Consider the following 240,929-nt stretch of genomic DNA (forward strand, 5'->3'; position numbering starts at 1 on the left):
AATAATAATGATAATAATAATAAGAATAATAATAAGATCCAACATGACTTAAGCAACTATGCTATTTGGCTAACGATATCCAACAACAAAAAGTGGTATATATATATATTTTTTTTAGATGCAAGTTATAATATTAAGAGAATTAAATGGTAAAGTTTTTTTGGGCAAAAAAAATCTGTATATTATTTAGATATATGTTGGAATACTACAAGAATAAGGCCATATATTTTTGAGGGAAAAAAAAAAAGTTGTATATATACAGTTGACACCTCAATCAAATCAAACATTTTAAAATACTTAAAAAAATAAATAAAAATCCAAACCGTCATTAGGTTATCCACGAGGTTGCCTGTATTTCTAAGATTAAAATCGTAATCGGAAGACTGAAGTCCTAATATCATGAAAATAGGATGAATATTTGAGGGGAAAAAAAAAAAAAAAAAAAAAAAAAAAAAAAAAAAGTCACATTTTCAATATAAAAACTTATATGTTTCTGAGATTAAAATTGTGATACTACAATAATAAGGTTATATACATTTTTTTTTAGATTAAAGGCGCAGTATAATGATATTACGGTTGTACATAAAAAATATTTTCAAGAAAAAATGTTCAAGCTTGAAGTTGTGATTACAAGATCAAAGTGGTATCCAGATGTATATTTTTGAGATTAAAAATTGTAATATTTTGAGACTAAAGCCCTATATATTTCTAGACAAAATATTACAATAACAGTGTGTTGCATAACTGCAAAACATCATATCTTCGAAATAAAAAGTTGCATATTTCTGACATTAAAATACTTATTGGCGTCAGGCCAAAACCTTGTACCTCCAAAATCGTCACGTTTTAGGAAACATGTTTAACACTTTAGATTGCTCAACAATTTGTAAAAATGACACCCAAACATGTGGACTGACCAAAAGTACAGATTTTGGAAAAAATATGGAATTTGCCAAATTGTGACTTACAAGATTTTGCTCCGATGCCAGTAATATTTTGAAAATGAAAGTTGCGCTGCCTAATAGGCTAACAAATTTCACATTTAAAAAGGGCTTATTTTGAAACTTTGACGAATAAAAAATGTTTATTTGAAATTAAAAAAAAAAAGAAAAAGAAAAAAAAATGTGTATTTTGAGAACCTGCATATTTTCCAGATTATTATCTCATGACATGATGACTTTATTCTTACAATTTAGTAGCTTTTTGGATTTCCCCAAATAATATATATTTTTTGATGATATTAAACATCTGCTCTTAACATAAATCCATCCATCCATTTTCTTAACCGCTTATTCCTCACAAGGGGGGTGCTGGAGCCTATCCCGGCCAGCTTCGGGTACACCCTCAACTGGTTGCCAATATTATAACCTTTTTTCCATAATATTCAAACTTAATTTTCATACCATAATGGAATTATTCTAACTATGACTTTATTCTTAGAACTCGACATTTTTTGATTATGTTGCATATGTCATCTTAACATCTTAAAATTATCCAGTAATATTAAGACAGCTATAAAAAAAAAAAAAAAAATGAGACCCCTCTTTCAGTGTAGCTCTAATATTCCTTTGTACTCACTGGCGGTGCGGAGCATCAAAATAAAGGCACCTCCCTGTTAAGACAAAAAAAACAAAACAAAACATTTTGACTTAACTTTTGTCTGACATTACTGATGTGTACTTATCGATATGACTGTCTGCTTCTTACGTTTCTTCTCTGTGAGTTTTGATGTGGTGAGGAGACAATAAGGCTGGAGAGGAGATGTCAGATAAGGATCAACCATCTAAACTCTCCCAAGTGCATAATAATAATAATAATAATAATAATAATAATAATAATAGTTCACATGAGCCACACTGCCAATTATAACGACGACGACAAGAAAACGAAATTAGCTTTGACCAAAAGGCCCGAGTGGAGGAGCGCTCCTGGTGGACTGAAGCCAAGTGGACCAAGCCGCAGACCAGCGTCAGTCTTTGGAATCAAACAAAACATTCAGACTAACAAAATCATATTTAAAAAAACAACAACAAAAAAACAACAGAAACAAAATTTTACAAAGGCAGCGGCGTACAAAACATAGAGAGCGCTTTAGTGTTTGTAAACCTCTATTTCCTACAAAAAATGGCATTAAAATAAATATGACTTTTTAAAAAAATATAAATACCATCATTAAGTGCTATTCACTAGTGAGTGCTTTTTAAGTCTTTTTTTGTTGTAGAAAAATATACATTATTTACATTTTTTAAATTGTGACATTTGCCTTTTCTAATTAAAAAAAAAAGAAAAAAAAAGAGAGAGACAAGACTTTAAAAGACTCAATACACGCAACATTTCCATAATAATAATGGTTAGCAACAGGCGGTGCGAAAATATCAATTCAAGGGCGCCATATTTTATTTTATTTTTTTGGTTCTTTTTGCTGTTATCATTTGAACAATGAGTCTAAGCAGAATCATCGTAAACAAGAGACGAGTAAGAACGACGGCGCACTTTCCAGAAAATCCGCTGGTCTCCACGGATCGCATCAACAAAATAAGACCTCCACCTCCCAAAAAGATAAATAAGTCTACTAAAGCACGTCAGTAGAGTCTCGGGGCCCGCGGCTGTCAGTCCACCAGAATCTCAAGCTGCCTTTTTTTTTCTCCTCTTTTTCTCTCTCAAGAGGCTCCAGCCAGTCAAGAACACGTTTCCATGGTCAAATCAAACGCACGGATGTGACAAATATATATTTTTTCCTCATGTGTGTCGCTCTCAGGTCAGCAGGTTTGTCTACTTTAACGAGGTCAAGTCACCATGGCTCTGAAGGCATCCGGGCACATTCGCACAAGCCAAATGTGCAGAAGAACAGCTGATCATGATCACACAGGAGAAAATACCGACTAATTCAAAACTGTTTTTTTTGTTCCTTCGACAAATTGCACTTTGGTGTGATTTTTTTTTTCTTTCTTTCTTTTAAACACCTTGTAAATCTTTAAACTGATTGAGGATGGGCCAAAATATTTTTGGGGAGTTTGTCCAAATATCAAATGAATGGAAATGTCAATCAGCTAAAGATGAAGCTTGGCGAGCCACATGACGCAAAAGGAGGCACGACATATTTCACTTTCTATTCACGGCCCCATCCTGCTCCGCATATTCAGAATTGGGGTTCAAACGTTGGCACCAACTTGTCAATTGAGGAACTTGCGGCACTTCTTGGCGCCGCAGTTGCAGGGCAGCTTGTTGCCGGCGTCCTCCACGGGGAACTTGTAGTCGTACGTGAGCTCCTCGCCGCGGTGGATGCGGCGGGCGGCCAGGATGATGATGTGCTTCAGGCCGTCCGCCGTGACGACCCGCGAGTAGCAGTTGGGCTCGCACGAGTGGTTGATGAAGCGCGCCGCGTTGCCGTGCACGGTGGCGTCCACCACCTCGTAGTCGTCGATGCGGAACATGTAACAGCCGATCCCCTTGGGAGAGAGCCGGAGAGAAGTTCAGTGCTAAAGCGGTGACCTCCTAACTTGTTTGTCTTTGCGTGATGTCACATGAGGTTGTGCTAGCATGTTAATTTAAGCTAGTATGCTAACTACTGCCACTGGTGAGCTACTATGAAGGGAGTTTGTGTGCGGTGAATAATGTACAAGACAAGTAATAACTAAATACAGTCATTTATCTAATGGTTCATGATTGTGTACAAAAATGTGGCGTTTTATTATCATCCCCATTTTGAATGTTTTGCTGCCATCATGTGGTGAACATTGCAATTACAAACCCTTTTTCAATTGGCGGATTTTCATTTCTCATATCACTGTCATTTTTCTGACATCTTTGGCAATTTTATGCACATATGGTCATTTTCTGCCTCTCCCTTTTTTGGACATTTTATGGCTTTTTTTAAATTATTTTTTTTCCTGTCTTTTTTGCCAGCAATTTTCTGACATTTTTGGAAAATTGGTGGTAATTTTTTGGGATTTATTCTTTTGTTTTTGGAAATATTATAGTTACTTTTTAAACCGCTTCTTTTCTGCTTTCTTTAAAAATACATTTTCTGACTTTTTATGGCAATTTTGTGTACACTTTAGGGTATTTTTTTTATTTATTTCTTCTTTTGTTTTTGGACATTTTATAGTTACTTGGAACATTTTATTTTTATTCTTTTTTAATTTTTTTTTTTTTTTATACATTTTCTAACTTTTTCTTTTTTTTTGGTAATTCCAAAAATATTTTATTGTAATTTTCTACCTTTCTTTTGGACAGTTTAAGTTACTTTTTGAACATTTCCATTTTGGCTTTTTTATTCAATTCAACATCTTTGGCAAATTCATCAATATTTTATGGTAAGTTTCTGGTTTTCCTTTGTATATTTTATGGTCACTTTTTGGACAGTTTTGGGTAATTTTTAAAAAGCTTTTTAATCTTTTTCTGGCAACTTAAACATTTGGACTGATAATTTCTGAAATATTGAATTATTATTTTCTTATATAAATCAATAATTCATTTGAAGAATATTTAAGCTTAAAAAAAAAAAAAAAAGAAAAAAAAAGAAAAAAAAAAGAAAAATAAATAAATAAATAAATGTGCTCCAGAGCCACAAGTTGCAGACCCCTGCCCTACACTTATAGTGGTATTTGTACATTCCTTCCAGAGAGAAAGGGTTCCTAACAGCTTAAGACAAGTCAGAAACTTTCTTTACAATCGGTTTACAATATCTATGTACTGCCACTAGTCAAAATGCAGCATTCTGATGAATATTGCGATATTAGCATATCTTCACTCTTGACTAATGGATTGACTTTAGCATGTTAAATACATCAAAAGTGAAAGATGTCAACGTGGTGCTTGGAAGAAACAGTTTAGAAAAACTGCGTTAAAGTGATTCTGCCATCTTAGCCCCGCACAGGCTTCTTGTATTCACCTTCCCGTCGTAGTATTTCTCCCGCTTGTCCGTGAGCACGGAGCGGATCACATTGCCGGAATATTCAATGACCATCTCCCCTGCATCAATGGTTTTCTTGCAGAACAGACCTCGGCCGTGAATGGGTGATCTGTAAAACCATAACAAAAACACATTTCAGCCTGAGTATAGTCTTATGTATTGTTTTGCTATACCTTTTTGACACTGTCATAAATCAAACAACAAAGCTTTGGTATACTTGCACCCCAAACTTTTAAAGCCTGTGTTGATGTACAATTAGTTGGATCTCGAGAGTGCTTTAGCACAAATCATGGTAACATTAAACAACCTTGTCAAATCTTGTTATCACCCTCTATCTGAAATTGGGGCGATGACGTCTAAAATCAAATTTTTTTTTTTTTTTTTATAACTGATTTCTTACCTGTAAACTCCAATCGTTTCCTTGGAGGTGGCCTTGAGGTGTTTGAATCTCACAGAAAGTGGCAGTTCCATCGATGCGCGTCTGTAGTCATGGCAAGGAGAAAACAATTGAACAAATTGAATAAATTCTCTCAACATCAGTTACACATTTTGTATGCTGTCTGACTGACCTGGCAGTCCTGAGCTGTCCTTCCTCCTCATCCTCTCCTTGTGGCCTGTACTCGGGAGGCTGGCGGTGTTTTGAGGCCAAGAAATTGAACATGTCAAAAACAGACCTCCTGCGGGAAAAAAAAAGATAAACATAAGGAACCATTTATACATGCTGTTTGTTTGTAGTACTACCTGTGAAATGCAAGTACTGTTATTGCATGTGTGGGTCGCATCCGAACCTGTGGTGGACCTCTGCACGAGCTGAGCCGTGGGGGTTGATATGGAGCTCTTCGGTTTCCTTGGGTTTGTGGAAACGGAAACGGTAGCTCCGACAGTGTCTGGCGCCGTACAGCTGCTCTAACAGGAACACCACAGCCTCGTGGACCACTCCCAGCATCCTCAGTCCGTTCACCCCTGTGAGAAGGAAAACCAACAAGAAAATTGTACTTTAGCTAAATGAATTTATATATTTGGAAGAAGAAAATTTTGAGGAGTGCTGAATTGATTATTTGGAGTAAACTACACACTAAAAGAGCAGTAAGAACACATCTACTCATTTTTTTTTTTTTAAATTGATATGCGTGTAACCGACTTTAAACAAAGTTGTGTGTTACCTTCAAAAGACACCTTTTGTAGTTTGGCATTAGAGCGAGCTTCCTGCACTTTATCAGTCAGGGACTTCCAGGCATCTGTGAAACAGACAATTAAGACATAATGTTCAAAACATTTGGACATATCTTCCCAGACCCACTAACTGGTGAAAATCTGCATTATAGGGAGACCATACAATACATTTTGCCATATGATTTTCTTACACACATTTAAACACATTTTTTTTTAACAAAAAAAAAAAAAGTTTTTTTTGCAAGTATAAAATATATATATAAAATGCTGTCAACAAAGTGTCTGTTTTCAGGTCCTGCTTGAGTGAAACCTATATATCGGAAAAAGCTTTTTTCCTTAAAACTGCATAAAATTAATGGAAATTTTCTATTACTGGTATGTTTTTTTGCTCATAAAATAGATATTTTATAAAGAACACACAATATAATGGATTGTAATAAATTAAATGAAAAAAATAAAAATAATGAAATGAAACTAATAATTCAGTGGTCAGAAAGTCCCACTTTGCTTTTTAGACACTTTTACAAAAAGAAAGCTTCACAGAAAAACATTAGAACTTGGGAACAATGAAACAGTTTTTGATCTCAAAGGTCTTCTGTAAAAGTATAAAAAAAAAAAAAAAGTTTCCAATCTTATACAACAGTCAGGAAAGTTGACCGAAGACGTTTCCATTCACCTTCAATACTTTCACAGCGGATGTGGAATCCGTCTTCACTGTGAATCTCAAAGATGATGCCCTTCTTGGGTTTGCTGTCCAACCACGTGTCTTTGCTGCTGCCATCTTGGTTGGGTGGTAAAGCAACTGCGACACGACCTGGTCCGGTGACCGTAGAACCTTTGTCTTTGACCGCAACCACCTTTCCAGGGAAAGCGGGATCTTCTGAAATTTTCTTTTTGCCAGGGACACTGCAAATGATTGAAATAAGCATTGACACAGCTCAATGGAAACAGGAAAAAGATGGATTGCGGTGTCTCCATACCTCTTGTTAGTTGCCTTGTTTGGGGGTTCGTCCGTGTCCATGGGCTCAGGATAGCTTGCTTCTTGAGAGGTGCTTTAAGAAAAAAAAAAAAAAAGTGGGGGACAATTGTCATTTTAAATTCAATTGGAGATTTTGGAAGGTGCCAGCTGTCAAATTAACTCACCTCGACTTTGAGGGTTTTTGTCCTGCAGGGATATTGTGATGCCCCTCAGCCTGTGAGACCTTGACCTTTTTGCCATTGCTCATGTCTGTGCTCTTCCTGCTCCGTTTGGCTTTGGGTTTGCCCTTTTCTGCCCTTGAAATGGTAATTGTTGCGGATGCCACACCAGTTGAGTTTTGCAGGCTTTGATTGGAGGTTCGGTGTATGGGGGTGGTTCTGCTGCTCTGTGAGTGCAAGGGACCCGGTTTCTGGGTAAACACTCCGACGACACGCCCTCTTGCCGGGCTCAAAGGGGTGGCTGGCGCAATTGTAACCGTGGTGCTCGCGCTGGACTCGGCAGTGCGAACTCTGGAAAAAGCTTGCTGCAGGTGCACGGTGTTGCCTTCCGTATCTCCTTGCTGAGTGACAGCCACACTGAAAGACTGCTGTGAAGGCAGGACACAGATACTGTTGGCGATGGATGTCACAGGGGAGCCCAGTTGGGATACCAGAGGGGCCGCTCCCGTCGACTGAAGGACCACTGGCTGATCGGACAGGCTCAACCCGTGTGGGCTGGCTTTAAACAGCAGGTTGCTTATGGGCCCCGTGATTTCAGTCGAGCTGAGAACAGGCGTGGAGAGGGACACTGACCCGGATGTCAGGAGGCCGGCAGCACCACTCGAGGGCACAGGAACCACATTTAAAACGGACTGACTGGGATTGAGCCCAGATGGTAAAATGTGAGTGGAGGAATCCAACACGCCAGCCTGGGCAGTGCCCGGAATCCTCGGCTGAATGAGTGCAGTGGGATCCAAGTACATGACGTTACCGGATTTTGGTCTTTTGATAATATTGGGGACCGTACGCTGAGAGCCGGTTAGGGCGCTTAACTCAACTACGCCACCAGGCTGGCCGGGGATGCTTGCGGCGATTTGAGGGGACGATAGGTTGATGAGGGTCATGTTGGGAGGGCCCACATCCGGCGCCAAGGTGGGCTGACTCCGCGAGCGAGCCAATTTCTTGTTTTTTTTCGGCAGAAGGCGAGAGATGGGCCTCTTCTTACCGTGAGCGGAGGAGAGCACGGTGGGGACGGCGGTCAGAGAAGACGCGCTGGAAACGATGGCAACACTGGGACCCAACTCGTGTGGCCGACCCGCCTCGGAGACCAGAATCTGGGGCTGCTCGTGAGCTTGAGAGGACAACCCAATGAGAAGCCCTGAAGTGGTGCTTGGAATTCCCGTCTGGAAGCCAGCCTGCGTCGCTCCTCGGAACGCGTGAATCTGTGGGGAGTGCGACATCGTACCCAAGACTTTGCCGGCAGCAGGAAATATAGGCTGGGATGCCGACAGCCCGGTATTCAAGCCCGCGGCGAGCGTCATGGAGCTCAGCACTGCTTGAGAGCTCGTGTCCATCACTCCTGTGGCTGTTATTTTTTGGGTGACTCCATTTGGGACAGTCTGGAGGACATAGAGAGGTTGAAACTGCTGGTTCACGACGATGAGTTTATCAGGGCTGGGTTTGATGACGGCCGGGGCAGAAACATGAACATGGGACGGTCCTGGACCAGGCGCAGGGCTGGGGCTGCCTGCAGCCGTAGCTGAGGTAGGGATGAACTTCTGACCCTGGAGAGGAAGTGATGGAGAAGTTGGCAAACCTGGAGTGGCGGGATTCCTTGAAGTTTCCTGGTTAACTGGCGTTTCAACCACCTGACCAATAGCGGGGCTAGGGATAAACGGCTCGGGTGTCATGTGACCTTCGGCGACTTGTGTATCCCTTTTCCCCAAACTTGCAGCATCACGTTGATTCTCAGAGGGTGACGCGCCTCTTTTCTTGTCCCCACTCTTCTCTCTGCCAACTGCATCTGGGTCAGATGTCAATCCCATCATGTTGCGCTCTGAGGTATCTGAGATGAGGTTGCCAGCAGTGTGATTCGGAGTGGAATTCACAGTCGGACTGCGTGTGGTTAGCACAGAAAGATCGGAGGGCAGCTCAAGTGGAAGATAAGGCTCCTCTACAGATATGGAGCTGCTCACGCTACTTTCCCCGACACCTCCTGTCTCAGCGCTGGGCAGAGGCTCTGAGAAGTCATCAAACAGAATATCTTTGCGCCGGTTGACGTCCACTCCGACGTAGCCCTCATCTAGCAGCAGCTCGGAGGAGGAAGACTCAGGCTGCTGACCGAGAGCCTGCATTGACATGGAAGGTGTGTTGAGAACAAACTCCATGATGTCTGACGGCAGAATGTTACCGCAGTCGTCACTGTTGTTGTTGTCGGAGTCTGATTTAAGGAGATCTGCGTTGAGGGATAGTTGAGCTTCGAGAGGATCCTGGCTCTGACTTTGTGGCTGCGACTTGGCCACGCCACCTAAAGCGAGGCAGTTCTCTTTCTGTCCTTTTCGGCCTTCTCGCGTGTTTACGCTCAGTGTGCCGGTCGCTCCGCCACTGGTGTGCGTGTCCTTGGAAGACTCATGAGAGCCCAGTTTCTCCTGGTGCCTGTCTCGGCCCCTTCTTCTCGGAGTGCTCTTGTGCGGCACGGAAGCCGAGGTGGCCGTGGTAGTCGTGGTGCTGGTGGTGCAGATGCTCGTGTCGCTTTCTGAGCCGTCATCAATGCCGTCGAGCTGACCGATGTGCTGCTTATTACCCAAAGTCCTGTGAAACACAGCAGACAAGTGTCAGACGGTTTGTGGAGGAAGCACAATGTTGTCTGATGAAAACCAGCTTTTGAACTTTCAGCAGCACTTTATTTAAATTAGACCAAATTATTGATTCAAAACTCCGAAGATTATGCATAAGGTTTAAAAAAACTAAGGGTGACAGGCTCTTGTCTTGACTGATTTGTTTGACACTTCTGTGATAAACATTTTTAGAGACAGTCCTCCAATTAATACAACCACAATTGTCGTTTTGAAATGTGTCAAATTATGATCAAGTGTTACGTATTGTAATTTAGCGACCTCTATCGGCCATTTAAACAGCAAAAAAAAAACTGGTACTGGCACTTGAACCCGGGTGCTGTAGTCAGAATACGAGTGTCTGACTGAGCGAACAGGCCAGTGATTATTTATGTGTTGACTATGTGTTTTGTAACTCAGCCATTAGTGTACCATGTAAAGACGTAACGTGTACAACCTCACTAAAAGCCTAATATTAACACCAACCATTAGTCCCAGTGAGGATGAATTGATATGCATGTGAACACTAAAAAAAACACACAAACAATTACTAGCCTTTTAACTCACAGTAAAATGGACGTTCGTCTTCCAAACAGAGTCCCATTATCTCCACTAACAGCTCACTTTACTATTTTTTCGCTATTTACATGTCCAATAGAGGTCACTAAACTGAGCTGATACATGGCAATGTATTAAGGAGAAAAGTGCATACATTTTTTATTTTTTTTACTTGACCAAAACTATCCCAACATAACACTTTTTATTTTTGGCTAGAGTAACAGTGTAAAACACTGAAATTCATCTTTTTTTTTTTTTTTTTTTTGTTGGTTGGTGTATTAAATTAATTGTGTTAAACGCAGCTCTATTTTTGTCCGCCACATGAATTGCTCAATTTGCACATATTGCAAGTTGCCATTGCACTGTGATGCTAGCTTCCTGCGACAACTACCAAAACGTTCCCCCACTGGCTGTTTACTTCTGCTGTTTCCAGATGTGTTGCGATGTTGTGCATTATAAAACGTTTTAGGCCAGGGGTGTCAAACATACGGCCCGCGGGCCAGAACCGGCCCATCATTGGGTCCAATCCTGCCCGTGATAACAGAACACAAACTGCAGTTTTTCACAAAAAATAACTGTTGTTGCTAATTTTGTTCACAAGACAGCGCACTGACGGCCACTTAAATTACATTCTGATATTTTGCTATTACTCAGGATGTGATGCAAAAAAAATTCACTCATTTTTCAATACATTTCAGATTACTCTGCAATAAGATAATTAATGAATTATAGTTATCTGCATTAAAAAAAAAAAGAAATATTTTTGCCTGTCGTTACATAATTAGGCCACGGACATAATGGCACACTTAAGATCCAATTAAGGTGATGGTGGCCCCTGAATAACAATGAATTTAACATCCCTGGTTTAGGCTTTCCTCCGCCCCCTTCTGGCAATATCTGTGTACCTCTAAATTATTTTGTTGCTTTGAGCCCTTAAAGATAATAAAATTAAAAATATATATATTATTCTATAAAAACCTGGTCTTTTTTGCCCAATTCCAAAGTGAAAATCATGTGACTGAGCCTGATTTACGGTGAAGTGATCAGGATCGAGACATCCCTAGTGATAAAAGTGTAATATAACAAATCCTGCAGATGATTAATTATGTTGTGAATGAGGTCAAAACTTCAATTAATTAGAGATCCATTGTCATTTGAAATAACGTGAATATTGTCATAAATCTAAGATAATAATGATGTGTACAAAATATTCATATGAACTTACAGTGCATTGAGCATGTCGTCTTCAGTTTGTTCGTGTGCCCTCTGCTGCTGTTCTTCATCTTTTAGAAAGCGCTGGAGCTGGGAGCCTCGACCGAGACACTGATCGAGTCCTTCAATTGAAGGCAGTCCTTCACCTGGGTTGATTATTGTCCGTGTGAAGTTGTAGTAATAAGGGTCCTTGACTCGCTGGTTCATGCCACTGTCGTCTTCATCTCCACTGTCCCCTGACGAAGAGGAGGTGCTCATATCATCTGCCCCGTCCACCTGCCCCTCGGCTGACTTCCTGCGACCAGTCCTCCTCTTAACCATGGGCCCGGTTGCATCCCCGCTACCGTAGAACGGAAGGTCCTCTTCCCCGTAAGAGCGAACCCCGTAAAAGGGTGTAAGCCCAAAGAACATATTAGAGCGAGCACGGGCGCTACGACGAGGGTAGCGCCGCTTGGCCGACCCGGACCCGTCGCTGTCATCCTCGTGATGTGTATCGTCCGTACCTCTGTCATGATAATCATCGGGGCCTTCATCCTCCGTTCCTTGAGTGAGCAGGTTGCGGTGGTCTCGGAGCTCAGTGCATGGGAGGTCTTTGTGTGAGTCCTCCTCCTCTGTTTGGGTCTGGGTGTCAGATTCTGAGCTGTCAGTGCTACTGGCGGATGGCGAGGAGAAGAGAGTGGGGCGGGCACAGTGACGGATACCCTGGCCAGCAGGAGAAATGGAAGAGGTAGTGGTCGTGGGACAGGAGGAGGAAATAACATCAACGTTGCTGGTGCCATTCGGGTCGGTCTTAATGTCGGGTTTCGGTGGTATTACAACAGGTTTCTTCACAGGTTTCTTTTTGTCTCTTGAAGACAACACTAACTGCTTCATCGTTGGTTTGATGTGCGACTGAAAGGACGCCTTCATCCCTTGGATATTGTCCACACTGCAGCTGAAATTTTCTCTTCCCCTGGAAGAAGACTTGTCGCTTCCTGGGTTCTCCGGCTTCTCCCCTTGAACCTTGCCATGAGATTTGGTGCTGCTTCCAAGCAGCTGAACTTTACTATTGCTGTTGTGAGAGGAGGGATTTGCAACATGTGTGCTGGAGCTGCCAGTGGCTTTCGTGTTATTGTTTAAGAGAGGGGACTTGCTGTCGTTTTTGCTGTTTTGGAGACGCTTTTCTCTGTCCCGGTCTTTGGACGACTCTCTGTTGCCTGCCACCTTGACTTTGGAGTGTTTGTCTTTGGCGACTGAGGCTGCAGCTGGGGATGCCGTGTGTATGGAGCTTCGTTTGACGAGGTCGTCATCTGTCGGTGCCCTTGATGGCCAAACGGGTTTCATGGCCGCCCCAAGAGACGGACCTGACGAGTAATCATTTGATTTCCGTGCAATAGTTGGCGAGCTCGATTTACCAACAACCGTGTCGTTAAAGAGGGACGATGGCGTTAAACTTCCAGTGCTACCACAGCTGTCTTTCTCCGAGCTGGGCTTGTCCTTGGACTGGATGAGGTGAGAAGCAGACTTGTGATGAGACAAAGAAACATTTTGGTCTTTGCTTCCATGTTTCGCATGCTTGTGAGCGTGTTTGGTGCTGCCCCCTCTCTGCTGATGGCTGGAGAGTACAGCAGTGCCCACAGGAGGAGAGGACTGGCCCGATCCGCCAGGTGCCAGCCTGGGGTTCTTACTTTCACCTCCACCCTGTTTGGATTGGTTGCCAGGATCACTCTCTTTCCCTGAGTCTTTGTTTCTCTCTGTGCTTCTATAACTGGAGTCCCTTGAGGGAGGTCGACCCTTTTCAGAGTCTCTGCTGGATGGTCTGTCTTTTCCTGCTTCCTTGCTAAACTGTCGATGCTTTTCAGAGTCCCTTGGCACTGAATCCCTGCTGATGGTTCTTGCTTTTTCAATAACCTTTGAGCTGGAGTCTTTAAAGGATGATTTGCTCTTTTCGACATCTCTGTTGTTTGTCTCTCTGTTGATATGTTTTCCTTTGTCAGAGTCTCTGTTTACTTGTCGCCTTTTCTCTGACTCTTTCAACGAGTCTTTTCCGAGAATTCTTGCCCTGTCCAATTCTTTCATAGCTGGCTTCCTTTTTTCTTGCTCTTTGGCTATTGATTCAGCAGTGTCAGAGTCCTTTTGCCTGAGGTCACTTGATGATCGGTTCCTGTCAGGATCCTTGGAGGCTTGACCTCGACTTGACCCCCTAATCTTGTCTGCGTTTTGTACTCCCTGATGCATGGAAGGCTGCGGTCTATTCTTGCCTGACATAAACAGTCTTGCCCTTTCCTTGTCCCTCTGGACTGAGTCCTTGCTGAGGCGTTTGGTCTTTTCGGGGTCTCTAGCGGGTGATGAGATGAGTGGAGGGGGTGAGGTAAGGGGCCGTGGCAAAATATGTGTCAGTGATTTCACCACTCTTTCTTTATGCAGGTTGTGGGGAGGAGGGGCAAGAGAAGGAGAGCTGTGGCGTCGGGCGTCAATAGTCCGTGTTGCAGGGTTCATCGCAGACTCACCAATTTGACTCTGTGGTTGAGAGGAACCTCCTACAAAAAACAACAACATAAAACATTTATCGTGCAATTTACCTTTGAGAGAGCTGATGATGTCTGAATGACTCTCTGACGGTTTCAATTAAAACAGCAAATTATTTTAGTTTTGGTTTATATTATACTGCACTGCTATACTTAATGGAGTTTCCAGTGAGTGTAAATAAACACAAGAATGCAATTTTCTACCTGGAGAAGGCAACGGGCCTTGCAATCGCTGGGTGGCAGGTGGGTAGCTGGGTTGCCGGTTTCTGGTGTAGACTCTGAGTTTGGGGGTCTTTGCAGGGGAGTGCGTCTCTGCGCGTCTTGGAGACTCAAATGGATCGGGAAAATCTTAATAATATGGGAGAAAAAGTAAAATTAACAACACACTGGTTAATCATGCTTCCAAAACCGGTAAACTAAAGCTGGCGGTTCCAGACTCAGAGTGAGTAAGATATTGTACCTTGCATGGGAGGAGGACCATGCACAATCGTGAAATTCTCCTCAGGAGCCACCATGCTTTTAAATTCAGACTCTCCCACAGGAGGGTGACAAACCAGGATCCTACAGGTGTACACGCAGCGCTTTCGTGCATCCAAAGTACTCCAGTACACCCGGGAACACCTGGAAGAAGGCAGAGGATGTCACTTCACCTTCTTTAAGACATTATAGACTTCTTTTTAAGCTTTTAAGATTAGGTCAATATAACCTGAAAACCACCATAATTATGAGCTAGGAAAATATTCTTCCCTAGCTAACTTCAACTGGATTTACATCCATTTCATAAACAGCATTTTAGGCCACTGAAGTTATGTTAGTTATATAGTGATGAAAAATGTCTCATTGTATTTATATATATATATATATATATATATATATATATATATATATATATATATATATATATATATATATAATATCAAGTAGGATTCAGAACTAATTTCATTTCATTATCAGTTGGAAAGTTACGTTGTGTGCCTCCTTTATAGCCATAGCTGCTATTGCAGCATTTGCAGAAAGGTCTTCTTTCAGATCTTATGTTTATGGCTTATTGCACCACTTGTTATTTTAGCATGTGCTACACAGCCTGAAAATGCATGTAGGCAGTACATTAATATACCTTTTTTTTATTATACTGGAGTGGGGGGAATTTTGTTTGTGTACCCATGCCTCATAGCATGCTGTAGAAAAATGTGATTTCTTTGAGGCAATCAGTTAAAAAGAAAAAAAAAATGGGAAGGACAACAATGGAAATTGTACAATTTGAATACATGAGTACAGTATACTGTAAATTAAAAGTACATATATATATATATATATATATATATATATATATATACATATATATATATATATATATATATATGTATATAAAATCAGGTTTAAAAATATATTACAATACAAGTGAAGAGCTAAATTGAAATCAGTTTAATTAATTTAAACAAGCAAATAAATAAATAAATATATAACGGTAAACAAACAAACAAAACTTACTGGTATCCGATGGGAAAGAGTTTGCGTTCAGAGTCTGAGAGTTCAGTCAGAATGCCCAAACAGTCAACGGTCATGGAGCCTACAGGAATGGTGAAAAAGTTGCAATCAGACATGAAGCAATGATTCACTAAAAGGCTTCGAGAAAGATTCCCTGGCACTGCTTCACACCTATCATCATGTGGACATTTTCAGGCTCCAGTCCTGCCAACCATTTCCTCTTTACACTGATTCCCTCCAGATCAACTAGGACCCTGCGGGTCACCTCAAAGCCAGACACCACCTGGGGGTGAGGAACAATTTAAAAATAACATTGCAGTGCTTTACAGCATAATTGACTCAGAAGTCCTCATTGAATGCATAGAATGTGCAGCATATACTTTTGTATTATGCTGTATGGAATTATCTGCGGTATAATGAGTCATTGAGAGCTTCTTACTTCTCCCTTAATTAGGTCCTTGTGCTTAGAACAATAGACTTTCTTGTCTTCCAGAAAGACGCAGTGGCCCTGGCGGGCGCACATGAAGTGATAGTTACTGGTGCACGAGGTGAAGCAGCAACCGACTGTGGCTCCTGGCTTCTGACACATCTCGCACCACTGTGAAAAAGGACATGAGGGGAAATTAACATTACATAAATGCTTTGAGAGAGACGCCATAGTTATATATTAGCAGGTCATTTAATAAGCTACACCTGCATTATTTAATGAGATCCAATAGAAAAGCGTAAAATGTTGCACAGTATAAACTAGAAGATAAAAAAAAAACGTAGTAAAATGATTCAATTAAAATGTACTGCACATACAGTTTAAATACTAATATAAAGAACAAAAAGTTAAATTCAACTGAACAAAATGTCAGCATGTTATGGTTCAGTTCCACACCACTGCATACTACAAGCATATTATTGAACATTATCTAACTTGGGGGCAGAGACTGCCTTGTTGTGTCTTACCAGCCGTTTTCCCCTGAGAACAGCCGTGTGTACATTTTTCAGGGAGCCGTCATCGTCCTCAAAGACCTCCACTGACCACAGTGCACAGTTGACATGTGTCCACTCGTTCTGCCCGATGTACAGCAACCTGCCACCCTCCTGGATTATACATACGTGTCACATATGGCACTGTCTTAGCATTATGTATGTTCCGAATGTGGATGAAATCAACAAATTACTCACGTTTGTGTTCTCGTCTCCGTATTTTAAACATAGTGCACATTGCCTGTTATCGCTAACACCTGGTGGAGGAGGACACTCTGGGCTGTCTTCACAATCTGGAGAAAAAACAAGTAGCATCGAGGTCACGGCAATTAAAGAAGAATCAGAACAACCGTTTTCTCGAGCTTTTTCCCCTTTGGCCTAAACAGAGATGAGTCATATTTGCGATTTTTCCCGATCCCAGAAGCACCACTTTCTTGTCTATTCTTAGTTTATATTTAACTCATCAAATTTGTGTTTACAGTTTATGAATTTTCAACAGTAAGGCTGGCAGTTTTTGTTTTCTGTCATATTTGCATGTAGTCTGCCCTCCGCGAATGTGAAGTGTTTAATTCAGCAGAGAGCTCACAGTAGTCCAAATGAGAGGAAAAGTGTTTTTTTTTTTTGCTTCAGGACGTTAATTTGTCATTCATATTTAGTTCAAGCACATTCAACACAGAATCACTGCCATTATCATTAGCCTAACAGTCTGGAATCTTAATGCTAGCATACAAAGGAAACACCATAAATAAGCCAATTAAAAAATTAGCATCAAACAACTGTTACTATAGCATAAACTCAGCAGCAACACATACAAACGGAACATTTGATAATACTCACAGGCATACAGTATATTATCTTCTCTGTGCAATCAATTTTAACTGCTGGAGTTTAGCATTAGCTTAAGTTTAGTTACCAGACTGTCACAGACATCAGTCAAACAACTTTGTAACAACACTACTGATGCCATAAGGCTAAGACAAAATGTTGAGATTTTTTTTTTTTTTTTTTTTTGATGTGAGAGGTTTATAGTTGTGTAAGTGTGTGTTACTACCTGGTATAAGTGGAGGTAGTGGCGGCAGAGATGGAGGTCGTGGTGGAGGGGTTGCTCGAGTGTCTGCTTCAGTGAGGATCTTTGGACAGGGGGCTGGAATGATGTTTTTGATGAGGTGGGGTTGCTCAGAGCGAGACAGCTCCAGTCTCTCCTGCCATTGGGCATAGTTGTGGTCCAGGGAAGGGGGCAAAACAGCATTGGGAAGGAGACCACTGCTGAGGACAACAGACACAAGAGTCAAAACATAAATCCAACTTTACTGCCTTTAAATAGGAAGTAAAAAATAATAATTGTGACAGAATTTTTGTAGTATTTCAGTAACAGTACCAACTGCATTTAACATTTGTAGCTCAATGTTTTCATTTAAACATTCAATTTTGATCATAAAGTACAGCATACATTTATAAATTTGCATTTTATAGATCTTATTCTGAACACACCGCTGCTATGAACATATACCGGTAATTACCTTTAAAACCATTACCGTACTATATTAAAATTAGATTTAAATTCAAATATACATGATTGCAAAGCAAGAAATTGACAACTGGTAAAGAAAACATCTTTCAACAGTAACAAAAGATTTATTTTTATTAGCTTTTGTTTCCTTCTTTAGAAAATAAGTTGCTTTTCGATACCACTACTTTACAAAATTAATGTGTTCATTTTCTGCACTTTCAATTTGAAATAAGGTACAAAATAATATACTTTTTGTTAAATAGCTTTCAAATGATCACGGTATATTATAAACAGCTGTTACTTTGGACCACATTTTGTATTTCATGTTTAGTGTAACTAAATATAGAAAGAAAAAAAAAATCAAACACCAGTTGTCAATTTCTTGTTTTAAGACATTCTATTGTGCAATTACCAAATAAGAAAGTATCCCCGCCTGCACCAATGTGGAACAGAAAAAAAAAAATGTTTAAAGTTGATATCCAAAATATTACAATAAAACTCACTCGATAAATTGAAATTCTAAATTAGCTTGATCTTTTCAGGCTACTCTCTTGTGCAATTATTGTTTGTTGAACATGATCAAATTGAAGTGTGTAAAACTGGCACATAAATACATCAATTTTATCAGAATAATTTGTTTTGGAAAAAAGCTCTGTGTACTGTAACCCAAATCCTGTAAGAATCTTTGGATTTCCTCACAGAGCAATATAAAGTTTCCTGAATAGAAAGTGAGCAATGACACCATCAATGAAACACATGCAGTCTGGATTCCATTTAAAAGCCAACCAAGGCATTACAGTGAGCTACTGGATCCACGTGATGGACCATTTGTTTCTTGGTACACAGCTTGACAAAGTGAACCACAAGAAGACCACAAATATGAGTCTTAAAAGTGCCACGTGACACTGCTACAGTTTGTTTCTCAATAAAGCCTCCAAACCAGGCAAAGCATATAATAAATAATAAATGGTCTGGGAAAGCTGATAGCTCCAAGGAGAGCACTGCTGAGTGCTGGTGATTAAGCGAGAATGTGTGAATGAGTGTGTGTAGCAAGTACAACTCCAGCGCTCGCTGGCATCGTATGGCTTCACGTGGCATGAATATTCATTCCAGAAACCTATCGTCTCTACAAAGAGCATCATTAATTCAATACAACCATTTCATTCGGAATTCTCAGAGTGAGAGTCATCTTCAGCAGCTGCTCTACTCCATCAATACATTCAAGTTTAAACGGCCTATAATCTCATCAAAAAAAAAAAAAAAAAAAAAATCTGACTCGTTCAGTAGTAGGCATAATGGGGATTTATTCTATTGATCCTCCAGTGTACATTTATTCACTCAGTCAATAAAGAACTTCAACATAAATTCAGAGGGCAAACAACTTCAACATAAATTCAGAGGGCAATCACCCATTCATTAACTCGACTAAATCTCTTTTGGCAGGAGGCGGGATATGTGTTTAACAGATTACCCGTCAATCAAACCACTCAAATTAACATCTACATCACCAACTGCAGATGGCCACAATGCAGAGAAGAAATAAAAAGTCTACACACCGCTGCTAAAATGTTAGCATATTAGATATTTAAAGGTCAAATCCTTTCAAAACTTGTTCCACCTATAACTAGTACAACTCATTTGAAATTTGTTTTGATTATTTTGTGACAGAAATAAAAATAAACTGATAAAATGTGGTTGCAATGTACAAGTGTGCACACACACTCTGATAATTGAGATTTTTTGTTTTTTGTCACCATCTTTTGCAAGGAGTTCCCCCCCCCGCCCCCCCCCCCCCCATTTACCCCAAGTTTGTTATGGGAAAGCATATAGTGAATGTTTATAAATATTTTTTGAAGATTTTTTGGGGGGGGTTGTAAACAAATAAAAATAAATAAATAACAATATATATATATTTTAAATAACCACTTTTTTTAAAAAATCTCTTTTTTTTTTTATATTAAGGGATCACGTAAAAGTGTCATTCTGGTCTATAAAACGCACCCTGCGATTGGGTGGTAACCAGTCGAGGCCTCTTGCTCAAAGTCAGCATGGATAGACTACAACTCACTAATGAGGACAAGCAATAAAGAGGATGGATGGATATGCTAATCATGAGGACATGTTTGGTTGTTAAAATGCCAAGTACAAACATTTTGAACCAGCTAAAAATAAAACTGTGACCTGCCTTCTTTGAACAATAAAAGGAATGCAGTGGGATACATTTATACCTATTTGAGCACAGCAACACATGTACACAAAATACACATTAAGGCTAGAAAGTGTCAATGACTGTATCACTTAATGCTAATCTTTTCAGTCTAATTCAAACATATGATGACACCAATGATAGTTCCTCTAAGGGGTTTGGGCCAAACTTCCTCATCTTCCCCTTGATTCCAATTACCTGTGAGCAATTTCCGTCTTACCATCAAGCTGACCAGCGGGCGCCTTAAATCAGTTTCACAGCGGAATCTATTTCATTACTGTGACTCGGAGCCTTGACAGAGGTTTTAATCGCAGCGGTAGTCCAGTGAGATCTCCGCGATTGTCCTATGCAACTCATTTCGTCGATTTAGCTTTGACTAAAACTAAAGGGCTAAAGTAGCTGAAATCCTCATCTTTCCACTCAGCCTTTGTATTTATTTCAGAGGAGGTTGGCGCACTCAAACCAACACCGTGTATAAATATTAGCTTGCCGCTTTCTGGCTGCATCCCGCCGCCACACACATGATGGTATAGCATCTCTTTCTCTACACTTCTACTACACTGTAAGTACAGACCTCCCCGACAGAGAAGAGTTTAAAGGCTGTGCTCATATTACATGACTATTAGAATCTAAATTCCCACATTGAAACTGGAAAACACACAGCACAGCCATTCTAAGGAAATTATTTGAAAGCCATCGTAAATTACTTCATTATTTGACTGTACAAACAGCCAAAAATGGTTATGATACTGAAGCATTGCAACTTGTAGCTGATACTCACTTGGCGCAGACTTTGGGTCTTTCCCAGAAGCGGGAATCTTTCGCTTTGAACCAGGGAAAGTTTCGGTCCATTTGCTGAAACAGAACATTCAACAGTGAGGATTCCTTGACCTAATAATTGGCACTTTACATCGAATATAAATGAATAAATGTCACATTTTGTTGTGATTCATTTAAATTTACAATATATCATGCATCACAAGAAAGTCTTGTTTGAACTGTGCAGTAGTACTTACTCGGATGAAGTAAGACTTGACCATGCTGTTGGCCTTCCTGCTCTCAGGATGACCACCGTCACTGTTGATTGCAGTCTGAATGATTCGTGCGACGTCATCACTGAATGCCAGCTGAGAGAAAGGATGGACACCGCGGGAGTTGAATTCATTGTATAACAATGCTCAAAACCCAAAACACTCTTGGCTCAAATCATCTTTCCCCATTGAAATAAATGGAAGATTTCGTGTTTAAAAAAAAAAAAAAAGAGCTACGTAGCTTCTTACGGTCGGTGCACCTTGGCCACCAGGGGGTAGTATAATGCACGCATACATATATACACAAAGAAGACACTCACAACCGCTCAGTAAACTAGAGTACAATATAGTAGTTTTTCCACAGATGATAAAGAATATATGCCTGAGAATATTGTTCTATTGTCCTTCTAGAAGTTTTGGTGCACCAATTGTGCTCCATTAATTAAAACGGGTATATTTTAGCAAATTTTGTTGTTACGTTTGCTGCCGCCACGTAATGCTTGTAAATCAAATGTTTGCTTGTAACTCAAAAGAGAAAATCAGCTAAGCGACGAACGATGCTGTCTTTATTATATTTCTTAATTTCTTCCATTCGCTGTTTACAAATAGAGAAATTACTGAATCTTTTTGTGCTTCACAAAGAGTGAAGTGGCCAGGATGCATTAAGAGTGCTTTCAAATAAATGTATGTTATACAGAACCTTGTGTGGCCTCTAATAATGTTTACAAAAACACACAAGCCTTCATTTGCACCTTTAAAACACACAAAAAAATGAACATGCATACCACAGATGTATAGCAGCCTTTATCCATCTTCTTCTCCACAGATTCCAAGTCTGCAGGGAAATCGCTAGGTGCTCCAGGTGAGGCTTCAGTCAGGACTGGAGGGTCCGGGCCTTCGGGGGAGCGACGAGATGGAAGGCTCTCTTCAGTCTCGGGGTTCAGCTCTGGAGGTTTCACCGCCTACCCCAAAGAGAGGAGAAAAAACAAATCTTGCTTGGATGGCACCCACTTTGTAATGTGTTCTACTGCCACCTACAGGACTGGAGTGGAACCATAGCACTCTGAAACTAATAAAAGTCTTTGTTGTTGTTGATCGACAAATGCACAATTTGCATTCCTAACCTGTCTGTAACGGAGCAGGTGAGCGGAGGTGCGCGAGTTGAGCAGTGCAGTGAGGATGTGGCGAATGCGGCCTTGGAGCTCCCCTTCCAGCGCCGCCCGCCATTCAGCCGGCTGGCGGTCTGTACATTTGGTACACGTGTAGGCAACACTCTCTGGCAGCTTTGACAGCAGCTCATACATTTCATCTGAGGCAGAACGGGAGAAGATGGGTCAATATCCTGCTCATTATTGGCCTCATCGTCTTTAAACAGCTCATCAATATGACAACCGTTACGGTGCAGCCTGTCAGCATATTTGTGCAAGCGCTGACAAGTGACAGCGCAAAGGGAAGTGTGACAAGCGTGTGAATCTACAATAACCAACGTACAAACTTCCAACTGGGCTTTTTGGGTCCGATACCAACCTGTCAGGCTCTCACACTTGGCATGAACCCAACGGTTGCAGCGTCCACACTGCATCGTCTTGCTCTCCTGGTCCTCATCATTGTAGCACTTATTGCAAAGTGGGCAAGGGTTCCCTATGATAAGGGATAAAAAGTGAGACTATTTGTCATCAAATGTCAGCCTTTTCTAGCCTTCCTTTACAAGCGACTGTCAATTCTGTCAATGGAGAAAGACTGATTATTTTGCTGTACTACATTTTGTTTTTGGGTCATACACTGATGTTTTTGATGAATCCAACATGTTCTACTGATTCCGAAAGAGATAAAGCTAGAAACACACATTTTTCTGGTGAAAGAAGAGCGTCTCCTCTTTCATTCGGTAGGTTTATAGTCACAGAATACAATATTATGTGGTTTCGAATTAACAGTAAAATGCTCTAAAACAGCTGGCAAAATGGAGAACGGCTGGCAGTAAATGATTTTATAAGGCTTGTTATTGCGTTTATATTTACTGTTATATGTACATGAATCGTTTTTTTTTTTAGATATATATATTTATTGCTCTTATCAGTTTTATGGTAAGCTGATTCAACAGCCGAATTTCACTTCTCTGGTTTAAGAAAGGTTTATCAAATGATGTCAGTTATGACTCAAAGATGTGATTGCCTCGATGCCATGTGGTTCTTTCTTTTGCCAAAGGACAAGAGCTACTGTGTACTGGCCACTCACCTTTAGCAAAGAGTTTGGCACAGTCGTGACACATGGAAAAGTCATGCGACCACTGGGCATCCGAGGACTTCCCGGGTTTGGTGGCTCCGCAACGTTTACAGTACACACACTTGGTACAAATCTGGAAACGCAAATAAACAAGTTGGGAATGGGAACTATATTGCTCAAACTAGCAGGCGGTTGTGTAAAGAACATTCAAGGTGTTAAAGTGACACTGTGGCAAAAGTGTCATGTTTTCATAGTTACTATGTGGGAGAAAGAAGAAGATGGATGGATTTGACACAAGTGTGCCAAAGCTGAAAACATAATGTGTGAACAAAAGGTTGGGAAAAGGACTTGCTGGGAGAGGTTTGGTGCAAGAGTACACACGTAAAGATGAGAAGGTGTGTCTGTAGGAAGGTGTCGTCACCATACCCAGACTTTCTTCTTTTTGGTGGGTCTTGCAGGGTGGTTAGAACCCAGGCACTCCGGGTGATAGCTGTTATGGCACTTATCACACTCCAGCAGCTGCGGCTAAAAGTCCAGAATAAGATAAGATCATGTAAATATCAAGTGGTGTCATTGCACAATGATAATCTTTTGGTGACTCCAAGAGCTAAAATAAAATAAGTAGATTCTACACCAGGGATGGTTGGGTAGCTTAAATAATGGAGGGGGCCACAATTTTTTGGGCTGTATCCAGATGCATGACAAAAATGTCATCTTAAAAATCGACAAAATATTTGCTTTAAATATATTTAATTCGTCATCATACAATTCTCAATGCATGAATACAAAAAAATCCAGCCTTCAACAACAGAGTTGAACAATCAAAACATATATTTTTCCCAAAAATCAACTCATTCAGTTTGAATATGATCACATCATATAATTAAAAAATAGATACTATTGATTGAATATTCATTCAAACTTCTATGTGTCTCCTGCATATCATTCCAAATCAAAAAATAATTAGGCCTACTGATGTAAGACCCAGTTCAAGGGCAAGTAAACCATGTCTGCCATCTAGTGTTGAATGGTGATATTACAACTTAGAACTATACAGTGGAACCCAGCTATTCATGTGGGATAGGGACCAGACTGACCAGCAAATCGCAAAAATCTGCAGATAATAGATGCCCACTGAAATGCATTGGGGATTGTTTTTTTTTTAGTAAACAAAAAAAACCAAACAAAAAATATTATCAAAACAAAAACAACATCTACTCCAGGGGGTTATATTGATTTTAGTAAAGAGTCGGTCTGTGAAGCCCTTTGAGATGCTATTTTGATTAAGGGCTACACAAATAAACTTGACTTAATCGACTAACTGATTGTTAAGATTTTTGACTATTGTAAGCGAACTGGATCTTGTATTTTGTTTTTTGTCTGGCCACAAAGAATTGATTGTTTCAATAATAATTTACATTTTTGACTGACACAATAAGATAAGTATTTAAGTAACAATACATTTGTTACTGATTGAAGTTCACAGTGGTGCACAATTCTGAGAGCTTCCTAATACGGTAGTTTGTAACCTCAGGCATCAATATCCGAGTTGCAATACTACAAAAACTAGACTACTACTTTTAGAGAAAGAGAAAATCATTGGCAATTTCTTTGAGAGATGTCTAGCTCAGAAACACGTGTGTTCAGAAGTGTATTAGGCAGGATTTTTATTACCATGGAGCTCCCATTTTCAGGGAGTTGATTTATCTCCAGCGGTTTGATACGCCAGGAGCTTTCAAGCCACACTTTGCTCTCTACTCGTGTAGATGAGCCAGAAATGGAAGCCAATCAAAGTAATAAATAACTTAACGCCCTGTAGGCGGAGATTTGTTCCAAACAACTCGGAGCGTTAAAAAAATCTATTTGCCAGGCGGACCTCCAATGAGCAGATCAATCATATCCGTGTTGCTTATCAACTTGTACTAACAGGCCAAAACAATGCAACAAATGTTTGACTTCTTTGTGTAAATCAAATGTGTATAGATCCACATTATGTAAAAACTAAATTATAACGACAATGTGTGGTTAACGCCATGTGAAGCCTGTACAGGATTTGAATTAAATAATAAAAATCAGGGCACAAATCCATAAAGCTGATGAATGGTAGTCTGCGTGCAACGCCAGGAAGTGTCTCTCTCGGGAAGATTCTGTAGCCTTTTGACACGCTGTCATCCTAGATTGAGCTTCTTTTGTGCTCAGCCCCAAAAATTATCCATACTGTACTGAATGGCTCACTTTAGTTTTCTGGTGCTGGCGCCCGCAGGCCTGGCAGAAGCGACATCGGCGACAACACCAGTTTTCAAACTGCTCTTGTAGAGGACGCTCAGACTCCCCCAGGCAAAAGAGATGGAACGGTTCACAGCATACCTGGCAGAAAACAAACTAGAGAGACAGAAGAGAAGCAGCAAGCACATTTAGTTTTAATGCACCAACAACATTGTTGGGAGAGTCCCACCACCAATTTGACAGGCAAATGGAAAGTTAAATGGGAGTTTTTATGACATGTAGCTGGTAGGAAATGTACTTTTTTTTTTTTCTCTCTCTCTTTTTTTTTTTTAAAGGGGACGTCAACACCCCCCAAAATTTGTTGACAATATGTTCTATGCTATAGAGGAAAAAAACTGGCAAAATTAAAAATAAATAAATGGATAAATATAAATAAATAAATAAGAAAATATAAATGGAAATAAAAACAATATATATATATATATATATATATATATATATATATATATATATATATATATATATATATATATATATATATATATATATATATTAGGGGTGTGAATTGCCGAGTACCTGACGATTCGATTCGTATCACGATTCACAGGTCACGATTCGATTCGATACAGATTAATCCCGATACGAATTTATAAGTCGATTGTTGCGATTTTTTCCATTCAAATTTAGAAAATACTAATCAGTAAACTTGTAGAGTGTAAGATTTGTATGAAAATGTATTATTTATTTATCTGAAACTTCAGTCTTATACAGGTGGTAATCTGTTTCATGCTTGACGGCATTAAAATAAAATATTAAGGCTTAATGTTCCGTTCGTATAACATTCTTCTATGCTTAAGGTGTGAACCCTAACCCGAAGTAAGACGTTTTGAATATTTTTCCATTAAAAATGGAAGTTTAAAAATCGATTCAGCCGCCTATTGAATCGATTCGAGAATTGTGCGATGTAGTATCGCGATATATTGCCGAATCGATTTTTTTTAACACCCCTAATATATATATATATATATATATATATGTATATATATATATATATATATATATATATATATATATATATATATATATATATGTACACACACACATACATAAACAAAAGTAAAAAATACAAAAATAAAACAAGATTAAAAAAATAAATGCTGAAATAAATATAAAAACAAATATTTAAATAGAATTAAATATCAATAAATAAATAAACACGCTCTGCTCTAACATTTATTCATTTCATGCTGCACACTCTCTGTCAGTTCGAAATGTTATTTAAATGAGGGGGCGGTCCTACACGTGTGTTGGGTTGGACTCTGCCGTTAAAAACTACCTTTCAATGGGGAGTGAGCAGGTTGCTGAATAAGGAAGTCTCGCCGGCTTGCATGAAGAGCTCCATGGAGCAAGGGATGACTATCTTGTCTACTGTCACACGACTTGTTGTGAATCAATTCAAGTCGCAAGCTGTGGTGAAAGTGGACAAGATGGTCGTCCATTGCTGGAGCTCTCCATGCAAGCCGGCGAGACTTCCTTGTTCGCCGACCCATTTACTCGACCATTGAAAGGCAGTTCCTTATGAGTTTGCAACGGTGGCATCCAACCCATTTGAATAGCATTTCGACCTGACAGAGGGTGTGCAGAATGAAATAAATAAATGTGAGAGCAGAGCATTTTTATTTATTGATTTGTATTTATATTTATTTATTGTATTTAATTTTTGAATGACGTTTTACATATGTTTTTAGTTTCACTTTTATTTATTTATTTAGTCATTTATTTATTTTTAATTTTGGCAGTTTTGGTCCTCCATACTATGCACCCCCACTAGTCTAATACAGTACTCTGGTTAATATTGCATTAGTGGAATATGAGTTAAGTAGCAAAATCCAGCAGTTTTTATCAATATGATAAGGCGGCCATTTTGCCCCTTGCTGTTGCGTGAAAATCAAATCACAGCTCAGCTTCAGAAAACATGTGAGCTGTGATTGGTCATTGCCGAACCCTAAGCAACTGTGATGTCATCTTCAGTCGACAGCAAGTGGCACATTGGCTGCCCCCTAAAATGGATCAAAAATGGCTAGATTCTGCTGCATCTCATTCCACAAATGTAATATTAATCAGAATGTCATGTTTAGACTAGTGAGGTCACATGTAACATATTATTGTCAAGAAATGTTTAAAGTTGACTTCCTCTTTAAACAGTGATTCATATCCATTAGGAAATGAATGCATTTCATATATCAATTTCTTTACCTCAACATTTCCACTGCTTGCACATAAGAAGCAGAGCACTCTGGGTGTGACAGGCACAGAAGTGAGCTGGCTGAGGCCACCCGCCTCCCACACCTTCTCCACGTCATGGTCCCTCTTGAAATCAACTCTGATTCGATGCACTCCGTCGCAGGGCGCCGTGGACTTCGCTTGGCCCCTAGTCGAGGGAGTGCCTAGCCAGTTTAAAGTACAGCTGCCGGGGGATTTAGCGGTCAGCGTCTTCTCGGGTTCATCAGAAAAGAGAAGAAACGGAAAAGCACAGTGAATGATTTGCTTTTTACAGCGAGCATCATCTGTTAAGGGTTTCAATTTGGAGCCATGTAGGAATGAGAATGGCAATTTAATAACAAATCTCCATCGGTCATCATAAACAGCTTCCAAAATTAAAAACATGGATCCAAACCAAATGTCTTGCATGCCAAGAAGTGCATACATTTCATTTTGCACCCGAATGAGGTCATCCCCAAATTAGCATTAGTAAGAATTGAGGAGAATACAGTGACTCCATCCACTTTTTCAAAGTCTGTGGAAATTTTGACCTGCACAGTGGTTAATCCCACTTAAGGGGTGCTTCAGCCTCTAATTATGTATAACAAACATTTAGCTTCATCAACCACTAAACATGGGGTGAAGAAAGGTCCAACTTTCCTACCTTGTCTTTTGGTTTCTGTTGAGGAGATGGAAGAACAGAGCGAGAAGTTGGCTTCTTCGGCTGCTTTGGGTCAACTAAGAAAAACATAAAATATGGGGTCAGTTGTTTTTTTTGCTAAATGGTGAAATCGAATTTTGTCTTCTAGGTTATTAAAAGCTGTTGTTGTTGTTCTGTTACATGCAGATGTTATGAGAGTTTTATATTTCCACAAGTGGCAGGAAGCTGGATGGGTGGTTTACCAGATATGTTTACAATAGCAACCAACAACTTCATTGTGGCAATTAAGCACAAACTATGAAGGTTAAGTTTAAGTTAAAACTGATTTAGAATCAGTGTACATTATATCATTATATATTATTATTAAAGGGATACTTATTTAACCATTTTTGGCAGTCAAACAATATTTTGCCTATAATAAATTTGATATTTTCATTATTTTATGTGCAATTAGTACCTTTAAAAACACATTTTACAACTTGCTGTCGACTGAAAATGGCATCACAAGGGCTCTGGTAACCAATCACAGCTCAGCTTGTGAATGTCACATGACCAAACCTAGAAAACAGGTGAGCTGTGATTGGTTACCTGAGCCCTTGTGATGTCATTTTCAGTCGACAGTAAGTTGCAAAATGTGTTTTTAAAGGTACTAATTGTACATGAAACATAATGAAAGTATCAAATTAATTATAGACAAAATATTAACTTTTTATTGCTATATTGGTTAAATAAGTGAAGTATTCCTTAAAATGCAGAATATTTTGCACAAATGAAACCTTTAAATAAACGTGGGTTGGGTTTATTAGACTCAAATCGATCAAAATCATAATCGTCCTGAATGACTGAAAATGAATGAATGAATGAATGAATGAATACAGAAATAAATAAATAAATAAATAGATTTGATTTTTTTTGGCCACATCAACTAGCCCTAGTAATAAGGCACAATTTGTCGCACATGGTCAGCCTGGCATCCGGTGCCATAAAATTGTAACATAACATTTGAAGATGGTATGTCAAGAAATGACAAAAAGGAACAAGCTTTATTTAGTTTGGGCACTAGTTTACAGTCTCCACTTTGTTGATGTGTTCTATGCAATGTCATTTTTGTGGAAAACAGAACGCCCACAAGCAAAGGCGGTCCTGTATGGTAATAAAAACCACACACACACACAAAAAAAAAAAAACAAGCCATAAAGGTATCTTACTTGTATCTGACGCTGCTGTTGTTGAGCTCTGCTGTTGCGGTGATTGCTGCTGAGTCTTCTTCTTGGGCTCGCTTAACGGAATTTTGGGTGAGGCGTCTTTCCTTGCGGGTGCCTGACCGCTCAGCGGCCCCTGCGGCTGTTGGGACGGCTGAGGATGAGATGGCATAGACGGGGAAGGGGCGGGGGAATTCTGAGCCGAGGATGAGGAACAGGAAGATGAGGAGGATGAGGAGGATGACGAGCTGGACGAGGAGGGCGATGAGGAAGAGGAGGAGGAGGACGATGCTGGCTGCTGCTCTTTTTGCCCCTTCTTGCTGCTTGAGACAGAAGGCTGCTTGGGTTCAGGAGAGTGGGCCTGGGCTGTGAATGTGCTGGTGGTTTGTGGGGATTCGACCGCCGAGGGAGAAGATGACGGAGCTGGAGATGATAGTTGTGGTGGTGACTGCTGTTGTGACTTCTCCTCGCCCGGGTTGGGAGGAGGAATATCACTCTTTTTGTGGGGAGGTTCCTCCTTCGGCGGTGCAGTTGCGGGCTTGGTGCCAAACTCCAAGTTCTGTCCTTTAACTGGATTGAGACCCTCCTTTCTCTCAGCCAACCTATTCTTCTTCTTGTCCTTCTTACCTTTGCCCTGCTTCTGAAGAAACAGCTTTGAGGGCATCCACTGCAAGTTCTGACACTTCCTCATCCTGTAGACAAGAACAGACAACGACATGATTAATGTGGTAATTTTTTGTGATTAATTAATGATTTACCGCTTTAACTCTGACAGCACTAATAGTGAAATTCAAGGCTTTCAGATAAATAACTTGGGATACCTACACTATCAGTACTCGAAGAAATTAGAGTACATGCAGACAGAAAGACTGAAGTTGTACATGTGTTGTGCAAATGAAACTGTTGCAGGTTTCTGTGTCAGTTTCATTGTATTTTCTTTGTTTCATGTATTCTCACCTGCTTGTCGAGTAATTAATCCTTGCAGCCTTTCTTGTTTACACTAGCAGTCATGTAATGGCTGCGTGGGCTGTATTCAGGTGCGCTTTGTGAATGTGTTTATTTCTTTCCGTGCATTATTATAAAACATATTACAAGGGCAATTAACATTTGTATTGGAATTCCATAGCAAACAAATTATACGATCATAGCACACTGATTCATTTCAATACAGTGTTGTGTTGTCATGTATTGATGACAAGATGTCTCTCTAAATATTGTTATATTTGTGTGAAATGTGACTAAGAAACGTTTATGTTTTTGAACATTTGATGAAATTAAAACACATTTTCACCACAATTGCAAGCCATTTTGGCAGTGTCAAGTATCAGTACTCAGTTTTGATAAGTACTGAAGTGTACTCAGTCTGGAAAAAGTGGTATAGACGCATTCCTACAAATAGCGTCGATCTACTAAGACTTACTTGCAGCACTGCTTTTTGATGTTCCGTCCCCCAAACTTGGGCTTGTCAAGACAGTTGGTACAGATCCCACAATCTTCAGGAACCTGGCAACCAGAACACTGGCCACAGCGTCGTGACCGCCGACCCTTTTTGGGAGGAGCTTCTTGAACAGCCTTTTGCCGTGTCTCCCGTGGCTTTATGTGCGGGGATTGAGGCTCGGCTTCCTCTGAGCCTGCTACTGATGACTTGTCTGAAGATGGGAAAAAATATACATCTTTAAATGGACCACAATCAGAGATGGGGAAGCCAAGTCAAGATAGTCAAAACCCTGCCAGAGTTTGGCTTGAGCCACAGGTGCTACTCGTAATGACCTCGTTTACCTGCTGGTTGAGTAGGCTACAAGCACCTGTAGCAAAAGCCAAACTGTGGCAGGGTTTTCACTTTCTGGACATGAAATTCCCATGTCTGACTACAATAGAAGTTAACATATACATATGTTCTTAACTACAGGCTCATCAACCAATTGACACACACACACCACTCATCCAAACAGTCACATTTTCAAAAGTTAACCAACTTTGTGTTGGCCTACTTTTGGCTTTTCAATGCTTTGATTATCTCATACAACGACAACGTTTAATTCAATCACAAGTTTTTTTTTTTTTTTTTTTTTTTTTAATGTTTAATGTTTAGTCCCAATCTATTTTCATTCATTTTGCATGATGTTCTTACTTGAGCAATGATGTTTACTTTTTGAAATTTTGACTTTACTGAATGTTAAAGTAATAGATTTTATAGTGACCGCCCATTTTCCTGTGGTTGCTTAAGAAATGAGAATGCTACTCACTGCCTTATATAGATTAATGCTTTGCCGACTGAAACATATTATTACCCAATGCCCTTTCCTATTTGCTCATTTATATTGATTTGCCAAGTTAAGGTGGTGATATTTTTTGACTGGGCAGTGGATCTCTCTGGCTCATGTGCAATGTACTCTGGAAACCTAAACTGAAGGACGTAGGCTACATGCTTACATGCCCTATAATTTACTATATATAATGGAATCCAATGTATATATATTTTTTAAAAATTTATTAATCAACACGAGAAAAGTGGTAGCTACAAGACGTGAACTATTCCCTGAGTTTTCCTCACCATCATTCCCCATGGAAGACAGGATCTTCTCCCTCTCCTCCCAGGGCAAGGCACTAAGTGTGGGCATGTCATCAGGGAACACTGCACGATTACGACCAAGAGCCACAGCTGCACGACGACACACATGCTTGATGCGTGGACTGTGTACAGAGGTCTCTGATGAATCACTTTCTTGACCCTGAAGTAGAACATATAGTTAGTTACACTCTGTTCATAAAGACATCCATCGGTGCTTGTTTCAATAGAACAATGCTGCAAATGAAAAGTCCAAGGTCAACTCTCTAAGATGGCCCAGTGCTCTCGTATGAGTGCAATGATCGACTATGCCCAAATTATCAACAGATTAGCTGGAGAAGAACAGAGGGAAGGTCTGTTCAAAGGATTGCTTTCAAAATCACGGGCTATGCTGCTTCGTGCATAATGTATGAAGCAAACAGAATTCCCCTCAAGCAACACCCTCTTTGGGACTTTCCTATAATCAAGTTTCACTTTAAGTACAAATGCAGATTTATATTCACTGTATATATTTAACAAACACTTGCTGATAGGTAGGAATGTCACGATATCCAAACATCACGATACGATATCACAATACGATAATTATCACGATGTTGTGGGGAGGTTGGCGATACAAAAAAGGTCACATTGTAAAAGAATGAGCTCATCATACTTAAAAAAACAACAACAATATTGTGATTTTGTGCATTACAGAAACGCAAATAAACAACCTACACTCTCTAATAACACTTATATTGAGTCACTTAACTTGCTAATGCAAGCACAATACATTGAGTTCCTCCACAAATTGACTCGGCTCACAAGCATATTACGTGCCCCTTCATCTGACCGTTAGCGTGGATTTTAAACATATAAGGGCCAAAACATGCCTTGTGAAAATTAAACAACACTAAAAAGTAGCCACCAGTGTGTGCTAGAACTGCACAAATGGAAATCAACTTAAAAAAAAAAAAGTGCTGCTTTTAATATTGTGACATGACAATGGCGATATATTGTGGCAGTTTTAATATCGCAATATCACCAGTATCGTTACATCCCTACTTATAGCTGCATGGGGCAATGGAGAGAAACTGTATGTGTATGAAAACTGACCTGGACCTTGGTTTGGTCCGCAGGCTTTAGCTTACTCTTCTTGATCTCAAAGAGCTGGGCTTTTGCCTTCCTTAGAAGTCCAACAACCCGTTTGTCGGCTGCAGGTTGTTTCTCCGCTTGTTCCAACACTGATCCAAGCGAGGAGACCGGGAGATGTTGTTTGCCCGGCTGCCCCGGAAGGCTTGCCGCCTGCTGGCTGGGAGTACTTTGTTTCTCTTCCTCCTTTTCCCCGTCCTCCACATCTGCTCCCTTCTCGCCGGATCTCCCTTTCTTAGACAAACGTTCCTTAGGAATTGAATTGGGAGCAGGGGCATGGAGACCACGCACCTCAGAGGCTGGAGTGTCTGTTACCGCTTCAACTGACATTGATTTTCGTCTCCCTGGAGGCTTTTTTGGAGCGAGAGATAAAAGAGCATCTTCTGAGTCCCTCCCATCTATAAAAAGGCTGGAGGGCACAATAGGGGAACCATCTGGAGTGGTAGCCTTACTCCTTTTCTCCACATCTTTCCTCCCTTCCTTCTTATTTTCCTTTTCCCTGTGTTTCTCAGCATCCCTTTCTTTGTCCTTCGGAGCAGGCTCCTGGGGAGCTGACATGCTTTTCTCTTTACTTCCTTTTCCAGCTCCCCGTCCAGTGTCCTGGTCACTAGAAGGAAATAGGGGGAAAAGCGGCGGAGCAGCAGATGATAAAGGAGGTGGCGGGTTTCCAGCTTGCCCTCTCCTGCTGTCAGGTATCCCCTGTGAGGTCAGACCCATGGAAACGGAGAAGTTGCCAAAAGGAGCAGGAGTTAAGGCACTAGTAGGTAGTGGTGTGGCAGAGCCCCCCGGCAAGGAGCTGGGGTTACTGCTGGGGACCGAGTCAGAGAGCGCCGATTCTGAGGACCCTCTCCCCACAGACATGTGGCCCCCAGTTTGACTGCTGCGCCTGGTCATTGAGTGGGAGGGAGAACGCGTTTGGCCACGTAACAGTCCCGACATCACTCGTCTTCTGCGCCGTGAGCTTCTGCTGGAGCTTGACGACTTCTGGTGGGGGGAAAGGGAACCCGGGCTGCTGCCGGATGACGAATGCAGTGTTACCGACTCGAAGATCCTATAGTGGGCTTCACTGGCCGTGAAACGCGGGGCACGCAACAGCGGGCTACGCTTCGGGAGAGGCGCATCAAAGCGGGATGAGGCGGGATGCTGGTGGTGGCTGTGAGGGTGATGAGGGGCAAACAGGCGGGTCCCCGTTCCTGATCCGCCACCTTGCGCGGGGAAGGCAACCGGAGCGGACCCGCCTACGCCGCTGATGCCTTGAGGCAGCAGGCCGACGTCCTGAGCAGTGAGAGGGGGAGGACGGAAGTTGTCAAAAATGGGTTTCCGAATGAGGCCCTCCTTGGCGTACTTGGCAGAGGAGAAGTATTGGTATTCCGGGTGGGAAAGGGACGTCCAGCGGAAGGTAGGCTCTCTCAGAATGGAGCGGCTCCTTTTGTCCGACATGTTGGACAGCACTGATGATCCAGACATGAATGGAGGGATGGGGTGTGGCAACCAGGATGACTGAGTGTGGTGCTCACTAATGGCAGCCGTACTAGATGAGGCTGACTGAGAAGGCTGCGGTGGTGTGAGGAGGGGAGGAGGTGGAGGAGAAGAAGAAGAAGATGCCGTAGATGAAACTTGTGAATTTAGAAGCGTAGAGGACGACATCAGGACTCCAGTGGGTGGGCTGATGATCGGCTTTTTGGCGCTGGCGGCGAGCGTCTCCCTCGTAGTCTGGCCTTGAGTCCCACGACTCACCCCCTGGCCTCTCCGGCCACGGCGACTCCTCTTGGATAAAACGCGCTCCGGCTCAGAGGGAGGTGAGGGAGGCTGGGAGCTGCGTAGCAAGTTGGGCTCCCTCTCCCCCCGCAAGGATGGAGATTGTTCCTCGGCCTCCGACAACGCTTGCGTGGCCTCGGAAGCCTGAGAGTCGCACGAGGAGTCGTCCAAAGTGGGGCTGCTGGATCTGGAAGACTCTGCAGAGGAAAGCTGCGACGAATGCTGCGACACGGCACTCGAGCCGCAAGAAGCAGCGCTACTGCTGAATCGCCCGTTGGCCGTGTTGTCGGTATTGCTATTGAGCAGACTGTCAGTTGTTGATGGAGGCGGGGCAGTGGTGGGTGCTGGAGGCGGAGGAGGGGGGAGGGAGTCAGTGGGAGCAGTAGTACCAGTGCTGGTGGTGGCCGCTGTAGTGGAGGCCACCGCCGGCGAGGGAGAGGAAGAGGTGGTGGAGGTGTGTTGGGTGGATGTGGAAACTGATGAGCTTGGCGCCTCCAACCGTGCGATCTTCATATGTGGTGGCGGGGATACAAAGTTACCTTCGTCTTCAATAAAGCGCTTTGGGGTTTTGATGATTCGAAGGGACACGGTGCTGACCACAGGCATGATGAACTGCCTGATGTTCTTCAGCTGCGTCTTCCTAATGCCAGCCTCAAAAGCGCCTGTCCCACCCGCGCCAGCTTCCTTCTCCATTCGTTTCTGCGCTCCTTTCTTAGCACGCTGCAGGAGCTGCTTAGCAATGGTCGCATCAGTGCGTTTAGAAGGCGGGACAATCCTGACAGGCTTCCTGTGTCGAGGGCTTTTTCGGAGGCCTACCGCCCGATCCGGCATGGAAGGAGATGGCGAGGAGGGAAGATTGGAAGAGTCCTGGTCTTCCCCAGTATTCCCATGAGTCAGCATGGGCTGCTGTGGTTCTGAGCCTCTGTCCACTCCCTTAAAGGCTTTATGCTTTCCTTCCCCACATTCAGTGGAGGCGGACAGCTGAGCCGCTGCGGCCGCCGCCGCTGCCTCGGCTTTCAGACGCTCTGCTGACGGTGGGCGTCCACGCCTCCGTCGAGGCACACCAGGCAACGCCTTGAGCCGGGACTTGAATGATGTAAGTGAAGTTGCTCTCTTCAAGTTGGGAACTTTGGATTCACCCCGCCCACCGTGGGGTAGATTGGCATCATGTGATTGAGCAGAGCCCAGTGGTGCTTTCTTTGCACCTTTTCTGTCTCTGTCCTCCTCGGTGTCCACGCTGGACTCAGAACCAGTATGTCTACTGTCCCCCGTTGCCGCATGGCTGCCTGTACTCCAAGCTTTCTTGGAACTTGATGATGGTGGGCGGCCTCTTCGTTTTTCCCCACTGCCAGGTGGTCTTCCGGGCAACCTTTTCACCTTCTCAGCTGGTCGTTCGGGACCTTCAGGTTTGGCCTGTGTGGGGGAGAGAAAGGAAGAGGGGGATAGTCGACCTGCAGCAGCAGCTTTTTGGGCAGTGAGGGCGCGCGGTGGACGTCCTCTTGGCTTCTTCTCTTGTATGGGTGGGCCTGCTGATAGATCCAAAAGGGTAAATATTAGTCTTTATTATACTTCCTCCAAAGCTGTCACACACCACAAAATAGATTGCTATATCTTCTGAACTTACATACAACAGAAATTATTACCTTTGTAAACAATAGAGGTTTTTGTCGTTTTGACGTTTTGATGTCACATTTATGCTATGGGAAAATCCTTCAAAGATAATCTAACCATATTGTAAAAATCCAGGTTGATATATCACAAACATTGAGTTTTTCATTGCACTCTTGTGGTTCGATCAGGGGATGTCATTAATATTTGTCATCTGTAGGCTATATAAATAAACTTGACTTGTACGCAGGAAGTTCCACACAAACGAAGGGGAAAGGCAGCCAAAGAAACCAAACCTTCAAGGTAGAGAGGTACAAGACAATATTAAAAAGTGGTATCAATACCTGAAGTGTTTGTTGATGGACTTGGTATTCTTTTTTGCTCAGTGCTTGTTCCAAATCCTCCAAACACTTCTTCCTAAAAAGAAATAAACAGCAGAAAGGCAGTTAAATACTTGGAATCCATCTGTGTACATATTTGTCAGATGTGCAACACTTGAGTCACTCTTGAGTAAGGCAAAGATCGGTTAGCCATCAATGATGATTTGACGGCTTTGATACTTTCTCTTTTGTGCGTAATAGTAAACAGTCAGACTATCAATACATGTGCTTGGCTGAATAACCAATGTGACAATATCCCATAGAGCTTCAGGAAACCGAGGTCAAAGTGACATTTTAAAGAGCAAACAATAAATCGATGGATTCATTAATGCTCACGGTGAGAGTGCAAACCACAGGGGATCAAATTAATTGCCAACAAGATTGTGCTCAGTGACTAACACCTAGCCAACAATGTTTGCAGGCTTCCAGAGGGGAAGGAGTCTCATGTTTAGGCACTTGGTCATAAAGCATAAGTCACCCCAGCACAATCGAACATCTCAATCATGACTCAAGTGTCAAAGATATGACTGAATACGTCAGAGCTGATTTCATGATTCTAACAAGCTAGCATCATTAATGTGAGACAGACAGGATGTCGGAACTATCTTAGAAAGGCAGTCTTGTGAATAGAAAATCGACTAAATTGGGAAACACTTTTTTTTTTTTTTAACTTACTGACCACAAAATTATAGAAGATCATGATCATACTCAATTCTAAAGACATATTATTTGACAAATATGTTTATTATGGTTGTCGTGGTTTGCAGTGCATCTTACGGATTCTATGACCAGGTCCATCATAAAAATTAGGGGTGTTAAAAAAAAATCGATTCGGCAATATATCACGATACTACATCGCGCAATTCTCGAATCGATTCAATAGGCGGCCGAATCGATTTTTAAACTTCCATTTTTAATGGAAAAATATTCAACAAAACGTCTTACTTCAGGTTAGGGTTCACACCTTAAGCATAGAAGATGTTATTTTAATGGAACATTAAGCCTTAATATTTTATTTCAATGCTATTGAACATGAAACAGATTACAACCTGTATAAGACTGAAGTTTCAGATAAATAAATAATACATTTTCATACAAATCTTAGACTGTACAAGTTTACTGATTAGTATTTTCTAAATTTGAATTAAAAAAAAATTGCAACAATCGACTTATAAATTCATATCGGGATTAATCGGTATCGAATCGAATCGTGACCTGTGAATCGTGATACGAATCGAATCGTCAGATACTAGGCAATTCACACTCCTAATAAAAATGTACAAAGATTACAAATAAAAACTTAATATATTTCATTACAACTTATTTGACCCTATTACCTGACAATTGTGTGGTATTGATTTAGAATCATTTTCTATGTCTTGCCTGGCCTCTAAAATAAATGTAAAAACATTGTCTCCATATTCTATTAATGAAATTCAGTCAAATGCCCATTACTATTTCAAATTATTAGAATCCAGATTGTTCAATATACATGAAAAGTACATCGATGCTGCTTCACGAGGCAAGGTGTTAATAATGTCAAAGCTAAAAGGGTACTCATGTATAACAAGATCGGCTATTAAACAGTTTCAATGAAACACGAAAGTCAGAGCAAATTTTTGCTCCCCTTTTCAAATTTGTATATATTCACTGAAAGAAAACCTTTGACACCCACTGTGTGCCTTTACATCTTCAACTGAGCGTGCGTGTGTGCTTAAGAGTTGAGGTGAGGATGTCTTTTTATCATGTTTATTTATAGCAGTTACTGTGCAGGGATGCACTTGAGGTCTTGTTGGCCCAGTTTGCAAAGCAGCTGCTATGCGAGTGCGCTCTTGCACATGTAAACGACAACCAGCTAAAAGTAATATGCAAGCTGGGTGAGTAGGCAAGAATTTACATGTATGAAATGAAACCATCTTGACCATTTCAAAGGTGGGGCTAATGTGCACATGCATTCACTTGTCCCTGAGCATCTTCTCTACGTAAATGCTCCGTTGCTAAGCATTCCCTACTCTTCCCCTCTCCTCACAGTCATTCCAATCTCCGCTCAGAGCATGCAGCTCTTCTCAGTGGGCGTTGTTGCAGCCGTTGAGGAAAGAGGGGCGGGGTGCCAACGGACGACTCTGACTCGCTGTGATGGTGTGAGTGGACCTTGATGACATCACACCGCGCTGTGCTGGAGAGCATCCACAAGGGCGAATGACACGCTGCCTCATGGAAACGCACGTGAGCTCAAGCATCATTCTGTCAGGCGCCCGTTACACCATACGCACATTTTTACTACTAAGGTGGATGGAAACAAGCCAACAGTGGCGGTGAGTGTGCTGGGGAGGGGAGTAAAGGCGGGGCAAGCGTAGTGAGGAAAGGGGAAGGGGGAGAAAAGAAAACAAAACATGGAAACATCATCTCGGCTATTAACGACAACAGGGAGCAAAGGCGTCTCCTGAGAGGACGAGAGGGGTCAGGGGCCGCGACATGCTCGTGCACACGCCTGCCAATCCCAAGTCTAAACAGGCCTCCCACGCACAACAAGGCCCCCCTCGCCGTCCCTTTACGCCCACGGCCGTGTGATGAGCTCAACAGCAGGGGCATGCTCAGGGAGGTAACTGCAAGATGTAAACAAACATTGGAGTGTGAGGAACGCTCCATATGCCGCTTGATTTGGAGCAACCAGGATGTTACTGGAAACAACAAAATGCCCCCTTTACTCATTTCTTCAAAATTTAATTGAAAAAATAAATAAATAAATCAACATTTAAGATTATTGTTAGTTGCAGGCCTAAACTAGTTCAATGTGTGCCAGTGGTGAGTCTGGTGACCTCGAAATGTCTTGTGTTGGGACCACCATAAACAAAAAGGTACCTTTCAATTTGATGTACCCGATTTTGCACAATTCAACTAAAGTCTTAGGGGAAATATGCCCCAAAAGTTACACAAAAATTTAACAAAATCACCGATGCTCATGATGCCAACATACCTCATGAGAACTTATATCAGCCAGCATTGGCAGGTCAAAGTGATTTAGTTTTTTTTCCTGGTTTGTGAAAAAAGTATTCCAACACAAGTGCCAAAATGAGAGAAGATGAATAATATACAAGTTGTCTATGAACATTTTCAGAACAGGTGTCAAAAAAGATATACTGTATTTCAATTAAAACAAGTTTTTCCATTCATAGAAATCCACCAAGAGTCTATTGCACTCTCAGTTATCTGCCACACCTTCATGCACTCCTGGAAAGAATCTTTGGGAAGATTTTTCAGAAAGATTCTTCTGGGACCCTCTTTAAAATTGGTTACCCATGTTGGTCTCATTTAGCTTGAGAAAGAAGGAAAAAAAAACACACATGGAGCCAAGTCAGGTGAAAAGGGAGCCAGGAACTGTCAGACGCTCAGGGCATTCTGAGCAGGCGCATTGTCATGGTGAAGCAGCCAAGTGTTGTCCTGCCACTACTCATTCTTTCACTCTGAACAAAGCAAACACCATAGGATCTCTTTGTAAACATGCTGGTTGATCATATGGCCCAAAGTGAAAAGCTAAACTTGTAGGTTGGGTTTGAAGTACCTCTTGTGATTCCAGTCCTGGAAGTTCTCTGGCACACATCGTCCACCAGAAGTTAGATGAAGCAAGTAACATTGAAGTCCAGACTGCTAACATTAGCCGCTAGCTGCAAACTGGCTTTTATACAACAGGTCCTCCCTTGTTATGCACCTTGGTTTTAGCATTATAGAAGTGCTGCTTTACATGCTACTTCATGTTACTTACAACATTGCCTGTCTAGTGTACACAAACCTTTTACATACAAAATGTGCTATTGAAAAAATAATTGTGAAATGTGAGAAAAAAAGGGGTGAACCAACATCCCACCACCTTGGACCTTGGATGGTCCACTGTATAATCTCTTATAGGCTACAACATTAGGAACACATGCACAATCCAACAAGGCCTAGCTCAACAGTTGCATCAACGTTTCTGCCTTCATCAAGATGCCTTAAATTGCTCTCAGTAGAGTAGAGCATGCACCTCTACCAATGATGAACAATGCTAGTTTGGCTCAGCACACAGCCTCCAGAAAATGCCTGAATTTTGTCCTTTTGATGCCTCAAATGTATATATATATATATATATATATATATATATATATATATATATATATATATATATATATATATATATATATATATATATATATATATATATATATATATATATATATAAAACAAAACAAAAAAAACCTTTGCAGTACTTCACAGTGTTGCAAGTTCTGTGATGCATCAAACCGCCTCATTCAGGCAAATCTAACCACTTTTGTAAAGTCACAGTTATTGATACATCTTTGTATGAAGCAACTAGTGAAGTATAGAACTTGAGCTGATATGAAAGAACTCAATCAAATCAAGAACGATCAGTTACCGCACAGAGTGGCAAGGGGGACTGTCCCTAAAAGGCACAAGATGAATGTGAATTAGTTTTACAGAGCTCATCTTTGTATCAATTTGACTAAGTAAAAACTTTTTGCCGTGACATGCAGATAAGGGACTGCATTCCCCTGCTGTGAAAAATCAAGATAAAAAAATTGATTTGACTATTAATGTGTTGAGATTTGTTCAAAATGGATCTGTGCAGGGAGGTCCACTGTTTAATTATTTGAAATGTAGCCACAAAAGCTCTTGCTAGTCACTTAAACTATGGCTCTATTCATAATACATTCAACAATTTTGTACTGTTGGTCCAACTGGGGCTTTCCCCTGATTTTTTTTTTAATCATCAAACTTTCCAGTGATCAAGATTATTTCACTAAACGGTCTCACTTTTTTCCTGCTCAAGGGACTTTTAAGTTTCCACAGCACAGATAAGCATCAGCTCAGTCTTTCTGTACTATTTTACACAGCAAAGCCTGAGCAGGGGTTTGTAGAGAACTAAGCCTGCATTGTTCTTTATGATCACAATGCATGAAAAAAGTATTGCATGCTTGGTTCAGATGTGATGTTAAATCAACAGGAAAAACCTGCACCAGCTGGATAAATAGAGTCGATATAAAATGTCAACACACCCGTTCAAAATAATGCTTACAGACAAGTGTAACGTACTGTACACTTTTGTGGGTGTAGCTCATAGTCCGAAAACTATGGTAATCAACTGTTATTTCTTTTTAAAACCATTTTTTTGTCAATGAATATATGTACTGTGACTCTCTTTCTCTGAAAGTTCAGTTTACCTGTTTCAATGCAGTGTTGTATTGAGCAGACTATGCTGCCTGAAAGAGTTTGATTGTAGGTCTGTGTGGATCAAGCTGAGCTTCGCGTGGCTTATGTTATGTCCTTTTGACAGCAAACTACAAATGCCACACTTGCTGGATGCAGCCAAGAAGTTCACTTCATTCTGGCTCAATTGCTTCAAGACGCAATTAAGCAAAAGATTACTTCACTGCAATTGAGAGAATTCTTAACAATAAATGTATCAATTATGGGATGGGATTCACGAGCATGCCTTTAATGATACGCTCAATTTCAGCACATGAAAAAGCAGAGCACTTCCAATAATTGAATTTTACTATTACTTAAAGTTAATGCATTTGCAGTTTTACGCTTAGATCGTTTTCATTGACTTACATCTTACTTTAAGAGTACCCAAAGACGTGTGACAAATGCATGCAATGGCACGGAAACCAGACAGCACAATTATGTGGCAAATACCTCCCATGAGGTTACCAAATAGTCTTTATCCCATAAAAGGCCACATGTTTATCTACTTCAGTTCTTTATTAATCCAAATTAGCCTGGCATTATTGGTAGTACAAGCAATTGAATGTCCACTTGGCGGAAACAGTTTGCTGGGCAGTGAAAGCTGCGTCACAGCTGACATTTACGATATAAGTAACACTCCTGATCTGAGCAACTACATAAGGTCCAGTAATGAGTAAGATGGGGACCATTTGAGTAAGATAAGGAACACAGAAGTGAGTCACCCAGAAGGTACACATTATAAAGTACACTTTTTAGGTACACTGTACATCCTACAAGCTAGTCCATTGCCCTTTAACAACAAGACACCAAACACCACAAAATGCTGTAAAAGTTGCCTAATGTGCCATTAAAGACTAGCTCTGACGGTTACAGGCAAAGTAATTCTCAGTCATAATGAGCAAAACATTATGTAAATAAAAATTCATAGCAGCACTTTTTTTTTTTTTTTTTTTTTTTAAGGATCAGGATAATTCAGTATCCTAATTGTAACATTCTGTAACAGCTTTTGAGTTCTCAACATTAATAAAGGTTCAGATGTCAAATGTAAAAACTGCCCATGGTTTTGAAAAGGTACCTCCCTCCCTCAGTTTTGTCAAATGTGTTGCGCAAACTTTGGGGAGTAGCTCAATCAACTTCACATAGCTAATGTGCTGTACTTCTTTGTACAGCAAACTAATTGAAACAGAAGCTAGCCAAATAGGAAGCAAACTAAAGCTTGCACTGTCGTCGGACTTCACACTACTACTACTGCTGCTGCTGCTACTACGACTACTACTGAACTTAAAGCTGTGCAATATGGACTTGAACACGTGGCACTCCAGGTATTTTTTTTCTAAAACTAGTTTGACCTTGCTGCAGATCTGTGTTCAGTACCATTGTAGTTATCAATGGAAAGGCGGAATTTCAAGTGAATAGTTTAAATGCACTTTGAAACATTCCTGGAATCTTTCGTTTGACATTTACAGTACCCACAGAGTGCCTCATCCCTTCCTGGAATGAAAATTGGTGATGAGCTCATACTCCTATATGCCCCTTAGATGACGCATCTCCTCAGAGAGTTTTCACACAACCGAGTGGATTACACACTACATTGATGCCGCTTTGCTTTTTGCCCTCTCACCCCCACCCAAACTCAGCCACCCTAAGCAAAAGGTGGGCTTTTGTTATTCGAGTGTCCCAATAGCTGCACAACTGTTTGACATTTGCTTGACAGCACATGGCCCAAAACAAACACTGAGGGGGTAAGGCGACTCCTCTTCCGACACCTGAGGACTGGAGGAGATCGACAGTGGACAAAGACTTTAGACTGACGGGCACGTGTGCATTATGTCTTATACATCCACACGCACATACAGCAGAAAAGGAACACATGGCTACTCCTGCATGCACAATGGGACGTCACATCTCTGGGATAGGATACCCCTGCCCCTACAACACCCAAAGCGTAAGAAAAAAAATAAAAAATAAAATAAAATAAAAGACAATCCAGCCGCTCTCTTCCTCAGGACTCCTAAAGCGGAGGTGAAAGCGCTTTGGCCGCCTGCTGTAGCTGAATAAAGCCATGGACGGGAGGGTCTGTGACTAATTCTTCTCCCAGTGTTGTCCTGTAGGGACAAAAAGGGGCGGGGTACTTGGGGGGGTCGTCCCGTATCCTTTGATATCACTGCCTGCGCTCTTTCAGTCACCCACACTTTGTAAGCACTAGAATAAAAGCAGACACAAAGCTTCCTGCTCCAGTCCACACGCTGTCTCTGGGATGGGTACGCGGGTGAAAGCGGGGGAAGGGTCTCTTCTATTTAAACAGGCCAAACACCTGCTGGACTCAAGCCCCATGCACCAAAACCCACCAACCAGTGGGCCACAGAGGCATATGGGCACATACATCAACATAATGGCATTGCACAGAAAACAATCCACTCCATGATGTTTGTTGCTCACCCTTCGATTTACTTGGGTTTGGTATCAATTATCCCCATAGAAAATAATAATCCGTGAGCACTGAGCTATCATAATAGCGCAAATGTGTTTTGCACTTACAGCTGTAATGATTCATTTTTAAATCACTCAAAAACACTTTACAATACATTTAATTGCAGTATTGCAAGAGTTACCTTGAAAAAGTAACTTAATTACGTCACTGATATAAATAAAGATGACTTGATTACTTGACTTTAAATGTAACTAAGTTACTTGTTAACATGATTTCAAAAGTATTATAATCCCTTCACACAAACCATGCCAAGCAAAAAAAAAAAAAGAAAAAAAGAAAGTGGTCGGACTCACGTGCAATACGAATTCACATGTATAATGGAACCTATGATGTTCCAGAGGGCTCAATTTTGGGACCTCTGCTGTTTTCTTTGTATCTGCTGCTGAGTTCTATCTTTAAAAAATAAAAAAATAAAAAAATTTAAAAAAAGTGCATGATTTCCAATCATGAAGAGGCTCCCTGTTCATTTTTCTTTTCACCAGTAAACCCAATGTCTTGAATTTCGGGGGGGTAGGCTAAAAAAAAAAAAAAAAAAAAAAAAGTAAAGAAAGAGCCAAGGAGCTACCAAGAGAGTTGTGAGAGAGGTTTGCAAAGTGTGACTTCGAGGCATTTTTAGATTTATTACTTCAATCAAAATCTGAAGAGTTGAGGCTCAAGTGTAAATGACTAATTGACTTTTGATTAATATGAACGTTAAGTCAACTTGGACCTTATGTTTAAAACGATGAAGACTGTTTAGAGGGACAGAAAAATTAAAGGGTCATGGTAGTGTAAGAGAGTGGTGGTGGCTGTATTACACGATTACAAAATAACAAAAACTGGACAGCTTGGAACCCCAGGAAAAAAAAAGAAAAAAAAGAAGCAACTGAAACTTGGATGGATCAAGAGAATGAATTCCCTCCACGCACACAAAAGCTAACAAATGCCTTCATTTGGACAGCAACAGCCGACAAGCACCCCTTTGAGCCACAGCAATAGGCTTAGTAATCCATTCCAAAGTGGCAGCTGTCAGAATAAAAGTTGCTCTGCTTCTCAGCTCGAGTTCTGTGTCTGTGTTGGATTTGGGTCTTTCTGTCTGGATGGATTTGACGGAGGGAGGGAGGGAGACCTGGCCCAGTGTCCGGCTGGCGCTCAGTTCAGCATTGCCCTGTGAACCCAGCGGGCTGTAGTGAGCCTGAACAATTCTGCCCCAGTCTGGCCACAGAGGCATTACACTGATCCTGAATGAAAACCACAAGCTGTGGCCACAACATGTATCATGGGGACATAACAATTCACACTCAATAATCCTGAAGTACAAAATGGGAGTAGAACAAAAACGCTCCCAAGCCACTGGAATATACAAAGCAGAATACTAGTATACTCAACAACAAAAGTATAATGTAGTTAAAAAAAAAAAGAATGACTCTCAACCGATATAAGTGGATTTTTTTTTTTTTTGGCTTTGTTTTTTTTGTGGACAACGGACTTTGATTTGATTATTGTGAGCCATACGTGAAGACAGCCACTAACTAGCTCATCGCTGACTGTTTAGCAGTCAAATGCTTGTGGTGGTGGGCGAATCGATCCAAATATCAATAATATCATACATCTGTATTGATACTGATCCATATCAACACCATTAGAAAGATTCTTGAAGTTCTGTTTCTCTCCTGAACTTTATTGTATGGAAATGCATTTTTAAAATCAATACAGTTACTGGAAACAAGTATATTAATATTATCCAGCTAAAATTTGATTGAATTTATTTATTAAACTGTGAAGAGGATACTGTGCGGCAGTGTTGCCCAACCAGGGGTATGCCCTAGGGGTACGAGGAAACATTCTATATTTCTAAGATTGATAGCCTGTGGCCCAACCACGCCTAAATCCCAACAGCCGCATGTCAACTCAAGTGTCTTATAAGATCAGATAATTGATATAAAAAAAATAAAAGTAATTAAAAAAACAAACTGCTATAATGGTTCTGAATATTATCCTTGTTCAGTGTTTTGCTACTAATTGATGTTTAAGTATGTTTAAATTGAAATTAGCTCATATTCATTCTTTATTTGATTTTTTTCCCCCCTCAATGACTTATTTTCAAGGTTACATATTAGTTCAAAGGATATTAGTAGGGGTGAAACGAGTCCTTCAATAATCTGATTAACTCGATTTTTAAAGGAAACATTCAAGGATTTTTTTTTTTCCTACAGTGCTCATTTATAGCAGAGCAGTTTATATCACCATAACAAACTGCTGTCCCCAATATCAACATGCCATCCTGAAATCATGTTCAATCGCTAATTAAGGAAGCTAAAAAAATACTAAAAAATAAAGAAAATTAAATTAATTATGCTGGCAATGACATAGTGCCTATTGCCAGCGTTAGCATGTTGTGGTGGCTAGCAGCTAGTTGCTAAACTAGTGCCCGACATAGCTGGCAAGAGCCATTAAACTACTTTTCAAAGGCAGTTTAATAGGTGAAAATGACTTTGCACACTTTAGTTGACAAGCTGACAAAGTCGCAGTTCCTACTGATCAGTTTTGTTTTGTTTTTTCAAACCAGGCTTACTCTAATGCACTGTTTTAAAAGGCAAAATTGCTACTGTGGTTCTTACCTCACTTCCACCCCATTTTCACAAATGTTTCCAGAGAAGAAAATGTTGATTTGATTATCCAAAAAAGGAAAAATAGTTTGTCATTCATTAAGTGAAATGTGTCATTTTCAGCCAACTACGCGATCAGTCAATAGAATTTTCAGTAGGATATCTGAATAGTGAATACCATAATATTCAATAGCTGCAGCCTTAATATTAGGCAGGTTAACTTCAGCTAATTTTGTATTTTACAGTACATAATGTTAAACTTGCTTTTTTAATTTCTCAAAACATACAGTTTTGATTGCAACAGAGGGAATTAATTATTCCAAAAATAACATATGTCAATGTGAGTCAAAAAGCTTCAAGGAAATGATTACAATCGCAATTTGAGGTACCAATGTCTCAAATATGATTTGTAACCATGATTAAGCATTTATTTATAGAAAGTATTAATGGGTGCACCAAACTGGCCCTCATCTTCAATAGCCTTCACCGAGCTCTATGAGGATGAATGGCCCAGTCTGCATCTGTAATACTGCAATGCACTCAAGAAGCTAAAGAATACAGTGTAGTACAACAAAACCAGACACACCAAAAGACATGTCACTGGGAAAAAGCATGAAGCACTCTCTAAAACTAAAATGCATATGTTTTTCATTATGCAACATTGTAGCAACCTATTATGTCTCTCCAAATCAATTTTTGCACGACACGTGGGATTTATTTGTTGGGAGTTTGAATTGAAAGGGCTGCAACATTTTCAACTTCAGCATTAGAGACTGCTGGGAAGTGGAACTGTCTTTACTCCTTACTGCCTTTTAAACATGTAGCTTTAGGTCTAACTTGAAAGTATTCCAGTCAAATGACAGTGATAAGATAGTATTTAGGATTTCCTTTGAATGTGAATTACGCCGGGATGATATGATCGTAACATCAACAACAACAACAACAACAACAACAAATAAAAATATGATTTCCAACTAAAATTGACAGGGGCCCCACAACATGGGTCATGGTGGCCCTGTGTCAGACCCTGGTCATTCTGTTTTAGTTACCAGTGCTAATGTTGACAAAAAGAAAAGATAAGAATTTGCACATTGCTATATTATATTTTGCCTATGTAACTTTCATGCGCAAATTAAAACAAATCAAAATTTACTCTGCAAAGTAGTTGCTTCAAGTAATCATTTGAGATGATTACTTATTATAACAACATATTACTTAACCTCGACTCTTATCTAAAGTAAGAGTACTGTACTTGAAAACAGTTGCTGGCTATTTTACCAAGCTCTGCCTTCTTGATGGAACCAGTGCATGCAACCCATCCAACCCGCACACGCTACTACATCACTTGTGCGTGTGAAAAACCGAACTACTCAAATGCACTTGCCACCATTGCCTAGCTGCTCCCACTGCAACGGTAGCATGCTGCTGCTGCTGGAAAAGGAAGATGGTAGTTCGCTAAGGCGAACACACCCCCACATCACACGGCCCGTCAAGCGGGGGGCTCGTTGTTGTAGCCGGCCCTGCATGATGCGCACTGTCACTCGACGAAACCAACGCGAACCCTCACAAGTGGCACATATACTCTCTCTCTGTGCGAAATATAAAAAAAAATAAACAGGAAATTCGATCTGGAGTGGATGCATGTGGCTCCATAATAAACGTGACCGCGTCGCTACGAGCGAGCAACGCACTGGCTACGAAGAGAATGGGTTCACCTCCCATTTTCCAATGCATCAGCAGTAGCATGACGGCTAGCGTGGCGTAGTATGCTAATTTCGTTAGCATAGCTACACAGCAGCAGGAGAAACGGCTTCACTTGCAAGCTCCGTCAGCTTTCACTGTGATGTCCGACCCGTTCGAGTGATGTCAGACAGGCATGAACAAAAGGGCAGTTTCCACAACGTGAAATCACTCGCGACGTAGAAATAAAAGTGTACACTACTACGGGCAGTTAGCCAACGAGCTAACCCACCAGCTAGGTTAGCTCAATCTTCGCAGCAAGATGCACATCTCAAGGAAAAGCACCAGCATGTAAATTAATCCAAGTAGTCATTGGAAATATACCCGCAGGTGGTGCGAAACAATTAAATCAAACTAAATACTGTCGTGGAGGGAAGCTAACTTCGACTCCCGACCACATTCGCCCCCTTCAAGTTGTCATGTCTTGTTTTCAAACACACCACACGCTACCTTTACGGGTACCCGCCTTTAACATCGTTATACCACACACAATATGTTTTCGGTTCTTTTTTTTCGCCGATATAAACAACTTTTACTGTTATTGTACGAGATGTCCAAGTCCCGAAAGCGTCCAACTGAGCTAAATGTGTCAAGTGGCTAAGTAGTAAAGCAGTTGCAGTGGCTTAGTTACAGGATACGTGATTGTTATGTGTGAATCATATGACAATAGGGCTAATAATGCGTCTTTGGGTGAATAAAATATCATAAACGCAACATCTACAAGATGAGGGGAGTGTTTGAGTTAGCGCGCTAGTAATCGTCCAGCTTAAAGAGTGCAAGGATATGAAGCCTCTCCTCTCACTTCTCTTCCAAACTAACTTTGTTCCCAGCAGAACCTGACACAAGCACACGTCTCGGTTCGGTGTCGTGTGGGTTCTGGAGTAAAGTTTCTGCTCGTAAAAGTCCAGCAAAGTTAACGGAGCATCCTGGCGAACGGCAAGTTTTGCTCAGTTCAGAGACCGATAGATTGTCACGTTTGGACCGTTAGCTGCAAAACAACGAACGCATCTCCCGGTACCGGAGCTCCCCAACCGAGCTACCCTCTCACTCTTTCCCCGTCCGTCCGGTGCTTACCTCGGCGCTGCTCGAATCACTGGATTCCCCCAAAACACCCCGAAATTTCTGCAGGTTGCTCCCGATGACCGAAGAGACCTGTAGTGCAGCATCAAACCCGGGTCCGAGGCCAGCGGCGTGCGGGTGGGCTCCCGGGACGTTCCGCAGCGAGGCAGTGACCCTTACCCGGCCCGCTCTCCTCCCGGTGCCGGAGTTGCTGCTCCCTCCGGGCCGAGCGGGGAAGCGCCACCGACAGCTGTGCGCCATTTTACACTCTGTGCCTGTGTGCCCTGCGATCACAGATACGTCGGTGGGCGGAACCCTGAGCCAGCACTCCACATAAACAAGCTCCGCCACGGCGTCCACTCTCACTGGCCGACGCGTCGTTATGCAGGTTGCGGGGCGGACCCGACACGGCCCGGACAATGCATTTGCTCAGCGGGCGCGATTGGAGCTCAGCACCGCCGAGTTCTAATCAGATTCAGGGGCTTTGCCCGGGAAACGAGCGGTGCACTTGAATGACAAAAGGAAGCAGCAGTCAAACCGTTAGAATAGAATACAGAGGCACCGAACAGAATATACGGTTTTATTATCATTAGGTACACTTGCACACTCGTAATAACATCTAAACATGGCACGTTTTGTTCAAATAAAAAGCTTCTTGGCATTAGAAAGTCTGTGTATTTCTCTTTGAAATGGTCCCAACTTAGTGGTGGTGAAATTCCATTGCAGTCACCATTTTTACGTTCTCCCTATCTTCAGGAGGTAAAATGCATGCTCTATTGGGTTTAGGTCCGTTGATTTACTTGGACATTAAAATATGCCAGACTGTGAAACAAAGGTCCAACAAAGGAGATAACCAAGCTGATTTCATATGTCAAGATGTTCCACATTGTACTTTGTTCAACATAAAATATGTTTCTGTTGTTGCATTAAAGGAGCAAACCATAAAACATGAGTCAGCGTTTTTTTCTTTTTGGAGTGATAAAGGTGCACATAAATGACCAAAATATGGCCACAACCTCATCTTACACAATGAAAAACAACATACAATTTAGTGTATAGCCACAAAAAAGAAGAAATTTGGTTTTTATTTTTCAATACACTGTACACTCAAAGTAAATTTTTTACAATCAAACAAAAATATAGCATATTTTCACCTAAAATCTTCAACATACATTACAGGCATGACAAACCACATAGTTCCTTTACAATTTTGTCTTGATCACAACCACATTTGAGAACTTTTACTAAACTCTCTTTATGATAATCCCACACTCATTGCATTTATTTCCTCACATTCTGTCCTCAGCACTCTAAGTCAAAAAAGAAACAAAATTTCCCAGAAGTGAGCTGATTCTTCATGTTAATGCAAACAATAGCAAATCTCAGTTAACCGTTAATGGTTCAAAGCGCAATAAAGAAGGTAAAAACTGGGGTCGTCATCATTGCTAGCAGGCAAAAAATAAATTCAGAACCCATAGTTCTGTATTGTATTTTGACATTATTAATTTCAACATATGGAAAGCCAATGCCTCCCTGCGAACTTTGCCATCTCTTTAAATATTACAAAACATTAATAACAAACCTCCTCCCATCGCTGTTGTGTTGGTTAAACAGATTCAATGACAGCCTAGTAAGTGTTCAGCACCTCTTAAATGGATATGCACGTTTCTAAATTGAAATCTACTGTCATTTGTTTCTTTATAGGCCAGTTTTTTTTGTTTTTTTTGTTTTTTTGCCAAGTACATTGTCTGCAGAGAAGGGTTTTCACATGTAAAACTTTGTGCTATGCATAGTGGACTTTCCAGGGAGACTTCCTGAATGCACTGTCTGACAGACAAACATTTTTTTTTTTATTTTTTTTTTTTTTATTTCCTGTCAGACCTCTATATGCTGACATGTGCTTATGGAGCTGTCATTGCAATTTACACAACAAAATACAATAAACAAGTGAAAACCTCAGATGTTTCAATACATTTGCCTCATAGCTTTATTTATATCTACACCTATCTAGCATGCAGCTTGAACCAAAATTGCTGCGTATTGGTACAGTTGAAGTTTGAGTTAAGTAATAAATATTGTAATTCTGCTATCTAAGCGTAGCAAAATGCTTGTCATATAAAATGTTGTTAAGGTGGTAAGTGTATGAAGAATATTCAAGAAATGCTACTATGTTGGCCACACTCTTGATGTGAATGTCAAAATAATCACAAAACTCAAGACACATACCATTACTGGGAAGCTATTTTTAGACCAGTCCACTTGGCGGTGAGCCTTGCAGTACACACTATATTGTATGTGGCGCTCATTAACTCTTTTACTGCCGCACGTTATATGACAAAGGCTTTTGATCATTCACGTCATCCTTGAAAACGTTCTATTTAATCAAATTTCCTAATGTTTCATTGTAATTTCATACACCAGCAGCCCACTGAAAAGAGATACAAGGCTGCCATCTGCTGGCCATAGTGAGTGAGTGTTTTTGATTACACAACCCATTGACCAGGCATCTCTGCACCTAGACGTTGCACTTGCCCATTGATGATTAAAAAAAAAAAAAAAAAAAAAAAAAATAAAAATAAAAAAATAAAAATAAAAAAATGTAGTTGACGTCATTTAACATTTATGGCGGCATACATTGTGATTTTACTAATCGTTATTAAACGTTTTTGGCGGTAAAAGAGTTAAAGGCAGGGTCTGTTGTTTTCATTCAGGAAAATGCACTTTTTAAATACAGGATGTACACACTAACTCTTTCTCAGTCTCCACATCTGGGCTTATGTTAATATTTGGTGGTGATTTTGTCCTAAATCCCCCCCCCCCAGCCTGTATTTTGCCATTTTGTGTTTATTTTGTAAACAGCAGGACAATTCTCTGGATAGAAAGTGTTTATACCCCTCCAGCCAATCGCCAATTGAAAGTGTATACATCCTGCATTTAAAAAGTGTAGTTTCCTGAGTGAAAATGACAGACCCTGCCTTTAAGAACACCTGGGGCTGCAGTTTTTCCAGTGCAGCGAGTTGCTATGTGGGCCAGGGTCAGTCGCAAGGTGTGCGGGTGTGAGTCGCCGTCTGCAGTCTGTTGCATGAAGGCTAGGCTGTATTAAATAGGATTTAAAAGCAGTATTATACAGGAGTCTCGAATCTGCGGCGACAAACACACCACAGATTAGCCATTTAAAAAAAAAAAAAAAAAGGCAGAGGAGCATTCTAGATGTGAAGAAGGACGCATACAAGGATGCAGTCATTGTTAGGCACCGAGCGGATCAAGTCTGGTCACTTGGTCCCAGCTGCAGGCTCTCCTGCTTATGCTTATCCAGCCACTGTAAGATCTGTTGTCTGAGCTCCTCGTTTGGCCTGATCTGGTCCATGGTGAGAGGGCTGCGGTTGAACGGGTCTGTCTGGTCACTGGAATGAGGACACACTCTTTTTATAGAAGCTCTACAAAGAAGCAGGCTCTTTAGGTTTTGTTTTAGCTGGGGGTTGCTTGTAGGTATCTAAATTGTAAGAAAAGTTTCATGTACACAGTGCTGTGGTTCACATAGATGACTTTCATGAAACTGTCTCAGTTGTGAATCACACTCAGAAGTCCATTCACACTCGCTCTGACTGATCTGGTCAGTCGAGAGTGTCATAGCTTTTTACCCCTAAGTGACCCTGAAGAGGATAAAGGATGTAGGACATGGATGTTCTAGAATCTATAAGATGCTTTACGGGTTAATTTCAGAAGTCTTCTGGCCCTAGACAAAAGTTATTTAAGATACTTGACTAATGAGCCATTTTCAGCAGTTAAGAGTTAGTATTTTGTCCAGAATGAATTTTATAACTTAATTTTTTCTCCCTTTAAAGGGTAAGTCAACCCAATTTTATGTTCTATGCAGCCCCACTAGTCTATGTATGGTATACTGGTTAATATTGTGTTAGTGGAATGTGAGTTATGAAGCAAAATCCAGCCATTTTTCTCCATCTAAAGGGGCAACATTGACAAAATCATTGCTTAGGTGTCAGATAACAACCAATCACAGCTCAGCTTCAGAAAAAAAAGGTGAGCTATGATTGGTCACTGCCTGAGCCCTGAGTAACTATGATGTCATCTTCAGTTGACATCAAGTGGCAAAATGGTCACCCCTGAGATGGAGAAAAACAGCTGGGCTTTGATTCATAACTCATTTTCCACAAATGTAATATTAATCAGAATGTCATATTTAGACTAGTGAGGTCATAACATGTTTAAAGATTGACTTCCGCTTTAACTAATTCAGAACAAAGAAACCCTGTTGTTAGTTGGGAACTAACCTGAGGAGATGTCTTGCTATAGTTGAGCGGTCGACTGTGACGTTGGAAGAAGGAAGAAGAACGGGATCGAGCATCAGTGTGGACATGATAGGGTCTAGGAACTCTTCTGGGGCTTCTGCATAAGTCTCCTCCTCCTGCTGCTGTCGATCTGCATGGGACTAGAGTACAGGTCGAGTAACAGGACAGTTAGATGGTGCTAAGAAACACAGGAACCTCACACCAAAACTCATTTTATTCAGATCATCATCCCCAGAGTCAAATGATACCTTTATTTTTTCAGCAAGGAGTCCAAAAGCCACAATCATGTCCCCGGGCTTGTTGATTTTCTTCAGTACTCTAACTGTTTGGGAAAAAAGGATAGGGGAGTACGAACGTCCATCCTTTGGGACGGTGGCGCAGAAATTCTCCTCATCTCTGCCAAATAAATAAACAAATACGACTTTAATAGTAAACTAAAGTAAGTGCTTGGCACAAGTCACATTTATTCATCTACTCCCAGCCATTTTCACTAAAACAACCCCCTTTGCTCCTGGCTGTTTTCCTGGATTTTGACTGATTTTGCAAGACCCACGGAATATTGTGTTCTTTGCTATAAAAACTTGGAACCTACCAAAAGAAAGATCAGAGTCTCTTCTTTCATCACCACAAAAAAAAAAAAAAAAAGTATATTTCTATCCGTTTCCGTTTTGCATCATTAGAAATAGAATATCACTAAGTTTCATCATTATTCACAAATCGGTTTAATACAGTGGGGAAACAAGCTTTTTTGCAACATGGCACTGGTAGATCTCTTATACTCTGCTGCCACCTGCTGGACGTTTTTGTAATTACTGCCATTGCTTCACCCGCTCTCTGTAGTTGAGAGGCTGCATCGAAGCCTTCTGTATGCTCTACTATTTAAAAACATTTAAAAAAAACACACACACATAAATACACCTTTGGGACACTTAAACATTTAAAACAGAACAGATTTTTACATTTTTGAGCGCAAATGAGTTTACTCAACTGATTGCACTTAAATCACTGAATATCCTTCAGAGTGCGCAGGAGAATGTTGACAACGTACCCCAGGTTCAGGTAGATGGTGCAGATGTCAGAGACAAGTTGCTGGGGCTTGAAGTCAAACTCACTGAAGTCCTTCACTTTAAGAGCACCCATCTTGGGTCCTACCAAGTGCTGCAGGAAGTAGTTGAGCATGGAGATGATCCTCTCAGCCAGGAAAGGATGGACAAAGATCCCTTTGATCTCTAGTGGAAAAAAAAACATTACTGCAAGCGATTAGCAAGGATTTGAAATGTACATTTGAATGGTTCTGACCTGAGGTGAGGAAGGCCAGCGTGCCGATGGTCTCATTAGACATGATGTTGTGGAAGCGGCCCAGCTGTCCAAACATCTGCAGGCTCGACTCCCTCTCCCTTCGGGCATCGGGGGCCAGGTCATCCCACTCCCCTCGATCCCGCTCCAGCTGCAGGATCTTGATTTTACTCAGGTACTGCAAGATTCAAAACAAGTACAACTGAAAAAAATATTCATTTTGGCATTGTCAATGAAAATGACGTGGAACAGGTTATACATCATTTCTGCACAGGGATTTTTCTCTTGTACCCTCACCTGAATAGCCTCATCTAAAAGGAAGATGGCATCGTTCATCAGCAAGTTGAGGAACCTGAGGAATAGAGGAGGATTCATGGCTTCCAGGTTCTTGGATGCGTAGTCTGCCAAATGCTGAGAAAACATTAAGTGCATTTCCTCACTGATTTGATACATGGTTGTTTGATACGGAAGCGTAAAAATGCCAAGGTGAAGTAAACGGTTTGAACTGAAATGTCATTCAAATATACTGCAAGGTTGTTCGATAAATGAAGGCCAAATGCTAAAAACATAACATTATTCCCATAACGTGATTGGGTGATAGCACAACTGCACAAGTGCAAGGCAAAATCCTGTGGCGTTATGGGGGGAAAACGTTTTATCAATATGTTCGAACAACTTACCAATACGTTTGGACGAGATAGCAGTCAAAACTATTTACCGGTACTCCACATTTGCAGTTCCACGCTTAAGTAATTGGAAATAACAATAAAAACCAAGTTGGTCTTTTCCCCCCCAAAACCTGAATGAACAAAAAAATATATTTCTACTATTACCTTGATACTCTCTCTGTAGTTACTTTCGCCCCACATGAACTTGAGGATGGGATACATGGGTCTTCTGTAATTGAACTTCTGTTCAAACTGGTGAGGATCACCTGAAGAACAGTATAAAAAAAAATTAAATCCTTAAACCTACCAAACAATGCAAGTTTGTATTATAACATATTGTTACTGTACATTGTTGTTGTTACCATATACCGTTTGGCAAATACATCAACATGCTACCCCGAAATCGTGTTCAATAGCTACTTCATTTACACTAGCGGTGCTACAATCAATTGGCCACTGATCGTGATTGGCCCATTTCTGTGGAAAAGTACATGATTGCTTCCCAACCTTGAAATTCAAGACTGGCCTGAGTGCAGTCAGTGTCAGTCATGAAGCGTCACAAATAATTTTTAACAAAACAGGCATACTCAAACGCATCTTAACGTTTCACTCAGTCTAAAAACACATCCAGACTCAATCTTGAGGTCACATAATGCTGCACGGAACCCACAGAGTGAAGAAACGGCACACCTCTCAGACATTTAAAGTGTCCAAGCTATTCTCAACACTTTAAATTGGTTAACGCATAAAAAATAACAGCTGATATATGGGGTCAGACCAATAAACGATTTGTTAAAAATTTGAAATTGACCCTATTTGTCATACGGGATTTCCGTTTGACAGCATACAATGTTTTTGTACTCTTCTATTCAAGCTGCAGTGTCTCACCTGTAAATTCAATATCTACAAACACAGTGATGAGGGCTTCGGCCAACTGAGGTGCAAATTTGTAAGAGCAGAAAACTCTCTGTCGCTGGAAGACGATTGGCTGAGGAGTACCGGGCGCCAGAGGCAACATGTGGGGCATCACGGCCTCTAAAACCTCTGCCAACTCCGCCCTTAAATGTGGATTCTTCATCCTGTCATGAATGCAATAAATAATAAATAATTTTGCTGAACCTTAATGTCTTGTTTTATCTGACACACTCAAATCCTATACCGTACCTCTCTACATTACCCATGAAGACAGTGATGAAGTTAAGAATCTGCTCAAGACTTTCAGCAGAGGTCTCCAAAACATCATCAGCAAATGGACGCAGAAAGATGAAGAAATCTCCCAAGTTCTCTGCAAAAAACTCTGAAAAACATGCCAAGGTATAAGAAACCTAATCCTGTAGAACATATTGAAAACAGTGGTTCTCAAACTCTTTACACCAAGTAGCCATTGACCAAAATTAAAATACAATTGAACTGTTCTTAGGCAGTGATTATTGTGCATGCCATTGAGGACGCCTGCGAACGGATTATTTCCCAGCACAATTTCGCTGCCTTACTGGATTTTGACTGATTTTGCAAGGCCCACAGAATATTGTGTCCTAATGCTATAAAACATGGAACCTACCAAAAGAAAGATTAAAATCTCTTCTTTCATCAGGGAAAAAAAAGAAGAAAAAAAAAAAAAAAAAGAAAAAAAAAAGACTTTCAATCTGTTTCCATTTTGCATCTTTAGCAATAGAATATTGCTAAGTTTCATCATTATTCACAAATCGGTTTAATACAGTGGGGAAACAAGCTTTTTGCAACATGGCCCTGGTTGATCTCTTATACTCTGCTGCCATCTACTGGCCATTTTTGTAATAACTACCATTGCTTCAAGCATTCGCTTCAATTCAGAGGCTGCATCAAAGCCTTCTGTATCCCCTATTATAAAATAAAAAAACATAAAAACGTATATATCCACGTCTCAGGGAGCATGTAAATATTTCAAAGAGAACATAATACGTTTTTGGGAGCAAATGATGAATTAACATAACAAATGATTAATTAACATAACTTTACCTGGTACAAAGCAGAGCATAGTGTTCTGCAGAGCGGGCAGTGGAAAATTGAGCGCTACATGTTCGGGGCCGTGGTTTCCCAAAGCAAACTGCACCAACAGAGCAGCAGTGGAAGCTTGGAGGTTAAGGCAGCATTGCAGCATAGCGGGCTGTGTGGTGGCAGCTTTGGTTGACAAGAAGATAATCATCAGGCGCTCAAACTGCTCCAAGAGCTGCTCCGTCATGGGGCTTCCTGTGCGATGGGCCTCCTCGCACGTCACCTGGAGCCGGTGGAGAGACTGGTTCATCTTGACCAGCTGTTCGTGGAGTCTGTGGATGCAACAACAATGGTTCATGTTTTTGACGGGTATAAGAAAAAGAAAATACTCACTGAAGCTATATTACACAATATGCGTAATGATGTGAAGTGAACCTGTGGAAGCCGAGATGCAGGGTGAGCTGTGTGAGGACGAGGTTTTCCGTCAGTAGACTGTAGGACTCCGGTGCAGGATCTTGCGTGGGCTGGGAGGTCAACGGGGTCAGACGGGTTTCCTTGTCAAGACCTGGTGAAGGATAAACAGTTGATCATGTGTGAAACGCAATCTACCATTAATTCAATGGGAAACGTCACAGTCAAAGAGGTGTTAAATTAGCAGTGTTCCCATAAAAGCGCCTAAATAGCACACACATGAAAAAAATGTAAAAGAATACCAGGTGGGCTCAACAACTTGAAATAATGTGATTTGACAGAGAACATGTGAAATTGGATCATCCATGTTAAACATTTAAAATACTGTATAACTTCTACAAGGCAATGACTATTAACCCATATCAGACTAAAATTAACGTTTTTTGTTTTTGTTTTTATTGCATTTTTATTATGGGTACAGATACTTTATAACTTCTAAAAGGCATTGACTATTAACTAATGCTGCCAAAGTTAAAGCGTTAATTAATCACAAAATATTATTGCATTAATCATGTATTGAGATTAATCACACTATTTTACCCGCAGATGATCCTTTAGCTGAGAGCTGATGGTTACGCTAAAGGTAGCACAGGTTGTGTTTTGAGCAATAAACATAACTACATGGAATAAAGTTAAACATTTAACTCATTTGCTTCCAAAAACGTATAAAAAGGTTCTATTCTAAATATTGCCATGGTCCCAAAAATGTTTTTTTGTTTTTTTTTTAATGCTAGGGCATACAGAAGGCTTTGATGCAGCCTCTGACCTGAAGAGGTCACTTAAAGCAATGTTAGTTATTACAAAAAAAAAACGGCCAGCAGGTGGCAGCAGAGTATAAGAGATCAACCAGGGCCATGTTGCAACAAGCTCTTTTCCCCAGTGTTTTCAACAGGTTTGTACATAACGATGAAACTTAGCTATATTCTAAAGCTAACTGTTTCAAAATTGAAACAAATGGAAATATACTTTTTCTTTGTGATGAAAGAAGAGACTAATCTTTCTTTTGGTAGGTTCCATGTTTTATAGCAATAAAAACGCAAAAAAAGCCTTTTCAATTCTGCGATTAATTCTAAATTCTAACATGATTAGTCTGATGTAAAAATAATAATAATAATAATAATCGTGTGACAGCTCTATTAACCTGTATCAGACTAAAATTAACAAATTAACTTTTTTTTTTTTTTTTTTTTTTTTTTTGCTGAGGGTGCAATTGCTTTAGAACCTACAAGGCAATGACTATTAAATATCAAACTAAAATGAAGCAATTGACTTTTTTTTTTGGCATTTTTTTGTTAAGGGTGCATTTACCTCTCGCATGCACACTGCGAAGGCGCCTCTCCTCTTCACTCAAGTCTCCGACTGCGCAGTACGTGGGGTTAAACGTGAGCAATTTGGACGAACGTGGCCGGCAGAAGGGCTGGCACAGCTTCAGAAGTGCTGCGCCCAAATTCAGGAAGAACGCATCTGAGGCGTACATCTGAAAGAAGATCTCCGGCATTTGATTGGCCCAAATCTTAGCCCGGCCAACGTTTGCGTGCAGGCAGTTGCCCAACCATGACAGCAGCAGGTGGCGCGTCTCGCTCGACCGCTGCAACAAGTATTTAAACATTTGGTGCAGCTTGTCATGAAACTGGCCCATGAACTGCAAAAGAAGGTGTAAAACGTCATCACTGTGTCCTGATGCCTTCATTGGGTTGACAATCAGAGCGGTTCACATGATCGGAGGTGTTCACCTGGTGGATGTTAGCCTCCTGGAGTTTAGTCTCCTGCGGACTGGAACGGGAAGGGTTCAGGAAGTAAACATGGCCTTCGACCACTCCTGGTGTTTTCAGCAAGCAAGACACGCTCAACACGGTTCCTAAAAGGCTCTTCTGGTATAGCAAGCCATTAGCCGGATCTTTGGGCTGAATGTGCTCCATCAATACCTGGAAGCATCAAGTATCAGTCGGCACCACGGTTATTATTATAGTTTTGCAATTTTTCATTTTAGATTTTTATTTATTTTTTATTTCGTTTTGAATTTATTTTTTTCAAGTTAGGTTTAATTAGTTTTCAGGGTGGTTTGTTAGTTTTTATTAGTTTCAATTATTAATAAATGCTTAGTTTTAGTATCGTTTTAGTTTTTTTTTTTTTGTTTGTTTTTTTAATGTGCATTACTTTTGCGCAATATTCAAAAACCACTATGCGAGCGATGTCATCTGAAGGTACTCTTCTATTGGCTGCTGCTAGATGACGTCACTTCCGTGTGACACATTTTCATTCCTGCTTATTTCAGTTAATATCAAAATAAATCTACTTAAAATCACATTTAAAATCATCCCTAAAAGCGCATGCATTAAATTAATTACCAAAGACAAAAAAAACAAGGACATACAGTTAGTTTTGTAAACATAAAATGTAATTTGTTTTTTAAAAAGCATTTTCATTTTGTTAACAAAATTTTTTTTGTTAGTTTTAGTTAACTAAGAAAACCTTGGTTGGCACTTTGTTGTAACGTTAAATAAAATACCCCACAGTGCTTTCTGACCTTGGCGATATCTTTATTGTAGCTGAAGTAGAGAAGCACATCAAGGTAGAAGTAGAAAAGGGGCTGACAGAGATCCATGTCTTTGATTCTACCCTGGAAGATATCAAGCACTGGAACCATCACCTCCTGGAAGGTCCGCACCTCCTGGTCAGAGAGCAGGCCAGCAATCACCTCCTCAACAAACTCAACCACCTCCTCTGGCTCTGAAACCATTGAGATGTTGCAAGGAGTGAAATTACACTTTAAGCTTCCACTGTGACAAAGTCAGCACAAAAGAACTTGACTGTACTCAATCCTGAACCTACGTGCTCTACTGTAAGCATCCAGCAGCAGGTCCAGAAGCTGCTCGTACACACTTTGGTTGACGTAGATTTCTGGGGTGAGCAGAACTGTGCGCATGTTTGATACTGTCAGGTTCTTACAACGAACTGAGAATGGCAATAACTTCTCTGGCACCTTGGTCACCTGATGAAAGCAAACATTAAAGTGACTTAATAATAGAAGCTACATCAGTGACAAAATTAGCTAAAAAATAAAATATACATTCTATCACAATGTTTATTCTTTTTTTATATAATCGTAGATCTAATAATCACTAATTATATAGGTAACACCTCACCTTACAGGACTTTCATTTTCAGTGTCCCAATGTTGGCGCATGTTGTGATATGAATAAAGTTCTCATTATCACATAGTTTTACCCGCAAATTATTGTACATAACATTTGGACGATGAAGATCTGCCAGTCCTATTTGAATAGCTATTATGAATATTTTGGGACGATAGGAATAAGCTGTCGCTAGCGATGCTAACCGCTATTCACATCCACCGCCATATTTTCATAGTCGTGGAACCGCGCAGATGCATGAAGACCGTGCCGCCTTGTTGAAAGGACATTTTGTTCCTCCACAGAGCATTGTAGTCAGGCAGAAATTGGCTACTTGTGATTAGTCGAGTTCATGCTTGAAAAATCTATTTAGAGTAGTAAAGTTGACTTGTTAACCGATTAATTCAACCCCTATACACCAGTTCTATTCACAGGGAATAGGAACTGGGCTGGCCTGTGAATACTGAAAGTCAGCGTATAATTAACAGCCATTTCAAAACGTGCTTGGTACCCAAAATAATTTCCTTGATAAACTTCCAACATGTGTTTTCAACAAAAAATTGTGAGTGGTTCGCACCCTCAAAAATAAAGGGGAAAAAAATGTAAATACAGATGTCGAACTGCAAGTATATGGTGGTCCACTCTATTATTGTCATTATTATTAGTAATATAATACCTCTTCCTTTGCCCTCTGATAACAAGCAAAGAGGTATGGGATGGCACATTTCTCTCCAGCGTCACGGTCAGCCGACAAGTTCGCAACACTGCATGACGTCATGTAGATGAGGTGGTTTCCTGGTTCGAGCAGCAGCAGACGATTAAAAAGTGCCTGGGAAAAAGAAACGGCGCAAGTACATGCCAAAATGTGTTCAGATCTTGTGATACATGCGCTAAATTCAAGCTTTGTTCCTGCAAATGCAATTAAAATAATGAGAAGAGTGTGTTCTATGTTACCTGCTCTATGTTATCCATGTCCAGCCAATCCTGTCCATCCAAATCAGCCGCCATCTCCTCCAGGTAAACACAGCGAGGCGGGATCCCATTGCCCCCTCTCAGACTGGGATCACCTAGAGGTGAGGATAAAATGTGTGTGCAAAATGCACTGGATTAATCACTCCTGAAAGAAATGAAAAAAACATTTGCCTAAACAAGAAAAAGCAGATTAAATTCACAAGTTGGGGTCGATTTCTGTGGCAGGGAAATGGATTTCACTGCTGTGTATATTGGGCGGCTTGGGGCTTTTTATTGTGCACTTCCTGAGAATAACTGTGAATAATGACTCATCCCCACCCAGTGTCAGTGTAAGAGACCCAGCATGCTCAAAGCAAAACTTCCCATAAAGTGAGGGTGATGAGTCATGATTCCGTTCCCGCACATTCTTGGTGTGACTTCACCATATGACGAAGTCGAGGCTTGATGGACTGATGGTGTCAACCAAATGCAATACCATCAAGATATCTCTGTGGGCGCTACAGTCAACACCCACATTCTATTTCTGCCACCTATAGGACAGAACTGGAACACATCAATCCATCTATAAATCCACCTTTATAGGAACACGTTTTGTGTGAACTGGAGCCTTTTCCACTGACTTTATGTAAGAGGCAGGGACTGGTCGCCGGCCTATTATGGGGCACATATAGATAGACTTCCATTTAGACTCACCTTCACGCCAATCTGTGCCATTGATTAGGTCATGTACAGATTTTTTGTTTGTACTTTTATTTTCCATTGTTGTATTTATTTATTTTATTCACTTTCTTTATTTTTACATTTAGCAGAGCACTGAATACATTTTTTTGTTAAAGTAAAATTTGCAGCCAGGTGTCGTTTACACTATCACGGAATCCTGGAGGAAGGTGCCAAACCCGAGAAAGTTATTCCCCTCCAAGGAAGGAAGGTGCACCCGCCATACATTAATTGAACAATCATCATCATCACCCCACCCAACCACCAAAGGTCATCGTCTCCAGATTTAGTGCGTTGGCTTAATAAAGGGTGGGGAAAACTGCAGTAGTCCAAATGAAGAAGAATGAAGAAATAAATAAAGTCTTGATTTACTCACTGTTGTCCAAGGTGATGAGAAATACACGCTGGATCATGTGATTCACATTGAGTTGCTCACATAGTTCCTGTCGGGATCGGAAGGATCGGCTTATCTCGGCCACAGAATCGTCATTGTCGTCGACGCTGTCTGACACAGAGTTCTCAGACTCTGATTGGCTCTCTCCAGAGTCATCTTCTACAATGCGACACAAGCAGTCACGGAACGTTGATGTGTTTAATTTAGGTAGAATTTTGTTCGACATTCAAGACTAGTACTAAGGGATAGTTTGATCTGAAAACACATTTAAGGGTGCTCTCATGCATTTGAATTACTAGAAACACATCTGATAAGGAAATTACTCACGTGTAAAACAGTAGTTGAACAGGGTTTAAGGAGTACTTTTGCTCTGCATTACTCACGTAGCGGTCCAGTGGGTAACGTTGCAGATTTTTGGCTTGACGCAAACTGCTTGGCATCAGCCAAGGAGCTGAAGAGGGCGGCGAAAGGGTTGCAGGAGATGTTGTGGTTGTTGTTGTTGCCCTGGTCAGTCATCTCACTGAGGCTCCACACTCAGTCCAGCCAAGATCATAGCCTTCAAAAGGGACACATTCAAAATCATTGTCACGTGATTCTCACGACCAATTTTTAATGATTTTAGATAACTAGTGCTTGCTTACATGTGGTAGCACTACAGTGTGTTTATAGACAAATGTATGATGCAAAACTGGAATTATATTTGTATACTCTTCCTGCCTACCTGCTCGGTCCGCGCTACATCGGCTTTTCAGAAACGTGTACTTTGTGGAGTTTGTTCGTGTATCACCCTACTTTAACGATGACATTGAGAGGTTGAGTGATTTGGTTGTCAGAACTCAGACGCACGAGCAGAGCTAGCTGGCAGACGGCTCATTACTTTAGCTAGTCAGCTAGCATAGGAATCAACAAGCTAAGTTGTCAATGCCTGTTTCGACATCGATTTCATACATTCGTACCAGAAGTACATGGAATAAAAAGCCACTCTATGCATTCAAACAAACTATATTCTGTTTACCTGTCTGACTTGGAGTGTCTATTTTGATGGTAAATTCTCCTTCTCTGCACCACTACGGTTAGGCCCCTAGTAAATACAAAATGTGACGTCATCAACATGAGCCGAACTACAATAATGCATTTTTTTTAATCATTTTATTCAGCATAATCGTTTTATTGTAATTATGTCTTTTTTTGCTTTAGAACGACACCAGGAGTTATGTTTAAAAATACATTAATAATTTCCAATCATAATAAAAATAAATGTAGTATTAGTAGTAAATTTTATATATATATATATATATATATATATATATATATATATATATATATATATATATATATATATATATATATATATATATATATATATAGTGATTAGTCCATCCATTTGACAGTTGTTGTTTTTTTAAATAATTTCCAATTATAATAAAATATTATTAGTATTGTTGTAGCAGTAGTGTTAAAGTATAGTCAGTGATTTGTCCTTCAGCTAACAGGCTTTTTTTTTTCTTTCTTTTTTTAACAAGCCATTGTTGGTTAAAGTGTGTGTAAAATTAATGAATGAATGAATGAATGAATGAATGAATGAATGAATAATTCTAGTGACATTGTGGCAGTGACTTTCTTCAGTCGACAATCGGGTGTAGATGTTTTAAATGAAATTAGTTTGAAACCCTAACCCAGCGTAGGGTTGGGTGTTTTGGTATGTCTGTCTTACATTTTTTGGGAAAAAATATTTTAAAAGAGCTAATATATAAAGGCTGATTAATCAGTCGAGCCCCCCCCCCAAAAAAAACAATACTAAAGATTGGAAACTCATTAACTAGTTTATGAAGTTGTTAAATCCCCTTCCCCTGTCCAGTGACCTCTTAACCGTGGTACAGAGACTGAACAGGCAGCTTCTCTTTTCGTTGCTTCCGCACAAACTTTATTTTACCTTTTTCCACCAACACACAGTGCGCTCAGAGCAAGCGCCACAGCTCCCATTTTCTTTCTGAACCAACATTGCCCCCATGTGCCAAAGTGCGGCATTGCAACACTTTAAATACAACTCCTTCAACCGCCAGGTTTGACCTGTAACAAAGTTGTAGTGAAGCTGATGCACACTCACACGCACAAACATTGTACTATTTTGATGTTGATGTACCTTTTTAGGGGCAGGAGTTCCAATCTGTGAAATGTAGTTCCACGGTTGTAGGAATGAAACGGAAGCTGCAGCTCAGTTTCACATTCAGAAGGAACAGGTAGAAAAGCAATCCGCAATTTAGGCACAGCACAGAAGACAAAATGTAAGTTGACAGAATTTATATTGTTCGTGAGTAATGAAACAGATGTCAGAAATGTTGGTATGCAGTATGTGAGTGAATCTACCTGTTGAAGTACAAGTCAATTATATGTCTGTGCTGTTTTATGTATGTAAAAATCCATCCATTCATCCATTTTCTTAACCACTTATCCATTACAAGGGTAAAGAAAGTTCATTTAAAACCATTAATTGCGGCAGAATTAGATTTAGCCTTAGATTATGTTTTTTATTTACACAAAAATAAAGGCAATATTTGAATAGGCATATACCTGTTTTATATTTGTGACTTTTTGACAATTATGCACTATTTAAAAAGTATATGAATGATCAAGGTATCCACCAATTACTCAGTATTTGAGCTTCTTTTTTTTCCCCCCACAGAAAATGTAATCTTACCAAAAGTGGAGGGCTACTTTTCATTTTCTCTTGCATAACATTATTCTAAACTAAGAACTCTCTTTCTTAAGTACAGTTTGGCTACTCTACCCACTCATAAGTTGCGGTGTCACTGTACTCTTTCTATATATTTTTGTATTTGCGCTGTCATTCTGTATCTACCTCATTAATGCAACAATAGCACTGTTTTTATATATTTTTTTGTACCTAAACCATTCACGATTGCTTTAATATTTGCAAAACTTTATTCCTTACTGTTTAAGGCTCTTTTACTTTACTTGACTGGATAAAATTAACAATAAAAATGACATTTTTAAAAACAATGAAATATTACTGGACACGTGACCTCATGGAGACTTTAAGTTACTTTAATACATGGCAGTGCTACAATGGTCACAACAGCATTGACTGAGAATCCAGTTTCACCAAGTGAGGTCAAGCCTCTCGTATTGTAGGAGTCCTGCATGGAAACGCCACGTTTCCCATGAGGCTCTGTTCGCGGGCATCAGGGAAGCATGACGTAGTTCTCAGCAATCTCCAGCAAGTACAGGTTGGAAAGCCCTGAGGGGTCGTCGATGTGATGCGTCTCCAAGACAACCATCCTGCATGAACGGCATTAAATTTATGTTCAAATGTGATTTTTACAAGTACAGTGCAGTGAACACAACAGGAAGCCATGCAGCATAAGTAAAAGCAAGAAGAGGATGCACCTTCAATCTATTTATTCCAGTAAAACATTTGGCCATTTCAATATTTATCATTTCCACAGAGGAGAGATAATATACTACGTGCCTGTAAGTACTGAAATATGCTCTAATTGTTTCTTTATGTGTTGATGCTTAATGTTTATTAAAGAAGTAGTTGTTTAAATATCTATAAATACCAAAATCTATGCTAATTTATGTCAATGCCCTTTTGCATTATGTTGACAAGCAAGTTAACTTTTATCAGATGAAATTTGATGGTTAGTTGAACATTTTGTTGTTCAAGTGCACCATTTTTAATTCTCTTGTTTCATGTGGCAGTTTTACAGTAAAGAACTAACTGGAAGTGACAAATAAACATCTTGACACAAGCACACTTTGGATCTTTTTTGGAGAACTGCTAACGATAAAGGTGTGTTTTAATTTAAAGTACGTCACGGGGTAAAACTTGAGATTTTTATAATGTTTATATATATATATATATATATATATATATATATATATATATATATATATATATATATAGAGAGAGAGAGAGAGAGAGAGAGAGAGAGAGAGAGAGAGAGAGAGAGAGAGAGAGAGAGAGAGTCTAGAACATATCCCCCATAATAAACAAGGATTTACTGTAATACTAAAATGTACACATTTTTCCTGTATTTGCAATTTGTAGTGTAGCGTTGGTCAATGTACAGTCAGTCAGTTGAGTATTAAATTAGTCGATGTTATTATTGTTTTTTTTTTCTTTTTTTTTTTCTTTTTTTCTTCTCTTTTTGTTTCTTGGGATTCATTTTCTCTTTTGGCCATTACAGTCCGCTTGGGGCAAAGTGGGGCAATGCCCTTTCCAAATCCAGCAGATGTGTCTGTTTTGGGAAAAGAAGTTGTTTGACGGTTTTTTGTTTTTTATATTTTAGGCCCTGACGTAGGTCAACCAACCTTTTCCTGAAGTTGCTTTCTTTAGGCTTGCAATTAATTTACTCATGAAGATTTAAAAAAAAAAAAAAAAAACTTTTGACAAGCCATTCTGTAATGTAAATGACCACCTGCAGGACTAGAGTGGAGTGGAACTACAGCAGCATGTTTTAATTCCTTCCCAAATGACTGTTTCGCTTACTTAATGACATTGTGGTTGTAATAGTGCCTTTACTTGGAAGTGACTACTGGATTATACTGTGGACATATGTTTTAAATGACATTGGGTTGGAACCAGCGCTAAACAAAATGGATAAATGTCAAACCTGTCAGACTGAACTAGCCGGTAGATTTTCTTGGGGTCGGTAGTCTCCTCGAGCACCTTGGCGACACCTCTTTCCGTCCTCAGCCAGCCATGACGCCAGACTGCTAACAAAGTGTCTTCCAAATACACTGCAGAAACATTTTGAGTTATGATTTTTTTGGTTTGGTTTATTGCTTGCATCAGATCCTGGGTAGCTCAGTTGGTAGAGCATCAGACTTTTTATCTGAGGGTCCAGGGTTCAAGTCCCTGTTCAGGCTTTCTTATTGATCCAAAATTTAGGAGAAACTGTGAAAAAAAGGATCCTCGCAAAGAGTTTAGAACTGTGCCTTTCATTTAAAGATTTAATCCATATGCTAAAATAAATAAATAAATAGTAATTAGTAGACAAATGTAGTTTGCACATGCAACTGTTTCTAATATTTTCGTCTATTTGGCCAAATGAATCGAATCTTACAAAGAACTACATTACCTACAATGCAATATACTCACACATGACTCCGCTTTCTTAAGTGTTCCCCACTTTTCTCCTGATGGGACTCACCTACAGACTCCACGTTGTGTGAGAAGGTGGTCTCGTGAGGCTGGCCGCTCTTTAGTGCCCCATTCAAGCCGACGATGTGTACTGTCCCTGCAGTGTGAAAGACGATTGATACATGATTGAAAAACATAAAGTATGTGGATTAAATAATCATGAACTTACTTTCTAATAGGACAAGCAGAGAGTTGCTGTCCAACTGGTTGACTTGCATGGCATCCTGGTGGCCTTGATCTGTGATAATACAAATACAGTGGGGGTAGTAGTTTTGACTTAAAGTCTAATAAGTTAAAGCACAAGCAATGAAGCCTTAAAAACAGCTGTAAGATAAAAACATTGTATTCCTTACTTGTTTAGAAAACACGTAAGTGTGCTACAAATGGAAAATTTTAATTTCTTAGTCAACAGGGCATATGAATCGATCACGTGGCCTGCTGTTTATCTTAGAAAACATTTTGTCTGTAATCCGAGAAGGCTTCATCAGTTCATGCAACAAGGCTTGCTTAAGAGAGACCAGCCTGCTCCAAGTTGGAGGCACGCCCCACCACCGGGAACTGATTTTTGTGATTTGGGAATTACAATGACACATATACAGAAAAAAGGTAGAGTTATGTTCCAGGTGTGTGCTCACCCATCTCAGTGTGCTTGAACCAGGAAGTGTTGGAATTGAGATTGATGTACTCCAAAGCGATGGGCAGTGTGGGACACGACCCCCAAGAGACACCGATGCAGACCAGCGGATACTCTTGCTGGGGGTCCAGCACCGTCTCAAACAGCCACAGTGGGTTGGTGAGGGGAAAGTCAATATGCTACATTGATAGAACAACATCATAGTGGTTTGTGGTGTGCACAGTTTTAAAAAACAATCAAACATCTCCCCTTGTTGCAGCTCTACCTACCTTGATCAGCATGAACTTGTTCATTGGCTCATACCACTGCAGCAGCATCACACTCGACTCCAGTGCACAGCACAGGAAGTTGTCAGCTGGTAAAAGGAAAGCACGTGTCAAAAATATCAGGAGGAGAGAAAAGAGCATTGAGGTGTGTAAGGAAAACAAAGTATTTGCAGCATTTGTCGTAATTGTCATATTTGTGAGTACCGACTGAGCACATCCTGCATCCTTTGGTGTCAGCAATTTTACACGTCACAGCACATTTCCTAAAGACACGGAACACGTTTCCTTTGGTGGGACAGAACACACGATGGAGACGGAGGTGTAGCGCGGCATCCGGCGTTACCGTGGCAACAGCCGATGAGTGGGCAGCGCCACCATCCTTTGGTCCCTGCGAGCTTGCTCGTAAAGCTCCTTCAGGGAATGAGAGTGAAGCTGCGAGGATTTCCCTGAAAAAAACACACAACAACAACAGGATAGGATCTTCTCTGATCAGATCCCTCATACATCACCTCAAAATGTTCCTCAATGTCCGTGAGAAGCAGACGTACCCGATACGGACATGAGGACATTGTGGAAGCTGTAGACCCAGGTGCACTTTCCAGGGTACAACTGTATTGGAAGAAAACACAGCATCCGGTCAGCATTTTCTCTCGGAGAACACCTTGCCAGTGATTCATGATAACCAATGAACAAAAAAACTAACAATTATGAATAATCCACAAAGTCAATTGAAATAATACACATAGTAAAAAAAAAAAAAAAAAGCATACCAGCTCCATGGTGGCCTCCGAGCTGTTGAGGTTGAGTGTGTAGATGCCTTCCTCTGCGCCAACAATCAGGTGCTGCTCTAGAGATGGGAATCAGAAATGCAAAGATGGATCTCACCGAAAATAATTTCGTAATCAGAATTCTTTGGTACCTTTGGTGTCTGGGTGTTCCCAGTTGGTGGAGCACTTGACTTTGAGAGGACAGCCGTGGAAAATTTTCTTAAAGTAGATCTGAACCAGGAGGGAGGACATTGGACTGTGCCACCACAAATAGTTTGTAGGCATGTACTAAGACGTGTGAGCTTAAGATAGTTTAGTCGGTACAGCACCAGTCTCACCAGAGTCCATTCATAGTTCATCTATAATGTCACCAATGAATCAATAAAGTCAATAAAATGTGTTAATAAAGAGTCAAGGTTCATCAATATTGTCACTCAAGTGCATCACTTAAGTATTGTATATCAAAAAAGCCAATCAAGTTCAGTAATTAAGTCACTAAAGTCCATTAACTCATTCAAACCCAAAAACGTATAAATACGTATATTAATACTTTTTTCTTCACTCCCAAAGATGTATTTCTAGGTGTTTTATATTTTATTATGCTATAACATAAAGAAGGCTTTGATGCAGATTCAGACCTGAAGTGGTGGCTTAAAGCAATGGTAGTTATTACAAAAAACGGCCAGCAGGTGGGAGTAGAGTATAAGAGATCATCCAGGGTCATGTTGCTACTAGCTCTTTTTGACAGTGTTTTCACCAGGAATGTGAATGTCGAGGAAACTTAGCTATATTCTAACGCTAAATGCTGAAAAAACGAAACAATCTTTCTTTTGGTAAGTTCCATGTTTTTATAGAAATAGAACATAATATTTTATGCGCCTTACAAAATCAGTCAAAATCCAATAAAAGAGCTGGGAGCAAAGGGGGTTGCTTCAGTGAAAATGATTGGGAGGGAATGAGTTAATAAAGTAACTCAAGTCCATCAATAGTCACACCAGTTGACCAGCCTTGGTATTGTGCTTTTAGTTGGACTTTTAGTCTAATGAGAAACACATACTCAGAACCTGCATAGCTCAGTTGGTAGAGCATCAGACTTTTAATCTGAGGGTCCAGGGTTCAAGTCCCTGTTCAGGCATTCATATTGACAAAAACAAAAAATGTTTCCTGGAAAAAAAATACTTGAAGGATCAATTGTCCTTAACATACACTTTAACCCACTCCCCCTCAGCATAATTAGTGAAAGAGGTGAAAATGAATACAATTATTCTAAAGTGCACCAATAAATAAAGTTCCTAAAGTAAATAATTAATAAAGTCAGGTGACTCCATCACTGAAGTCAATGGATACAGTCATTAAAGTCAAGTAATAAACCAATCAAATTCATCAATTTAATCAATAATGTTGCTAGTTTGCTATTCCAGGAATAAAGTCACTAAAGGCAGTGATATCACTATCACTTAATAATGGTCAACCAATAAATTAATCAACGAAGTCACTTCACTTGTGAACCTCACTTCGTCTATCAATGAAGTCACTGAAGTCAGTCAATAGAAAATTCAGTCCAAAAACTCACAAGGGGTTTCTTGAGAGGATTTGCACACTTGGCAGGGTTCTGACATGCAAACAAACAACATGAGAGATTTTCAGGTATAATAACAGCAAGTGGACCAATACTCAGGCTCATACCTTTGACGAGCGGGGCTGGTGTCTGTGTCTGCTTTTCGGAGGCAGCTCAGGAGGTAAGGGCGCAACCTTTTGGTCTAACAATTGGAAAGACACGGGGTCTGCATGCATTCACACGCACGTCAATCAAGTCACTAAAATGATTTAACAAAGTGTATCAACAATATCACAAAAGTTCCTCAAAAAAGTAAAAAAACAAGAAAAAAAGAAACCAATGACCACCAATGATGTCACTGAACAATGCTTTTAAAGGCTATTAATAAAGTCACTAAAGTTACTAAAGTCGATCACTGAAATCACTCAATGAAGTCACTAAAAATAATGTCACTAAGGTCTCTCGATGAAGTCGCTTCAGTTTATCAATAAAGTCCATCATTGAAGTCACAAACAAATGTACTTCAATCAAGTCGTAAAATAAAGTTAATTAAGTCCATTAAAAGTCTTTGAAATCACTCAATCAAGACACAAAAAAATCAGTTAAGTCCCTCAACAAAGTCCCTAAAGTCAATCAATAGTCACAAAAAGCCATCACTAAACTCTTTTTTTTTTTTTTTTAAATGTCACGAACGTCTGAAATGTCCATCAGTGATGTATGGAAGTCCATCAATAAAATCACTTGTCTGACCTGAGTATCTCATGAGTCTCTGATGAGGAGCTCCTTTGACTTGCGTCCCACTGGACGTCCTGACGAGGGGCGATGGGACGCACAGTGAAGACGGTTTAACAGCACCGTCATCTACCCAAATGATTTCCTCTGAGCTCGAGCGCATTTTAGGCTACACACGCACGCACACGCACTTTGATTAATTTAGTGACTGTAATAAAGCTTTTGTGAAGTCCTGTGATTGTTTATTTACCCTGGGGGGAAGTGGAGGTGGCATTTGGTCCGCTGGCATCGTGACACTGTGGGTAGACAAGAGAATGGATCGTGTGTGTGTGCGTTAGAGAGAGTTTGTGCGTGAGCACTGAGAACGTGTGTGTGCCATTGTGTGTGTGTGTGAGGCGCTTACGCATCCACATCATCATAGTCGTCATCTGAAGAATCTGAGTCCTTGTCCCTGACACACAAAATGAACACACTTTTAAATGCACATCCAATGAGATGTCGTGTGCGTGCGTTTGTGCGTAAGCATACCTCAATGGATTTGTGTTGATGCCATGTGAGCTTCCTGAACGCAGCAACTATACAGAGCACATTAGAAACATGTCAAAGTAGAAGTAGTATTGTACCAATGATTGTATATGCGAATAATAATATACTGTAAGAATTTTCGAAGGCTCACAGTTGTATGTGGAGATTCTTTCTTCACAGGCATCTGAGAGTAGATCTGCTCCACTGAAACATTATTACGCACGTTCATTTGAATAAATCAAGTAGGATGACATTCAGTCTCAATTGCGGCGATACATGTAAATAAGTTGACATTTGGGAGCTAGGCGTTGACCAGGGTAGGACGCTACAGAGACTGGGTATTTGAATGAGAACATCATCACTTTTAATTTGAGGGTCCATCTGATCAGGTGTATTCAAAAAAACAAATTTGGCACAGTACTAGTCTAAGAACACTCTAGCAGGACACTGAGAACACTCGGTTCAGGTCTGGATAGTGCTGTTGGTAGACCAAACCTGAGAGTACAGGGTTCAAGTCACAACTAATGTATTCTTAACATAAAAGAAAACACGATGTATTTTTTGAAAATACATTTCAAAACAGTCACTTAAGTCCATCGGCCATTCAAAAACTCTCCCAAGTCCGTCTGAGGACTGGCACTCGCTGGTGTGCGTTTAGTTAGTAGTAGGGCACTGTGAAGACTGAAATCAGTCTGGACAGCAGTTTTTATTTTTATTTTTTTAAATTTTTTAACAGAAACCAGACCGTGGATACCTCATTTGGTACAGCATCATACTTTTTAATCTGAGGGTCCAGTGTTCAAGTCCCTATTCAGGCGTTCTTATTGAGAAAAAAGAAAAAAAAAAGAAAAAGAAAAGAAAGTTTTGTTTTGAGTTTGTAGGAGGACACTGAGAATCTTCAAGTGAGAGCCCGGATAGCTCAGTTGGTAGAGCATCAGACTTTTAATCTGCGGGTCCAGGGTTCAAGTCCCTGTTCAGGCGTAGTTACTGATACAAAATAATTAAACAAAGAACGCTTCTTGAAAGTAGAGCGGTCATTTAAGTCCATCAATAAAACTCCTCCAGATTTTCAAAAAGTCTCCCTTGTCCCTCCAACTCTACTCGGTGTTTTGTTTTGAGTTTGTAGGAGGACACTGAGAATCTTCAAGTCAGATCCTGGATAGCTCAGTTGGTAGAGCATCAGACTTTTAATCTGAGGGTCCAGGGTTCAAGTCCCTGTTCAGGCATTGTTATTGATACAAAATAATGAAACAAAGAACACTTCTTGAAAGTGGAACAGTCATTTAAGTCCATCAATAAAACTACTACAAATTTTCAAAAAGTCTCCCTCTTCCCTCCCGCAACTCGGTGTTTTGTTTTGAGTTTGTCGGAGGACACTGAGAGTCTTCAAGTCAGAGCCTGGGTAGCTCAGTTGGTAGAGCATCAGACTTTTAATCTGAGGGTCCAGGGTTCAAGTCCCTGTTCAGGCGTTGTTATTGATACAAAATAATGAAACAAAGAACACTTCTTGAAAGTAGAACAGTCATTTAAGTCCATCAATAAAACTACTCCAGACCTTCGTCGTCCCCCAAGTCCCAACCAAACTCTCCTACTCGGTGTTTTGTTTTGAGTTTGTAGGAGGACACTGAGAGTATGAAAGTCAGAGCCTGGATAGCTCAGTTGGTAGAGCATCAGACTTTTAATCTGAGGGTCCAGGGTTCAAGTCCCTGTTCAGGCGTTGTTATTGATACAAAATAACAAAACAAAGAACACTTCTTGAAAGTAGAATGGTCATTTAAGTCCATCAATAAACTACTCCAGACTTTCATAGTCTCCCAAGTCCAACCCAGCTCTACTCGGTGTTTTGTTTTTAGTTTGTCGGAGGATACTGAGAGAACTGAAGTCAGACTCTGGATAGCTCAGTTGGTAAAGCATCAGACTTTTAATCTGAAGGTCCAGGGTTCAAGTCCCTGTTCAGGTGTTGTTGTTAAAACGAATTACCAAAACAATCAACATTTCTTGAAAGTATGAAAGTCAAATAACAGTCATTTAAGTCCATCAATAAAACTACTTCGACATTCATAAAGTCACCTAAGTGGCTCGGTGTTGTGCTTTTAGTTTGTAGTCAGACACTGAGAACACTCAATTCAGAGCCTGGATACCTCAGTCGACCCGGGCCCTGTTCGGGTGAGCATTTTATTATCAAACAAATCTTTGTAACATATCATGATAAATTAACTTATGAAGTTGGTGGTGTCTTACCCTTTGTGTGTGAGTGTTTCCTCTCTGCCCTGTTGTGTTTGTTGATGGACTGGATCCTCTTCAAAGATCCGGATACGCTCACCTTCAATCCAAACAAATGGAGTTAATATTCTCAATGTAGCAAATATGATTGGAGACAGTCAATTATTTGTCACTGGTTGTCTTCAAATAGATTTAAAATCTCAATCAAGTCAAATCATTGTAACGATGTAATGTAAGTAAATCACACCTCCATTTCATCATCGTCTGTTGCTGGGAAGAATTTGAGATTTTCAGGATTTCGACATTTCTCCAGCAGGTCCAGAGTCAGTGCTCGACTCAGATTCTGCTGGCTCAGGAACATGTGCTGTGATACAAGATTAGACACGAGCCACAGGTAGGGTTTCATTTAACGTTTAAAATTATTAATTAAAAGTTTAAAATTGAGTCTGTGTTAGGGTTTCAAATTAGGTAAGACAAAGTTAAACAACAGTTCGCGTTTTAATTTGGGTTTCAAACAAAAAGTGAGTTTATAGCTAGAGTTGAAGTTTCAAATAAGGGTTTTTAAGCAAGGTTAATGTTTTCGAACTAGGGGTATTTGTCGTAAAAACAAGGTTTCAAGGTACAGTTGATGATCACATGACTGACTGAGAGCATCTTGGAGGCGCTTGGTCTCTTTTTGGGGTTCTTCACCAGCACAGCCTTCACAAAGTTGTAGAACATGGATGACCTGCACACAGTATACACTCCACCTCACGTCACTCCATCAACTTTGAATAATGCCACACTACCACAATGACACGAAAGCAAAAGTCACTCCAAACCATTAATAAAATAAATCGATGCACTAAAGTCCATTAATAAAGTCACAAAAGTTCACCAAAGTCCATCAACAATGGATCTGAACAAAGTCAATAAATCCCATCAATAAAGTCATTAAAGTCCATCGAGTCACATAAGTCCATCAACAAAGTCAAAGGTTTTTCACTAAAAACCATCAATCATGTCATTCGTCACTAAAATCCATCAATAATGTCATTCAATAAAGTCACCAAAGTCCATAAATAAATTCACTCCAATCCATCAATAAATCACTAAATTCCAACATGGAGGTCCACCAAGTAGTATTAAGGCGCTAAACTTCTCAATAAAGTCTATAAATAATGTCACTAAATAAACTCACTAGATTCCATCAGTAAAATCACAAAATGTAATCACTGAACTCCATCATTAGTCACTTGAGTCCATTAATAAAGTTAAAAAAGTGAATTGCAAAATACCATCAAAAATCTCACTTAATAATTCAGTAATGTCCATCAAAGTCCAATGATTAAAATCACTTACTGGTACTTCTGTCACTGTTGTCACAAAAATCCATAAGTAAAGTCACATCAAGTCAATCAAATCAATAAATAAAATCACAATGGCCATCACTAAATCCAATCTATACAGCACAGTAATTCAATAATGTCACGAAAGTCCCTAAGTAAAGTTTTAAAGCAATCTGATTGGACGCTTATTGTTGCGATCAAGAAAACTAGGAATTATATTATTTTAATGAACTTTACCATTTTGCCTTGTCCTTCAGTTTGGGAGGCTGGTAGCCACTTTTGGACATGAGAAACAGAACACTAATGGGGAAGAAAAAACAGAATGAAATGATGATGATTATCATTATTATCATATTCGTGTTCATAATTCCCGGTCAGGCTTGCAGTTGCATCGGGTGAACATTTATCATAACTTGTGCCATGCAGTCTTTTTTTGTTTTTACATCTTGTAGTTCTTACTCTATGGCTGCATCATTCAAACAGTGTTGACAGCAGCGCCTCCCAGTGGTGTCACTAGTCACAACACTTATCGTAATGAATTACCGTAGTGGGTGGAGCTCGAACATGGGCGGCTGAAGCTCCGCCAGCTCGATGGCGGTGATTCCCACCGACCAGATGTCGCACAGCTCATTGTAACCACCTTTGATTTCCACTGCCGCCACCTCTGGCGCCATCCTGAGGGGATGGAACGTCTGGTCAGTCAACCTTTTGACATCAACACGTTTCTTTTTGTTTGAGGAGGAGAGCTCACCAGTACGGCGTTCCAATGAATGACATTCGGCGAGCCAGCGTGGCCGTGATTTGGGCGGAGATTCCAAAGTCGGCTTCATGACAGAAGACAAAAATATAGGAATGTTTGATATTTTCTCGTCACTGATACCGATACCAAACACCGATATCACTAGTACTTTTGATACATAAAATTTCCACGCAAAAAAACAACAATGAGAGTTCATTTTAAAAGAAGATCTATGTACCTCGAAATATTTTTTTTTAATTATTTTTTTAAAATAGCATGAAATGAATGGCAATTTTGTATTTTTGTCTATATGCATATAATGAGCATCTGCCAGACATGTATGCCTTTAGTTCCCGATCATAAAATGGTCCCAAGAGAGTGGCTGATACTGGTATCGGCAGCTTCCGCAAAGACAAATACCATTAAATGAGGTTGGTATCAGCACCAATATGGATACCTGTTATCAGTACTTGCCCATCCCTACAAAAATATTAACGCAAATGTGTCAAAGTTGATGAGTTTCCGTCTTCTCTGCATTCCACCTACCCAACTTCACCTCGCCGTGGTCGTTGAGGAGGATGTTGGCACCCTGGACGCAAAACAGAATATGAAATCATCCTACATGCAGTATCAATATGAATATACAAAGGCAGGAACAAAACAACATGGTAGGATACAATCGTGAGGCAAATCTGCATTATCACATAAGGTACACATTTCCTGATTATCTTAAATGTTCCTAGCCATTTTCAAGCAATTGAAAACTGGGCATTTTCTGTTCCTGGGATAGCTGCTGTGGGTCCTTTATTTGTTGTTTCCTTTGTTTTATGTATGCTAACTCATTTAAATCATATGTAATGTCTACATTATATCATATTTAGAATAATTATACCATATTTACCTTGATATCTCGGTGCATTTTCCTCTGCGCATGGAGGTAGTCCACACCCTATTGACACACACATATATATATATATGTAGAATATATTTTAATACTTATGTAATTATGATCCTGTTTTGTATTGATAATGATTATAAACACATGGTGTGACAACCTGAAGCATCTCTCGACAGACGTATGCAATCTGCGCTTCTGATAGAGGACCGGTCGCTGTGAAATATAAATAGATAAGATGATGTCTCTACTGATCAAATATTATGTGTCAGTCTTGATTTCAGATCATAATTGTGATTATTGCTCATGTTTACCACTGTAGATGTCCTGCAGGGAGCCTCCCCCACAGAATTCCATGCAGATCCACAGTTTGTTGGCCCTGAATGTCAATAAATAAATCAATCAATCAGACAGTTTTTGAACTAAATGGTTGCTGTGTACTCTCACCGTATGTAACTGCCGTAATAAGCCACAATGTTGGCGTGTTTGCAGCTCCTCACGATGACTATTTCTTGCTGGATGGTAGAAAAGTCATCCTCTAGAGATAAACACAAATATTTGTCATAAGCTCAGTTGCTGCAAAGCAAAAACAATAACATTCTCACCTGGTTCTGTTTTAATAACCTTAATGGCCGCCAAGTCCCCCGTCTGCTTATTACGTGCCTAAACAAACACAAAAGAAACCACACTTGATGGTCATGCACAATTTGCTTGTACAGTTCTGGTAAATTTGATCATAAACACGTTTTATTATTACTAATTCCAAATACCCATTGCTTCAAGCACTGTTTTTCAGCCCGGGTCCTCGAGTACCCCAATCCAGCCTGTTTTCCATGTTTCTCTCAGCCAACACACCTGAAGATCATTATCAGGTTTCATGCAAGCTTGCTGATTAGCTAATCGATTGAAACACCTGTGTTGGCTGTGGGAGACATGGAAAACAGGCTGGATAGGGGTAATTGAGGACCGCGATTGAGAACCACTGGCTTAAAGGGTCAAAATTACCAAAACCTCAATGCCACAGTAGTTTTGTTAGCTTGTCTATAGCACTTTGTGTTGTGCATTAGCATTAAGCTAGCAGACCTCTGTAAACCAAAGTTATGTGGTTTGGTTAAATATACAATATTTAATGTTCTTTTTTATGCTTAGTTTTAATTAATTAATTAATACCAAGTTAGCCAATAAACAGCTTGAAGCTTCTTTTTTTTTTTTTTTTAAATCATCATCTGCCCAACTATTGCTTGTTGGGACGTATGCTGGCCCAAGCTAGTAATTCAGACTTTTGCTCACGAGTCAAGACAAAAATTCAAGTTGCCTCAGTCAATGTAAAGTCAATGTACCATTGTATAAGAAAAACAGGTGATTCCAAGATTGTTGTACCTGCACATTAAAACTAAACCAAATTGAGGTTATAGACTAATGAGCTGATTCTAGTTTAGCTTTTATAATGCAGTAAAAGATGCAAACAACGTTTTAAAAATCCTTAATATTTACGGACTACAGTCTCTATGTGGACAAAAATGGCCACAAACAAGATTCGAGTGCAGTCAAATGGAACAAATTTTTTTTTAAAAGGACGAGTTTTGTCTTGGTTTCCTTCAAGTGGGAGCCTTAAGATGTGCGTTTTCTTTGTACAACAGAAAGAAGAAAAGTCCATGGTGCTTTTTTTTTTATTCTGCTCTGACACAGGTGCAGGCGCATGTTTTCAGTTCTCGCTAAACCACTTCCTCCTCCGAGGCCGCACCAAAGCACCAGAAGTGTGACGACAAAGAGCCCAAATGTTCCTTATTGAAAAACAGAATCCAATACTGGAACATTGCTAACATAAACATATTCATTTTGCGCCATCATTTGACTGTAATTACATTGATTCATTCATGTTTCACTTTTATCAATCCTCCATCCCATCAATACTATAGTTAATTTTGTAATAAAGCATACACACTGTGGAATTCTTCAAAAAGTTTCTTTTGACCTTGTAAACATCGCCGTAGGTTCCCCATCCGACCTTCAGCAGGATCTCAAAGTCATCCTGAGGGTTCCTGGTGGAGAAATCCTCTCCGTGTTGAAGATCCATCAATCGATTGGATTACTGCTCACATGCGCGCACATGCATACACACACACGCACACACGCACCCCAACACAAATAACACATTCACACTCAACGAGAGAGCTGATGAACAGCCTTCAAGTCAATTTTCGTTTCTGTGTGACTTATGTTGTCGGGAAGTTGCTGATGCACGCACACACACAAACGCACACACAGTCACAGATATGCGCCTTCCTGTTTCTCACTCACTTGTTGGTCCCCATCAGATTAGCCAATCAGCACCTTCCCTTCCTATCTGCTCATTTGCAGAATCAATGCAAATCTACTTGTGAGTGTGTGTGTGTATGTTTTGCTTTCCTGTCCACTTACAAGTCAAAATTAGCCACATGCTTCCTTATTCTTCTTTTGATTTGTGACCAAAATGAACTTTTACTCTCACCAGCTGTGACATACACAGTAAATTCTGTAGCGTAAGTCTCTCTCTCTCTCTCTCTCTCTCTCTCTCTCTCTCTCTCTCTTTCTCTCTCTCTCTCTCTCTCTCTCTCTCTCTCTCTCTCTCTCTCTCTCTCTCTCTCTCTCTCTCTCTCTCTCTCCCCCTGCCCAAAGCCAGCTGAGATAGGCTCCAGCACCCCCCACGACTCTTGTGAGGAATAAGCGTTCAAGAAAATGGATGGATGGAGGGAAATTTCCAATCGGAAATTAAACTAGACTAAGTGCAATTTCTTGGAGAAATTGTGTGGGAATGCTGAAAGCTGAATGCTAATAGATGAATGCTCAGATTTAAATGCATGTGGAATGCTTATAAAGTAAATTGGGAGATAAATTATGATATTATAACCTCCTGGTTACTGGACAATGCGCTCTACCAACTGTGCAACCAAGCAGTATCAGACACCTGGTAATGATGATAAGTTATACGTATAAGTGATCGTAGAAAGTGATACTTGGAAAAAGCTCAATGTCTGTTCTATTAAAAACAAATGGGGAAAAGTTGATATTAAACTTTAAATTGTGCAAATACTGTAAGTAATGTGGAATTAGACAATATATAACCCAGGAGGCGTTAATTTTTGATGCAAGTTGAAATTTGAACAGTGTAAATTGGAAGTATTATGTGGGAGTTGTTAAGCAGCAAAAAAGTGTGGAGAATAAAAATCACAATAACATATGTGGGAATGCTTCAGCATTCCTACAATGAAAAAAAAAAGTTATTTGGACTGATAGTTTGCGATCATGCTGGAGTCGTGAAGTCAAGTGTCATTCACATCTCGCTAGCAGCTGAGCTTCGAGACTGCAAATTCTGACTTTGAAATGTGTGACATGTTTCAACGCTTGCAGACAAATAAAAAAATATCTGTCAACATGTTTCACTCCCTCGTCACTGCACTCAAATTTGAAACTGAAACTAAACCATACATTTCAAGTTTTTGGGTCTCAAATCCACCGGTCGAGCTAGCTAGTGGTTTTACATGATACTGCATCAGTGAGCTGCACTTTCAAAACCGGATACAGATAGAACTGTGAGTGGGTGAACGTGCAACAGGGCGTGCGCACGCGAACACACACATAACTGTAGGAAACTGTACATCACACTGGGGATTACTCTCTAAAACAGTACTTCTCAGATAGTGGGGGAGGGGAAGTATGCCAGGGAGAGGGTGTCATGTGACCCAGAGAATATGTTTTTCGGCCTAACTAGAATAAAGTGTAATTGCACACCCACTACAGTAGGTGGCAGTGGCGATCTAATTGTCAGAGAATGCGCAAGGAACATTAGCTCCTCTGAAGAGGTGTACTGACAACAATTTTAAAAACAAACTAATAATTATAGGATTTATAGTTGCTGCGGAGAGTTGGGGTGGAGGGGCCAACAAATTATTGTCTTCTTCCTGTGGGGGTTGTAACAAAAAAATAATTGAGAAGCAATGATGTAACTATGCACAATTACTACTGCACTGCACATGCGGCGCATATCACACTACATTATATCACACTGCCACACTGCAAATTGCACTGCACTGTCAGTTCTCATCATTAAATCATCCTCATGATAACACTGCTAAGTGACATTCGTCTTGTCATCTCATAGTAGCTTGTGTTGTAGCGAGAGTGTTGGTTTGGAGCTACAATACATCGCTACACACAAAAAAAGTTCATCTAATTAAAAGGCATCATAAAAATAACGAACAAACTTGTGGTGACATTTGCCTAAAAGTCACCTGCCTCTAGACTCTCATTTTCCATCACTTGACCATAAACTCCCACGTCATGTGACATCTGCGCAGCAACTCTTTGCTGACAGCCACTTGTGTGAATCACACCTTCACATTTCAAGTCACAAGGGTCACAGGAGTCTCAAGGACTCTTATGCAATAATGTTAAGTTGGTGATTAAAAAAACAAAAACAAAAAAAAACAAAAACAAATGGTGGTTAGTATAGTCACTTAATAACCGTTAATATTTGATCAAATAAACACAATTTATATAATGTATTTTGGATTACTTGGTTTAAATATATGTTAAGTTATGCGTGTCTTTAAGACCTGACAAGGATGTAGTTAAAGTTTGTTAAATTAATTCTCACAAATTGAGAATTCTATACAAACCGTAATGTACCACAATTAGTAGAAAAGGATAAATAATTATATTAAAAAATTAATGATACAACCTTCATATAAATATTTTAGTGAAAGGATTGTGTAAAAAAAGAAAAAGAAAAAAGGGGGAAATATGCTTTTATGACTTCAAAATTACTTTTTATTAAAAAAAATATTCTAGTTATTTAGTGTAAAACTGAAATTTTATTTATTTAATTTAAAAATAAATATTATCATTTATTTTTCCTTCACATGACTAAGATAATTTAGTAATATTTTATACAATACAAAAAAAATGCTGAATTAGCAGGACACACAGATATTATGTCATTTGAAAGCGGCATGAGAAATACTGTATTCAGGTGTCACAAGTGGGCACGCTTAGCACTGTGATGACTGTTTTTTTCAGTTGAGTGTTGTTGTTTTTTTATTGCGATGTATTGAAAATGGTTAAAATATATGCAAACATTAGCGATACTAGTAGAACCCATTAACAAAAAAAAGAAAAAAAAGAAAAAAAAGCAGAAATTGAAAAAATAGTTAGGCATTTGTTTTAATGCAAAAAAAAAAAAATCAATACAAACATATACCAGATGTTGTATGGTTGCAAAGTAATAGTTTGGTCTTGCCTCTTGTGTTTGCCGCCCTCTAGTGGATCTTATGATGACTGCGAAAGCGTGACCGAAATGCAAGGTGAAAGCAGTATTTTATTTTCGAAATGTAGTGTTCACCTAAGAGAAATGTGACTATATCCTGGTATACTTGGACAACGATATGGTGTTAACGCATGTTTCATTTGCCGCCATGAGTCTAAAAATGCTCACAGCTTGAGTTCCTTGAGTTGCGACCGCTTTGGTTCCTACCATTAGTTTCCTACTCCTTAGTGTTCTTTTCCGGTCCGATGGCGTCCCTCGTCCGGCCCGTAGTTCTTTCCCTTCCGGTTCTCTATTCACTCCACCGGTGTGTCTGTCTTGCTCCACGTGTGGAGATTTAATTCGTGTCTCCCCCGCCTTCAGCTTTCTACATATTTGTGATACAAAAAAAATGTCTGCAACGTTTGAGCAGATGAAGGCTAACGTGGCCAAACTTCTGCGAGGAATCGATCGGTACGAAGGTTTGTTCGGTCTACATTGAGTGTAGCTACATGCTAACTGGAAAGCTAGCTACATTTTGCCACTCGGTAGCTTAAAAAATCACATAAATGTCTCAGATTCTGGTTTCAATTAAAACAACAGCCCTGGTTTTAGAAACTTATTCTTGTACTTTATCTGATCTGTAGAGATTATCGTGAATTCGATCATGTTGCGGGTGAACTCCCTCTATTGCATCTTTGTTTTGTGCTAGCTGCTATGTACCTTATGCTAAAGAATGAAATTAAACATCTAAATTTGACGTACAACTTGTCAAGATGACCACACATATCAAATACGAGTGTGTAGTGGAACTGTACATAAACAGGATTGTATATAAAATGTCATTCACATTAGTTGAGCAAGTTCAGAATTCCAAAAGATCATTTATGAAAGTGCTATGATGTGAACTTAGTTAGTTCAGGGCATTTATTTTGTGTTTCCAAAGAATATTTTATGTATATTTTTCACAATAGTCTCTTAAGAATTTGCCTGGATTTTTTTTTTTTTTTTTTTTTTTTTACAAATAACAGTTTACTGCATTATTTAGATGTAAGGTGACATTTAGGTTTATGACGAGAAGTTGTGATGACAATTTTTTGATCATTAAAAAATGAAATTGATTTGCTCTTATGACCACTCAAATTTATTGTAATGATTCCAATACAAATGGGTGAGATTTTACATATATATAAAAAAATGCATTCTCAATATTTGTTAGATTTTTATTTTGAAAAAAATAAAGCCCTGAAATAATACAATTCTGGCATTGCAGGTTCAATTTTCGTTGTTGTTGTTGTGTATAAAATGCATACGTATGCATCCTTATAAATTGTAATTTAGTAGAACACTTTCATATCTTGTAATTGAGGAGGAAAAACCTAAATGACTGTACTGATTTTTTTTTGGTTAATTCAATATTAATGTCATCAGTGCACTTGAAATTAGTAGTATTTTGTACAAAAACAATATTTGTTTTTTTTTAGTACAAAATTGACTGATTTTGGGCAAATTGGATTAAAAAAAAAGACTTACAATGTACTCGTGATTTTATATAAAGTTAAATACTTTTAATTAAATATTAGCCCTTTTTGGCATTTTCATGTTATTAAATATGTAATTATTTCCTCTGTCCTACCAACCATCAGATACAACCCAGAAAACTTGGCCACATTGGAGCGGTACGTGGAGACGCAAGCCCGGGAAAATGCATACGACCTGGAGGCCAACCTGGCCGTTCTTAAGCTGTGAGTGCCGGAATTCTAACATGTCATTTATGGATCATCGTCACTATACTAATGTGATGTTGTTTCCTCCAGGTACCAGTTCAACCCGGCCTACTTCCAGACCAACGTGACTTCCCAGATCTTGCTCAAGGCGCTAACCAATTTGCCGCACACGGACTTCACGCTCTGCAAGTGCATGATCGACCAGACACACGTATCCTCTCGGTGCTCTTGATGTTTTTGTCTTACAGTTCCATGCACTTTTGTGATCATTTAGTAGGATTTTATTCAAAATAATCTTTATTTTTGAGTATGATACATAGAGCTCTGGAAAAAAATAAAATGAAAAATTGGCCCCTCTGATTTTGCTAATTTTAGGTACTGTATATGATTGAGTAAAATAATTTTGTATTAACTACTGACAACATAACCTCTTAAGTACTCAATGTTTTCCAGAGATGGGTTTTGTGCAAAAATCAAAATATATATATATTTTTTGTAGGAAATATTTCCCTTTGTGTATTATTATATTATTGTATCTCTTTTTTTTGTTTTGTTTTGTTTTGTTTTTTTGTTTTTGTTTAATTGTATTTTACGTTAACCCACTGAAATTAGTATGTGTACAAGACATTTTGGGTTACTGGTACCTAAAAAATGTGAGGTTAATTTTTTTTTTTTTTTTTTTTTTTTAAGAATTTGTTTATTTTATTATTATTTTTTAGCAAAATTGTTAAGGTTTTAAGAGGATTGCCAATGAACTTAAATGAGTAGAAAAATGCCATTATAGGTTACTTGGGGGGAAACCCCCCCAAAAAACATGACTCATAAAAATGGATTGACATCCTCAGGAAATTAGTTGGGTTTTGTACTTAAATTCTTTTAAGTTAATTCACTGAAATTAGTAGAAAACTGCCATTTTTTGTTGCCTAATATGCTTTTGCAACCTCACAAGGATTAACTTGGATTTGTACTGTGTAATTAGTAGCTCACAGACATTCTATTCTGTTAACTGAAAAATAATTATAATCTTTATATTACTTTTTAATCTTGCGAAAATGTAGTGGACGTTTGAACAAAATAACCCATTTATTTTGTAAGACACAAGTATATTTTGGGAATTTTATTAATAAAATGCCCCAACAAAAACAAATGCGCATATTTAGTAGGAAACTGATAAGCTAATCCCTTTATATGTCCCTATGACATTCCAATATCTTTTTGGGAAATATTTAGGATACTGAGGGAGGAAAAAAAAATTGTGAAAGTGATATTCACTTGAATCTGCTCTCATAAGCTCACTCAAAATTAGCAGGATATTCAGTTGGCAATTGTATGTTTTTGATAAAAAAAAAATAAAATAAAAAATCCTTCTATTGTGTCCTCATGACATCATGAGAACTACAAAAGTTGATTTTGGGGGGGTCCATTTCCTTGACTACAGTGTCGCAGCAAGAGGAGCGCCCCATCAGGCAGATCCTCTACCTGGGAAACCTGCTGGAGACCTGCCACTTCCAGAGCTTCTGGGTAATGCGCGCACACACAAGCACACATTGGACGTGTTTTTATATTTTGATATAAAAAATATATTCTATATTTTTTTTAAAGTTTTATAATGTGACTAAAGCTCTTTTGTGTTCTTCACAGACGAGTCTTGAGGAGAACCGGGAGCTTATCGATGGAATTACTGGCTTTGAAGACTCTGTCCGAAAGTGTAGGTTTCTGCATCACAGTAATCAATACAAAACGCAAATACAACATTTGAATGTAAAGAATTGTTTTTATTTTGAGATTAATCTGAAAATTATGTAAAATGATTACTATTACAGTGGGAATTTTATTACAAGAAAATTGAAACTATTTCATTTTACTTGAATTAAGTGAAATATGTGCGGGAATAGTCACATGAAAATAAGGCATTAATGTACAGTATATAAATAAATCTATAAATAGAAGAAAATAAAGTTGTTATAGTTGACGCAATTGTACAACCAAATCTGAATCATACAGTAAAAATAAGAACATTTAAAAATAAAGTCCTAATTTTTACTCAGTAAACACGTTGGACTATAGCAAACGTGTCTAAATAAGAGGCCAAAAAAAAAGTTGAGCTGGCAATGCAAATAGTGTGTTTTCTTGTGCAGTCATCTGCCATGTGGTGGGCATCACATACCAGACGATAGAGCGCCGCCTGCTGGCAGAAATGCTGGGAGACCCTCTGGGTAAGCTAAATAAGTACGGTGATATCTGGACTGAAGAGTTTTGAGAAATTACAGCTGTTTGCTTTTCACCTCCAAGGCATAAAAAAACTTACCAAGCAAGGGCTCAAAATAAAAAAAAAAATGTGTTGATCTTTGTATGGTACATTGCAGATACACAGGTGAAGGTGTGGATGAACAAGTACAACTGGACAGAGACGGAGGACGGACAGATCTTCATCTTCAACCAGGAAGAGAGCGTCAAGCCCAAGAACATTGTGGAGAAGATCGACTTTGAGAGTCAGTACCACAACATGAGGAGATGTCCGCCTTTTTGTTCACTAAACTCTAAACATCTCTTTCCTTCTTCTTGTACAGGCGTGTCAAGCATCATGGCCACATCCCAGTAACACACACACACACATAGAAAGAGTAAACCCGGTCACTTACAAACTTTTACACACAAAAATAAATTATCATTTCCAGTCAAGTGTGTCTTTTTGTCATATTGATGTAATGTCATCTCATCACATGCAGGTGACGCCCATTATGTGACAGTGAATCATTAACTAGGATTAACATGACTATGAACAAAAGCGTATGCACGTGTGTGGCACATTTAATTATTCCATTGTAATCCTAAGAAAATTAAATGTCAAGATTGTGAATGTCAAGATAGTGAAATGTTGAGCACATTTGATGTGCAAAAGTAAAGTCATTTCCCAAGAATGTGGGTGAAAGTTGATCAATAATTTTTGTGAGACTTTTTTATTATTATTATTATTTTTTATTTTTTTTTATTTATTTATTTATTTATTTTTTTGACTAAGGAGGGACACAAAACTTATGAAAGGCAGTTTTACAGGCATGAAGTCAATATGAGAAAGCCATGAGGAGAGGTATAATTTTTGCCCTCTTGGTTTTTGGAGTTAAAAAAAAAACAAAAAAAACATCGTGCTATCATACTCGATATCCACTTCCCATTTTGTTTTGCACCAACATAAACTACAGTGGTTCATATTTCAAAGTGCCTGCAACCATAGTCCGTGACGTCACCCGCCTACGCTCAGGTGAGACGTACCTGCTTTGAGGGCGTGTTGTTTGCTTCACCGACACCCTAAACAAGTCCCAAGTGCAACCGGATACTCCCCTCTCGTCCCCTGTACTGAGCCTGGAGATGGAGAAGTCGCCAGGTTTTTCCTCCGAGCCCGATGTCTCCCTGTCGCCCCCTCCGCCGGACGACGACGACGCCAGCTCGGCGTGCTCCGACGAGTTGCTTGGCTCCCAGTCGCGACGCTGGCTCGCCGAACTGATGGCGGCGGACGAGCCGGGAGAACCCGGCAGCGACACCGCCGTCAACGGAGAGAGGATTGCGGTGGGCCGCGACGGGCTCTTCGTCGACTATCATTTCCCCCTCGGAGAGCTCGAGATGAAGGCCGGCGTCAAGTGGAAGCGGCCCAAGGTCAAACACAACCATAGTATAACTGTCGTTCACGTCATGCGTGAACTGCCACGTTATTATGCGTAACTAACTCGGTGTCTGTATAAAGTTTATTTGGCTGTATTAAAAGACGCATTCATGTACCAAACTTTTAATAGGCTACTGTGAAGTTATCCAGTAAATAGAAGGCGCGTCGCTGGATTTTGTATGGTTGATCTCACATGACGTCACGTTTTCCTCATTATTATGCAGGTCCGAATTTGGGATTCAGATTATGGGACCAAACGTAGCGCATAAGCACATTAGCACAACATTTCACAAAGACTCAACATTGTGAGGAATAACCTTTTCAACATTTTGAACAGATTATGGATGCTTTGGATGCTTCCATGTTATCACAATCTTCATAATCACAACCGTAAAGCTATTTGATCCAACAACTCTACCAAGTTGCCAACAACGTAGTTTGTGCACTTAACTTTCAACTAGTGGAGACGATGGGCATGGGTTGGATCTGTTGTCTGGCCTGTGTGGGATTTAAAATAAATAAATAAATAAACAGCTAATTATTTGTTTAAGGCTATTTTCGGTAGCTGAAAGCACCCAAATATGGGCCTACTGACATTACTGATCCATATTCATGGTTTTATTTATTTACAAATACAAACATAAAATTGTCAAGTTATTAATAATTATGCAACTGAGTCATTTTTCAATTGTATATTCATAATTTCATTTATTTGAAAATATAATAGAGTCAAGTTATTAGTGATTCAAGATACTATCACTTAAGTAGTTAACTATTATGTAACCCGCTACTACCAGAAAGACTTGTATAGCAACTTAGCAAGAACACAGCACATCATCTAGGACAAGTATGACCTGGCTGTAAGCCTTATAGCAGCAGACATTTATTTATTTATTTAGGAAGAATACTTAAGTTGTAATACTTAAGTCTTCACTTAAGTTGTTACTCTTTGTTAGGAGATGTGCCGTTCGCCTCAGTTCACCGTTGATGGAGCGTCACGCCTGGATGTCCGCCAGGGAAAGCTAAGTGAGTGGACAAAGCAGACTTGAGACTCTACTCTACGTTTAGCCCGGTCTCCACTGACAAATCTACCCGACACACTTTTTTTTTGGAGCCTACATCGATTTAGCATCCATCCATCCATCCAGCATCCGTGGTCCAAATTTGGTTGCAAATGAATACAATCTGAGTCTAGGACATGTTTGTCTTTGAAGAACACCTTGATAATGTACAAAATGCCCATTTTAACAAAAAATGGGTAACTTTCTGTGGCTTTTCAGGCTTAGCTTCTTGAGACTTTAGTTGTGAGTCTATTCATGATAGACATGTTGCTAAATGGCTTAGTTGTTGACCCAAAAATGGTAATTGTAAACCAAAATGGTGGCCTTCCAATGTTTTTTCATGCATGGCCTCTTGAGAATTTTTTTTTTTGGTGGGTCTATTTATGATAGGCTAACTAGCTGGCTTTGGGGGCTGAATTATCCAAACATTCACGAGGACCCCTGGTAATAGCCAAAATGGCCCTAAATGTCTCTTTCAAACAAAAATGGCAGACTTCCTGCGTGTTTCTGGACATGACACTTTGAGACTTTCTTTTATGGTTCTTATAATAAACATGCATGCCAAACTTTATGTTGCTCGTTGTAATTGGCTTCGCGGGCTGAGTTTTCAAAACATTGTCAAAGTGTCCGGTGAACATAGAGTTTAAACTTCTTGCTATTTGTCTTCAACTTCCTGCTTCCTCAGGTGACTGCTGGTTGCTGTCTGCCATTGCATCTTTGGCAGTGCACCAAACACTGCTCCGCAAGGTGGTTCCTCCCGGACAGTCCTTCCAGGGCGGATACAACGGCAGCTTCGTCTTCAGGGTAAACACGCCCGTGTTGTTATTACTGTTCACTTTGGATTCATTTGATTGCCAAAACTTGAAATGAACCGTATAAGGTTGTTTCATTGTGACACATTCTGTTCCCCCGGGGAGATATCATTAACCACAGGCATAACCTGTTCAATATGCACTGCATGAAATCTTAAAGGAGCAAAAACTATGATACATAAGGAGGGGAGTAATAAATAGCCATATTGTTTTTGAAGGTATAGTTGAATTTTTCTAGAGGAAAGGAAAGATATCAGAGGAGCAGTTTTTTTTTTAATGAATCCCAAACAATAAACAAGCTTAACTTTCGTAAAATTCTGGCATTTTTTTCCCCTCCAAAAATAATTTCTGTGAATTACATTTTTAAAAACATTACTTTTATTCTAAAACAAAACAAAACAAAAACAAACAGAAAAATATGAGTTGATTTTCACAAGATTATGACTTTCTGTGATTGGCTGGAAACCAGTTCAGGGTATACCCCGCCTACTGCCTGAAGCCGGCTGAGATAGGCTCCAGCAACCCCACTACCCTTGTGAGGAATAAGTGGTTAAGAAAATGGATGGATTGATGGATGAATGGAAGATCATGAGTTTAAAAATAAGACTGAATTTATTCTTGTAAGATTGTGATTATGTTTCTCAATATGTTTTTTTACTTTTTATTCTCAAAATCAATAACTTCATACTTCAAGATGACAACTTATTTATCTTGAAAAAAATATTTTTTTTTTCTAAAAAAAAAAAAAAAGTGACTATTCTTGTAAATTTAGGTCTTTTTTTCGCAATAAAATAAAATAACATAAAATTGACACATATTGGGGAAATTTTTTTATTTTAAGACCAATTGACTTTTTTTTCTTTTAAAAAACATGATCTAGAAAAAAAACAAACTTTATTTTTGACATAATTCAGCTTTTTTCTTGAAAAAAAAAAGAGCTAAAAAAATCTCATAAAATTACACATTTTTATATTTTGCAAAATAAGTTATTATTGAATAATGCAGCTTTATTGTAATAAGATTTTTCAAAAATAAAAGTTTATATTCCTGAGATTACAACTTCCTTATCTGGAGTTTTTTCCTACAAAATAAAAGACTATGCGTGCAAAATAATAGACTATTCTTCTGATTTAAACTTTTTTTTCACATTTTTTATTTGCGCTAAATACTCTGTACTCACAAGTTAATTTTTTTTTCTTGCAAATATGTAACTTTTATCATTAAAAAAAACAACTTTATCTCAATCTAGAAATAAAATCAAACTTAATTCTTGTAAGAATACAACTTAATATATATATTTTGAGAAGATGTTTGAGTTTCATAACATTTTGGACAAAGTAAAATATCAAATAACGCAACTTTAGTTTAATGAGAATCAAACATTTTTTATGTATGACTTCCCTCATTTATTTTATTTTCAATGTCCCTAATACATCTTTGTATGAATTGTGCTTCTTAAGCAGATGTTTAAGTTTAATTGATAACGTGCAATCCGGTGATTTTCTACCAAATCAGTGAGACGATGTCTCTCCTCGCCCTCCATAGTTCTGGCAGTACGGTCAGTGGGAGGATGTCCGTATCGATGACCTGTTGCCGACGTACGGCAACGAGTTGCTCTACCTCAGCTCTCCGGAAAAACGAGAGTTCTGGAGCTCCCTGCTTGAGAAGGCTTATGCCAAGTGAGGAACCCTGGCTGTCTGTCTCTAAATGTTTTGAAATTTAGTATTGTGCATTTGTTAAAATTTGACAGCAATTGGACAAAGTCTCTCTCTGAAGGATGTCTGGAAATGTGCAAATTATAACCCTAAAATATCCTGATGAAACCAAAATCACAGACGTGATTTTTTTTTGGACATGGCTTCTTGAGGCGTTATTGTGGGTCTACTCATATTGGTTGACAGAATGTTCTGCATGTGATCCAGGCTGAAAGGAGGTTACCGCGCCCTGGACATGGGCTTCCCTCATGAGGCCATGGTGGACATGACGGGCGGCGTGGCCGAGGTTCTGAGTGTGGCCGTGCTTCCCAGGGAGCTTCCGGCCTTCCTGGCCGAACTGCTAGCCAAGGGAGCGCTCATCAACTGCGCCAACACGCAGGTGAGGGGCACCAAGGCCTGTCGAGCCACGTCTTCATTTTAATCCCGACGCCTTTTCTTCAAAACTGCAACCAAAGACGCACGGCTTAGACGTAACTCATGAATGTGTTTTAAATGGTTGTGCTTCCCCTGCAGGGTCCTCTGGAGTACAGGAATGATCTGGGTATCATGTTCAGACACGCATACTCGCTGACTGCTGTGGAGAAGGTAAAATGATTCTTGTCACTTCATGTCTGTTTGTATTAATCATCTCTAAACATTTAGGAAGTTCAACAGTCTATAATCATTAGCTGCTCAAAATAGGAGAAAAAAACGAAGTGAACGTAGTAGTTTTACACCTCGCCTGATATAATGATGACATTACTCATTTGTTTTTATGCAATATATGGTTAATTTCATAATGTGTCATAATTAAACATTTTAGCAGAGCAGTTACCTTTATGACAATTGCAGTTGCTAATCCATGCTTTATACGTGTTGGATACCAAGGACTTAGACAACCAGGAAAACTACAGTAATTAACATTTACTAACTTAACAACTGATGTGACATTTTAACAACCTAAATAGAATTATAAAACGCAAAAAAAATCACTACTGACAAACAACATGTTACAGAATTCATATGATATGAAATGTAGAAAATGTCGCGATCATTTTGGCTTTTTGTTTGCAAAGCAGAATCTCTCTCTCTCTCTCTCTCTCTCTCTCTCTCTCTCTCTCTCTCTCTCTCTCAAATAACGCTCAAAGTTGCATGAAGTTCTGCTTCCGTTTATTTATTTTTGAATATCAAACTGCTGTTTGAAAAATCACATGTGAATAAATAAGGTTACAAATTGGAACAATGGTCTGTTTAACTGAAGTTTACACCCCCAGGTGCAGACCACATATGGCCCTGTGGACTTGGTGCGTATCCTCAACCCATGGGGTAACACAGAGTGGCTGGGCCCATGGAGTGACCGAGATGGGTTTGCATAATTTCACTGACTTATCAAATGTCTAATTACAGTACTTATGAAAAACATGCATCTCAAATTTCAAGCTTTATTAAATTATATGTGATTTAATCTTTTTTTTTTTTTTTTTTTTAATTATATATAAACTGCTTTTGCAGGCCCGAATGGAACACTGTGAGTGCTGACGAGCAAAAACGACTGCACAGAATTCGGCGGGAGGACGGGGAGTTCTGGTGAGTTAAAAAACATTATTAAGGTTATTATTATAATATTACTCCTGAACTGTCATGGTATGATATCAAGTTGTGAAGTGAGATGAAAGAAAGAGGGACTGATAGAAGAGAAAGAACATTGAAAAGAAATACAATAGAGTGATAAAATCAGGAGTGACTTCAGAGGCTAAGTAGAATTGAAGGGATGAAGAAGAAGAAAGTGAAAGAAAGAAGGGCGGAGCTTCAGGACACACGGCAGAAAAACAACGGTGATAACTATCAAGATAACATTCAGGACAGGCCAAAGCTACAGGAAGAAGAAACAGTGAACCAAACAAGTTTTCATGTTGTAAGACTTCACAATGTGCTTGATGACGAATCTGCAAATTCAGTAAACAAAAATAAAAGGGTTATGAAATGATAAAACTGTAAGGAAGGAGAAAATGATGGAAAGTGAGACATGACGGAAGGGACAAAGAGAAATCAAATTCCGGTTACTCGTGCAGGATGTCGGTGTCTGACTTTCGGCAGAACTTCGAGACCATGGAGGTGTGTCACCTGGCTGATCTGCAGAACGATGCCAGCGTGCAGCCGTGGTCGTGTGCAATGCATCATGGGACTTGGGTGCCACGTGTCTCTGCCGGGGGCTCTCCTAAAGGGGGTAAATATACTGAGAGACACACCTGAGAGAATTTATTTTTTATTTTTTTGTAATCAAACTGAATGTTTTAGTATAGGTTAATAATATAAAATATCCATCCATCCATCCATTTTCTTGACCGCTTATTCCTCACAAGGGTCGCGGGGGCTGCTGGCGCCTATCTCAGCTGGCTCTGGGTAGTAGGCGGGGGACACCCTGGACTGGTTGCCAACCAATCGCAGGGCACACAGAGACGAACAACCATCCACACTCACACGCACACCTAGGGACAATTCGGAGCGCCCAATTAACCTGCCATGCATGTCTTTGGAATGTGGGAGGAGACCGGAGTACCCGGAGAAGACCCACGCGGGCACGGGGAGAACATGCAAACTCCACCCAGGAAGGTCCGAGCCAGGACTCGAACCGGAGACCTCAGAACTTGGAAGCGGACGTGCTAACCACTCGACTACCGTGCCGCCCTAATATAAAATATATGGTATACAATTTTTAGATTTAAAAACTAAATACAGTAATTGAATTTTGTTGGTTCTACTTTACATATTAGGCAACATACCGATCCAACAGTGCCACCTGGTGAGGCAGTACCCCTAATGCAGAGTCAAGGGACAGCTTCAAGAAGTTTTGACTTTTTCAATCCTAAATACTTACCCTTGTGTGTGTGTTTGTGTTTCAGGTTGGTTCTGGCAAAATCCACAGTTTGGCTTGGTCCTCTCCCCAGGGGAACATCGATCATCTGAAACTCCCACTCGCTGCGCCTTTATTTTGGCTCTCATGCAGAAACATCAACGACGCAGAGGCATCGACCTGTCCATTGCTCTGCACATATACCCGGTATATACTCACAAACTCACACACACATGCACACACAACAAAAATTGTTCATGTAAACATGTCATTTGGACTACAGTGTTCCCTCGTTTATCGCGGGTTCATCTTTCGCGGCCTCGCTGTTTCGCACGTTTTTTACAGCGTTCTTTTTTTTAACAGCGTGCTTTTTGGTTTGTTTATTTTAATTTTTGTCTTTGCGCGGCCGTACCTCTTGAGCCGTTCATCCGTCCGGGGAAATACGGACATCCGCAAATTTGTTTCGCCAAAACCTTTCCAACGGTGTATGTGCCGTTGCTCCACTACATTGCATTCCACAGATATATACTGTGCTGTATAATAAGTAAATTAAAAACAAACATACTTTTAATGGAAAAAAATGACTGTAAATGAAAAATAGACATAAATGATGAATGAAAACGCAAAAATCACTAAAAATCACACCAAAACCAAAAACATATATAATAAATGAAAAAACAAAACAAAACAGTGCTGTATAATAGTAAATGAAAAAACAACAACAACAACATACTTTTAATGGGAAAAAAAATGAATGTAAATTAAAAAAAGAACATATGATGAATGAAAAAATATTTTTAACGAAATAAAAATCATGCCAAAACGAAAAACATATAATAAACTAAAAAATATACATACTGGTAATTAACGAGAATTATTATTTTCTTTTTTAAATTAACACGGATTTACATTATCGCGGGTAGTTTTTGGAACGTAACACCCGCGATAAAAAAGGGAAGACTGTACTGTATTCTGAACCGATTAGATTCAATTGGATCCAAATTTGCTTCCAATTCACGGGGATGATTTATTATGCCAATTCTTATTCTGATCAACGTGCATGAAAACAGTTCAGTCAGACTCGGAATGGCTCTGTCTTGGCGTAAATGCGTCGTGACGTCGTCATTTCCGTACATTAAACTGACAGAACTTGTTTTAAAAAGGACTTGGAACCTATATCGAGATGTTGCTTCAATAAAAATGTCGCATCTACTGTGCTAAATGACGAATGAACCCCATCTTGATAAATAATGGCAGATCACATCACATCACGTAAACAGCTCTTCAGTAGAGCCTCTAACGCCAGGCTTCAAGTTCCTGTTTCGTGGAGACCGCTATAATTTTTGACACTGTTTTGATCCTTCCAGGCACCTCACGAGGGCACTCACCTGTCGCCCGACGACCTGAGCAAGCTCCGGCCGGCGATGAGCAGCAGCTACTATTCGTCGCGGCGAGAGGTGGTTCTCCGTGGCCATCTCTCACCCGGTCGCTATGTCATCATCCCGTCCACCGCCGAACCCAATCAGCAGGGAGCCTTCCTGTTGCGCGTTTTGACCGAGCAAAGCCACGCCGCCACGTCAGTCCTTTTTCTTTGTACCTGAAGATGTGACGGAGAGGGTCCAAAGTCCTGCCGTGTATTGCTAAAAATCTGCAAGTAATTGACTGACTTTAAACGTGCAAATTTCAAAAGTCTGTTGTGTGTGTCCAGTCCAGCTCAACGTCCGGCAGAGCGTGACCTCACTTCAATAACAGCGGTAATTTATGCACTTTAAACAGCAACATTATCATTGAAAATCAATCCCAATATAATTATGAAAACTCTTCCTGACTTTATTACGTTGTCCCAGCAGCCCCATTATCCCCATCAGGCCGCTCTCCCTTCAATTAAAGCCATGATGCAGCTTTTTAAGAAGCACTGCAACAAGGTTTGGAAAGCAGTTGTCACTGAGATGTTTCTAAATTGTTTCATATTTCATTAATGTTTTGTTCATTTTATGTTACCAGAGAGGATTCTGCAAACCACATCACCTTCACAGCCTGCTGACTGAGGCCATCCAAGGAGGAGGTCAGTGCCATGATCGCACTTTGTATGTAAATTAGTGCCAGCATTTATCCTCCTTTTCCTTTTACGGCAGAACCCAGAGAAACTTTCATGCATTGATGTGACATTCTGCCATCGCATAAGGACCTTCAACATCATAATGCACAGTTTTATCATTAGCACTATGATTAAATGTAGGGAAACATTCAAATAATGATAACGTTTTTGTATTGCATACAAAATTAACAATTAACATTATTCACAGTTTGAACATTATTTTTTTTTATTCTTTTGCCGACCACTCGTATTTGTACCAAAATTTGAGAATCTCTGGTTTACATAATTTTTGCTCAGTGGTCGGTTGTCATTTGTACCGATTCGCCCCTTAAAGTGGAAGTCAACCCCCCAAATTTTTTGGGACTAATATGTTCTACGCAGCCCCGCTGATCTAAATATGGTATTCTGGTTAATATTGCGTTAGTGGAATATGAGCAGCAAAATCCAGCCGTTTTTATCCATCTCAAGGGGCGGCCATTTTGCCACATGCCGTCGACTGAAGATGACATAACAGTTGCTCAAGGCTCAGCTAATGACCAATCACAGCTCATCTGTTTTCAGAAGCTGAGCTGTGATTGGTTGTTTCCTGAGACCTGAGCAATTGTGATGTCATCTTCAGTCGACAGCAGGTAGCAACATGGCCGCCCCCTGAGATGGATAAAAGTGGCTCGATTTTGCTTCATAACTCTTATTCCACAAATGTAATATTAATCAGAATGTCATGTTTAGACTTGTGAGGTCACATATGACATATTATTGTCAAGAAATGTTTGAGGTTGACTTCCACTTTAAAGCAGGGGTAAGGAAACGTTGTCCTCGACAGCCATTGTCTTGCCTGTTATCATTGTATCCCTCAAATAATCAGCTAATCAGTAAGCTCTGTCAAAGCCTGATAACGGTTCTTTTCATCGAATCAGGTGTGTTGGTGGAGGGAGACATGGAGAACAGGCAGGACAGTGGCTCTCGAGGACCAGGGTTCCCTATCCATGCCTTAAAGAAATATTGGCACATATGAGTTATGCTCTTTGTGTTCGTGAGACAATAAGTAATGGACAGAGAGCAACAGAAGGAAGACAAAGACACAGGTGAAAGCAATTGCCAAAAACATATTATAAGGATTCTGAAGCATTTGATTTTCAGAAATAAATTGGCAATCCTTATTAAATATGAATTGAAATGTGAAGGGAAGTTGTAAGGAGAAACAGCATCATCTGTTGGCGATGTTTCTAGCACACCGTCGCCACAGTTTTGTGCAAGTCTTCTCTCCAAGACTAAAATCATGTGTAATTGTTGCTGTGTTATGTTCAGTATTGGCAGGCAGTGAGAAGAACTTGGCCCTGGAACACTGCAAGAGCTTAGTGGTCCTCATGGATGTATCCTTAAAGACACTCACACTCGCAAACACATGAGAATTTGGGCTCCGATTATGTAAGCAAGAATTATCAATTCATTGTGTCTGGTAAAACCCGAACCTGAATCCTGAACCCCCCAACCTCAACTCCAACTGTTTTAAACATCAGGCACTGGTTAGCTTCCAGACCAAATGTCATTTTATCTGAGAACTTCCTTGACAACAATGCTTTCTCCAGAGTCAAGGGATCGCTCAGTTAACATGGATGGAGTTCCAAGCACTCTGGGACAAGATCCGGACGTGGACGGTAAGTTAACGTTGGATTTAAAGACTGTGCAAGATTCTTGTCTAACACAGTTTTCGACCTCCTGTTAGGACATCTTTCTCGCGTACGACAAGAACAAGACACAACGTCTGGAGTACAAGGAAGTGGGCCCGGCTCTGAAGGCTGCAGGTACCACTGAAGGCCAATGGAAGGCTTTACGGAGCGTGCAGTTTCTCATTTAAACTGCAGAGGGCGACAAATTACACAATTCAGACCCTAGTACCAGTTTGACTAAGCAACATGAAATTCAGTAGACATAACATAATAAGTAAAAAGAAATAAAGCCATTTAGGGCTGATTTGGGCAATTTACTTACATGTTTCCCTCAAAGGCAAAAAAAACCCCATTCTGTTTGATTGCTAACAAATTTGAATCAAGTAAACTAGAAGGATGGCGTATATCACAAAGTCAGACCTTAAAAAAACCTTAAGTTTAACGTCAAGTGTGTGATGGATTCACCCTTAAGAGATAATAGTCCAGAAACTTGCCTAATATCTTATTTTTGGTGACAAATGAGCCTCAAATCTGCCTGTTCTGTACGTTGTGTGAACTGCAGGTATCGTGGTGGATGACCTGGTGATGCAGCTGGTAGGCCTGAGATACACGGAGCCGGACATGACCATCAGCTACCCTGGCTTCCTGTACCTTGTCATGAAACTGGAGAGCATGATCCGTAAGGATACTGGAACTAGAAATGGACACTATGGACACAAGTATTGGGACGCAGCCCTTCATCAATTAATGAATCAATTGTGGTTGGATTTTTTTGTTTGTTTGTTTTGACAATTGCAAGGTTGGATGACCTTTCGTTCTGTGTGTGTGTGTCCCAATACTTTTGTCCACACAGTGTATTCACTTTCACATTTATTTTGGTAAATCAGCTTACTAAACTCTTGGACACTGTCGTGCACTTATCACGTTTTTTTGTTGTTGTTTTTTTTTGCCACCTCTAACAGACAAATTTCACGCGTATGACATGGTGGGAATGGGCTGCATTTCGTTAAACTACACACAAGTACGTCACTCCTCCCCATTTAATGGTTGACGTTTCATACTTTTAAAACTAGTAGTAATTGTTTTGTGTTTCAGTGGCTCCACATGACCATTTACAACTGAGGCAGAAGAGTCGCCGGATATCCTCCAGTATTTGTTCCGCTTGTGTGAGGCCTTTATGTTGTAAATGTACGTTGTAGCTATGCTGACAGAAAAGATGCATGAAGCACAGTTTTATTGTTCAGGCCGTGATTGAAACATGGCTGCTTATTGTTCTACGTGCCTGCTTAGAAAGCTCCTGATTATTTTTGATAAACGAGCCTTTGTTTTAGTGTGACAGGTATGTGTGTGCATATATACAGCGTATGTAGTCCTATATATAGTTAGAGAGAGAGAGAGAGAGAGAGTGAAAGAGCTGCTTTTGTGTCTGTTGTGCTTTTGCTGTCAACTCACAATGCCTTTTTATGGCGCCAAACAGCCACACTTCCTGTCTCACCTCACCTTTTTTGTGAGGTTTGTCACATGGAGGAGCATTACATGCAGTTTGCAATTTGCAAACTCTATATAAAAACTCCTGTAAAAGGCAAAAAAAGAAAGGCCATTAGAGGGCAGATTTTCCGAATTTTTTTTCCTCATAATTTTCATCATTTCACAATATTTAAAAATTTGAACAATCTGAAGAAATCTCTGCACATAAGCAGCAAGGCTGAAAACCAACAGTGAATCCTTCGAGCCACTGCAGTAAAACTGGCATCACTGTGAAAAGGATATTGCCACATGGGATCTGGAATACGTGAGAAAACAATAGTCGGTTAACACAATGTCTACTCTCTACATCTACAAATGCAATTTAAAAGTGAAATCCATATATCAACAACATCCAGAAACACTGCCAGCTTATCTTGTGCCCGAGGTCATCTGAGATGGGCTGACACAAAGTGGAAAAGTGCGCTGTGGTCTGACGAGTCCAAATTTCATTTTTTTTTTTTTTTGTACTCATGGATGTCGTGTTCTCTGGACAAATGGTAACGTGTACATCTGTAAAGGCACCATTAATGCTGAAGGTACAGTATAAGCTGCCATCCCCCCCAAAGAAAGCATTTTTAGGGATGTCCTTAATACTTTGAATGCCTTAGTATTTAGTGACATAATAGTAAAAATATACCTCAATCAAAAGTGTGTGTGATTATCATTGTAAAGGTGGATTTTTTTTCAGTGCATATCATTAGATTGTGTTGCTCATGAAATGTCCAGTAAGTCTGGCACAGCTATAAGCTCCAAGCTTATCCTACATGCTAACAATCACCTAGCAGTGATGCTAATGGTCTGAGACAGCTGGAACGTGACCTACTTGTTGAGGTCACACACACCCACTCTCCATCATCATCTTCTCTGCAAAAGGTTTGGGCACCATACAATGACCTTGTGTTTTCTTCAAAGAACACTTTTTATGCAGATGTGATTGGCAAACATGATTACACGTACCATACAGTACATACAAAAGTTCAGCAGCAAGAGTAGTCAGCACAACGATATGTGTATGAATAAGCACTTCAAAACAAAAGTTTTCAACTGTGGAGTAATTACTATACATGAAAAATAATCACATATAGTATACAGAACAGATGTAATAGTCAGAAAAATAAAAATAAAAAAAACGATGGCACAGTGGCTCTTCATTCACTTTATTTCCACAAGCGGCAACAGAACAAACTTTCATTCAGGAGCTGCTATCGACCAGAGCTTACGCCGAACCACTCCGCACGCTTTGCCAACCTTCGAGCTGTAGTGCTACTACCCTTTCATCTGAAATATTCCTTTGATCCTTTGTTCAGTTTCTCTTCCATCTCCAAAGACATCACAACAGACACGCTTATGATCAAACAACCGAAGAGCAACTTTTTAAATTAATACAACTATTTCCAAGCATGCTGGGAAGTGCATGACTTCATCCTCGCTAACAATACTATACTGTGCAGTGTGCATCGATGGCAGCCAATAGTAGTATGACTAGTGTGTTTTTTTCATGGTAGGCAGTGGCTGCAATGCGGCTGCACAGCAAAAGCAAACAGAACTCCACCAGGGGGCGGTGGATATCGTCAAACTTTTATTTAGTTCCTGAAGACTTGTTAGACTTACAAAAAGATTTCCATCAACGTTTGTTTCAGACATTGCGGTTTAAACGTTACAAGAATATGCACGCGCGGTGGAAAAGACAGCGGGTAGTGTGTGCGTGAGTGTAGCCAAACGAACAAACCTCAACAACTGTACACGCACAAACTGCAATCTTGAGCGCTTGTCTTCAAAATAAAAGCAAAGAATCTAATTATTTAGTTCTATAAACTCCCGTCATTTTTTTTTAACTACTAAATGTGACCATTATTTGATTTGCATAGATAAAGAGGGAAACTGTCTTTCAACTGATAGCATGCATAATTGGCAAGTTTTATTAATTGGTGTATAGTCTAATGAACAGAGGCATGTACATAACATTAAATGTCATAAATTGTTAAATTTTCAAAGAGAAAAAGAAGGTCTGAATGGAATGCAAATAAAGTAGGATGGAATTCAAAATGTAGCGCTGGATCAGTCACTTTGTAAGAAATATACAGCCAAATGTCTCCCAACCATCAACCGGGATGGACTAAGTTTTTAAGTACTTTTATTGTTGTTATAATACATTTTTATTCTAATAACGTTTTCGAATACTAAAACACAAAATATACATAATGTAATTTGGCTTTATTGTGAAGGTGGCCGTCGGAAGTGTCGTCCCTCTCACTGGTAGGAGCGGCCGAGTTCCGCCCAGCAGCCTCGCACCACGCTCAGGGAAAGCTTTTCTTCTCCCAGCGAGCAGCCTCCCAGCCTGCCCGGTTGCCTGCAAACACCGGATACTGCAGCCTTAAAAAAAAAAAAAAAAAAAAAAAAAAGAAAAAAAAAAAAAAGAAAGAGAAGCCTTGCACAGTGACGGCCGAGAGCGGCGAGAGAAGGACTCCTTCCTACGTCGTGTTTCCGTCCCTAACTGGCCTCTGGTTCGCGTTTGGTTCGTTTGGACATTTTTTTTCTCCTGGTTGCTTGACATTTTTTTTTTTTTTTTTGTCGTCAACGACATGGTCGACTATCACGCCGCCAACAACCAATACTCGTCGGGCGGGCAGCAGACCTACATGGAGCAGGAGAACGATTGGGACCGGGACTTACTGCTGGACCCGGCATGGGAGAAACAGCAGAGGAAGGTAAGAAGAAGCAGGCGAGCCCGTGGTGGGGTTGTGGCGGGTCGGGAGGTAGGCTGGAAGCTGGGAATTGAGGAAGAAAATGGCAGGGGAGGGACGGGAGGTCATGGAGCGAATGCGGGCCTCGGTTGGCCCACTTTCTCCATTGTCGCCCAGAGGCTCGGTCAGTTTCACCCCCCTTAACTCCCTCCCGGCCCATATGATTAAAATTTGATTTCCTCTTGTTTCTCGTCACGCTGATGCCACTTTATTGAAGGCATTTTACACCCCCCGAAGCCGCCCACCCAAACGGAAACAAACAAGGCGCCACATTGTCCGGAAAAAGTCCAACTTGATTCGTATGTGCATTTTAGTCAAACGCTTCGAACGCTCAACTCGTTCGGGTTTTCCTGCCCCAGCTTTCTCGGCGCTTCTGGTCCGCTTCGCCTCTCTCGGTTCGGTCGGCAAATCCGCCGACAAGCCGGGGGAACATTTTGTCGAATGGTTTGGAAAACTTTTAGTAGTCAATAAGTCAGCCATTACCTGAGCTTATCTGACAACTGCGTGGAGTGTACACTTCACCTCCTTCGAGGTTGTGTGGGAGTTTGGAGGTTCTGCACTCACGCTCGTGAAACGTCATACTAGTAGTATACGCTGCGTAATGCGATTTTTGGTGCGTACGGAGACGAATTGGACCACTGTGTCATTGTTTCGCAGTGGTTTAGATACTAACTTTAATTTGATAAATTAAATCACAGCAATTTCAAGTATTGCATCACGTGTTTTAGGCTTTTTCCACGTTTTGGATTTCACTGAACGCAACACAACGATTGACAGAAGTGACAATAGCTCTCTAGTGGAAAATTGCTTTATTATCTAAAATAGAATGAAATAATACTTTTTTTAAGTGTAAAAATACTGTTACAGTAGATGGGAACGGTTTTTTCCTCAATACAGTAGTTGAAAAACTTTTGCAATCCATGTTATACTATGTAAATACACAAATTAGACCACTGGGTCACTATCTGGTTCTATATATGAGTCTCAGGTTTGGTTTTATTGAGGGGAAAAAAAATACCCTAATTTTTAAAGTACAGTTTGGCAGTGCAGGCCCAGGATATGTTTTTATTCATAGTTTTGGTTGTTCTGGCTTGTCTTTTTGTTGCTGTTGTTTCATTAGATAATAGCACAGCGGGGAAGCTTCACAGGAAGCGCTCAAAAGTTACAAAATATCAATAAAAGTAGCACAATTGCAAGTTGTCTTGGCAGCGCATGTAATGAATGGAAAAGGGGAGTGTGACAGTTTCCAGCCCTCAGTGGGGAGCATGTTGAAGGAATAATGTGGAACTATTGCTTAACGGCGTGGAATGGTTGTGTGTGTGTGTGTGTGTGTGTTTTTGTCTGTGTTGTTCACTGGTTAGATGACTGACATACTAGTGAGCAACATACCCAACATTCACAGTAAGTTTTTATTAGGTCACTCTGTGTCTCTTATAGTCATGAAATGCACACATTCTCGCCATTTACTGAGGCCAAAGTTTGTCCTGAGCCGAACTGGCCAATCATTGACTCCCTGGGAGCTCTGGCTTGGGTGATTGATTGACAAGGGGAGCGAAAACTGGCAGCGCAGGGACAAGCGCCTGACCGATTTCCCCTGGCCCGACAGCAGCCGTGGCAGTGGCAGCGTACGACGAGCGAGGCTACATTTTTGTGGCATGGCCTCGCTCGCCGTGCCAGTCGTTGTGCAAGCGAGCGGTAAAACAGGGTGAAGAAATAATCCGCAAAGAATAGGAGGTGAGTTAGTGGCTGTGTTCGTAATCACTAACTAGCCACTATATAGTGGGTTGTAAACTGCACAGCTGGTCAGAAGCTAAGAAAAGGGCACCAGGCAGGAAGTTAGTTTGACAAGAGGGTGTGGCAATGGCTGTATTTTCTCAGCAAAGATGCGATAGAATTGAGTTTTCTCACTCATTTTTCATAAATCTCTTGATAAATCCTGGAATGAAATGCGAAACATTACCACAAACTCTTCAGTTGCAGGTGAGATGGAGCCCACTATCCCAGCTAAAATTGGGCAGGAGGCGGGGTACACTTAAACACACTATTTAATCTCAATGACGACAAGCACGGTGGGAACATGACGGCTGCACAAGCCAGCCTGAGCCGAGATTCAAACCTAGAATCTCAGAACTGAGGCAGACATGCTCACCACTAGCACAGTAAGCACACTGGATTGACCTCCAAAGTTGCTATTGAGATCAATTATATCTGCGCTAACCGATTCAGAGTCACTCCTCCTAAAACCATTATTAACTGTTCAGGTAATTATAACATTTTCAACATCAACTATCACATAAATATTAAATGCAATCAAATGGTAATGCAGTTTAAAATGCATACAACTCTGGCTACAAGGGAGCTAGTGCAAGAAGCTAACAGTTTACATTTTCTGAGAGCCCACACATCCAATTATCTTTTTGGGGTAACCTGCAATGTCCAATAAATTTGCGTGCTACACTGCTACCTAAGCATGGGCTGATATTAGATCCCGACCAATGTATGATATCCGTGAGCAAAAATATCGCAGTATCACAGTATTAAAATTACAACTCTTAATTGACCCTTTCAAAAATATTTGGATAAATAAAAAAACAGCATTTCCCCGCCATTGAACATGGTCAAGTATTTTTAAACAAATATTTGACACATAAGAGACAACATACGATGTTAAGTCTTCAGTTTTAATTAGTCTTAGTGGGTTAGTGTCCCATCACTGGTGAGCTATTTTTAGAACAGACAAATGCGCCACTCATGCTGTTCTTGGGGCAAACTAGTACGCACTGGCAGCATTTATTTATTTTAGGACAACAAAGGCATCGCGTTTGCACAGTGTCCTTTGTATCTTGCTCCCTCCTACTCCTCTCCCATGCGTAACTGCTCACCCATCGTCTCTCTCTAAATTCATTCATTCATTCATTCATTCATTCATTCATTCTCTCTCGCCAAGTAGGATGAACAAAATGTTATGTGAAGGCAATTTACTTCAAAGAGGTGGCTGTTTACTCAACTCTGCAAGTAGCCAATTTTGCTTCACTTTGAAGTCCCCTCATCCAACAATACGTCCATATTAGCGGTTATTGAAACCTTGACTTTTTAAAAGCACGGTAAACCGTCAAACCATTAATTGGCCCATGCCTAGCTCTACCATTATGCCTCTAATTTGCTAATTTAGGGGGAAATGCAGTGTGAAAGCAAGTCCAGAAGTTCCCAAATCAGTCCTTTGTTCACAAAACGTTCTTTCATGCCAATTCAGATAATAAAAACAGGAAGCAGAAGGCAATCAATCATAATGTAAGGTACGGACCACGTGGGTCTGTGGTTGAATTGGGCCCGCGAATTTGCCGTCTTCTGGGGTAATAAATAGTAACAGAGGCAGACGATTTGAAATTTAAAACCAGTCTTGCAGTCCACACCCCTTTTGCATTGAAAGCAGTTGTCTCTGACGTGCGCATCTGACTGTTCATGGGGTAAGCAGCCGCGATGAGGTCTGTCTGAAAGCCATCAGAATTAATCCCTTGAGTTGAGATGGTGTCACAATTTAAGATATATTTATGCTCCTAACATGAATACAAATTCATTTTGCTCAAGTTTACAAGTTACAACCCCCTTGTAACCTGTGTTCTAGATGCATCATTGAAATCTTATCCATTGCATGTCAAAACACGCCTCGCTGTGCCCTTGACGCCACCGTTTGCAACACACTGAGCTTGCTGGTGACAGTTAGCCTCCACATATTTCCAGAAGTCGAGGGCATGTGAAAATGGAGCGGGGATGGTAGAGCAAACAAGGAGGTAAAAAAACAAAACAAATCAAGGCAGACCTTGACCGATAAGTATTAGTGCTGATGGTCCCTCCTGGCCATTTGTCTAATTTTCTGCAAGGATAAGATAAAGGATAATATTGGAATGTAGTCATGAAGGGAATGATACGAGGTCCAGATAATCATACTTTTGTTGCGTGTGTGTGTGTGGTTTAATTTTTACAACAGTTACTCCAGTCTGTGGTTGTCTGGTGGGATTGTAGGGTGGTGCACCCGCCGTGTTTTTAATAGTCTTAATGTTGAAATACTCCCAAGTTTTTCCAAGCTGGGACTAAGGCGTCTTTTTCCTGTGGCGCTGCCAAAGTGGGCACACGCTGGACTTTGTTGCTGTTGCATGAAAGCAGGCAGGGCTGGTTAAGACCTACAATGGGCAAAATTAGCAATTAGTGAATTTATGGATTCTGATTCCTGAGAGAGATTGGTGGTAACTAGTGTGCATTTTACAGTTTGTTCTGTCATTTGAACGCTTCATTAGATATTACTAAGGGTAAGTTGATTTTAGTACTGGGGGAAAAAAAAAAATGGCTTATTCGGTTAAGTCGACCACAAAAATTGTCCGCCACAAAATTTTCTCCCGAGCCAATGTCTGGCCACTTCGGTGTTTGCACAAGCACATTTGTTGCTGCGAACGCATGTTTTCAGTGACTAATTAAAAAAATACTGAAGTAATCGATACAATAATCGATAGAATAATCAATTCTAAAAATATTTGTTATAGACAGCCCTAGTTGATTTATGGATTCCATTCCAGTACGCTCCAACCTAACAAACGATTGGCATAACCGTCCTGGCAAATATCTGTCTTGTGTAAACGGGATGTCAGATGATTGTGACCTGACAGGACTTTGGATGTCATTTGTGGTCATTGAGCTGTTATTGGTGCCGCGTAATCTTGTTAGGTGTGTTTACTCTGTGTCAGGTGACAGGCGTGAAACAAAAGGTGGGTTTAATGCAATTGTTCCGCTTTCGAAGCTGGCCAGAGTCTTATCTATTAGCTTCTTGTCACTCTTGTCAACAGACACGAGGTAAAAACAATGGCGACGTCTCGCAAATTAGCTGCACGGAAGATGTTTTTGTGACGTCTTGTTCTAATGCTGTTCAACTGCACTGTATGCATTTTTAAAAAAAATATACGTTATTTGATTTTATTGCTGCTTAAATGGGTTGCCTTTGTACCCAGTTAAAAAAAATATACACCTGTCTGTCATGTACATTTGAAAAGCAAATAGATTTTTATGTATAATTCAATTATCAAAAAAAAAAGTAATGCTTTAATCCAAGTACTCTGCTGCCTAAAGTGATTGAAATTGGGGCATGTTATTTAAAAAGATTGTTGGATAATGTTTTAGAGATAGGCAAGTACAGATATCAGGTATCGGTATTGGGCTGATAGTACTCCGACTTACTTCATGGTATCAGTACTCACAATGTTGGTTGGTATCGGCCTCCCACATGTGGCCATTTTCGACAATAAAATTGCCATTAATTCATGCAATTTTGAAAAACACATCTGTCAGCCCCCAACTAATTCCTTTTTCATTCCATGGTTTTTGTTTGTATGTTTGTTGAAAAACAAACTGTTTTTGGTGGTGTATACAATTTACTTACTGAAAAAACACACACCTTTCTACTCCAAATTTGCTGCCTAAGCGTGTTGCCACTAAAACCAAATGCAACTACCACCACTGTTTAATAGTATGCCAATCAATTAATTTGCAGCACATTATAGATTGATTGTACTTTTGACAGTTGGAACAAAATAGTGTATAGGTCGCTTGCACATGTCGTCACTTCCGCCTCGGATTTCTTGTAGTCGCCATGCTGGGTGGCCTCCATTTACGTAGCGATTCGGTCTAACACGTATCTATCACGTTTGTTTTCTGCGTTTAAAATGGTACATTGTTGCTGCATCGTTGGCTGTTCGAACAAAGCCAAGGGGGAAAATGGTCGGTCTTTTTTCCGAATTCCGAAAATAATTAGGAACCAGGGCCTGGAGACAGAGGAGTGCGGACTCCGGAGGGAAGTCGTTACTTTGGGCTCGTGTGTGCAGCGATCACTTTGTGAGCGGTAAGCTTGTTTACCTTTATTTAATGCATGAGGATTAATAACGTTTCGACCGCCCATATATGGGCAAGTTGCTTATGTTTTGGATTCATGAGCAAGCAAGTTCGGTAGTACAAGCTGGCTAGCGGACGTTAGCCGAAAGCTAACATCGAACATTTTCACGCAAGTAGTGCCAGTGCAAAGTGTTTACTGCTGAAATTGGATTGATTAGTCTTGGGCTTTTAATGCCGATAACATGTTTTTTGGTGGCAAAATGTAAACTTGGAAAAAAAAGAGACAGAAGGGGCTGATGCAAGAAAACAGACCCCCGGGGGTGATGCAAGAAAACAGAACCCGGTAGCCTACACATCATGCTAAAGAACTTATTCACGGCCACCCTACTGCGGTAAAATAACCAGTCTTTCCATATTTTATTTGTTTATATATTTGTTTATTTTAACAGGTCGCCCTGCGCCCGTTTTTCTGTCCAATCATCCCGACTGGGCTCCAACATTAAAGTTGGGTCCCAAGTTACATCATCTATGTCTCAGCCCAGTCGGTGCCAAGATATGAACGTGCACAGGAGAGACAAGCAAAGAAAAGACGACTCGAAGTGGCAGAGATTGTTGCAGTTAGCACAGGTGCCTACCATCCTGAGATGATGGTATGATGTAATGTTGATGGGGTACGCAATGACTTTCATTATGCTATGTACAGAGGAAAAAGTTGCTCTCTTTTAAATTTGTTTAATGTAAGACAAGTACCAGTACTGTGTTACAGTTTTCCCAATAATCCTTGTTTCACACTTGTCACAAAACCACTGTCCTTTTGGCAGTCTAGATTGGCACACTTAGGGTGATATTTGATTTTACAATCTGCTGCAGCACAAAAAACTACTTTATTCCGCATCTTTGAAGTACATGAGCAAGTGGTAGGTGACAGCGGCTGAGCAGGAACACTGGAAGTCCACTGCTGATCTAGTAAATGCTCTCCCGAGCAGTTCAGGTAAGGAGGGGACTTTGGGAAAAAAAAACTCTGGCTTTTCCAACTGGCCAAAACGAGCGATCTGGGTGGACTCGCTCAATCACACTTTGTCCACACCACAAAGTCGCAGAAGTCCCGTCCAGTTAAACTCATCTGTGCCTGAATCTGAAAATATTACAAACATTGTAATGAAAATATGAAACATAGAATTAAATAAGAAACTACAAAAAGTAAAGCCATACATACCTGGTAATACTATTGGTGTTGTCGTGACAAGTGATGGGAATTGTTGCCATCTGGCACCAGACAGAAATTGGGTGTTGTGACAGCCTCCTTAACCGTGAGATCATAAGAAAAGCTGTCAGTATGCTCAGTAGTTACCATGAACACGTTTTATTGTACTGGAAACTGAAACTAAAAATACGTCCTCTGAGAGTGGTTAACCTTAACCATTTAGAATAAGTTGATTAAGTAACATGTAACTAGTGAAAGGGTAGCATTAAATTTAATTAAGCCACGGGGAGGCTGTGCAGTTACTTTTTATTCTTATACGCTCTGCCATATTTGCCTGTTATAAAATTATTAGAAAAACCACATCAGGTAAAGCCAGCTGTGCATGTAAACACAATGATAACAGGAAGCCTGAGAACAAATCAACATTTTTGTGTGCAGAATTACCAACACCATGTGGTTTACTTACGTGCAACAGCAACCGTTTCTTCTGATGCGATGTTAAAGTTTACACTCTGTATCCACCCGCTTACAAAATAATTGTAAGCCTCCAGGGATTTGTTGGCGTGTTATGGAGCATGTTGTCAACACGAGGTAGGGAAAGATGTCCAGAGATGTCACATTTGGCCAGCAAGCTTTCTCCGTCAAAAAAAAAAATCACCCTTGGTCAGGACGTAATTAGGATCAATCCCGCCACACAGAGACACCTTCTGCTTGTATCGTTGTTTTTGATCTTCCGGTAAATCGTGAAAATACTGCGAAAATTACATCAGGTTGATAAGCTCTACCGTGTAACTCGCGAGTGTACCTTGTGAACCGGAGGACACCCAATATGGCGCCCGAAGGAAAAACTCCCATGATGCATTACGATGTGCAAGCGACCTATACCTCAGCCAAGGCAAAACAATCCTGACTGTTGTTGGGTGTAATGGGATAGCGGGAAGCCCTGACTTTATCCCAGCCACTTGTTTGTTTTTGACAACTATTTATATGTCTATACAATAGATCTGATTGTGGGAAGCTGCATCAGCTTGTCTGAAAATGCAGATCCAGCAGTAATGCTCCTGAGTTTGTGGAAAAGAGCTGGAAAAGGTGGTGTTTGGGCTTGGGTGATACCAAGAGAATTTTGCCTGCCCTTTGCCTAGTTCTTGCAGCATGCAAGTCCTCAAGAGTGCGTAGGAGGCTACCGATGATCCTATCTCTGCAGTACTAACTGGCCATTGCTGACTGATTTTGTCCTTTGTCAGTTAGTGTGAACATCCCTGATCCGCCACGTCCACCCCCCCTTCCTACCCAGCCAGCTGATTTCAGGTCAGCTGTGGGTAAACCCTCCATAGCACCCCCACCACCCCCTTCAGCTGACCGCCATCCACAATACTCATCCAGCAGACGGCCAGCCAGAGGACAGAGCAGTGAGGAATGTAGCCCCCACCAGCCCCTGCCGTACTCCCACCCCTCTCAGTCTTTTCACTTCCGTGCAGCCATTGGACGGCGTGATGAAGCTCAGGCGGGCCGAGGGATTTTTGTGGGGGGGCTGCAACATTCCTTTGGTGGCTCATTGTAGGTTAGGGGAGCGGGGTGGGGGGCTATTTGCTAGGAAAGGGTTGGGTGTCCTGTTCCCTGCCATTAGACAGACAGACAGACAGAGTTGGGGTCTGTAGCTTTGCAGATGTTGTCTGCCTAAACCATAAAATATTTTGAATATATTTTTGGTGATTTTGTACAGAAGCTTTTTCTTCTCTCTACCTCTCTCACTATCGTCTTGTCTCCATGGCCTCTGAGTTGGTGTGGATGCCTTTCATTTTGCGTTGTATTTTTGGAAATGCCACTTCAGAGCTCCACCATGGTGCACTCCACATGCACCATGTGGCATCTGTCCACCCCGCAAACCCCCACTTAACTCACAGAGATTATATCCCAGATCAGATGACCGGATTATATCCTGATGTGACAGAGGATTGACTCGTGTGTTTGTGTTTAACGTGTGTTCATCACACAGTGTTCACTCATCCCAATTTCCGCTACAGTTAATCAGGGTTTTGGAAAAACGTGCTCCCAACTGGGATAGGATTTGAATGCAGCACAAAATGTTTAGGCCTGATTGTTCCTGACTGATTGCTTTTGTAGTATTGGGTGGTTTGAAAGCGGCCTTTTGCTGCTTTCTATATTACCTTTCGTACCTTTCTTTCTTAATACTTGTATTCAACAGCCACACAAGTTGCATCAAGCCAAAAGATGGAAGCCAGTGTATAACAACAGAAATCGTATAGGTCAGCCCTAAACCCATCTGTTGGTTTAATGCAGTGATCCTCATGCCCCAGATTCACGCACGCGACCCCCACCCTCGGGGTGGAGGAATCCAAAATGGTGGTTTCCACTGCACAATCCCTTTAAAATGACTTTAATTTTACACCCCCTCCTCGCCTTAGTGTACAGTGGGAGTGGAGACGGTGAATCAGTGGATGTCTTAGCCCTTTTGGTTTGTTCCATATAAAATCATCATCGTAGCTCAAGATAGAATGTTCTTAATGTACTCAATATTGTCAAAGGCAGGCAAAATCAAGTGAAAACTCTTCTGAATAATTAACATGGATGGATGGATGATTGGATGGATAGATGGTTGGATAGAAGTCCCACTTACTAAAATGATCCTGAAAATTTACACATGGTCATAATGTCTGACAGTACAGTAGTATTTGTCTTCCCTTAATGATATTGAACATGGATTTCTGTTTTACAAAAGGATGGTGCTGGACATACTGCAGATTAGGACTGAAACAATTTAATAACCGAAATAATTGAATTAAAAAAAAAAAAAAAAAAGTTAAAGCACCCTTCTGCCCTGAAGCTTTGTGGTGACTTTTCTACATAGCCCAATGTTACTGCAGACCACTGATTGTAAAAATAACATTGGTGAATAATGGTGGCAATGCAGGAAGAATGAATGCTTAAAAGACAATGAATGTCCAAAGGTTGTGATCAGCTCACACTGAAAAAAAGATTAAGTGCAATGTATCAACTGCAGAGCAGAAGTAGCGTAGCGCAAAAGCATATCTATGATCAAACAACACTAAGTATCTATGTTGGCTTGTTTAATATAGCCTACAACCCGTTCAAACGTCTCACGGCTCCATGAGTCCTCAGCCAGTGTTGAATCTTGGCGTTGTCTACTCCAGAATATGGTGGAAATCTCTGGCTATAAAGGCTCCCACACAGCCTGGGTTATTTTCTTCCCTTTGTCTGAGTTGGATGGGATTGTTGACAGACTCGCATCAATTGCTGGCTTTGCATTTTCCTTGGCTGGTGTAGTTAGCTAGCATCTTTTTTTTTTTTTGTGAAACGGACAAAGCTTTTGACATGTCCAGTTCTTGCTTCACTGTCTGTTTATAATATCCACAATGTGGGCAAATATCTACTTTTAAAAAATTAGTTGCGTAATTAACATGTGGCTCATGACCTACCTCCACCATTTTGTGAATTATGCAACGAATTAGTCAGTTAGAGGAGACCATAGCTATAACGATTTGGAGGAGACAACCATTGACACCTGCCATAGACCACAAGAACCTTTTTTACTGTGAAAAATGTCAACAAGCATTTAGGGCTGGGGAAAAAAAAGTCGACCAAGTCGACTATGTCGACTTTAAAAATAGGTCGACTGGAAAAATTTAAGTCGGCGCTCCGCCCGGAACCATTTTTGCGCCGTCGCCGTCCATGTTTCACACGGACCTTTTATGCCGCCGCGCAGAGTGTGTTGCAAACTTCAGTGAGAAGAAGGCGGACAGAGTAATTTATTTATTTTTTATTTTTTTTAATGACTCCTGTTTGGTTGGTCTGATTGGTTGTTTGATTTTGGAGGTGTGTTGCACAGCCGCCATTAGCCTAACTGCGCATACAGTTCTTTTACTGCAAGCGTACATGTACACTTGTACAGTATTTAGCAATGTCATTAGGTAGTAATCGATAGGGGTGTCCCGACTCCCGAGGCTACTAAAATGTTGAGAATCAAGAGCCCTTCAAAATGGTCTTTTTCTACATGAATTGTACCAACAACGAATGGGTGGGAAGAAGTCAACATGGCAGTTTTGTCTTTGGTGATAGTATCAGATCGAGAACAGGAAATAAGGTTTGATGCAGCAAAATTCCTTGTTGGTGGGTTCTGTGTTTGGGTAAAAGGCAAAGGTGGCTCAATGGTGTGCTTTATCTTATGTTTTGAGGTGGTTATTTTGAAAGATCTCTGCCTGAAAGAGGCTGCTGATACAATGAACACCTAAAAAGCTTTCTTTACTTAAATTCATATGTTATGTGACCAATATACGTAAACATTTAGTCTGAACAATAAATCAATTGACCAAAAAAGAAAAAAATATTCCAACTTTTCTGATCACCGATATTGTTATTCTTGAAGCATTCTATTGCAGCAGCAGTTGTGCGTTTTCAGCTATCAACTACTTGGGATGCTGTTGCTAAGCAACCTGTTATTACAGCATCTTATTTTTAGTTGCATCTCCACAGCTCCACACAATGACCAGGTCGTGGACTGTTTGTTAACTAGCAACTCTGGAAAATTCTGCATATTAATGGGAGGCGTTGGCATCTTTAAAAATAGACTTTACACATGTTTCTTGCACCAGGAGTGTTGATTTGAGAAGACCAAAATAGATGATCAAAGTGAGGGAAAGTGGCAATGGAATCCTTCACATCAGTTGTTGCGATCAGTAGCACAAGTGTAGCCGGAGTAACACGGATGGCGGTTAAGCTGAAAATGACAACGCTGTGAGTCAGACGGGGGCCAACACAGGAGTCTTTGTCGACTAAATAATCCCCCATGGGTCAGCTTTGATTGGATCAGACAGGGATGGGAGGCTCACGACGGACGGCTTTACTGACCCACAAGACCAAACATGGCAGACAACTTTCCACCAGAGAAAACACACCGGCATGTGTACACTCACACAGTTGGGACTCATCAGATTCTTGCCTTTCAACTTCCTGAGTGCCATCATACTGTCACATCAGTATGATGAGAAAAAAAAACGGTTGTAGGCCAAGATTAAGAAGAAGATAATGACCAAGAACAAATATATAAAAAGACCACAGTGGTTTCAACTTCAGAATAAGCAAATGGTCGAGTTGGAAATTACTCGTGTTCTTTTTACTGCCACCGATTGGACTGGAGGTGTGGTACGATTACATTTCTTGCTTTGCCTCTGTTGAAAAATGCTCCATTTGTTTACTAAATCTAACAACCGGAACCAATACCCAAAAAATTGCGTCTCTTGTGGGTGTTCAGGTGTTCTTGTGCTTTCCATCCATCGCGTTGAGTCGAGCTTCTTCTCTCACTTTGCATGTGCTGTGACTTAATGTTTGAAACAGCAATTAGCAGAAAACCACAAAAACCACAGAGCTTCTTCTTGACTTTCAGTTGTGCAGACACGAAGCCCCTCCCAGCCTTTTCTCTACTTGCAGTCAGACCATAAATCATCGGAGTTATGATTTATGTCAGCGTCGAAACATGGAGACAACCACTTTTTTTTTTTTTTTTTCTTCTCTGCTGCTGCTGCTCTATTGGTTGCCCATGCCCATCCAACCCAGACACTGTAGAGAAGTTACTACATTTATGTTTTTATTTAGTTGTTGCTTGCGTTATCATCTAACAAAATCAGGATTTCAGTCAAACAGTCATGAGTGAAATTATTATAATTATGATGATAAAATAACTGTTTAAAGATTGCTGTTGTTGATGTTCTAACAGTAACGATCATTAGGGTTATACAAAATAAAATATTGCAATTCTATGGGGTATACGCCATGGAAGAGGCGGGACTTCCAACTTCCGTGATTTTGCACATGAGCTTTGATTCCGGTCCGGTCCGGGTTGCGAACGCGCAACCAAGGGGCACAAAGTCGGAAGCACATAGCCCACACATCGCAAACCGAACCGGAACCAAAGCTCATGTGCAAAAACAGTCCTGCCTCTTCCGTGGCATATACCCTATTCTATTCTATTCTATTCTATTCTATTGATAGAACATCATAGGGGTGTGAATTGCCTAGTACCTGACGATTCGATTCGTATCACGATTCACAGGTCACGATTCGATTCGATACCGATTAATCCCGATACGAATTTATAAGTCGATTGTTGCGATTTTTTTTCATTCAAATTTAGAAAATACTAATCAGTAAGCATGTAGAGTGTAAGATTTATATGAAAATGTATTATTTATTTATCTGAAATTTCAGTCTTATAGAGGTTGTAATCTGTTTCATGTTTGAACAGCATTAAAATAAAATATTAAGGCTTAATGTTCCGTTCATATAACATTCTTCCATGCTCAAGGTGTGAATCCTAACCCGAAGTCAGACGTTTTGTTGAATATTTTCCATTAAAAATTGAAGTTTAAAAATCGATTCACACACACACACACACAAAAAAAAAAAAAAAAAAAAAGGCAATGATGATAAGACGTTGAATCGGTAAGACTACCGAATGAACAATTCTGAGCTCTTAAAAAAAAAAAAATAAAAAAAAAATCGTTTTTTTTTTTTTTTTTTTATTGAATCGATTCGAGAATCGCGCGATGTAGTATCGCGATATATCGCCGAATCGATTTTTTTTAACACCCCTAAAACATCATGTTTTTCAAACATTTTCAGGTTATAAATTTGTCTTGACTTGACCTTGGCCCTGCACTGTCAGCGCTTAAAGAGACACTTTACTTATTGATCCATTTTTAGCAGCAAAAAGTTGCTACTTTTTCAATAATTAATTTGGTGACGTGATTATTTTTTTATGTACATTTAATAACTTTTAAACCATTGTTAAAATGAATCGAACGCCGGCATGTTTGTTACACGTGACTAAATAACCCGGATGTTTACGTCACTAGTGTGTAAACGCTACACTATGGAAGCACTATGCAACGCAGCCGTGCATCTAGCGTCAAACCCGGAAGGATTAAACCTTATCGCTTCGAGCCAACACGACAAAATAACCCTACCGAAGGAAAGTCTGCCTTGGATGTGAAAGTTGTGGCGCCAGATGGTCTTTTCGGGCACAAAATAAACTTTGACGAACGAGTGAATCAGGCGGGGGGTGAGTGGTGCTCGTGCGGGAGCTGCAGGAATGGACAATCCGCTAATGAATGTGTGCTGTCTGGAAATGAAAGAACTCGAGGATCGGTTCCTTGCGGACAATCTCAACTGCATCCTGGAACATCAGACATTCAACATGGCAATACTAAATAGACATTCTCAGGATAGCTTTGGTTGCGATGAAAGATGTGAAGAAGAAAAGTCTTGGAGGAGCAAATATCCAACAGGTAAAGTGACACACAGTACGAGCAATGCAAAACGTGTGGAACTGACGAAATATTTCAGGAAAAAGAAAAAATAGTAAAATTAAATGTATCGTCGTTACAGCACCCAACCTCCCCTAGCTGTTTTTTTTTTCTTTTTTGCGTAGCGTCCCACTGCGGTCAGGCCAGCCGCCACTCGAAAAGACGAAGTCAAGCCAGCCGCCCCAACGATTGTTAATACTGTGCATTACGGTAACGTGCCGACGTGCCCCTGCGTTGGCCACCTTCAAATGAATTATGAAATAAAACAGTCCGTGCAGTATAATAACCAATGCCCCCCCACCCCCGAAACATGCCTACCTTTCGCTTTAAATTTGCTTCGCTTCTCCGAGATCTTTCAGTGGCCGTAGTAAGACCTCGATTTGTGCCGGCTGTTGTGAGAGTGAAGGCTCCGTGTTGCTAGCAGTTGCGGCTCCTCCATCGGCTTGATTATTTCCCACGTCTGGTTCTTTAAAGATACTCGGTACTGCGTTGGGCTTTAGTATTAGGCGTGTGGCGTACCCCATCTCAAATTGTAACATATATTCGAAGTCCTCATGCCTGAAATGTTCGCTGCGCGCACGCCTGCTTGTCCTTCGGGAGGTTGACAGCACTTAGCAAACAAACCATTGTCTACTCAAGTAGCTTTTTTTTTTTTTGGGGGGGGGGGGGGGGGGGGGGGGGGGGTCTCGCGGGTTTTTCCTTGCCGACGCCTTGCAAAATTTTGCAATACAGTAAGGCATAACTGACGTTTGTGTCTTCCTCGTTGTTATGTCTGCGTGAACTACTGTTCCCCAAGCGAGTATACACACTAGTGACGTCACCACTTGGGGGCGTTGCAACACGGAAGTACTTCTATGTTGAAAAAAGTTAAATAAATCAATATAGGAGTGTATTCTTCAGCTCTTATGCATGTTTCGTAGCTATACTAACTATTTACTGCCAATCAAGCCATACATGTAAAATTAAAGGAGCCTTCCTTTAAACTTTTTTTTTTTTTTTTTTTTTTTTTTTTTTTTTTTTTTTTTTTTTTTGCACAGAGATTTGCATTGGCATCCGCTTTATTTTTTCGTACGCCGCTCAGGTATTAGGCCAGAGAATGATGAAGCCATAAAGAGGGAGGTGTGCATGTGTGTTTGTGCACATCTGTTCTCTGGAATGTGTGACCGAGCTGGACCTAGTGTGTGTTTTTTTTTTTTTTTGTATGGGTCATCAACAAGCGGAAACTCTGGACCCTTGCTGGACTTTTTACAAGGACTCTCTTCCTCCTCCTGTTCTTCCTGGCAGCATTCTTTGCATATTTTCTCAGTCACTCAAATGTAACGTCAGCAGAACGGTGCTTTTTTTTTTTTATTTGACTCATTCTGTCTTTTGTAAAGCTACTGAACAGGAGGCATTTGAGTACACTCCCAGGAAGTCTTGCTTGTGATTTAACTTGCTTTGTCACTTCCTGTCTGCACAACATCATATATGTGAGAACAGTTTAATGTGTGTCTGTGTGCTTGCATGTGTTTATGCGGTGTTGTGTTACACACCACAAAGCAGGACAGTCGGGGTAACTGTGCTGTCACCTTGATCGCGGTGTGTCGGCGGGAGTTTGCTAGCCTGTTACATCACTGTCGTCACGGTGACAGGCTGTGGCTTGGGTGCTTTGCCTTATAAGGTAAAAGCTCGCCAGGCGGGTGGAGACAAGGAGGAGGAGGCGGGACAGGAAGAGCCCGGGTGACCAGGCAGGCCTGAAACTCCCGTCGAGCGGCATTTTCACACCCTTGCTGTGCTTTTATGTTCATTAGCCTCTATGTGGCGCTCTCCACGGGATTGAGTGTAGCATTTTAGTCATGACACATCTTTAAAGTGTTGTTTTTGTCATACTTCATGTGCATACTTGTGCTTCAGGCATGCACACTAGTGTGTCAGCACTGTAAATGTTTAACCTGCTCCCCCCCCCCCCAATTCCTACCTTTCTTGACTAAAGTGGTCAGCTGTACTTCCTGAGTCTTTTCTCACCTGCTTCTTCTCTTTTCTTTTTCTTTTCTTTTTTTTAACACGTTTTTATGTAAGACTAATATTGCTATTATGTTGGAACTCTGTGAGGTCCGACCTCCTAAGGTCAAAGTGTTTATTTTCCTAAAGTCCCGAATGAAGTAATATACCTACGCTCGATTTGTTGGTGTGTGCATTAGCGACTGTAGTATCTTTACACATGCTGCTATTTGAATAATTGAGGAGGAAAAGCCCACGGTTTAGTGAATAAAATTAGGCAGTGACTGGTGAGTTTGAAAAGAATCCTTTGATACACTGCAGGATTACTTCTCCTTTTCAGAACAATAACTTCCCCAACTAGTTTCACATGTCAACTTGATATACCTCCCTGGTTACCATCAAGGTTTCAAAATTACGGGAATTGATCAAGTTTGAATCTTTCCATGGGAATTATTTGGAATAAACCAGGAATTTCCAAAATTTTAATGTTGGCTCCGGAATGGAGCAGTTAAGGTCCTGTAATGCCCTTGCGTGTAGGAGAACCATTGGCATTTTGCATGGGTGTCCTCTTATGGCAAAACAAAGTTTTTGCCTTTATGCTTTACTACGATACCTTACCTCAATTCCTACTTAATTCCCACAAGTTCTCATGACAAGTTTCCAATTTTGAATATTTACAACATTTCCCATCTTAACTTCCCATGATAATTTCCCACTTTTCTTTTTTACTCTGCTGCTCAACTTCAGTGTGGCCATTTTCATGTGAGCTAATCAACACCATACTCTCAGGAAACATTCCACTGTCGCTTTTAATAGTAAAAGTCCAACATAAACAGCCGACGCTATGCGCTGGCAGCTCCCAGTGGTCCGGCCAAGCTCCCGATTGGAACTGTGGGAAAAAGTGCTGCCGACAGGAAAACACACTCACATTCACCAGTGGGTGTTTAATAGTAATGATGGCAATAAAGTACAAATGACAAGAGCTTCAACCATTTTGTTGCATTTCCAGCAATAAAAAAAAGTCCCATATTTATTTAAAATTATAGCCTAATCGGCATAGACAAGTCAAAGAAAAGGGAAACGTGCATGGAGTTAAGACGTTCTGTTATAGTTTAACAAAGTCCTCTGAGCATCCGGAAAGATTGCAGTTGACTTTCTGAAGGTCAATATGTGTTATGAAATGATTTACTAGCCAGTCAGTCAGTAACGGCTTGTCCTATTTCATCCTGGTTAAAATTGCATTTGGTTTTCATTTTTCACTTTGACCCGGAGTTATGAGTAGACCCACAAAAAGTCTCAAAAACCAATCCCGGAAGAACACAGCAAGTTTGAACATTTGAAATGCGTGCCTTACGCTAGACATATGGGTGACATAAAATTGTGAAATATTTGAGTTGGGTGAAGTATGATGTTGAAGAGCCGCAAAACGGTTTAAAGTTTTCAACCATGCCTGAAAACATCACATCGGCCATTTTGGTTTTAATGTGTTGTTGTTGTTGTTTTTATGTAAATCTTGTTCATTGCCAGAGGTCCTTCTCAGACAAACTGCTAGATGTTTTGTCTTGATTGCTTCCAAATGTGTACCACATATACTAGACAGATGGGTAACGCTAAATTGGGTTGGGTTTTTTTCCATTGTGTGTGGCTGGAGTATGGTGTAAATGTTGGCCTTACCATAAAATGAAACACCATACGTAGTCAACTCCACAACGGTGCAGCTTGACCAACCGCCTTGTTTGATGGTTGCACCCTGATGTGACTCATAAGTGCCTCCTACTGACAGAAATGTTTAATCCTTTCTGGCGCACCGCCCAACATTTTTCTTTCAAATTCTGCTGCGGTGATTGTGCATTATAATCTTCTGAGCAAATGGCATCATCCAGCTGACAGGAAATAACTGACGTCAACATGAACTAACAAGCCTGAAGCAGTTAGCATGTGGCAACCTCAGTTAAAATGAACTTGGTCTTTCCATTCAGGGTCTGAAGAAAACACAGTGCGTTTTGATTGGATGGCCTTTCGTCCTCAGGTGGTTCGGACACGCCCGGGTGGTTTAATATTTAACTTCCCATTCTGTTGGAGGCCTTTACCTCACATTCCTGGACAATGAACGTGGACGTCGTCCTCCCTCCACCCACGCTCGGCTTCCTGAAGCGCGCCTCAAGACAGGAAGTGTGGATTAGCTTGGCTGCTGATTGGCCAGGGGGGAGAGAAACTGAAGCGATGGTGTGATATGAGAGAAACAGACAAAGTGGACGCCAGGACCGATCACTGATTATTCTTCTGTGATTTCATCGTGTTGTGCATGCCAACACTTCACTGGCCATAAAAAGCAGCTGAACAGTTTGGTTACTTCCTTCCTGTTAGCCTTTCAGAGAAACAACCTTATTATGAATGTCACCAGAGCTATGAATCATCTTTTGAACAGCCAATTAGATTGCTCTAATATGTTCCAAGTGCAAATTTTGGGATTGGTGTGATTTATTAAACCGGCATTATAGACCTAAATTTACAGTACGTACTTCCTCATAGTTACTGTATATTCTATGACTGAAATGCAGAAGATACCAGTCTACTATTCGACGAAAGGCATCTATTACTTTTTTCCTTCTTTATTTGGTTACAAGCAATCATTTGGCTTGGTATTGGTACTGAAATCTTTTGGAAATTTAGCCTCTTAAAAGACAGTTTCCTCAACAACGCTATCTTTGGTAGGCCTGTCTTTCATGAGTAGACCCACAAAATCTCTCAAAGTTGTTTTGATTCGAAATTACAATTTTTGTGTAATTATGACCAATGTAAGGGGTCTCTCGAAGACTAATTTATCCTAGAGAATTTGTCTGCTGTGTGGCACTTGTATACTTTCAAAATATAGTTCTGCAACTTCTCAACCTGAAAAAAATGCTTGGTGGTGCAATGAGCCTCAGAGTATTGCAGCAGTGTGTCGACATGTATTGGGTCAGACCACGTACACTGAGCAACAACTTGCCAAACTTCAAAAGTTTATAGTGTAGTGGAAATGTTGAAAGAGCAAGGTCTCAACATGCAAATATTTCGGTTGGTGCTGTCTACCCCGCAACAAAGACAGGAAGCGACATAAATAAATGAACAAATAACCAACCGCACAGCCTGACATTTTAGTCTGAAAGTCCCCCCCCCCCCACATCCCCACTCATTTCCTGTCTCGCCGTCACCTTTTTAATCATTATAGCAGTAAAAACAGCCAATAGGTTTGTATGAAGACAGGTTGACAGTGTGAGCGGTTAATAGTGACTTATTGGGTCAGGAGGATCATCTTGCACACACACACGAACAGGATTAGAATGGTTGCTGTTGTGTCCCCACAGGGCAATCTAACATGCCACCGTCACATAAGCAGCTTAGGTTACCAAATAGCTATGCCGTGTGCATCTTCAAAATTGTTCTTGTAATTGCTGTTTTATTCATCAGAAAACTGGAATTTTGAGTAAAAAAATAGCCCTTGTCACTAGTTGTGTTGATAAATGTCTATAACGGTACACATGAAAACATCTCAATAATCCAGGTTGAACTGTTACATGAAGTTGAGCGTTTTGGTTTGGAGCAGTCGCAGACATATTTCGGGTAATGTCTAGGACCCGTATTTTGTCGAACTCTATATGGAATTTGCCCAAATGAGCTGGATATATACTCAGCACACTGGTGACGCTGAATTGCTAAGATTTTCTTTTAAATCTACATCATTTATTGTGGATGGAGCATAGGCTCACCTTCAAACTTTGATCCTTTTGAAGATTCTAGGAATGAACCACCCACACCAGTTTCACAGATAACACAAAATTGGGTGGACCTTTCTATCATGACATGACACACTCAGAAGTCTCAAGGACCTAATAATGAAATTAAACAGGTGGTTGGCCATTTGGGGAATTCTAGGACTTTAACAAAGTTAAAGGATCCTTTAACAAACTCCCACTTGTCTGTGCCATTTTGAAGCATGACCTTTTATTTTTTTTTCAAGCGGACTATATCCAGTGATTATTTGCGCTACGGCGTCTCTAATAATGAATGCCTGTGGGGGGAAAATATGTCGGATCGTAAGTTCAGGGTATTACAACAAATAATGGCTTTGTTGCACCTCCCACAAGTTTTTGCTTTTAAATTCAGCCCCAGAGCAGGTTTTACTTGACAACATGAAATTTAGCAGGCATGACAATCATAGAAGAGAGAAGACCCACAAAAAAGCCTCAAGAAACCATGCCAAAAAAGATGCAGGAAGTCTGCCGTTTTGGTTTAAAGCTGCCATATGATCTCGTTGGTCATTTCCAGGGTCCTTCAAAGACGAACTACTAGAGATTTTGCTCCGTCGCTCCCACATTTAAACCACATATATTAGACAGATGGATGATGCTAAATTGTTAAAGCGACTTTTCGTCTTCGCGTGTGTGCAGAGCATGGTGGCTAGGTTTGATGGCTTTTGAAATGCTAATAAGTGAGGTCAGATCTCAACCAAATGCCTTGTGATGAACCAGAGTTTTGTTTTTTTTGGTTTTTTTCCCTGACGACTTGTCAGCACAAGTAGCAAGAAGGTGAATCTAACTTTGCTGTGTTTGCATGTGTGTTAGTGCACATATGTTAATGATAACCTGTCCAGACTTGAGAGGATAATGAGACCAAGAAGAGCAGCGGAGGTCTGCTTTGGCTTCATCACATTTTTTCTTTTGTGTATGGTTTAAGCATCTTCACTGTCAAGTGCTGACCTCCAAGCGACTTTTCAGACTGGTAGCCGCTGGCTGCTTCTTTCATTTAAGCCTTTCACTTGTCAAACACACTTGGATTCACTTGTAGGCCTCACCCTCATGTCCTGGGGGCTGAGTGGGGTTTTGGGGGTGGAGTTGTGAGGTTGTGTGGATGGTGTCCAGTTCCTGCTGTCACGCGACAGTAGCTGAGGCTGCGTATCCACTTACAGCAGCATCATATGAGCAGAGGAGCATGGAATGTCAAGTGAGGCCAGCCAGTTCGTGGGTCGTCGCCTTTTAGCACGCACCTGTATATTTGTTGTGGGGGTGTTGTTTTAAAAATAGAGAACAACCTCAGTATGTATTACTTCAGTATAAAGTTGAAAGGCCTTCCTGAAATGTTACACCTCCATTTCAGTTAAGTAATTGCCACACGTGATATAAGTCATACACGTAAAAGATCACATTCTTCTAGGTAGTACAGTATAGTATGATACAAAGCCTGTTTCACTTGGTAACATGAAATTTAGTTCGCTAGTTTATCATGAAGTAACCCCACAAAATGTAAAGAAGCCATCTCCAAAAAGACATTGGAAGGCTGGATTTATGTAATTTGCCTGTGGACACATAATATGACAGCAGGTTTTTATAACTTGAAATAAAACAGTAATTTCATCTCATTTATTTTATTGTTTGGGGGGGGGCAGTTTCAACTAGCAATATGAATTTTGGTAGGTATGTCTATCATGAGGCTGCTATTTTCTTTTGTTTTAAGCATTTATTAATTTTTTTTTAAGCAGTGGCGATTTTTTTTTGGAGTCATTTTAGCCATTGCCAGGGCTGCTTCAAATAAAAACTTGTCCTAAAGATTTGTCTGATGGCCACCCAATTTAAACCACGGATACTGGACAGAAGGGTGCCACTAAAATGTGAAGGATCTGAGTTGTGTTAGCTGTTAATGGTGGCGGAGGCGGAGTTTAATGACTTTCTATAAAGCACATACTTATTAGTAGGGGTGTTAAAAAAAAAATCGATTCGGCGATATATCGCGATACTACATCGCGCGATTCTCGAATCGATTCAATAATCGTCAGAATCGATTTTTTTTTTTTTTTTAGGATTCACACCTTGAGCATGGAAGAATGTTATATGAACGGAACATTAAGCCTTAATATTTTATTTTAATGCTGTTCAAACATGAAACAGATTACAACCTCTATAAGACTGAAATTTCAGATAAATAAATAATACATTTTCATATAAATCTTACACTCTACAAGCTTACTGATTAGTATTTTCTAAATTTGAATGAAAAAAAATCGCAACAATCGACTTATAAATTCGTATCGGGATTAATCGGTATCGAATCGTGACCTGTGAATCGTGATACGAATCGAATCGTCAGGTACTAGGCAATTCACACCCCTACTTATTAGTAATACAAGTGTGTGCGGTGTCTCTTAAGGTGCCCCCTACTTACAGGCATGATGATGATGATGATGATGGATGATGGACGCTATTTTCATGTCTGAAAACTACTGCAATGCAACATCTATGTCCTGTGATGTTGATGCCAGACAGCATGCATGTGTGTCAGGTCAAAGTTGTTCTTTAATTGGCCTTCTTGTCAAGAAAGCGCAGTGCTTGTGTCAGACCAGACCAGTCAATTACTGAACTTCATTCATAGAGTCAGGCTGGCTTGGTTGGTGGTGTTTAATCCTCCAGGGTCCTCCCTGGTCCTGTCCAGTCTCAATTTTTACAAGCTTCATTGCACTTTGCTTCAAAGAGCCTTTTCATTATCAGACATGTGTTGTGTTCCAACTTCTGTTTTTTATTTATTTATTTATTTTTATCCCCCAGTTCCTCTTTGTGGTATTTCAATAAATACACAAACAGAGTGTGTCTGTCTGTGTTTAACAAGCTGTTCATGGCTCGTGTTTGTCATCTTGGCTTCTCTCCACCTGAGTCAGCCTCGTTTGTGGTGTCGGCACGTCACTGCCTGCCTACGATCCTTAAACCCAATATACAGCGTATGTGTGAGAATACATACTGCAGTGATAGGCTGTTAGGGTGTGACACGACTCAACACTAGACATCACGATGATGTCATAACTTGAGAACCGTGTCATCGCCTCTGTTCTACAAGGCTGGTGTGATGATAGTGGACCGGACCAACATCTAAATGAGAAAATCATCAGAGCAGATGTTAACACTGCAGTGGCAGACTTTTGAACATGTGGTATGGATCGCTTTCTTTTATACACAGAACGTTTGGGTAAACTCGATGCTTATGGAGCAGAGTTACGACATACGTTTCCACTAAGCTACTACGCCTACACCCTGTACTGAAAACTAACAATTTCCACAATTTTGCATCATTCATCTATCTCATACAACTAGACCTATTTTGGTAGTGAATGGGTAAATTCCTTGGTTGGAATTCACTCAGGTACGACCAATGGAAATGGCCCAAATTCCTCCAAAATTTTCAAACTCGTGTGTTTACACCATGTTTGATTTTTCTGCAAAAATATCATCGTTTTGAAAATACTTGATCGAGAAATCACAAAGAAGATCTGACAACTTTGCCATTACTGTGAATGCACTTCAGCTCATCTTGACCGGTAAATGTCCGAGGGCTCTGCTAGTCTCATTTAGTGGGCGGGGAGGGGCCACGGTAAGGTCAATTAGGACGAAAAACACATTTCTTAAAAAAATGGGGATAAGCACGGGTAAGAAAAAAAAGAAAAAGAAAAAAAAACACAAAACAAGTGTGTAGTTCCGTGAATACTGGGGGATATGTTCCCAAAAAGCATCCATAAATAGCATGAATATGGAGGGGTCCACTGTACTCAATTCGATTGTGTGCCAATCAGGTGGAGTTTCAAAGAGTAGTTTGTTCAGGTCCGACCCCAGAAAATGGCCAAAAGCCCAGAACCATCCAACAATGACACCTTGAAAATAAAATAGCCGACTACCTTTTTGTTTTGCACCATAGGTTCTTGTTAGATCGCATACATCCTGTCATGATGAACATGTGTGCTGGATTTCGTGTAAACGTTATCCACTAGTGACCGGTTCTAATATTATCTAACACTGCAGGGGTTTATCATCTTTCATGCTGTTTGGATTTTAGTGTCCTGTGATAAATGATAAATAACCTACTTAAGCTTTTACCTTTTTAACCTCAGGCTTTGCTCGGAAAAAGGGAGTTGAAAGATGTTTGCAATCCATAGCAGACGGCTTAAATTGCAGAACCCTCCACCCTTCACCAGTGAAGCGTGGAGGACAGGGTGGTTAAATTAAATCTATATTGACGAAGACATGTTGGACAACTTAAACACTTCCAGACCCCAACAGACGCCTTCTGGATAAAATGACGCCTTCTCGATGTTCAAAACACTGACAAATCACCAATAGATGGTGCTGGAGCGTCATTGGTAGTCATGGTCACTCCAAGCCTTGTCACCTATTTTGTGTTTCTCTTGTTGATGTTTCCTGAACTACTGTGATATAATTTTGAATGGATGTTATTTCTTTGCTAGCCATGCAGCTACTTTTTGCTAAATGGCAGCTATTTACATTATCTTGATGTTAATGCGGTCGTGTTAATAATGCGTTTGTTACCCCTCTGCAATAAGTGTTGCAAGCACATTGTGCCACTCCTCCTCAGCAACAAGTTGCCATAGCAACGGTATTCTTTCACACAGTTTCTTTCTTCTTTCATCCCAACCACCAGAAAAAATATCACGTGCATGACTAGAATGGGATCCTTCAAAACAAAACGAAACACAAAATAATTTGAGCTGATGGGCCACCTGGGCAGGTGTAACACCTCTTCAAGGAGTTTAGGCGCAAAATTTAAATCAAATTGAACACTGCACACAAGGGGTTCCACACCTTGTTACGCCGAATACAAGCACACTTCCTCCCTGCTAGCACAACTAAAAGCAGATTAGTACATTTTGCCCTGTTGGCAGGTGCTATAATCTGATTGGATCAAATGCTAACGTGCCAGTGGTTGCTCATATAGGTGAATAGCAACCTGAGTATGTAAATAAGCATCAACATAGGTTCATTTTATTATTATTTTTAAAAGATGTGTTAAAAAAAATCATAGAAACATTTGTATTTTATTTACTTTTTCCATCCATCCATCCATCCATCCATCCATCCATCCATCCATCCATCTTCTACCGCTTATCCGAGGTCGGGTCGCGGGGGCAGCAGCTTTAGGAGGGAAAGCCAGACTTCCCTCTCCCCAACCACTTCAACCAGCTCCTCCGGCGGGATCCCAAGGTGTTCCCAGGCCAGCCGAGAGACATAGTCTCTCCAGCGTGTCCTGGGTCGTCCCCGGGGCCTCCCGCCGGTGGGACATGCCCGGAACACCCCCCAGGGAGGCATCCAGGAGGCATCCGAACCAGATGCCCGAGCCACCTCAGCTGGCTCCTCTCAACGCGGACTCTGAGTCCCTTCCGGATGCCCGAGCTTCTCACCCTATCTCTAAGGGAGAATCCGGACACCCTGTGGAGGAAACTCATTTCGGCCGCTTGTATCCGGGATCTTGTTCTTTCGGTCACGACCCAAAGCTCGTGACCATAGGTGAGGGTTGGAACGTAGATCGACCAGTAAATCGAGAGCTTTGCCTTTTTGGCTCAGCTCTTTCTTCACCACGACGGACCGATACAGAGTTCATCCCAACCGCTTCACACTCGGCTGCGAACCGCTCCAGTGAGAGTTGGAGGTCCCGGCTTGATGAAGCCAACAGCACCACATCATCTGCAAAAAGCAGAGATGCGATGCTGAGGCCACCAAACCGGAACCCCTCAACGCCTCGGCTGCGCCAAGAAATTCTGTCCATAAAAATTATGAACAGATTCGGTGACAAAGGGCAACCTTGGCGGAGTCCAACCCTCACTGGAAACAAATCCGACTTAATGCCGGCAATGCGGACCAGACTCTGGCGACCAAGACTCTGGGTGTAGAGCTGGTCCACTGTTCCACGGCCAGGACGAAAACCACACTGCTCCTCCTGAATCCGAGATTCGACCTCCCGACGGACCCTCCTCTCCAGCACCCTTGCATAGACCTTACCAGGGAGGCTGAGGAGTGTGATCCCTCTATAGTTGGAACACACCCTCCGGCCCTTCTTAAAAAGGGGGACCACCACCCTGGTCTGCCAATCCAATTTACTTTTACCATTATTTTTAAAAATAAAATACTAAGGCAGATTGATTTGATTTTTAAATTTTAACAAGTACTTCTTTATTTAGAAAAAAAAAGTGTTTTATTAGAAATAACACATTGTCAATGTAAAAATGTATGGGAAATGAATCAACTATTGTTTAGGTTACTGTATAAAGGGTAACAAAAATATTGCAAAATCTCACTGTTATTACACATTCCTATATGAAATTTTGGTATAGATTCTAGCCATGATCATAGAAGTTGACGCGCATGATTTGCCTTCGCGGGCCACATCAAATGATGCTGTGGGCTTGATCTGGGGCCCCGGGCCTTGAGTTTGACACCTGTGATCTAAATGGTGGTGCTCAAATTCTTATCTAAGTGGCAACTTCCTGCCATTACAGCACCACTTCCTGCTACATTGATGCGTGCATGCGCTAGAAGGGAGGCATTGTTGGCCTGCTCCTACCCCAAAATTTGTCTGTTTGCTTATGTGATATGTATCACCACACCACCACCTCCCACCCTCTCGTTTATTGGGCGGGGGGGTTGAAGGGTGCCATTATCCGCCTGGCTCAATGCACGCTTTGTACCATCCACTGTGGAAGGATGCTGTGAGGGGGCGGGACCACCAGGAGCCCACAATTATAGTGTTTTGCAACTCAGCTGTGAGGTGTGAGGGTAATTAGATGCATAATTGATGGCTCAATTTTATTTTTTTGAGATTCTCAGTGATCCTTGGTTGATGGACTATATCAAAATGAATCGTCTTTAGCATATAGTAAAATTTCAAGACAAAATTGGGATTTTGAAGTAGGGTTTCATCATGGGCGATTTAGGATCTCAGAATGTGATTTCAAGCCAGTTTTAGGATTATAAAATGTGTTGGGGTTTCATGGAAGAATTATGGTTTTAAAGTAAACTAAAGATTAAAGAATGTTAACTAGAATAGAAGTAATAGAAATATAGTGTATTTATATGTTTTTTTTTTTTTTTTTTTTTTTGTTTAAATAACCAAAGTACATTTTTCCTCTGGGAATGCCTGCAGCCCAGAAGTGAAGGATGGTGAATTCCAAAGTGAGCCGTTGAGCCTTTTTTTTTTTTTTTTTTTTTTTTTTTTCCTCCCACCACACGTCTGTTTATGATTTGTCGTTGTTTTGTGTTATGGAATTCATTACAAGTATCACAGATGTTTAGTCAGAGTTCCTGTCGGGATTAATGTGACATGAATGTGGGAATGTGCTCCAAAAGCAGGCTGGATTGTAGATGTTTTTCATGAGCAACCTTGGGCTAGAAAATGATGGCAAAAACATTAACTGACCATAAATCTCAACTTGTTTCCAAGATGTGTTTCAAAATTAGGGTTCAATTAAGGGCTTCAAAAAGGCTCTGGCTAAACCAAGCTGAATTGTGGTTGTTGCTGTGAGAAAGTACTGATAAAAGCATAAAGTAAACATAAATCTTCACTCGTTTCAACTCAACTCAACTCAGGATGAAAATGTACAAAAAAAAAAAAGTTTATTTGAAGCCAAACAATGTGTTGAGAGCCACCATTTTGTGGTTCCAAAATCCACTTCCTGTCACAACAGACTGGCTCCTGACCTCGCTTCCTGTCTATTCAATATCTTTTTAACCCTCTGGTATGTTTATTTTGCAACATCAAACCATCAAGGAGTTAAATAAACACATCCACAATGAAATAAATTACTATGTAAAAACACAACTGGATATCTGTCATATCTTTCAAGTTGAAGTGAAAATAAGTGTATAGATTAGACACGTCTGCCCCACGTTTGGGTCTTATATTGTCATTGGTGGCTATGCAGTATTTAATTGCTTCCCAAATGGCTGCTTTAAACCAAAATAGTCGTCTTCCTTTTAAATGTAATTACTGAGTCCTTGAGAGAATTTCACTGCATTTTGTTATATATATGTCCACCCAATTTCAAGTTGCTTGGTGATATTGGTGTCTGGGGCTGTGTTTTTCCCCTAACTTTCCTGAGGTCGTCACACCCCAATTTTCATGGTGAATCCTATGAGTTCTAAAACTTTGATGCCATGTTTCGCCCACATCAGATGGCACAGGCAAAAAAAAAAAAGCCAATTAACATGTCTCAGCTGTCTACAGTAACCCCGGGTTTACCCCGGTTGCGGTTGCGGTGCGGTTGCGGCTGCGGTGCGTCTTGACTGCGTGCTCCGGATGGGTCAATTTTTTGGCCAATCTACACCGGCTCCGCACAGCTGCGGTCCGGCAGCTCCGTCGCCGACCACTTCCCGCCGTGTCTCGCGTGATCGCGCACGATCATGTGGCATTAAAAACAGCGACAAACACACAGAAAGTCTGTGCTCAACAGAGAAGCAGAAAGAGAGGTGGACTTTTTTTGTTTTGTGGCTTTCTACCTCCAATATAAACCTCTCCTCGTCCATGTTCGCTGGTGTCTAAACCGTGAATGAGCACCTCGCACGTTAACTCCAGGCCCGTCTACGCCCACATCACGTTTTGCTAGCATGCTTGCGAAATAGGAGCTGGCGAGTGTTTTATCTTGAAAGGCAACCGGGAATTTATTTTGAAACTGCGTCGGTCTTCCTGTCCCGCTCGATGTGTTTTGTGCTAGCTTGCCATTTGCCGGAGGCCTACCGCTGCGGCGTCCGGCAAAAATAGAAAATAGGTCTATCCTTGCGGAAGGGCTGCGGCACGCTGCAGCTGAGACGCAACGCACCCGCAAGCGGTGTAAACTGCACCATTCGAATGAATGGAATCTAATTGCTTGCGTCGCCGGACGCACCGCAACCGCACCGCAACCGCAACCGGTGTAAACCCGGGGTAACTGCTTCTGTTCAAAGCTTATTTTAATGAAATCCCTAATAGGAGTTAAGTCAAATTTTAAGAGCACTGACATTCACTCGAAATAGCTACTTCAAACCAAAATGGTCATCTTCCTGTTCAATTTCATGCACGAGTCGTTGATTTTTTATTTTATATATATATATATTTATTTTATTTTTCGTCTGCAAGAACCCCCCTAATTTTAGTGCATTTAGGGCATAGTGTTCAGGAATCCTTAAAGCATACATTATTACTGTACATGCGCATGAAATAAAAAAAAAAAAGGTACGTTTCTGACCATGTCCGGGCCCCCAAAAAAGGTGATTCGTTTGGAATTTGTAAATTCTCATATTTAACGAGTAATGGGAGGTTTGTTGTTGTTGTGTGGAAGTGAAAGCTGCGTACCATTCATTCATGAATTGTGTACTTTTTTGCGTCCTCATATAGACGTTCACGGCATGGTGCAACTCCCACCTGCGCAAGGCCGGCACACAGATTGAAAACATCGAGCAGGACTTCAGGGATGGACTCAAGCTCATGCTGCTTCTGGAGGTCATCTCAGGTAATGCCTGATTCATGTTATGATGTCTAATTTAAAAACACTGTTAGGGCTTCAAACTGCGGTTTAAAGCCATGGATGGGGTTTCAAAGATTTCATACAGTGGGTATTTAACCAGTGAATGCATATTTCTGTGTGACTCACACCTAGACAGATTTTTCTTGATGACATCTTACAGGCTATCAACTCTGTAATTAGTACAGAAACACAAACATATTGCCCCTATATCAACAGTCACTTGGAATCCAATACTAGAAAAAGGCAACAGCGTCTCAGCCAGCATATATTGTATATGTACAATACATATATTAACTTGCAGTATGTGCATATTTGTCTGGTGTGTGTACTCAGGTGAGCGGTTACCCAAGCCAGAGCGAGGCAAGATGAGGGTTCACAAGATCAACAATGTCAACAAAGCTCTGGACTTCATTGCCAGCAAGGGAGTCAAACTGGTCTCCATTGGCGCAGAGGGTCGGTAGACGCACGCACACAAACACACACAGAGTACTAAAAATTTAACGAATGGGTTATTTGAAGCAGGGCATTCAAAAAATGACCTTAGAATAAGCCACATGCTGCTTCATCAATATATCATAACCTGCTGTGTAGTGGCATTGATGAGTCACTGTCAAAGTACGTTTGCCATCTTGTGCATTGAAGCTATGTGAGGAATTCCAGCCAGACCGCATGCCTAACTACCATACATGCGTGCGTTTCACACTGCAAAAAATGACGCCAAGAAACAGAAATGTGTGTCACACCTTCACACATTCTTTATATTTTCTACATGTCTGCTGATGTTAGTTTAGACATACTTGCTTCATGATTCGAATTTTGCCGGCCATGTAATACTTTTAATTTTTTTAATTTTTTTTATTTTTTTTAATGTATTTTACTGAACTTTTTTTCAAAAATACAATTTAAAATTAAATAAATCTACCGGTAGTTACAATTATTGGCTATACAGTAGACCATTTCATTATTCTTGTATTTTTAAATAAATGATCATGTTATATGATATTATATTTATAGTTTTTTGTATAATATAGAAATGTACTGTACACACAATTCTTAGATATTACAAACTTTATTTTTAGCGTTGTAATTATATATTTTTATAAATGTATTGCTTTTTTTTTTTTTTTTTTTTTAATAAGTTATTTTTTTAACACTATAGATGGGACAAACCAAAAGCCTTGACAATATGGGAAAAAAATGCATGCATAATTAATTGTCAAGCTAATATTTTTTTTATTATACCATACTAAGCACTATAAAAAGATGAGTTATCTATTAGACAGTTATTTTTTTTTATTGCATTTGTTTACAACAAATATTACAGTACTTTAAATTATTTTGTATTAGATACTCTTCATTTATCTTTTTTTTTTTTGTATTTAACACAATATATAAATAAATTCTCATTTATAAACATGTACTGTTTGAAACACATTCAGATAACTGTAAATGTGCTGCTATCTTATTACCATTTAAGTCCTTTACGTTTTTGTTTTTTGTTTTTTTTTTATTCAGAAATTGTGGATGGAAACGCCAAGATGACCCTGGGAATGATCTGGACCATCATCCTCCGTTTCGCCATCCAGGACATCTCTGTTGAAGGTAGGTTCTTGAAACACTTTCACTATGGACTGGACAGTATTTATTATCCCCATATTACCCCCGCCCCCAATCCCATTGAAAGGCTTTCAGATTTACTTTCTAGATAAAGTGTTTGCCCATGCCAATTTCAACATAAAATCACACATTTCTTCTTCTCTCTGATGACTGATTAAAATGTATCCTGGTCTCATGTAACATTTCTAAACCATTTGTTCCCACGAAGAGAGACGTCTTCATCCTCTGCTTTTTCTTCTGTCTTGCCAACCTCACAGAGACGTCAGCTAAGGAGGGCCTTCTGTTGTGGTGCCAGAGGAAGACCGCTCCTTACAAGAATGTCAATGTGCAGAACTTCCACATTAGGTAACACATGCAGACACAAACACTAAAAAACAAACTGGGCGGTTGTGCTGCCGAAACACAAGCACAGCTGGTATTCGAGTAGTATATTTTTTTTTCTAGATGGCACGTTCCTTTTCATATTCAAATATGTAGCAAGAGCCCCCCCTGGTGGATTTTTTTGCACTGTAGTACAGTGAACTCTTGTCAATTGTGAGGATGTGTTGCAGACCCACCCATAGATGAAAATCTGCAATGTCAAGGAACCAAAATAACAAAAACAATTAAAAAAAAGAAAAAGTTTTTAGCAGTTGTGCCCATGCCCCATGCTTTATAAACATTTAAACGTATTAAAATAGAATTTGTGATGTATATGTTTGTGCTTGTTCTCACGCTTCACACTTCTTCTTCTTCTATCCAGAGACCTGGTTTGTTTTCCCCCGAATAGATATTTTGGATGTGAAATATTAATGAAAATCATCTGATAATGTCACAAATACAGTCAGTTTAGTTAATTGGATTTGTCAAAATCAAATTAGCATAAACACCTGACCTGATTGAGAAAAAAAAATGTGTCATTTTTTGAGTCAGAAATGCAAAATGGTCTTACTTCAGTTGAAGAAACATGACAACTTACAATTTTTGTGTGTGTGTGTGTGTAACCCAGCGTTATAATTGTATAAATGTGAAATACAGTTTCAGTTAGTTTTCCTTTTTTTGCTAAAGTATTTATTTCATGAATGTAAATGTTTTTTTGTTGTTTTTTTTCTTTAAATTTCACTTCCGTTCTTGTTAGTTTTCTTTAACTGTCATAACCTTGGTTGGGAATCGGTGCTCTAACGTCATGTTAGTTTGTTCCAGCAAAGTAATGCACGTTGTGGTACTGGTGTAACTGGTGTCCTTGTGTTTTGGCAGCTGGAAGGATGGCCTCGCCTTCAACGCTCTGATCCACAGACACAGACCTGAACTCATTGACTACGACAAGCTCAGAAAGGTGGCCAACGTTTAGTGTTATACCTTACTGCATAGATGCATGTGTAATGATTATGAAAGACCAAAATGAATTGGAACATATTCAAAGTAGAGACATGCGTTGTATGGTCTAGCAAATAAAATTGCACCATAGGTACGTGGTACAACAGGATTGCAAACACATTGCTCTGCACTAACACAAGCTTTTTTGCTTTATGATTGCTCACGCAGGATGATGCGGTAACCAATCTCAACAATGCCTTTGAGGTGGCCGAGAAGTACTTGGACATCCCCAAAATGTTGGATGCAGAAGGTAAACCTCCATTTGTGTCCAACTGTGTGTTGAATATTCTTTTGAATTCTTAAGCAGATTCATGTTTAATACTTATTCTTGACTATGTTCTTATTGCATTGTTGTTCTGTGTTCGTCAAAATTGTGTAACTAATGACTCTTTCAAAGGAGGGTTTTAAGTTAGGAATGTTATGTCAGTGGATCAAGATAGGTTTTGGTTTCAGATTAACTTGTCAATTTAGGGTTTCAAATTAGTGCTTCAAGCCTGGGTTAAGGTTTCAAATCAGGGTTGGAGTTTTATAGTAGTTTTGTGTTTTCTAAGTATGATTTCAAACAAAGGTTAACTTCCAATCAAGGGTTGGGTTTTCAAGCACAGTTGAAATGGGGTTTCAAGCAAGTGTCAGTATTTCAAACCTGGGTTTCTAGCCAGGTGCGGGTTTGAGGGAGTTAGGATTTCAGGCCAGGGTTTCAAGTAAACGTTTCAAATTGGGGTTTAGTGTAACGATAATGAGCTTTAGCACTAGCAACAGCAGCCATCGCTGGCATTCGTTTTTGTGTATATTTATTTGACATCATATGTATTTTGCTGTCTATGCATTATGTTGTCCATCACTTGTGTGTGTGAGTCCGTGCGCGCATGTTCTTTCATACATGTGTGTCCATGTTTAATCACGTCTTCGTAACCTCCCCCTCAATAGACATTGTGAACACTGCGCGTCCAGATGAGAAAGCCATAATGACTTATGTGTCCAGTTTCTACCATGCCTTCTCTGGAGCTCAGAAGGTACCCCATGTCAGGCCCTTTGTCACCCCTCCCTTTTACTAACAACCCTCCCTTCCCTCTGTCCGGCATGGCCTCGCCCTCTTTCACAGCTCTTTCAGCTCCGGACCCTGCTCAGCAAAAAGATGTGTGGGACAGAAATGTGCAGCAATCTACATCATACAGTCAATTGAACTCAGCTGGTGAAAGTGCAATACGATAAAAAAAGTTTTTTTAACACATTCTTGGTGCAGGGGAGGGGATCTAGAGGATGTGAAGTGCTAATCTTGACTTTTTTTCTTGCATTTTTTTTACATGCTGTAAGTCAGCCTGATAATCCTATTTAATCATTGAGTCCTAATAAAATCCTTGTAAAATGATACAATAGTGAATAAGATTAGAGGATTTGTTTCATTTTTAGGGCAGTTAATCATGCCTTGCTGGTTTGTTTGTTTCTTTCTCTCTGACAGGAATCTTGTAGGCACATTATGTACCCTTAATTGCATCCCTGCCTCGTTTGTCTCGTTGTTGTATGGCGGCCTTGGGAGAATCTCGCACATTTGCCTTCATTTGTTGAAAAACGTTTGCAGGTGTTTCGTTCTGTTGAATTATTCATGTGGAGTTGAAGGGACATCCTAATTTATGTCACTATATTTAACAAAGTTTTAAAAAGTTTATTTTATTTGATAAATTGTTGATAGTTTAATTACAATTTAAAAAAATATATAAAATGAGCAATTTTACATAAATATTTACTGTTTTGTGTTGAGTATTAAAAATACACTAAATATACATTTTAAATGTGTTGATTACACATAGATTGAAATGTTATTTAATAAATGTTAAAATTATTTTATTGAGTTAATTGATTTTAATAAATTGCAGTGCTATTAAACTGTTGAACACAAATGTAAAATTAAGTTTACTATTAATGATGAAATCTATTAAAACATTACATAAAAATCTAATGACTGATAATTATAATAATTTAGAAAAATTGTATTTAATTATAGCTCCAATTAATAAATGTTGAATGCATGTTTAATTTAAAAAAAAAAGAAAAAAAAAAGGGTTTTACAAATATTTAAAAATAGTTTGTAAGGTGCAGCACTTTCACCAGTATGTGTTTAATGAGTAAATGTGTAGATTGTTGCTTTTGTGTCCAAATGTGAGCTGTAACGCTCCATCGGCGTGTTGGTGTCGCTTTCAGGTGGAGTCGCAGACATGTACCCCACATCCTCTCCGGAGTCGCTTTTGGGTTGCTTGGGCTTCACTCTGTTCTTTTCTGTCTTTTATTTCATCCTTCGCTTCGGCTGTCGGGCAGACATCGTGGGCACGCTGAGGCCTGACGAGAAGGCCATTATGACCTATGTGTCCTGCTTCTATCACGCCTTCTCTGGCGCGCAGAAGGTACGCGTATCCAACACGCCCTAAAGCAGAGAGTTCCCATCATATGCAAAAAATAACGAATACGGGGATAGTGAATCCTCGCATATTTGCAGTCCGGCGTTTTTTTTTTTTTTTTTTTTTTTTAAATACAATATTTGCTGGAAATCTCGCTTATTTCCTGCTAAAATTATTTGGAGGAATCTTGGAGGTGTTGTTAAGGTCAATTCATTACCAGTGAAAGTGGTTTGTTAGTCTTGAATAAATTAAGTTATGAATATAATCATTTATGTAATTTGGGTTCATGATTGTCTACATGTTAAATGCGTGGAGTTGATGTGCAATGATCCTTTCCATTTTAAATGTTCTGCCTTCATCTTGTGGCATGTACCGGTATATGCAATTACAAATGCTTTTTGAGTGGCATTCGTTATTTTTTGGATTTTTGCTATCTTAAGGTCCATGCTATTATCACTATTATTATTTTTGGAGTCTTGCTATTCGCAGCAGGACTTGGTTCCGATACCCATATAGCAACTTGGAGAAAATCAAGTTATACATAAATTCGCTCTTTAACGTCTGCTGAATTGAAACATCGAGTTTCAGTGTTTTGATGGGAACTCTCTGAACATGCTTCTATGCTTTTAAATACTCACTCTTGTTTCTTGTAAAAAAATAAATAAGTAAAAAACCCTGGTTGGTCCACCCTCACCTTCCTAAAGTCACATTGCAGCATTGTGGTTGGTTTACTTTGAACAGCCAAGGACGTGAATCAGTCATTGGAGCAAAATGTTTTTGTAGAATTGAAGCCTGAAAGAACTCTACTTGTCTCTTTAGGCTCTGTACATACTAGGGGTGTGATGGTATGCCGAAAAAACTGGATTAGGTTGGAACCATGGTTTCAAAGTCACATTTAGGAAAACATACCATCAGTTTAGCATTTTTGGAAACTAATATCTGTAATATGTTGAACAGTCTCAATTGTCATGTTATAAATTCAATTAACAGGGGCGTTTGAGGAAGCCGGCTCAAAATGTGCAAATAGTGCTAAAGTTAGATGGCAGTGCACATGGTAAAGTAGTAAGTACACATGTAGACTTTGATATTTATTTACATATTTATATGGGAAGGATTTAAGCTGATGCGTCACAGGCAAGCTTCCACCTACTTGTGACTTGTCGGCAAACACACATGCTAGCCCTCCGAGGCAGAGTAGGAGCGCTTTTTCTCCTGTACCACCCCACCACCCCTCCCCCAATGCTGCCATTTAGTTAATATGTTATTGCATCATTTTTGCCGCCTAAAATTCACAGTATGGTACTCGTACTGGTGCTTGATGTCTGCCATGAGCGTTGCTAGGTATGACATCCGACAACTGGAGGTAATTACATTTGACCCTGAACTAATATGTTCCATGAGGGAACTGTGCAAAAAATCTGAATATATATATATATATATATATATATATATATATATATATATATATATATATATATATATATATATATATATATATCTCAGTTCACCCTTAGTATTGTACTATATATGCAGTCTTATTTGCTAGTTTCTTAAGAGTCAGAAATAAAGCAAATATAACAATAGCTTCTAAGTTCAGTGTGTGACTTTGGGAAGTGTTGATTTCTTTGAGAAACATGAGTTAACATCTTTCCACTTTGCTTCATTTGTTAACAATTCCACATTCTGTTATTGTTTGTGTATTATCGTTTAAAAAAAAAAAAAAATCTAAATAGTTTTATTACTGGAACCTCAAAAACCCCTAAAAATCTATTTTATCAAGTTCATCAAGTATTGAATTTACTTGTCAAATGTTTTGTTTTTGTATTCCTGCAGTCCAGTAGTTAATGTCGTAGGACCCACTGGACTTCAGCACCACTTGAACCCGATGTACTTGATGTATGGACCCACTTGAGACGCATGGTGTTTTTTTCTTTTTTAAAACACAGTGTGTGTGATTGAGGCACATGAGACTAACCGCCAGCAGCTTCCTGCATGTTGTAACCATCCAAGTGAGGCTGCTGGCTTTTTTTAACGACAGTTAATTTTCACACCTTTTTTCCCCCCCATCAAACACGTGTGAATCCCCCCCCCCCTTTTTTTTTTTTTTTTTTTTTTAAAACTCAAAGAAATTTAGCAACCAATCAGTGCTCGTGTATGTTCATGCCAATGACTTGGACCTAAATAGTAGACCATTACACACTTTTGAGCATGTTTTGTTTTCAAACGGGCCACACAATTTTTAGAATAGGCGCCGGCGGAGAAGTGTAAAATATTAAATAGTTTTTTGTAATAATAAAATTGCTCACTTTTCTATTGTATTATTTGTAAATGTATTATACTTAAAATATTCATATAAGAAGCCATTTTACATGCACATTTAACATTCATATTAATTAGTAACATTTCATTACATTTAAAAACATAACTAAATTTGTGAAATAAGGCGTTTTACGTATACATTTAAAATGAATTTTTTGTATTTAATGAAAATCTGTTTTTAAATCTAAAATAAACACAGAAGCGTTAAACGTATGATTTCGTAAAATGTAAATGCATAATGCATGTGTTAAAATTGTAGATACACATGTAACTTTGGTCTGTTGCATTGTGTAAAATTGTTTTGCGAATATTTATTATACAGAAATACGTTTTGAATAAAGCACCTAATGTGTATGTATTTCTAAATTGCACTATTTCTTAGTAGTGTATTATAATTCAATTGAATAAAATGTTAAATTCTAAAAGATTTTAAAATTGTATTTCCAATAAATAAATTAAGCCATTATTGAATAAGATAAATGAATACAAAATGCATGAATAAAAAAAAGTTGTAGGTGGGGAAAAATTTGGCTACGACAAGATATTGCTAGTGCCTCTCACCAGTATGCGTGTGTTCCACATAGGCTGAGACTGCAGCCAATCGCATCTGCAAAGTCCTGGCGGTCAACCAGGAGAACGAGCACTTGATGCAGGAGTACGAGAAACTGGCCAGTGATGTGAGTACAAACCAGACATGATTAGTCTGCCCTACATTATTCCTCCTCTTGACCATTCCATCCTCCGCCCCCTGCACAGCTCCTGGAGTGGATCCGTCGCACCATTCCCTGGCTGGAGAACAGAAATCCAGAGAAGACCATGTCTGAGATGCAGCAGAAGCTGGAGGACTTCCGGGACTACCGCCGTGTCCACAAGCCACCAAAGGTTCTTATCCATGTGCAGCTAACTGCTTAAATTATACAGCTACGTCTTCTTTTCTCAACTACAAGGAACCACTGCTTGGATTGTGGCCTTACCGCAGGATAGTCGCACAAACACACAGAGTACAGTACTATGTCTATTTTAAACAGACCACGACCAAGTTGAGTTGAATTACATTTTGTTGGTGTTTCTTAATCTGTGCGTGCTGTTTAATGTCCACATAGCACTTTAATGCTTTGATGCTTTGAGTAGTCCTTTAATGTGCTTTAAATATGATGTTTGCGAGTCCGCCTCTTTACTTCACTGCTACCAGTTAACAGGTTCAAATTTGTTGTGTTCACTCTAAGTAGCAGCAATGTTGGTCCCACAGGTTCAGGAGAAATGTCAGCTGGAGATCAACTTCAACACGCTGCAGACCAAACTGAGACTAGGTGGAAGACCTGCCTTTATGCCGTCAGAGGGACACATGGTGGCTGTAAGTACACACGTTTCACACAAGACTTTAGTGTAGTGTATTGGCAGTTTTTGACGAGCTCATCTCTTTCCTATTTATTTGCTGTTCAGGATATCAATCGGGCGTGGCACACTTTGGAGGGTGCAGAGAAGGGCTACGAAGAGTGGCTCCTCAATGAGATACGACGTCTGGAGAGGTTGGACCACTTGGCTGAGAAGTTCCGCCAGAAGGCCTCCATCCACGAATCCTGGACCGATGGTAAGTCCAAAGATTCCCAACTCTTACTACAAGGAGTGACCAACGCAAATCTACAACTTGTTCAGTCTTTGCCAAAGCAACATTTGGTGCTGTAGTTGCCGGCTTTGAAGAAAATGGCCACGTGATCTCATTAATAAATAGTCCTTTGAAAAGAAAATGGAGCCTGCCTCATGGTAGACAATATGCCTACCAATGAGTAAAATGGTTGCTAATTGGTGATGTTTTGAATGGGGAGCTATTAGAAATTCATGGCATTTCATCTTTATTTCGCTTTGGCACTGTCCCTACACGCAATAATGAAAAAGACATTATTTTTTCACTGTTTAGTAGGGGTGTGAATTGCCTAGTACCTGACAATTCGATTCGTATCACGATTCACAGGTCACGATTCGATTCGATACCGATTAATCCCGATACGAATGGTCACGATTCGATACCGATTAATCCCGATACGAATTTATAAGTCGATTGTTGCGATTTTTTTTCATTCATATTTAGAAAATACTAATCAGTAAGCTTGTAGAGTGTAAGATTTATATGAAAATGTATTATTTATTTATCTGAAATTTCAGTCTTATAGAGGTTGTAATCTGTTTCATGTTTGAACAGCATTAAAATAAAAATATTAAGGCTTAATGTGCCGTTCATATAACATTCTTCCATGCTCAAGGTGTGAATCCTAAAAAAAAAAAAAAAAAAAATCGATTCTGCCGATTATTGAATCGATTCGAGAATCGCGCGATGTAGTATCGCGATATATCGCCGAATCGATTTTTTTTTTTAACACCCCTACTGTTTAGTATCATCCAGTCAAAAATGGCTTCTGAGAAACAAAGTGGCAGACCTTCTTTGTTTCTTCAAGAATGGCTTCTTGAGACTTTGGTGGGTTTGCTCAATGATTGACATGCACCCAAATTCATGTTGCCAAGTCTAAATGGCCTCAGGGGCTGAATTTTCCAAAAATCAATGAGCGGAGTTATTCTGACAAGGTTCATTCATATTGTAAGGCAAGTCATCAAACTTGACCACCATGCTCCCCGTACACATGATGTCTAAAACTCAAGGGTCTCTCTATTTAGTATCCTTTATTTTTCTAGTACACATGGTTTAAATTTGAGAGCATTTCAATAAAATGTCTAGGATAGGTTTTTTTTTGGGTGGCTTTTACTCATGATAGACATCTACCAAGTTCCTTATTGATAATATGAAAGAAACAGTTTGTATTTGGTCACTTGAATATCAGACCGACAGTGTATGGTACTATAAACAATGGGATGTGCTAGTCACCAACCTATTTTTACAGTAGTTGTGTGTGAAATACAGGCAAGGAGGCCATGCTGACTCAGAGAGACTACGAGACAGCCTCGCTGTCCGAGGTTAAGGCGCTGCTCCGCAAACATGAGGCCTTTGACAGCGACCTGGCCGCCCATCAGGACCGAGTGGAGCAGATCGCTGCCATCGCGCAGGAACTCAAGTACGTGAGGTTAAAATAAATGGTCAATTGGTCAAGAAGCCCTTATTACATATGCGAAAAAGGTTGATTATAAATATACAAGTTATATTCTAAAATAAAACTACTCGTTGTTTTGAAAAGGATGGAACAGGAAACTCTCTGTAGAGCCCAGTGGCGTTAATAATTTTGATCGTTTCATTTGTCAGACTTGAGGGTGAATTTGAGGTTTTCACTAGCTGTAAGATATATATATTAGTATTAAAATTATACAAAAATGTTTGTGGAAGCAAGTCGCAACCGCATCCGGTGTAAACCCGGGGTAAGGCTTTAGCGCGCAAGCTCATCTAATCATGTTTTTATTTTTGTCACATTAAGCATCGCATGTTGTGTTTCAGTGAGCTGGACTACTACGACGCCCCCAATGTCAACGCTCGCTGCCAGAAGATCTGCGTGCAGTGGGACAGCCTTGGAGAACTCACACAGAGTCGCAGGGACTCACTTCAGGTTTCCGACTTGCGCACCAGAATTTACTCCAAGACCTTCTTAAACTCACACGTGTACTTGTCTCTTTTTAGAAAACAGAGAAACTGCTGGAGTCTATCGATGAGCTTTACCTGGAGTACGCCAAACGGGCAGCGCCCTTCAACAACTGGATGGAGGGGGCCATGGAGGACCTACAGGACATGTTTATTGTCCACAACATTGAAGAGATCCAGGTACACGTCAGGAACTTGACAGAGAGGACAAAACGCACAGTGGATGATAAAATAATGGATTTGTGTGCTCCCTCAGAGTCTGATCCGTGCCCATGAGCAGTTCAAGTCCACCCTGCCTGATGCCAACAAGGAGCGCGAGGCCATCCAGGCCATCCACAGCGAGGTGCAGAAGATCGCTCAGCACAATGGCATCAAGCTGAGTGGAACCAACCAGTACACCACCATCACGCCACAAAGCATCGACACCAAGTGGGATCAGGTAGAGTGTATGCAGGCTAAATATGTTTTAAGGAGTGAAGGACAAAGTATTAAAAAACGTGCTTACATGTTTTTGGGTTTGAACGCGTTAATTTGTGTGTGCGCGCCTGCAGGCGGAAAAGCTGGTGCCTCAGCGTGACCGGGCCCTTCAGGAGGAGCTTCGCAAGCAGCAGTCCAATGACAACCTGAGGCGCAACTTTGCCGAGCAAGCCAACGTGGTCGGACCTTGGATACAAAACAAGATGGAGGTACTGTAACGCGTTAGTCAAAATGGTTTCCAGACAGCGTTCCCTAATGTAATTAATGGAAGTGTTATGCGGACAGGAAATCGGCACGATATCCATCGAGATGATCGGCACTCTGGAGGACCAGCTGACCAACCTGAAGGAGTACGAGCGCAGCATCGTTGACTACAAGCCCAACATTGACCAGCTGGAGGGAGTCCATAAGCTCATCCAGGAGGCCCTCATTTTTGACAACACGTACACGCCCTACTCCATGGAGGTAGTACCACGGCCTTGTGTGGGTCAAATACTCTTTAAGACGTTTACTGTTAACATGTGCATCCTCGTGCAGCACATCCGTGTGGGCTGGGAGCAGCTGCTCACCACCATCGCCAGGACCATCAACGAGATTGAGAACCAGATCCTGACGCGCGACGCCAAAGGCATCAGCCAGGAGGAGCTGTACGAGTACCGGGCCTCCTTCAACCACTTTGACAAGGTCAGGCATGCAAACTCAGACCTCACAGCTTCACTTATTATTTTTACTTACGGTATACTTTTCAGGGTGCAACGTCCCTCAAAATCAGATTTTGTGTTGTAAACAACCACCTTGCATTTATTGAGTTAAAAAATATTAGAGATAATCCACAAAGGTAAAGGCACAGCTTAGGTTATTTAAATAAAGGGCCTCAGACAGTTAGGGATGTAACGATCCAAACATCATGATACAATATCACGATATGAAGCTCACAATGCGATAATTATCACGATATTGTGGGGAGTAGGCGACATAAAAAAAAAAAAAAAAAGTTTTCTAATATTGTAAAAAAATTACATTAAATTTAAAAAAAAGAACTCATACTAAAAAAAAAAAAAAAAAAAGAATATTGTCCTTTTGTACATAACAGCAATGCATATAAACCACCTACAATCTCTAATAACACTTAATAACAAGACACTTAACTAGCTCATGCACGCACACATTGAGTTCCTCCACATATTGACTCTGTTCACAAGCATATCATGTTCCTCTTCATCTGATGATTAGCGTGGATTTTAAACAATGGGCCAAACTTCCCTTATGAAAATTAAACTGCACTGAAGAAACAGCCACCAGAGGGTGCTAGAACTGCACAAATGGAACTCAACATGACTTTTTTTCTCTTTTTTTTTTATTATCATTATTTTTTTTAATATATTTATATTTATTTAAAGTTTAGTTTATGACAACCAGAATCTTGTACAAATAAACACTAGAAGCAATCAACAGTCAAAAAAGTTGACGGAGCACACTGACTAACAATGCAAGTGTGACTTAGGTTGCTCCCCTCGATAACCGCCACCTTGTACAATCAAAACAAACTACTAGTAATAATGAACACAGTCAGAAGAAATTGCTGAAAGTTTAGTGGTGTTCATGTGCATGCCCATGTTCAGACAATAGGAGGGCCTTGAAGTGGAGCCATGCGAGTATCACTTGTGTTAATTTCTGTGGGTGTCCCTCAGGAGGACAGTAAATGTTTTACCATGAATATTTACACACATTTGGAGATTTGAGACAAAATTTGGATCTTTTTTTTTAATGGTTTGAATTGATTACTGACACCACAGGATGAGGAATCACCCCTAATGGTCCCTGTTTGACTGTAAATGACTCACTCGGGGTGTCACACATCCACAATGTTTCTCTTTTGTGTCACGGTCTCATATGTTGTTAGTCCTTTTGATGCGGCTAAATATAGTTATATTTAGTAAAAAAATAAATACAAAATAAATAAATAAATTTAAAAAAAAGATATCCCAACATGCATTTCAACACCATACATGAACCTGTGTGAACATTTGCTTAAACAACCATCCTTGTCTGTTTGTCCCATCATCCCACCTGCATGGTCCATCCCACTGCCCATCTCCCCACGTCCCCGTGGTTGCGATTTGGTTGGGTCCCGGGTTGTGACGTGGTGTTTGTCATTGGCCCGCATCAGAACCACAGCGGGGCACTCAATGGCGAAGAGTTCAAGGCCTGTTTGATCAGTTTGGGCTACGACGTGGAGAACGACAAGCAGGTAGGAAAACCCCCCTGTACCAGAAGGGGGGATCGAGTCCCAGGGAGGCCACATGGAAGCTGGAAAGCCAACTCTACTGTCAGTCAAATAGATGTGATTTTAGGTCTAGGTGTAAATAGGAGTTGTAATACGTTGATACACAGTGTAAATGCATTGATACCAGGTATAAATATTGTAAATAGAAGTAAAAATTTAAATACCGCAAACTAGCTAATTTCACATGAACACCAGCTGTAAACATGCCAATAGAAAACAAGGTATTGATAGCATAGGCATGCCTATAAAAGAAATATTATCCAAAGAGCTCATAATATTGGAATGAGTCTCTGACTGCTGAGTGCCTGGTTGGTTTCCCGGCTTCCAAGGCTCCTCGGGATGAAGGCCATCAAGCTTGGAGATGTTGCGTCCCCGTGTGTCCACCAGGCGTCTCTGTTGCTTTGTACAGGTGTTGTCTTGGGTCGCGCCCGTCAGTTTTTATGTTGCTCTCAACATTGACTCTTTGTGCTTTTTATCTCTTCTTTGTCTTCCCTCGCTTCCCCAAACATGATTCCCCCTTCCTCTTTTTCAACATCTATCTTACCAATCCTGTCGCTTCTCTGCTATAAATTTCCCCACCTGCTGGCCCCCCCCCACAGAAGCGATCGGGACAGATGGTGGCAGAGGATTACCGGGCTCTGCTCATTTCTACAGGAAACAGCCTGGTACTGATGCCAATGCTGGCTTTAGCTCCCTCTCTTTGGGGTGTCTGCAGGTCCAAAAGTTTGAGCACTTAAACGACATTCAATTATGAGAGTTCACTTGCTAATTGGTTTACTAATGTGGCAAATTTGGCCCTAAGTATCATGTTTTTCAGAACCTAAGCCGCTCCGGAGTATGTCACATTTTTGGGGGAAATTTGTTTCACAAAAACCAGAACCAAGAACAGTAGACATCGGATTTGCACTCGTGGGTGTGTTGGACTGTTTGAAATTTCATACAGTCGTTCAATTGTACCGGTTGCTTATTCTGTGTGACCCCAAAAAAGAAGTGTGTCGGTACTTATGGAAACAGTTCAAACACTAGTGCTGATTGGTTTATAACATAGACAGCATTCAGAAATTATTGAGAGAGGAGAGCACTCTGCCTCTCCTAACATAACCACTCCGAGTGGCGTTAGGACGTTGGAGTGAATTTCCAAACACGCCCCATGTTGACGGCAGCAAATGTGTTCCGGTTGGACTAAACTTAAAACCCTTCGAACTACGGAAAAGTGTCTTACCTAAACTAGAATCCCGCGTCGCATTGTGGCCAAAGGTAGAATGACAGAATCCTGGTCGGTTTTTAAAACCGTTTTGTTGCTGTAAATTCTTTTTGTGACGAGCGATGTCGTATTTCATGGCGACTAACGGCAAACATTTTGATGCCGGGTGTAAATGCGGCGATAAGTAGACGTGAATATGCACATGACATTTGTAAAAACATACACAAGGTGTGACCTTGCTAATGCTAATAGCAGATGTAAACATTGGATAGGCCAAGTAAAATGACGTTAATAGGTGTACAGAAACATTTTGGGTATCAAGTGTAAATGCACCAATTCTGTGTTAAAAAAATGCTTTTTGGAGGCATTCACCTGCAGACACCTGCTGGCTTTTCTCACTCTGCTTGCCATTTTCTGTTTCTAGCACAGTGAACGTCAAAGCATTTGTCTTGTATGAGCTACCAATGTGGCATGCCCGTTTGTGTGTCGTGTTTGTCCAGAAGTTCCCATCTCTGTGTTGTATTTAAGTGTCTTGCAGGTTAACCTCTTCTTTTGATTTTGGTTTTCCATCAGGGCGATGCTGAGTTCGCTCGCATCATGGGCATCGTGGACCCCAACAACACGGGCACCGTCACCTTCCAGGCCTTTATTGACTTCATGTCTCGGGAGACCACAGACACGGACACCGCAGACCAGGTCATCGCCTCCTTCAAGATTCTGGCTGCGGATAAGGTGAGCGGGAAAGGTGACCTTTTTGGAAAAATTCAGCCCCTGGAGACAATTTCCTTGAGCAACATGACATTTGGGAGGAATGTCTATCCTGAGTTTGATCCCCAAAAAAAAAAAAAGTCAAGACGCCATGTGTGAAAATACCAGTACCCAAAAAGTAGGCTAGTCATCTTTATTTACGTACAATACCTTAGAATCTAAGGTTATGCTAACCATGAGCAACAATATTGCAGCTTCACGGTATTAGAATTACAACTCTAAAATTACCTTTAAAAAAATATTTGATTAAATAAAAAACAGCATTTTTTCCCATTGAACATAATTTTTGTTTTTAAAGAAAATAGAGAATATTTAGTAAAGATAATACTAATAATAATACTGAACTTTGCAAGCAGCCAGTCATATTGTCCTTGCTTAGAGGTCCCTTTAAAAAAGAAAAGCTGATTACCAACAGCCAGTATTGGCGGTTATTGAAACCTTGACTTTTAAAAACCACATCAAACCGGTAATTGTCCCACACCTAATGGACAGTTGATAAATTGCGCAGATCCGCTTCAATCCCTTCTTTCTGCTCCTGTCAGAACTTCATCACCGCCGATGAGCTGAGGCGGGAGTTGCCGCCCGACCAGGCCGAGTACTGCATCGCCAGGATGGCGCCCTACTCGGGGCCCGACGCCGTGCCCGGCGCCCTCGACTACATGTCCTTCTCCACCGCCCTGTACGGCGAGAGTGACCTGTGAGCGCGGCGGACGGAATGCAGGGCGTCGGGAACAAGCGTGGGGGGGCGAGTCGGAAAGTAAGTCGAGTGCCAGATGCCGCCCCCACGTGTGCCGCTTTGAAAGTGTTTTGAGTGTGTCGAGTGAGGTGTAGTTTATGGAAAGCCGTTGATTCGAGTTCCTTGATTGCCATCTTTACGTCCATGTACTAGTACGTTCTTTGTCCTCTGGAGGCATACTAGTAGAAGGGCGACTGTCTTTTTTTATTTAAGTATTGTTTTGTTTTTTTCACCTATTTTTGCCTACAAGTACACACAAATAACCTTACTAGTGAACTATGGAATGTCGTGATTGCATTTAGTCAATATCCTTGATAATCAGTTTAAGGTTTGTACTAGTAAGACAATTGAGGGCACTAGTAGAACAGCTAGGGCACACTAATGGAATAACTGTCCTGTAAGTGTTTGTTTTTTGTTTTCCTTCCGTTATTACTAGAAGCACATTTGCCCGTACACAGTAACTAATACAGTACACATTAGTACCATTACTATTTAATTGATAGCTTTGATATCCAGCTTAATGTCCATGGACTAGTAAGACAACTCAGTGCTAGTGGAGGGACTGTCTTACTAGTAATGTGTTTTTTCAACTAATAGGACAACTTTGGAATACTAGTGAGCACCATCCGCGAAAAAAAAAATCATCAGTTGACTAGTATGTCAAGAGTAGAGGAAGGCGAGAGTATACTAGTGCGCCCTAGTCATTCAAATTGTCTTACTAGTAGGACAAACAGCATACTAGTACATGAAAACATTTATATGATGTTCTTGAACTACAGCGTAAAGTTTAGACCTATTTGAGGAAAACATTACTCTACTACTCTACTACTACTAGTGCGCTGAATTGTCTTGCTAGTGACCACAAATAGCTTACTAGTACATGGACCTTCGGGTGGATATCAAGGATATGGAATTAATCTTCCAACAGCTTTCCATAGTATTTAGACTTCCTTCCTTGATGTTTTGGGGGGAGGGAGAGTTGTGGAGGGGCGCTTGTTAACTTCACCCTCTCTGCCTTTTCTTTTTTTTTTTTTTGTGGGGCGGGGGGCTAATCTTTATACTTATGCTAAAATTATTTTATTACCATTTTTGGGTAGGGGTTCAATGGTTCTGAAAAGGGACAGGGGTGGGATCCTCACACAACTGACGATGTTTGTGTGTTAGATCATAATGGTATGCTGAGGCATCCTGATTGGGGGGAGGCAAGGGGGCAGGATTTTGCGGGGGTGTCGATCAACCAGAAATGAAACCATGTATTTACCCACAATGCCCTTTGTTGCTGGATAAGGTGACCAATCTGTTTCCCCCTTTCTTTTCTTGATTCCCCCGAGTGGAGGGTGCTGTCAGGACACTGTAAATATTTTTTCCTCTTTTTCAGAACAACTAGTGGTAAAGAGAGAGAGAGAAAAAAGTTTAGCCCAATCTCTAATTCCTGTAATTTCATCCTGTTCTTCAGCACCGTCTTCTCTCGTTTTCTCTTTCCATTTCTCCCAAGCCTCCATTCTCACCTGTCTTCAACAACACAAATTGACCAAAAGGAAATGAAAAAGAAATCTATGCAATACTAATGAGATGATTTGAAGAGGGGGAAAAAAAAAAGTCTAAATTGATGGATCTTTTTTTTTTTCTTTCTTTCTTTCTTTTGCAAGGGGGCGGCGGGAAGGGGGCACATATTAGGGAGGGGAAAAACAGGAAGTCACGTTCAAAGACTCCAGGACCAAAACCTTCTCTCTTGCTTTTTTTCTTTTTCTTTCCACCTGGCAGGAGAGAAATGAACTCTGGAATTTTTTTTTTCTTCCTCCCATCCCTGCTTTTTTGTACTCTTTAATAATAAGGAACCTTATCTGCTGTACTGGAAACTGCAAAAAGGCCTTTTTTTCTGTCTAACCAAGATGATGTTGATGATTATGATGAGTGACTCTCACCAAGCACACATAAAGTTTCCTTACAAAAATGCATCTGGATTCTATTGTCCTTTTTATTGACACGTATACACACACAAACATCTATAGCCCCTTTCACACAGCAGGAACCTATGATGGAACTTCCCTATGTCCCGGGGGAGTTTGTCCAAAGTGTGCATTCACACACAAAACTGGTTCTGGGTCTGGGGGGGTCGGAACGGTACTACCTAAGCGCCTTATGTCTGTATATATTTTGTATATGAACTTTAAATAGCTTCCATTTCGTCGGTAATCTTTAATAGACTGTATGCATGCTTACATTTGCATACTCACCTCAAAACACACTAAAACGCCTGTCCACCTGAAAGTTCCAGGTCCTTCCTGGAACTGAAAATATGACAAACAATTCAGTTCAATTTGCTTAGATTCTACAAACTTTCATCCAGAGAGAATCATTTAAAGTCATAAATGATCATTGTTATTCGGCTCAACTCTGCAAGCATTTTACGAGCACCTACATTTATTTTATCTAAAAAATATCAAAATATATAAAAGCTCAAATTTACTAATCGTTATATGGGGGAGAAAACAAAACCTACCCATTATTTTTAAAAACATTCTAAGTGGATTTTTTTAATAGATCCAACGTTTTACAGTACCATATATATATATATATATATATATATATATATATATATATATATATATATATATATATATATATATATAAAATATAAAATGCCATGTTCCCCTGAATGGATGCTGCAGTCAGGCCTGCCCACACCAGCTCCCGCTTATACTACCTGCCTCAAGAACACACACACACACACAATCCATCTCACATATTGTCCAAAAGCATTTCTAGCTTTCCTAATAATTCTCCCAAGTATTGATGCTTAGGGGGTTGGGGGTGATATGGATTCTTTAAAATGATATTGACATGAATTATAGATGAGTGTTTGGATGTATGGTGTTGTAAAGCACATTACATTCTGCGATTGATCTATAATTCATACAGAGCATTTCTTCTCTGGCTCCATCCCTTGAGATGTCCCCAAATGACTTGGAAATGTGGCTTTACATTGTTCACATGTTAAAAAAGAAAAAAAAAACTGGTGTGCTTATGTTCTTAATGAATATTGTAAAACAGTTCTTGCAAGTTTTCAAGGAAATGGCTCATTTTCACAATGCTATCATCGAGCAGCCATCAATCATGATTGTTCGATTTCTGTGGAAAAGTACAAAAAGAGAGCATATGTCGATCTTTGTCGGTCACAAAAACTGATCATCTGCAGCTCGAGACCAGCCTGTGTACAGTGGAGCATCCTCTCTGCACTTAACACCGCACGTTACAGATCAAACCAGTAACTGGATCACAACTGTGCATTTTCAATACGGCCTGTTTTGTATCATAAAGGTACCCCTGATTGAAAAGGTAATTCACATATTAACTATTATTACAATGAGTGAGCTCTAAAATGGAAAAATATGCAGATAATCCATGTGAATTTGTGGCAGACGATCTCACTCAAGGACTTTTTATTAGCTAAAAAAAATAAATACATTTATTTTTAAATCCACAATCACTGCTTAAATTTTTTTTTTAAAATGTTTTATTTATAAAATAAAGATAAATACTCTCATTATTTTCAAAATAAAAATGATTGTTTTTTTTTTTTTTTTATCATTCACTGCTATCCCTCCCATTTAACATGGACATTTCATATAAATAGCTGTCAATGACATCCATAGATTTTTCAGGGAATACCCTCCCAACGTTTCATGTGGTCTTTTATAGAATTTGGCCCTCTGCACTCCACATTCCACCTTCTCCCAAGTGTATTGACATTGACAGAAATAATCCCACCACCGCGTAGTGGGAAAGAAGTTTATTTCTAGCTTGTCTTGTGTTTATTCTCATTGGAGGACGTTTCGGTCCGTATTTGGACACAGCAGGAAGTGGACACTGACGTGTTTGCTAAATTGACACAGAACAGAACCTCAGATGTGTTTTTACAATCTTGACCACAGAACTCTGTGATGTTTGTTAGCTGGCTTTCCTTGTGTCCTTTTTCTGCTCTATGTGATGATTTGTTGGGGGCCAATAAGCTACTCACTTTCATACTTTGCCCTTTGACTTCCTTTTATTTTCTTGTTTCTTTTATTTCCCTAGCTATTAACTTTCTCTTGACTTAATTTGTTTGCGTATATTTCTTCCATCTTGCCTATTTGTGTCATTTGCGCTTTCTTTCCTCATTTTCTTCATTTCCTTGTCACGTTGGGCACTATTTCATGACTGGCCTAAATCTGGCATGTCGCATCTGAGCAGAGGTGAGTTCGACCCGATGTTGGTAATTTCAATGGAGAGCTGTGCCGCTCTGGGAGTGGTCACAAAAGATTGAAAATCACGGCCAAACAAAAAGGCTAATTTCATTCTCTTGTAATGCACAAGTTGTACACTATAGTCTCGACATCATGCAGTGAAGTGGGCATGACATGGTAACTCAACTGAACCCCCCCCACCACCTTTTCCTTCTATAATTGTTTCCTCCTTTCCTCACTCCTTGTCTAGTTTTCTTTTTTACTCTTGCTCTCCTTCTCCGTCTTGGTAATCGCACTTCATTCCTCCCTTCCACCCTTTCCTCTCCTCTCTCCTCGCCTGCTCAGTGGTTGCTTGTAAACAAAGCTCCTTTAACTTCATCTTTCTCCCTCAGTCACCCCCACGAGGGCACACACACATGCGCGCAGCCTCCGCGTGAAAAGGGAGAAAGAGAGAGAGAGAGAGAGAGGAGGAAAAAAGAGAGGGGCGGGGGGTGCCGGCCGGGCTGAGGCAGGACGTGCTGGTGATGATGATGATGATGCTACCCTTCCTCAGTGGTGGTGCACATGTCGGTTGCGCATCCTTCTGCGCCTTCTTCATCATCACCACCATCATCATAATCATCAGTTTCAACGGAGAAGAGAAGGTAAGAACACTTTGGATTTTCCACTCGTGTTGCTCGTCGCTTGTATGATTGCGCGTGCATGCCGTGCGCGTCCACACACACACACGCGCGCGTGTTGTTGTTGAGTGCCGTGTGGGCTCGTGCACTCGTGCCCACAATGTCTGAATGAGGCGCGTCAGCAAAACGAAGCTTCCAGAAGCGATACGTGTCCGTCCATCCCTTCACGCATAACGACGTGCACCGTGCACGCGTCCCCAAAGTTGTTCTCGGGAACGCGCACGCACCAGCACCTATTTTTTTAAATTAATTTTGAAGCCGTAAAAGTTGATGAGAGGCCAGCCGATTTGCATATCGACCACTGGGGAAGCGTATTAAATCAAATACAGCATAAAATGATTTGTTTGACGTTTCATATGGAAGTAAATCAACTGCTGCTCTGACAAACTCTATAAATCGACAACCGGATAGCTTGTGCGCATGCGGGTCAGAGGCGTGCATGAGCCTGCAATTTGCTCTCTAGTTGATGTGAGAAACCATCAATATACCATGAAATAAAATGTACAATAACTTACAATAGTGTACAATACAATACAGTTACATATAATGCAATAATTTAACAGAAGAGTTTGAATGTTGGAAAATGTCCTCGTATAGTGAGGATATTCATTGTCTCAACTGCATGTAGGGGCATCTACAGCATTTTTTTTAGTGACTATTTTGGACACAGAAAGTTTACATGGGTCCATAGGTGTTGCTGTTTTTCTTAGCAAAAGAGGTAAGTGGGAGTTTGGGGGAGAAGTGCAGTAGTCATTGACAATTTGCATGCCTTGTTAGGGGCTGCTGTTTTGGTTAGCAATGGAATTAGCAAAGGGTGTCTCCAGTTAACTCTTTCACGTCTGTTTGAGAATGGCCGTGCCTATGAAATTACATATTTTCACTTGTTACTTTAATATTTTCATTTTGTTTATTTGAGAGAGGTGTTTATTTTTCTCAGGTACATAATGCACCATCAATTATTTGGGGCAAGGTCAATGGGTAATTGATATTTCAGGAAATGTGGCAGTGGAGCAGCAGAGGTTTTTGTGATCTTAATGTAAAAGGTTTATATGAGAGAGGCATTTATTTTTCCTCAATTGCATTATGAATCCCTGAATAGTTGTGACAAATCATTTTGGCATTTAATATTTTAGGTAAGTGCTGCAGGAGAGCAGTAGAAGTTTTCATGGTGATAATCGATGGAGGCGTTTTTTTTTTTTTTTTTTTTTTTTTTTTTGTTTTTTTTTTTTTTTTTTTTTTTTTTTTTTACTTTATTATGGACATGGTGAAAAATTGGGTCAGGGCATTTATGAGAGAGATGGCCACCATTTAAGTAAAAGGATACAACATGAAAATAAGTTCAGCTCAAATGATATGCCCCAACGATTCAGGAGTGCATAATGCAATTGAGAAAAATAAATGCCTCCCTCCAATAAACCCTTTTGGTAGTATATTACAATTTAAAGGGATTGTGTATTTGCTTTGGTGGGTTTTGCTGTTTTGGTTTTCAACAGCATTCAAATAGGATCAGCAGTCCCAGAGGGATGTTTATTGGAGGGTGGTCATTTTACTATTTGAGGAAATGTTTTAGTATAGCCATGGTCTATGCCTTGCTCGGTGCTGCTGTTTTGGTTAGCAACAGAAATGGACTCCATAAGTAACCTTGATTTGGAGGCATTTATTCCAATGTGGACACTGCTATTTGAGGAAATGTGGTAGTATAGGAGTAGAAGAAGTTGTGGTCATAAATGATAGTAATAAACATAATTCCAGTCTTTACGTGACTTTCTGCTGCACCCGTGAAGCACTGCAGCTTCTAGCGCGCAAATACTCGACTTTAAAAAGCCCTTTTTGATCCAAAATACATAATTTAGTGTCTTTGCTAGCAAATGTGTGGACGTTATTAGGTCACTGCTGTGCAAGTGAAGGAGAAAGGACGAGAACGAGGTGATCCTTGCAGCAGGGCTTCCCTACGCAGCCCCCCCTTCTTTTCTCTCTGCAGCTTTGCGGGGCTTCCCTTGTTTCGTCCTTGTGATGTTGCATCCATGATGTCGCTCACCTGCTTCCTTCCTCTCCCGTCCTTCCTTGACGGTTCTCAGTAAGGCAGAAAGCGGCACATTAATGAAGTGCGCCGCTCGTTTGCTGTAGTGACTGACGACTTGTCAAACGTGCTTATGCAGCTTTTTGTGCCACTCATTCATTACTCCTCCCTCCCTTCCTCTTCTTCCTCATCCGCCACTCCTTCTTCGTCCCCTCCCCTCGTCTTTCCCGCTTCCTCGGCTAGTCCACCTTCAATCCTTCTCCCCTCTCCTCATCCTGCTTCATGTTTCCTGGCTGACACACATTTTACAGCGTCAAAACATGGCTGCTGTGTTCCTGCCTCCTTTTTCACCTCCTCCTAACGCCTCTTTACATCTAATCTTTCACTACTTGGCTCTTCATCCTCTTCTCTTATCTACCACCTCCTCCTATTAGCTACACTTCTATTCCTTCTTCCACTTCTCCTTGCCTCCTCCTCCTCTGCCTTTAGCACAACTCCTTGCTTCCTAACTACACCTCCTCTTTGGCTTGACTGCGCCTTCCTATCTCCTTATCCACTTCTCCACCTTTTCTCCTACACCTCCTTCCTATGTCTTCTTTTCATCCATCTCAAACTCTCATAACTCCTCCTTCTTGCCTCCTCCTCCTTTGTTTGTGTTCCTCATCCTGGTGCTATCTCTTTCTCCTATCTACACCTTCGTTCCTCATCATTTTTGTGTCCTCCATCCTAACTACCTCCTTTTTTCCCTCTCCTCTTTTAACTCCTTGCATCTATCTCCTTGTTACCTTCCGTTCTTGCTTCAAACTACACCTCCTAGTCTGTCTTAACTATCCCACTCATCTCCAAACTACACCTCGCTCCCTCCTCCATCTAAGCTCCTCCTCTCATATCTTCACCCGCTCTTTCCTCTTCTGATTACACCTCCTTGCCTCATTTTCCTCCTCTACCTACACCCTTCATGCTTCATTGTCCTTCTCTCTTAACAACACCTCCTTTTGTCCTCCTCCTTGCCTCCTCATCCTGTCTACAATGTCTAACCAGACCTCCTTTACTCCCCAGCTTCCTGTTTTAACTATATTTCCTCCTCTTGTAATTGCACACAGTCTAATCCACCTCCTCCTCCTCTGTAACTACACCTCCTTGCCTCCTTATTCTAAATACACCACTTTCCCTCCTTTTCTTGTAATTACACACTCCAAGCATCCTCCTCTTCATCGCTCCCTCTTTCATCTCCACCTCCTCCCCCGTCCAATAACGACACCCTCCCGCCTCCTTCGATGGCTCTCGGGGGAACTCCCGGCGGACTGTTTCCACTCGCCGCCACTCACCCGCAGCCGCTCGTCACACTTTTTAATTAGGCTAATGAACGTTGTGATTGTGGCGGGTGCAAAAAAAAGAAAGAAAAAAAATCACTGTTGCTTTTATAATCGCAGTCCAGGGGATTGATTCATTCCGGCAGATGGGCGCGGACACGCTGGATTCACGGTCTCCATGCAGAAAAGTTGATGAATGAGAAAATAATATGCATGACGGAGGGATCCGTGGTATTTAGAGGAGAAGGAAAGGAGGTGTAGTTAAGGAAGTTAGGAAGAGGATGTAAGGAGTGATGTAGGTACGAGAGGAGGAGGTGTTATTAGTAGTGGAGGATGAATGCAAAAGGAGGTGTAGTTAGGAGATGAGGAGGAAGTGTAGAAAGGGATGTCTTTGATGCTTTATTAATTGTGATAAAGTATAAAAGGACGTCAAAGATGAGGAAAAAAGTAGATCTTGAATGAGGATGACTCCTGACTCCCGCTTTTATTTCTCCATCTATCAAATTTGCATGAATGCCCTTTGACCAGTCTCCACTCGCTTGCCAGTGCTGAATATGAAGGACAAATTTCACATCCTCCATGTTTTTCGTTCACTCCTCCACCGAAACTCATTTCACGTGCATGCACGCACCTCTGCCTTCAGTTGCTTTCTTCCTTTAGTTTTCAATTCTTTCCTTCATGCGTCTTCCTGAGTTAATGCTTCCTTCTTTCATTCTTTCCCTCACTCCTTCCTTCATTTCTTCCCACCTTTCTGAAACACCTCTTCCTTCCATACCCGGTTATTCTATCCTCATTCCTCTATCCTTCCTTCCATAGTTAATCCTTCATTTCCTACTTCCCTTTTCACTCCATCCCTAGTATACTCAAATCTCGTGTCCTTTCTTCCTTCTTCCTTTCATCAAACCCTTCACGCTTACATCAGCCTTTGTTTCCTCCCTCCTTTTCCCTTCTTCCATTCCTTCCTTCCCTTTGTCCTTCTCAGTGTGTTTCCCTCCATCTATTATCATTCCTTTTTCCTTCCTGTACTTCCCTCCTTCCGTTGCCCTTCATTCCTTCTCACCTCTTCCTTCTTTTTTAATTACTTCCCTCATTCCTTCATTTATTTGCTGCTTTTTCCCTTAATGTTGCCTCTGCTTGACTCTTGACTCTTTCTTCCATTATCCTTACCACACTTTTTCTTCCTTCATTCTTCCATCACTCTTCATTCCATCCTTTTTTCTTTCCTTCAATATCCCCGTTCTCCTACCAACTCTTTCCTCCTTTTCCCCCCTTGCTTTCCTTCCTTTCATCCTTCATTCTCAACCGTTTTCTTATTCCATCCTTCCTTCTTCACTCACTCCTTCTATTCTGTCATTTTGTCCTTATTTTGCCCTTCAATTTGTCCTTTTTTTCATTCCCCACTCCTTCCTTCAATTTCCCCCTCATCATCACAGAAGCAATAAGGGAAGTGAGGAAAGGAAAGAATGGCTGCAGGAAAGAGACACGATAGAAGGAAGAAAGGAAAGAGTGAGCAATGGAAGGGCATCATTGGGTGAGGGGAGTGAAGGAAGGGAGGCATGAAGAAGTCAGGACTGATGGAAGGAAGAAACAAAAGAACATAATTGTCATACTTCATTATTTATTGCATCACCCGGGATCTTTAACATATTGATGCTGGCATGAAAACGTTTAGCCTCACATTCAACGCTTCTAATATGACACGCACACACATGATGAGGAAAGAGCCAACAGTGACAGGTGGTGTCTTGGTTATTGGGAGCACGTGCGCGTGCACCCGTGCGTGTATGTGTTCTCGCTCCCCGCCCACGTCTTCCTTTCCTGGCGTCCTGAGACTTGATCGTGTGGGCAGCTAGATTAAAGTAAAGTCGGCGCGCCGACGCCGCCGGCACAAAACCTATTAACATGCAACCTGCAAAGCCAGCAGCAGCGCATGTGCATCGTATCGGACGAACGTTTTAGTGCGGTCGCACGACGTCCAGGAATGAACATGCAGACAAAAACATGATTGGGACTATTGTTGCACTTTTCCGCATGCAACCTCAAGGTGTTTATTGCTATCATTGCAAGCGACGGGGTTGACAGGAAAGCTTTTGAACGATCGTTTACTGCATGTAGAAAGAAGTTAACCCTTGTTATGTAATAAGAAGCATCTGGCAAAAGTCCCAGGAAATCTGCTTATTTTCCACTGAGCAGCCAGGACAGAGAATGTGTGGAACTGAGTGGATGACTAAAGGATCATTTCTACCTTCCATTCCTCCCTCTTTCCTTCCTGCTTCTTGTCAACCCTTATTTCCTCTCCCCATCATTTCATATCATTTCTCTCTTCCTTCTCTTCTTCTTTCATTTCATCTGCCCTTCCTCTCTTCATTTCTTACTTCTGTCTGATCATCCCATATTCCCCCCTTCCCTCGTTTCTTTTCATCTTTCCTTCCTTCACTTCATCATACCTTCATAGCTTCCCACCCTTCATCTTCATCTTCATCGTTTCTTGAGCATCTGGTCAGAGTTCTGAATGATCTAAAGGGCAATTATCATCAAAAGCGTCAGGAGTGCATTCCATTGCTCAGGTCTGGTTACTCGATCCCAAACACCCACTCTTGAATGGAGTTATCATTCCAGTGGAACAATACCGGAACAGAGCTTTTCCCTAGTCTCTGTTTTCCCCTCGAGGGTTTCCGGATGAATTATCTGCTCTGGGGTGAAGTGCAGACTGCAGACTTTGCTTTATTTTGTGAGGAATACTCACTACTATTTAACCATCGCTTAAAGCGTTGTTGAATTTGGATGGCGACAAAAAAACTGCCCATGGCGCCAACCATGCCACCCCCAGGAAATATAATCTATCCCTACTGAGGTGAGCCTATAAATACACGGCTGTCATATTTCGCCACCAGAGAAAGGCTAAACCGTTTATGCCCGTTCTTGTTATTGTCCACTTGGCTGTATTGTACTGAGCTGCCAGGATGTATTATCATCATTCCCTTCTTTCTTTAAACATGAATAAGGTGTTCACTGGTTAAGCAGTAGTCATATGGTAAGATGTGGGCGGGGCTAACACTTGCTTGTAGGCACATCATCTTTTGCTGCCTCTCCGTGTGCATGCGTGCTTGTGTGTGAGTTTTTGTGTGTTGACGTTACACATATTTACCCACACATTATACCCTGTGTGACCTTCATTCATTTAGCTCCGGGCAACGCCACATCAGTAGCAGCTGTGTCTTTTAATGAATTGGAAAATGGGAATATTGGCTTTTTGCAGGATGCTCTAAATTGCTCCCTAACGAGACGTTTGGACGTTGTAGCAAACACGATGCATCTTCATCTGCTCTTCTGTGGCACAGTTAAGGCTACACGTCTTCTTAAATTAAAGCGCAGGAGCCTAATTAAAAACATTATAATGTGGACAAACAATGGGGGGAAAGTATAGTTTCATTCATGAAAAATGTAATTAAAAAAAACAATGAAAATTTATTTTTAAATGAATGAGATATTTAAAAAAAAATTAATCAATAAATATGAAAATAAAATGAATTATTCTGACAGTTATATAAAATAATTTATAATGGATCAAATAAATATAAAATGTAGAAAAAACACTTTAAATAAAATAAGATCTGTTACATTAATAAATGAATACATATAACCACTGGATGGTCAGACCCACCCTAAAGTGGGCTGAAATTTGTTCTCCGCATTTGTTGACTTCCAGTTTAGTGGGGGCATAATACATAAATACTGTATGACTTTTTTTGGCTCTTGCTTTATTGGGGTGGGACAGACTTCTCACAAGCATCACACATTCTCAGTCTCCAATAACACCATTGAGTTCTTGCTAGTTGTTTTTTTTTTTTTTTTTTGATGGCATCACTGTGCAGCCCTGGCTTTGTCACAATGCCCTAGCGATTTTTAAAATGAAATTGATTTTTATTTAAACTAAAAAAAATGTTTTAATAAAGCATTTCATTTAATCATCTAAATGTTTTAATTTTAAATTATTTTAAAGTAATTCTTTTATTCATGTAACAGATTTACCTTTTTTATGAATGAAAAAAATACATTCATCTTTTTTTCTATTGTTTGTTTGTATTTGAATGAGACAGAAGCGCCCCCTCAAAAATGAATACAGTACAGTACTTTCAACCAGAGCATATTCAGTATCTCTTCCTCCTTTGAGGATGTTGACCAAACAATGTTGACATTTTATTAAGAAACCTCGGAATCGAATTTTTAAAAATTGCACATGTCCCCTTAATCTCACTTTGAATTTGAAATGACCTAATCTTTGATCTCCCACCAGCTTCTCATTAAACCATCTTCCTGCAGCCACATGCAGTGTGGATATTTGCATCCAAGTATAAGTGAGTTACTTATATAAGACGTCTTTATGCTGCATCCATGCAAATGTTGTTGACATTGTATTGGTGCGTGTGTGTTGTTGGATGTTGCTGCTCACTTACGAGCCTCTGGCGATTGTTGCATAACAGCAAGCTCGTTTCATCATCACGTGACTCCACCATGAAAGATGAAAGTGTGGTTTGGAGCAATTTGGAGCCTCGGTGCCGATCCAATAAACGATTGTCGACTGCTGTGCTTTGGCAGAGGTCCTACTATAGTTTGTCAGAGATGACATGATGATTTTAGTTGTGTGAAAAGATGACAATTGATTGAAAAGTCAGCTGAAGATGTGCACTCGAGTAGACGTGATGTAATTTATGTCTAGTTGGCGAGCGTGTCTGTCTGTTGCTCGCTGATAACGCTCGTTAACATCAGCATGCTATCAGCAAGCGCAGCCGCCGCCGCGAAGGTGAATGTCAGTGACTGAGGTGGGGAGGTCAAAAGAAGAGAGACGTCTTTGTTTGTTGGCCATCACAGGTTTGTAAATAACAACAGGAAGTCATTAGCGAGTCTAAAAAATGTAAATGTCTTTTTGTCACGACGCTATTCAAACTCAGTGTTTCTTCTACATGTACAGTCTGAGTTTTGATGTCAAAGTGGCATCATATCAATAAAAGAAAACTGTTGAATAGCTGTGTCCACTGTAATGGCTAAAATGCAACTTTGCCGCCTTTGTGCTCATTTGCATATCCGATCACGCATGCTGTCCCAAACATTTGGCAAGAATCGCATCCAGCTGCGAACAACACATCCAGTGTGACTTCGCTGCAGCAGATTCAGATTCGTATCCGATCATGAGTCAGTGAAGCGTCCAACTGGGGGCCAGATGGACTTTTTACGGCTGCCGATGATGCGCCTTGCTCAACTGAAATGGAGCATTAGAGGCCGTGTTTGGCATTTTGCGTGTCTGTCGCTAAAGGTGACACAATACGCATCTACATAAACTACACCGATAACGATCATAAAAGAAGAAACTCAAATTATTGAAGCCATAATGCCAAAAGGGTTCAGCTGTTTATAAACAGTTGAACCCCACTGGCCAACTGCTTAGCAATGCTAACCAATCAGAGCGGAGCATATGGTTAATGATACTTTTTATAATTTAAAAAATTGTGCCCATTTAAATAAATTTTCATAAATACATTTTCATGTTTTGTAATATATTTAAATATAATACAGTTTGTAATATACAGTACTGTATTTATATACAATATTTTTTTTTTTTATATATTTGTTACCATCATTATATTGTTTCAACTTGAACTACTTTTTCTTTTTTTATTTAATTTTATTTTAAATTTTTAATGTTTTTTTTCTACTTAACTTAAATTTAATGTTATATATTACTATTCTTTAAAATGTTTTTCATCTTTTTTTCTTTTCTTATATTCTTTAAAAAAAAAAGAAATCCCAGCAGCTCTTCGTTGAATTCAAAGATCTACTGTATTAGTATTCTTTAAAATGTATTTCGTGATGACGGTAAAATATTATTGGATTTTTTACTTTTTTTGGGCAGCAATCCATTGAATTGCACGTCTAAACTCAACATTCATTTAATTTTGTGTTTGTTGAATAAGATTAATCTGCCCATATCAATCTAAGTGGACGGCCATTTTGCCACTTTTGCTGTCAACTGAAAATGACATCACAGTGCCTATAAAGGGCTCAGCTTGTGAATGTCACGTGATCAAATCCAGAAAACAGGTGAGTCGTGACGTGATTGGTCGTTACCTGAGCAACTGTGATGTCATTTTCTGTCGACAGCAAGTGGCGGTAAAATAATGTTTGTTAGCCCAAAAGCTAATTCTATGCTACTAAGGCACAATTACTATGCATGGCGTTGCAAATCAATTTGCATGTCAACATGATTTAATCATTTACTTTTTAAATGTGCAAAATAATGCTGTGGTTTGTGGGTTAGCTTGGAGAATTCCCTCGGGATAGAGCTGAGCTACGACAAAAACAATCAAAAATGAATCAAATAATACACACTCAGTGGAATAAAAGGATGATGAATGGAGGCCGAGAAGTCATTGCGGTAAAGAGGATCGTGTAATTCCACCGCCACTTTCACTAAACCACCAACATGGTTTTTATCCAGCAAATTGCGGGCTTTATTTAAAGCCAAGGATTAATTTGGCTGTGTGCGTGTATGTGTGCACTGATTGAATTCTTTTCCATGTGTAACACTCCACTTCCATCCCATAATGATGCACGAGTCGTTATCTCTGCTGCCTTGTAGCCATCCTGCTTTCCAATTAGCCGGAAAGTGGGAGCGATGACTCCCTCTTCCGAAAGAATAAATGTTCGTGAACAGGTTAACAGTGTTAACTACAACGCCCATTTGGAGTCGGGCTCAGTTGCTAACCCAAACAGCAGTCCCTCTAATAGGTGCTGCTGACCCCCTATTAGTTCCATCAAATAAATGCACGCCTTTCTCAATTTAACGCCGACAGGTACTAACTGTCACAGTTCATGGAAACTATTAGAGTTAACTGCTGAGCCCACTGGACTGCTGTTGCTAACCAAAACAGCAGCACAGCAGTCTCTCAGATGTATGGAAATGTGGAGTCTTTGCGCTTGTTATAAACAATCCTGCTGCACGCTTTTAAGAGTTCACTACTTAGACCGTAGGGACTTCCTTGCTAACCAAAACAGCAGAATCTACAGAAGCACGTCAATTCGGACTCAGTGGTCATTCCACAATGTTGTGTGTCCATAGACCTTGAACTCATTTGCAAACCAAAACAGCAGCACCAAGTCAGTCACCTAAACTACATTCTTGCATGAAGCAAAGTACTGCATTCCGGCACGAGTACTAAAGATGATATTTAGACGACGTTGATTCTGATAGGTGATACTACCACAAATTGTGCGTCCAGATTTGACCTTTCCCAGTTTTCGTGAATGCACCGGTTGTTTTTCCAAGAAGGGTTTGATTGAGTTGCTGGAAAAACATTTGAAAAAATGTTGTTCATGAGCCCATTTGAACTCCTTTGCTAACCAGAACAATGGCACCAAGCGAGTCACATGGTCACTCCAAATCCAGTCAAATCCAATCCAATCTGCTAGATCAAAATAACTAACACAACCTTGTGTAAAAGTAATCCAGCTCAGCCAGTTTGTTTGGACCAACCTAGTGTCTTTTTTTTTGTTTTGTTGTTTTTGTTTTTTGTTTTTGTGGGAATGCTGAAGCAACCTCCACATATGTTATTGTGATTTTTATTTTCCACACTTTTTTGCCGTGTAACAACTCCCACATAATACTTCCAATTTACACTGTTCAAATTTCAACTTGCTTAAAAAATTAATTCACGCCTCCCGGGGTTTGTATTGTCTGATTCCACATTACTTACAGTATTTGCACAATTTAACTTGTAATATCAACTTTTCTCTATTCATCTTCAATGGGACAGACATTGAAGTATCACTTCCATACATATAACTTATCATCATTACCAGGTGTCTTACACTGATTTTTATAATTTAATAATTTATCTCTCAATTTACTTCATAAGCATTCCACATGCATTCAAATCCTAGCATTCAGCTTTCAGCATTCCCACACAATGTTATGTTCTGAGGTTGCATCCCAAAGCGCAGACACAAATAAGATTTTTAACACTTCATTCGCATAACATCGAGAGGCGTAGAACAAACTTGAGTAGACGACAAACAACGAGAAGGTATCAAGAATCATGAGACGCTAAGCTAACATTGGCCATGGGGTTGCACAGAGGAACAGAGGTAATAATCCAACAAAAACACACAATTCTTAGACAGCTTATATAGACATTGAATCGATCTGATTGGTTGTGGCTAGACATGTGGGTAGTAGGACTGACATGGAATTATCTGATTGGCTGTTGACTAGATAAAGAGATTAAAGATTCCTGACATCACATAGCTTCTGACATCACATAGCGTATATTACCAGTTGAAACTAGATGCCGATTACATCAGTTCAAAACAGACACTTGACCTCACGGTCATGACCCAACATAACACTTGCATGACCCTAGTCATGACATGCAATTTCTCCAGAAATTGCACTTCGTCTAGTTTTTTTTTCTTGTTGTTGTTTATAAGTATTATAAAAGGCCTAGCCCATCTGCAGTTGAGTAAATAGTGGTCCTCCAGGGTACTATTTGCAGTATTCTAGCTCAGTTTTCTTGCAGCGAAGACTTAGTTTGTTAGATGGAAAACTTTTTGAAGGAAGGCTTCTAAAAATATGCAATAGAATGTGTGAAAGCGTGCGTGCGCATGTGTGTGTTTTTATGTGTGCGAAGATCTTTTCATTGCTCGTGTCAGCCCCGCGCATCCGGGTCGGCTTGCTCTCGCTTCCTCATCGAGTCGACCTGTCAGCGTGTCACAACGTTGAGCTCCATTTTAAATTGCTCGTTATTCTCTCTCAGAGCAAATTTGGAGCATCTTCAGCGAGGGCGACAGAAGGAGAAAGACAAAAAAAAAAAGAAAGAGAGAGAGAAGAGAGAGGTGGTGGTGTCAGCGGTGGATTCATGAGTCAATCTGCTGGCCGGCTGGGGGCCAGTCAGACACGCAGGAGTAAAAGGAAAGCCTGCTCAATTAAGATGAGCGATTTTTGCCGTTGCCCTCGGTGAGCCGCGGTGGGCTGAGCTCAGACAAGTGGTACGAATTGGGACCTCTCTTAGGGTGGAGTCACGCAAGACCGCATGTGCTATGTTTGGGCCCACTTGGCACCAGGGGCCCGATTTACTAAGGTCCCAAACAGCGGGTATTAAATTGCATGTTCACTCAAACAGATTGTAGGCATGTTGCGCTTGATCTAATAAAGGTCCCTGGTGTTCTTATCAGGAAACATTTTGAGGTTCCATTTATGCTGTGCTGTATTTTTCCTTTTTTTTTTCTTTTTTTTTCATGAAATCACGAACAACATGGAGCGATTGTTAAGGAAGAAGCAGATAGTGTTAATTTTATCAGCCATTATTAAATTTAGTCTCAGTTTTAGTCCAGTTTCAATCACGCTTGTTAGGTTTAGTCATATTTTGTCAACCATATCCTGTTTTTTTTTTTTTTTAGCATTTTAGAGTTTATTTTAGTCCAAGAAAACATCATTTCGTCCATCTAGTTCAGGGTTCTGCAACCTGTGGCTCTGGAGCCACATTTGGCTCTTTGGTCCCTCTTCTGTGGCTACATGTGGATCGCTAGAAAATTAGAAGAAATTCATATATTTTTTTTATGTATATGAATATATATATATATATATATATATATATATATATATATATATATATATATATATATATATATATATATAATATAATATATATATATTATTATATAATATATAATATATATATATATTAGATAGTATAATGTATTCTTTAAAGGAATTAATGATTAAATAAAATGAATAATTAAATATTAAAAAATGTGAGTTTATCACATTTTTAAGTTGTTAGAAGAAAGAGGCCAAAGGTAGACAAAAAAAATAAAATAAAAATAACCTAGAAATGTCCAAAAAGTGACCATACAATGTCCAAAAAGAGGAAAAGCAGAAAATGAGTATAAAATGTTCACGAAATTGCCCAAAAATCTCGGGGAATTGCAAAAAAGAAGACATTCAAACAGTCACAATAAAATGTCCAAAAAACAAAAGAAGAAATCCTGAAAAATTTACATAAAATGTCCACGAAAATGCCAAAAATGCCAGAAAATTTACAGCAAAAAAGGCATTGGGAAAAAAAGTTTAAAAAATAAAATAAAAAAATGCCATAAAATGTCCACAAAAGGAGCGAGCAAGACAGAGAGGCAGAAAATTACCACTTGTCCATAATATTGCCAAAAATGTCAAAATTTTGACAGAAAGGCAGTAAAGTGTAAACATGTATGAAAAATTACAAACAAAGAAAAAAATCCAAAAATGTAAGGTTGAAGGAAATAAGTCTCAGAGTATTGGATGATACATATTTTTTCTGTTCTGGTGCAGCTTAAATTGGAACTTGGGGCCTCAGGAATAGATTAGACTAACACTAACACACTGCTTCGTTCATCATAATGTTCAAATGCTTTGCAGCACTAGACAATTTTTTTTTTGTTATTTATTTGACCTAAAACGGCTGTTTTGACAGTAAAGATTGCTGACCCCTGGCCTAAGCCATCTTTGTGTAGAGCACAATAGAAATACACAGAACAACTAGAATAATCCACAGGCAAAGAAGTTCACAAAACACTCATTAATACATAGCCACATAAGTGCCATTGCTCCTCTCACCATTTATTCAAGATAATCACCAAATAGACATAAAAAGAATGACTCAAAATAATCCGCAAAGTCTGATAAATAGACCACAGCACAGTACAGTGCGTCATATGATGAATGTGACAGCTCCAATTTCCATGATAATCATCACCATGCACAACAGGATTCGACTATTTTATCTTCTCTTTACCACATTATGATTTGTGAAGCGTGTTGCCAGATGTATTCCTGCAGTGTCTGTTCTTTCTCTTCCATAATGTTAGCCAGCATCATTGTATTAAAGTGGCAACAGTGCTCGTGTGTGTGTGTGTGTGTGTGTGTGTGTGAGAGACACATCGTCTTGCATCACGCCGCATCATCCCCCGGGGGTGGCGGTCGCCCGGGCGATGAGCATGCTGCAGCTCCCTCTAAGACCCGATGCACGTACGCACACATGAACGTTTGCCCACTCACCTCTTGTCCACGTTTACGGCTGATCGCCCAACAACATGACATGACTGTCATTGAAAGTTAACATTGTACTGTACTTGTTCGACTGTAGTGTAAAAAAACAACAACGATGTTTGTGTAGAAGAAGTTGTATGTGGGTCAAACTGCAGTAGCGCCCCTGATTTTTTGGTTTTGGGAAATTCAGCCCTCAAAGCTTGTTTGATTTAACGACATGAAATCTGGTAGGTGTGTCATTCATCATCACAAGTCAAGAAGCTGAAAGGTCACAAAGAAAGCGGCAGCCATTTTGTCCTTGACAGATGTTCCTCAAAAACAAACTTGTCAGCATGATTCTAAATGTTTTTTTCAGACTGATAACAGTACGAGCATGCAACTCTTGAGTAGTCACCATTTTAAGCCAGGGTTGTCAAACTCATGTTAGCTCAGAGCTCAGGGGCCGCATGGAGGAAAATATATTCCTAAGTGGGCCGCATCGGTAAAATAACGGTATATAACTTAAAAACGATTGTCGTCATTTATACGCAGATTTTCGTGGACCAGCCCTAAATTCCGGAGCTCAATTGTAATCATATTGTTCCGAAAAATAATACAAATGCAAATGGAACGTACCAACACTTTACCGGTATACGTTCCGGACGTGTTAAATCCACCAGTTTCGCATTTAATTGTTCCCAGAATGCGTTGTGTGGCACAGTTAATGACGTTAAAAGGACACTAACTAATCCTTATTACTAATTGAATTTTTTTTGTGTGTTTAGCACGTTTGTCGGTCTATGATTCAAAAAAAAAAAAAAAAATGGAATAATAATAATAATAATAATAATAATAGTAATAATAATAATAAAACATACCTTAAAGTTGTGTGTAAAATGACATCCAGAACAATTCCCTGTACAAGTTGTATTGCTCATCTGAGGACTGCTTGTGAAATTACAAATCTATATGTTTTGATTGTGGCCGGCTAATTAATTAGTCCGACGTTACAATTTTTAATTTATCTTTTTTTACTTTAAAAAATCATCTCGCGGGCCGGATTAAATCCCTTTGTGGGCCTGATCCGGCCCGCGGGCCGTATGTTTGACACCCCTGTTTTAAGCGATTTGATTGTGAATTCTTCATTGTGTGTGGGTGAAGCATTGCATTGAAATTTGGTGATTCACCGTAAAGCATAAAACTCTAATAAGTTAGATCATGAATCTTTTCCAAATTCAGCCCTCAAAATTCGTTTGACTAAGCAACATGGAATTTTATAGACATTTCTATCATAAGTACAAAAACCAAAAGTCTCACAAAGACAAGCGACACTGAAAATCTGCCATTTTGTTTGGAAGCAGTCATTTATATTCCCCAGATTGGTGACAATAAATTGTGAAACTGCTTAGTTTACTGTAAAACACAAACTCTAGTAAGTTAACTCCACAAGGTCAGCACTTGGCCAAACGTCCTGTGTGTGTGTGAGAGGGACATAAACAAACCAAAAAAAGAGCTAGCAACTTAATTATTCAAACTTCCACTCACTTGTTTTCCACAAAGATTCATCAAGATTTTTATTGACCTACAGTAGTTTGGCAGTTTATTGGCTGTGTTTAAAAGTAGATGAAACGCTGAATGAGCTCCACAAACAAATGAATTGCAATACTGTGTGAATTTGCTGTATATGTGTGTGTGAGAGAGAGTGATGTGACCTGTAAATCTGTACGGGTGAATGACGCAATGAGAACATTATGATCAAGTGTGTACCTGCTGTGAGACCACCTGGACTAAAATAACAAACAAAGCCACACACATACATACGTTAGGTCTACATTTCTAGTGGGGACATCTCATTGACATAATGTATTTCCGAGCCTTTTACCCCAACAACCATCTCAACTGATTGCTTAATCCTAACCCTTACCCTAACCCCAACCAAATTCCAATTCAAACCTAAACTCTAAAACCAAGTCTTGACCCTCAAAAAGAGGTCTGAACTTGTGGTTCCCACCAAAATGTTCCCACAAGGACAAGTCAGTCCCCCAACGGGAGTTGAACAGGAATACGGGCCTCATCGTGTAGCAAAAACAAATGCACGCAAGCGTTCACACACACACACGGCGTCTCCACCCAGCTGCATTCAAGAACAGCTAGCAACACATGCTGTGTTGCAGGTCGAGGGGGAGAACATGCTAACTCCACACAGGAATGATGCATTCGAGGATGGTCGAAAGTCGGATTTATCTCAGCTAGCAGTTCCGACCTGAAAGCGTTCGAGGTGAAAGGAGAGAACCAAAATGGCAGATAGTGATGAAGTGTTTTTTTTTTGTTTTTTGTTTTTTTTTATTTTGGTCCTCAAAACACATTTTGACCTCCAGCAAACTTGTCGCAATTTTGCTTCACTTATTGTAATTATCTTATTGTGGGAATGCTGAAACATTCCCACATATGTTATTGTGATTTTTATTCTCCACACTTTTTTTTGCCACATAATAACTCTCACATAATACTTCCAATTTACACTGTTCAAATTTCAACTAGCTTCAAAAATTGACGCTTCCCGGAGTATATATCGTCTGATTCCACATTACTTACAGTATTTGCACAATTTAACGTTTAAAATCAACCTTTCCCCATTCATTTTCAATGGGACAGACATTGAACTTTTTCTATGTATCACTTTCCACACCCACTTCTATACATATAACTTATCATTACCATTATCATTATGTGTCTTACATTGCTCAGTAGTACAGTTGGTAAAGTGCATTGTCCAGTAACCAGGAGGTTATCATTTCATAATTTATCTCTCAATTTACTTCATAAGCATTCCACATGCATTCAAATATTAGCAATCAGCTATTAGCATTTAGCTTTCAGCATTCCCACACAATTTCTCCAGAATTGTCTAGTTTCATAAGCATTCCCTGCAGTTCAGTAGTTCACTGTATAATTTCATGCAGGGAGATAGTGGCATACTGTCACGTACGTTGTGTTACGTGACGTTATGTTAAATATTTATGAATGAAGAAAGCTATCTAGTTTTATGCTCAAATTGTGTTTTACCATTCACGTTCTGCGTTTCCAAAGGGGTCGCCAATATAGAGTGAGGTCACATTGTAGTCGGCATTCCCGTACAAATTTCCTGGTTTGAAGTCGGAAAAGTGCAACTTCCCACTTTCCTCGAATGCAGCAAAAGACCCCAGCTGAGATTCAAACTCGAAGCGTTGGCTATGAGTTCGAGCCACACATGCTAGCAAGTTGTTAGCATGTGGCATAAGTAGCATGTCCCAACGTGCCACCAGGAAAGAAAATAAAAACATTTAAAAATGTTTTTGACTTATATAGAGTACTGTCAACGTGTCAGACCATGAGGATATTCCTTCCACTGTGCCACCCCACAGATGATTTTCAAAATGGTTGCCTCTGAGTTTGCCTGTTTAGCTAGCTAGACCATTCGTCACACTGTGCCGAATTCCACCTTTTAGTAATCGTGTGGCGTCACTTCCATATAATTTCACTTTGTCATGTATGTCTTGAGGCTTTAGCTCACATACGCACACATTCGGATACAAGCTGAAAGATTTATTGAAGCCTTCCTTTATCGTCCATCACTTTCTCATCAGGCCCTCACAACAGACATCTTCTATCTTTGTGTGTGTGTGTTGTTCCTGTCACCCCCTGATCTCTGATGCTCATCATGCTCTTCATCCTCGTGTTTTTTCCCCTTCACTGGCTTCACCTCACAAGGTGATGGACTGGTTCAGATGCTTGTAACCCCGGTGGCAGGTCTCCGAGGGAAGCGTGCTTTGATTTGTACTTTGGGAAGTCATCCGTCAGCTTCAGGAACTTTTTCCCTTGCGGGGCAGCTGCCAGAACGAGTGCCTTCTGGTCTGTCACTCAGGACTTGATTTACTTTGACTTACTTTTTTCATCAAGTTGTTGAATATTTGCCTAGCATCCATCAGGTCTATTCTGGTTTAGTTTTCAGCTATCTTGTTAATGCTTGGAGCAGGCTGTAGCGTTATGGCTTAGGTCATTTTAGGGACAGACCAAGTTTCGAGGGAGATTTAGGTAAAAGCGTTTAGGGTTAGGCTATAGTAGGTTTAGGGTAGGTGTAACTTTAGAGCTGAATTAAGGCAAGGCAAGGCAAGGCAAGTTTATTTGTATAGCACATTTCATACACAAGGCAACTCAATGTGCTTTACACGAGGAAAGACAACACATAAGCATCAAGAAACAGTAGTTAACATTCAGAGGAAAAAAATAAATAAATAAAAATAGGTTACAAAATGTACTAAAAAAAAAAAAAATTAAATGTGTTGACATTATGGTGCTATGTTTTAATAATTTGGGTTCTGAATGTTAAATTTCATTCTGTCAAATTTAGATGGGGCGGATAAAAAAAAAAATCGATAAATCCTGCTATAGTATATAAAACGTAGTTTTCATATGATTTTGCTCCTGCTTTCAACTGTCAGCGAACCCATCATTATGCAAATGATTCACCTCTGCGTGCTTTGATGGCATTTTGCGCAATTATCTCATGCTCAGAAAGCAAGAGTAAATCAGCGTTACTCACGCGCTGCTAACGTGGCTTCGTTAAAATCAGTCTTCATTTAAGTCAACGTGAAAATCGGTGCTTTAGCCTCGATTGTAGATCCAATCATTACGCAATTAATGGCGCTAAAACAGAAGCTTGTGTGGACGTCATTGTGAATCGTTTTCTTTCTCTCCTCAGTAGATGATAGATGGATAATGGAGAGATAATGGATGGATGAATGACAAAGAGATGGATGATGGCAGAGAAACGATATAAGTTAAGAGGAGCATCGTGTGACTTGTAAGGAGCCTCCTGATTGGCTGTGGCACCTTCATTAATCATCTTCCAATAATTCCCAGCCGCTTACAACCAGACACGTCCCTCTGTCTCTTTTATACTGCAACATTACAACTTTACAACAACTGTAACAAACTGACACTTTCATTTATTTTATCCTTTTACGCTTTTCCTTTCTGCTGCTACTCGAGCACGGCAAGCAAGCCCGTGCTCGGCCATAATGGCGCCTGACAGCTCATTCTTTCTCCTATCAGCGCTTCTTCGATTGCTCTGTCGCTATACGCGTGCGTCCCTTTAACAAGGCACCCCTATCAACCAATGCTCAACTCGCCCCTACAACAACCGCTCCATCCTCAACACTTTGGAGCACAGAGATGTTTTATGAACAGAAGTCATGAGACACATTCTTGTTCTCCGTTGTTCTTTCCTATCAAACACACAAATGTCCTCTGCAATGTTTCTGTAAATTCTGATGCATATCTCTCTCTCTCTCTCTCTCTCTCTCTCTCTCTCTCTCTCTCGTACACATTCAACATTAAAGTTAGTATACCGCAGACATTCGTAGCTTAAGAAGAGTTGTATTCATTCAGAGTCAAGTCAAGTCAAGTCATGAGAATGGATGTATTTGGGGTTTGGATTTAGAACTTTCTACCACCTTTTTAGCACTTTTGTGACACTGCATGGTGAATATATTTAACATATGTGTTCAAAAACGAATCTGAAAATGATCACGTCACAATTAATCACAATTTTAAAATTAATTTTACAATTAAGTTATTACAATTAATTTTAAAATTATCACATCAAAACATCCAAAAGTAACCAAATTAAGGTTAATTTCTTTTTAAGTAAGTTTAAAAAAACTCAAATTTTCTTTAAAACAGGCATATCTTAATGCCTTCATTTGTAGACGTGCCAATTTAAAAATTAAAAATATTGCACGTTTACCTTCTTTTGTTTTTAGATATTTAAACTTCAAAATATGAAGCGTCTCAATACTTTTGCCCATATAGCAGTCCTCAATACTGTATAAAGGCAATCTGCATTGCGCCTTGAAATACATTTTAATTTCTACAGGTCCCTTTGGTACAGTTTGTATCGTCGCTTCTGGTCTGTGCGATTTTGATGTCGGTGTGATGTTTCCTCGGGTGTTGCTTGTCTTCAGAGGATAAAAATGGATGTTAGCTTAACAACTCACATAAACAGGCAGAAACGTTTGAAAATGCTGTCAGACTAATTTTTTTCATGTATGTGTGACTTCATGCGGCTGTACTACTTACTGTATGTGTGTATTTGTATTTGTGCTCACAGTCGCGTAATAATAAGGCATGACAAGGTAAATGAGAGCAAAGCACAACACATTCTGTCTCGCTGGCCTGCTTAATTCTATTTAAGTTTCATTTAAAATCATGTTGTTTGCATAACAACACACGCACACACAGTTATATGGTCAAGAGGTGTGCAGTGGCATTCCACACACGTTGACTTCTCCATTTTGAGCATGAGCATTTTCATCCATTGTTACGGTTGGCCTCTTTGGGGACCCGCCCACACATTATCACATGTGCTAAATTGAAACACACATCAAGGTTGGTGAATTTCAAATGAGCGTCGATGCAATTTAGAGTGTGTTAAAGGATGACAAGTTGGAGATAGACCAAAGCAAACGATCACACTCACACAGGCCTAATCATCTTCCCGCAGGGGGGGCTGTGTCCTGTCACATGTCATCGTGATAAAATGACATAATCATGTTAAAAGAGTTCAAACATAATCGTAATTGGATTTCTGTATTTTGGTTTCAGGGAAGCTGAAGTCTCGTGCACCCCCATGAGTTTGAGTCGGGTAAGTTAATGGATTAATGGATGTGAATGGAAAAATTGGCATTTATGTTTTGCATGTATGTGGATATACAGGTAGTTGGTTATTGCGCAAGGTTCGCAATATGTGGTTTTGCGCGTGCAGCGAGGAAAGAGGATGACATTAAAAAGTGGGCAAGGATAACGCACAGTTGCATATTTTGCTACTTTATGAACTTCAGATGATGAGCCAATGAGTAATCTGAAAAGCACTGAACCATATCAGTACTACTGATGTAATTCGATGCACGTTTGCTCCGTGGGCTTTTTGTCCACAAATTGAAAGAAGCACACGTACAAAAGTTGTTGTAACAAATGGCTCACTGCTGCTGCAGAAGTCGCGCCAATAATTGTTTCTACATGAGAGCCCTCAGGAATAAGGTAGATATGCTAAAAGAAAACTGTATACTAAAATACAGTGCAGTATTTACATTGTATCTGGGCAGACATTTGCTTTCCTGTCAACATTTTCCTGCTTTCCTGCACACGCACCGGTCTCATCAATCACGTCCAATTGGTTGCAACGTTTCTGTTTATTTCCCAGTGCGATTACATCTCATACCTCGTTAGCTACTTTGACGTCATCCTGAGTGCCGCCACCCAATCATGTCATGCCTGATTTTAGCGTTAACGAGCAGCATGGCGTCATAGCATCAACAACTCGGCCTCACCGGAATATTTTGAAGTTTGATCAATAATTCACCTGCAGGGTGCTATAAAATCACTCCTGTGAGTGAAAGCTAGTGGTGTGCAATACTGCAAGTTTTGGTATCGGTCCGATACCAAGTAAATAAGGGGCCAGTATCGCCGATATCGATACCTTTTGAAGATTATAGTATATAAATAAATAAATAAATAAATAAGGTAGCTGTATCATCAAATTGCTTATTCACAATCAAATTTCAACCTTTAAGTGTTTTTGTGTTGTTTCTTTTTCTTTTTTTTAAAGGACAAAATTAGGACAAAGTTAATTGATAAATAGAAAATACTTTATCAATGTTTTCCCCCCCAGAAACATTTCAACATGACAAAATAAATTTTTAAATGTTCTTAAAGTGCACAAAGTGATCATATAAAAAGAAATTTAACCAAATACTTTATCATACATGGTTCAGAAACTACAAAAAATAACTAAAAGTGCTACCTTCATCACTTCTTTTTCAACCTAAATAAACAAGATGTTAAAAATTATCATGCAACAGCAAATATAAAACATAAAACAACTTACAAAAAAAATATTTTTCAAGTACAATCCTGCATGTGTTCATGCAATCTGCTACAAAAATGACATGCTAAGTCACGTGATGGCACACGATCAAAACACACGACTGTGACATGCCCGTTATTTGTTTGACCAAACTGTAGCAGTGCTAAAAAGAGCCAAACTGAAACTAAACTACTAGATCAATATTTTAGTGCCAGTATCGATCCGATATCGATACCGACTTGGTATCGATGATATCGATATTCGGATCGATCCGCCCACCTCTAAATTAACACTAGCACAACTAGAATTCTAAAACAACTAGATCTCCCAGAGCAGTCGTTTGGCTTGCACTCTCGCCTAATAATTATAATAATAGTAATCGCCTAATGGTTATTACTCGCTGTTTTGAGTAGCTAATAAAGCCCCTCTCTTGCTTTTCTGTGGAAAACGGGTGTATTAATTTCGATTATTAGGCTTGTACTGCCTTGTACGTCATGACTCCATCATCCTCTAGTAGCGCATTTTTTACTATTAGATTTAACTCTACCTTGAGCTGCGTCGGTACGCGGCTCCTTTCAAGCGCTGGAAAAATCAATATGTTATGTTGGGATTTCTGCATTGCAAGGGACTGATGAGGTTACAGACAATCCCGTCTAAACAGATGATGTCATGTCCATCCCAGGTTTTCTCGAGCAGCATTACAAGTGGAACAAGTCGGCGTGTGTGATGCAGAAGATAGATGAGCATAACCTGATAATGAATTGAGCAAACCACATGTTGATTTAGTGCAAGTGGAGCAAGTGGTTGCATTCAAAGTAGGCAAGCGGTGCGCAAGCAGAGCGATATCCAGTTTGTGCAAGGTGGGCAAGCGGTGGTGGTGAAAAACGCACAGCCAGTTAATGTAGTGGCAGTCAAATTGTTAATTGCAAGTGGATCAAGGAGATAATCATGTCAATGAAGTTGCTTATTGCAAGAGGAGCAAGTGGGTGTGTGTTCAAGGCGGGCAAGTGGTGCAAAAGTTTAAGCATCTCTTAGAGGTTAATAATCCTCATCGATGCATCCTGCATGCTGCACCCTGGCATCGTCACGGCGACAGCGATGCGTAAACGTTATGTCTCTGATGATTCCTGCCCGGATACAGTGATGGGCGGAGTGTGGGGCTGCTGCCTCCTAATTGGCTTCCCGGGAGAAGGCCAGAGGGGAGATGTCCGTGCACACGCGCGCACATGTACTCACATGTTCATGCGCACACGCGGCATTTCCATAACAAGGATTTAATTGGCGGCCATCGTCTCACATGCTCGTGCATGATACGCTTGCGCTCGGAGATAGTCTAAAATGTTTTGGGCCATTTGTGCATTTGGCTAGCACACACACTCACACACTAATGAGGTCATAAAGAGCAGAGATGATATAGATGTTCGTCTTTAACACCAATTAGCCCTGTAATCTGTCAAAGATTACACATTATGATCAAACACACACTCATACTCATAAATATATATTTAAGATATATGGAGTAGCAGACAATTCGTTAGGTACACTTGCTAATGTGATTCAATACATTTTGTTGGCTCTAAAAATTTAGTAGACATGTCTAACATGGCGACGGCACGGTGAATGAGTGGTTAGCACGTCCACCTCCCAGTACTGAGGACGTAAGATCAAGTACGGGCTTCGGCCTTTCTGTGTGCAGTTTGCATGTTTTCCCCGTGCCTGCGTGGGTCTTCTCTGGGTACTCCGGTCTCCTCCCACATTCCAAAAACATGCATGGCAGGTTAATTGGGAGCTCCGAATTGTCCGTAGGTGTGCTTATGAGTGTGGATGGTTGTTCGTCTCTGTGTGCCCTGCGATTGGCTGGCAACCAGTTCTTGGTGTACCCCGTCTACTGCCCGAAGCCAGCTGGGATAGGCTCCAGCACCCCCCGCAACCCTTGTGAGGAGTAAGCGGTTAAGAAAATGGATGGATGGATGGATGTCTATTTATCATGGGTAGTCCAACAAAAAAGTCTGAAAAATCGTGCCTAAAAGCCCACCGTCATATTTGTTTTGAAGCAGCCATTTTAGGGTCTATTGGGCCATTCCGAGGGATCCCTCACAAACTGCTGAGAGATTTGATCATCAAATCCATCAAATTTGAGCCATAAAGACAACATATCAAGAGTCAATCCACAAAATAATCTCAAGAAGCCATATGCCTGAAAACAAAGAGGAAGTCGGCCATTTTGGTTTGAAGCAGCCGTTGTAGTGCCACATCCACTAAAGACAACCGACATTTCTCTCTCCTCTGTGTTCTACTTTACTACAGACGCTCTTTCCCACTTCTTCCTTCACCCCCCTCCTTTTCCACTTTTCTGTGTTTATCTTCTCCTCTTGCATCAGAATGACTCCAGTGTCTCTAGTTTGTCTGTGTGTAGGCCAATACGTGTGTGCGCTTATGTGTGTGCAACAGAGAAGCTTCCATCAGTGCAAATCCCCCAATCAGGTTATCTAATCTCATCTAAATACGAATGACTGCGGGCTGATTGCCACACACAAACACACACGCACGTATCAAGCACAGCGATGAAGACGCACACAAGCGCACAGCTTCCGTGTTGGTTCTGGAAACTAATGAGGGCAGAGAGGGAACGCGGGACCATTGTAATTACTGAGGGCGGCTGGCGGGAGATGAATGGCTCGACACACAGACAGGCGCACACTAAATAACGTTTACAGAGCGACCATAGGGAGGTGGGGGTGAAGGAATGACGCTGGCACAAAAAGGAGGGATGCAAAATGAAAGAGGATTTCCGTTGTTTCCACTGCAGTGCTCGAATTCACTCACTTTTTACACTGGCAGATATCACATTCCAATCTAGTTTTGATTCAAATCAAAGCTCAATTGAGATCTGAGGATGCCCCATGTCGTGTTTTTTCCCCTCCTGAGGCAAAATGAAGGATTTCCATGTATGTATTGCTCCGACACGAGTTGCTTTGTTGCCCAAGCGAAATTACACTCTCGAGTTTAATAATTCTTCAAAAAAAAAAAAGAGGCTTGAAGCTGTTTATTGACATTCCCATTTGGAGTTTACATTCATCTAAGCAGATTAACATGAACACAACAACCACAAAATTGCCTTATACAAAAGTCTGTTAGCATTATGCTAAAACAATGCAAAACACCATTGACAGGCTAGCATCGAAATGTTGCAGTGTTATGGCCCTTTAAGTAACGGATATTTGAACACAAACGAGTCAACAAATATAGATAGAAGATATAACGGTGCTCACAGGGATATCAGGCCAAAATTGTCACTTTTCAAATGACCCCCTGTTATGGTTTAGGGTTAGTTTGGATTTTGTTTGCTTTTATCCTTGTTTTCTTAGTTTCAGTTATGATCTGTGTTTTGCGTAGTTGTCCTTGTGTGCCCCCATAGTCTTGTCAAGCGTTGTCATGTCCACCTGTGTTTGCCTGCCCTTCCTCATGTGTCAACCAATCAGCACCCTCTGCCACTTGTGTCTTGCCCAGCTGTGTCTAATTGTGTCAGTTAGTATGTGTGTGTATTTTGTCTCTTGTCACCCCTCTGTCTGTGTCGATTCATTGTCATTTCCTCATGTCATGCTGCCGGTTTTGTTACACGTCTTGTCTGGGTTTACCCTTTTGGACTTTGTTGTTTTTGTTTTTGTAGCTCATTTTTGCCTCCTCGTTTTTTTTTTTTTTTTTTTTTAACTTCTTTTTGACCTCATTCTTTGCCTCCTCGCCCCCTTCCTTGCATTTGCGTCCACCACTACACCTCGTTTCCTGACACCCCCAAAATGACAAAAAAAAATTCAACCATATTAACATTGCATCTAAAAGGGTAGATTTTTGAAACAAAAAAAATTAAACATTACTTATTTAGCATTTTTTGGCAGTCAAACATTAATATTTTGCCTAGAATAAATTTGATATTTTTATTATTTTTCATGTACAATTAGTACCTTTAAGAACACATTTTGCAACTTGCTGTGGACTTAAAATGACATCACAAGGGCTCAGATAACCAATCACAGCTCAGCTTGTGAATGTCACGTTACCTAACCTAGAAAACAGGTGAGTTGTGATTGGTTACCTGAGACCTTATGATTTTCAGTCGACAGCATTTATTTATTTTTTTAAATCACTCACTCACACAATCTTACATCATGTAAGCCACACATGGTTGCAAAATGTATTTTTAAAGGTACTATGGGGTATATGCCACGGAAGAGGCGGGACGTGATTTTGCACACCAGTTTGATTCCGGTCCGGGTTGCGAACGTGCAACCGAGGGGCACATAGTCGGAAGCACAAGTATTTTTGACGCAGCCCACACGTCGCAAACCGAACTGGAAACAAACTGATGTGCAAAAACAGTCCCGCCTCTTCCGTGGCATATACCCCATTTGTACGTGAAAAATAATAAAAGTATCGAATTAATTATAGACAAAATATTAACTTTTTATTGCTATAATGGGCTAAATAAGTGAAGTATCCATTTAAATTAGTCTAATTGTAACTTCTAAGGTTTCAGCCTGACAACAGCAATACATTCTTTATCCTCTGCAGAGAAAAACTATGACAGGGGAGATGGTTTCTTCCAGAAGCATGTTTCAATCTCATCTCATGTTCTGATGGAAGGCCTCATCCATACATCGCCAACACCAATAAATATTTTTTTCCCAGCTGTCGTGGGTCCCTCTCACACTCGACTGCTCCGGCATCTCATTCGCCTGCCGCTCGGATGGGAGCCAGAAACGAGTAAATGCTTTGCACTCAGCCGTGTCCTCGTAAAGGCACCTTGATGGCCTGGGAGATGCTCCGCTTCAGCTTGTTTAAAAGCGTGCTTCAAAACATGCGTGTTCAAGGACAGACGCAGTCCTTTATTAGGATGTCGCGTTCAAGCACCGTAAAATCAGATCAGATTCCTTTTAAAGCTGTTGGATATGTTTTCGACAAAGTGATTCAGAGGGGAAAAACAAGTTGTAATCTTATCTATTTATGTAAAAACTCTTATATTTCATAGCAAGTGGCATTTTTTTTAGAATAAAATTTGTATTTTTAAAAGTTAAAATGTCCAGTCTTATGAGAATATAATAAAATAAAAGTATCTCTAATTTTCCAGAAAATTATTGTAATTTAATGAGAATGAGATCATGTATTTTTGAGAACATTTTTTTTTACATTTGTATATATAAAAATTTGCTATTTAATTTATTGTTTTTACATAAAAAGTTATATTTTTGAGATAAAAAGTTGTATTTTTAGAAAAAAATTTCAGATAAAAAAAAAGTCTTCTTTTATATTAAAACATGTTACAATCTTACAAGAAAAAAGTTTTGTAACGTATTTAATTACGTTGGTTTTTTTGTTTGTTTTTTGGTTTTTAAGTCAGATTAAAAATTGTATTTGTAGTTGGATTATTTGTATAGAAAGTGTATATAAAAAAGGAGGTGGCAGTTATCAAGTATATCTGGTAAGCGAAGCAATGGCGGTACATATCTTCCCCTCTTGATAGAGCACTTACACTAGCCAAACATCTCCGACTTCAGGAGTCACGTGGGTCCAAGCACGTTTCCAACGACCCTGTCAGAAGCCGTTGTGCAATCTAGTAGTTCCCACAGTCTCCATAATGGGGACAAGGAGGACAAGTAGGGCAAGCAAGACGTGTCCTGCTGTAGCTGCTTCACGCTCAGCTAGTTCCATAAAAAGCCGGCAGTGATGTCTTCCTTTTCAGAACAACCTCACTCTCATTTGCCGCTAATTGTATTCATCTCCAATCAGCTTCAAGCACCCCTAATTACTCGCCGTTTATGTCGTCGGCTGACATTTTCCTCTGCTCTTCTCCTTTTGTTTCGCTCCCTCTTCTCGCTCTTTGGCATCTGGCGGGCCGTGCATTTAGTCCCCTTCAGTTGACAATTACCTGATTTAACCCACCTCTTAATACCACCGCTATCATGTTGCAGTTATGGAAACCATCAATACTATACTAAAACACAATATAAAAGCGCACAACTGTGCCACGTATCATCTGGAAAAGTCAATGCTTGTCTAATAACAGGATGAAAACCTTTTCAAGATTTAAATAAAATGCATCATACTCACTAGAGATGCTGATTGTTAAATGAATTAACGTGTGTAGTGTTTTGCTGGTCAAGCTTGGATGTAACAAGTTTTGCTCTGACCGACCAATCGGAGCATAGAACAATGTTGACATCATCGAGGGCCATCTTGATCTGAAAACAGTCCCATCACTGATCTTGTTTAAATTACATGGGCCAGCACTACTCATTCTCTGGGCCCTGGGCAGATTAGATGGCAGCACATGGAGGTTGAAATTTGATTGGATAAAAAAAAAAAATCCCCATGCATTACTGTAAGCAATGGAGCCAAGAGAAATGCTCCAAAATGAAGAGAATAACCATTGGAATTACATTTTTTCAACAAATCTTATAATTGAGACAGAAAGCAGAGAAGGCCGCTGTTCATTTGTTATTCAGCTAAACCACTCGGCCTGAATCCTTACCGGTCTCACCGCTTTCCTCCCCCTCGCATTTTCTCTTGACAATCGCCATCAAGACCTTGTCATCAGATGTGTGTGACCACCATGTTAAACCAATCATTTGCCTTATTTGGTGGCGCCGTTGAAAAACGTAATTGACAAGTACACTCATCAGTGGCAGTGAATGAGTTATTTGTTTTTTAGGATAGACTTTAAAAAAAATAAACTTTTAAAAAATAAAATGTCATGTATTTTCATTAGAAAAAATAATATAAAATCTTATTTTCAAGAAAAAAAAAAGTGATCTTACCAGAATAAAGTTTGATATATATTTTTTATATTTTTAATAAGATAAAAATCTAATTTTGAGATAAAAATCTTAAAAAAAATAATTAAAATATTTTGAGGTTAAAAAAAAAACTAATGTTTTCGAGATGCAATTTATTTTCGAGAAAAACTTGGTAATCTTAGGAGGATAAGGTCATTTTTCTATAGAAAAATATATATTTGATACTTGAGAAAAGAATATCTCACAAGAACCTTTTTGTATTTTATTAGATAAAAAGACATAAAATATTTTTGAGAGAAAAAAGGTAGTATTTTCTTGTGTTTCGAAAATATCTTGTATAAATACTAAACAAATTAATAAATGAAAAAAGAGACTTTTTTTTTTTCCTCATAATTCAGTAATCCAAAAACAAATATTGTAGGCTAGGGATTGAGCTCTACTTTGAAAAGCGAAAAACTGTTCGTAACTTTTGCCTTTTACTAAACTGTGTTTCGAAATGTGTCACTTGAACGGTTCTTCGGCACCAAGGTAGGGCTTTTGGCGCCACCTTGTGGTATCTTCTGGCAAAAACGTGAGTAACGATGGAATAGTGAAATGGGGGAACGCTGTACCACTTCCCCATTTCTCTCAATGGATTAATAAATTTAAAAAAGGGATTAATAGTAATAGGCATCTACCTCTTCGGCTTTCTATTAGAAAGTTTTCCTCTAAAAAGATTTTTTTTTTCTCCAACAAATACAGCCTTTTCTAGCAATATTATAGCTATAAATATTAATGTTCTTTTCCTTTAATTTCATGCCTCCCTCTGAATGATGCGTTCAGTGGGGCATGGTGTCCATAAAATTTCCAGCTTTATTAAGCAGTAGCCTCTTCCCTGCAGGAGTTTTCACAAAATGGCTGCATGAGGAAGATATACAACTGATTTGGAACCCAGTGAAGCATGATGTTACCTAAACAGTGTGAAAAAGGTCTATGAAGTCATCGACCTGTCAATCAAAGTCACTTGTGTTACTCAGAGGAAAACGTTGAAGACAAAACAGACGCACAAGGGTTATCTCTACGACTGATATAGCGTGATAAGACGAATTCCCCACTGGCGTGCCCCGACAGTCAGAGGCTGTTGAAATAATTGGAGCCAGGAGCTCTCTGGTCGCTCATCCGACCGCTATCCATCTACCGTCCTGATTGTCTGCATCCTTTTGGGCTCCCTGGTGATGTTATCATAATGCAATCAGATTTGCATTTACAACAAATGGAATGTGGTTAAGCACCACACATTCTGCCTAGCAACAAGTGGTGGTGCAAATCTGTCCTGTGTCTGTTGTGTGGGGCAGTGTATACATTGCCTGTGCACATTGACTGCCTGTTCTATTTTTTTTATTTTTATTTTTTATTATACTTTCAGTCAAAAATGACAGTTCTCAATGTCTTCCGCCTAGCAACAATTTCAAATACAGTTTTTCCTTTCTCTGCTGTGAGGAGAGGTGGCATTATCTGCCCCAAGTTAGACTTTTAATATTATGCTTTGCTTTAAATGGCTGCCCCCGACGAATTCTGCCTGGCAACGGGTTTCAGTGCAAATTGTCGCTTCTCTGTTGGGTGATGCAGAGGAGCTACGGGTTTTGTCCCAAGTTGGCAAATAACAATACAGTGAGTTTTGCTTCCAGATTTTGTTCTTTTCTGTTACTCTTTTAGACAAAAAAAAACAAACAAAAACTTTGCATTATGTGTTCTGCCTAGCAACAAGTGGCAGTGAAAACTTTTTCTTTATTGTGTGGCAGTATGGGGCATAGTAGCTAGTATATCTGCCCATCTGGAAATGAAACAGCACAGTCTATTAGAATTTTTATATAAAGCTGGGGCAAAAAATGTCTGTACCCTACATGTAGCAGTTCAAACTTGATCTTTTCTCTTCTCTGAGACAGTGGAACCATCTGCCCCAATTCGGCAGCAAAAACAGCACAGTGAATTTGAATATTTATAATTGTGCTCTGGGGCAAAAATGGCTGTGCCCCACGTATTCTGCAAATGTGTCCTTCGTCTGTTGTGTGTCGCAGCCTCGTGCAGTTAACATGATGCAATCACACGTGCAGTCTGCTGTGACTAGATTTGCATTTAAATAGAATCCCAACAGCGACGTGTTCATCTTCATGCGAGCATGTCCTCCCCCAAACCCTTCACGATGACTAATCAGTTTTACCCTTGCATAACAGCTGATCCTGTTTTTGTACACAATGTGAGCGTATCGGCCCTAAGTCTTATATGTAAATAATTCACAGTGTAAGATTCGCTTTTTGTGTATGTGTGTGTGTGTTTTTTTAAACCATGTAGGAAACACTGCAAATAGAAATCTGTGGCAGGGTCAAAATACGGCCATCATAAAGTCATTGTACCTGCAATCTTTTTGAAGTGAAAGTCAACCTTAAACATTTCTTGACAATAATATGTTATATATGACCTCACTAGTCTAAACATCACTCTCTGATTAATATTATGTTTTTGGAATATGAGTTATGAAGCAAAATCCAGCCGTTTTTATCCATCTCAGGAGGCGGCCATTTTGCCACTTGCTGTCGACTGATGATGACATCATAGTTGCTCAGGGCTCAGGCAACATCCAATCAGAGCTCACCTGTTTTCTGAAACTGTGCTGTGATTGGTTATGATGTCATCTTCTGTCAACAGCAAGTGGCAAAATGGACGCCCCCTGATATGGATAAAAATTGGCTGGATTTTGCTGCTTAACTCATATTCCACTAATGCAATATTAACCAGAATACCATATTTAGACTACTGGGGCTGCATAGAACATATTGTCAAAAAAAAATTGGGGGGTTGACTTCCGCTTTCATGAATCTTTTATACAGTTGTATAACGTGTAACTAAACATATGAGAATAAATACTAATTAGCTACATGTTGCTTCACCAAGTCTAAAGATGTAAAACATTAATAACAAAATGACCTTATGTGCCCAACGAACTGTACTTAGTAACAAGTGGCAGTTCAAATGTGTCTTTTTCTCTCTGCGCCATGTTGGCCAGCTACGAGAACCAGCCAGTCAGCAGCAAAATTGCTTGTATCCAAATGAGCCAATTATGAGATTATTGAGCTTTGTGTTAATATAGGGTCTTCACATAATGATGACTCGCTGTGTAATGATATCATCTATTATGTCTTTTAGCAGTTTAATAATAGAAGACTCTCAAGGGATGCTACCCATCGAGCCACAAACGATCCTTGCGCTTAAGACGAGTCATTGTAAAGCGTCAATAAAAGAGTCACTTTCTCCTGATTTTTTCTTAATGAATTTGATGTGCAGCCTGGAGCTTTTAACTCTGCTAGTGAAACACTGATGGCATTTTAGACCAACTCTATAAATGTTTGTTATACTTTTAAACAGGACTTCAATTAAAACAGGCCATCATTCAGAGGGTGTCAGGTGGGATTAGGAGGAGATAATTGGAGGTGAACTTTGTCTTCTGCCTCAATGATCGTCCCATAGCGTTTGCATCGACATTTAGCTGCTCAGACCTTTATGTCAGTTTATGAAGCTCCCGGGAGGAGAAAGAAAAGATCAGCGCAAGATATAAATCATGTACAGTTCCGTCTAAATGAATTTGGCCCCTTCCTTCATGATTTTATATATATATATATATGTATATATATGTACTGTACACATTTTTTTTCTTCGTTTTTACTAGTTTTTCCTTGCCGTTTTGGGCGTTTTAGATCAAGGAATGTCGTTCTCTCCAGGGACCCAGACAGCGAAATTGCTCTGTCGAGGTCATAACCGCGATTTGAAGGTCCCCGAGGCTTCTTGGCATGTGTGTCAATATCTGTTCAAGTGGGCGGACATGAGCAACCATGGACGCGTTTAAGCATCAATAAATATTGAATTTACGTAATAAGTTAAGAGAGTGATTTGCAAACGTTTTATACCAAATACCACTTGAAAACCCCCCCAGTTATGTTCCAATTACCACCCTCATAACCAACGTAAATATAAAACACAGTACTAGTCCTGTAGACCTAAGTGTTTAACAAAAATCAAAATGGAGGTTTTATTCCCAAGTATATTTAATTTTATTGCAAGTCACTTTAAAACGTTTGAATTTTTACACATCCTTAATAAATCCAGCAAAATGAGAAAAAAAAACTGCATTTGATCAAAAAAAAGGTACATACAAATGTAAAAATAATTTTTAAGATTAAATGCAGAGGGAGTGAATTTATAAGTTTAAATGCAACTGAACTGTAACTTTATTCATCCCATAGGATAAATACAGCAGTGAAATAAATAAATTAAATAAAAATAGACCAAATTTTGACAGACCTTATATTGGCCACTGCAGTTCCACCAGCGGCCTGTTGGCGGTCTCAAGTGACAAAAGTACTCACACTGTGTACCCAACTTAATCACTGGCATGGACCTTTGTATTCGCCAACCGTTTACTGCCACCAATGTGTACGTTGGTCAAGTACGTTTTCGAAATCGTAGGCGTGGAAGGTCAGATTTGTAAACCTCTGTAACGACTGTTGATGGCGATATACTGCATCGCTTTGGAGTTGAGAAGCACCTCACACATAAACAGAGTACGTAGATCTATGGTATAAACGGAACTGAGTGGAAGTGAAACTGTGGGTTTCACTTGGGCTCAAGTTTTCTCAAAAGTCCTTTTCAGTGAAGTTTTGGGTTAGAAACCAAGCTGCTCTGACCCACTTCTCCGACTGTCAATCAATTTCTAAACAAATGGAGCATTCACACTGCTGTTGTAACACAATAACACCCCGTGCGTGTAGCTCTGTCACACACAGATATGCCATCCAGCCCAGCAGGGATGTGATCGACACTTGTGAGTCAACCAGCCAGAAAGAGGCTGATGGCTTTGAACGGGCGACCGCAGTGCATTGTGGGCAAAAGTAACAATAATGGCTCATTATGTCCAAAGGTGGCCGTAGCCAAGTTGTGATGAATGAGCATTGTAGAGGCCATTAGCGAACAAGCATGCATGTGATGTGAATACAACTATTGTAATGAGGGGTTTTATGTTAAAGAAACGCTGATGCGTCAGTTGGACTACATAACTGCAAAACTACACTATATTTAATTACAATGGGAATTTTGTGATTCACTATAATCATGTGCAACATAATTGCTCAGCTTATTTTTAACTGATAACTTTAAATGACGTCAAGCTGTTTTCAGCACTTTAGATTGGTTGGTAATTTGTAATTATTTTATTTATTTATTTATCTATTTATTTTTTCAATAGCCTAAATGGGGGCTGTTTAATTGTGAGGAAAAACAAGCAAAATTTGTATCTTTAAGGATCCCATAGCTTGTCATTGTGGAAGTACCCTTAAGGTTACACCTTTTGTACCCCTTAAACAGGGTACATATTGGGACCCTACAAAAGGTACTGCCTAAAATCAAGCACGGGCAACATTTTAAAAATGCTTCCGCCTACCACCCCTGATCAGTTTTAAGTTGCCATTACCATTGCCATTTAAGTTGTAATAACACCATTCACCACCAGATGGCAGACACCACTTAGTAGCACTTCCACCTGTCCGTCTCCATTAGAAAAGATGAACGTAGAGATCCTGTCAGCCATGACTCATTTTGGAATCGTTTAAAGTCACTCAAGTTAATGGAGACACTTTTATCACAGAGAAAAAGAAGCAAAACGTACTAAACGGAATGTTTCTGTTTCGCACGCAACTCACGTTTTCCAGTTTACAACACAATTTAAATTTAATGTGAAAGTTAATTAAGACTCACACAAATACAAACAAAGACACCTTTCAAATATAATGGTTTATGGTTCATCCATCCATCCATCCATCCATCCATCCATTTTCTTAACCGCTTCTTCCTCCCAAGGGTTGCGGGGGTGCTGGAGCCTATCCCAGCCGGCTTTGGGCAGATTATGGTTCATATTTATTTATTTATTTTTTATTTATTTATTTATTTATTTATTTATTTGTGTTTGTTTTTATTTATTCATTAATTTATTTTCCTTATAAGTTCAGCATGCTTCAATGCATCCTGGAAAGGGAAAAATAATCGAAAAGTACAAAATTACAAAAGCAGCTTCTTTTTTTTTTTTTCCAAAATGAGGAACCATTGACAGTTCGTTTAAAGTACTTTAAGTTTCCCATCCTTGGTCTCGATTTCTACTAACTGCTGTTTACTTCTTGAAACTGCAATCCATTGGCTGTTTTGAACAGTGTGAACAAACAGTTTCCTGTTTCTCCGTTGGTAGGTCATTGACTGATGCCCACATTTTTGGTGAGTGCTTTATGACGTGAAGCCTCAAAAAAATACACGGACTGATCGACGGCCGTAAAGCTGCTTCAGTTGTTGCTCAGTCCATGTATTTTTTCGAGGTATGTTATAAAGCACTTGTCGAAAATGTGCACACTCTCCAAACATGTCAGAAGTGCCCGCCTCTGCCTTTCATGTAACTTTTTTTTTTTTTTTTTTTTAACCATAAACAGTAATTGTTTGGACCTTGCAGAAAGTTCCACCTTGAAGATCCAAATTGAATTTCTCCAGTTCCCTTTTTATGGCAGTGCAGAGGGCTTACAAGCAACAGCGGATGCATCTCTCCTTGAGTCGGCAAATGATTTTTTATCTGTCGAAGCAACAATCCCAGGAATGCTTTGAAAATATCCAATATGTTAAAGTGCAGTGTGCTAAATTAAACATGAAAGGGGAAGTCATTTAATGCTCATGCTATTGATTTGACAATAATAAATATTTGGCAGCTGGAGGGCTTGCTTGCTTGCTTGTTGCTTGCTTTGCTGCACAAAGTCTTTAGTTAATGAAAGTGGAGCGGCTCTTCTTTAGATTGCACCTGTCAAACTGCCTGAAAAGCACTTTTAGCTCTCACAAAAAAAAAAAAAAAAAGAAAAAAAAAAGTGTCCTGCTCCATCACCATGACGACTCACAATGTGTGTGTTTGTGGGGAGGGGATGTTTGTGCATGCGTGCAATGAATGTTCAGCAGCTTGTCAAAACGGTGTTTGCTCTTCTGTGTTTTCTCACTAGAAAATGACACACCACAGAGAAATAGGCCTGGAAGAAAGACAAAAGATACTTTATTGACATTGTGCAAGACTATAAAACGAAATGAAGGTGCTGTCCCGTAAATACAAAGAATAATTTAAAAAACACATCACTCACACATCAATATTCATTCATTTACCTAGCAGTTGCAGCAATGTATGATCACACACACACACACACACACACACACACACACAAATACACGTTAGATGAAAACCTCTCTCCTGTGCCTCCAACTAGATCCACTTGACATTTTATTTGCAAAGTACACCGCGTTCCAGTATGACAAATTTTGATTGTGTCTCATGAATTTCAAAAAAAAAAAAAAGGTGAAGTTATGGCTTATAAGTCGAAGAACTTGCATATCAAGACACTCATATCTCAAGGCACCACTATATTGCAGTATAGTATAGTATAGTATAGTACTATTGTAATTGTTGATCAGTTTTGGTTCAGATTTGCATAAATGGGCAGATCAAGAAATTAATTTTTTCCAAGTCCACTTGCATTGGGATGCAAGTAGGGCAGTGACCCATGACAGCCAGCAGAAAATATCACATGAAAAGAAATAATGCAAAATTGAACAATATTCTCATCATTTAATAGTTTTATATAAATATTTCACTATGTATGTAGTTTAGTAATTTAATTGTTAAATTAAATTTTAAAATATTTTTATAAAAAATGGTGGGATTTTCTTTTTTTATTATTATATGAATATTTGGAAATATTTATTTATTTTTGCCACTTAAAAAAATAATTAAGTTGTACATTATTACTGTAAGAAGTAGTGAATCAAGAGATAAAAGATATGCATGAGTCTTGAAGAATCTTTGTTCAAATTTGTAAAGAACTGTTGGCATAGGAAATGAGAGAATATGAAAATCATGTTTCTATTTAAGGCCTGAAGTGATGCCATCATAAAATGTTCAGTGAGGCTTACAGCAGCTGGAGGCGCGGATGTGAAAACAAGCTTTTGTCCCCAGAGATGACAACGCAGTTGAAGCTCAACTGTCGGGCATGTTCAGGTCTGACCCACGGGCACGAACCCGGGAGAGAAAACAACAACGACCTGGTGTGTGTTTGCGTGCGTGTGCAGGGGTGTGTGTCGACCATCTGCTGTAGAAACTACTGATTTAAATCTCTTTGATGCATCTATCTCTATGATATTTAATCAACAAGTTTCTACACTTGAAACCATTTGAGACGCGCACGTTAATTAATCAACACGGACACTTTGGGTGATTGGTCGCCAATGGAGATCTGCAGAACTGAATTGATTGGAATTAGTGAGCTGTGACAGTGTGACAGAGAAGTCAATGAATTGCCAATTAGCTGATTAGATGAAAAGTTGCTGCTCGCTCTAGTGACTGATTTCAACTTTGACATCAATACTCATGTATAATAGAAACAAGCAGCTTTTCAATAGCTACAATATGTTCACTGTTGAGACAAATGCACAATTTGGACATGAAGCCACATGCATATAATATAATGCATATAAAATGATGCAAATGGTAGTAATGATAGTTTAGCACATTTTATTATAGTTTTTATTTTATTTTGACTTTCATTTTTTGTTTTGTTTTGTTATTTTTAATTAGTTTGTAGAGCGAGCTGTTTTCATTAGTTTTCATTTTTTTTAAATCCTTGGTTTGTATTTTTCAAAAATGCTTCATTTTAGTTACTTTTTTTTTTTTATTAGAGTTGGTGTCAGTTTTAGTTTTTTTTTATTATATATGGTGTATTTGTGGAGTGAAAGATTTTTTTTTTAAAAAAAGGTTAGTAAGTAGTGTGTAATAAAGTTGAGAAAATTACAATTCCTAAACGTCTATTTAATCTTAACGTCTTCTGTATGACAGGAAAGTAATATTGAGAAAAAAATGAAAGAAACCTTGAAACCTCATGAATGAAATGAATTCACAGACGAAAACAAAGGAAAAGTTTTCATTTATTTAGTTAGTTCTATAAACATAAAATGTAGTTTCAGTTAGGTATCATTTTTTAAGAACACTCTTATTTTTTCACATTTAGTTTTATTAGTTTTTTTTTCAAGTTTTTATTTTGTTTGTTTTTGTTAGCTATAATAACCATGTAAGTGACTAATGTGCAACTGTGATACAAAACTGATTTTTAATAGCTGCCCACTGTAGCTACTGATGGTTCCACCTTAGTCATAATGACAGAACAATTTTGAGTTAACAGCCGCACTTTATTATGATGACTCACACATATAGGAGAACAAATGCAAAGCTTTTACACTAGTTCTACACGGCAGATATAAAAGTAGTGATTTTTAGAGTGTGAGAAATTTGTCCTTGAGTGTCCAGTAGGCAGCTTTATTATTTACCAATTTAGAGACAATCTCCCACTCGGCAGAGCATTCTGTTTGTCTCTGCGTCTGTCTCCGTCTCCGCTCAAAGACGGCGGCACTTCCTGCCAGCTAAAGGACAATTTCACACACATTGGCGTGTTTGTGCTGGACTCTGGAAAAAGAAATATTGAAACGATGCGCAGAGAGGCTCAAGGTGCAATGTGGTGCCACTTTTCACTGCCTCAGAGAGGTGAACGTTCACACAACTCTTAGCTTTAAGAGGCTTTTTTATTACTTCAGTCACAAAGTGTGCTGCGCTGTAACTAAAAATGTGCAGAGTCACAATGCACAACAAATGATTGACAGCAAAATCAATAGCTATGTCTGTCATGAGTCGACACACAATGAATGTCTCAGCCATACAAGGTGTCACGCCGCCACCGGCGTGACGGCCCATGCTTTTATTTTGTTATCCATGTTTCCTGTCATGCTTTGAAAATCCTAACTCTCCTCTCACCCCAGGTCACTTGCCCTTCCTGCCGCTCCCTAATTACCGGTCCCTGCCCATGATTACCACCACCTGCCACCAATCAAGACTCACAATAAAAGCCAGCTGCATTCTCCCCTCAGTGCCGAAGTGTCACCGTCAGTGCATGGAAGCGTCCCACAGTCCTTATGTCCTTGTTCATGTTGCCTAGCGTTGTTGCCTTGTTTTTGTGCCTTTTCCTCCCTTTTGGAGCGCCTTCAGTTACCCCTTTTGCCTTGTGCCCTTTTTCCTCCCTAGCGGAGCGCTTTCTGTTGTCCCCAGTACCTTTTGCCTGTTTTTTCCTCCCTAGTGGAGCGCTTTTTGTTCTCCACTTTTTCCCCTCCCTGTTCTCCTCTCAGTTTGAGAGGAGACCTCTGTTGGCCGGAAATAAACCTGCTGCCTTGGTGGCCTACCTTACGCCTGCGTCTGAGTCCTACTTGACCTCGCCTTGTCAGTACACTTCGGCCAGCATGGACCCAGCAGGCATGGTCGAGGCCGCACTGCAGAGCCAGGAGGCCCGGCTCAACAATCAGGACCAGATCCAACAGACCATGCGGTCCCGGATTGAGGAATTGACCAGCCAGGTCCACGAGCTGGTAAGCCTCTCACGGCGTCGAGTGCCAGCTTCCACCAGACAACTTCCTCATCCTGAGTTCTCCGTCCCGACCACGCCATTCACCGGGGTAGGATTAAGACTGGCCTCCCCAGAACGATACTCCGGTGAACCCGGGCGCTGTCAGACTTTCCTCACGGAATGCGACATTCATTTTGAACATTTACCACAGGCATTTCCCACAGCCCGGTCCCGAGTGGCCTTCATGGTGTCTCACCTGACGGGACGGGCCAAAACCTGGGCGACCGCGGAATGGGCCAGGGGTTCCTCGGTCTGTCAAAGTGTACAGGACCTTCAAGTCGCTTTGCGCCAAGTCTTTGACCCAGAGAACAACGACCGAGAGAAGGCACGAGCATTGAGCCGGCTTCAACAAGGCAAAGAACCTGTCAGCGATTACGCTGTCCGCTTCCGAACATTGGCAACGAACAGTGGCTGGAACGCCATAGCACTTCACGATCATTTCTTAAAAGGACTCTCACCTGCCATTCAAGAACTTCTGATCCCCGTAGAACTCCCCACGGACTTGGACGCTTTAATCTCCCTTGCCATCCGCACCGATCATCGTCGCCAGGAGCTGGCTAAGATCGGCGGACCTCGAAGGAGGGAGGAACCCACCCCCTGGTCACGGCAACCGGAGGCCAGAAGGCTGCAACCCATCTTTTCTTCCCGACCGGAACCAGGAGAGGTGGACCTCGCCAGCGACGAACCCATGCAACTGGGAAGGGCTCGGCTTTCGCAAGAGGAAAGACAGCGCCGACGCCGAGAGGGCCGTTGCTACTATTGTGGTGGTCTTGGACACTTGGTGGGATCCTGCACCACGAAGGGCAACTCTCCGGTGAGTTCCCCGTCACCCCGACCCGCCAAGAACCACAGACTCACGCAAATTCAGATAGCCCACCACAATGTCACCACAGATCTGTCAGCCCTTATCGACTCCGGATCCGACGAAAGTCTCATGAACTGGGAGCTCGTAAGGCAAATACGAGCCTCCACCGAACCCCTTTCCTCGACCATCCTGGCTAGAGCGCTGAATGGCAAAGAGCTCTTCAAAATCACCCACATCACTGAACCTCTGGAAGTCCGAATCGGATCTCACTTGGAGACTCTCCGCTTCCATGTTTTTCACGCATCGTCCTCCACGTTGGTTCTGGGCCATCCTTGGTTGCGTGTACACAATCCCAGAATCGACTGGAACACTGGAGTCGTTCTGGAGTGGGGAACGGACTGTATCTCACACGGGTTGGAACCACCCTCACCCCGAAACTCCACAGCCCAGGTTCACCAGGTGACTCTCGTCCCACCGGCTCAAGAAGAGTACCCAAGCCTGCACACTGTTCCCTCCTGCTACCACCACCTGCGGGAGGTCTTCAGCAAAACCAAGGCCATGACTCTTCCTCCACACCGACCGTATGACTGCCCGATCGATTTGATTCCCGGTTCGACCATTCCCAAGGGGAGACTGTACTCGGTTTCAGGACCAGAACGCCAAGCCATGAACAATTATATTGACGACTCCTTGAAAGCCGGCCTCATCCGACCGTCTTCCTCACCTGCAGGCGCAGGTTTTTTCTTCGTGAGTAAAAAGGATGGATCCCTACGCCCATGCATTGATTACAGTCCCCTGAATGACATCACTGTTAAGAACCGGTACCCCTTGCCCTTGATGTCCTCGGTGTTCGACCAGCTGCAACAGGCTAAGATTTTCACCAAGCTCGATCTCCGGAACGCCTATCACCTCATTCGGATCCGCGAGGGAGATGAATGGAAGACGGGCTTCAACACTCCACGAGGACATTATGAGTACCTGGTCATGCCATTTGGCCTCACGAATGCTCCAGCCGTCTTCCAGGCCATGATAAATGAAGTACTCAAGGACTTCATAGATCACTTTGTGTATGTTTACTTGGACGACATCCTGATTTACTCTCCTGACCTAATGAGCCACCGAGACCACGTAAACCGAGTCCTGCAACGCCTACTGGATCATCATCTGTACGTGAAAGCTGAGAAGAGCCTGTTCCACGTCAACACCATCTCCTTCCTGGGATTTGTTGTTTCACCCGGGAAGGTGGAGATGGACTCGGACAAGGTCAGCGCCGTACGAGAGTGGCCCACGCCGGACTCTCGGAAAAAGGTTCAACAGTTCCTCGGATTCGCCAACTTCTACCGTCGTTTCATAAGAAACTTCAGCACCATTGCCGCGCCCCTACACGCCTTGACCTCCCCACAAGTCCGGTTCATGTGGAACCCGGAAGCCGAAAAGGCATTCAGAGACTTAAAAGCACGATTCACCAATGCCCCAATCCTCAGGGTCCCTGACCCCAAACGCCAGTTCGTGGTGGAGGTAGACGCCTCCAGCATTGGAATTGGGGCAGTTCTGTCTCAGCGTTGTCAAGAGGATGGCAAGACACATCCGTGCGCCTTCCTCTCACGAAAATTATCCAAAGCTGAACGCAATTATTCGGTCGGAGATCGGGAGCTTCTCGCCGTAAAAGTGGCTCTTGAAGAATGGAGACACTGGTTGGAAGGCGCCGAACTCCCTTTTGTGATCTGGACCGATCACCGAAATCTGGAATACTTACGCCAGGCCAAAAGACTCAATCCTCGACAAGCCAGATGGTCCTTGTTTTTCAACCGCTTCGTATTTTCTCTGACTTACAGACCAGGCAGCAAAAACGTCAAGGCGGATGCGTTGTCAAGAGTCCACGAATTCGAGCCATTGAAAGCCGAGCCTGAGACCATCCTGCCCCGGGACTGCATAGTTGGAGCCATGAGATGGCAAATTGAGGACGATGTCAAGGAGGCACTGCGCAACGTCACTCCCCCCACGTCTTGCCCGCCACGTCGACTCTTCGTGCCTGAGGAACTAAGGTCTCAGGTGATACACTGGGCTCATACATCACAGCTGTTTTGTCATCCTGGAGTCCGCAGGACCATGTATGCTGTTGCCAGGAGATTCTGGTGGCCGGCAATGGAGACCACCATAAAAGAGTACATCGCCGCCTGTCCGACTTGTGCCCGCAACAAGACGTCCACTCAGTCCCGGATGGGTCTACTCCAGCCACTACCAATCCCATCCAGGCCATGGGCAGAAATCTCAGTAGACTTTGTAACCGGACTGCCCCCATCTCACGGTAAAACCACGATCCTCACAGTTGTTGACAGATTCTCGAAAATGGTTCGCTTCATTCCACTAACCAAGCTCCCGTCCGCCAAGACCACAGCAGATATCATGATCCACCACATTTTCCGGTTCTACGGCTTTCCATTGCACATCGTCTCAGACCGTGGACCACAGTTCGTCTCCCGATTCTGGTCACAATTTTGTAAAGCTCTAGGTGCCAAAGCCAACCTAACGTCTGGATACCACCCTGAGGCCAATGGACAGGCAGAACGATTGAATCAGCAACTTGAAACCGGACTGCGATGCCTTGTCTCCCAGAACCCGACCACCTGGAGCAAGTACCTGGTATGGGTCGAGCTTGCTCACAACTCTTTGCCCACATCTGCCACAGGTCTTACCCCGTTTAAATGCGTCCACGGCTACGATCCGCCATTCTTCGCCGAACTAGAAGAGGAGGCAACGGTCCCCTCGGTCAAGGCCATGATCCGTCGGTGCCACAAGGTCTGGTCGGCGGCCCGGACGGCGCTTCAACGCCAGGGAGACCGGGTGAAGAGGGCCGCCGACCGGAAGAGGAGACCAGCACCAGAATACCGCCCAGGCCAGCGAGTTTGGCTATCAGCCAAACACCTCAGGCTCAAGGTACCATGTCCAAAGCTGGCCCCACGATTTGTGGGGCCTTTTCCAGTAACCAAGTCCATAGGTCCTGCCGCCGTTCGACTTCGCCTACCAAGATCCCTCAGAATTCATCCAACATTCCACGTCAGTCAAGTCAAGCCGGTCCACGAAAGCCCACTTGTGCCCTCCGAACCCGACCCACCCCCCCCAGAGATGATTGAAGGCGGCCCCGTTTACAAGGTCAGGAAACTCTTAGATGTGCGTAATCGGGGCCGCGGAAGACAATACCTAGTAGACTGGGAGGGATACGGCCCGGAGGAAAGACAATGGGTCCCCTCCCGGTTCATTGTTGACCCCTCCCTCATTGATGAATTTTATGAAGAACACCCTGACATTCCTGGGCCGTCGAGAGCCGGCCGTTGAGAGGGGGGTACTGTCACGCCGCCACCGGCGTGACGGCCCATGCTTTTATTTTGTTATCCATGTTTCCTGTCATGCTTTGAAAATCCTAACTCTCCTCTCACCCCAGGTCACTTGCCCTTCCTGCCGCTCCCTAATTACCGGTCCCTGCCCATGATTACCACCACCTGCCACCAATCAAGACTCACAATAAAAGCCAGCTGCATTCTCCCCTCAGTGCCGAAGTGTCACCGTCAGTGCATGGAAGCGTCCCACAGTCCTTATGTCCTTGTTCATGTTGCCTAGCGTTGTTGCCTTGTTTTTGTGCCTTTTCCTCCCTTTTGGAGCGCCTTCAGTTACCCCTTTTGCCTTGTGCCCTTTTTCCTCCCTAGCGGAGCGCTTTCTGTTGTCCCCAGTACCTTTTGCCTGTTTTTTCCTCCCTAGTGGAGCGCTTTTTGTTCTCCACTTTTTCCCCTCCCTGTTCTCCTCTCAGTTTGAGAGGAGACCTCTGTTGGCCGGAAATAAACCTGCTGCCTTGGTGGCCTACCTTACGCCTGCGTCTGAGTCCTACTTGACCTCGCCTTGTCACAAGGCCTAAAAACACACAGGAAATCTGCCTTTTTAAAAATTATTATTATTATTATTATTATTATTATTATTATTATTATTAAAAGAGGACCATTTTCCGAATTTCCAGAGTTCCTTCGAATTTTGCCTGATTGCTACCAAAATTTGACCCAAATTCATTTAGCAGCATGATATTTGGTAGACCTTTCATGTGAGTAGACCCACAAAAAAAGTCTCAAGAAGCCATGCCACTTTGGTTCTGTCATGACTGGGTCATGCCTGGGTTAAGTTTGAGTCATGCAAGGGCATGACAGGGTTTTGTTTCGGTCATGCCAGGGTTATGTTTGGGTCATGACCGTGAGGTCAAGTGTTTGTTTTGAACTGATGTAACCGGCATCTAGTTTCAACTGGTCTTAAAGCTATGTGATGTCAGGAGCTATGTGATGTCAGGAATCTTTAATCTCTTTATCTAGTCAACAGCCAATCAGATAATTCCATGTCAGTCCTGTTACCCACATGTCTAGTCACAACCAATCAGATCGATTCACTGTCTATATAAGCTGTCTGAGAAGTGTGTGTTTTTGTCGGATTATTACTTCTGTTCCTCTGTGCACCTCCACAACCCAAATTAGCTTAGCGTTTCGGGATTCTTGATACATTCTCGTTGTTTCTCAAGTTTGTTCTACGCCTCTCGATGTTATGCGAATAAAGAGTTAAAATCTTATTTGTGTCTACGTTTTTGGGATCCAATCCAGAGAACATAACAGGTTCAAAATAATTGGGGATTTTCAGGGGTTCTTTAAAGATGGACTTCTCCTAGAGATTTTGTCTGATTGTTACCAAATTTGTACCATGTATACGAGGCAGAAAGATGATAGCAAAAACACACTACATTGCGGAGAATTGGAGTTTTGGTCATTGTGTGTGGATGGAGCATGGCAGCAAAGTTTGATGTAAGTTTAACATGCGTGGACTCACAAATGAGTCTGAAGAAGCCATACCTGAGAAGACACAGGAAGTGTCAAGGAGCCATCTTGGTTTGAAGCAGCTAATTTTGGGTCGTTTTGTACATTTCCACGGTTCCTCCATAGATTAACTTGTCCTTGGGATTTTGTCCGATGGGTGTCAAAACCAGTTTTATTGAGCAACATGAACTTTGGTAGACATGTCTATCATGAGTAGCCTTCCTAGACCCACAAAAAAGTCTCAAGAAGCCATGCCTGAAAAACCGCATCAATTCTGCCATTTTGGTTTGAACCAGCCATTCTAGTCTCATTTTGCATTCAGGACAAACTTGCCATTGTTATGGCTGCCAAATTTGAAGCTCAAAAACTAGAGAGATGACTGGAAATATCTCAACGCAGCTCCACAAGGTCAAGTCTTGACCAAATGTGTTGTGTATTCTGGCCCTGAAGTGATGCATCAGCGCCCCCTACAAGTGGAAAGTGATAACTGTACATTCCTAATACCTGCCCAATTCTATTGCATTTTTATGTAATACTTGGATTTTCCTTGCTCCGGATATTTAAAAACATGATATAGACGGTTGTTAAGGGATAGCGAGCAAATAATTGACTATAACCACACTCAATGAATAATGAATGTGAGCATATGGAAGTAAGTGCCAAGGAGCTGGAGGTGCAGCGGACAATCTGTCAGAGCTACCGAATGCCAGTGACATCGGTGGCCTGGGGGCCACAGAGCTGCTAAAATATTTGATTGCAAAAGTGCTGCTGAACACACTTGATATCACCATTAGTACCTGAGCGTGCAGGTGTGACAGCCCTCTCTTAATCAATGTTTTTATTTTTCATATTAGTGAATCGCCTTTTTTGTGACCTTGACACATATTAAAACTCAATTTTCTAGAGGACCAAAATAAAAGCAGTTCCTGAAGATTTTCACATGTGTTCCAGTCATCTTACATTTTTAGGGTTAAGTGAGGGCAGTGACCCACCCGATCCAGCAGATGGCAGTGGTGGTAAAAAGAGCAATTGCACAATAACCTACAGGACTTCCTTCTAACTCCTCCAACAAATCACAGACATTTTTATTTGTTTGCACTCTACTGAATGACATCGAGGAGGTCAAGGCAGTTGTGTTGTCAGCGCTGTTGGTTTGCAGGATTATGCACAAAGAAAAAAAAAGATAGATATCCATTCAGTTTTGATGCTTTTAACATTGCAAGATTAGGGAATTTCCCTCCTTAACTTCACCGTAAAAATGCATGAATCACAACTGATCCAAATTAGGATTGATTGGCCTTTGGGAGGTCTACAGTAACATTCTATTCACAATGCATTTATGGACTCTTCTGTTATTTATGTTATTCCATTTTAAAAATCTGTGTGTGCGTGAGCGTGTGTGTGCGCGCCCTTGAATGAATTAGGTAGGCCCTCAGCTCTGTCTCCTCGGGTTGATGAATGAAGGTTTGCTCTCTTTTTCGCTTTCTCCAAAACAACCCCCTCATTTCTCCACCATCGATCGATTGCCCCTCAGGATCTCTGCCCCTGTCGGCATGGCAACAGACTGCGCCTGTGCTCTATCGACACCCTCACAGTTTTGTCATTCAACTCTGGTTCACATGCTTTCTTTTTTTTTGGAGGGGAAGAGGTGGAGGGTGATCTGCATGCCTTTTTATGCCAGAACAGTCTTGCGGAGCAACAAAGGAGTTTCATGTATTCCCTCTAGCTGTTTGTATTATGATGGATATTTTACCGGAAATGTCATCGAATGCTTCTTTTTATATGACAAAAGTGGAGGAAGTACTGCATCTCTTTGCGCGTTCTGCTCAAATGAGTCACGAGTGTTTTATTAGGACAAATACTTGCCTCTTTAAATTACTTTGTGATTCATTAAAAGGATGGATGGTACTTGCACGCTTCAGCCTCTTAATAGATGACAATAAACTTTTCATGATTTAAAAGCCTTCGCGAACAACACATTTCGCTTCTATTTTTTTTTTCAAAACAGTGTTGTTAATTTTCAATGGCTACAATGCAGAGAGCTCAAGTCAGGGGTTCTATTTTTGTAGACAGGGGTACGTGCACTAGGCCGAAAAACGGATGCATCCCAGTCTTAAGGGGGGAATTTGAAACAGTCCTGAGAAAAGCAGCTGATGATTTTTGAAGGGTCAAGGGGGGGGATCTAGGAAAACTAAAAGAGTAAACCAGCAAGAATGTTCAACATAGAACAGAAGTCGTACAGAAGTCAGAGGGTGCTTGCAATGTAGCAAATCAAAATACGCTTTCACTTCTTTCGAAACATTGATTTAGGATTACTCATCCATTTATTAATCTTGGACATATGAACACACACATATGCAGGGTTTTTCCTGGCTCAAATTGTGGCAGAGGTGATATCACCCTGACTATGATCGGTGATTACAGATACCAGGTATCAGTATCGGTGCCGGTCTTATTTTGAGGTATCGGTATTCGCGGCGGTGACCGATACCATTATGGGCCGCATCAGGGACTAAAAATTATATGAATACAAAGTTGACATTATTTTTTTTCGTGGTGTGTGCAATAGTTGCTCAATGATCTGTTTCTTCTTCGATACATTAAAGTTTTAAACAAAAAGAAAAAAAAAGCTGTTTTTTCTTCGGTTGTTGCTTCAGGTCTTTCCGGTGCACTGCTATTGATATAGCGCCTCCATAATGGTGCAACACTGCAACTGCAGTTAAAATACGTTCCTGCAATATCAGTGGCTCAAGTTGGAGGTGGCAAGCAAATTAGGTGAAGGTGGCCGCCTCTGAATTTTGTACACAGGAAAAACCCTGCATTTTGAAAAGCTTTGCATTGGGATTTTCATGGGCTCGGCCAAAATTGACAACAAACATATGTTGTGTGCATGATAATATTGTTGTTGTTGTTGTTGTTGTTATTATTATTATTATTATAAGGGTTGCAATGGTTTTACTGACATGCTAATTTTTTATATTTTTTTTTCTGTCTTGAAGGGGAACTAGCGTCTTTGCCTGCAGCCGTCCTTCGTGTGCCCTCCAGGTCGAGCCGCCATGTCTCTCCTCGCTTCACCAGCCGCCCTCCTCCTCCTCCTCTTCCTCTCCTCGGTGCCTCCCTGTCAGTCCGAGTCCCAGCGTGGGTCGGCGTTCTCGGCTTCCGTGCTGCCCTCCTCACTGCCTTCGGCCGGGCCATACGGGAACAGCAGCGTGCAGGCCAAAGGCAAATGCGACGACGTTACGGTGTGCAAGCCGGGCATCCTGCTGCCCGTCTGGAGGCCCAACCGACCCGGCCTCGGGGAACAGATCGCTCGGGCGGTGGTCTACTTTGTGTCCCTTATGTACATGTTCCTGGGTGTGTCCATCATCGCCGACCGCTTCATGGCGTCCATCGAGGTCATTACATCACAGGTGAGGTCATCTTTTCGCACTTGCTTGGACACTCACTACTTGAAAATTGAACATTTTAACTGCTGATTAAACTAAATGTCCCAACCCAGCGGGATGTATTGGATCAATTGTGTGACTTTTCAGTAGGCCTATTGCCCTATTGGGTGTTGGTCTCGCTTTGCAGCAAAGTTTGATGAGCCGCAATGTTCCAAGCTCCTGACCAAAGGTGTACTCTATGAAGGTGCTGTAATTTGCCACTGCCATCACCTGCATGGTGATTACGATAAATGGACAAAAATTAAAACTGCGACTTGGCAGCAAAGATCTGGCTTTACCATTGGCGGTCTGTAATTATTTCAGCACAGATGATGGATATAAAAATGGATATAGCAGGTAGAAATTCAAGTACCTTAAAAAAATATTATCCATCCATCCATCCATTTTCTTGACCGCTTATTCCTCACAAGGGTCGCGGGGGCTGCTGGCGCCTATCTCAGCTGGCTCTGGGCAGTAGGCGGGGGACACCCTGGACTGGTTGCCAACCAATCGCAGGGCTAAAAAAATATTATTATTATTAATATTATTATTATTATTATTATTGTTGTTGTTGTTGTTGTTGTTGTTGTTGTTGTTGTTGTTGTTGTTATAAATTAAATTACATTCATTATTAAATTAACTCATTCGCTCCCAGCCATTTTCACAGAAGCAATCCCGTTCGCCCGCTCCCGTTTTACTGTATTTTGACTGATTTTGTAAGGCCCACAGAATATTGTGTTCTATTGCTATAAAAACATGATGGAACCTATCAAAAGTAAGATTGAAGTCTCATCTTTTATCAGGAAAAAAAAAAAAGTATATTTCTGTTTCCGTTTATCAGCAATTAGCATTAGAATGTAGATAAGTTTAATCAATTTTCACAAATCTACTTAGAATTGTGAGTAATTTAGCTTTTTTTTCAACATGGCCTTTGCTGACCTGCTTTGTTCTGCTGCCACCTGCTAGCCGTTTGTCTAATAACTACCATTTCTGCAACCGTTCATTGCATTTGAGAGGCTGCATCAAAGCTTTCTGTATGCTCTAGCATTAAAAAAAAAATAAAATAAAATAAAACGTATAAATACATATTTGGGACACTTAAAACATTAAAGAAAACGTATTTATACGTTATTGGGAGCAAATGAGTTAAAGCACAACACCTTCGTCTATGACAGGAATGGACAACTGATGGCCAACCACACTGCATGAGTGGGATTTGGTTGCAGGACATAGTACCTCATTAATAAAATTTTGAGTACTTTATCCATCAATTAAGTTCAACCCTGGTCTAAGATACAGTCAGAGCCTTTGATCATGCACCATGCAACACAAAATACAAAACAACACACAAATTTTCACATTTTCCTTGTAAGAAAGATGCGATATTGTAGAGACCAAGACTGACGACTAACATGGCAGCTGCTGCCTCACTCATAAATTGAGCCACCTTGTGATCACAAAAATACAATTGTTAGCGGTTCCTTGTAACACGGTGTTCAAAAATAACCTTGGGCAATGAGCCACATGCTGTTGGGATCCAATTTTCAGCACCTACTTAAGTTGCCGAATATGGCTCACAAACATCATTTATTATTCATGATTACTGAGCCTTTTTAGTCCGGTCAGCAGGATTACATAAGAACAAGGAACCAAATGGGAACCTATTAGTTTAATTGGACGCATTTATTTTAAGATACAGAATATAATGAGCATGAGTGGTATATGACTACTGTTCAAGTGTTCTTCTATTTTGCAATTGTTTATATACTCTGAATCATCCCATAACACTACACAATATTGCCAGTATTCATTCACCTCACCTGCCGATGACTTGACTCACATATGAACATCCCATTACTTATCCATTGGGTTACATATGCTTCCTGAAGCACATTTGTGAGGTTACACACAGATGTTTGAGCTTCCTGTATGCGTTTGTGTGTGTGTGTTTGGCCAACAGGAGAAGGAGGTGACTATCACCCTGCCAAATGGCGAAACATCAGTGGCAACAGTTCGAATTTGGAATGAAACCGTGTCTAATCTGACGCTAATGGCTCTGGGCTCCAGTGCACCGGAGATCCTGCTATCAGTCATAGAGGTGCAGACATACACAAGCGACTACTCTCGCCACCTCTGCTCATTTGCCAATAATCATCCGTTTCGTCACAATCTGTGCAGGTGTGCGGTCACGAATTCGAAGCGGGCGAGTTGGGACCGGGCACCATCGTGGGCAGTGCTGCCTTCAACATGTTTGTGATTATTGGCATTTGCGTGTGGACCATACCCCAGGGCCAGGTGCGCAAGATCAAACACTTGCGGGTCTTCTTCATCACCGCCTTCTGGAGCATCTTCGCCTACATCTGGCTCTACCTCATCCTGTCCGTCATGTCGCCCGGCGTGGTCGAGGTGAATTGGTGATAGGTTTATACACCAAAACATGTAAGAATGACAACACAAGGATGAAAAGACAAGATTTATTCATTTTCACCCGCAGCGAGGAGAGCAGAGTTGCCAGGTACAAGCTGTCAAGGATGCTCTGGCAACTCTCCTGCACCCTCTCTATTTATTAGGGACCAATTCCCGTCCGGTTACAAAAAACAGCGTTGCACCAATAAGGTGTGGGGAAAGCACACCAGTCCAACGCTACGCTACTTTATCTAAAAATAACATATCTGTCTGCTCCTTGGATGTAAGTGTGTTGCAAATAAGCATGTGATTTTCCATTTAGCAATGAAAGTTCTCGTTTCCGCTTCTGCCCCAGATGGTGTGACTTATTTTAAACACAGCCAAACTGTTCTAAAAAAAAAAGCAGTTAACATAAAGTTCATATAAGTGTGAAGCATTTTAGCAAATATATAATAACTTAAATACACTTTAAATGTAACAATTGGGCTAGGACACCTTTATGATTTGAGCATTTAATTAATATCCGTATCCAGCTAAACGTTCATGTACTAGTATGCTCTTTAAGTTCACTAGTAAGTAGGGCTGTGGACAAATTGGCAGTGATTTGAATTGAGTTGTGAATTGGTGATTGAAAACCAATGCCAAATCCAAATGTTCACATAGACATGCCTCAACAGTCTCGTTCCAGTCAAATACAGACTGCTTGCTGTTTTAGATTTGAAAGCTGTTGAAACACAATATAATATTATATATTTTATTTTCCCATATGTCTCAGGTTTGGGAGGCCTTGGTGACCCTACTGTACTTCCCAGTGTGCGTTATCCTGGCCTGGATCGCCGATCGCCGCCTGCTCTTCTACAAATACATGGGCAAGCGCTACCGTGCCGACAAACGCCACGGCATCGTCGTGGAGATGGAGGGAGACCTAACGCCCAATAAAGGTGGCATGGAAATGATCGCGGATGGCAAGTTGCCACCCCATGGGGGTGCTGTAGTCCCTGCCGAGAACTACGGCGGAGATGGCGCAGCTGCCAATAACGTGGGCGCGGCGACAGCCGGGCCTGCATCCTCGGGCGCTGGGGGCACGCTGCCCAACTCCAACAGCGCCTTGGTCAACATGGAGACCAGTCGGGAGCTGGACGAGAGCCGCAAGGAGGTGGGAAGCCTACATCACAGAACACACCGGTTCCGAGTCGACAAAGAATCTAATACGTGTGTTTTGGATCACCCCCAAAGGTCATTCGCATCCTGAAGGAGTTGAAGCAGAAGTATCCAGACAAAGAGCTGGATCAGTTGGTGGAGCTGGCCAACTACTACGCCCTGCTGCACCAGCAAAAGAGCCGAGCCTTCTACCGCATACAGGTGACACTCCAGTAACCTGTGCCCAGAGCCGTTGTAAATTGTTACTGTGTAGCGCAAAATATAGCCTTGTAGCCTTGTAGCCTGATAGGAGTTTTTCAATGTCAGATTTTCTTTGTCATCGGTTATTTAGCTTATTTACATAATGAATGTTTTCAATTTCATTGAGAAAACTCGACTGTTCAAAATCACATCTATGTCTATCTCTTATACACTGCTGCCACCTGCTGACCATTGTAATGAATAACTACCATTGTTTAAGCCACCTCTTCATGTTTGAAGCTGCATCAAAGCCTTCTGTATGTGCTTGCATTAAAAAAAAAAAAAAAAAAAAAAAAAAAACATAAAAAAACGTGTAAATACATTTTTGGGCGTGAAAGACAGAGTATTTAAAACATATTTACACGTTTTTGGGTTTGAAATAGTTAAAAGAAGTCTGGCAGGCAGGTTTCTTTGTTAGTAGCTGTATTAACAATCATTCATCAATATTCTGGGTGGAAATAGAGTATCCCAAAATCAAATTTTGTTGTCTGGTTCTGGCAGTGCTTACACCACAATCACTGCTGAACTCACACGGCCTTCTCCTTCTTTTCTCTCCCCTGTTCCATCAAGGCCACACGCATGATGATCGGAGCCGGTAACGTCCTGAAGAAGCACGCCGCCGACCATGCTCGCCGCGCTGTGATCACAGACGAGGAGGCGCCGGAAGACGACGACCTGGCCGTTTGCAGCCGCATCTCCTTTGAAAGCGCCCACAGCCAGTGCATGGAGAACTGCGGCATCCTCACGCTGGCTGTGATATGCCAAGGTTAGGAAATGACGACTCCACACGTTAGCCAATCACAGTGGTCATTCACGTCCCTGCTCTCACACACATTGTCCCGCCTTCTTCTTTGGTGATTGGCTACTTTTGTTTCCGTTAGCATTTAGTCATGACCAAATGGGAATATTTGTGCATCGTCATTGACAATTGGGTTGAAGTGTGGAGCTGAGGCTTGTCAGCAGCATATTGAATCATAACCATAACCTTGCAACTGCCCGTAATGTAAGGATAGAGTTCACCCTGTGTGAATGTCACGTTATTTAACCAATTTGCTCCCAAAAAATGTATAAAAACGTTCATTAAATATTGCCATTGTCCCAAAAACACATTTATATGTTTGTTTGTTTGTTTGTTTTTAACGCTAGAGCATACAGAAGGTTTTGATGCAGCCTCTGGTCTGGAAAGGTTGCTTAAAGCAATTGTAGTTATTACAAAAAACGGCCAGCAGGTGGCAGCAGTGTATAAGAGCTCAACCACAGCCATATTGCAACAAGCTCTTTTCTCCAGTGTTTTAAACAGTGTTTTTTTGTGAATAATGATGAAACTTAGCTATATTCTAAAGCGAATTGCTGCAAAACGGAAACAGATACAAATATACTTTCTGATGAAAGAAGAGACTAATCTTTCTATTGGTATGTTCTGTTTCTATAGCAATAGAACACAATATTCTGTGGGCCTTGCAAAATCAATCAAAATCCCGTAAAACAGGCGGGAGTGAACGGGGTTGCTTCAGTAAAAATGGCTGCCAGTGAATGAGTTAAATGATGAATTTCCAACTCAACATTTTCAGGGGGCCTGGGAGAGAACACCTTCTACGTGGACTACAGGACGGAAGACGGCTCAGCCAATGCCGGCTCCGATTACGAGTACAGCGAAGGAACGGTGGTGTTCAAACCTGGAGAGACTCGCAAGGACATTAAGGTAATAAAAGACAAAAATTACTTTCTATATAGACGACCGCTGTGATATATCCAATCCCCAGGTCGGCATCATCGACGACGACATCTTTGAGGAGGACGAGCACTTCTTTGTGCGGCTGCTCAACCTGCGGGTGGGCGACGCCGAGGGCATGTTCGAAAGCGACGAGGCGGGCGCCGCGCCCAAGGGCCGGCTGGTGGAGCCCCTGGTGGCCACGGTGACCATTCTGGATGACGACCACGCTGGCATCTTCACCTTCAGCGAGCGCATGGTGCGAATCAGTGAGAGCGTGGGCACCATGGAGGTGACGGTGGTGCGCAACTCGGGTGCCCGCGGCACCGTCATCCTGCCGTACCACACCGAGTCAGGCACAGCCAAAGCCGGCGAGGACTACGAGGATGCGCAGGGCGAGCTGGAGTTCACTAACGACCAGACAACGTGAGCTCAGCCCATTGATGCCAATTTAATATTTTTTAGGCTAGATTATGCAACAACTAGCAAATAGTTGTTGTTTTTTTGCAAAAAAGCATCTCACAAAACAAATTTAAGCTAATGATTGAATTTGTGTCTGCGTGCATGCTTGTTTACGTGTGCATATGTGCAGTCAGACACTCCAGGTGAGGATAATTGATGACGAAGAATATGAGAAACATGAAAACTTCTTCATCGTCTTGGAGGAGCCACGCTGGCTGAAAAGAGGCATTTCAGGTAACCATATATAGCAGCAACCATGCAATAATCAGATGTCATATTCATTTCACACGCGACGCACACGCTTCTACATGCTAAGCATATAATGTACACCTATTTGATCAACATGTTGAGAATACCTGCATACACCCAACATGCAAAGCGTGGAAAGCCGTGCATATATGCTGTTCATGCAACACTCTAAGTATAGACTACATGCTAAAGAGGTAACATGGCAAGAACACGCCACAGTCATTCCCAATTCATACATGTAAAAGGCTAAGAAAATACACCCCACATGGTATATACATACACCCCCATACTGTACATCCAAGATGGTATGTACATCGACATGCTCAGCACACGTGTCCAACATTCTACACTCATACAGTATGGTGCACTCAATGCATAGATTGAACACAACCAGATATCTCCAACATGCTAAACGCATACAGGCACATAAACGCAAAGCGCCAAGTACATACATCATACATACTAAGCACATACAGGCCACACACAAGGCACATACACCTAACACACAAAGCCTACACATCACACTGTTCAACACTCCAAGCATACACATCTAACAGGCTAAGCATATACATGCTATGCAAACAGCATGTAAAGCACATATGTGCTACATACTAAGAACATACAAATAATACTGTAAGCACATACAAGCCTGACACACACCCAGCACACTAAGCCTCCAATATTTTCATCACACACATCCAAAAAGCTAAGCTAAGCGCATAGATGCAACATGCTAAACACATGCACCCCATATGTTCAGCAATACTGTATATCAGTCCATTACACCAGGCTTCGACAATTCCGGTCCTCAAGGGCCGCAATCCAGCAGGTTTTCTATTTTTCCGCCTACCAACACACCTGATACTAATGATAAGGATCGTTATCAGGCACTCTGATGAGCTCATTATATGAATCAGGTGTGTTGGTAGGCAGAAAAATGGAAAACTTGCAGGAGTGTGGCCCTCGAGGACCGGAATTGGGGAACCCTGCATTACACTCAATGATTGAGTGTGTTGCAGATGTTTACATGTATGAAGTCTTCTTGTCAATAACTAGACTTCCTTCCTCTTTGTCTTCATCACAGCTCTGCTACTCAGCCAAGGTAAGATGGCTTCTGTCTTGTTTTATTTTGAAATGTTGCTTTTGTCCTCACCTTCTCGCTCACTTGTTAGTACAGTTGTACCTTGACTTACGAGTGTCCTAGCTTACGAGCTGCTCGAGTTACAAGCTGTACCTTGGTTGATTTCTGTATTTTTTGTTTGTTTGTTTTTGTGAGCAAAACTTTGAGGTGCAGGAGCTTCAGACTTGCCGCCGCATGAGTGAACAGGACAAACAGCCAAATGCACAAATACAAAATGAGACCAATTTCAATAATCTGCTGTAGGCCACAACACATGCACAGCCAACCCGAAAATCCGCAGCTACCTAATGAGTGGGTTAGGAAAATAACTGAGCAATTTCTGGGGTAAAGTGTATAATGTCCTAAACAAAAAACAACAACTAGGTGATTTAACAAATGCCGACGGTTCTGTACCACTTCATGATTGTTATCACAGGCATGCACCATGTGGAGAAAAACATGTCCACAGCAGCCTGCTGGTGACATCCTGCTGCTTGGCCTTTATCATCATAATGATGAAGGACGACCCGCTGTTTTGCACTGACTTGATTGTAATTTCATTGAACATATCTGTAACACGCTCATATGGCCTTAAATTCTCCGTTCAGAGGGGTCCGAGGGCCAGCTGAGCGCAGAGGAAGAGGAGGCTCGGAGGATTGCTGAGATGGGAAAGCCGATTCTGGGGGAGCACAGTCGGCTCGAGGTGGTCATCGAGGAGTCCTATGAGTTCAAGGTGCAGACAGTCTTTTGTTTCACTACAGTTGTAAATAGAATGCCAGTGCATGTTCGATCTCTGTAATACGTCTTTAGACAATATTGATTCAACACCAAATATGGGCTGCTCCATATTTTTTTCTGGACTGTTTACAGCAGTGGTGTCCAAACTATGGCCCGGGGGCCATTTGCGGCCCTCCGTCCATTTTTTTAGTGGCCCGCGACATATGCTAAAAATGGCATTTGACTCAGTTCAAATAAAATAAAAAAACAAAAATGTTTGGAGAATGGTCAACGTAAGAAGGGAGGGTTCCGAAAAACACAGGTGCTACTAAAGGTTATTTTAGTTAACTAAAACTAACGAAATAAACTAAAATTCAAAAAACAATTTCGTGAACGAAAAAATAAAAACGAAAATGCTTTTAAAAAAAATGAAAACTAACTGAAATTACATTTTATGTTTACAATACTAACTAAAACTATAATTATAGCAAAAATGTCATTTGTTTTAGTCTTTGGTGTGATTTTTTTAGTAGGTTTTTATTTTGATATCAACTGGAATAATGATGTTTGAAAGTATGTCACACAGAAGTGACGTCATCTAGCAGCAGCCAATAGAAAAGCACTTTCGGATGACGTCGCTCCCACGGTATTTTTTAAATATTGCGCACAAATAATACACATTTAAAAAAAAAACAGCTAATACTGAAACTAACTAAAACTAAACTAAAACTAAGCATTTATTAAAGAACTAAAACTAATAAAAACAGAACCACCCTGAAAACTAATAAAAACTAAAATTAAAAATTTCAAAAATATAATAACCCTACTGCCATATTACAAATAAAATGGTTTATATACTGTAGCATTTTTCTAAATATGCAAAAGCACAAATACATTATTTGTAAAATTTTTAGGACTAAACAATTTCTCTTCATAACATTATGTGGCCCTTGCGTCCTTCTGATTTTCTGTATGTGGCCCTCAAATGAAAAAGTTTGGACACCCTTGGTTTACAGTATCAATTCATATATTTTTTTAATAAATTTAGCATAATAAGTTTATTTTTTACTAATATTTTTTTTATTATTTACAATATAACCATTTCATTAGCGACTACAAAAAGTAAATATCTTTAGCTTGGTTTGGTTTATAACAACAAAGCGTGCTGAGGGACAAATAGTAAAAGCGGTCACGGTGTTTAATTCATGCACTTCTCCGGACGGCCCGTGATCAGTTTGCATCGATCGGTCTCGCCTGTGTCTGCAGGGAAAGCGCCTGGGAAATCGCTGACGTAAAAACTCCCCGCAACCGTTGTTGTGGTTGTTAATGGCCTACTCGGTGTCTTAATGACTTATTGATGTCGCCAAAAGGCTCGACTCCCCCAAGCAATTTGTCTCTGTATGAGTAGGCGGTGTTAATGTTAGTTGTCGGCATTAAAAATGGACGCTTTATGCTCAAAACGTCATCACGGATGGGAGACAAAGTCCAGTTGTACAAATACAAAAGTATTTGGACATAGAGCTTCAATCAATCAATCAATCAATAGTTTTGTGCTTCCTTCTTTCCTTACTTCTACCTTCCATCCTTCCATCGTTCTTTCCCTTCTTTGTTTCCTTCTGTCGACTTTGATTGTATTTGTTCTACCTCCCTTCTGTCCTCCAACCAACCTTCCTTCTGTCTTTCCATTCCTCCAACCTTCGTTGCTTTGATCTTTCCCTCTTCCCTTCCTTCCATCCTCCATTCAGTTAGTTCATTTATTCATCCCTCCATTTGCCCTCTTTCTTTCTGTCCTCCCTTCCTGCCTTGCATTATTTGAGTGGAGGAATAGGGCTTTGTGGGCTTTAGCACCTTATTGAAAAGCCTTCTCGCTTTGTTTTTTGACAGAGCACAGTCGACAAACTCATCAAGAAGACCAACTTGGCACTGGTCATTGGCACACACTCCTGGAGAGAGCAGTTTGTCGAGGCTGTCACTGTGAGCGCAGGTATCGTGTGTGTGTTTGGGGGTCAGAGTTTCCATGTGATTTTTACGACATGCATAAGTGGGAATATTTTGTTTTGTTTCACTTGAAAGGCGAAATGAGACAGAGGGCAGCCTAGTGTTTAGGTTATCTGCCTCAGTTCTGAGGTTGGGGTTCAAATCTCAGTTTCTCTTGGTTTTCTCAGGGTACTCCCTCCCAGATTCCAAAAGCATACAGACAGTACATATTATGTTCATTGAAGGCTCTAAATGAATATGAGAGTTAATGGTTGTTTGTCTATATGTTTCCATACAAGCAATTTCTTGTATACAAAAATCCCTTTTCCATAATAGTTTCCCTTCAGATGATCTGACCTGTAGTGTTTCTGCAACATCAGCTTTACAGACTACTATTACTGCTGCACCAAGGAACTTCAAGCACTAAAGTCAAGCACCATCATGGGACTTTTTGAAATTGCATTCATAGTTCATTCTTGGTATCAGTAACCATCACGAGAAAGTAAACTTGTTTTTCTTATCATTTTCGGTGCCATCTATATGTTTAAGTAAGCCAGTGGAAGTAGCAATATTTTCTATATGATTGTAATAAACACAGTAGGACATCAAGGGCCTGATTAACTAAGTGAAGTAAATTGTGTATTCATTCCTATATATTACACGCACTTTTCTTTTCTTCACTTCACTTTTTCTCAAAGTTATCCACGCAAATATATCCACAATTTTCTCGTGTTTTTCATATCCACAAATATCGTCGGGATTTTCATGTGTTGAACATGTGTTTAAGGATCAGCAGGTACACACATTTATTTTTGGAAACAAACATCACGCAATTTCAAGATATTCACACACAGAGATGCCAAACATTCACGTGTAAAAACGGGAAAACTAGCCTTTATCTGTTCTATTATGTGTGTACTTAACGGAAGATGGGAAACAAAATACGACCATAATTTGTTTCCCATCAGCTTGTTTTGCCCATAGATATAAACACTACATGTCTCAGCTGTGAGCCAATGGATAGTAACGTGCGCACAGGACGGCCATCTTGGGACAGGGCTACTTGACCACTCATTTTTGTTGTTAGATATGAGACAAGATGACACGAACAACTATTCCACACTTTTTTTTTTTTAAATAATCAAAAAGGTTCTTCTTCTTCTTCGTCTACCTCTTTGGCCGCTGCTGCTGCAACAGTGTAAAAGAAAAATGCAAATGTTTTAATTGATATCCGGAAGTTTCTTCATTGCTGCCATCTAGTGGATAAAACAAGTCCTGCAATCCTCACAGAGCTTCAGTGGCTTCTTCACGGTGTTTTAGGTGATGACGACGAGGAAGAAGGCCGCGAGGAGCGCCTGCCCTCCTGCTACGACTACGTCATGCACTTCCTCACCGTCTTCTGGAAGGTTCTGTTCGCCTGCGTGCCACCTACCGAGTACTGGAACGGCTGGGCCTGCTTCATGGTCTCCATCAGCGTCATCGGCCTGCTTACTGCCATCATCGGGGACCTGGCGTCACACTTCGGCTGCACGGTGGGACTAAGAGACTCTGTGACCGCCGTCGTCTTTGTGGCCCTGGGAACGTCAATTCCTGGTGAGTGAAGTGAATTTGGATGCTTTGTCGTTATGTCAGAGTTGTGAGGCAGTTGAAGTGGACGTTACGTTTTTCTTGCCATTCACTGCCACCCACAGGTCAGCTTCTTGTGTCGTCTTGGTTTTAAATATCATTTCCCCCACAGACACATTTGCCAGCAAAGTGGCTGCCATCCAGGACCAGCACGCAGACGCCTCGGTGGGCAATGTGACAGGCAGCAACGCCGTCAACGTCTTCCTGGGGATCGGCGTAGCCTGGTCGGTGGCCGCCATCTACTGGAAGATCGAGGGCAAAGAGTTCAAAGTGAAGCCGGGCTCACTGGCCTTCTCCGTCACGCTCTTCACCATCTTTGCGTTCATCTGCATGGGTGTGCTACTGTTCCGACGCCGACCCTCCATTGGAGGTGAGCTGGGGGGGTCTCGACTGTCACGTACCCTCACCAGCCTGCTCTTCCTGGGCCTGTGGTTCCTCTACATCCTCTTTTCCAGCCTGGAGGCCTACTGCCACATACCGGGCTTCTGAGCAGGAGACACATGCAGTACATATTTTATTTATTTAACACACTACAGATCTAAAGCAGGGGTTCTCAAACTACTTGAGTCCAGAGAGAGTTTTTTTTTTTTTTTTTTTTTTTACGAATGACACTTTGACGTAATTATTAAGCATACCCTTGAATTCAATCAAAATTCAAAACTTGTTTCTGAGAAAATATATCCGAATGTTGCAATCACAATAAGGCATATTTTTGCAAATTATGTTGTAGTCCTTGAGCTCTGGCTTTAGGATCCGGGGACCCCAGTTTGAGAACTACTGGTCTAGAGGGCTCTTCCATTCACACACAAACACGTACACACGCAACACATATGCATGTATAGAGTGACAGTAAGCATCTGAGAGCAAAAGAAAGTGTTTGGATGGCGAGAAGAGTTGAAGCGAATGTATCATATTCGTGGATCCTAAAGAAGCTTGTAAGGACAAAGAAGATCCATTGGCAGAGGCGCAAAAGAGTGCAATGTTTACAATGACTTTGCTAAGTGTTTACGGGGCTAATGGATGGATCAGAAGGAAGGAAGGCACTTGTAAATAGAACCATAGAACCGCACACATCCAGAGTGAGATGAACCCCCCCTCCCCCCGCCAAGTGGACTCCATGGGAGGAATAAAGTGTCGCTCCAGGCTCGGCTGTTATCCTGCACGGTTTCCACAGTAACCATATTCACCCCAAGACATGGAGGAAGGTGATTTATTTTTTTTTAAGCATGTGTATCCAGGTGTGGCAACATCACCTCATATGCGGAAATTGAACTGTACTGTAAAAAGCCATACTCACATTTGTGTGTTTACAGCCACCTCATCTGAGGATTACCAGTGTTTCTCAAAGTGTGCTCAGTGGACCACTTGTAGTCCTCAAGAAGGATCTCAAATGGTCCATGGGTGGTTGGAAACTATTGACTTAGTGGATTCATTGTGTGATTGTACTTCATAGATAAATTTCATGAGTATACAATCCATCCATCAATTTTCTAGAGAACTTATCCCGTTCAGGGTCACAGGGAGCTGGAATCTGTTCCACTTGACTTTGGCTGACAGGAGGTATCAACCCTGGACCAGTCGCCAGTCAACGTCAATGCACTTATGGACAAACAATAATTTCACACTCTTAATCATAGCTAGGGACAATTTAAAGTTCCATTGTATTTCAATTGTCGTCACTGATACGCTTGGAATAGGGTGGACAGTACATCCATTTAAAAAAAGAAAAGAAAAAAAAAGTCCTGTGTAGAATTACCTGCTCTCTTTGGGCTTATGTGCTTTTCTGCTTCCAGCCACCGTTCTAAAAACACTGACAAGCTTCATTGAATACTCAAAATTGTTCATGGGTGGTCATGTGAACGATTGTTTGTTGATGTGTTTCCTTCAATTGACTGGCGACCGATAAAGGGTGTACACTGTACAGTTGGGATAGGCTCCAGCTCAGCCAAGAACCTAATGAGACACTAGAAAATGGATGGAAAGTTCCAAGGTTCCACTGTATACTATTGTGATAAGACAGTAGATTGTTTGCTGAATTTTACTTGTTGAAGAAGCTGTTCAGTTTCTTAAAAACTTGGAGAAACACTGATCTAGACTCAACTAGCGCAGCATGAATCCCAGTGGACTATTTTCCTTTATTTAGTAGGTAATGCATGGGTGGTTGATTTGGCATATAAAGCCGGGGAATTTAATGTCTTGAAGTACATCTCTTCAGTGGGATCTTTGTCCGCACAACGCTTGGTGACACCACCCATACAATGCCTTAAAACAATGACAGCATCCAGCATACATGAGGCCAATTTTTATTGGTTTCTCAGATTGATCTGCACTCGGGATTCAGGATAAGTGGATTTGCTAAGGTAGCATGTATGTATGTGGTCTCAAGGGACTGTTAAGCTCCCTTAGGCAGCAGGTGCTACATTGCTATTTTTATGTTTAAGTCTCATATCAGTAGTGGTAGTATTAGTTTTAGTATTAGTTGCTGGATTCAGGTAACACAGCCCTTTGAGGCAGATATGTATTGCACAGGAGGGTGAGAACATCAATTTACCCTAACCCAAATCCTCTTAACCATAACCGTACACTAAACCAAACCCTTAACCCAACCATGCACAATTATTCACCATAACCCTAATTCCCTAAGGATATGTTTACATGATGTTCCCGGCGGCCAGGGCAGTTTGTTTTACTGTCTAGGCTTTCCAGATGGCAATTTTGGAGCACATTTGTTGGCCCGGTATAGTCAAATGCGTTCCAGAATCGGCGTCAGCGTGCCCATCTGTACGTTTATATTGGAACCCAACATATATTGGACATGAGTTTTCTTTCGACAACTAATTCATTAAGCCATCTTTTGTACCAAAACATGCACACACACAAAGAAAAATAAATTATTCACAGAAAATGTTAACACATTGTATTGCGCTGCAAAGCAGACACAAGTTCTCGCTCTCTCACCATGGTTGGCATTGTAGGTAAATTGCACAGAACAAATAGCTTTGCTTTAGAAGAGTACTGCTGATTGTGAGACTGCGGAGTAAAAAAATGATTCCTGTCCCACTATGAACCACCTCCAAGTTGTGTTACACCCCATTACGTACAGGGCTGGGAAATCCAGGTCCAGAAGGTAAACCCTGAAAATGGCTTTTGCCACAGGTGCTTCTACTCAACTGGCAGGTAAACAAGCTCATCTCCATCTGTTGAATAAAAGCCTCTGTGACACAAGCCAAATAGTTTCAAGGTTTTACTTTTACTTTCTGGACATGGATTCCCCACCCCTGATTACATATGGTTTAGCTACATTCATTCCGTTCTACGGCTGATTAGTTTACTTATATCTAGACATGCAATGATAAGGGCAATATCGTGATATTAAAACTGCCACAATATTGTCGTCGTCATGTTCACAATATTTAAAAGGAACACATCTGTTAAAAAAAAAAAAAAAGTCAGATTGATTTCCATTTGTGCAGTTCTAGCACCCTCTAGTGGCTAGTTTATTAGTGCAATTGAATTTTCATTAGGGATGTTTTGACCTTCTATGTTTAAAATCTATGCTAATTGTCAGATGAAGGGGAATCTAATTTGCTTGTGAAGCAATCAATGTGTGCTTGCATTAGCAAATCAGTGCCTCAATATTGTTATTAGAGATTGTAGGTGGTTTATATGCATTGCTGTTATGTACAAAACCACAATATTGTGCTTTTTTTTTTTAGGTTAAGCTCTTTTTTTTTTTCTTACAATATTGTGATCTTTTTTAAATATTGCCAACCCCCCACAATATCGTGATAATTATCGTATCGTAACCTTCATATCGTGATAAAATTGTATCGTGATGTTTGGATATCATTACATCCTTACTTTTATCCACTGTGTTTGTCATAGATTTTTTTTTTTTTTTGCCAGTTTAAAAATCACATCAGGCATCCACGGCAATCATGATTTGTCACATTTTTCTATCTCGTCCCACTACGCTGTCTCACGATCATCCTGTTTGACTCACGGTTGCCTGAAACGGGGCTGCCGTGGCTGCTGGGAACAGAGAAAACATAGTTTTTAACACTTAACCCTACCTTGGTAAACTTAATCTTAAACCCCTAACCCAGAGATTATAACATCAATTTACCTGAACCCTTACCCCTAATTTAATTCTAATCCTCTAACCAAACCCAAATTATATCATATCCCTGAACCAAACACTAACACTGAAGTCCTAACCCTGATCCTAATCCTGCACAGGAAGGTTAGAACATCAATACACCCCAACCCAACACTAACACTCCTTTACAGGTGCAAAACTACAGTACATAATGTACAGCCATTCACAGTGTCCAGGTGTGCTGCTTTCCACACTGCAAACAAAGAGTATCCATGTACAAAATCGTTCACGATATGAGCCCAGATTGGAAGCAACACAAGTGCAGCACAGTCCTCTGGACAATTTGTTTACTGTAATAATCTGCTCAGTGATGACGACGTGCAACAGTCGCGTCACCAGCAACAAGTGCAATCTGTCATAGTGAGATGAGAACTACTCAATTCATTTTGCCTGAATGAAGCAAACTTTGTAACATTTCTAGAGCTAATTTTGTATATTTTCCTCACAGCTATAATGAGGTTGTTTATTTTGTACTTCTGAACCATGTTCAGTGGTCTCAGTGCGCACAAACACACTACAGTAGTTTACATGACCTTGTTACTGACAATAGAGATTTTGATACAAGTCTCAAGTGTAGAATATCATAAGCGAGCGTATCAAATAGAGCGAGCAAACCATGTGTGCGCTGACTGCTGATTTGAGTTGAAGAGCATTTATTTAGATATTTATTTATGTACATTAAGATGATTAACTGTTCGCAGGTCCTTGGTTTCAATACGTGCAATACAAGAAATGTGTCTGTGGCTGTGTTCAGAATCATTCCCTTCTCCCAGAATTGAACAATAAAAAGATAACGTTTTAAACTGTGGATATTCAAAAAAAAAAAAAAAAAAAAACCTACCTTGAGCGCCTGTATTTGGGATGACTGATACTATATGTACTATACAGACTTAAGAAATGGCAAACTCACTATAAAGGGTACAATAAGGATTAGAAATGATTCCCAACACAGCCTGTCTCTTATTATTTTTCTTGACGTGAGTTCATCTCCGTCGTGTGCCAGTGTTTTTGTCGCTCCTCATCCCACTCCCTTTTATGGCGGAGTTGTTTTGCGTGTACGTATGTAGCATGTTTACATGAAGGAACAATGGGGAACGCAGGCAGCGTACTAACAGAGCTGGAGCAGGACTGTCTTGCAACGTCCAGCCAATGTTCTCCGTTTCCAGAACCTTCTTTACTGTTTGGCTTCGGCCTTTGCTGTTCTCTGGTGATGTGATCCCCTCTTTCCTCCCTGATGTGTGTGTGGTATGTTGTGCGTGTTCTCGCCATGTTCCTCACCAGTTGCATGACGAATCTTTGTGTTCCGTGTGTTTTTAGCAGCATGTGAAGGACGCCTATGGGCTTATTTTACAGGACCAGTTTCCCTTCACCCACCATTCCACAATAAGTGACTAAAAGTAGCAAGTGACATAAACATCAATGTGGTTGCCTTGGAGGAACTGTTAAAATAAAAGCCTGCTCTGTTGTTTTCAAGGCGATTTTTCTAAGCCATGTTACAGGTCTTTGTTGATGTACAATAACTGTCGTGTTTGTGTTCCCTGTCCTTGTTCTTCTGTCTGTGTGAACATTTCTCTCTGCCTGAACATTTGCAGATAAAAAACAAAACAAAAACAAATGACATGTGATTGACATTAACATTTATTCACAGCTGTGATAAATCTTAACTCAGAATACTTAAGTTTTATATCAAATGTATAACAATAATATATTTAAAAGACGATGCTTGTTTTTCAGAACATGGCATGAGGTGTAATGTGTTACTGAAAGAAAACAAAAGTTCTCTATTCAACAGAAGTTGACCTTATTTGAATATATTTTATTTATTTTCAAGGGCGCACTTGTCTGAGTCTGTTATTTTACACAACATGAACCCACCCAACACAACCATCCTTTTTCTATAGCCCTTTTCTTCATTTGGTGGAGCTGGAGGTAATGCCAGCTAGCTAATGAGTGAAAGGCTAGAATGCTGCTAGATACATACATACATACATACATACATACATACATATACATCCATCCATTTTCTTGACCGCTTATTCCTCACAAGGGTCGCGGGGGCTGCTGGCGCCTATCTCAGCTGGCTCTGGGCAGTAGGCGGGGGACACCCTGGACTGGTTGCCAACCAATCGCAGGGCACACAGAGACGAACAACCATACACACTCACACGCACACCAAGGGACAATTCGGAGCGCCCAATTAACCTGCCATGCATGTCTTTGGAATGTGGGAGGAGACCGGAGTACCCGGAGAAGACCCACGCGGGCACGGGGAGAACATGCAAACTCCACCCAGGAGGGTCCGAGCCTGGACTCGAACCGGAGACCTCAGAACTGGGAAGCGGACGTGCTAACCACTCGACTACCGTGCCGCCCATACATATACATACATACATACATATATACATAAATACATACATACAATATAATTATTTTTTATTTGTATTCTTTTTAGATTACAAGCAACATACTTTTTCTATTAATATTAATATTTAAAACAAACAAACGAACAAAACAAAACAAAACAAGACAAAAAAAAAAAAAAACAGATAGCCAGGAAGTGACGTCTGGATATTACCCCCTCAGCTGCGGAAGTCACAAGGTCAGATCCCGGGGCTTGCCGCTTGGTACCCGTATGTTTGGGCCGTTACCGTCACGTAACCTCCACTGGAGTCATGCGTGAAATCCGTTAACGGAATTCTGAGTGGCTTTCTTTTTGTGTGAATCATTCGTCGTTTAGAAGCGACCGATTCCAGGAGCGAGAAGAAAAAAAGGGCCTGGCTGGGTGTACTTAGTGTTGTTTGAAGGTGAATCGGAGATCGTCGACGCAACCGCGGAAGAAGGTAAGCTAACGCGCGTGGTCGCCATTGTTGTGGATCAGGCTCAGCGTAAGGCCTTCGTCTTGCCCTCGAGACGACGCTTAAAATATTCTACTAGGACCCGTTTACATAGATTTTCTAATTGCCTACTAGTTGAATGTATCGCCTACGGCGGGTTAATGTTAAATATTTTGCCGTTAACTAAATTATCAGGGTGTTGAGATTCGCGACACTTCGTCCGCCATTAACGCACGCAAATGGCCGCAAACAGTGCTAACGAACATTTGCTAATTTAGCAAAGCGCTATCTATCATAGCCTTTTAAAACACTATTTTTAAAAAGAATATGTACCTAAGATCTGTTAATCTAAATAAATTATAGTATGCAATGATTATTTTTGCCGTGACCAGCAACTCGCCTCCTGCGTTATTTTGCCGTGAACGTTTTTGGTTGGTTAATCGTCCTGGCCGGGCGGGAATCGGCCATTACGACAGTAAGAAATGAAAAAAGAAACTGTAGAAAGTGGTCTTTGGACCCACATTCGGGGCGACCGCTGTACCCACTACGCTACGAGCTGGTACACACTGAACGGCGTAGAATTTGTGCTTGTAGTTCTCGCAGGATTCACGGCAAAATAATGCTCGGTGACGAGTTTCCGGTCACGGCTTCGAATAATTTATTAATTGAGACTAGTGTGTAAAGCCACCCGCCAACAGTAATAAATCTGCTAAATATTAGCTATACTTGTGACGTCACGGACTGTTTGATTCCATTTTTTTTGCAGTTGGAAATCTTTAATAATTTAAATTTATAGTGCAGTATATTTACTAAAATGTTCTTAACAGGCCATGTTTGGCGCCACCAATTTAACTGTAAGCATACGTTTGAGTACATTTGTTCACCCTCGTTTTGTATTTGACAATGGTACCCTGACTCACCAGTTTGGTTTGTTGAATGACTATGTGGGTGACTCAATTTATAATTGCTGCTAATGTACCATTTGATTTTCTGCATCCAGAAGATGTCCTACTACTCGTCATCCCGTAGTTCGTCCCGGGCCACCGACTGCAAGGTCTATGTGGGTGATCTCGGTAATGGTGCCGCCAAGGGGGAATTGGAGCGGTCGTTCAGCTACTACGGCCCACTGAGAACCGTCTGGGTGGCGAGGAACCCACCAGGATTTGCTTTTGTGGAGTTTGAGGACCCGAGAGATGCTGAGGATGCTGTGAAAGGCATGGATGGAAAGTGAGTACATTTTGCAAAAGTCCAGTTAATATTTGCGTTTAAGAGCATCTCAATGAGATTCACAGTAGAACAATGTTAAAATAGCACAAGTGAATGTTACTTGACACATTTACAACAAGAAGTGGTGTGATATGGAAAAAAAAAAAAACACAAGTTGAATGTTGCTTGACACATTACAGGGTACATGTGTAAGTAATGAATTTGAAAACTACAAAGTTTAATCTTGTCCTCATGGTCTTTTTGTTGTGCACACTCAGGCTCTTGTGTGGCTCACGTGTACGTGTAGAGATGTCGACAGGCATGTCCAGAAAGGGCCGTGGACGCCCCAGCCGACGCCAGTTCGACCCGAACGACCGCTGCTATCAGTGTGGAGACCGCGGTCACTATGCTTACGACTGCTACCGCTTCAGCAAGCGAGGAGGAGGCGGCCGCCGTAGTAGGTGAGATGGAAAACAAGCATGTTGATGATCCAGCAGAAATTACTTTTTTTTTTCTTTTTTTTTCTTTTTTAACTCAAATGTCTCCTGCAGCAGGTCTCGTTCCCGCTCTCGGTCACGGTCCAGGTCCCGATCCCGTGGACGCCGCTACCGATCCCGTTCTCACTCTCGCAGCCATAGCCGCAGCAGGTAAGCCGGGTTCAGTGAAATCATAGCTGTTTAAACTTAAATTTTAGATTACCCTTACTGATCGACTTAATGACATGATTTTTTGTTTTCCTTTAATGAGTGAGTCATTGTGATGTGATCAAGATAATGCAGAATTCTACATTAGTGGTGGCCGAGTGGTTTGTTTATTTATTTATTTATTTATTTATTTAAACATTTATGATTCAACTTTTTCGACTAGCCACGTAAATTATTGATCAATCATCATTGATCTTTTTACTGTGCTGTGCACATGGATGAACAAAATAAAGACCAGAAAATGTCATATGTTAAATATTCAGTTAGATATACCATTGATGGTGCAAAAAAAAAAAAATAACTTTTTGAAATTATCTTTTCACTTTTCGTTGTCATATATCATGAATATAAGGAGGCCCTGTACCCAAAAAGGCGTAATGAATGTCCCTGTAAGGATATTTTTGTCAACATTGTGTGATTTTATAATTTTATTAATTTCATTTTTATTTAATTTTATTTTTTATTTTTCTTTCCCTTCCTCCCTCTTCCAGGAGCCGTCGCCGCTCTCCATCCTACACTAGGCGCAGAAGCAGGTATGTCGGTGTGGACCGCCATGTGCTCATCAAAATTTCAATGTGCTCCCACCTATGGATGAGCAATATGGTAAAAATAACTGAGCCGCCGCGGCCGGTTGATCGGATGTCCCGCGAGCGTCCGACTCATCCGCCTTCGGCCTCGTGTTTGTGTCAGTAACCATACGGATGCATCAAGCATAAACCAAGCTTGAGCCCGAATAAAATTGAACTGTATAGAATGTGCCACAGACGATCTTGCCGATCTGTCAGCTTTATGAGATTGTCAACAGATTAAAATTTCTTAACAATCTAATATCGTCATATCGCCCACCCCTACTCCCACCACAGCTGTGATTATTCAATCTCTTGTTTTGTATCATCAGGTCTGGCTCTCCAGCCCGCTCCAAGTCCAGGACTCCAATGAGAAGGTGGGACGTGTTCAAATTTTGCCAAATATCATCACAAAAAATGGCTCTTGTGCTAATGTTTACCATTATCATATTTGAATTTTGCTACTGGGTTTAGTTTGGGATAACATCTGTCTTCCTTTTTCTTCCCCAGTCGCTCCAGGTCCCGTTCTCGGTCCAGGTCGGCACCAAGAGGGCGCTCCGCCTCCCGCTCTCGCTCCCGTTCCCCATCGGCCAATCACAAGAGGAACAGGTATGTGGCTAGTCTCGCGTTTGTGCATAGCGGACATCTAGTAGCATTCTAGCATTTTAGTCCCGCCCAGTCTGGCAAGTAACACTTGACAGGAAGAAGCGCCGGGCGGTTCTAGACGATTCTGTCAGATGTCAGCTGGAGCCGCAGTTGTTGAGTTCTAGGAGAGGGTCAGTCGTCCTGGCAGTCAGTCACAGCTTCAGGCTGGCGTTTTGACCAGGTCTTCCATCCAAACTGGCCGAGTCTCGCCATCGTCGTCCACGCTGAGATGAGCGACCAGGGGACCCTGAAACCGCTACGCTGACCAGTCTTCTATCTCTTCTGTCAGCTATGTTGGTGTGGCAGAGGAATAGAGGACCCAACGAGGGGCTTGTGGGAGGTGTAGGGCCAAATAAGTAAAGATTATCGTGTTTGTCCCAACTATTCAATTGATTCTTACTTAAAGCCGAAGAGCGCGTGAACTGTTGATGTTCTCTTGCTTCGCTAAATTATTGTCACAAAATGAATTTTGGTTAATTTAAATGTTCTAAGTGCTATGAATTTGGAATTCCCGGCCCTAGTGTGGCTAGATAAATTTAAATGCAGAGCTGCAGCTAGATTTGAGCATCTTTGCCGCACAGTTTTGTTTATTTTTCATATTTTCTTTGAAGTGTGTGCTGGGAGCTGCGCACTGCGCTGACACTACAGCTGATCCCAGGCCCAGGGTCTGCCAGCTGGCGGTGTGTACGTCCTGCGGGAGGGTGACTAAGCGCTGACCTGAGATCAGCCTTCGCCTGGCGTTAGACAGCGAGAATCTCCCCCCGCACAGTGAATGGGTGACCGTCTGTCCGACCAACGCACACGCTCAGACGAGATCAGTCCGTGCACTCTTACAATTGTTCTCCTAGAGTCACCCAAGGCCGCCAGATCTACCAGAGCGCCGACACGAACAATTCAGAGTTTGACCATTTAAAATTCCATTACCTACCTACCTACCAGACCCCCTACTACCTACCTACCAGAGCTCTGCGGCCTCTGTCTTAGCTTCTGAAAATGAGAGCGAGCTGACCAGAGATCAGTCTACAAGAGCGTAGTCATCCGTCCTTCAGTGCTTTCATCCTTCGCTTCTCTGTACTTGTTGTTTCTGCCAGTGTCTTCAAAGGTAAAGACAACCCCCTACTCCCCCACCCCATCCTTTTTTTTTCTACCCCCCTTCCCTCTTCCTCCCATAAGCTCTTGTTTTATGGTCAAAGCAAATGCACAGGCTTGATGTACATTGGGGACGTGGGTGGTGACAGTTAAAAGTTGAAAATGAGCATGCTCGTGAGTGACTGAGTGAGTGTGTGTCTCGGTGGAGAGCATGTCAACATGGGCAGAAACCCTTTAGCTGAAACCGTAAGTGCTGAAGGACAGCCAGAAAGTTTGTCCTCCTTCCTACTCTCCCTCCATGTGGACTCTTTAGTAGCCGTTGAGGGGAATTGCTGCAAGTTTGCCCTCACAGTTCAAGATGTTACCCACTTTTTAGTAGAGAGATGACAAGGTTGGTTTTACTTTGCACTGGGGTGACATTATTCAGTCCTCATTTTAGAATTTTAGACATGGGCCACTTAGATGTAACACACCTATAAATGTTAATACCCAGCAAGTCATTGGTTACAAATTGTACACACCAAATGTCTTAAGCTGAGTTGAGTGTATGTGTTGTGTGAGGGCGGTTGTTTGTGGTCTTCCATTCTCCTCTACAGCAAATTAACTCTTCTCTGTTTCTGTTTCAGTCGTTCCCGCTCAGCAAGCCCAAACCGAAGTCCAACACCAGCCGCCAACTGAGTGAAGAACAAGACTACTTATCCCCACCCCCACCCCACCCCAATCTTCTTGCCCCCGTCCGCTTTTACAGCAGCCCTTCACATTGTTTTCCATGTCAGGTCATGTTTAATTTCTTCTATCAGCAACATGCAGGTTGAAAGGATATTTTTCTGTTGTCATTGGCTCAAGAGGGTAAATCTTGTAGTGGACTTTTAACCAATTCAAATACTTATGAGTCCTTAGTGTGTAATATTTTTTTCATGAAGCAGATGATCTGGCTTGAATTTATCTTACAGTTTGGCAATTCTGTGTTGCACTGCCGATCTCCCTACCCCTGACAACTTTTGTTTGCAAAACTTTTTTTTTTTTTTTTTTTTTTGCTTTCAGTTTGGTCCTGTGTATTTTAAATTTGATTTAGGGTGTATCTTTTTTTTTTTTTTTTTAATGTATTTTTTTTTATTATTATTATTATTATTTTTGGATGGGTTGCTTGAACAGTTGTTCCTGCTTCTATTATTCAGACAGTGGCAGTTTTATTTTTAAATAAATCTCTCCAACATAACTCACTGGCCTTTTATTATTTTATATTTTATTGTTGACTGACATTTTTTTTCTAAACCGAAGAAAGCGTTATTACAAAAGGGTGACCATGCACATGCGCTGTTGAGATTTGTAGCAGCCTCCGATGTGGGCAGCATAGTTGTCTTTATATACACAGGTAAAACACATAACATTGACTTAAAGAAGCGATTAGCACAACAAATAATTGTTTTAATAAATATAACTTGCTGTATGTAATCCATTTGATATTTAAAAAATAAATAAAAATACGGTGAAAATGAGAAACCTTGAGAAGGGGCCGCAGATGTGGTATTCCTTTTTATTTTTTTATGTTTTTATTTTATTGCAAACAATACAACTTACACGTCGTTCAGATGTGGTATTCCAGCTTCATGATGACCAGGCTGGTGACTCATACATTGACATGTGTCTCCGCCTATCAGACAATGCGGGACAAAATAGGCGTGTAAGAGGACGAGAACCTCGTTTCGCCATAAGTTGCGCTTCCATTTCGTAGTTTCAACAACTAGCCACCATCCTTCTTTAAACTGGGAAAATATGGCAACTGCAGCCAGTCGATATTATAGCGAGGACGGTCGGGCGACCAAAAGACAGAAAACCGACGGAATGTCAACGGTGAGCAAGTTGGGTGTATATGAGATTTTTATTGCTCGCACAACTTGACCTACGCGAGTGCGCCAGTTGCTAAATCACGAGCGTGGTTTCGCCCAGAATGTTTCAAATTGTTCAATTTTTGCTTCCAACTATCAAACTATCCGAAAAATGTCTGCGTAGTGAGGCTAACGACTAACTTGCTAATCAAATTACCCAGTAGGTCGTGGTATGTACGTCGGAATTACGGCATTTCGGGCGTTTTTGCCCCGCTAGGCCTTAACCCTAGCTTGGTGCTTTGTTCTCGCCCGGTAACCTTTAGCTATCCTGTATGCTAACAGCTAACTGGTTAGCTTTAATCGTTTGTTCCCGTGCAAATGCAACTCCAGTCGTATATACAATATATATATACACAATTATGTATCCCATCGTACAATATATATTTGCTTTGTAAAAGTAAGTAGTTTAAACAGTTGGCCCCCTTGCTACTTGGATAAGATAACAGCCCCTATCAAGCAGTCACAATGTTTGGTCACCAGACATGGCGCGGAGCCCCGTGTTTTTAAGTCTTGCAAATACAGTAGGCCTAAAGTGTAAATAAAGCGAAAGCAGACCGTAAACGAACATACATTCGCCGCTGTTATTTTACCGTGACCGGTAACTCGCCACCTAGCGATATTTTGCCGTGTCTTGTGCGAGAAAGAATACAAATTCTGCGCCGGTGAATGTGCTTGTGTCGTTAGGTGGAGGTTATAAATCTAGTGTCAATCGTTTTGAAAATATTTTATGTAATGTGTGACATTTAAAGGAGGATAATAATTAGTCATGCTTAGTATCCATTTCTGTCGTAGGGCTATGAAGATCCACACAAAACCCTTCCTTCCGTGGTGGTGCACGTCCGAGGCCTGGTAGATGGTGTTACGGAGTCTGATCTGACGGAGGCCCTTCAAGAGTTTGGAACCATCAGGTAAAGAAAATGGGGATAAAATGTGTGTGGTTTTGATCGAGGAGATCTGCTATCTGTGGTTATAGTGTTTCCACTAAATTGTCACCATATGCCAAGAAACTTTGTGCAGTTTTGTAGTATTATAGAAAGTGTAGAAAGGGGCAACATAAATGATTGATTTAGCACAAAATAGAAAGCATACTCATTCATTTTCCAAAAAACTACCAGGGGAATGTTAACTATTGTTCTTAACTATTTACACAGACATATCTCAACAAACTATTGCAGTACAATTTATTCCCAATTGAAGGTTTTGAGTATCATTGAAATGCTGTAGTGAAGGAGCCCAGTTGTGTGTACAAACATGCCGCTGACACTCAAAATAATCTTCCCACCCCCTCATCTTTCAAGCTATGTCGTGCTGATGCCCAAGAAGCGTCAGGCACTGGTAGAGTACGAGGATATGAACGGCTCGTCCACGGCGGTGACCTACGCTGCTGACAACCAGGTGTACATTGCCGGCCACCCGGCTTTCATCAACTACTCCACCAGCCAGAAGATCTCTCGGCCAGGTGACTCTGATGACTCGAGGAGTGTCAACAACATACTGTTGCTCACCATCATGAACCCCATCTACCCGATCACCACGGTGAGTGAATCAAAATAAAATACAATTAAAAAAAAAAATGGCGTTGCCGCCATTACCTCTATAGCAGATGCCATCTTTTTTTTTTATCTGTGCAGGAGGTACTCTACACCATCTGCAACAACTGTGGCCCTGTCCACAGAATTGTCATCTTTAGGAAGAATGGCGTGCAAGCCATGGTGGAATATCCTTTCAGAGTTGAACATGCAAGTGCAGGCAGTTTATAGTACTGTATTTCTCTATTTGGAATCACCATGTAAATTATTCTCTTTATCAGAAGGCTAGCGTCTGACAGCAATATTAAAGATAATTTTCATTTTCATGGTTTTAATGATGGTTTAATTATATGGAAGTCAATAACTCGTAAATAACAACTTGACACCTTAACTTCAGTGTTACATTTGACTCTGTGCAAAGCGCCCAGCGAGCCAAAGCTTCTCTCAATGGGGCCGACATTTACTCTGGATGCTGTACGCTGAAGATCGAATACGCCAAGGTATTCCTGGTGGACCCCACACTCAAAGAATATGTCCTTAATATTATTGGTTATTTATCTTATTTACCGATCCAATTTAAAAAAAAAAAAAAAAAAAAAAAAAAAAAAAGTGTGATCAGGACAACCCTTTGATTTAACATGCTTTGTTTCCTCAGCCCGCTCGACTGAATGTGTTCAAGAATGATCAGGACACTTGGGACTACACTAATCCCAATTTGGGTGGACCAGGTAATACCTCTCACTTACACACAAAAATTTAGTACAAAGACATACATCACAATGTCAACACCAGCAAGAGTCACACAAGTAGTCGCCATGTGATGTGGTCACACAGCAGAGGGTACATCCACATCTTCAACACAAAACCCTGTTGTGATGTCAGTTTGGTTGTAAACCGACAATTAGCCTGCGACTGTGTGGCGGGAATGTCAGGAACGCTTTGTTGCGGAAACGGCAACATTTACATGCAGCTCGCAACTGGTTTTTTGGCATCGCTTGTGCTGTTCAGCCCGCCTGAACAATGTAATGGTCATACTTCTGCTCGCTTGAAGTCACTGGTATATAGTAGAATGTCCCAAGTACAGCACTGTCTCAAATGTTTTAGTACCACCTAAAATACTTGGCGTGGCAAGTACTGCCATAATGAACGACATTACAATTTAGTGGCATCGGACGACAGTGTTAATAGGAGGCAAATTTTATCTCTAGTAAAAGATTAAATAATTGAAAATTAACTCTGCTCATTTGTATGTTACTTTTGTAAGTTTCAAGTTATTTCATTAACAAGTTTGTATTAGATTTCTGCAGTTAAAATGGGTGGAGTTAAGCCATTGATTGTGCTTGAAGCTTGTTGTGTCTCGTTGCTTAAGACATGTTTTCCATGAAAATTGAGATCACGTTTCAAATTTCGTGCATGGTATATTTGATGAAAATGGTGATTTATTTTTTATTTATTTGTTTATTTATTTATTTTGGTGGTGTTAGAAAAAAACACAAATTGACATTTCGGCTTGAGAAGTTACGCTTTCAAATTCATTTAGTGTTATAGGTAAGATGAAAAGTCAAAAATTTTGACATGCATTATTTTTGTCTAGTGATACATGTACCACATAGCTGTATGTTGAAATTGTTGCGCTCTCATGATATGCACTCGTGTGAGCACTTTGCGTCTGCTTTCTTGTGCACACAGCCGCAGCCTGTCAAATGTGCACGTCAACCTTTTAACATTTTTTTCCCTCCTTGAGTCTTTTTCTGGAAACACAACTGATCCCCTACAGTTACACTCGGGCACAAACGCACTAAAGTCACAGAAGGGGGAGTGGCAGACACACGCTGACATCACCGCTGCCACCTTGTGTTCTCTAAAGAGGACACAGCCCCTCTCACACAACGTCAAGACTGTGTGGGACTTTATTTCCCCTCACGAGCCGTGACGAGAGCGCACACATGTAGAAGGCGCCGAGCTACGCTTGGTCCCAGAACAAACCGAGGCGCTCCAAAATCTTCAGCACCACACCGCCCCCGCCCATCACCACTTCCAGTCGTCATCATCATCATCACCACCACCACCACCACCCAAAATGGAGGCTGACACCAGTGAGGACAACACACCCACCCAGAACAGACAACAGGGCCACACTGATGCGCCAACAGCACCACACACCGCAACTGATCCAAGCACGGAGAGCCGACTGATGAAGACACTGCTGACAACACCAGAACAGAACACGCAGGCCCATTTCTGCTGACTCAGCCTTGTCCTTCTCTACATGCCTCCTTGTATCGATGCTTTGTCTTCCCCTTTCAGAGTCTAGAAGCCGGCTAAGTCCTTCCGCGTGAGGCCATGTTTGCCTCGGGGGCCGGCCTCCTTCTCTTCCCTCCTTAAGCGGACTGTTCCAAAAAGGGAACGAAAAGCCTGAAAGCGGGACCGGGCGGCGCTCGTTAAGACGCCGAGGTGGCCAGTTGTATCTATCGCCTTCCGCTAAAGAGGCTATGGGTGTGCGATGAAATGAGTAAAGGAGTGGCGACGCCACCGCAAGCCTGCCTTCCTGTGTGTGTGCGCATGCAGTAAGTAACACGAGAAGCCTCCTCAGCACCCAACATGGCCACATCTCACTTTTTGTTTTTTAAAAACACTCTCCGGACCGCCACCAGTTCAGTGTTGAGAATCCCCTTTTCTCTTGACGCCACGTGTCAAGCTTGTGTAGCCGAGGTGCCGGAAGCGAGGGCCTATCGCCGCACAGCTTTTACTGCCACCGTAGTTAAAGTGACGTGACCCCACCCCACACTGCCTCTGCCACCCACTGTGCTAACATTGTGACTGTGTAACATGGCCTCCTCTCTGAATGTGTGTGATTGTGTACCCGTGCAGATGGCGACGTGGATGGCAATGGGAGCAACGCAGGTGTGTTTTCTTTCTCCAAAGTATTTGTCTTGCCCCCCAATTGACAGTTTGAACTCACCCCCCTGCATACAGCTTCAACCCATCTGTCTGCCCCATCTGCGCTAACTGCTACGTCTACCTCCCTTCTCTAAAGGGGGCCATTTAATACAAATATATTAAAATGGTTGTATGCACATTGGGTGTCCTGTCACTCTCACATTGGTACACCCTGCAGTAGAGGGGCCGGGGCGAGCAGTGGCTCGTTTACATTGGATGCGGAATTCTTAATCCGACCAAGGCATGTTTACATGTTTAGTTCTGTTTTTCAATGACTGGTTATAGTGCTCTTGTGTTAGTGTTGTGCATTTATTTGTGTTGATGTTTTTCTTTTTTTAAACCCACTGGGCTGCCTCATGTCGTAATTATTCGTTTTCTCCTCAAAGATGACATGAGTACCAACCCCAACAAGCGTCAGCGTCAGCCCGCCCTGCTGGGTGACCACCCACCGGAGTACAGTAAGACAATAAATAGTAAAATATAGGGCTGGGCGATACGGCCAAAAAATAAAATCGATTATTTTTTTTTTCTCCCCCCTTCCTTTCAGTTATTCAGGACAATAGTGATTTTTAGTCCAATAATCACAGCAAATGCCATGTAAAATGTTCAGACAACAACGTATACGGATCTAGATCAGTTTTGACATAAACTTAACATCCAGTTTGTGCTTAAATGCCACAATTAAGTACCGTAATTTACGGACTATAAGGCGCGCCTGATTATAAGCCGCGTGTGCCCACATTGAAACATGAGATATTTACACAGAAAGAGTTTTCAAAGGTTTAATAATATACTTTTGCTTTTTTTTTTCAAACAGTACCTGTGACACGGCAGTAACAGCACTAACGGGGCTGGTAAAAATAACATGCCTGTAAAAGTCACTCAGACTGAGACTTGTATTTTCCATGATGAGGGTCTGTTCATGCTAATTTTATTCATGCACAACGGCAAGTTACATTAAACTTAGGTCTTCCTCGACATTATTCCACCTGTCTCACTCTTACCTTTTCTACTCGAGGGCCCCTGGCGGCCGTCAGGAAAAAAAATCATATATTAGCCACATCATTGTATAAGCCGCAGGGTTGAAAGAATGTGAAAAAAGTTGCGGCTTATAGTCTGGAAATTACGGTAGTTGGTAGCTATTGTAGACATGTCTTGTAAACCACCCATACTCACAATAACATCTGGATGTAACACAACATAAGAACAACAGCTTTTAATAATCCAGAAGACAAAATTCATTTTCAAAATGATTAATTGAATTAATTTGATTTATTGCCTAGCCCTATTATAATAAGGAAACTACTCATACACCACATGTATTGGCCACAATCTCATCCTATGCTAAGTATCGACGTCTGTCTCCATTACCAACAGGTGGCGGCTATCACAGCTACGATGAGAATTACAGCTCCTCGCCCTACGAGAGCCGCCACATGGGACCTGCAATGAGGGGCCGCGGCAGTAGAAGCTACGGGCCCAGCTACGGGGCCCCACCTCCTCCCCCCGGCGAGTACGGAGCCCACGCAGACTCAGCAGTGGTGATGGTGTATGGACTGGAGCCCGCCAAGATGAACGCAGACCGCGTCTTCAACATATTCTGTCTCTATGGCAATGTGGAGCGGGTCAGTACATATTTGGTGTCTGTAGCAGATTTGCGTAATATTTAACGCACACACACTTGTCACTTCACAGGTGAAATTCATGAAGAGCAAGCCGGGTGCCGCTATGGTGGAGATGGGTGACTGCTACGCCGTGGACCGCGCCATCTCGCACCTCAACAGCAACTTCCTGTTTGGTCAGAAGCTCAACGTGTGGTGAGTGGACGCGCGTTGGCGAGAAGCGATTGCACTGCGTGTCGTGCAAAACATCCCGTATGAGCCCTCCCCTCTGTTTCCGTGGACACAGCGTCTCCAAGCAGCAGGCCATCGTGCCGGGCCAGTGCTACGAATTGGAGGACGGCTCCAGCAGTTTCAAGGACTTCCACGGCTCCAGGAATAACCGCTTCACGTCACCCGAGCAGGCGGCCAAAAACCGCATCCAGCACCCCAGCAACGTGCTGCACTTCTTCAACGCTCAGCCCGATGTCACGGCAGAGATTTTCGCCCAGGTGAGCAGCCTACTTAAAGACCAATTCGGCAAATAGCACCCATCAGGTTGATTCAGCTGTCCTTTTTCTTTCCAGATCTGTGAGGACATCGGCGTCAAGTCCCCCATCAATGTCAAATTGTTCACAAGCAAGGGTAAGATTTCATTGTTCAATTATTAGATTTTTTTTTTTTTTTTTTTTTTAACGAAGGGTTTGTATTTAACTTTTTACTAGCTTCGGCGTTTGCTGCCGCCTTCCTCAGAAGTTGTCAGCTGACTGTTGTCATTGTTTTGATTAGAATTTCAAAAACACGTTTTAGCAATTAGCAGTGATGCAATAACCTTGCTCTGCGAGCTAAATTCTCGCAGTATTTGTGAGTTCACAAACACTCGAGAATCCATCTTGTACCAAGCCCGCTGATTTTCACCGAACCGAACCACCAAAAAATGTTTTTTGGAGGCGGTATATGCAGCTGTCACAAAAAGGAGAGCCGCCAAGGCCTTTGGAAACAAATCAAACATGGCATGGTGGACAAAATGCATGGACACTGCAATTAATTCTGTTTTTGACTGCACTGAATGTTCCACCTTTCCCAAGCAGATCACATTGGAGCAGTCCCAGATTTAAGTGCGAGCGGGGGAATAAGTCCCTTATTTTCATTTCCTGGAACCTACATGCATACTACACACTAGAGGAAATAGAACTGCACATATTTACTGTGTTTTGGTCAGGCTAATACTGTATTACAATGCTTGAAATGGGAGAGAATTATGAATACCCATAAAAAAATTAAATAAAATTAGAGTGAAAATGTTTTTATGTAGCTTTAACAATTTTAAGTATATTCAATAGGTCACTCACCCAATCCAATGGAACTTCGTTTTTCCTCCCCCCGGTTTCTCCACTAGGTGGTGCTGCTTCAAGTGACCGCAGTGCTTCCGGCCTGCTGGAATGGGAATCCATCAATGATGCCATGGAAGCTCTGGCTTTGATGAACCACTACCAGATGAAGAACTCAAGTATGTGATGGTACACCCCACCCACCTATTCAGTACTTTTAGCTAATTCCAGACTCTTTGTTTCAGCCGGTCCGTACCCATACACCCTCAAGCTGTGCTTCTCCACCGTTCAACATGCCAACTAAGCACGATTTGGGTTTCAAGTTGGTGTGGACTCCACATGTGGATCACAGTGCAGTTTGTGTGAGGATGGCAAATGTTTTAAGTGTCACAGTAACCACTGCAGTGGTCTTTTGTTTTTGATTTCTGCTCATGGTGAGAGTTGATTGATTTTAGGGCTGATACTGCCTTTCAAGCTGGTCCATGGGAGTTTTTATTTTGACACTTGTTGCTTCTTTTTTTTTTTATGTAGCCATTGTCACTTCATGACTTCAACATCGCGTTATCGTTTTGTTATAATAAAAAAAGTGTGCCTGAAAGTGAATTGTTTTGTCTGTCAAGTGGCTGAAATTAAAGTTTGAAGATGTTTTCAAAGCTTACATAACTTCATTTTATATAAATTAAATGAAGAAATTGCATCCTACAATGCAAGCACACTACAGCTAACAGTTTCTATTTACTGATGTCTTCAACACAGACTGATTGGATTCAGCTTCTGTCACTTGAGGTGGAGGAAAAGGTAATCTCCAAATTTTAGACCTGTTTTTAATATGTATGAAAATGTCATTTGCATGTGTTCTCCTCTTCCCCTACCGCCTCACAATTTGGAGCAAGTTTTAGTATTAATTGTAATTAATACAGTACAGTACATTAAATTACCCAAAAGCATGTATGCACCTGCCTCGACTTGCTTTCTTTACTTGCTATACATTTTCTAGCACCGACGAAGCTGCTTACATTTGTTTAGTGTTGAAACAGTATTTCACTATTTGTGTGTTGTGCATATAACTAACGCTGAAACAAATCGAAATACGTATAGCAAATACACAAACGTTGCGCAACTCTTTTGTGCCTTAAATATTGAACTGGAGAAATAACATTTATTTTCACAGTTTTACAGGGGATAGCGCGAACGCAGTCCCCCACTACCACAAATTATGCAGTCGAGATTCCCACATTTGGGGAATTCGCAGGGGTCAGCACAACCGGAGTGCAATGGCTGAGCCTCACCCTGGGTGAACCACCTTCTTGATCATGGTATCTCCCCTGCCAGGTAAGTATGAGTTGGATGGGGCGCGAGCACGAGAGTCATTCACGCGCATGCTATGTGAAGTAACGGTTTCGTAACACGTGAACCATAATACGCACACATCGTAACAAATTGCATACATGCGCGAATTTAAAATGTAGGGTACCCAAATACACTAGCAAATATGCTTCTATGTGATTATTTGAAGTTTGAGTCGACAGTCAGTGGCTTCCCATAATGCATAGCGGCACCGACATGTTACGGCATTTTCGAGAGATGATAAAATTTAAACTGCGCCCATTCACACAGTATAACATGCAACGTTTCAAATTTGAATAAAACAGAGACAAATTACCCGACTACATCAAGCCAATAAACATAACCCAAATTAGAGGTGCGTGTGTTACTAAAGTAATGCATTCGTCCACGTCACACACAGACAACACTTCCGGTCACGCGTGTGTAATTGTATGTGATGCGCATCTAAACGATACTGCCACCTAGTGATGAGCAGATAAAGCTTTTTGAACATTCGAAGCTTGCACTCCAACCCTCCTTGCGGCCGAAATCCAAACAGTAATTGGAACTACTTGGGTTTTTGCTTCCCCCTCGGACGTTCCATGCGAAAAAACAGGCTAACAGGTGAACTTGAAGCCACGATTGAACCCCATCCCCTGAAGCATTGATTGTGATGATAAAAAGCTAACGCAATGTGCCAATGAATAGATATCAAAACTATAATGATTTAATAGAATATGTGATCCTATACTAAATGACTATTATTTTTACCAAGTTTGGGGGTGCACCGTTCCTGGAGATACTGCAATACCAGGTCGATGCGTGGAGTGGACGGAGCAAGCCCCTATTCCATCTCCCAGTTCCAAAAATCAATTTAATATATGGTCCCCGGATAGGGGACGTATCAGATATTAAACTGATAAGAACAGATACTACACTTGATCTTAGCCAAAAGGCCGAGAAGCGATACCAGCAAAGTGAAAGGGGCGAGGACTTCATTCGAGAGACTATAACTTTAAGTTGCGGTTGCACACATCGCCTAATCAGAGTGGCACATTCCGACACGCCAAACAACTATACACGGATATTAATACTGTTCTGTAAACTGTTTGTTTTTTTTCAAACTGCACATTGACCTAATGCGTTCAGATCTTCGTGTGTTTGTGTATGCTTTGTGTCACGTGGTTCACGTGGGACCAATAGAATGCTGCGATAAACTCACCTCTTTATGCCTTGGGGAATCGTGTTTTTTTTTTTTACAATTTAAAGAATTAGTCAATTGTAAGTACAACCGGTTGTTGGTTCAATGATGTGGCCGAAAGTAAAAGAGCTGTTTGATCAACATTTTCTCGAAAAGGCTGTCAAGACGCGATCTGTGACCACTGCACGATCTGTGAACGCGCATGCGCAGAAGATCGGCCATTTTGTCTCGCTAACGACGGCAACTACACGAGAACAAATACCTTGATTGCCTGCGCGATAGCGCGCGTTCGTAAAAAAAAAAAAGATACACCATGAAAAAAGTCGATTATTTTTGCATTTAACATTAACTAAGTAACTTTTAATCCTTTAGATGAACATTTTACTTTTTACCTTGTTATATTTCTAGTGAGTCTCCGTTATTATACTTTACAGTAAGTCTGCGGTGTGTGTGTGTGTGTGTGTGTGTGTTTTAAATGACAACGTCCAAATATTAGTAACCAATCACTGCTCATGGAGGGGAAAAAAATGCCATTTTTTTATTTTTCTCCCAGTCTTTATCACAAAGAGGTGAACTTCGCCCCATCTTTGCTTTTGATTGACTGGGCAATTCAAACAAGGTGAGTTTGTACCCAAATATGGCGCCCACCAATCCCCAATTAGTGTGTTCACCTGTGGGATGTTCCAAACAGATGTTTGATGAGCGTTCCTCAATTTTCTCAGTCGTAATTGCCACTTGTCCCAGCGCTTTTTGGAATGCGTGGCAGCCATAAAAATCTATTGTTTTTTTGTTTTTGTTTTTTTAAGTTTATTAGTTTGAACATTAAATATCTTGTCTATGTATTTAATTCGGTATCGGTGACTACTCAAGAGGTGAGCACTTACTGGTATTGGTTCGAAAAAAATGAAAAGTGGTATCAAACATCCTATAGTTTGAATCAGAACTGTTGTCCAATCCCACTCTCATGCAGTGGATTAGCTACATTATATTAAATAGGAATCATTGATATAGTTTTTTTTTTTTTTTTTTTTTTTTAATGAAACATGGAAAATACTGTCACCTAGTGGAGTGTAGTACAAAAGACTTGGACGTTAAATCAATGATCACAGTATGGGGAAATAAAGTAACATTATTCTTGAAATAGGCTACAACTTCTTTTCAAATTTGATAACTTTTTTTTTTAAATTGAAAAATAAAATCTTGACATTTCTTCTTACAATACGGCTTACTGCAATAATATGCAACATTTTTTCTTGGAAAAAATACAATGTTTGTGGTAGTAATTAAAATTTACTTATTTAAAAATATTTTTTAAAGCGAAATTCTGAGTTTTGTTCTCATTTTTTTTTAATATGTCAGAGATGTTTGATGGGACTATTATTTTCTGAGAAAATCTTAAAAAAAATACAAACTTCATGCCCTTTTCTCAACTTCTCTCTTAAAAATATGTTTTCTTCTTGAAAATGTGCCAACTTTTTTCTAAAATGCAAAATTTCTTTCTTGACAAGCAAAACACAAAAACGTTCTCCCGAAAATTTTAACTGTTTTTCTTAAAAAAACAAAAACAAAAGACATTTTTTTGTTTGGGAAATGCAACATTTTCTGTTTGTTTAATAAATAAATAAATTTGCTGAAAAAAAAACATTGGAAACGTGACTTCTCAAAACTATACAATTACTCTAAAAAATATGCCTTTTTTCCCCCCCCTTCAAAATCACAATTATGCTGTATGTCTTTATTATGGCTCTGTGCACACGCACCCCCCCACAC

The 240,929-nt window shown here is 40.7% G+C and overlaps 9 protein-coding genes, 1 long non-coding RNA gene and 8 other non-coding genes across 39 annotated transcripts; 12 read left to right on the forward strand and 6 right to left on the reverse strand.

Moving 5' to 3' along the window:
* Window positions 1-451: 451 nt before the first annotated feature.
* Window positions 452-50,799, reverse strand: kmt2a (lysine (K)-specific methyltransferase 2A). 2 transcript variants are annotated; one of them, XM_077540189.1, is made up of 34 exons: window positions 50,527-50,799; window positions 37,354-37,426; window positions 33,608-36,930; window positions 32,498-32,675; window positions 31,364-31,592; window positions 29,950-30,635; window positions 28,745-28,818; window positions 28,075-28,311; window positions 25,828-25,959; window positions 24,019-24,117; window positions 23,605-23,725; window positions 22,897-23,010; window positions 22,494-22,678; window positions 22,155-22,331; window positions 21,355-21,465; window positions 21,120-21,193; window positions 17,674-17,888; window positions 16,821-16,915; window positions 16,599-16,736; window positions 16,084-16,242; window positions 15,816-15,927; window positions 15,648-15,726; window positions 14,617-14,777; window positions 14,361-14,504; window positions 11,663-14,168; window positions 7,232-9,856; window positions 7,069-7,140; window positions 6,765-6,994; window positions 6,079-6,153; window positions 5,704-5,878; window positions 5,485-5,592; window positions 5,316-5,396; window positions 4,895-5,024; window positions 452-3,449 (listed from the first exon to the last, which is right to left on the reverse strand). In XM_077540189.1, exons 1-34 carry the CDS (start codon window positions 50,770-50,772, stop codon window positions 3,174-3,176), a joined length of 13,440 nt encoding a protein of 4,479 aa, XP_077396315.1. In that variant the 5' UTR covers window positions 50,773-50,799; the 3' UTR covers window positions 452-3,173. The 2 variants fall into 2 exon arrangements, with proteins under 2 accessions (XP_077396315.1, XP_077396314.1); XM_077540188.1 differs by having other exon boundaries at window positions 453-3,449; window positions 17,674-17,885; window positions 25,828-25,974.
* Window positions 50,800-51,558: 759 nt separating this feature from the next.
* On the reverse strand, window positions 51,559-65,557 carry ube4a (ubiquitination factor E4A (UFD2 homolog, yeast)). Of its 3 annotated transcripts, XM_077540192.1 has the most exons (21): window positions 65,463-65,557; window positions 64,831-65,003; window positions 64,430-64,606; window positions 63,319-63,431; window positions 63,041-63,193; window positions 62,063-62,222; window positions 61,758-61,960; window positions 60,964-61,155; window positions 60,539-60,872; window positions 59,195-59,324; window positions 58,784-59,091; window positions 57,950-58,082; window positions 57,674-57,864; window positions 56,951-57,051; window positions 56,415-56,528; window positions 56,121-56,295; window positions 55,870-56,050; window positions 55,070-55,217; window positions 54,804-54,961; window positions 53,742-53,915; window positions 51,559-53,652 (listed from the first exon to the last, which is right to left on the reverse strand). In XM_077540192.1, the coding sequence occupies exons 2-20, from the start codon at window positions 64,961-64,963 to the stop codon at window positions 53,774-53,776; spliced, it is 3,246 nt and encodes a 1,081-aa protein (XP_077396318.1). In that variant the 5' UTR covers window positions 64,964-65,003; window positions 65,463-65,557; the 3' UTR covers window positions 51,559-53,652; window positions 53,742-53,773. The 3 variants fall into 3 exon arrangements, with proteins under 3 accessions (XP_077396318.1, XP_077396316.1, XP_077396317.1); XM_077540190.1 differs by having other exon boundaries at window positions 51,559-53,915; XM_077540191.1 differs by lacking the exon at window positions 65,463-65,557 and adding an exon at window positions 65,169-65,316 and having other exon boundaries at window positions 51,559-53,915.
* Window positions 65,558-67,492: 1,935 nt separating this feature from the next.
* On the reverse strand, window positions 67,493-85,220 carry map4k1 (mitogen-activated protein kinase kinase kinase kinase 1). 4 transcript variants are annotated; one of them, XM_077540682.1, is made up of 31 exons: window positions 84,794-85,220; window positions 79,887-79,944; window positions 79,729-79,819; window positions 79,596-79,660; window positions 79,442-79,497; window positions 79,288-79,335; window positions 78,933-78,975; window positions 78,399-78,471; window positions 78,191-78,322; window positions 77,885-77,947; window positions 76,965-77,046; window positions 76,567-76,683; window positions 76,338-76,419; window positions 74,248-74,300; window positions 74,100-74,146; window positions 73,975-74,022; window positions 73,822-73,867; window positions 73,590-73,740; window positions 72,968-73,065; window positions 72,855-72,893; window positions 71,434-71,512; window positions 71,285-71,361; window positions 71,063-71,123; window positions 70,858-70,960; window positions 70,719-70,777; window positions 70,518-70,603; window positions 70,250-70,427; window positions 69,784-69,852; window positions 69,625-69,711; window positions 69,085-69,211; window positions 67,493-67,747 (listed from the first exon to the last, which is right to left on the reverse strand). In XM_077540682.1, exons 1-31 carry the CDS (start codon window positions 84,794-84,796, stop codon window positions 67,651-67,653), a joined length of 2,418 nt encoding a protein of 805 aa, XP_077396808.1. In that variant the 5' UTR covers window positions 84,797-85,220; the 3' UTR covers window positions 67,493-67,650. The 4 variants fall into 4 exon arrangements, with proteins under 4 accessions (XP_077396808.1, XP_077396806.1, XP_077396805.1 ...); XM_077540680.1 differs by lacking the exon at window positions 84,794-85,220 and adding an exon at window positions 81,257-81,555 and having other exon boundaries at window positions 72,968-73,041; XM_077540679.1 differs by lacking the exon at window positions 84,794-85,220 and adding an exon at window positions 81,257-81,555.
* On the forward strand, window positions 72,344-72,416 carry trnak-uuu (transfer RNA lysine (anticodon UUU)). Its single transcript has one exon. It is a non-coding gene; the product is annotated as a tRNA-Lys (tRNA).
* On the forward strand, window positions 75,005-75,077 carry trnak-uuu (transfer RNA lysine (anticodon UUU)). The gene has a single exon. It is a non-coding gene; the product is annotated as a tRNA-Lys (tRNA).
* Window positions 75,250-75,322, forward strand: trnak-uuu (transfer RNA lysine (anticodon UUU)). The gene has a single exon. It is a non-coding gene; the product is annotated as a tRNA-Lys (tRNA).
* On the forward strand, window positions 75,493-75,565 carry trnak-uuu (transfer RNA lysine (anticodon UUU)). Its single transcript has one exon. It is a non-coding gene; the product is annotated as a tRNA-Lys (tRNA).
* On the forward strand, window positions 75,741-75,813 carry trnak-uuu (transfer RNA lysine (anticodon UUU)). The gene has a single exon. It is a non-coding gene; the product is annotated as a tRNA-Lys (tRNA).
* trnak-uuu (transfer RNA lysine (anticodon UUU)) lies at window positions 75,983-76,056 on the forward strand. Its single transcript has one exon. It is a non-coding gene; the product is annotated as a tRNA-Lys (tRNA).
* On the forward strand, window positions 84,801-88,971 carry eif3k (eukaryotic translation initiation factor 3, subunit K). 2 transcript variants are annotated; one of them, XM_077540686.1, is made up of 8 exons: window positions 84,801-85,036; window positions 86,209-86,307; window positions 86,380-86,500; window positions 87,736-87,810; window positions 87,931-87,997; window positions 88,428-88,505; window positions 88,656-88,781; window positions 88,860-88,971. In XM_077540686.1, exons 1-8 carry the CDS (start codon window positions 84,975-84,977, stop codon window positions 88,889-88,891), a joined length of 660 nt encoding a protein of 219 aa, XP_077396812.1. In that variant the 5' UTR covers window positions 84,801-84,974; the 3' UTR covers window positions 88,892-88,971. The 2 variants fall into 2 exon arrangements, with proteins under 2 accessions (XP_077396812.1, XP_077396811.1); XM_077540685.1 differs by having other exon boundaries at window positions 84,802-85,036; window positions 87,733-87,810.
* A 591-nt stretch (window positions 88,972-89,562) lies between these two features.
* On the forward strand, window positions 89,563-102,314 carry LOC144033013 (calpain-9). 3 transcript variants are annotated; one of them, XM_077540683.1, is made up of 20 exons: window positions 89,568-89,943; window positions 90,907-90,976; window positions 91,697-91,815; window positions 93,369-93,502; window positions 93,746-93,917; window positions 94,052-94,123; window positions 94,792-94,883; window positions 95,030-95,104; window positions 95,590-95,744; window positions 96,421-96,578; window positions 97,739-97,947; window positions 98,080-98,125; window positions 98,219-98,296; window positions 98,376-98,436; window positions 99,778-99,842; window positions 100,059-100,127; window positions 100,196-100,274; window positions 100,702-100,818; window positions 101,102-101,160; window positions 101,235-102,314. In XM_077540683.1, the coding sequence occupies exons 1-20, from the start codon at window positions 89,659-89,661 to the stop codon at window positions 101,259-101,261; spliced, it is 2,142 nt and encodes a 713-aa protein (XP_077396809.1). In that variant the 5' UTR covers window positions 89,568-89,658; the 3' UTR covers window positions 101,262-102,314. The 3 variants fall into 3 exon arrangements, 2 of the variants coding, with proteins under 2 accessions (XP_077396809.1, XP_077396810.1); XM_077540684.1 differs by having other exon boundaries at window positions 89,569-89,943; window positions 98,222-98,296; XR_013287848.1 differs by lacking the exons at window positions 100,196-100,274; window positions 100,702-100,818; window positions 101,102-101,160; window positions 101,235-102,314 and adding an exon at window positions 99,387-99,554 and having other exon boundaries at window positions 89,563-89,943; window positions 100,059-100,125.
* Window positions 102,315-103,934: 1,620 nt separating this feature from the next.
* Window positions 103,935-152,815, forward strand: actn4 (actinin, alpha 4). Of its 6 annotated transcripts, none has more exons than XM_077540114.1 (23): window positions 103,935-104,374; window positions 133,991-134,105; window positions 134,454-134,573; window positions 135,636-135,722; window positions 135,995-136,082; window positions 136,974-137,052; window positions 137,262-137,343; window positions 138,021-138,106; window positions 142,390-142,482; window positions 142,562-142,687; window positions 143,055-143,159; window positions 143,249-143,396; window positions 144,720-144,870; window positions 145,245-145,353; window positions 145,425-145,565; window positions 145,642-145,824; window positions 145,937-146,071; window positions 146,148-146,327; window positions 146,400-146,546; window positions 148,033-148,113; window positions 148,749-148,814; window positions 149,927-150,085; window positions 150,664-152,815. In XM_077540114.1, the coding sequence occupies exons 1-23, from the start codon at window positions 104,249-104,251 to the stop codon at window positions 150,820-150,822; spliced, it is 2,766 nt and encodes a 921-aa protein (XP_077396240.1). In that variant the 5' UTR covers window positions 103,935-104,248; the 3' UTR covers window positions 150,823-152,815. The 6 variants fall into 6 exon arrangements, with proteins under 6 accessions (XP_077396240.1, XP_077396241.1, XP_077396239.1 ...); XM_077540115.1 differs by lacking the exon at window positions 138,021-138,106 and adding an exon at window positions 139,407-139,492; XM_077540113.1 differs by lacking the exon at window positions 148,033-148,113.
* LOC144032745 (uncharacterized) lies at window positions 111,004-112,364 on the reverse strand. Its single transcript, XR_013287783.1, has 3 exons — window positions 111,958-112,364; window positions 111,504-111,590; window positions 111,004-111,422 (listed from the first exon to the last, which is right to left on the reverse strand). It is a non-coding gene; the product is annotated as an uncharacterized LOC144032745 (long non-coding RNA).
* A 2,746-nt stretch (window positions 152,816-155,561) lies between the features above and the next one.
* slc8a2b (solute carrier family 8 member 2b) lies at window positions 155,562-222,135 on the forward strand. 3 transcript variants are annotated; one of them, XM_077541179.1, is made up of 16 exons: window positions 155,563-155,727; window positions 176,801-176,840; window positions 204,048-204,458; window positions 206,434-206,571; window positions 206,652-206,879; window positions 207,655-208,035; window positions 208,116-208,241; window positions 208,851-209,046; window positions 209,852-209,982; window positions 210,044-210,417; window positions 210,584-210,687; window positions 211,787-211,804; window positions 212,431-212,555; window positions 214,424-214,523; window positions 215,837-216,109; window positions 216,255-222,135. In XM_077541179.1, the coding sequence occupies exons 3-16, from the start codon at window positions 204,105-204,107 to the stop codon at window positions 216,629-216,631; spliced, it is 2,925 nt and encodes a 974-aa protein (XP_077397305.1). In that variant the 5' UTR covers window positions 155,563-155,727; window positions 176,801-176,840; window positions 204,048-204,104; the 3' UTR covers window positions 216,632-222,135. The 3 variants fall into 3 exon arrangements, with proteins under 3 accessions (XP_077397308.1, XP_077397305.1, XP_077397306.1); XM_077541182.1 differs by lacking the exons at window positions 215,837-216,109; window positions 216,255-222,135 and adding an exon at window positions 214,853-215,144 and having other exon boundaries at window positions 155,562-155,727; XM_077541180.1 differs by lacking the exon at window positions 176,801-176,840 and having other exon boundaries at window positions 155,569-155,727.
* A 758-nt stretch (window positions 222,136-222,893) lies between these two features.
* srsf7a (serine and arginine rich splicing factor 7a) lies at window positions 222,894-228,564 on the forward strand. 5 transcript variants are annotated; one of them, XM_077540276.1, is made up of 8 exons: window positions 222,894-223,141; window positions 224,139-224,362; window positions 224,620-224,802; window positions 224,893-224,988; window positions 225,537-225,578; window positions 225,944-225,988; window positions 226,122-226,220; window positions 226,868-228,564. In XM_077540276.1, the coding sequence occupies exons 2-8, from the start codon at window positions 224,139-224,141 to the stop codon at window positions 226,959-226,961; spliced, it is 783 nt and encodes a 260-aa protein (XP_077396402.1). In that variant the 5' UTR covers window positions 222,894-223,141; the 3' UTR covers window positions 226,962-228,564. The 5 variants fall into 5 exon arrangements, with proteins under 5 accessions (XP_077396402.1, XP_077396403.1, XP_077396405.1 ...); XM_077540277.1 differs by having other exon boundaries at window positions 222,895-223,141; window positions 224,136-224,362; window positions 224,896-224,988; XM_077540279.1 differs by having other exon boundaries at window positions 222,895-223,141; window positions 224,136-224,362; window positions 224,896-224,988; window positions 227,972-228,564.
* Window positions 228,565-228,993: 429 nt separating this feature from the next.
* On the forward strand, window positions 228,994-237,235 carry LOC144032830 (heterogeneous nuclear ribonucleoprotein L-like). 2 transcript variants are annotated; one of them, XM_077540272.1, is made up of 14 exons: window positions 228,996-229,199; window positions 230,027-230,142; window positions 230,533-230,770; window positions 230,866-230,951; window positions 231,167-231,263; window positions 231,419-231,491; window positions 233,635-233,667; window positions 234,090-234,161; window positions 235,081-235,328; window positions 235,399-235,520; window positions 235,612-235,813; window positions 235,889-235,946; window positions 236,701-236,811; window positions 236,878-237,235. In XM_077540272.1, the coding sequence occupies exons 1-14, from the start codon at window positions 229,122-229,124 to the stop codon at window positions 236,934-236,936; spliced, it is 1,593 nt and encodes a 530-aa protein (XP_077396398.1). In that variant the 5' UTR covers window positions 228,996-229,121; the 3' UTR covers window positions 236,937-237,235. The 2 variants fall into 2 exon arrangements, with proteins under 2 accessions (XP_077396399.1, XP_077396398.1); XM_077540273.1 differs by lacking the exon at window positions 233,635-233,667 and having other exon boundaries at window positions 228,994-229,199.
* A 573-nt stretch (window positions 237,236-237,808) lies between these two features.
* LOC144000472 (U1 spliceosomal RNA) lies at window positions 237,809-237,972 on the reverse strand. Its single transcript, XR_013278243.1, has one exon. It is a non-coding gene; the product is annotated as a U1 spliceosomal RNA (small nuclear RNA).
* A 763-nt stretch (window positions 237,973-238,735) lies between these two features.
* Window positions 238,736-238,926, reverse strand: LOC144000479 (U2 spliceosomal RNA). Its single transcript, XR_013278250.1, has one exon. It is a non-coding gene; the product is annotated as a U2 spliceosomal RNA (small nuclear RNA).
* Window positions 238,927-240,929: the final 2,003 nt, after the last annotated feature.

The sequence above is a fragment of the Festucalex cinctus genome, chromosome 13, assembly GCF_051991245.1.
Source record: "Festucalex cinctus isolate MCC-2025b chromosome 13, RoL_Fcin_1.0, whole genome shotgun sequence".
NCBI lineage: Eukaryota > Metazoa > Chordata > Actinopteri > Syngnathiformes > Syngnathidae > Festucalex > Festucalex cinctus.

Coding starts and splice junctions, on each gene's coding strand:
- kmt2a (XM_077540188.1), bottom strand. CDS start 50,772: ATGGCGCACAGCTGTCGGTGGCGCTTCCCCGCTCGGCCCGGAGGGAGC. Junction 37,427..50,526: donor GTGATTCGAGCAGCGCCGAG/GTAAGCACCGGA, acceptor ATTTCTTTTTAG/GAAGAAGTGTTTGGAGGATT. Junction 16,243..16,598: donor TTCTCAGGGGAAAACGGCTG/GTAAGACACAAC, acceptor CCTTTTTCACAG/TGGTGCGAGATGTGTCAGAA.
- ube4a (XM_077540192.1), bottom strand. CDS start 64,963: ATGACTGACCAGGGCAACAACAACAACCACAACATCTCCTGCAACCCT. Junction 61,156..61,757: donor ACAATAAAGATATCGCCAAG/GTCAGAAAGCAC, acceptor TGATGCTTCCAG/GTATTGATGGAGCACATTCA. Junction 60,873..60,963: donor AGGAGGCTAACATCCACCAG/GTGAACACCTCC, acceptor CTTCTTTTGCAG/TTCATGGGCCAGTTTCATGA.
- map4k1 (XM_077540679.1), bottom strand. CDS start 81,358: ATGGATCTTCAACACGGAGAGGATTTCTCCACCAGGAACCCTCAGGAT. Junction 79,945..81,256: donor CCTACGGCGATGTTTACAAG/GTCAAAAGAAAC, acceptor GTGTTTGTTTAG/GCACGTAATAAGCAGACGGG. Junction 70,778..70,857: donor ACTCATCGGCTGTTGCCACG/GTAACGCCGGAT, acceptor CCGTGTCTTTAG/GAAATGTGCTGTGACGTGTA.
- eif3k (XM_077540685.1), top strand. CDS start 84,975: ATGTCTGCAACGTTTGAGCAGATGAAGGCTAACGTGGCCAAACTTCTG. Junction 87,998..88,427: donor TGAAGACTCTGTCCGAAAGT/GTAGGTTTCTGC, acceptor TTTCTTGTGCAG/TCATCTGCCATGTGGTGGGC. Junction 88,506..88,655: donor AATGCTGGGAGACCCTCTGG/GTAAGCTAAATA, acceptor GGTACATTGCAG/ATACACAGGTGAAGGTGTGG.
- LOC144033013 (XM_077540683.1), top strand. CDS start 89,659: ATGGAGAAGTCGCCAGGTTTTTCCTCCGAGCCCGATGTCTCCCTGTCG. Junction 93,918..94,051: donor TCAACTGCGCCAACACGCAG/GTGAGGGGCACC, acceptor CTTCCCCTGCAG/GGTCCTCTGGAGTACAGGAA. Junction 100,275..100,701: donor CCCGGCTCTGAAGGCTGCAG/GTACCACTGAAG, acceptor TGTGAACTGCAG/GTATCGTGGTGGATGACCTG.
- actn4 (XM_077540114.1), top strand. CDS start 104,249: ATGGTCGACTATCACGCCGCCAACAACCAATACTCGTCGGGCGGGCAG. Junction 134,106..134,453: donor GCTTCTGGAGGTCATCTCAG/GTAATGCCTGAT, acceptor GTGTGTACTCAG/GTGAGCGGTTACCCAAGCCA. Junction 146,072..146,147: donor GGATACAAAACAAGATGGAG/GTACTGTAACGC, acceptor TTATGCGGACAG/GAAATCGGCACGATATCCAT.
- slc8a2b (XM_077541179.1), top strand. CDS start 204,105: ATGTCTCTCCTCGCTTCACCAGCCGCCCTCCTCCTCCTCCTCTTCCTC. Junction 206,880..207,654: donor TGTCGCCCGGCGTGGTCGAG/GTGAATTGGTGA, acceptor CATATGTCTCAG/GTTTGGGAGGCCTTGGTGAC. Junction 208,036..208,115: donor TGGACGAGAGCCGCAAGGAG/GTGGGAAGCCTA, acceptor TCACCCCCAAAG/GTCATTCGCATCCTGAAGGA.
- srsf7a (XM_077540276.1), top strand. CDS start 224,139: ATGTCCTACTACTCGTCATCCCGTAGTTCGTCCCGGGCCACCGACTGC. Junction 225,579..225,943: donor TACACTAGGCGCAGAAGCAG/GTATGTCGGTGT, acceptor TTGTATCATCAG/GTCTGGCTCTCCAGCCCGCT. Junction 226,221..226,867: donor GCCAATCACAAGAGGAACAG/GTATGTGGCTAG, acceptor TTTTCTTTGAAG/TGTGTGCTGGGAGCTGCGCA.
- LOC144032830 (XM_077540272.1), top strand. CDS start 229,122: ATGGCAACTGCAGCCAGTCGATATTATAGCGAGGACGGTCGGGCGACC. Junction 229,200..230,026: donor AAACCGACGGAATGTCAACG/GTGAGCAAGTTG, acceptor TTTCTGTCGTAG/GGCTATGAAGATCCACACAA. Junction 234,162..235,080: donor TGACCACCCACCGGAGTACA/GTAAGACAATAA, acceptor CATTACCAACAG/GTGGCGGCTATCACAGCTAC.